The 288,358-nt window shown below is 36.6% G+C and overlaps 7 protein-coding genes across 12 annotated transcripts in view; 6 read left to right on the plus strand and 1 right to left on the minus strand.

Annotated features, from left to right (window-relative positions):
* Nucleotides 1-8,632: 8,632 nt before the first annotated feature.
* Nucleotides 8,633-44,322, plus strand: BRDT (bromodomain testis associated; the record flags this gene model as incomplete). Its single annotated transcript, XM_081144607.1, has 17 exons — nt 8,633-8,821; nt 9,500-9,637; nt 11,135-11,249; nt 14,864-15,036; nt 15,801-16,142; nt 22,184-22,312; nt 23,022-23,210; nt 23,820-23,992; nt 24,069-24,358; nt 24,454-24,564; nt 24,778-24,909; nt 33,959-34,020; nt 36,113-36,284; nt 41,153-41,250; nt 42,410-42,615; nt 43,082-43,256; nt 44,254-44,322. 17 exons carry the CDS (start codon nt 8,633-8,635, stop codon nt 44,320-44,322), a joined length of 2,763 nt encoding a protein of 920 aa, XP_081000733.1.
* Nucleotides 44,323-51,380: 7,058 nt separating this feature from the next.
* On the plus strand, nt 51,381-82,693 carry EPHX4 (epoxide hydrolase 4). Of its 2 annotated transcripts, XM_081144062.1 has the most exons (8): nt 51,454-51,738; nt 54,211-54,296; nt 62,915-63,072; nt 65,009-65,137; nt 68,496-68,599; nt 72,573-72,721; nt 79,849-79,918; nt 81,175-82,693. In XM_081144062.1, exons 1-8 carry the CDS (start codon nt 51,508-51,510, stop codon nt 81,253-81,255), a joined length of 1,008 nt encoding a protein of 335 aa, XP_081000188.1. In that variant the 5' UTR covers nt 51,454-51,507; the 3' UTR covers nt 81,256-82,693. The 2 variants fall into 2 exon arrangements, with proteins under 2 accessions (XP_081000187.1, XP_081000188.1); XM_081144061.1 differs by lacking the exon at nt 79,849-79,918 and having other exon boundaries at nt 51,381-51,738.
* A 1,586-nt stretch (nt 82,694-84,279) lies between these two features.
* Nucleotides 84,280-85,815, plus strand: LOC308560526 (lysophosphatidylcholine acyltransferase 2B-like; the record flags this gene model as incomplete). The annotated part of the gene is made up of 1 exon (XM_081144511.1): nt 84,280-85,815. The coding sequence occupies one exon, from the start codon at nt 84,280-84,282 to the stop codon at nt 85,813-85,815; it is 1,536 nt and encodes a 511-aa protein (XP_081000637.1).
* Nucleotides 85,816-89,052: 3,237 nt separating this feature from the next.
* BTBD8 (BTB domain containing 8) lies at nt 89,053-167,481 on the plus strand. The gene is made up of 18 exons (XM_081144974.1): nt 89,053-89,424; nt 97,547-97,744; nt 104,700-104,932; nt 110,579-110,696; nt 131,174-131,263; nt 137,711-137,791; nt 139,037-139,133; nt 143,805-143,893; nt 144,323-144,425; nt 150,410-150,592; nt 151,257-151,394; nt 152,295-152,424; nt 154,847-154,908; nt 159,471-160,164; nt 160,410-160,497; nt 160,894-161,033; nt 162,552-164,849; nt 166,125-167,481. The coding sequence occupies exons 1-18, from the start codon at nt 89,276-89,278 to the stop codon at nt 166,589-166,591; spliced, it is 5,358 nt and encodes a 1,785-aa protein (XP_081001100.1). The 5' UTR covers nt 89,053-89,275; the 3' UTR covers nt 166,592-167,481.
* A 14,519-nt stretch (nt 167,482-182,000) lies between these two features.
* LOC308560495 (protein SPO16 homolog) lies at nt 182,001-201,130 on the plus strand. The gene is made up of 6 exons (XM_081144442.1): nt 182,001-182,129; nt 191,776-191,883; nt 198,157-198,250; nt 199,721-199,889; nt 200,195-200,273; nt 200,966-201,130. Exons 2-6 carry the CDS (start codon nt 191,815-191,817, stop codon nt 201,095-201,097), a joined length of 543 nt encoding a protein of 180 aa, XP_081000568.1. The 5' UTR covers nt 182,001-182,129; nt 191,776-191,814; the 3' UTR covers nt 201,098-201,130.
* Nucleotides 201,131-201,630: 500 nt separating this feature from the next.
* Nucleotides 201,631-231,391, minus strand: GLMN (glomulin, FKBP associated protein). 4 transcript variants are annotated; one of them, XM_081144439.1, is made up of 19 exons: nt 231,298-231,391; nt 230,178-230,253; nt 229,640-229,765; nt 227,653-227,769; nt 226,389-226,497; nt 225,066-225,306; nt 223,698-223,800; nt 217,962-218,149; nt 216,179-216,232; nt 214,792-214,822; nt 214,296-214,385; nt 213,049-213,090; nt 212,870-212,943; nt 211,217-211,301; nt 210,605-210,711; nt 209,788-209,851; nt 203,001-203,124; nt 201,888-201,970; nt 201,631-201,782 (listed from the first exon to the last, which is right to left on the minus strand). In XM_081144439.1, exons 2-19 carry the CDS (start codon nt 230,214-230,216, stop codon nt 201,666-201,668), a joined length of 1,794 nt encoding a protein of 597 aa, XP_081000565.1. In that variant the 5' UTR covers nt 230,217-230,253; nt 231,298-231,391; the 3' UTR covers nt 201,631-201,665. The 4 variants fall into 4 exon arrangements, 3 of the variants coding, with proteins under 3 accessions (XP_081000565.1, XP_081000566.1, XP_081000567.1); XM_081144440.1 differs by having other exon boundaries at nt 230,178-230,275; nt 231,298-231,390; XM_081144441.1 differs by having other exon boundaries at nt 230,178-230,243; nt 231,298-231,359.
* A 6-nt stretch (nt 231,392-231,397) lies between these two features.
* Nucleotides 231,398-288,358, plus strand: part of RPAP2 (RNA polymerase II associated protein 2) — a 72,262-nt gene continuing 15,301 nt past the window's right edge. Inside the window, exons 1-11 of one of the 2 annotated variants that reach the window (XM_081144443.1) lie at nt 231,398-231,532; nt 232,264-232,309; nt 235,443-235,557; nt 237,119-237,217; nt 237,395-237,460; nt 239,824-239,912; nt 254,848-254,883; nt 256,965-257,898; nt 263,404-263,486; nt 266,311-266,391; nt 273,767-273,835. In XM_081144443.1, the coding sequence (XP_081000569.1) occupies nt 231,460-231,532; nt 232,264-232,309; nt 235,443-235,557; nt 237,119-237,217; nt 237,395-237,460; nt 239,824-239,912; nt 254,848-254,883; nt 256,965-257,898; nt 263,404-263,486; nt 266,311-266,391; nt 273,767-273,835 (1,691 nt within the window). In that variant the 5' untranslated portion in view covers nt 231,398-231,459. The remainder of the gene's footprint in view (nt 231,533-232,263; nt 232,310-235,442; nt 235,558-237,118; nt 237,218-237,394; nt 237,461-239,823; nt 239,913-254,847; nt 254,884-256,964; nt 257,899-263,403; nt 263,487-266,310; nt 266,392-273,766; nt 273,836-288,358) is intronic. The other variant, XR_013999335.1, reaches the window with a different exon arrangement.

A 288,358-nucleotide genomic window follows, 5' to 3' on the forward strand; every position in this document is an offset into this window, starting at 1 on the left:
ACATGCGAATCCATAGAAGACAAAGATGGGCTTCCTCTTGTTGAATCTGATGCTAGAATGAAGGATGGGAACTTTAAAATGCTATTCAGCTATTTCATGCGATATCTTGATTTAAACTAAAATGCATACTTCATGTAACTATGTTTGATGCTTAAAAAAACATAATTACAACTACTTCCATATGACATGGAATAGTCCTGTGATATCCTAGGCTTACTATGCTGGTCTTCAGGTACTTTGTTTCAAAATTTTAGAAGCTACTTTTTTCTGTTGTCTTTCTGTAATACATCCCTGGCAAACCTCAGTGTTAGATAAAAGCAGCTATATTACTTCCCCATTAACACCCACCAATTTCTCAGTCTTAACTGTCTCGAATATGTGTTATCAACATCTTTGCTCAGTCAGCTTTTTCTCCACTCTCCCTAACACTCCAAACCCTTTTCGCTTTCACCTCCTTCCTGCCCTCTTTTCCTAACTTCAACCTAGACTATTTGGAACTGTATAATATACTCTCTATTTAAAATCTCCACCCAGATATCTCACAGGCACTCTGAATTCATTATGTTCAAAACTGAACTAATGATCTTTTCCCTTCCTCTAACTTGCTTCCCTCCTACATTTCCCTTCCCAGTAAATAATGCTCCCCTCCAAGTACTCAAGCCATAAACCCCAAACCATCTTTATATCCACTCTAATACCAAATAAACCCCATTCCCCATATTCTTTGTTCTGCAACTGATTTATGTCTTTAATATGTCTTTTTTATTGATTTCAGAGAGAGGAAGGGAGAAAGAGAGAGAAACATCAATGATGAGAGAGTCATTGATCAGCTGCCTCCTGCACGCACCCTACTGGGAGTCGAACCTGCAACCGGGGCTTGTGCCCTGACCTGGAATCAAACCGTGATCTGGACCATAGGTCTATGCTCAACCCTTGGGCCATGCAGGCAGGGCATTTTACGTGTTTGTTTTTTTAAAACAAAACTCAAATCTGATTTTGTCATTCTCCCCTTCCCCACCCAGATTAATTCTAATCTGATTCGTCACAGCCTTTTAACCACTGGAGGGATGAGAGGATTATGTACTCGATGATAATACACTTTATAGGCTTTTGATATTTGTACTCCTGGTGCTTACTGTCTAGTGGGGAAAAGAGGTGTTAAATATACCTCTGGCTATATAATTACAATCTTAATAAGTGCTACCTAATTAGGTTGTAGTGAGAGTGCTTAACAAGAAGACCTAATCTAGTGGAGGCCTCCTTGAGGGAATGACTGTAGGGTGACACCTGAGTGCGGGATGGGAGGAAAGAACAGCCCATTATAGGAGCCCTGAGGGAACCCGGGGCACTGGGAAGAGCTAAATGTGGCTGGAGGGGGTGGTGGGAACTGAAAGGGTAAATCCTCCTGGACCCTGTAGCTCATCTCAAGGGTTTTGATCTCTATTTTAAAACTAATGCGGAGTAATTGAACCCTTTAAGGGTGTTATCAATGATGAGATTTGCCTTTTTCAAAGATCACTCAGGCTTCTGTGGTGCCAGCACTTCTCCCTCCCACCGGTTTTTAGGAGGAGAGCCGAAAACTACTAGGTTTGAGGAAATCTGCACTTGCATTGAGTGGTTTCTGTGACCTCCCTTAGACCTTCGGTGGTGTGAGGGCCACGCCTCGGTCTGTACTGAGGTCTCGCCCGCATCCTTTCCGTCCCCTGCATAATCAGATTTTAAACAACAAAAGCAAGAACACAATAAATCTAAGCAAAGCGGACACTATGTTACTGACTCTTCCGCGGTGTGTTTCTGTTTAAATTTTATATTTCTTGATCCTTGAGTTACTTGGAAACAAAGGCCTTCTAATCCTGTCTTTTACTAAAGTAAGCCGCCTTCCGTGTTTTGAATAAGAAGAGCCTTTCTAAACGCCAGAGTGCCCGCAGCTCGGGTTAGCTGGGACCTCCAGCCGCGCTGCCGTCCTGTGAGCGCGGGGTCCCTGGACCTCTCCTCCCAGGAAAGCGGCGGGATTCGCGCCCGGGTCTGCGGCGGCTCCGGATTCGCGCTTCGGGAAACGAGTGGCCGGTTCTCCCAGCTCCTCCGGCAGCTCCTCAGCTGTTCCTCTTCTCCCTTCCCCTCCATCCTTCCATCCAGTCGCCCATCTGGGAGTCACTATAAGAACTGATGCACCGTTTGCAATTGGATCCGAGAGGCAGCTACCGGGCTAAAGACATCCTCCTAACGGGCGTCCACAAATTATGCGGCGGGCGTCCCGAGGACTCTCAAAACCTTAAACCACCCTCCTCAGGCAGCTGCTGTGAAACGGCGCCTAAGTGCCACTTAAAACCCAGCGCGCTCAGGCCGGCTCCGCCCCCAGCGGCTACCGAATAGTGAGCTCTCGCTATGTGCAAAAGACCAGAGCTTTGGGGAGGCCTGGAGCGAAGCATGCAAATGATGGGGACGCCGCCCCCCTAAGCTCGGGAACCTCCAGAAGAGCAGCGCAGGGCTCCTGCGTGAACGGTTGAGGCCGCCAGGGCGGCGCTCCTACGCCTGCGGCGCCCAGACCTGCCCCGCCCCCGGCTCCGCGCAGCCACGTGACACCCGGGGACCAATGGGCTGGCCGCCCGCGGGACGTCTCCTATAAAGGCGCCTGTCGCTGCCCGCTAGCAGCCGCCATTAGGACCAAAGCTGGCGGCGACGGTTGGTGGAGAACCGCTGCCCGCACCGTTTCATCTTGTGCAAGCTGAAGGGGACGATCAGACAAGATCCATTTTACAAAAGGTAACAGAGCTTCTGCGAGGAGCACAGGCCTGGGATCTCGGGCGTCCGTGGGACCCTGGGTGGGGAATAACCGTTTTTTGTGTTTTTTTTCTCTGTCTCTCTCCCCTCCCCCATCAACATCGTGTAACCGGGAGGCAGTTAGGGAGGCCATGCCGGTGCCCGCCGGCAGCCCAGGTGAGCTGCCAGTTGGTCGTCTTTGGACTTAACCAAGTGCATGCTCGTTGCCCAATAGACCCTTTGAAAGTGGGTGTGGGTGTGGCTTTTCTCTTAACGGTTTTTGTTTTGTGTTTTTGTTTTGGGGGGTGCTTGCAAGGACGGTACTGGAAGAAGGATGTTGGGGAGAGGGGTTGGGGGCCCAGTTGTAACATGTCGAAGAACACGCATGGGGTGTTGGGTGGGTGGGTCCCTGCTGGTGCTGTAGTTTGGGGAACGCGCGGGAGATGCGGAGCCTTGGCGGTGGCCGGCATGTTGGTTGTGTTTATTATGGACAGCAGCGTCTGGGACGGGGAAATCCCTGCCCTTGATTCCTTTATTCCGCCCACACGAAGCCCTTGGAACACGCTTAGCTCGCCACTGGGGGTGGCCGGATCGCAGGTGGGCGTGATCTCAAGGTGCTGACTTGTGTGAGGGATTAAGGTGAGGTGTGTCCAGGATGTTTGGGGACCTGTGGGAAGGGCGTGGGTGTGTGGAAGGGAGCGAGGCAGGCTTCTGGGTAAAGGCCACAGCATCTGTGTCTTGAGAGACAGAAGTTCCACCCAAGAGTGATGAGGGGGGTTCCGGTCAGGAGACGAGTCAAGGGCACGGCCGTGCGGGAGCACAGAGTAGGGTGGGACAGCTCTGCTGGGGGCGGGAGAGCTGCAGGAGGTGAGTCTAGTGAGACCGACGAGGGGCCGTAGAAGGGTTTGTATATTTGCATGTCATGATGGGCAGTGGGATGAACAATATGACCTTAAATTGCTGAACAAAAATCAAACATTGTGTTAATTCGGGTGTGAAGTGACCAGTGACTAAACAAAACCAATGGTTTGGGGCATGGAAAATAGGAACTCAATATTCAGAATATGTAAATTTATAGTCATTTGTGTAGAGATATTTGGTACCTCGAAGCGACTGAGATCCGATTTAGGTTTAGGAAGAACAAAGGAAGATTAATGGATTAGCAGAAGATGGGATTATAAAGGAGATGACATCTGGAATTCCACTCTGACCCTCCTCTATTTGTCCCCTTAGCACCCTGTTTTCTCTGGCCCCGCAGTAATTTTATGTACCATGTTGTAATTGCCTATTTATAAGTCTCTGTAAGGAGACTGTATCTCCAAATTCTAGCTCAGTGTTTGGCATCATTGTAGGTGCTTTATAGATACTTAATAAATCAACAAATAGAATCTGGGGCAAAATGTGTCCTGGAAACTAGAAGAGTTTTAAGAGTCACAGTAGTCTAGTGACAGATGTATTTGAGATGGCAAGTGAGATAGGGATCAAAAAGAATCTGTTGTGCCTAGCCAACCTGGCTCAGCGGTTGAGCATCTACCTGTGAACCAGGAGGTCAAGGTCCGATTCCCAGTTAGGGCCCAGGCTCTATCTCCAGTAGGGGGCATGCAGGAGGCAGCTGGTCAATGATGCATCCTTATGTCTCTATCTCTCTCCCTCTCCCTTCCTCTGTCTGAAATCAATAGACATTAAAAAAAAAAAAAATCTGTTGTGTTTAACAACTAAGTATGGTAATTAACCTTAGTGTAAGGGAGTTTAAGAGAAATGGTGGGGAAAAGTATAGTGTGAGGTGGAGAGTAAAGTTCATTTTTAAGGATGTTCTTGTTTGAGGTGAGAAGAGAAGACTGAGGCTACGAGGACACAATAGGATCAAGAGAAGAATTTTAGGGACACTTGAGAAAGTTTATATGGGAGGGTAAACTGGGATAGAAATGTTGAAGATCCAGTCAAGAGACAACAGGAACCTTCAGAGAGGGGGTCATTATCTAGAGTACCTGAAAAGAGTTCTAGACAGGACTCCTTAGATTATAGGGAGGAGCAGATGAGAAGACTGAATCGTGCAGAAGGTGTATTTTCTAGATCAGCTATTTGACCTTAATTGAAGCCTGATTTTATTAAGTGGTAAACAAGGACAAACCTGTCTTGTTCCTGTTTTTAAGGGAAATGGATTTAGTTTTTGCCCCTTGAGTATGATGCTGGCTGTAGGTTTGTCATATATGGCCTATATGCAAAACCCTTGGACACAGACAATAGTGTGCTTAAGGCCTGGGGCGGGAGATGGGGCGGGGTAGAAGGGGTCCATGGCGGGGAAAAGGGGACATCTGTAATTCTTTCAACAATAAAGATAAATGTTTAAAAATTGGTTTGAGAGAGAGAAACATCAATTTGTTGTTCCATTTATTTATGCATTCATTGGTTGCTTCTTGTATGTGCCCTGACAGGTGATCGAAACCCACAACCTTGGTGTATGGGGACCACACTCTAACCAACTGAGCTACCTGGCAAGGGTCTTGATTTTATTTTGAAGAAACCTTTTTCTCCTTTGAATTGGAGACAGCTCATTTGAGGATGCAGGATTTAAAATGTTTGAGCTCATCACAGGGCAGATTACTTTTGACCTTTCTGAGCCCTAGAGCCATAATCCAAAGTCTTTAGTTATATGCCCTACCGGTTGCCTCCTCCATGTGTAGGAACTATGAGGTCGGAACAGGAGAGCACAACATAGAATAATTTATTCTCTGCCATTTATTGAAATGGATGGGAAGTATTCTCATTTTTTCTAGAATATCTTTGTTCTCTTTATTTTTTTATATTTTTAAAATTTATCTTTTGTTGAAAGTATTACAGATATCCCCCCTCCCGTTTTTCCCCCCATTGATCCCCTCCACCTTGCATGCACCTCCAACCCCCAGGCCTTCACCAAACTATTGTCTGTGTCCATGGGTTATGTACATATGCATATAAGTTCTTTGATTAATCTCTCCCACCCACTCTCTCACCCCCGCCTTCCCACTGAGATTTATCAGTCTATTCCATGCTTCTGTGTCTCTGGATCTATTTTGTTACTCAGTCTATTTTGTTTATTAGATTCCACATGTGAGTGAGATCATGTAAAACTAATCAGGAAGAATCAGAAAACCTGAACAGCTGATGAAATTGAAGCAGCAATAAAAAACAACAACAACCAGCAAACAAAGGCCCTGGTCCAGTCGGCTTCACAGCGGAGCTTTCTAATTCTTTAAGTTGTAGGGTTAGATAGTTTACTAAAAATTTTTCTTGGTTTTTTTGAGGTAGACCTGTAGTGCTATGAACTCCCCTCTTAGGACTGCTTTTGCTGTGTCCCATGGATTTTGGGTTGTGGTGTGTTCTTTTGCATTTGTTTCCAGGAATTTTTTAATTTATTTCTTGATCTTATTGGTAACCCATTCATTGTTTAATAACATGCTATTTAGCCTCCAGGTGTTTGGATCTTTTTGAGTGTTTTTACTGCAGTTTTCATGCCCTTGTGATCTGAGATGATTGATATGATTTCAATCTTCTTGAACTTGTAGAGACTTGTTTTGTGTTAACATGTGGTTTATCTTTGAGTATGACCCATGTGCACTGAGAGGAATGTATATTCTGCAGCTTCAGGGTGAAAAGTTCAGATTAAATTCATCTGATCTAGTGTGCCATTTAGAACTTCTAACTACAGCAGTTCCTTTAACATTTCCTGCATAGTAGAATACCATACAGCTGTGAAAATGAACAAACAACACAGGTAATGTGGCTAAATCTCACAAACATAACATTGATGAAAGGAAGCAAGACACAATATAATGTATAGTAAAACCATAAAGTTTAAAAACAGTCACTAAACTTAATCTATGATGATAGAAGTCATAGTGGTTATCTTTGTGATTGGGACACTCAAAAAGTAGTCTAGCTTTAAATAATTACAAAGCCAGGACAAGAGCCATTTTCATTGTGACATTCTAGAATATCTCCTTTGTTCTCAATGACTTTTAAGAGTTCTAGTTCATACATATAACTAGAAAAAGTCAAATCACAAGATGAAATAAATTATAAGATTGGTAATCACCTCCAAGTTAATTTGTTTTAATGTAGTGGTTCTCAATCCTGGTTCCATATCAGAAACATCAAGGAATTTTTTTTTAATCCCCACCTGAGGATATGTTTTTATTGATTTTTGGAGGGTGGAGGGAGAGAGAGAAACATCAATTGGTTGCCTCCTGTATACACCCGACTGGGGGTGGAACTCACAACCTGGGTATGTGCCCCACCTGGAAAGAAACCCACAACCTTTTTGTGTATGGGAGGACACTCCAACCAACTGAGCCACACAGTCCAGAGCGGAAACACTAAAGGACTTTAAAAAGCAAGTAAAACTGATTCCCAAGTCCCAGCTCCAGAGGTTGGAGCCTGGGCAGTGCTATTTTTAAAATGATCAACAAAATGTCACAACCATTAGGATGGCTACTTTTAAACAAACAATAAAACCCCAGAAAATACCAAATGATGTGCAGCTAGGGAGGAACTGGAACCCTGTAGAATGTCGAGGGGAATGTACAATGGTGCTTCCACTATAGAAAAACACTTTGCAGTTCCTCAAAAAATAAATTAGAATTACCATATGGTCTAGAAATTCCACTTAAACATTTATAGAAGCAGGGTCCTGAAGATATATTTATACCCCCATGTTCACTACACTATTCAAAATAGGCAAGAGGTGGGCCAAGGTGTCAATGAATGGATAAACAATATGTACAAATATATAGTGGAATATTATTGAACTTTAAAAATGAAGGACATTCTGACAAGCACTACAATATGAATGAACCTTGAGAGCAATATGTTAAATAAGGCAGTCACAAAAAGACAAATACTGTATGGTTCTACTTATGAGATACCTGGAATAGTAAAATTCGTAGAAACAGCAAATAGAGTGTGGTTGCAAGAGGGGAGAATGAGGAGTTGTTCAATAGGTATAGTTTGTTTCACAAGATGAAAAAGTTCTGGAAACTAGTTGCTCAAAAGTATGAATATACTCAATACTACTGAACTGTACACTTAAAAATGGTTCAGATGGTAAATTTTATGGTATGTTTATCACAATCTTTTTTTTAAGTTGAGAATGAACACTGAGTTAACAAAAAGATATTGGCTAAATTTAACACTGATCTCTAAAAGTGGGCAGTTTATTTGATAATCATGCATTTCATTTTGCTAACATACTTGGTGTAGTACCTTTGTTCTCTGATCCTTAAAGTAACAATGCTGTCTAGTTATGCTAGATACTATCTTTCTGAAATACTGTGAAGTTTTAAAGTATTTTACTTTAGGTGTAGCAATGTGCAATAAAGAGTAGCATTTTAATACTGTCATTTTTTCATAATTACCATTTTATTCAGATTAGCCAGAAATCCTTTATTTTGCCTTTTCCCCTTCATTGAACTAATGATTGTAGAATAACTATATACTAATATTATCTTTAACATTGCCTGTTATTTTATTTTTCCAGAAACTTAGACTTTTCCTGCTAAGACCTCAATTAGTGTTTTAGAAAAGCAGAAAGAAATAACTGTGAAAGATTGAAATAACCTAAATCATCCAAAACGAAGGCATACATAATGAAACAACTTTTAGTACTTGTATAGGAAAAGGTTTGTATTTGTTTAAAAATTGATTCATTTGTTATTTGGCTTTTTAAAAATCATGATGTGCTTTAAAGTATGATGTCTGTTACTCTTGAATACATTTTACTTCCTATAGAACCATTTTGAAAGTACTTTGAAATTAACTCAGTTGTGGGTTTGGTTTGTTTTTTTAGGACATGTACTTGTAGACATTAGAATATCAGGATTGGAAGCAGTTAAGAATGTCTCTTCCAAGTAGACAAACAGCTATTGTTAACCCACCACCACCAGAGTATATAAACACTAAGAAAAATGGGCGATTGACAAATCAACTGCAGTATCTACAAAAAGTTGTCTTGAAGGCTTTATGGAAGCATAGTTTTTCCTGGCCTTTTCAGCAGCCTGTGGATGCCGTGAAACTAAAGTTGCCTGTAAGTATGTCTTATAATTGCATTAGTTTAAAAAGGAAAAGAAAACCGTATAAATCTCTGAAATAAATAAACTAGTCTCTAGTTTTATAAAATATATTTAATAAACAGCTGATTTATTCAGCACCACTGGAGCATATACCAATGACTAATTTTTCCTAAATAACAATGCTCATTTTTCTGAGTATTGAATTTCTTACTTTAACAGTTTGTGTTAAATTATAGTTCATGCTTTCTTGTTATAGCATATGTCACTTGACTTTTTCATGCGGGCTGTCATGAGGGTCACACCCATGAAGTCTCTCTTGACGGTTTCTGCCTAATTAATGTGTAAGATTGCTAGTAAACCATGGAACTGGGATTATACTCTTGCTCTGTCAAATTCAATAGATACTGGTTTCTTTTTCTTTATGCCTTTTACTTTTTGTTTTCCAGAATGGTTCTACTTTTACATTCTTGTGTTATTCTTTGTTTGTTGGTTCTTTTTCCCTCTTAAAAATAATGCCATGGCAATCAGCTTTGTTTCTCATTTAGTAATGGTTTTAGTTTCCAGGTTATGGCTTTTGAAAGGTAACCTATTCTCTCTAGTTACAGGTGTACAGTTTCTTAAATTTCCTTGTGTACCAATTGTTGTATTCATTCTTAATACTAACATTTATAATGTCTTCTTGAAAATCATAGGATTATTATACCATTATAAAAACCCCAATGGATTTAAGTACAATTAAGAAGCGCTTGGAACATAAGTATTACGTGCAGGCTTCAGAATGTATAGAAGATTTCAATACGATGTTTTCAAATTGTTATTTATACAATAAGGTATGTAAGCATTGTTATACTTGCTAATTCTGTGCTTTCACATATAGGAGATATGTATAAACAAGTGCGCTGATTTCAGATTTCAGGTCTTGATTTGGAGTATTTTACATACTTTTAAAGATGATTTTTTTTTTTTTACCAGTTTTTATTGTTTTCATCTATCAATATTTTTTCACTCTATTTGCTATATTTTTGCCTGGGTAGCTGTAATGACTTACTATGCTTTAAAAAATGAAATGCCAACAACAGCTGGTTTCTGTGAGTAAAGTATTATTTCAAAATATTCTCCACCGCTCTTCTGCCATTTTAATTATAAGATGATAAACCTTGTTATATACTAATCTTGCTTAGATTTTCATTGTATGAATCCCTGGCCATAACCTAAGAAGCCAAACAGATTACATTAAACTTCATGACAAGTTTAAGATTAGACACATTCTCAGTTATATCCTAGTAGTAGTATTTGCATCTGTGTTAATGCATTAGACTGTTTGTATGTGGACACTTTGAGTATAATCTTCACATTTTATCCATAAAATCAGACTTGTCTGTTCAATTTTTCCTCCATATAGGATTCCTGTTTCCAGGAATACTGCATCCTTTCCAAGCTCTTTTATGATATCTAAACATCTTAAAAAACATGTCCTAATTATTCAGAATCACTAGTGACACTGAAATGTAATAGAGATTCTGATTTGCTTCCCAAGGGAATTATCAGTGCCACCTTATATGTTTAAAAGATTTAAGACTATTAGTCAATGTAATTTTTAAAAAAAAATCAGAACCACTGATACTCTCAAAGTACCATTTGAAACTTCATTTTAATTTAAGAATTCCAAAGGGTCTTTCACACTCTGCATTTAAAAATAAAGTCTAGTAATTCCCCTGAGCTACCTAACTTAGAAACAAGTGTTCTCTGCTTCAGACTTTTGCTTTGTAATTTAGTGTTTTTTTTCCCCTCAATAGTAAAGCTAAGGAAAGTAGTTAAGAGTTAAAAATTGAGTTCTATAGTGTCATTTTATCATTTAGTTAATTGAAAACTGCAAATAATGAGGTAATTTGCATAGGCATGAATAGGTTTTGTTTTAACCTATTTGTGAGGTAGAAATTTTAATTTCTCCTACTTTTTGTATTAATGGGATTGGTTGGATTGTAACTCTCTAGCGCTCAGAAGGCATCTTGTGTCCTTTTTAGAAGTTAAAGGGGTAGGATGTTAGAATTAAAATATGAGCTGCTATCCTTTTTTCTAAACTTAACTTAGAAGTGATAAATACTGTTTAATAAATAACCATCTAAGAGTGCTCTGTTTCTGCCTTCTATAAGATAGGCTGACTTATAGAAACTTGGTACTAATATTTATACTGTCTTCTGGAAAACCATAGGATTATTATACCATTATTTTAAAAAAATGACAACAAAAAACCAGTGGACTTAAGTACAATTAAGAAGCGCTTGGTACAGTGACCATATTGTGTAACCTTATAGTATATTTTCTAGACTGGAGATGACATTGTTCTTATGGCACAAGCTCTAGAGAAGTTGTTTAAACAGAAGTTATCACAGATGCCACAAGAAGAGCAAGTTGTGGGTGGTAAGGAAAGAATAAAGAAAGGTAAGCCAGAAAAGGTTTATGTGCCTGCACATGTGTACACACGGTATATAAATATAATGGCTAAAACTAAATAATAAATCCCTCAAGGGACATAGACATCCAGAAGTCCTTTTACATCCTGTTCTAAGGGTGTAAACTGTCTTTTAAACAGTCTGCTAAACCTTGAGCACAGGGATAGCTATCATATATGATTAGGGAGGATTACATTGATTATGACCTCGGAGCCAGGTTTCCTATATTGTGAGCACCCAATAAATCATGACCACTATTACCATTTTTAGTGGATCTTGTATCTGTGCTATACTAACAAGAGGGTCAGAAATGTTGATGTTATCTGTACCAAAAGATCCCATAGCTAAGAATAAAATGTTACTGTTGAGTCTAAAAATTCTGTTTCTTTTTATTAACTCAAAAAAACTTTATAGAGAAACAGTTTACAGCTAATAATCCTAATATTCAAATATGGGATTATAAAATCTTAAGTATTCAAATAGATTTATTCTAAAAGTTAACCAAGATTGTCATAGATCAAATGTTGGTTTATCTATGGATCACTCAAGCTGTATAACCTTGGTTAAGTTGCTTAATCATTCCATGTCAGTTTTCCATCTATACTATCAGGAAAATATTTAGCTCTCATTGTTGTAAATGTAGAGTATATAGTTTAGTGGCTTGGATGTAGAAGGCATGTAGCGGGGTGATGGTAGAAGTTGGGTTATGTTGTTTTTTCTTCTTCAATTTTTTATTCAATTTATTTAAATTAAAAAAATGTTACCTATTTCTCCCACCCCTGTCTCTTGCAACTGCCAATCTGTTCTCTCTGTGATCTTGTTTTTTGTTTTTTGTTCTTGTTTTTTTTAGATTCCACATATAAGAGAACCCATACGGTATTTGTCTTTCTTTGTCTAATTCATTTCTCTTAGCACAATGCCTTCTAGGTCCATTAATGTAGCAAATGGCAATATTTTATTCCTATATGTCAATTTCTTTATCCATTTATTGGTGGACACTTAGGTTATTTCCGTATTTTGGCTGTTGTGAATAAAGCTGCAGCAAACCGAGGTACATGTATCTTTTTGAATTAGTGTGGTTTTTTTCCTTCGGACAAGCACCCACAAGTTGAATTGCTGGATCCATCTCTAAATATGGGTCTTTTTTTTTTTTAAGCGCTTGATATTCAATATTCTTGCTAAATTCCATCTCTGTTATTAATCTCCAAATTTATGTCTCTAAGATAGTCTTATCTGAGCAACCAATTCTTATCCCCAAGCTACTTTACTATCACTAAGTTTTTCACTGGATATATTCGCTTGGATGTCTTATACACATCTCTCACTTAACATGCTCACAGTTCAGCACTGATCTTTCCCTGATCATTCCTTGTAACAGAAAATGGTACTAATACACAGTTGTTCAAGCCAAAATACTAGAAGTTGTCCTTGGTTCCTTCCTTGCTGTGATCCCCCCCCCCCATATTCTGTTCATTAGTAAATCATTTGGATTTAACCCCCAAACTGCCCTTGCAACCATCCTCGTAATGTGATCCTGCTGTCTGCTTACAGTGATCCTGATTATCCTGCCTGGTCTCTTCTCTATATGATAACAACAGTGATCTGTTAAAAAAATAAATTAGAATATGTCATTCACCTGTTTAAATGTCTTTGGCTCTGTTTGGCTTCCCATGGAAGAATGAAGTCTCAATTCTTACCATAGCCCTTTGTGATCTGGTCCTTGCCCAATTCTTCATTCTTATCCTGAGCTACTTTCCTATCACTAGTTTTTCCTACTGATTGTCTTGGAATACATTTTTACTGCCAACCATTTCCTGGCTGTCTGCTTCTTATCTTTACAGTAACATCTTAATTGCTATCTCCTCAGAGAGGTCTTCTTGGCTATCTTTTCTGTAGTAGGACTCTACCTTAATTTTGTCAGCATCCTATCTATTACCTTCCCTACACTTAGCATCACTTGTAATCAATTTGACTACTTATTTTATGTCTCTTTCTTACACTAGACAACATGTTTTACAAGGACAGACTGTCTTCAATTTTGTGCCCCAACAACTAGAATGGTGGCCTGATTCTTAATTGGCATGCAATAAATATTTATTGAGTCCTCCTGTGCTTCAAGTACGGTATTAAGCAATACAAGAAATATAGTGGAGACCAAAACAAAGTGTCTTTCCCCTCACAGAGCTTTTTGTCCTCGCTGAGGAAATAGATAAAAATAAGTAAATGTAGGCATTCCTCATTAAACGTATCTGTTTAGTTTCTGAGTTCAAAGAGCAACAGATGAGAGGCTATCAAAGAATATTCGGTTGTTTGAATCTTGTTGGTTCCTAAGTTTTAGTGAGTAGTGAGAGCTCAGAGGCTGAGGATACCAAACTTATCTTGAAATATATCCAATTTATTTGGGTCCTAAGTTTATTTAGCAATAATTTGGAAAGTAGGGAATACGAATATGTTGCATGTCAAATGTGATAAGGGTGTGGTAAAAATAAGAAGAGAACTGGAGAGTGGTGAGGGTGGGAAGAGGGTTATTTTATATTTGTGGGCTTGAGGAGGTTACATTTGAGTAAAGGCTGACAAGAATTTTGTAGTGAGCCATCACGATGTGTCCTTCCAGGCAGAGCAAATAGTCTGCTCATGCTTAACAAGTAGGAGAACAGCCACGCTAGAAGGTTGGGGTGAAATAAGGGAGGGAAGTGAGGTTGGAAAGAGGTCAGGTGTGAGGAGAAGGCAAAGAGATCATGCACATACTTACAAGCCCTTGTGAGGACTTTGGCTTTTACTTAGAGAGAAAATTAGAAGTCATAGGGCACTGAGCACAAGTATCATAATCTTATGAAATTTTAAAATGTCACTTTGGTTGCTATTTTTACAATAGACTATAGGATGTAAACACAGAAGAAAGCCTCTTAGGATGCTATTGCAATAATTCAGTTGAGAATTGATGCTTTGGACCAGGGCAATTACAATTTCTGAGAACTGTATAGTTGGATTTTGGATATGAAGATAGAGGCAAAAGGGTTTGCTGATGGATTGGATATTGGGTTTGAGAGAGTGGATTCAAAGATGACTACAAGGTTTTTGGCCTGAGCGACTAGAAGAATGGAGTTTCCTTGATGGAAGGATGGACTTGTGAAATAATAAGAACATGCATGCTCGTCCCTTTGGCAGAATCATCTAAAGGATATATTGATAAGAAAGTCATGTTTGCATCTGTCATTCTGTGTCAGGTAGTGATGGATTATCTGTAATGATTTTGAATCCTTGGATATTTATGCAGGACATTGTGAAGGCCTCACATAGTATTATACAGTTTGTCTCCGAGACATCTGAAATTTTTGCTATCTGCCTGTTAGAGTTTACATCACACATCTTTTTGAGTAAAATTAATAAGCCTACCATTAATACCAGGTTTTGAAGTCTTTGATATATCTAAATTGGTCTAACACTGTCAGCAAGTGTGTGGGAGGGTTTCAAAGGAGAATGGGAATGTACCATGTTTATACTGCTAAAAAGCACAACTAAATGGATTAAAATAGAATACTAAGAAAAATGTCTTAGTTCTATATTTTAATCAAATATTGACTGTGGTTCAAACTTTGCTAGGCACTCAACAGAATGTAGCAGTTTCTTCTGTTAAAGAAAAACAGTCTCCTAAAGTATCGGAAAAAGTACTTAAGCAGCAAGTGAGTCCCTCTGTACTTCCTGAAACATCTGTTTCTCCTTTAAATATGGCACAAGGTGCTCCACCAAGCTCTGCCTCACAAACAGTGGCCCAGGTAAGTTTACTGTAGCTTTGAAGTATAGTTCAGTGTAAGTTTGATTGTTGTGGTGTCTGTACCTTTTTTAAGTTGATATGAAAATTGGTCTTTAGTATACAGCTGTCAATCTTTTTGCTTGTGTATATTTTGTGAACAGAAAACTAGGATGTGGGCCAAAATTTGGAGACCTCTTAGGTAGAATTTGAACTGCTTTAGTATCTTTATAGTTTCTTTTTTTCTTTCTTTATAGTTTCTTGAGTGTGTGTGATGTAACTTACTGAATTCCTTTAAAAAGTCAGGTCGATAAATTTTTTAAAAAATTTATATGCCCTAGCTGATTTCGTGTATTCAAAATCTTTCCATATAACCATGACTTTTTTTCTATCCTTCATTAGTCTCAAAGGTTTGCACAAGACAGTTCATAGGGTATGAGAAGAAAATAAGTGAATTACTTCTTTTGCCTGTAAAAGAAATCAGCTTTTACTAATATTGAATATGTGGAAGACATGTTGCTAATAATCCTTTCCTTTGTTTTTTTTGATCATTTGTTTTTTAAAATATATCTATTGATTTTAGAGAGAGGGAGGGAGAGAGAGAGAAACATCAATAATGAGAGAGGCATTGACTGGCTGCCTCCTGGCCCACAACCCGGGCATATGCCCTGACCAGGAATCCAACTGCTGAGCCACAATGACTGGGCTCCTTTCCTTTGTTTATTAAGAAAATTTGTTCTGAATGTCACCTTACAGTTTTTTTGTTGTTGTCGAATTGTTTTGTTTTAGGTTACAAGGGGTGTGAAAAGGAAAGCAGATACAACTACTCCTACAACTTCAGTAGTTAAAGCAAGTGGTGACCCTTCCCCAGCACTTACAGACAAAAAAACAACAAAAATACCACCTATAAAAGAAACTGTGCGGAAGAAAGTTTTGCAGAATTCTCAGCAACAATATAAAGTTAAAGTAACTGAACAATTAAGGCACTGTAGTGAGATTCTTAAAGAAATGTTTGCAAAGAAGCACTTTTCATATGCATGGCCCTTTTATAATCCTGTTGATGTTAATGCATTGGGACTCCATAACTACTATGATATTGTAAAAAATCCAATGGATCTTGGAACTATCAAGGTAAGTCTTAATGGGAAGGACTTCTTTTCTTGATTATAAAAGTGATTTTTTGTCCTTGTAAAGAAATATCAAACTGAGACAATGATAAACATGAAAATTAAAACCACCTGGACTGAATCGTGGGAACATTTAAAAATCTATCTTATTTTCTATTCAAACACATCCATTGTTTTTGTTTTGTTTTTTAAATATATCTTTATTGATTTCAGAGAGAAGAAAGGAGAGAGAGAGAGATAGAAACATCAATGATGAGAGAGTCATTGATTGAGCCCACAACCTGGGCATGTGCCCTGACTGGGAATCGAACCCTGATCACCTGGATCCTAGGTCCATGCTCAACCTCTGAGCCACGCCCGGCTGAGCCACATCCATTTTCTTTACCACAGTATTTGAGTTACAGTATATAACTGTACCCTGAATTTTCACTTACTGTAGTGTGGATATTGTCTCATTATTTTTAAGAATTTTATTTTTATTCTTGCCTGAGGATATGTATTGATTTTAGAGAGAGAGAGAGAGACGAACATGGATGTGAGATACACACATTGATTGGTTGCCTCCCCCATGCAACCGGACCGAGCATCAAGCCTGGAACCAAGGTAGGTACCCTTGACTGGAATCACACCCAGGGCCCCTCAGTCCACAGGTCGATACACTAACCACCAAGCCAACCTGGGTAGGGCAAGAATATTTTTAATGAATGCATAATTCTAATGCAAAAATCTTTTTGCCTAAGCCATATATATTGTTTCTAAACCTCTCTGCACTGCAGGGTCTCTTTATTGATGATTTGGAAGCTTTAAATTATTGGAAAAATTTGTTTATGTAAATTATAAGGGAAATCACTAAAAATAGAACTGTAGTATTTACAAAAGTTTTTTCAATCGTCTTCTGAATGACTACTCATTGTACTCCATACTTATTGCCTAGAACAGAAATTTTCAACCCTTTTCATCTCATGGCACACATAAATTAATTACTAAAATTCTAAAGCACACCAAAAAATGTACTGTTTTTTGGAAATCTGACAAAAAATATGATTTTCATTCATTCACACCGAATGGCTATTCTTGTGTTGGGTGTTGTCATTTTTTAATTTGACAATCTAAGGGAAAAGAGGTCAGTGCTTCTTAGTAAATAGTTATTGGATATCTTAAAAATTCTTATGGAACACCAGTTGAAAAATCATTGGTCTAAAAAGTTTGGCTTTTTTTTCCTTTAAAAATTTTTTTTTAATCATCAACTGAGGATATTTTTTCCATTGCTTTTTTAAGAGTGGAAGGAGTGAGAGAGAGAGAGAGGGAGGAACATCTATGAAAGACAGATTGATTGGTTGCCCCCTGCATGTGCCCCAGCTGGGGCTGGGGATTGAGCCTGCAGCGGAAGTATGTGCCCTGGGCCAGAATCGAACATGGGACCCTTCAGTGTGGGGGGACGGAGGGGGTCTAACCACTGGGAAAACCTGCTAGGGCTGGCTTTTCTTTTAAACAAAGGATTTTTTAAATTTTTTTATCACCAACATGAAGTTTATTAACATGTTACTAATTTTTGTGTTCACCCTCATTTTTTTCCATCTTACTCTTTCCCTCTTAGTTTGTTTTCTTTTTACTAAAGTGCAAACTTTGTAACTCTTCCATAAACACTTAGGAGTCTATATTTTGTCTGTATTCTTTTTAATTTTTTAGCCTGGGCCACTGTGACTCAGTTGGTTGGAGTGGCTTCCTGTACACAAAAAGATAGCAGGTTCAATTCCCTGATTCCTGTCAGGACACATACCCAGCTTGCAGGTTCGATCCCAGTTTGGGACAAGTACAGGAGGTAACTGATGGATGTTTCTCTCTCACATAGATGTTTCTCTCTCTCCCTTCCTCTAACAATCAATTTTAAAAAATATCTTTAAAAACATTTTAATAGTTATTACAATATTATTGATTATATGCCCTATTTTGTACTTTACATCCCCATCACTCTTCTGTAACTACCAATTTGTACTTCATAATCCTTTCACCTATTTCACCTAGCCCTACCTCCAACCCCTTCCATCTGGCAAACATCAAAATGTTCTCTGTATCTATGAGTCTGTTTTATATGACTTGTCTTTCTCTGCCTGACTTACTTCACTCAGCACAACCCTCTGGGTCCATGTTGTTGTATATGGCAAGATTTCATTCTCTAATGGTTGAGTTATATTCCGTTGTTTATATGCACCACTTTTTAACCCATTCATCTGTTGATGGACACTTAAGTAGCTTCCATATCTTGGCTATTGTAAATAATGCTGCAGTGAACATCTGGATACATATGTCTTTTCCATTTAGTGTTTTGGGTTTAAAAGTCTATTTTGTCGGTACAAGTATTGCTATCCCTGCTGGGTTTGTTTCCAGTTTCATGATATATCTTTTTCCATCCCTTTAAGGTGTCTCCTTTGATCTGAAGTGAGCCTCTAACAGACAGCATATGTAAGGGTCTTGTTATCCATTCAGCCACCCTACATTTTTTTGGAGCATTTAATCCATTTGTATTTAAAGAAGTTGTTAATAAGTATTTATTGCCATCTTAAAATTTTTTCACCTTTTTTTTTTTTTTTATTCTTAAAGATCCTTTAACATTTCTTGTAATAGTGGCTTGGTGGTGATGAGCTCCTTTAGGTTCTTTATCTGTCCTTCAATTCTAAATGATAGCCTTGCTCGGTACAGTAAACTTGATTGTAGGTCCTTCATCACTGAATATTTCCTGCCTGTCTCTTCTGGCCTACAAAGTTAGTGTTGATAAATCAGTTGAAAGTTGTATGGGTGCTCCCTTTTAGGTAACTGCTTTTAGGATTCTTTGTCTTTGACCTTTGGCATTTTAATTATGGCATGTCCTGGTATAGGCCTCTTTGGGTTTATATTGTTTGGGACTCTCTGGATTTCCTCGACTTATATGTCTGTTTTCTTGAGCAGGTCAGAGAAGTTTTCTGCCATTTTTTTAAATGGATTTAATCCCCCCCCCCCCAATTTGGTGGTTTTTGCTTCCTTATCTTCCAAATTGCTGATTTGATCCTCCCATTCATCTACTCTGCTGCTGATTCCTTGTAATGTATTCTTCATTTCTGTTATTATGTTCTTCATTTCTGACTCATTCTTTCTTATGTTTTCTGTCTCCATTTTTTATGTTTCCTCTTTGTTGATGTTCTCAATAAGTTCATCTACTGTACTTCTAAATACACTGAGAATCTTAAAACCAGTGTTTTGAGAACTCTGCATCTAGTAGATTGGTTGTCTCCATTTTGTTTAGATCTTTTTCTGGAATTTTGCTCTGTTCTTTTATTTGGGTCTGTTTTTTTTGTCGCTTCATTTTGGCTGCCTCCCGGTGTTTGTTTCTATCTATTATGTAGAGTTGCTATCTCTCCTGGGCTTGGTAGTAGTTATGTAGTAGGTGTCCTGTAGTGCACAGTGGTTCAGCCTCTTCTGTCACCCAAGCTGGGCACTCCAGGTGCACCTCTTGTTGTAGTTGATGGCTGTTGGTACATCAGTGGGAGGGATTCACCCCTAGGCTGATCAGCTGCAAAGACTGGCTGAGACCACAGTGGAGGATCTGTGTAGAGGCCAACCCCATGGACTAGGACTCACCTCAGCAGGGCAATGTTTCCTGCTGAGTCTGCCCCTTTAGTATGCCACTAATGGAGGTAGCTGGGTGGTGCTTGGGCATGGTCTGAAGCTGTCCACCGTGCGTGCTGGCTCTGCGACCTCCTGGGAGGTGCAGACCAAGGTCAGATGTTGTCTGTGCCCTGCCCAGGGACCACCTGGTATGATCTACAAAATGGTCTGCTGATGGTTGCTACTAGAGCTGTATTTGGAGGTACCCTGAAGAGGCCAAGCTGCAAACCAAGCCTGGCTTCTGCTAGTACCACACCCGGGGCCACTTAGCAAGAGGTATGGGGCATGCCAAGGGCAGATGCTGCTTGTTTGAGAAATTTTAGGAACGCCCACCAAATGAGCAAGACAGACCATGTGTAAGGAATAGCCACTGGAAGAATCTTGGATCTGCCCAAAACTTGGGTCTCAGGGAATCACCAAGGTGGAATAAGCATTGTTAGCCAATCTGATACTCAGATATGACACAAGCCTGCCCACTCTGTGTGGGGAGTTCTCAGCAAAGGAACAATGGCCTCTTCCCGCACTTCCGTCTGGGAGAAAGCTGCTACTCCAGCCCTTGCCCTGATGCCTGACAATTCAGTTCCTCCTCTTATGTCCCTGGCACCTTATGAGCTGCTGCCACAGCACGGGAACTCAGGGCAAGTAAGTTCATGCACAGGCTCTTTCAGGAGAATACCTGGGACTCCAGGAGCCTTCTGTCTCATTCAGCCTCAGTACCCGTTTGTTTTTCCAGCTAGAAGTTATGGGGACTTCTCTTCCTGGTACTGAAACCCTGGGCTTGGTTGGAGGGTCTGTTGTGGGCCTGGGGCCCCTTGCTCCTTGTGGGGTGAGTCTCTTCAGCCAAGATAATCCCTCTTGATTTTCAGCCACCACATGTGGGCATAATATTGCCCTGGTCTTAATCTCCGCCCCTCCTGCCAGCCTCGCTGTGGCTTCTTTATATCCTTAGTTACAGGACTGAATGATGGTATTTCCGTAATTTAGTTGTAATTTTGATGTGGTTTTGGGAAGATGTGAATACCACCTTTACCTACACCACCGTCCTGACCAGAAGCCCTGTTTTTGTTTTAATCTTCAATGATTCTATAACTGCCTATGTATTTCTAGAAGTTATTTTCCCTCAACACTAGGAGGATACCTTCTGGTATCTGTTGCTGCTGGTAAGATCTCTGCTTTCAGCGTACTTGTTATTCCTTTGGAGGTAACCTGTCTTTCCTCTAGTTGTGTATTTAATTTTATTCATCCCGACTGGAAATTAGCACGTCCAATCTGAAGCTCATGTTTTAAGTTCTGAAAAAACATTTAACCATTATCTCTTCAAAATATCCTTCTACTTTTCCCTGTACACTAACAGACTGACAGGTCATGAAACATTTCCTGAACTAAGTAAACCTGAGCTGAATCTTAAAGGATAAATAGGACTTACTACGTTATAGGACATTCCAGGCAGAGGGAGCAACTTGCAAGGCCTTGAGGTGAGGAAAGCATTTTCAGAATACTGTAGCAGGACAACATGGAACATGGAGAACATGAAACAGTGACAGGGGGAAAGAGCTGCCATTAAACATGAGAATTATACCCTTATATTTGATTCTTAAAATGATTTCTCTAGCGGCAACCTGGAGATTGGTTAGGAGGCTATTATAGGATTACAGGGGTAAGATGGTGATATTATTTAGTTCTCTGAATTCATTCCAGCCTCCAGTGATATGATTGGCGGAAAGTTGTTTCATGTTTTAGTTTTGCATTTTGTCAATTACAAATGAGTTCTGGCATGTTGCATTTGTTATTGACCTTTTATATGTTAACGAATTGTTCATTACACATTTCCCCCAGCAGTCTAAAGGATTTTCTTGTCTGTTAGTTGGTTTTTCTTTTTATAGTTTTATAGTGTCTGCCTAACTGGCTACTCTACGCCCCCATTCTTCTACATACTTTATATGCAGCTAGCTAAAAATGAAACCCATGATTATATTTCTTTTCTGTTCCATTTTTAATGTCTTTTCATTCCTAGGACAATTTTAATACAAATCTTACATATAGATGTTCAAGGTTTGTTTAAGGAATTACCTTTCATTGCTTTTCTATGATCAAACTTGTCTAAGATTATCTGAAAACTTCCTGTTTTCGGGCTTTTCTGATTTTGTTCCTGTTCTTTTCTTTACTTGGAATGCTCTCCTTCCCTATCTCTACTTGTCAAAATTCATTGTTTGTTTTTTTCTCCAAGTCTAATAATATGAAATAGATAAAGCAGAATTTTAACATTTGTCAAATCTGGATGATGGGTATTTGTTTTGGCATTATCTGTATTATTCTGATGCTTAAATTCATAATATAAACACTACCTGTGCTCAAATAATTATTGAACTATGTTGTGAATCCTGTAACTTTTTCTTTATTTAGAGAAAAATGGACAACCAAGAGTATAAGGATGCATATGAATTTGCTGCAGATGTTAGATTAATGTTCATGAATTGTTACAGATACAATCCTCCAGATCATGAAGTAGTGACAATGGCAAGAATGCTCCAGGTGAGTTCCATGTGCTTTGAGAGTGAATTTCCTGTGAACATAGTTTAAAATTTTAGAACCATAACACAAGAGATAAAGGATAACACCCATCCCCCAAGTAATAAAGTACAATTTATAAATTATACTCTTAAAATTGACGGGATTATTTGTTTTGGGGGGTATAGCATCATTCAGTAGCAAATCTTTTAACGAAGCTGCCCTGCATATAGAGGATATTGGGGAAAATGTTAGTGAAGAGGGGACATTAGACATCTGAGATAGGGTTGACTGGAGCCCAGGTCCCACTGAAGGGAAGGCTTAAGTACTTTTGTGGCTGAGCCACTGGGAGGTAGAATGATAACAGCAACCACAGGGCAGGAGATCCTTGAAAGAAGGTAGAAGGTCCTCTATATAACTTGAAAGGTCTGTCTTACCTGGAAAAGGGTAAGAGAAAAGTTGCTGTGGTTGTCATAGCATGGGAAGCATAAGTCTTAAATTTCTTCTTGTAATTTTTATCTAGCTTTTTAGAGATATAATTGGCATATAACATTGTATGAGTTTAACTTGCACAACATAATGATTTGATAAAAGTATATATTACAAAATGACGGCCACAAGGAAAAACAGAATTGTCATCAAAATGACACTAAAGTGTACCTTTTGTTAAAAAGTGATAGCTTCATTAAATAAAAAATGCAGAAAACTTTAACAGCCTAATTCTCCATTATAGGATGTTTTTGAAGTGCATTTTGCAAAGATCCCAGATGAACCTGTTGAGAACATGCCTGTATGTAACATCAAAACAGATACCACAAAAACTCTTGGTAGAGAAAGCAGTACTGAAGCTTCCTCTGAAGATAACTCTTCTGGTGATTCTGAAGATGACCAAGTTCAGCGCCTTGCAAAGCTTCAGGAACAGGTAGCTGAGTGTATTGATACAAGTTTTTACTACTGTGAGCTGTTGCTACTGGTCCATTAGAAAATACTTTTTGTAGATTAAAAGCTGTTATATTTAAATCACTTAGCAACTGTAGCTTCATTTACCTATTGGCACATTTGTTATGTTTATATTCTTACTAAAATATATCTTAAAATTCTGTTATTTGTATTCTTAAACATAATGAGTTGATTTGCTTTGAAATGATTTATATGACATAATCTGGAGATCTTTTATGGATGAGATCTTTAACATTTGCTACCTTTTATGATGAAATGTTAACCTGCTCTAAGCTGAAGCCTGAAAAAATCAATGATTAAAAACTTAGGACTATCTGGAAATGTTAATTATTCTTGGTTTGGTTTTAGATGAATATTTAAGTATGGGTTGAGCACGATTGTGTTTGTAATTTAATATATACCCTTAAAAATACTGAATTCATGAAATGAAATCAGAACCAGAGGAAAATATAATATGAAATGATTTTAAAATGTAATATGAAGGATACTCTTGATTTTTGAGTGCTTCGTTTTTTCCTAGTTTCTTTAATTATTTAGAACCCTGATGTTTAACAAATTTTTCCTTTATCAGCTTAAAGCTGTTCATCAACAACTACAGGTTCTGTCTCAAGTACCTTTCCATAAGCTAAAGAAAAGAAACGAGAAGTCTAAGAGAGAAAAGAAAAAAGAAAAGGTTAATAACAGAGATGAAAATCCAAGAAAAAAGTTTAAGCAAATGAAATTAAAGGAAAAATCCAAGAGCAAGTAAGTATCTTTTATGATGCCTTATTAAAAGAATATTATCTAAAATAAATTTGACTAAATTTAATTTTTGTTTCAGCCAGCCAAAGAAGAGGAAACAACCAGTGTTGGCTCTGAAACCTGAGGATGAAGATAATGCTAAACCTATGAGCTATGATGAGAAAAGGCGATTAAGTTTGGATATAAACAAACTCCCTGGAGATAAACTTGGAAAAGTTGTTCATATAATACAATCAAGAGAGCCTTCACTGAGAAATTCCAACCCTGATGAGATAGAGATAGACTTTGAAACACTGAAAACAACAACGCTGAGAGAGCTGGAAAAATATGTTTCTGCATGTCTAAGAAAAAGACCAGTAAAACCTCGTGGTACATATTTCTGTGTATTAGTAGATATCAGTCTGATACTTGCTGGTTTTGATTTTGCTCACTCTTTTTATTTGTTTTGGTCCTAAATCACACAGGTAAGAAAATGAAGTCCAAAGAAGAGCTTCATTTACAGAAAAAACAGGAGTTGGAAAAGCGATTACTGGATGTCAATAATCAGTTAAATTCCAGAAAATGTCAAACAAAATGTAGGTGGCCATTTTCAAATGTTCCTGTGACTATAGGGATATCCTATACATACACTTTGTATAGATACACTTTGAATAATCATAAGGGAAATGTTTATTAATATACATTTCATTTTCAAAATTGAGCTATCCACTGTTAAAGTATGTATACATATTTGGGGGACACCTGTATTTAAATCTACTGGCATTTTAATGTGTTTCCCTATTTTGTAGCTGAGACAACACCATTATCCCAGGCTGTTGTTGGAATTGGTTCCCGACTGAGTGAAAGCAGCAGCAGCTCATCAGAGTCTGAAAGTAGTAGCAGTGATTCAAGTTCTTCAGACAGCAGTGATTGCGAATCAGGTGAGCTGTCCCCTTAAGCACACCTCTGTTTGTGGGAATACTTTTTTCTTGTAATATTGAGACATATTTTGAAGAAATGTTTGTTACCTAGAGTGTATGGCTTGGATGCCACTTATTATTTAATTTCATGTCGATGATCTTACTATTTTCCTTAAGAGATTCTGTATAAAATGAAACTTTATATTATATGTATGCGGCTTATAGTCTTGTAATGTTGAAAATAATTTTACTAAAGGTGGGATAGTCTCTTAGCATATACCAGATCAGATCTAATGCCAGAAAAAATCAATTAACAAAATGCTTATCTTTTTAAAAGATAAAAGATTGTTTAAGGACATTTCACTTTACTCTTCATGATCTATCAGATCACTGTAACGTTGCAAAGCATGTCCTGTTGTGACAATGTGACAATATATTCTGACTCAAATAATCATTTTGAATTAAGAATCCAATCAGCCTAGAAACTGTGTAAAGCAGATTTTTCACTTTTTTCTCACCATACAATATTATCTTCCATTTATAGAAAATTGTTCTTTAAATTCAGGCTCTCAGTTATGCTAAAGTACCATATTACCTTGTATAGTTTATTGTTAACTGTATCAAACTTAACTCATTCATGTTTTCTTCATGCTCTTTCATTGATGGTTATGTAGCTCACAAGTAACCTCTGCCCCAAGGACCAGACTTGGCAGTGGCATTCCATCACTGCTCACCAAAAGGCAAATTCAGAATATAGAACACTTTTGTGCCTAAAATTTTGCTTTATTTCTAAATGAGATGTTTGTGTGTCATGGAATTCAATTCTCTCTTAAAAAACAAACAAACAAAAAACCAAACAAACATCCCACACAGAATATTGTCACATCAGATATTCCTACCATTTGTAAGAATATCCTTCTTATTTTAGTCTGCTAGTAAGGGTCTGCTGCCTTGCACTACGTTCTGTTTTCACTTTTGGTTCTGTTTAGTTTGCATTTATGTGGCACTGATTGCTGCATTTGGTTTTTAGGTTTCTTAAGTACAATAGTGGTAAACTTTTGTTTTGTTTTTTTTGAGGCTTGTAAAGAGCCTTTATCTAGCACAAAGTATATACTGTCACAATCTTCTCTGTTACCTTTTACTAAAGTAATTTAATGTTTTTTACCACTCTACCAAAAAGTTACATTTCTTTTTCTCTCCCCAAATCAAAGTGGTTCAATGGAAGGTAAAAGCGGGCAGAGCTGGGAGGGGTGGCCCTTTCTCAGGAGATCACATCCTACAGAAAGTGGTAAACATTTTTGTTAGAACAAACAGAACTTTTAATTTTGTTGGAATTTGTCATACTTGAAAAAATTTTAATTTAGGGCTCTAATTATACATTATTTCTTTATATTTGACTTTTAAGCATAAAGCAATGCTGGAAAAACTCAAGTTGCATTTAGTATTTTAAATTGTAATTAGCATTTGTAATTTCATTTCTTAATAAAGCTTTTGTGGCCTAATAAGTTAGAGCACTTTGTCTTTTATTTGTAGGATAGAACTCATATTGAAACTGTTAGCTTGAATTATCTAATTCAATATTGACTTCTTTTTAAAAATTTATTGATTGATTGATTGATTTGGGGGAGGGGGGGCAGAAACACCGATCTTATGTGCCACGTACCTATGCATTCATTGGTTGATTCTTGTATGTGTCCTGACCAGGGATCAAACCTACAACCTTCTCATATTGGTACAATGCTCTAACCAACTGAGCTACCTGGCCAGGGTTATATTTCTTCTGATCAGTAAATGCCTTGAGTAATTGAGAAAAAGTCCTCTATATAGAGCACTTCAACAAAGTACCTTAATTTTAATTTGAATCATCATTTTCTGATAGAATCTTCCAAAATATTGCAATAAGGAAAGAAAATATTTATCATTCACTTATTTTAAAAATCAAATTAGCAATTGTGGCTAGTGTGGCTCAGTTGTTTGGAGCATTTTCCTGCACACTGAGAGAGGTGGCAGGTTAAATTCCCAGTCAGGGCACATACCCAGGCCATGGGTTTGATCCCCGGTCGGATACAAATGGGCAACTGATCAATGTTTCTCTCTCCTTCTCCCTTCTCTCTAAAAATATATAAAATAAATTTTTAAAAGTCAAACTAGCAAAGCTTTATGTCATCCCACATTATGATAGTATATAGGTTTGTGATACAAAGGTCAGTTTGTCTTTTAACATGATAATATGAGTTATAATTTACCTTTGAAATTTTATTGTCTTATGAACATTCAAAATATTTACTTCATTGGAAAACAATTATGTTTTTACTTAATAAATTATTAAATAAAAGCAGTAAGACCTTCTGGCCTAAATATGAACTTCAGTTGTACCCATTAAAATATTATAAGACGGTTAATTTCTAGTATGTAAGCTAAGAACATTTTTTACTTTTACTGAGAACAACAAAAATCTATAAATAGGGGATTGTAAATTATGAAAAGTAATGTTCAGGCATCAATAATATCTATTGTAAAAATAAGTAAATCACCTACCATTCTTAATTATGCTCATGACATTTTCAAGGAACAAGCAACAAATCCCAAGTCTGAGTTTACAAGTGGGGGGAAATGGGGCTTTTTACTGAGAAAATACAGTTTTTGAAAGTGAGATATGTTAGCAAAAACTTTGTTGGGTAAGTAAAAGTTAACTGAATACAAATAAGATTTTGTTGTTCCCCTTTGCCCCCAAATTATAAAAGAAAGTTTATTTAGAAAGTTACAGAGGTAGTAGAAGTGAACCAGCTGGGCTGCGCAGGCTCAGTGAACAAGTTACAGAAGCGTAAGAAGGGCCCTTGGAGCGTAAGAGAGGGAAAGGCAAAGGTAATGAACACGCTGGGGGAAAGGCTTGGGTGTGCTTCCTAGTGCCAAGATTTTGTAGCTTTAAATTTATTATAATTTGCCTGAAACTTAGTTGGAATATCTTGATTCCTAACCCTAGTTAAGAAGACCTTTGGTTATTCAAGATGGGAAATATGAATATAATTACATTCAAAATTTTATTAGAGGAAACTTTTTAAAGCTTTTGTGAAAAGTTATTTTCTGATAGAAAGATATTGATCTTTAGTACTTTTTTAATCTGTTTTTTAATACCTGTCCTGGATTTTTATAGCAACTTGATTTTATGCAGTTTTCTTAATCAAGTCACAATTTCTTAAAATTTTATTCACCAGGGACATGTCACTAAATTAAATTTTTAAAATTCCTCAATGTTATTGACTCTCCAGGTTCTAATAGTTATTCTGTATTTTGAGTTGGCCTCTTATTGCAATATCATTGTTTGGGTATGCGAAAATGTTTTAAGGGTAACATCTGTGAAAAACATTTAAGTTTTGTAAATAGTGTTAGAGATGTTTATTCCACATTACTTAAATAATTATCTTCAATGTATTCTCAGACATTAACTTATATACTTTTGAAAAATATCGACTTAATCCTGCTTTGTTAAATAGGATAAATTAATGGCAGAGCAGTGATTTCCAAGGAAAGTTTTATTTTAAAAAATTCTTTATCATTTCAAGCAAGATACTAAGTTCTAAGATAGAGTTGTAATGAAATCCCAAATCATTAAAAAATATAAATAAGAAAGCTGTGGGCTAGAAGCAGTGCTTAAATTGCAAACTTCTGATCTTAAATTATACTTTTGACTGACATCAGCATATGCAAATTTTCATGTGCAGATATCTGAGGACAATTTTTTAACATTGTTATATAAAACCTTTCTAAACTTTTTTTCCACAAGCATCAAAATCTCATTAAATGTCAGATCAAAGATGTAAATGAGGCTTGACAATAAAATGAATTCCAGATGCATATATCCTGTGTAAGCTAGGTTGTACTAGGATGCTCACATAAGCTATTGAGAGTTTTGTAATGCTTAACAACCTTGGCTATCGTGAGTGATATAAAAGGGAGGGATAAAGTTACTAGATCTAATCTGGTGACCGATAATATTACTAAGAAACAATCAAATGAAGCAGCTCATTTCCCTTTCATAAAACGGAAACGGGCAAACATTCCAGGAATAGTGCTTTTGATTGACACCTCATTGGAAATAACTTCAGGAAATGTCTAAACATAAGCTCAGTACTTGATTAGTGTGGAATAGAATAATTTTCAGGAATGTTTATAATTCCAATTGCTAAACAGTTATACACCAAAAAAACCTGAAAGTTTACAGCATCAGTTCTTTACCTGGTCAAGACAAAGTGAATATGTCACCTCACCTTCTGGACTTTTTGCTTATATAGGTAGTGTTCAGAGAATTTAAGTTCTTTAACAATTGTTTCTTTTTAAAGTGACTTTATTGCTTACATATAAGAGAGTAAAATAACAGATAAAATAAAATCTCTCTTTAGTACTACAACCCAGGTCCTCTGTAGAGGTGGCAAGGATGTGGTGCGTTTTTAAAAATATATCTTTATTGATTTCAGAGAGAGGAAGGGAGAAGAGAAACATCAATGATGAGAGAGTCATTGACCGGCTGCCGCCTGCACGCCCCCTAACTGGGGATCAAGCCAGCAACCAGGGCATGTCCCCAACCGGAAACCAAACCTTGGTCTCCTGGATCCTAGGTCCATGCTCAGCTGCTGAGCCATGCCCGGCTAGGCTTTTTTTTTTTTTTTTTCCATACAAGGGGAAAAGTGCCAACATTCAAGTGTAGATTTTGTTTTACCATTTTAGGAGGAGAATGGTTTAGTAAATGTAGAAAGTACAAAATGAGAGCTTTGGAGTAATCTTTGCCATTTAAGCTAGAAAGTTTAAGAGAAATGAGTTCATTTTAGAGTTCATCACTTAAATTTTTAAAACTTATATTATGTTCTCATCAAAGTATTTTCAAAGTACCAAAAGGATAAATTCAAGAATTCAGACTTGATAAAAAATGAAGTCCATACTTGAGCTTTGAGTTTTATAAACAGTGATGAATTTTGTCTTGTGCATTTAAAATTATTCTGTTCAAACTGGACCTGCTAGAATAAACAGGCTGAGTAGAATAGTATTTCTCATCCTTGGTAGCACATTAGAAACACCTGTCTGTAGAACTTTGAAAAGTGTCCAAATCCTAATTGAATGAAGAATGAGGCCAGGTATATACAGTGTTAAAAGTATCCCAGGTGACTAATGTGCTGCCATGTTTGTAAATATCAATCTAGGGTTGTGTTTTGTTTCTACTTTTTAATTCTAGTTTAAATGACCTTGGTAAAAGAAATGGGCAGTTTATAATCAGTTTGTTCTTCTATATCAGGGGTGGGGAACCTTTTTCCTGCCAAGGACCCTTTCGATATTTATAACATCATTTTTGGGCCATACAAAATTGTCAACTTAAAAATTAGCCTGCTATATTTAGTCAGACATTTAATTAACTCACCCCTAATGTGATGGTGAGTCCTTGGCAGGGCCAGACGAAATGATTTTGGTCCAAGGGCTGGAGCTTTCCCCACCCAAAGTAAGTACCAAACAATTCAATGAAAATTGCCAAAGCATTCTTTAAAGGAAGCATATGTTTTCAGTTCAGAAACAAATTCTTTGATTTTTATCAATAGACCATGGTTTAGGTGATAAGCTTGGGTAAATCACTTATCATCTCTGGACATGCCTTCTTTCCTATAAGATAGTAAAAGCAGGTAGTTATATCCCTGTCATATATGACATAAGTGTGATTTGTTTTCCTAACAAACCTTCAGTCATGTTTTCTGTATATGGCATTATGTTCTGGTTTTGCATTATGAAATTATATTTGTAATCAACTTATTACAAATTATATTTATAATCAACTTTTAAGTAGGTATTGGCTTGCTGATAATATTTCTTAACTCTGGAGCATTTATCTCAGTGCTTTATAGGTGATGGGGATTAAACAAACCCTTTAATCAAATATCAGATTCCAGCTCTTTTTTTCTATGATTAATTTGGGAGGGGGGGGCACTTACTTTAACATGAAAACTTTCCAATCAAACTTTTATGTTGTTTTTGGGGAGCTGTGAAAACAGAACACATTACATAATGTGTATATTAGGAATGTGTCTAGTAGTTTACATATATTATTTAATCTTCAAGGTAGGTATGCATATTATCGCAGTTGTCTTGAGAAATTAGTTGACAGTGTACCTAATGTCCATATATCATTGTTTCATTCATGTTCCCAAGACTTTTTAGCGCTTTTTTGCTAATTAAAATATGATCTTAAGCTTGAGAGTGAAAATGTGTATGTTTGTCTTTTAATTGAAAAGGCCAGGAACTCACAACTAAACAGAAATGTGCAGTTTTACTTTACTGTGTTCCTGGAAAGTCAACAATGTGAGTAGAATGAGAAGCAAAATGCTGAGTTTTAGGCTATCATTCGTCTATCTATAGTCTGTAAGGCTTATAAGACATACCATATTAGATGGCTTTGGATTTGTTTGTGTGTGTGTGTGTGTTGTAAAAGTAAGTTTTTTGAAGGTCAGGATAGTGAGGCAAAACAAAGGTCCTTGGATACAGGACCAGGGGGTAAGCCCAGGATGAGCTGCCACTGCCCACTGCACCCCTGGTTGCTTGCATAGAGATAGCAAAAATACACGCCTGAGAAAGGGGCACAGGTGTGCTCAAAGAAGAGTGCACTTGGCTTTGATTTTTTTTTTTAATTGAAATTCTTCGATGCCTCTTGCTAGTGTCTTCAGATTTTGAGGTGCTAATTTTTATTATAATTCAGAGCTTTAGTTTTATATGTCAGAAAACAAAGATAATGCCCTTGAATTTTTAGCAAAATAATGATGTGGTATACTTACAAGTTTATATCATAGAATAATGTAGTTTAGGTACATACTTGAACAATTAAGACAGACGTATAGATGTGCATATATTATGATTATCTTAATGAAGTCTGCTTTTTGTTCAAAATGAAACCATAATTTCTTCCCTAAATGTATAAGCTACCAGGACCTAAATCCTCAATCTTTGCAGTCTGTCTCCTTCCTTTCTCCTTCCACCTAACCCCCAACACTTAAATGATACTTACTGGAGTGACATTGATATGGTTCACACCATTTTAAATACTTGAATTCGTTAAATTAAAGCATGTTATTCACCAGCTCATAGGTTTCAAAGGTCTGGGACATAGACCTCATGAACAGCCTGAGGCTGGCAGCCCCAACTCAAACACACAAAGTACTTCAGAGGTATAATCAGCACCACTTACCAGGTGAGGTCCCAGAAGACAGGTACAAATTGAGGGGGGGGAACCAGGCCGGAGGCCCCTGCCTGCGTCACTCTCCTTCAGGCCTCTCCTGTGCCTGGGGACACATGGAATAAAAGAACCTTCCCAATTGGACTGCAAGGAAATCAGAAGTCTAATGTTAAGGGAATATAGAAATACCTTTCCTCGTGGGAAGGGAAAGATCTTGTGCGCGCATACACACAGACACACACACAATATCTCTTCAGCAGTAAGTCACCTATAATCATTTTGATTTGCTTGAGATCAGCATAATTGGCCTTTGATAGGACATGTAAAAAAAATAAAGGCATTTCTTTTTCCTTTGGGGATTTTGCTCACTTGCCTTAGAGTATTCTCAGAGTTCACAGTTCAAGGGCCCACCACACACTATCCATAAAAGCTTGGATTTCAATATATTAGCATCTGATGCTGGCCTCAGGTTTCAACACTGACACAGCCACTAATGTCAGTGATTCCAGGTCAGTCTGTATGATTATGCTTTTGGAGAACAAAAGAGAATGTCCTCATCACTCAAAGAGAAGGCCATGGAGCTTTTCAGACATAAAGACATTGAACTTCCCTGGGAGTACTCCTTTTGTGCACGGAATTTTTAAAAGTAGACTACCAACCATTACAGGTGTTACTCATTTACAAAACAACTTTCTAACAAGCTGTGAGTACATTCTCTTCCCCCAAGAGAGTTTTATTAGCTAATATATCTTTTTCTATAAGCAGTTGCTTATTTTTAAGTTCATATTTCTTTATACTTTTACCTTATTTTGTACTTAATTGCAGTTCACTCAATAAACTTTATTTCGGTAACAAAAAAAAAAAGAAAAGCACGTTATTGAGTGGCATTTAGCAATTTTAACAATGTCCGGCATCAAACATTTTAGGAGAGGAAAGAACAGTAACATATCCAATGGAAACTGATGGCATTTCAGGAGGCAGAAGGTAATTATTAAAATTAAAATGTTTTAAGTTTGAATAAGATTTGGTGTTGACCAGCCTTGGTGTCCTGGAGCCTGAAGCAAATAATGATGAGGTTGCTCATGAAGGCTGACCTGGAGAGGTGGGTCAAGGCCTTCACTACCAGTTTGGTGCTTTACCACACTGACCTAGGCTTGGGATGGGGGAGGATAGCACCAGAGTCAATTTTAGGATAAAGAGGAACCTATGAGCACCGTGTCAGAATTCTTTTTATACCTACTCTACTGCCAGTGTCAACGGTATTTGTAAAGGTAAATGAGTTACTATAAAACCCCTTTGTTGCCAAATAGTTGAGGCTGCCAAATAGCTTAGATGTAACTACAGCATTAATTAGATGGGATCTTTATTATAATGCTTAGCAAGCAAAGCAGACTTTACCATGAAATCAAATAGCTTCATTTTTAAATAAAGACTATCCTCTCAGATAAATAACATACCCTTCTCTTATAGTAAATTCTTATTTTAATTAAACCCTTTATGGCTACTTGGTAAATGATGATTTCAGTATAATTGGTACTCTCTGTTTAATTAAACCTTCTCTCTTTTGTGACTTCTTCCTTTTTAAACTATCACTAATTCCAGCTCTTAACTGTTAAGTAACACTGATCTTTTTTTCCTAAATATGTATTCCATTATGTGGGAAAGAAAATGTCCCTCTTAAAAGCAAGTATCCCTTTAGAAATTTTGAGCAAAACCTTGGAAAGTGTAAGAGCCTCTTGACTTAAGAGGTTCGTGTTAAAGGCATCTTCTTGAGATCATTTTATTTCTAACATGAAAATATTTGTAACTTGATGTAATTTTAAGCTGGCAAACATTGAAATATTTATTTATATACATTTGCAGAAATGTTACCTAAATTTACTGAAGTGAAACAGAATGATTCTCCTTCTATAGAGGAAGTAAAGGTAAGTTAATTCTCCATTTTTACCTTAGAATTTAAAAATTATGTATGTTATAACTCACTAGTATAGTAGTAGCTTTCTTTACAATTGTGTAAGTCAGACAGATAAGTAGGGAATTTTCAGCTTAGTCTTGAGAGCCCAAGTAGATAGGGCAGGCTTGGTGTTCCTATGTATGCACAGTAGGGTATGCACAGTAAGGTGGAATTTCCAAGAAAAAAAAAAAAAAAAAGTGGGAGGGGAATGGTACTTAGGGTTTGTAAAGATAAAGCTTGCAATTGCCAGCTGTTTTAGCACACCTGTGTTTGACTAGTGGTTGACTGACATGCCTTGAAAAGGACAGAAGTGATTTTATCTTTCACTAATTCAGGTTGTTATCATAAAACTTTTAATCCTTTGTGCCCATCCCAAATATAGAAGTATGGGTATATGCCTTTATTAAGTTATAAACTTAGTTAACAACACCTAACTAGATTAGGAGAATACAACATGAATCATACTGTCTTGAAGGAGCTCAAAGTTGTGAGAAGAGATATAATCAAATGGTTAAGAGATTATATGATTAGTGCTATAGTAATCCATATTCATAATTTATTGAGAATGAAGAAGTAATATATATACTACCTTAAACTGGATTTTAAATTATAGGGAGAGGGAAGAAATGGTTAGTATACTGACATACAGGTAAGGGGTTTATTTTTTTAAAGAGGTAGTAAGTAGCCTGAAAAGAAGCAGAAGCACAGGAGGTGTGTTCAGGGAAATAGGCAGCAGAGGGTATTTTTAAGGGATTAGTTGGCCTGGGAGAAATAATAGGGAGAATATTGAACACCTAAGTGAAGTGTTGATATTTAATTTGGTAGGCAGGAATGAGCTCTAAAGGCTTTTGAGTAGGAAGAAGATGCAGATACCAGTCTTGGCATAGGTACTAGTGGAATCAGAAAATTATATAAAGTTATGAACAAACTTGGAACCCTTCTCAATCCATAGCATGTAGAATGCTACCTTTACGATCTGTTTGTGGCCATAATTTTTTCAGTGTCACTCACTGAGGAAAAGAATGTCCACTTATGATAAAAGAGGGAAGATATATAGTGTGCCCCCCCCCAATAAAAATGTATACACACACTTTGAATAATTAGAACAAATATATAAATACTTGTGTGTTTCAGAAAATTATTTTTTCACTGACTTTAACCTCAGCATTTGACTTTAAACTTTGGGCTTGGGTCTACATTGTTGAGATAAACATTCTTATGGCATTAGTTTATTTCAAGTTATCATAGGTATTCAAACTCTTGCCTTCCCTACTCACTACTCTAAGCCCTTTATTAGACAGAGGAGAGGGGCTGTCGTATTCACCTCTGCTACCTACAACTCAAAACTTAGTAGATAAGGTACCTGGGCTCTTTGGTATCATAACTTAGCTTGCCACTGAATTAGATGTGAGATTTTAGGTAAGGTGCTTTTATTATATCTAAGTCCAATCATAAACTAAACGAGGAAAACAAGTATATAAACTCATAGGATTATTGTGAGAATTAAAGAACTATATAAAGGGCTTAGTGTGTTACCTTGCACAGTGTAAGCATTAAATAGATGTTAGCTATTCTAATACAGCTTTTACGTAATAGTTAACTGTGTATTGAGTCAGAATTTGTTGTTAGTCTTATGGGTCAACTATCGTGATTTTAAACCCCCCCTCTGTTTAGGTATGTAATTCAGTAAAGAAAGGTGTAAAAGAGGATTTGTCCCTAGATTTGGTATAAAAGCTAAGTTTTTATGTTTAGTACATCTGGGAAAGCATTTGAAAATAAGCAGTACTCTTTGATAATACACATGTAAGTCTATGTGTACTAACAACTAAGATTTTAGGCTTGACTAACTCTACTATAAGCTATCTGATGGTCAAGATATTTAATCTTTCTAAACATTAGTCTTCACAACTGTAAGATAGGATTAATTATACCATATCAGTTTGTGTGACTTAAATAATACCATATTCAAAAACAGTATTAAATTATATTCTTGTGTTTCTGTTCTTATATTTCTTGTGTGGTCAAAACTCTGAAAGGTAATTTTATTAACTTTGTCTTAACAGATACAATCTTCTATGCAAGATACAACCTCTTGTTCTACTGCCCTTGTTAATCAGACTACACATTCAAGTGAAACACCACCAAATCACTACCAGATAGCATTTAATCATCAAGAATTAGAACATACACAGAGTGTGAAAAACATTTCACCTTTACAAATCCTACCTCCCTCAGGTAATAAATTAGCAAGTAAATGACTGCAAATGATAAACTGACTTCCAAATCTGTATATGAAAATGCTAAGGTGACCTAAATTGTTTGTTTCTGGGATACTGAAAATCATGACTAGTAAATTTCAGGTTAGAAATAATCACTAAAACACATGTTTAGAAATTATCTGCTTCTCCCAGCCGGTGTGGCTCAGCAGTTGAGCATCGACCTATGATCCAAAAGATCGTGGTTCAATTCCCTGTCGGAGCTTATGCCCAGTTTGTGGGCTCAATCCCCAGTTGGGGGCGTGCAGGAGGCAGCTGATCATGACACTCTCATCACTGATGTTTCTATGTCTCTCCCTCCCTCTCTTTTCCTCTATCTGAAATCAATAAAGATTTTTTTTTTTTAAAGTATCTGCTTCATACCCAAAGGTACTCCTTACATTTGAATGGAAAATTATAAGTACATTTCACATGCAACTTACTTCCATATACACTGCCATGTGTGCTATATATAAAAACCTGTCACTGCCAGAGCCCATACGCCCAAGTACTAAGCTGACTTGGGAAATGTTGCTCTTAATTTCCATGATGCCCATGCCTACATGGGTTGGAAAGGTAGGATGGAACAAGGAAAAGATAGAGATCCCATAGAAAGAGAAATAAAATTATATACATTAGAAATAGTTTACAGTTAAGGAAAGTTAGGCTATAAATACTTGCCTAATGATGGTTCTTATTTACCAAAAACATTTTCTGAAGTTGACTAACTTTTTATATTGTTAGGTTCATTAGACTTTATAAATATCTTATTAGGTTGTCAGAAGTGGAGGCATTGCCCGTCTCAGCATGCTTCTCTTTGGGATGTATGGCACAAAGGATATTCTCTGATAGTGATTAGCCCAGCCTAGAGAGTGCCTGAACCTTTGGGCCAAGACTAGAGGCAGGCATGGATATTCCTTACGCAGGTCTCCCCGCTGGCTGGTCTCGGGTTTACCCTTGGCCTTCCAATGGCAGGGCTCTCCCTAGCAGAGGTCACGTCTAAGCTGTTTTCTACAGTGGAGACTGGGCGGAACCAGTTTTGACCTTCCTTTATCACTTCCAGCAAAGCCTCCCTACTCTTTTGTGTCTGAGGGTTCTGCTTGTACGGATTTAATTTGAGTTACAGCTCTGCACCACGGGGAAGGGAGTGGCAATCAAGGGAAAATACCTGCCCAGCCGAGCGTGGCTCAGTGGTTGAGCGTCGACCTAGGATCCAGGAGATCGGGGTTCGATTCCCGGTCAGGGCACATGTCCAGGTTGTGGGTTCCATCCCCAGTCGGGGCGCCCAGGAGGCAGCCGATCCTCTCATCATTAGTGTTTCTATCTATCTCCCTCCCTCTCCCTTCCTCTCTCTGAAATCAGTAAAGATATAGTTCTTTAAAAAAGAAAGAAAATATCTAAGGCAACACTGGAGAGCATCCCAGGAAGAGGAATAACAGAAGATTCAGAGTGTAAAATATTTATCCTTTTTTTTGGGGGGGGGGATGAAAATGCTCTGATGTAGTTGGGACCAAGCAGGAAATCTGAGTGGTATAATCTTAATTAAAGAAATTATGAGGACAAACTAAGGCAGTAAGTATAGACAAGATGTAGGTACTTAGCAAGATATTTTTATGGCAGAATTGATTGAAAATAACAGGTAGTGCTCATTTTGGACATGTGAGATGCTACAGAGTATCTAATTAGAAATATTACAGCCAGAAATAGGTGGGAACTATGACAAGAACTGTAATTTAGGAATTAGCAATATTGCAGAAGCTACTTGAAGCCATGAGAAAGTCCTGGAAGAGGGCTTTAGAAGGAAATCCTCACCGAGCGCTGAAGCAGGATACACAGGAGAGGGTAAAAACTGGCAATGTGAGGTTTTTTTCCTTTGGCAAAAGCTCTTTTAGTGGCCACTGTGACTGAAACCAGATTGCTGTCAATTGAGAAGTGATAGAATCTGGATATAAACCAGCCTTTCAACAAGTTTCTTCAGGAAGTGGATAGGAAGGGAAGATACCTGTGGCTTTAACGATAAGATTTTTTTATTTTTGTAAGACTGGGAAAGATTGTTTTGTGTTGAGTTTTTAAATCAGAGATAGTTGAACATGTTTGAAGATTGGTCAGAGAGAATCAGAGGAGAGAAAAGTTGCCATTTTCATTATAGTAAGTTCATAAAAGAACCATAGGGAAGGGACAGCCTTGAAGAAATAAGAATGAAAACAGGAAAAGTGTAGTCAATGTGGTTTTTAAAGAAAACATCCTACCTATGAAAAGATAGGCTTTACATATCTAATTCTCCAGTTAGAATTAGTTATTGTTACTGTATTACTTCAACTTCTGTTTGGTTGTAACACAATGTGTAAAGGGACCATTTGGATGATTAGTTAGAGTGGCTGGCTATTCTATTGCACTTAGCAATTTTTCAGAAGCAACATGGTTTGCATTTCCCACTGTAGTGGCCCTATGCCCAAGAGAAACTGCAAATGTATATAATCTATAAAATGTATATAGAATTTTAACTTTTCTGGAGTTTAATCTTGATGGAAAGAAATTTTGGGTTAAACCTTCAATTTAAACAAAAGTAAAGAAAATGGCCCTAGCCAGTTTGGCTCAGTGGTTAGAGCATTGGCCCACAGACTGAAGGGTCCCGGGTTTGATTCCAGCCAGGAGCACATACTTTGGTTGCAGGCTTGAAAAATGACAAAATACTGGAGCATGTAAAATATTTTTAAAATGCATTTTCAGTGTTAATCAGTTTTTTCAAAACCTCTGACATTATCTTTACATTAACTGAAAGATATCTAATTTCTTTCCTTAAGATAAGTTCAAGTTTTTAGTAAAAAAAATTACTACCTTATCCTTATAACTTTTCTCCAGCTTATAAAAATCTCAGTTTTATAAAGAATTTTGAAAAAAACAATATTTAATGCTGTCATCAGTGTGGATTAGCATGGCAAATGAAAAGGTAAATCAAAGAGTTTAACTTCCAGTAGCAGAAATAAACAACTGGGATATATAAAAAATAATGTGTCCTAAAAGAAGCAAAAATAAAATTTAAGGAGGGGGGAAGGCAGAATAACCTGATCTCTTTGGCAGATGTGTGTTTTACAGAATAAACGTTATTTGAGCTGGATACTGGAGAGAAAGTATGTATAACTAGGATTGGAAGGCATTTTGTATGGTGGAAATAACACGAATGAAGGTATTTAGGAAACCGGTAATTCGATGTGATTAAAGGTTTGGTTGGATAAACAGAAATACAAGGAAATAAATCTGGAAATGTATACCAGGTTCCGCCATAAAGAGCCTTGATATCTAGAGACTTTGGACATAATGGTAATGGTAGAATCAGTGGGTAGCCAGTGAAGGTTTTTTGAGCAAAAGGGTGTGCTTCAAGGCAATCTACCAATATTTTAGGTCAGTTGGAGGAATGGGGCATAAACGCTAGAGAAGGAGATGACCAACTGGGCTTGGAAGCCCCTGCTAATACAACAGCCCAGCTGGTCTCTAGTCTCTATACCCCATTCCTCCAAGTGACCTATAACTACTGAACATCTAGTCTTTTTTTATAATCCTCACCGGAGGATACTTTTTTCATTGATTTTTATACTGGGAGGGAGGTGGAGAGAGAGAGACATCAATCGGTTGCCTCCTGCAGGCACCCCCACCGTAATTGGGGATCGAACCTGTAACCAACTGGGAGTGGAACCTGCGACCCCTTGGTCCCAGGCCAAAGCTCTAATCACTGAGCCAAACTGGCCAGGGCTGAACATCTATTCTTAAACATAACATAAGCATATCAAACAACATTTCAAAACTAAATTTCCCCTTTTTAATCCCCACATTTAAATCTTCTAAATTAGAGTTAGCAAACAGAGTCATTTAGAATTTACTTAACTTGACATATATACTCTTTCTACTTTTTAAATATCTAGCCCCAAGTAGAGAATGTAAGTTTCTACACTATATAAGTGGCCAGGATTTTGAACTTTGGTCAGTTAACAAAGATAGCAATATAGTTTTCATTTGTTCCCTCTGTTCTTTTGACACTAGTTAGGACCTATAGACAATAACTAGAGAGAATTGAAATGGAAATGACCCAGTTAAGTTTCATGCATCGGGATTCTCTTGGTCAGAAATGACAGACAATTCAGCTCAAACTGGCTAAACAATAAGGAATTTTGTTACCACACATAATAGTCCACATGTAGGTCAGTTTTCAGGCATGGTTTAACAAAAGTGCAAGTTCTCTTTCTGTTTTTATCTTCACCCATGATAAATGACGTATTTGTATGAAAGCTTAACAATTAGCAGGATTGCATAGTTCTCTTCACCTCCAAGTCAAACCAACCTCTTGGTACTCCCATCCCTCCACTCACTATTTTAGGTGTCTGGTGTCTTATTTCTTCCCTTCTTTGTGTTTCCTTCTCGATGTGGCCTCCAGGATGCATCTTTCCCTGGAAGCCCTACATTGGCTTAGGCCTTGTCTTTCCTAAATGATTCACTGGTGTGGGGGTGGGATGACCACGATTGGTTAATGAAGACCCATCTCTGGAGCTAAGGTCACTACACACCGGAGGACTGCTGTACTTTTGGGACAGATAAAATAGATTTTGATGGGTAAGACACAATGTCAGCTATACTTTATGCTGACCCAAAAAAAGAGTAGCAGAAATAGAGGAGGTAAATTTTAAGTGAAAAGTAGTTAATTGACATTATAATGATTTCCAGCAAAGTTGAGAAGCATCAAAAAAGTAGTCATTTTGTTTTCATAGTTTCTGACCTAGAGGGGTTGAAAGTCAAATTCTGGACAAGCAAGATGAAATATCTTGATTATACTGTTCTAAAAATGTGTTCATCTAGGTGATTCTGAAAATCACTTGAATGGCCTAACTGTGATGCGTCAGTCTGGTGATGACACAATGGTCTTCGAATCAGAATGTCAAGTTCCTGTGCAGAAGGTAAGACTAATGTTTCTTCTCACAAATATTGAAGGGATTTAAAATGTAATTTAGAAGTAGCACAAAAGGTATTTGAAGCCCTAACTTGAATGAGTTTTTGGATCTCTAAACCTAATTTTTCCCTTTTTATTAAAAATAAAGTTACCTGTGAGCAGCACCCTTTCCCCACCCTTAATTCTCATGATTGTATTTAATTGTAAATTCTATAATGCTGGTATCTGCCAGGTATCCTGGATTTTCTGTTTGTTTTTTGATCCTCCCCCAAGGGCATGTTTAGAGAGAGGGAGGGAGAGATGTGAGAAAGAAACGACGATTGGTTTGCCCTCTGCACAGTGCCCTGACCTGGGTTCGAACACCAATTTGGAAGACTTAATATGAAAAAATATAGTATCCTTAGTCTTTTTTTTTTTTTTAAGAGTTTCTTACTTGTGTGTTTTTGTTTGTTTGTTTGTTTTTGAACAGTTTTAGATACACAACAATTTAGAGGAAGGTACATAAATTTCCCTTATAACCCCACCCCAACACATGTATAGCCTCCCCCATTATCAACGTGCCCCACCAGACTGGTACATTTGTTACAACTGAATGAACCTATATTGACACATCATTATCACTGAAAATTCATAGTTTGCATTAAGGTTCACTTATAGTGGTGTACATTCTGTGGGTTTGGACAAACGTATAATGACGCGGCCGTCAGCATAGTGTGCTACAGAATGTTTCACAACCCTAAAAGTCCTCTGTTCTGCCTAGTCATCCCTTCTTTTCCTCCTTCCCGGCTCCTCGGTCTTTGATATAGATTGCATGTTGATAATAATGTTTTGGGTATATTTACTTAAATAAATAAAATATATCATTAAAAGTTTACTTTTAAAAAAAACTTTTTAATGTGGTATAGAAGATTTTAAAGTACATATATTTCTAGTGGGCAGCACTAGAGCATGACATCTCATTTAAGAACAGTAGTCACAATCAGTTAATTTAGTCTTCATACCAAAGAAAAGAAAAATAGCACATTATTCATTATTCTGAACAAATAATGTGCCATTCTTATGACATCATCTTACTTATCTCTTATTGATCATTTATATATTTGCTTTATTTTCCCTATATGATCATAAGTATTGTCATTACAGTGACTGGTTTATTTTTTTTTTAGGATATAAAAATTAAGAATGCAGACTCTTGGAAAAGTTTGGGCAAACCAGTCAAAACTTCAGGTGTACGGAAATCCTCAGATGAGCTCTTCAACCAATTTAGAAAAGCAGCAATAGAAAAGGAAATAAAAGCTCGAGCACAGGAACTAATACAGAAACATCTGGAACAGAATGCAAAGGAACCAAATGTATTTCAAGAAAATCAGAGGTCTGTCATTTACTGGGTTAAAGGAGGCCCTGGGCAATCTAGACATGTATTTAAAATCAAGTGACTATGATTCAGCTATTCTTAGTTAAACACAGAAAATTAAAAATGCAAAAGAGTACATTTGTATTGATTTTTTTATTGGTAAGTAGTAATCTTTAAAAAGGATAGAAATAGTCAAGTTATTCATTGAGCTATTAAATATACTAATTTCTAAATGATAAATATATCAGTTTTCCAGAAATGTCTTAATATTGTTTCCATCCTATGTGTAAGAAGATAGTAGAGTACCTTGGTCACAGTTTTCCAAAACCTTCTCTTAGTTAGACATCAAAAATAAAGCTTAAAAGTTATAATATATGAAGGGGGTTATCTAGAACATTGCTTTATATTTGTCATTTAATAGCATATCTTTGTAATAACTTTTAAGGAATTTGAAATGTACTTTGAGCTCTACTGTTTCTTTCAGGGACCCTGGCTTCACTCTAGAATCTTTTTCAAATAAGATACAAAACAAGTGCCTTGGAGAAGAGCAAAAAGAACATCAACTGTCTTTGGAAGCTCAAGAGAAAAGTAAACTCCGGCTTCTCAAAGACCGTAACTTAGCAAGGGAGAGAGAGCAAGAACGGAGGAGAAGAGAAGCAGTAAGTGAATTTTAGTTTACTAAACCTAACTAAGGAAAGATTTAACAAAGCAGTTTCTTCACATATTCAAAGATGTATTTGAGGTAGTTTGTCAGTGACAGTGGAGTTACCTCTTTAGTAAGGATCTAGTTCTAAAATCAGGGCCTAAAATAAAGTTTTCATAGTCAAAAGACACCCTGGAGCTGCTACTACACTATGTGGGTTCAAATCCTGCTTCTGCCATTTACTAGACTTTTGGGTTTGGCCTATTTAACCTCTCTGTACCTCAACTTCCTTATCTATAAAGTGAGAATAATAATTTCTGTTGCACATAAATAAAGTGATTTATCACTTACTGTTACTGCTCTTGAAGAATTTAAAAACCACCTATGAATTGGGGTTAAAAGATATGCCATCTGTCCCAGGTTCAGTATTTCTTTAGCTGAACACCAGGTGGAGAAGGTGACTTGCAGTATGTCAATTATATTTTAATAAACCGGAAAGAAAAAAATTAGTTGACTTGTGTTTAGGATTTCTGTTAGTGATTTCTAATTGAATTCCGTTGTGGTTAGACAACATACAATGTCTGTCTTGAATTTTTTTAAATTTATAGTTCTCTTGCATAGGTTAGATTGGTTCATTCAGAAAATAATTTGATGTGTCTAGCACTATGTTGGTTACAGAAGATACATGAAATAATGTAATCTCAGTTCATGTTCTTATTAATACCCACTCTGTCAACACAGAATTTTCTCTCACTTGGAGAGAAAGAATCAAATTTGTTTTTAGTGTTCTTGTCGGTTTTAATTTTATTTACCACATAAACAATACTTTAACAAAAATTGGATAGTATATATACCAAAATAAAAATTATGTGCAAACTCATTATATACAAACTCATTAAGTTGGATTCATATTGTATGATCTGTTCCAAATGTTGCATAATCATGTTTATATAGATGTAATAAAGGCATACATTTTTTAAAGTAACATTTAATTTTTCTCTTCCTTTTTATAGATGGCTGGAACCATTGATATGACTCTTCAGCGTGACATTATGACAATGTTTGAAAACAACTTTGATTAAAACTCAATTTTTAAATTAACCATCAACTTAAAATGAATGATATAAAAGATTAAGATGCACATGGCAAAATGATTGCTTTCAGACACCAATCTTATGTTGTATTTTGACTGCTCTAAAATGATTAAACAATTTTCACTTACATTTCTTAATAGGTATATGTTCATTATTTTAATGACATAATTACAGGAAATTTTATAATATTGGATCCCTAAAACTTGAATAAATTCCCAGATGTTATTCATTTTATCAATAATTGTCTGCAGTATATTATAGGCCTTGTCTTAGCAATGAAAATCCAAAAGAGTTAGTCCCTGCTTATTTAAAAATGAAGAATACATAAAGGTGTATCAAAAACATAGTTCCTGTTGAATTTTTAACTTTTAAAACAAATATTTGTCTTCAAAAATATTTAGAACCTCCAACAAATAATACTTGGTTTCTTTATGTGTCAGATTACATAAGATTTTCTGCTGATTATATATTCAAAATTTATATTGAAATTAGTTTAAAGAAAATATTAGCTATGGTTTGAAATATGTTAAGCTTAAGGCAACATAACTAATAATACATATTAATTATGTATATAAGTCTCTATAGGAACTTATACAGCATTTCTTAACATGTATATGTGATAGCAATGGATGTTTAAATCTTAATTATATTAAGTTCTTTATTTAAATCTGTAAAATATTTTTCTTTCCTCATTCTCAAGTTGCTATTATGTATAAATCATGTATGTCAGCTCCATGTATTTTAAATTTTTGGACTCTTGAAGTGTAACATGATTCAGGCACTACTCTGATACCATCTAAATTAAAAATGTGCATGTATTATATAGAAAAAGTTTTCTTGAGTTCATTTTTTGATAATCTATATTTTTTGGAAACATCTTTAAACAATCATACATTTAGAAAACATGATTAACTAGTGGCTAAAATGACCTTCATGAAACATAGCCAGTATTAAGGTAATAGTCATACCTATTCAACTATTTCTATTTTTAACCAACAAATAAGTATGTGTATACTAACAGTATGCATTGTTATTTTCCTAAAAGATCATATAGATAAGGTATATATATATAATCTGTGTATGTATGTGTATGTAGATATATATAAGATATATCAGAAATACATGGTGGTTACCTCTTGGTGATGGAATTGCAGGTACTTTTTTTTTCCATTTTCTTTAAACTTTTCAGTATTTTATGGTTCTTTTCAGTATTGATTATGTAATACTTTTAAGATTGGGAAATTTTCCTTCCAACCTTGGTGTATCAAGGGACAATGCTCTAGCCAACTGAGCTACCTGGCCTGGGCAAAATTTTCATTTTGAAGAGAATGAGAATAGTAAAGAAGAATTTACTTCTGTAAATGCACATACTCACAGTTTGGGAGTATGTGCATTTACATACTTAGTTTGCTCAGTGATTAGAGCATCAGCTTGCGGACTGAAGGGTCTTGGGTTTGAATCTGCCCAAGGGGCACGAACCTCAGTTGCAGGCGGGATCCCCGCCCTGGTTGGGGTGGGTGCAGGAGGCAACCAATCAAAGTGTGTGTCTCCCATCAATGTGTCTACCATTCTCTGAAAAATATCCCCCCGTTGAGAATTAAAAACATTTAAAAAAAAAGTTTAGCTTTATTAACATATCCTTTATATTAAAGGATAATGGCTCTCTTATTTATTGATTTGAGGGAGAGAAAGGAAAAGAGAAATGTCAATTTGTTCTTCCACTTATGCACTCATTTATTGATTCTTGTATGTGCCCTGGGGGACTGAACCCACAACCCTGATGTGCTGGGATGAAGCTCTAACCAACTGAGCTACCTGGCCAGTGCGATGATGGGTTTCTTGAGGTTTCACGTATAAACACTTGGAGCAACCCTTAGAGAGTGATAATGGGTATCACTGTTTAGTTTAACAAACTTAAATTTTAACCTTTGCTCAATCTGTAAGGAGTCTGGCACATTGTAGATGCTAACAAACTTTTGGTACATGGTTGAAGTCTGTTTAGCAAAGAAAATAGCAGTTTATAACTTATGCATTATTTTTCAGTAAAAGATTGTTTGGCTTAACTTTTTGTTTATTTGACATCGATGTGAGAGACATACAAATGACCGGGAATTGAACCCATGACCCTTCAGTGTACTGGCTGATGCTCTAACCACTGAAAACACTGGCCAGGGCATTAACTTCTAACATGGAGTTTACTTTTGTTAACTTCATGCACAAAATACTGCATATAACTTATTAATCCTCAACTAAAACTTGGTTTCATGAGAACCCCTTTCTGTCCTTATCTCTCCAAATTCTAAGACTTTTTCAGTGTGTTTTCTGGAATTGGTGATCAGTCATCAACGTTCCCTACATATAATAAACCTTTTTGCTTGTTTCTTTTCTCTTTTTGTTCTTTAGTTGTTCTGGAAGTGTGGTCCCTGGGCTATCTGTCTCTGCATCACGTGGGAATGTTTTAGAAATGCAAATTCTCAGACTTCAGACCTACTAAATCAGAAACTCTGGGTATGAGGTCCAGCAGTCTACATAGTGGAATGAGCCCTTCAAGTTTGAGAGTCACTGCTCTAACTGAACCAGGGCGCTCTCCTGCAGACTCACTTAGTGCCTGTTTTTTTAGTAATGTTCTTACCTTTGGAGTGCCACTTGCAGACCATTCTCCCTCCCTAAACACCCCAGTTTTGTTTTTCCTGATCATAAGATTATAATACCACTCAATCATTTGCCATCCCTAGCTCATTCCTTGTTCCCCAGAGATTTTAGTCTGTTTCATTGTCACACACTATACACTTCTGAAACTCTTGACCTTTCTGCTAATGATCTTAACATCTAATCAACTGTAGCTACTCCTTAGTAATTACCAATAGCTAATGACTAAGTCAGGGGTTTGATCCCTTACTTAGTCTCAGTTTCAAGCACCACAGTCTCACTGCTATCTCCTTTTTTTTTTAGCTTACTCCCTTGACTCCAGCAGTCATTAGGCCTCAGGAGGACTACAGCCCATTAATCCTATGCCTTCTCACAGTAGCTCTCCCCTTCAGGCCCTCACTTCTCTCCTTTGCACTATTACTTTATAATCATTCCCTTGCATGTATCTCCATTGTGCTCACACCTCTAGCCAATACTACCTTTCCCATTATCAATCTATAATCTAAAAATTTTTTTCTTTATAGGAATTTGAAAATTAAGCTATACCTCACCCTCAAAATGCGATTCAGTAGTTTTTAATATAGTCAACGGTGGGGATTTTTCTTTTTATCTTCACATATTCTGGATATTAACGTTTTGTGTTATCAATATTGCCTCTAATTGTCACTTGTTAATTTGTACATAATTGTGTAGAAATCAACAGCTGAGACCTGGCCAGTTTGGCTCAGTGGTTAGAATGTCAGCCCTTGGACTGAGGGGTCGGTCGGGTGTTTGTTTCCTGGTCAAGGGCACTGTACCTTGGTTGCAGTTTCGATTCCCAGCCCTGGTCTGGGTGAGTGTGGGAGGCGACCAATCAATGTGTGTGTCTCACATTGATGTTTCTCTCCCTCTCCCCCTCTTTCCTTTCACTCTCTAAAATCAATGGAAAAAATATCCTCAGGTGAGGACTTAAAAATTGAAGTCAACAGTTGAGGTCAATTTGCCCTTTTTTTTATTCCTCACCTGAGGATATGTTTTTATTGATCTAGAGAGAGAGGAAGAAAGAGAGAAGCATGGATTGGTTGCCTCCTATATGTGCCCCAACTGGGGATTGAATCTGCAACCTTTTGGTGTATGGGGTGACACTCCAACCGACTGAGCCACGAGGCAAGTCATATGGCTAACAAATATAAGATGATGAACTCCACCACTTGTAGTCTGGGAAATGCCAATTAAGGAAACCAATTATTTTTCCATTCAGAGTATCAAAGAATATGAGGGCAACAACTAATGCTGGTGAGGATAATGGGAAAGTGATACTTTCAAACTCAGAGGAATATGACCTGGTCTATTGTTTTTTTGGAACAGTTATCTGGCACCATTTATTAAAACTACATACTCCCACCCTGGCAGGATAGCTACTCAGCAAGTTAGAAATACAGGAAAATTACTTCAATTTGACAAGGAACGTCTACAAAAATCTACACCTAATGTTTTATTTAATGGTGAAAGATTCGATGCTTTCCCCCTACATTTGGAAGCAAGGCAAGGATGTCCATTGTTGCCACTCTTATTCCACATAGTACTAGAAATTCTAGCCAATGTCATAAAGCAAGAAAAGCCATACAGACTGGAAACTGTCTATTTTTGGTTTTGGTGGGTTTTGATGTTTATTTCATTAGCTATAATTTCCCAAAATAAGATTAAGTAATGGAAGCAATATCTGTCATTCTTATTTTCAATTCCAAAGTAAATGGCTAAAGGATTTCACCACAGGCTATATGGTATTTTGTGTAATTAATGTTTAAGCAGTTTCTGAGTTAATTTAGCTTTAAGGAATAGCTGTTCAATTTCTCACCAAAATTAAGAACTTGCTTTATGAAAAGATAAGGTACAGATTAGGAGAAAATATTTATAAACTGTATATCTGACAAAAAATAGCAAGAAACTCAACAGTATTTCCAAAGGTTATGTACTATATGATTTCATTTATGTAACATCTTTGAAATGACAAAAATTGGAAACGAAGAACAGATTAGTGGTTGCCAGGAATTAGGGACAGGTGTGGGTGTGGTTATAAAGGAGCAACATGAGGCATCCTTGGGATTATAGAAATGTTCTGTATTCTTGACTTTGTTGGTAGATAGATACACAAAGCTACATATATGACAAAATTGTAAAATGTAAAGTACACTGAATAAAGTGTACACAGGTTCTCTATTATGATTGCATATCAATTTATAATTATCTCATAGTTTTCCATTTAAAAGTAATAAAACTAAAAAAAGTTCTAAGCTTATTGTGATCACTTCACAATCATCATATCATATACCTAAAACAAATACAATGTTATATGTCAATTCCAGGGGTGGTAAACAGTTGGTTTACAATTGTGAATATGAGAAAGTTTATTCTTGTATTAGTATTACTGTATTATTTTCCATATGAACAACTGTAAATGTACTTCTGCCAACCCCAGTATCTCTCAATTTTAAAAAAATTATGGAATTCAGGCTTCCACTTGGCATCTAGAAAGCTGGAAAAAGCAATTATCCCACCATTACAACAAATTAAAAAGCTAGACAATCTTTGAAGTAGTGACTTCTCTTAAAATAATCTGAAGGCTGAGATTGCAGGGTAACCAAATAACCTGAAATCTAAGAAAAGACAAACACATCAAAGTAGAGACAGGACATAAGTATAGGCTTACCTGAGGCAGATATTACCAAATGCTGTGTAATCTGGCAACAACAACAAAAAATCATCTAAAAGTTTTATCAAATTGCTAAAGGCGGGGTATGGGCTAGCTTGAGAATATAGAACCCCTGGGAGCACAAGAGAAATCTGCAACCACTTGCAGGTTCTTCTCCACAGACCTCATCAGTACTTTACAAGGCAGACTTGGGGGTGCAGGATGAAGGTTCTGAGAAAGCCATCTTTTGGATGAAGGCCTGAAAGAGAACAGCCGATATAAGAAAAGCAAAAAGTCCCCCCCTCCCCCATCTCCCCTAAAGAAGACAAACCAAGTTTCTGGGACAAGAACAGCAAACCTTATCACCTTTAGGGCACTGATGGACCCACTGCAGCTGCGGGAAGGAAACTGAAATAAACTTAATCCTGGGAGAGGGGCAGGAAATACATCATGGTGCAGATCCTCAGTGATACCTTGTCACTGGGGGCAGGGAAGGACTGAGGTCCCACACTGATACCCAAGGACATAGTGCCTGCCTGTGAGGCTGAATTAGGACAGCAGAGAACGCCCCTCTGCCCTCTGCCCTCTGCCCTCCCTACCACCAGTAACAAGTAAAAGCAGTCAAAGAATATATTTGAGTGGCACACAAGCACATAAAGGTGTTCAACAGTCATTAGGGAAATGCAAGTTAAAATTTCAGTAATACACTACACACTTCTTACAATGGCTAAAATTAAAAAGATTTTTTTTGACAGTCCTAAGTGCTTGCAAGGATATGACCTAACCATAACTCTCTCACACTGTCCATGTAAGCTAAAAATTGCACAGCCACTTTGGAAACCAGTTTGTCAGTTTCTTATAAAGTAGAATGAACACTTGCCACCTGACCCAGCAATCCCACTTCTAAGTATGTAACCAAGTGAAACGAAAACTTATGTTCACCCATACACACAAAAAAAACTTTACATGCATGTTTATGGTGGCTTTATTCATAACCACCCAAACTGGAAGAAATCCAACTGTCCCTTAACTGGGGAATGGATAAACAATATGGTACATCCATCCATTCAATGAAACACTAATGAGCAATAAAAAAGGAACAGTACATGTAACTGCACGGTTGAATCTCAGACGCATTATGCTAAGTGCAAGAAGCCAAAAACAAAAGGTTACATACTATATGATTCCATTTCTGCAATCCTGTAAAGGACAAATTTATAGGGACAGAGAACAGACTGGGGGTTTCCAGACTTGACTCTACACATAATGATTCTGAACTAGTTGGAGAATATCAGCACCTTCAGAAGAGTGTTAGAAATGAATACAGTCATAATGTCTGCTGCGTAGGATGACAACTACGCCCCACAATTCTGTGGTCCAGAAACAGGCCTAATGAGAACCCAACAGACAAGTGGGCAACGAGGCGATGTGAACACTGGGCAGCACGGGAGTGGCGCGGAACGTGGCAGGGCCGGGGCCTCACCGGCGTCCCCCGCAGGCGGGCGATCTGGACGCGGGACTTGGCCTTGCGCAGGAAGGCGGGGGCTTCACTCCTGCCTGGTCCCGGGCGGCCCCCGCAGCGCTGGGCGGCTCTCGGAGCCCGGGCACGGCGGCTGCCGAGCGCGCACCGCGAGTGCGGGAGCCCGAGGCTGCGACGCGGAACGGCGGCGGGGCGCGGCCGCCGGGCCCGCGGGGAGGTGCGCGCGGAGCCGCCGACCGCGGACGGACCGGCGGGCAGGCCAGACGCGCCGCGGCGCCCGCTGCCTCACTCGGGGCCGGTGCGAGCGCCGCCGCTCCGGAGCCTCAGGCGGGCGGTGGGCTGCCCCCGCCGCCGCCGCCGCCGCCGCCGCCCGATGGCGAGGCTGCGGGACTGCCTGCCCCGCCTTATGGGCGCCATCCGGTCCCTGCTCTTCTGGTCCCTGGTCTACGGCTACTGCGGGCTCTGCGCCTCCATCTACCTGCTCAAACTTTTGTGGAGCATCGGCAAGGGACCCGCGCAGACCTTCCGGCGGGTCGCCCGGGAGCACCCGCCCGCGTGCTTGAACGACCCCTCCCTGGGTACCCACTGCTACGTGCGGGTCAAGGTGAGGGCCGGCGCCGGCGCGCAGGGTCGCGAGGGAACGTGACGGCCGGGAGGGCGGAGGGCGCGGGCCGCTCCTTCCCTGACGCCCGGCCCAGCGTCCCCTAGTGTCCCGGGCTCGCGGGGCGCGCGGGGGAGGGGCGGGGAGGGGGGGGAGGGGGCGGCCGCGACGCCAGGGGAGGCGGGAGGGGCGGAGGGGGGTCGGGACTGTCTGCGCGCGGCCGGGGGCGCGGCGGGGAGGAGTGAGGGAGACCGCCCGGGTTCCGAGGGAAGGCGAAGCTGTCTCCCGTCACCTTTTTGCCCTTTAGCGCTCAGATGGCTCTAGGGAATTGCCCCCGGCGGCGCCCTTACTGCCTCGGGAGCCTGTCCTTGCCCAGCTTTTAAAGATTGAAAGAGCAAACAGAATAAGTCATCGGAAAGCAGGAGTTTGCTCAGATCAGCAGGATGGAGCGCTCACAGATGACCTAAGCAGCGTGGAGTCATAACTAAATGCTGTGTGTCTGTGGAGAAGGAGGCCGGCTTAGGAAGCTGGAGACCAAAGGAATGGGAGAGAGTGAACGTGAGGCGCGCGTGCAGACCCCTGAGTGGCCCTGCTGGCCCCGCGCCTCCGCGCGGCCGCGCGATCCGCGTCCCGAGGCTCCAGGTGGCGCCCTGGGAGGCGCCCCGCAGTTTGGCGCACAGGCCTTTCCAAAGTAGCCTCGCGGGAGCGGACGTTGATGTCACCCAGTGGGGGTTCCTGTTAGGAGCTAGGTTGTCCCGCAGCTGGAGTTCAGGAGACGAAGGGGTATGGCTCTCCTACCGTTATTCAGCCTGGGATTGGGGTGAGAGTTAAATGAGTTAATATTTGCAAACCACCGCCACCCACAGAAAGTCCAGTGTCTAGCGCATAGCAAGTGCAATAAAATAATTTGTTTACTAAACCCAATCATGTGCCCACAGCATTTTATCTTCCAAGGCAGAGTCAGAGTTTTTTTCTTTATCCAACATGAGCAGGAAAATCAGTGTAAACATCACCTGGAATTCCTCATAATGCCTTTCTTCTCACTGGCCACCTAGTTTCCCCAGCCCCGCCGGGCGTGGCTCAGCGGTTGAGCATCTACCTAGGATCCAGGAGATCGCGGTTTGAATCCCCGTCAAGGCACATGCCCCGGTTGTGGGTCATGCAGGAGGCAGCCGATCGATGACTCTCATCATTGATGTTTCTCTCTCTCTCTCTCCCTTCCTCTCTCTGAAATCAATAAAGAAAAAGAGTTTCCCCAGAGACACAGAACCAAGGGGTGGAAAGGACATTGATGTGGGAAGTAGCACATGATGGGGATTCTAACCACAGCCCTACTCCCAACCCACTTCATGATCTGTGTTATTAACATCTTTAGGCCTTGGTTTCTAAATCTGCAGAAACGATGGGGTTGGATTAAATCAACTTTAAGATTTTTTTCATATCTGAAAATTCAGTTGTTTGGCCAACCTGGTGTAAAACCCAGTGTCCGTGCTCAGCTTTTAGTTCTTGGTTTCTTTCTTCACTTCCTTCTGAGGTTTTGTTTCTCTTTCTTGCCTTTTTCTCCATTTTCCTCTCTTCGGTTTGCTGTGTATTTGCTGCATCCTGTCTCATTCCTGTGCTTTCTATTTCCCTTGGGCAGTCTTGTCTCCCACAGGCAGAGTGATCTTGAGCACTCAGAGCATTCTGCTGTTACAAGTACACTGATGTGACATGAGGAGCAGGCAGCAAAGGGAACTGTGCAGGCAACTCTCAACTTAAAATAAAAATGTGGGAAGGAGAGAACTAAAAATAAGGAAGGAGGTGTGAATTATATAACTGATGGCACAGCTCTTGACGGGCAAGCTGAGAAAAATACATGAGTAGGGGGTAAACATGGCAGGAATATAAATTCAGATCAGAATCATTTACATGTCTTGTAGAATTTGAATGAGATGAAATGTGACACAGCAGTAAGATGAAAGTCACAAATTGTGACATTGTTTCAGAAGCTCATAATATTCAAATTGATCTTGTTTGTAAATAGAGGAAGGGAAGGTACTGTAAAGGGAATGTTGATAAAAGTAAATCTGTTGCCCTAGCAAGTTTGGCTCAGTGATTAGAGCATCAGCTGGGGGACTGACGGGTACTGGGTTCAATTCTGGCCAAGGGCACATATCTTGGTTGCAGGTGTGGGAGGCAGCCAATTGATGGGTCTCTCTCACATCGATGTTTCTATCTCTCTCCCTCAAAAGCAATGGAAAAAATACCCTCAGGTGAAGATTAAAAAAAAAAAAAAAAAGTAAATCTGTCAGTTTACCCTATTGATAAATCATGAAGTTTTTTCTTTTTGAAAATTAATAATATTTATTTTATTTCTTGATATTAAAAAATAATGCAAGTGAGTTTCTTTTAAATGAATTGAAATATTAAATGTATTGCTTTGACAATCAACACAAATCATGACTAAACTTTCATGTCCTCTATTTTCTACTGCAGGATTCGGGGTTACGATTTCATTATGTTGCTGCTGGAGAAAGAGGCAAACCACTTATGCTGCTTCTCCATGGATTCCCAGAGTTCTGGTAAACTTACCAACTAAATTCTTTTGCGTTAAAGGCTTAGAGTATCATACATACAGGGACTTTATTAATAAATGCATTGAGGACGCTAATGTACTAGGCATTGAAGAAAAGAAGGGGGGATGGCAAAACCCCACCTACCTCATCATTTTTCCAGAGTAAAAAGTCTTTGGATGCTTCTTCCTGAGCTTTTCCCACGTATAGATTTTTCTCCACTCTGGATTTACCTGCATAAATAAACCCAAGTCATTTTCACGTTACACTTCTATTTTCTTCCATCTGGAGACAAGTTAATTAGGTGGTAAACAGCCCATGCAAATCAACATGTGTATGTAGACTCGGTTAGTGGAACGCTTGACATGATTGGCTCAGAGTAAAATGTAAGTCTGAAGCATTAGTCAAACCCGCATAAAGGAACATGGGCAGTGAATTCTGGCTCAGTCACTTACTTGCTGCAGGACCCTGCACACTCATCTACCGTACTCTTGCAGAGCTGTGAGGATAAAGAGCCTTTCACATGCCCCAGTGAACACTCAATAAATGTTCATTTTCTTCCTTCATTCCCATTCACTCAGCGTGGAGATTCATGGGCCAGTAACTAACATCCTTGATGCATTTATTCATAAAGCCCCTTTTATTCATAAAATATTAACTAAAATGTATTAAGGTAATACCTCTTTCAGAGCTAGGTGCATTTTAAATCAGGACTTTGGATGACACAAAATCTTTAAAACTCTGAAGGAGGTAAATATGTCATTGTGGACTTCTGGGTGTTAAGAAAATAGTAAGGGAGAAATTTGGGGACAGGGCATTGCCTCAGACCTTTAAAAAAAAATCATTTTCTTATTCTGCCCGAAGAAGATGATGATGGTGGTGATGGTGATAGTTAACATTTGCTGAGCATTTACTATGGGCCAGGTGCTCTTCTAAATGTTTTACACAGATCATCTCACTTAAGCCTCATAGCTACCCTTCTGAAATTGCCAGTGCCAGAAAGTAAGGCACACCTTGTTCTTGAACTTGAGAGCTGACCTCTGCTGCGTGTCCTCGGGATATAGGAATGATAATGACCTGGGAACATACATGGATTTTTACCCTTAAAATTTCATACCTTATGGAAACATTCAAAAGGGTTGATATTTAACTTTTTAGCAAGAAAGATTTAAAGGTTGTTCCCTGTTTCTATCTCATACCAACCCCAATACTTGTCCGTGATTTTTTTCCTCCTGGGACTTGACTTCTTTACACGTGAAACTATCTACATGAAGATAAAAATAAACAACCATTTGGTAATTGTTTCGAGGAGTTCTAGATAATAGCAGTGATACCATTTAATACAGGAAGAGTGGTTGCTGTCACATTTTAAGAAATTATACTTCTGCACATTTTTCACTGTATTGTCCCATTGTTTACCCTTTATAAGAGCACTTTTGCAAAATAGAAATGCCTGGTGATTCTTGTACTTGTCATAAAGTCTTCAGTGAGTGGAACAGCCTAGGAGGTGCCCAGGACTGGTTCTTGGATATCAGTCCCATTTGCTCCAGCAAAGTCAAGTCTTGGATGTGTCCTAAAGGGATCTGGTCATTGTGATACATGGTTTAGTTTTGAAAAACAACTCCTAGAGATATTTTCACTCTGAAGAGCATAGATTAGGAAATATAAGCAGATCATAGGAACAAGTCTCTTCTATTCACCAAATCCACCATTTGTTACTCCAGCAAGAGCCTTGCTATAATTTATTATTATTATTATTATTATTATCATTATTATTTTAACAATAAATTGATAAACAAAATAGAACCACAGACATGGAAGCATGAAACAGATCTCAGAGGGAAGGTGGGAAGGAGGGCAGGAAGAAATTGACCAAAGAACTTATAAGCATATATGCATAGCCCATGGACACAGACAACAGACAGGGGAAGGCCTTACTGTAATTTAAAACAACAATAACAAATCGCTGACAACTCACTCAAATAGACTATATTGAATTCACTGAACTTTGCTAGCCATTAATCTGAAAGCTACCTAACTGTTCAGGGAGATTCCAGAAGCAACTACATAGATATTGCTGGTAATCAAAACCCTCTTACTATGTCATACCCAAACAAAGACCTCTATGTTAAGGCTTACTCTGTCTTTCTTTTCAATCAAATTGCTACTATTATCCATTATGGAGTTTAGTCAATTCCATTCAGGTGCTCCAATCAGGAAAAAGTCAATTCAAAGCAGAGTTTAGAACAAAGTTATTTTGGTTTTGTTTGTTTAAATTTTTATTGAATTAACTGGAGTGACATTGGTTAATAAAATCATATAGGTTAAAGGTGTGCAATTCTATAATACATCATCTATATTTTGTATTGTGTGTTCACCACCCAAAGTCAGGTCTCCTTGCATCACCGTTTATCCCCCCTTTACTATCTTCTACCTTCCCCCACCCCCTTTCCCTCTGATAACTGTTGTCTGTGTCTATGATTTGTTGTTTTTGTTTTAGTTTTTTTTTTGCTTAGTCCCTTCACTTTTTTCACCCAGCCCCACAATGTCCCTTCCCCTCTAACAGCTGTTAGTCTGTTCTCTGTATCTATGAATCTGTTTCTACTTTGTTTGTTAGCTTATTTTGTTCGTTAGAGTCTACATGCAAGTGAAATCACCTGGTATTTGTCTTTCTCTGACGGGCTTATTTCACTTAGCATAATACTCTCCAGGTCCATCCATGCTGTCACAAAAGGTAAGATTTCCTTTTTTATGCTGAGTAGTATTCCATGGTGTACATGTACCACTCATTTTTTATCCACTCATCTACTGATGGGCACTTGGGCTGCTTCCAAATCTTGGCTATTGTAAATACTGCAATGAACATAGGTACATACATTCTTTTGAATCAGTGTTTCAGGTTTCCTCAGATATATCCCTAGAAGTGGATAGGAAGAATTAACACCATTAAAATGTCCATACTACCAAAAGCAATGTACAGATTCAACACAATTTCTATCAAGATACCAATGGCATATTTCACATAACTAGAACAAATATTTCACAAATGTATATGGAACCATGAAAAACCCCGAATAGCAACAGCAATCTTGAGAAAGAAGAACAAAGTTGGAGGAATCATGCTACCTGATATCAAACTATACTACAAGGCCATAGTAATCAAAACAGCATGGTACTGGCATAAAAACAGACATATAGATCAATGGAACCAACTAGAGAGCCCAGAAATAAACCCATACCTATATAACCAATTAATATTTGACAAAGGAGTCAAGAACATACAATGAGGTAAAGACAGTCTATTCAATAAATGGTGCTGGGAAAATTGGACAGATACGTGCAAAAAAGATGAAACTAGACCACCTTCTTACACCATACACAAGAATAAACTCAAAATGGGTTAAAGACTTAAATGTAAGATTCAAAATCATAAAAATACAAGAAGAAAACATAGGCAGTAAGATCTCAGGCATTTCTCATAGCAGTATTTTTTCTGATATATCTCCTAGGCAAGGGAAACAGAAGAAAAAATAAACAAATGAGACTACATCAAACTAGAGTTATTGCACAGCAAAGGAAACCACTGACAAAATGAAAAGACAACCCACTGAATGGGAGAACATATTCACCAATGATACATCCAATAAGGGGTTAATATCCAAAATTTATAAAGGACTTATACAACTCACCACCAAAAAACATACAATCCAATTAAAAATGGGGAAAGAACCTGAATAGACACTTCTCCAAAGAAGACATACAGTTGGCCAATAGACATATGAAAAGAAACTCAGCTTCACTAATCATCAGAGAAATGCAAATTAAAACCACAATGACATATTACCTCACACCTGTGAGAATGGCTACCATTAGTAAATCAACAAACAACAAGGATTTTGAGAAAAGGGAACCATCCTGCACTGTTGGTGGGAATGCAGGTTGGTGCAGCTACTGTGGAAAGCAGTATGGAGTTATCTCAAAAAATTAAAAATGGAACTGCCATAACCCAGCAATTCCACTTCTGAAAGCAAAGCTATTTAAGCCACTTCAGGTCTGTCTCTTGGGCTTTGTCTTCTCTTTTTCCAAAAGCCCCTTTTCTCTTGCATTTCTCTCTTCTTTGAAAGCCAAGAAACTTTTCCTGGCATTTTAAACCAATTTCAATTTACATTATAAATATAAATATTATTCCTCTATTAATCAAGTTTGGCCTCAATACACAAGAAATTATAATCTTATTTGTAGATCAAGTAGGTCAGACTATTTGACACAATGAAAGCAAAGTAATGGTAAATTGGCAATGTGTGTAAAAGTGCTTTTTAAATAGAAAAGCATTATCTGCATTTATTATCATTACCTAAGAATAGCCATTTGAGAATTGGTGACATTTAATACAGGCTGCCCCCCCCCCAAAATGTACACAGACTTTAACCGCTGAAACCTCAATTTTGAAAATGAAATGTGCCTTTATAGTTATTCAAAGTGTGTGTATACATTTTGGGGGGAACCCTTCTATATACTATTAGATGTTACACAGAAACAACAAAATCCTGGGTCTTCTTTTTTAAAATCTTTTTTTTTTTTTTTAAATATATCTTTATTGATTTCAGAGAGAGGAAAGGAGAGGAAGAGAGAGATAGAAACATCAATAACGACAGAGTCATTGATCAAGCCCACAACCTGGGCATGTGCCCTGACCGGGAATCGAACCCTGATCGCCTGGATCCTAGGTCGATGCTCAACCGCTGAGCCACGCCCAGCCAGGCTTCTTTTTTAAAATCTTAAAGAAACATCAAACAAGACACACATCTGTGAGACCTTTATCTAAATTAACACCAAATAAAGCTGTTTGCCAAGAGATGATTTTTCTCCCGCTCTCTCCCTGCCACAATTTGCATCGCTTTTAAAAATATTCCGAGCTGATGCAGGCGATTTCTTTGAGTCGTTTTCATCACCAGCTGCATGGAATGCACTTGTCATTATTCAAGTGCTGAGGCAAATGAGGGCCCTTCATACACACAGCTGAGCAGAGGCTGATGACAGCTGCCTCTTCTCTGCTGTGAAGGGGAAAGGATATTCTACATCTGAAAATGGCTAGCCTGGGAAACGTAATGTAGCCTCCTTATGTTAAGTGTAATAACGAGGAAAAGGGTTGCTTTTAAAAGAGTTCTCTGCTATTACCAAAAGCTCCCAGAAAAAAAAAAAGTGAATGAAAATAGCTCATCTTGTTTATTTGTATTATTTTCAGGAGTTACTGATTTTGCAATATGTCTCATTCTTGCATCAAAGGGTTGTTTTTTTTAATCATATGAATGACATACCCATCAGTCTATCACTGGTGTTATTTCTTTTCCAGTTAAAAGTGTAAATCAAATATGCTTTATTTATGAACTTCAGGAATATTACATTTAAAAAGTATTCTTTTGCAGTTTATTAAGATAACAGTTGCCCTATTTCTTAGAAATGTTTAAGATATTGTTTAACTCCACTCATTGATAATGGCAATAAATTTATTTGTAAGGCAATTTTAATTACTAATATAATAGTGAAATATGCAGGTATTATGTTTACATAATATCTAATATAATTTTAAATGTAAAATATTGTGGAATTGTACACATTATTTTGAATCAAATTTCTACCTTGAAATCACTAATTAAGTGAATTCTGAATGAAGACACAGATACTTAAGATATTAAAACAATGAACATTTTAGCTGGGGCTGGATGAAAAAGGTGAAGAGATTAAGAAGTACAGGTTGGGCCCTGGCAGGTGTGGCTCAGTTGGTTGGAGGGTCGTCCTGTACATAAAAAGTGGTGGATTCAATTCCCGGTCAGGGCACATACTCAGGTTTCAGGTTCAATTGCTCCCTGGTCAGGGTGCATGAGGGAGGCAGCTGAGCAATGTTTCTCTCTCTCTAAAAAATAAAAATAAAAATCAATAAATCTTTTTTAAAAAAGAACAGATTGGTAGTTACAATATAGTCACAGGGATAGAAAGTACAGCATAAGGAATTAGTCAGTAATGTTACAATTACTATGTACAGTGCCAGGTGGGTATTGGAAACATCGGGAGGGGGGGGGGTCCACTTTGTAAAGTGTATGATTGTCTAAGCACTATACTGTCTACCTGAAACCAATGCAAAATAATATTGAAAGTAAATGGTAATTGAAAAATAAAACAATGCACATTTTAATAGAAATTGAATATAAATTTCCCTACAGGAACTTGGGAACTTTAGTTGACATTGTCTCAAGCACTATGATGATTCAGTGCTTTTATTTGTTTGTGGTTTCACTTTTTATACAAATCTCTATTGAGCACTTACATGGTCTAGATATTCTTCCAGACAACTCAGGGAGCTCACAATCGAGCAGAAGCACCAGAGGCCAACAAATCTTTATAAAACACATACCCAGTATACTGAAGTGTGTGTGTACAGTTGGGAGAGGATAGAAGGGACCCACCCAGCCCGCCTGGGAAGTCTCCCGAGGAGAAGATTCCCAGGGTGAGGAGGAGTTCTGTGAGTGAAGGTCGGGATTTGGGGGAGTAGGGAAATGATGGGGAGGGGTAATGTTTCAGACAAAGGAAATCACGTGAACTAAGTTATAAAAGCAAAAATCGATACTTTGTTTATTCACTGCAAGTGGCTTGGTGCCCCAGAGGCAGCAGGATTTAAATCCTGCTCTGGCTCTTTGCTAATTCTGTGACCTTTGGCACAGCGACTAACCTCCCCGCGCCTCGGCTTCTTCAGCTCAAGTGGGATGATAATAACCCCACTTCACAGGGTCGTTTTGCAGATCGGCGTTCCGGTACATGGAGCACTTAGTATCGCGCCGGGCACGCGGTGAGAATGATGCAGATGCTAGCTAGTGCCTTTTGTTATGTATCGAGTGAGAGAGAGTAAAATAATCAGGCTGGGAGATTGGGTTTAGTCAAATCTTGGAGGTTTTGTCTGCCAGAAGGAGCTTGGGTTTCACGTTATGAGTAATAGAGTGTCAAGAAAATATTTTAAGTGGGGAAATTACATGAGTTTGTGGTTTTGCTACATCACTTTGGTTTCGTAGAAGGAAGAACCTAAGAGGATGAAGTGGACACAGATGAGTCAATAGGTTGTTGCATTAATGGAGGCCTGAATTAAGGTAACGAGAGCAGGGATGGGCAGGAAAAGTGATTAAATAAATATTGAAGAGGTTAATCTGCAGAACTATACTGATTGGGTGTGATGGATTATATAAAGAGAAGAGTTGGGCTTCAGTTACAAAGACATAAAAAGATCAATTCAAAATTTTAAGTAAGGCTAATAAGAAAATAATAATATCATATGTATTGACAGATGAATATCTTTAAGGAAACAAACTGCTTTATTTGTTTGTTACAATCCAGAGGCAAGATTAACAATATCACTATGGCCTAGCTAAGAAAGACACTTTTTATTAACATTTTCAAATCCAGCTTAATTGGTAATGATTTTACAGATTTTCATAAATCATAGATAGCCTAGTAATAGATCAAAGATTCTGTATCCATTCATAATTCCAAATATATGTCTGACACTCTTCCTGATAATGTCTGTTGATATAAAGTGGTTGATTTATTTTATTGGTCTTACTGGATTTTTTTCATTTTGCATTGGTTTATAATTTCAGATCACTGTGTTCACTTGCCTGTAGCACTCCAAAAGTCTTTTCAGACAATAATCTGCCATTTGACTAGTGTCAGATAATTTTTACACTGTGTTTCCATGAACAGATGTGCATGCAAATTTTTTAATGCATATTTTGAGTTCCATAACATAGTGAATCACTTTGAAAAATCCATGTCTTTTTCCCCCCGTTTGTTATCTAAAGTGATTTTGCTTATTTGAAGAAAAAGCTTGCGGGTCTCTGTATTTAAATTAATTCTGCTATTAGGGAATATCTGGCCAGCGAGGCCTCTGGACTTAGCTATAGCAATATGGCCATTTTAATTGGTCAGTGCCAGTGCCATTTTGATTGTTAAGTGTTTTTAATATCACGCTTGCTTGTACTCATGGTGTAGGATCTTCTCCACAGATGAATTTTGTTTTAGCAAGAAGAGGTTTATCTTAACCAGTTGTTTTATTGGATTCTTCAAGTCATAATCTTTCTGTAATCTTTGGACTTTTTCATTCATAAGTGGACTATTACTACTAAAAAACACTGAGCCCTATTTGCCAGTGGAGTTAAGTAAGTAAAATCTACCTTTTAGGGAAATAAATTTTCATCTCATAAATTTTTTCAGAGAATCAAGTGGTTCTACAATATAGAAGCATTTGTAGCTATAGATTCCCTGATAGCTGCACACATTTAAGAAAAGCTTAGAAAATTAATTTATTAAGTACATATATAAGTATATTACTTTTAGTATCTGATATTTTATAGTTTCTGTAAATACTGGTGCTTTGTTACACCCCACTGGAGCTGGTAAAAAAATTTTAATAAAGAATATCAGTGCTTCCTTCTCAAACAGGTCTCTTCTTTCCTGCTCATACTCAGCTCTATAACCTTTCTCAAGATAAAGACTTTCTCATAGTTTTCTACTTAGGAAATTATAGTGTTACTATTTGTATTGGTTACTTTGGTATTTTTAATGTTTCTTATGTCCCGCAGGTATTCTTGGCGTCACCAGCTAAGGGAGTTTAAAAGTGAATACCGAGTTGTAGCGCTGGATTTGAGAGGCTATGGAGAAACAGATGCTCCCATTCATCGAGAGAATTATAAACTGGACTGCCTAATTACAGATATAAAGGATATCTTAGACTCTTTAGGTAGGTTACTTAAAAAATAGTATTCTTTTTAAGGGACTAACATTCAAGAAATTGTAAATTGATAACCGCATTTCCTGGGAGGATGCATTTTTCACCTACCTGGGTTGTTATCTGGATCCTGTCACCATGGTTTTGGGTTACAGACCAAAATGTTTACACCAGGAATTTAAAATAATACATCCAGAATAAGTATTCAATCCACCAGCCAAGAATGACTTTCAAAATTATTTTTAAAAATAGACCTAATGTTACTATTTCCCCCCCCAGAACTAATTATTGGAAATTTGAGTGTTATACTCAGAAAATCTGTCTTCAGAACCCACACCTAAATACTCATTTTAAAATGTTACAAGCTGCAGAAGCACTTGCATTATCTTACTTGTATTGATCAGTTAGCACCACAGTAATATTATGTAACAAGCCACCCCAGACTCAATGGCATACAGCCACACCCATTGATTCCTATGCTCATGAATCTACAGAGCAACTGTAGGCTGGACACCTCTGGGTTTTTTTCCTCAGGCTGACCTGTAGGTCCAGCTGGGACTGGCTTCTCACTGTGAGTTGGACTGTAGCCCAAGCGAAAGGGGAGTAGCTACCTGGGGAAGCTCTTTTCCTGGCAGGGCAGAAATGGTAAGAGGGTGAGCTGAGCTGCACATGCATATTTCAGGTCTCTACTGTCAGCCCTTTGGCCAAAGCAAGTCATATGGCTGAGCCCACAGTCCAGTCATACACCCATCGCAAGAGCAAAGCAAACCACACAGTCCAGTCTGACATCAAAGGGGCAGCAAAGTACACTCCTGTGGCAGTGGGGAGAGGGGAAGAGTAAATTTTTTTTAAACAACAATCTAATCCACTGCATCCCTTTTGACTAAAACCCAGCAGTTACCACAGTATGTTAATGGATACTGTTCTTACAATTTAGTAAGAAATCCATGCAATCAAATTAAAGGCCCTTTCTACAATAATCGAATGAGAACATAGATCAGGCCAATGTTCTTAGAGCAGAAAAAAATGGATGAGTCTGGGGGTGGGGGGTGTCAATGCAATGTTGTCATTTAGTCTGATTACAACAACATAGACTCAGAGACACTTATTTCCAACAGCCACATTTCATTCATATTTTGTGGTAATTCAGCCAGACCTGGCCTGAATTTGTCATCATGCAATTTTCTAGGCAAATCAATAATAGAAACAAGATGTTTCTGTGTGTGTGTTAGGATAGTGGTGGGGTAATGGTAAAAATACTTACTTGAAAAAAATTAATTTTATGTACTGTAGGAATGAATTACAAGTTAATCTTACCCATCCATACAAAGGAAATCCTGTTGGAATCACTGCTAATCAATACTTTAACTTAATTCAGATTACCATAATGATTACATGAAATGAAACTTGTATGTAATTGGTACTATAATTAAGACTTTCCACTAATTCAGTTTGATTTCACAGTTCCAAATTTACTGTGTTGAGTTGTAACATTGAATTTGTGAAGTTAGGGAGAAAATAGATGCTTCTTTGAGATACAGATTTACCAGGTGGACACAGATGGGACATTGATGATTTTACTGTAACTAGAAATTTTCCAGCATTCAAAAATAGCTCGAATAATGTTGCTTATGACAACCTAATTATGTGTAGCCTTAATCATGGTTTCCAAACTATTACAGATTAAAATATATTTATATTCCTGGGAGAGATTCTGAATTTGTAGGTCTAGAGTGGAGCCTGGGCATCTGAGTTTTCCAAAAAGCTACCTAGGTGATTCTGACATACATACAGGTTTTGGAAATACCAAACTCAGTATCTGCACAAAGTGAATCACTAGGGTTGAATAGTGGAAAGATTAGCTTCAGAAGTGAACCTCTTTTATGTGAGTTAATGACACACCCACCTGTTTCTTTTCAATGATGTCAACATTATTTCTTGATTATAGGGTATAGCAAATGTGTTCTTATTGGCCACGACTGGGGGGGCATGATCGCTTGGCTGATTGCCATCTGTTATCCTGAAATGGTGATGAAGCTTATTGTTATTAACTTCCCTCATCCAAATATATTTACAGGTGAGTTTAAGTTTCCATTAAAGCATCTTTGCCAGCATGACAATTCACTATTGTCATTGACACTTTGGATTAAAAACAGCAAAATTTGGTTAACATAGTATTTTTAAAAATTAAATTACTAAAATATGATATTAGCCTATGACAATGTGCTTTAAATATTTACTATTTAGAGTCTCTAAGAAACAGCTTCATATTTTCTCGCATAATTTTCTTTTTAGAAAACATTTTACTGTTAACTTGGGGAGGGATAAAGGGAAAATGCAGTAACATTACTTTGATGGTAATGGATCTTGACAGCCTAGAAATAAGCTCTCCTCTTGCCTGACAGCTTTGGCTATCAGGAATGGCAGGATTTTTTAAAGCAACAGTTCTCAAATTTTTGGTCTCAGGACTCCTTTATATCTTAAAAAGTATTGAAGACCCATTGAGCTTTTGTTTAGATGGATTATACCTATAAATGTTCACTGTATTGGAAATTTAAAATAAGACTTTAAAAAAAATTTATGTATGAATTTATGAAAAATAACTTCAGTACATGTTAACATAAAATTTTAATGAAAACTAGCTACATCTTTCAAAACAAAAATTTTAGTGAGAATAGTGTCATTGTTTTACATATTTGCAAACCTCTTTAATTCTTGGCTTAATAGAAGGCAGCTGGATTCTCAGATCTGCTTCTGCATTCAGTCTGTTGCAATATGTTGTTTGAATTGAAGTATATGAAGAAATCTGGCCTCACACAGATTTGTAATTGGAAGAGGGAGGAATATTTTAATAGCCTTTTCAGATAACTGGATTTTCTTTAACACTACATAAAAGTCAAAAATTGGTGGTCTTTTAAAGGTTAGTAACAATGTGAAATCTGATGTCATATTAATGAACTTTTTGTACTCTGTTATGTTAAAATCCATTGGTATTTCTAGCCCTTTGAATGGATTTTTCTACCCATGTATGATTTTGCATCATCATGTGTTGGAAGATATTGGTTGAGTTATGCCGATCTTCCATAATTTGACACATTTCATTATATGATATCAAAGAATCACATTCATTAATATCACCCCAATTTCATTTTTTCAAAAAGCCACTAAGTGTTCCAAAGCCGTCAAGCTCACAGCAGCAGATACAAGTTTCCAAAATTCTAATTTTCAGTTGACAGTTTGAATATTATCATTGGCAACAAATACTGTTGTTTTCCCTCAAGTGAAAGGCTCGCTTTGTTCATTTTTAAGAGTCAATCTGCCAAATACCCAAGTCTGACTGATAATAGTTTGTTAGTTATCCTTTCAAGTAAAAATGGTGTTCCATAAAAATGCAACTTATCAACTCAAACAATTGCACAAGTGCTTTTCCTCAAGACAGCCTTTGTATCTGGGTGTGCACAGAACTGCTTGTATGTACTTGCTGTTTCACCACAATATTAAAAAGACAGGTACTCAAAGGTTGAAATATAAAATTAATAACTTTTGCTGTTTCAACGAGGACATTCTTAAGTAAAACTGGCATTTACTTGTATGTGTTTATTTGTTTATTGCAAGTATGTGGTAGTGCAGAATATTGTCACTACCAGTATTGTTTAGTGTCACTGCCTTGATTGTGCTCAGGCAGCGATGCTGGACTCTACCGTGGCTTTCTTACCATCAGTGCAAATGTCAGCAAAATGAGAAACGCTGATAGTGTCTTAGTTTTGTTATGAAATTGTTTTGACCACCTGGATTCCTTTAAAGGGTCTTGGGGATTCCCAGGGATGTACAGGGACTGTACTTTGAGCACCTCTGCTATAAAGGGAATTCATAAAATCTTAAAAGTGATTAAAGACTAGAGACCTGTGAATCATGCTTTTTTTTATTTGGTTTGGGCAGAAATTACAATTTTTTCCTCTTTAGCCTTCTCACGTTTTCTGGGGTTCAGGTACTGCTACAACCTACGGCAGCCTCTGGGGAACAAAAAATTCAAAACATATTTCTGTTTCCTCCTCAAAATTGAGCAGGTGATCGAGAAAGGGACCATAACTACCTAAATGTTTTATATTATGAGTGTAAGAGCTGAATTTTTAGATACATATCCAGTTGACCAATCTCTGTTACAGCGATAGGATGGATGCTTAGGATTCAAATGTCAAACTGAGATACATCGTGTTTTTCTCAGTTGCATTAGTCAGCAGAAGTCTAGCTACATGCTTGTTCGATTGACCAGGACCCTAGACTAAATGTTATTTTGGATAAACTGTAATTGGTTGTTTCAGCAAAAACATACTTGGGATATTTCTGAAACAATTTCATCAGTGGGTTTAATTCCAATCAGATCAATATGCTTATAATTGTTTTGATATCTCTTAATGCAGGGCTGGAAAAATCTTGTTCAGTGATGACAATGCTCCGCTTACCTGAGAATATGCACATTTAATATGTAGGATTTCATAACTTTCCAGTTTAAAACGTCAGTGTCTTCCCAAAGCATTTTAAATCCTTATCAATTTTGGCCCGACCTAGCCAGGCTTCTCTTTTCTTTCTGACTCATTTCATACCATCTCCCCTTAGTCATTCACGACACACCAGCCACGTTAGCCTTCTCTCTGCTTCTTGAACGTGCCAGGCCCAGGACCTACTGACTGTTCTGGATGCTCCTCCTAGATCTTTGCATGGCTGATTCCTTCTTACCATTAAGGACTCAGCCCAGAGAAGCCTATTCTGACAACCTCTGTTACATTATGGTCCCTTCGTACCACCCAACTGGCACTCTTCATCAGATGACCTTGTTTTGTTTTCTTTATGGTATTATTGCTATCAAAATGATCTTTTAAGTATTTGTTACTTATTGTATAAGTTAATGAGAACATCTTTTGTCTTGTTCACTGCTAAATTCCCTCAAACACAGTAGATATTCAAACATTCATTGAATGAATGAATTTTCTGGGTACATGAGTGAATTTATAGGAAACACTTTTTTTCTGTTGAGGCCAAATGGACAAGTTATTGAGATCAACCAATAAGGAGAACTTTTAAACAATGGAAAATTATCTCCCTGTGTATCCCTAGGAAAAGTGTTAGGTCACTGATCATGACCTTGAAAGAACGGCAGTGTTGTTTGGGTTTCCTGTTCCTTTCTGAGTCAAGACTTTATAAAGTGGAACTTTCTTTTTATTTAAATTGCTATAAATTTTCTAAATAACAGAAAGATCCATAATAAAGTAGAAGAACATAGGAATTGTTTCAAAGAGAAATACACAGAAATCCCTATTTGTGGATTCTTTTATGGGATCATCTCAAAGGTGAAGTTGCCTTAAAAAAGAAGTTCTATCAATAGTAACTAATTTATATTCCTTGGATAAGATCTAAACATGGCATTTTAATTTCAGAATATATTTTACGGCACCCTGCTCAGCTGTTCAAATCCAGCTATTATTACTTCTTCCAAATACCATGGTTCCCAGAATTTATGTTCTCAATAAATGATTTCAAGGTAAGTCATACATAGTGAAAGACGTTAACCAGTGCTATTGCAGTGATCATTTGCAATGTATACAACATCAAATCATTATACTGTACACCCAAAACTAATACTAATGTTATAAGTCAATTGTACCTCAGTTTAAAAAAACACTGATGCCCCTAGAAGATGACAGAATTAAGAAGTTAAAAATATAGACTGAAGGACTAAAAAAAAAAAGAACTGGTCCTGCTCATGTTGTTTTGCTTTGTATTTATTGTACGTCTGTCATATGCTGTGCACCGAGTTAGGCATTTCCTCCTGTGCAAAAGAAAAAAGGATATTTTAAATTAAAATTCATCCTTAAGAAAGAAAAATAGACAAATACCAAAACTTAATAAATGCTTCTAAGGCCTCATCAATAGGCTTACTTATTTTTAAAGTCTATGTTTGTATATTTGAATGCCTGGCTGTTGTTCAGTTTTTTTGAGCGCCTGTGACCCTAGAGGAATACTTCTTTTTAGAAAGCATCCCACGGGGAGATGAGGGAATATGAATGCCTGGGGAGAGAGTTTGATAGCAGCAGAAGTTGAAGCCCTTGGAGTAAACAAAGCCCTGAAACAAAGTAAGCGTGCAGGTATTGGTGTACCATGTACACTGACACCAGGAGTCCTATGTAGAATCTATTTCTTGAGGTTTATTGAATGCTCCTTGTATGTCCAACATGGTGTTCGATATTTAGGGAGATTAAAAAAGGGACAGTATTATTTTACCTGAAAATACTTCAGCATGTATCTTTGATAGGTAAGGACTTTTTTTTTCCTTCACATAACTCCAATGCCGTTATCAAACCTACCAAAATGAACAACTCTGTAATATCAATTACTGTCTCCCTTGTCTTTACACACTTCATTTGTTTGAATCAGGACCTAAACAAGGTCCACACATTGTATTTGGTTGTTATGACTTTGTAAATTATAACAGTTCCTTCTTTTTTTTAAATTTTGAAAACAAAACAAACAAAACTCCCCAGAAGACTAGACTATTTAAGATCTTACTTAAATTTCTAGTATGCTAGATGTTTCCTGAATGGGTCGTCTCCACAGTCATTATATACAGGGCTCTAAGAAGCCATAGGAATATACAGGCGCAGACTGAAGGGACAGGCTTATCTCCAACGCCTTGGAAAGGATTGTGTGTTATGGGCAGAGCCTTGGGCTCCCCTGTGCCACCTGGAGAGGGCCCACAAGAGTAACCTCCGGGAGTAGCCACATTGGGTTTCTGTTGTTTAACACAATTTTTTTATTGAAGAAATTTAGTCAGAATGTCCTGTAGTCATTTGATCTACATTTTGAATTTGGCTGACTTCTTCGTATTTAACTTGTTCTGCCAACCCTTGTTTTTCCTACTTCATAGATGTTACTGATCTAGAGGCTTGATTAGACTGTTTTAATTTCACAAGAATACTTTGTAAGTGGTACTGTGTATCACTTAATGTATCACCTCAGGGAAGTACATAATGTCTATTTGTCTAAGTTTTAGTAATGCTAACACTGACCAGTGGGCTCACAAGTTGTCAACCTGTCCAAAATTTCCTAGCAACCTTTCACCAAATAATTTTAGCATAACTTGACCATTACTGCCTAGGTCCATTATTTCATTAGGCTGTGCAAAATGGTGATTTTCTAATTCTCTCATATTTTCTGCTTTTATTAACTGGAATTCTTCTTTTTTCCTTTTATTAAATATCTTCCCAGAGTAATGAGTTGGTACCTTAGAAATCTACAGTGGTGACTAATAAGGGATTTTTTCATATTGTTATGAGCTCATGAAGTTGCTTTTTTATTTGTTTTTAAATGTTTTATATGTTTTTATTGATTTCAGAGAGAGGAAGGGAGAGGGAGAGAGAGAGATAGGAACATCAATGATGAGAGAGAATCATTGATCGGCCGCCTCCTGCACGCCCCCTACTGGGGATCAAGCTCGAAACCCAGGCACGTGCCCTGACTGGAATCAAACTGTGACCTCCTGGTTCATAGGTCGATGCTCAACCACTGAGCCATGCTGGCTAGCAGGGAAGTTTTTTTTTAATATTTGATATGTGTCCATCAATTACAGTCATTATTCTTTTTGGTACCCAAATTATCCCATATTAGGAAAGTGGAAATCCTTTCAGGTTGGCTCCTGTGTCCTTTTGGCAGAAGCACTTTAGTCAGTGATAGCTTGCTTCCTTAATGACCTAGGTTTATCTTTTATTTTCTACCCCAGATCTGGGATCAGTCACTTATCAAAGGGACTCTAGCCCCTATTAGTAGGGAATGGCATTTTGAGACCACAATCTGGGTGTCCAGGTAATTATTGTTTTACTGGGTTTTCATTTCTTCTAGATCTTTCCACTGGACCAGATTTAGACACATATACAGGGTGTCCCAAAAATATATATACACACTTTGAATAATTATTAATTCCAATGGGTTAAATCTGAAAAGAAACATTGGAATTAATAATTATTCAAAGTGTGTATACAGTTACGATTTCTTACTCATATTTCCAAAGCAAATTTAAGACTACAGTGTTTTTACTTAACCTCTCTGGTTGTATATAAAACATTTGTATAGTTTCAAGTCAAAACTCTAAAACAAGGTGCATTCAGAGAGGTCTCGCTTGTTTACATTCTCTGTTTCCTCCCTCTCCCATAGAAGACCCTCCTAATTAGTTTTTGTTTCATCTTTTTATTCATTCTTTTTAAAAATATAAGAAAATATGTATATATTTGTCTCTCCCTTCTTACACAAAAGGTAATATACTATAAACAGAAGCCCTTTGCAGCTTTCCCACCCTTGCTTTTTTTCTCTTAACATATCCTGGGGGTCACATCATTTCAGCATATAGAATATCTTTAACTTTTCTTGAAGTACTAAGAACACACAATACACCATTGTGTGGCTAAACCATAGTTTCTTCAACTAATCTCCTACTGATGGACATTTGATGTGTTTCCAGTCTTTTTTATTACAAATAATGCTGCAGTTAATTGCCTTATGTGTGTGTCATTTCATATTTTTGCAAGTGTATTTTGGGTTGAGGGATCTGCATTTTAAACAAGAATCCCAATATTCTGATGCAGGTGTCTTAGTTCCATACTTTGAAAAATGAGGTATAGAGCAGTGTTTTTCAAGTTGTGGGTGGGGATCCATTAGTGAGTCGTGAAATCAATTTAGTGGTTTGCTGTGTAAATTATTAAAAATAAAGTAGAACAGCCCAGCTAGTGTTGCTCAGTGGCTGAGCATCAACCCAGGCACCAAGAGGTCCCCAGTTTGATTCCTGGTCAGGGCATATGCCCGGGTTGCAGGCTTGATCCCCAGTAAGGGGATGCAGGAGGCAACCAATCAGTGATGTTTCTCTCTCATTGATGTTTTATCTCTCTATCCCTCTCCCTTCCTCTCTAAAATATCAATAAAAATATATTTTTTAAAAAAAAGTAGAACAGAATTGAATTGAAAATATCAGTGCATGCTACAATAAGTTCTTTAAGCTTTTGTTTCAGAAATATATATGTAAAAGTATGAACTGGATCATGATGTAAAATTTGTCTGACTCTAGGTTGTGGTACCAAAACACAAGCTCAAACAACTTTAGGGAGAGAATTGGTTGTCAGTAAATGGATGAACTACTACTGTTAGCTGGAATATTGGGGAAGACTTTAAGGTTGAGATAGTAGTTGAGGTTGGCCTTGTAGAATGTGAATCGGCACCAAAAGACAGGATGCTTTTCATAAAGGTGAAGTGTGCATGAGGGTTGGAAGGGAATATTAGAAGTAAAGCCAACAAAGCAGAAATGTTTAAAATGTGCTTGTAAACAATGAGGTCTCCAACCTTTATGGAGCAGAAATGAGGAGTTGTCAACGCACACTGACCATCTTTATCGTTTTCTTTCAAAAGCCAAAGATCTAGTTTATTATTAGGTAACAGAAAAGTTTTAATTATTCTTCTTTCACTTAAATTAGGCTTTGAAACATCTGTTTACCAGTGATAGAACTGGCATTGGAAGAAAAGGATGTCGCTTAACAATGGAAGATCTTGAAGCTTATATTTATGTATTTTCCCAGCCTGGAGCATTAAGTGGTCCAATTAACCATTACCGAAATATCTTCAGGTCAGTATAATTTTTCTTCAGTTAAGTAACATACTCATTCCCTAAAGAGCCAATACTGTATTTTTAATAAGTTTACCACTTATCAAACTCAAATAAAGTATTTTGATTTAGTAAGTTGAATAACCTTTTTTATGGAAAATTTCAAACATATGGAAAAGTAGAGAGTAGTACAATGGATCCCAGTAGAGCCGTCACTGGTTTTATCCGTAACTCTATTCACTTCATCTCTCCCTTTAGATTATTTGAATAGATGTCTACTTTTAGTTATATTTTTAATGATCATTTATTCATTCAAGAAATATTTATTAAGCGTTCTTTGTGTTATGACTGTGCCAGAACCCAGGGTATAACAACAAACAGGACAAGGTCCCTGATCTCTCAAAATTTATAGCGGAGTGGGGAAAACAGACATCAAGCAAATATTCACAGTAATGAGTACATGGTTATAAATTAATGTAAAGACTTGAAAGAAAGGGATGAGAACTGGAGAAATGATGTTTGAACAAAGAAATAAAGGGTGAGTTAAGTATTGACTGGACCAACTTTGGGGGAGAGGAATTCCAGAAAAAGGAAACAGCTTGTGCCAAAGCTGTGTGGGAAGATGGAGGGTTGTGGGGGTTTTGGTTTTTTTTGTTTTTTAAAATATATCTTTATTGATTTCAGAGAGAGGAAGGGAGAGGGAGAGAAACATCAATGATGAGAGAGTCATTGATCGGCTGCCTCCTGCACGCCCCCTACTGGGAACTGAGCCCGCAGCCAGGGCATGTGCCCTGACAGGGAATCGAACCCCTATCTGGATCCTAGGTCGATGCTCAACCACTGAGCCACGCCAGTCAGGCAGGGGTTGTGGTTTTAAGTAATACAATGAGGGCCAATGTGGCTGGAGCCTAGAAATGGAGAGTGGGAAGAAGAGAATGGAATGAGACTGCATCCAAGAGGCAGGCAGCATTGGTCACACAAAGCCAAGTAGACCGTAGTCAGGACTGAAGAGCCATGAAGGTGAAGCCAGTGAATGAGAGTTTCAAGCAGAAAAGAGAAACAATCCAATCTGTATTTGACTAAATTCACTCACTGTGGAGAATGTATTGGAGGAATGAATGTGGGGAACCAGCAGGCTAAAGATGACAGTAGCTCGAACTACGGCGAAAGCAGTGGAAATAGGGAGAGTGGGTAGGTAGATTGAGGAGATATTTAAGAGGTAAAATTGACAGGGGCATGTGATAGGTGGGGTGGCAGATGAGAAGAGAGATGTCAGGGATGGCTCCTGGGTTTGTGGAATGAACAACTGTATGAGTCGTCACGCCATGCACTGAGGTAGAAAACACTAGAAGGAAACTGCTTTTGAGGAGAGGGTCATGAATTTTATTGATCTTAAACTAGTTGAATTTGAGGTAGTTCCTTAGATATTTAAATAGGTAATTGGATAGTAGGGCCTGGGACTCAGGAGACAACCTGGAATGAAGATACATAAAATCTTGGAGTCGCTGACAGAGACAACTGGAGCTTTCACTTCAGAGGATATTATCAAGGGAGGAAGTCTAGAGTGAAGGGTAAGACACAGAGGCTTGTCTGTTTGGGTTTGGACTCTAGGTAGGAGAAAAAGAATTTCCCTTGAGGATTGGGAACTACAGCCTGCCTTGAAGAGGTTCCAGGGCTTGATTTTATGCTAGCTCCATAATATTGGAATTCTTGGGGGGGAAATATATTTTTAAAATATAGCTTATGGTTTTAAGCTAGTTATATTCCCTAGGACTCCTGGCAGAAACAAATAAGAAGCCTCTTTGCAGGATACATCTCAACTCAGACTCACACTATTCCCACAGAGAAAGCCTCCTGAAGTTGGGTTCATAATCCAAATCACCCAAAATACCAGTCCACCATTGATGAGCCAGAATCTAATTGCAGCAGAACTCTGCCCTGGCCAGCATGGTCCGTGGTCAGAGCACTGGCCTGCGCACCGCAGGGTCGCGGATTTGATTCCTGGTCAAGGGCACGTACCTGGGTTGCAGGTTCGATCCTGGCTCCACTGGGGCGGGTTCAGGAGGCAGCCGATCAATGTGTCTCACGTGGATGTTTCTCCCTCTCCCTCCCTTTCACGGTCTCTAAAAATCAATGGAAAAAAAGATCCTCGGTTGAGGATTAGTTGCAGCAGAACTACAAATTTCAAATGATAGAAACAACAGAGACTATAAAGCATGTTTAAATCATTTAATACATGAAAATAAAAAATATGAGAAAAAAATAAGATAATAGCAAGACAGACCAGAAATTTCTGAAAAGGAACCAAAGGGACTTCCAGAAATGAAAAATATGGTTACTGAAATCTAAAATTCCATAAGTGAGTTAAATAGTAGAGAGAATTATGAGTTAGAAGATAGATCTTCCAAAAAATTATCTAAAATGTAGTTTAGAGAGATAAAGAAGTGAAAATATAAAAGACAGGTTATATTTGACATGGAAGATGATAGAATTATAGATAGATAGGTAGATAGATATCATTCATATATAATACATATGCTAAGAATCTTTTTCTAGTAAAATAAAATATTAGAAATAGAATATATTATTTTCAGACCAGTAGAGGGGGACAAGAAAACTATCAATTTTAACAAAGGCAAGAAAGGAGAAAAAGGAAGCAAAGCAGAGTAAATAGAAAGCACAGATTAGATGACAACAATTTCAATATTTCAGGATGTTCAATAAATACTAACATATTAAACTTGCCAGTTAAAAACCAGAAAATATTGATTGGATTTAGCCACAGTTAAAACATAAGGACACACAAAGGCTGAAAGTAAGTGTATGGAAAAAAAGTTATAGCGGGTGTTATTTTAAATAAAACAAAATCTCTCAAACTCTTTGAATATGGAATCCAAGGGGAGTCATGAGATTATATCAATGAGGGGAGAAGAGGTAAATTCAAGCCTTCGTTTTTTATTAACAAGAAGACTTGTGTGTAGATATGTCTTTGGCAAAATAGAGATGTTCATTTAAACAGTATTTGCAGGTAATAATTTATCAACCAAGGCAATGATTAGAAAGGCAGACAGGCATTGCAGAGGCTACATGTTACATTTTACAGGATATAGCAACATTGTCTGAAGTCCATGTTGTTTTTTGTTTTTTACAAATAATATTTGTAAAGTCAATTATAAGAGAAAATAGAATGACACATTTTCATACAGTCTAAATTTTGGACAGGAGACAGGAATGATAGTTTTTAAAAGTTCTCAGTTTACCTCTTTACCAGAGCTAGCTTTGTGATGCATAACAGTATGTTTTAAGTAACTATCAGGAGGAAAGGAAATTATTTTCTTCTTGCTGAGGTTCTTTTACTAACAACTTGTTCATTAGGACTTGCATTCCCAAGAGTAAGCCCTAGAATCCTGTTAATTAGCAAGGGGGGTGAGTGCGGAGCAGGCCTGTGAAGGTCAAAACTCACAATTGTATTTCAAAACGAAGACAGTTTTTGCCTAGATGTTGTAAGTTAAATCTAGCTAGGTGAAGGTCATGTCAGACTTTCTCAAAGTTCAACTGACTCCCTCTCACCGTTCTTCATGTAGGGTAATCAAGATCAAGTACATCATTAAAAACAGGGTTCTGTGATATATGACTATAAATAAAATATAGTACATTACACTCAGGCATGAAAATCATCCTCATTTATCACACTAAGGCTCTCCAGAGCTATAGCCTCATCAAAGGACTTTTCAAAATTTGAAGCCAAGGAACCAAAATGAACTAGGAATCGGACTAGCAAGAGGACCTAGCCTGCAAAAAAGACGAATACATGTAAACATATAACAAAACATCAAATAATAAAGCAAAAACTGACACAGGGAAAAATGAAAATCCACAATTACTATTTGGCAGATTTTAATCTGCCTCTCTCAGAAGGTGATCAGTAAAACAGAAAAAAGGTAATAAGGATATAGAAAATTTGAACAACCCAATCAGATCTTTGATCTGATGAATAATTCTGGAGTCCTGCACTCAACAATTAGGAAATACACAATATATTTAAGCACATACTAACATTTACAGAGATTGAATAAATACTGGACTATAAAGCAAGTCTTAACCAATACCAAAGGATCACTATCATATAGATTATTTTCTCTCTGAACACAATGCAGTTAGAAAATAACAACAACGAACTTTTAGAAAACACCATATATTCAGAAATTTGAAAAACATTTCAAAATTACTTACATTAAAAAAATCATTAAAAACTTAGAAAAATGATAACATCGAAACATGCAGAATACAGTTAAAAAATACTTAGGAAGAAATATATTTGTAGCTTTGTTTGCTTACATTAGAAAAGAAGACTGAAAATTAGTTAAGAGTTCGATTCAAGAAGTTAGAAAAGCATCATCTAAACAAAAATAAATGAGAAGAAAAATAATTTAAATTTGATAAAAAGTGGAAGTTAATACAATTAAAAATAGAGATACAGTAGAGAAAATTAAAAAATAAAGACAAAAGCAGATTTTCTGAAGACTATTAACAGATAAATTTTTGGCAAGATTGGTAAAAAAAAAAAAGGATGGTACAAATAAATAACATTAGGAGGTAGAAGGTGGACATAACTACAAATGTACCTGACATTAAAATATAGAATTAACAAATTTGAGAACTTAGACAAAATGTTAAAAAAGTAATAACATAAAAACTCAAAACTGACTCAAGAAGAATTAGAAAACCTGAATAGACATAGCCATTAAAGAAATCAGTTTATTAATTTAAAGCAACTTATCTACAAGAAACACTTACACAGCCCAGCCAGTGTGGTTCAGTGGTTGAGCATCGACCCAGGAACCATGAGGTCGCTGATTCGATTCTGGTCTGGGCACGTGCCGGGGTTGCGGCTCAATCCCAGCAGAGGTGTCAGGTGAATGAAGAGTATTTCACACTCATTTGACTGGGGAAGAAACTTAAACCTTTGAGAACAAGTGTTGGCAATGATGTGGAGCAAAGTGAATTCTCATATGCTGCTGTGGAGCATACAGTCAGTTTGCAAAACCACTTGACAATATCGAGTAAGGTTGAAGACGTGCATACTCTCTGAGGAAGCAATTCTGTTTCTGGGATGTACTGTAAAGAAACTTCCACATGTGCAACAGTGGACATACACATGAGTTCAATATTATTTGAATTATCAAAATAATTGGAAAATTTTAAATGTCCATTAACAGGAGAATGGATCAATTGTGGTATAGTCATACGATGGAATTTTACACAAGGGTGAAAATGAATCATCATTGGATGAATCTTAAAAATATAATGTTAAGGCATGAAAGCAAGTTGTGGGAGGATATGTACAAGTTTTCAAAATGCAAAACACCTCCATATATTATTTACAGAAACATATATACTGTATTTGGGGGGATCTGACAAATAGTACCCCCTTTTCCTGCCTAATATCTGACCTAGTTGAGAAATCAAACAAGAGTCAATAGATGAAAACCAAAATATCACCTTCCTTACTGACAAAGGACAGACTGAAGGCTATGGCTTAAAATGAGAACTGAAATGCTCTTGATCACTCCCTGCTGCCCGTGAGAGACTTTAGAGCAGTTTGTCTGCAGAGCAAACTTGTACCTCCCCTGCCCCTCAGGTAGAGAGGAGAAGAGAAAGAAATTAAATCTCTTACTTTCAAGACATATTATTTGATAGACCCACCTAGCCCAGAGCCCTGAACCAACAACTGTCACTCTCCAGTCAAGGATGGGCTAAAGATCTAGGAGGGTTTAAGGAAAATCTCTCCTTAAGGAACCAGAGGAATGGGGTAGAGGTATCCTAACACATGTAAGTTTAAAAATATTCATGGGTATCGTAAGAACCAAATTCAACCTAGTCATTACTCCTAAGGCAGTGGTTCCTCACTCTGGATTATATCAAAATCACCGGGAGGGCTTGTTAAAACACGGATGACTCAACCCCACCCTTAGAATTTCTGATTCAGTCAATCTGGGATGGGGCCCAAGAATTGGCGTTTCTGACAAGTTCACAGTTGATACTGATGGTGTTAGTCTGGTGACCACACTTTAAAAAATCACTGCCTTAGGGTAAGGTGAAGAAAAGAAATGGTATCAAGGAAAGGTAAGCAGAAAGATCTAAATATATTTTAAATGTTTTATTTCTTGAACTGAGTGGTAGGTGTTATTATTTTCTACATTATCCTTTTAAATCAAAGTAATGAAATATTTCCACATACAAAAGTAATGATGGCTTATACAACACTCTGGAAAATGCTGCCTTAATACTTACAAATCATCTGATTACTCAGACTTTTGAGGGGTAACATGTTAAATTCAGGCTAATTTGAAATAAGTATGTTAAAATACATTTTTATAGGTTAAATGATTAACAATATAGAGCAATAATTGTTACTACTTGCTACGGTTTTGTAGGTCTTTCAAATTGTTTCTATACTTACTAAGATTAATCAATTTTAATCAGAGATATTTTCGTGTTTCCCAGTTAAGTTCTTTAGCTTAACATACTAAAACCTACTCTGTTAAAATATTTAATGTTTTACTTTGTTTTATTATTTTTGTTGAGGTATAACTGACATATAACTATATTAATTTCTGGTATACAACAAAATGATTTTATATTTCTATATATTGCAAAATGATTACCACAATAAGTAGTTAATAGTTGCCACCATACATAGTTATAAAATTTAATTTTCTTGTGATGAGAACTTTTAAGATGAACTCTCCTAGCAACTTTCAAATCTGCAATACATTAACTGTAGTCACCAAGCTATACATACTTTACATGTAACTTATATTTCATGTGAAATTCAGCAATTTGAATTCTCAGGACCAGAGAATATGCCTTTCTTTTTAGTTTTCTGGAAACTCCTCCCTTTTGATTCTAATTTGATCTGGTGAGGAATTGATGTTTCTCTTTGTTTTTTGACTAATAGCCTTTAAAAATTCCCCTTATCTTGCTGATTGAATTATAACATGCTCAGATATTGTTAAGTATGCAGATAACTGTTAAAAAATGTTTTACCTTTGAACATTTTATGAGCTCTAGAATTTAAGTGGCTTGCAAGTTTGTATAGCAATTCATGTATTAATAATTAAGTATAGAATATATTTTTCTATCAGTTTAGCCATTCACAAAGAATTTTTAGGACCATTACAACCAAATGATGGCCACTTGCATGGGAGTCAAAAGGTAAGTCCTTGGTGGACATATGTGATATCCTGCACATTCCAGCAGCATCTGTCAACCCCAAGTAGCCACAAGTCAAGCTTTTGGATAAGTAGTGAAAATGTAGGTCAGTGCTGGAGTGTCTAGTTAGATGCTCATTCTCATCCTTATCAGCAAGAGTGTAATTAATACCATCCCACCTTTCTGAAAAATAGTGTAGCAGAAGGTGTCAAAACTTTAAAAATGTTTATACTCTATCTCAGGAATTCCCCTTTCAGGGCTACCCAAAGAAATGATCTAAAATGCAAACAAAGATTTATGCACAAAATGCTCATTATATTATCACTTAAAACAATGCTATGATCTAAATATTCAATTATAAGAGAATAGTCAAGTCATTTGTGGGTTATTATGCCATAAAATAGTACCTTTTACAGTTATGTTTGAAAAACTTTATGAAATGAGAATGTTCTTTAACTATAACTTAATATGAAATTTGCATATTTATACTGTACTTATTGCATTGTATTTATAGTATGGTTTTAAATATATGCATAGGAAACAATCAAAAGATTATCTTTTAATGATGGAATCATGCATGATTTTATTTATACTTTTCTGTACTTAAGAAAATATACAATAAAACTTTGTTTTAAAAAGATTCTTCTTGCAAAATAAATATAGTGTCATGTAGTATTACAGCTCAGTCCCTAGATATTTTCTGACTTTCCAGTTCCAATTTTCACATAAAATGCTTTAGATTATCTAACAAGCAATTTAAAATATATTTAAGCAGTAACATTGTTTAAAGCTCTCATCACACCACTCAGAAATTTTGGTATCCTTTTAAAGCAAATTATTCCTCATAGTGATAACTTTTGTATTTAATTTATAGGCCTCGTTATAAATTTTGCTAGCCCATCCAATTAAAAAATTTATTGGGCTCTTAAATAGCCTTTTAAATACTTTATTGGATAGGTGGATTGCCTAAAGCAGTGTTTCTCAACCATTTTTTCATTGTCACCTCCCCAAGGAACCTGGGGAGACATTTTTCCCTAGTTGCCCCATCACACGAAAGTTTAACACCTGCTGTGTACTACATGGATATCCATAGTTTGTATATAGGGTAAGATGTTTTTCATTCTTCCAAGAACCAATTTTTCACCCCTTTGGTGGCAATATTGCCCCCTTTGAGAATGTGTGGCCTGAAGAAACATTATGAAAAAGTGTTATTTTAACTTTTAAAATGAGTCTCAAGCCCATGTGTTTTGTTTTTATAGCTGCCTGCCTCTCAAACATCACATGGTGACCACTCCAACACTACTACTGTGGGGAGAGAAAGACGCATTTATGGAGGTTGAGATGGCTGAAGTCACAAAGATTTATGTTAAAAACTATTTCAGGCTAACTATTTTGTCAGAAGCCAGTCATTGGCTTCAGCAAGAACAACCTGACATAGTGAACAAATTGATATGGACATTTCTAAAAGAAGAAACAAGAAAAAAAGACTGACTTTTCTATATCTTCTATGAGAGGTCTGTAATAAAATCTCTAATTTTTTAAAATTGTTCACCAACTTCTTTGAGATTCACTAGGCAAGAAAATGTTTTAACATGCTTTACCATAAATAAATATCCTGACAAATGTTACTGAAAAAAAATCTGAGAATGTGTGTCAACTTGTAACATAATGTTGATTTTCTTCTGTTGTATTTTACACAGAAAATCACCTGCCTTAACATGCATACACTTGTACAAAAAGGAAGTTGGGGAAAGTGGCTCAGTTTTTATTTCTTTTGTTCTTTACCCTGTTAACATGTGGTGCCTTTTACATATGTATAGTAAAGAATAGCCATATTAAAAAGCAAACCTGCAATGGTATAAACTTTCGTTTTATTGCTCAAAAGTTCTCTTAGCTATTTTTTAACCATTAAAAAAATTCTATTATCAAATCTCTTATAGTATTTTTATTAGTTTAAAGGCAAATATGACTAGATGAATACATATTCTTAAAATAGGCCATAAATACTACTTATACTGGGAAGATTAACAAGAGATGATGTGAAGATTCTCATATATACATATATATTTATTAAACATTGCAAAGTAGGAAGCATATCCATTAAATTACTTGCCTTAATTCTCTAGCTAAGTTGGTGAGAGATTTAGAAAAAGGACCTCCTGGCCGGGCAAGGCTCAGCGATTGAGCGTTCACCTAGGATCCAGGAGACTGAGGTTCAATTCTGGGTCAGGGCACATGCCCAGATTTTGGGCTCGATCCCCAGTGGGGGGCATGCAGGGGGCGGCCGATCAATGACTCTCTCATCGTTGATGTTTCTCTCTCTCTCTCTCCCTTCTTCCTCTCTCTGAAATCAATAAAAAGACATTTTTAAAAAAATGGAAAAAGGATCAGTGTCCTTTTGCCCCACTCAATACAACAAGAATTAAATACTGTACTTCCTGTGTGCACTAGAATCTAAGCTCCACAGGGCAGAGACTTTTTATTGTTTTATTAACTGACATCCAGCATCTAGAAGAAGGGACTGGCTCATTGTAGAAACTCAAACATTTGCTTAATAAATAAAGAATAGTCCATGGCCAGGTAGCTCAGTTGGTTAGAGCATTGTCCTGATACTCTAAGGTTGCAGGTTCGATCCCCGGTCAAGGCACACATAAGAGTCAATGAATAAATGCATAAATAAGCGGAACAACAAATTGATGTTTCTCTCTCTGTTCCCTCCTCTCTCTCTCTCTCAAATCATTCAATAAATAATTTTTTAAAAAAAGAATATATCTGACACACTGCCAGGCACTGTGGGAGAAATATAAAGATGACATGGTAATATAGAACTTCCCCTTAAGAAGCACACGCAGAATGCAGTTAAGTTAAACAAGGGTTCAAGAATAGTAATGCAGGTACAAATAAAAGTGTTACCGAATAGAGAACAATACCAGTTTAAGGAACTACTCATTCTCTTGGGCTGCCCTCCTTGGCAAGGGAGACAAACAGTGACGTTGCTAAGTCATGGCTCCTTAGGGACTACAACTGTGTTCCCTTGGTGAAAGGAATGTTTCCCTCCCTGAGCATAGTTCTGATAGTGACAGAAGAAAGAGGAATGTCCCTAAGAATTCTCGTCATTGTATCCTAACAACTTGTATTTACTAATAAAAGCCCAATTTTCTGTATACATTTTACTTGTGCCTCATAACCACCTTGCAAGTTAGGGAGTATCACCAATTTACAGATGTGAAAATGAGGTTGGCAGTGCCCACAGTGTAAGTGTTGGAACCAGCACCTGACCTAGATCCGTCTGGTTGTGAAGCCCATAGTCTTTCCACTTGGATCACATTCTGTCTAGCAGGCTCCGGTGTCCACACTGCTCTTCCTGTTTATTGCTAACCTGGTGTGCTCCAAGAAATAGATACATCTCTCGGAAACCTTCGATTTGACTTTTAATTCTGCGAAAAGGAATTTAAACTAGCAATTAGCAAGCACAGGAATATTTTGTATAGCACTGTCAGAGTTGCAAATGCTACAAAGTGTAGAGGAGAGTGTAGGTTCACACCAACTTTGATTATGCTTTCCTCTTGATTATTTCCAAAAGACAGCAATAAAGGGAAGGGACAGGGGTTTGTTGGCTGTGTCTGTTTACGCAATGAAGTGACCCTGACTTACTTTAATAAAAATATGTTACCGACAAAGGTGATCTCAAGGTTTCTTGTTGTTACTTATGTCGGTCTGGAATGCTGACTGGCTCACGTGAGTAATGTTAAGAGTGTGAATCAGACGTGCCATGGCTAATTCTGGCCTATAATAATGGTATATTCTAATTCTCAATGGACGTGGAAGAGTGTAACAGATATAAAGGCTCAAGGGTGCCATCAGTTAAACCTCTTAGCGTAAAGAGATATTTACTGTCTGCAGAAATCAGTCTGTAAGGAGAGAAAATGAATTCGCCTTACCAGCTGCCAAAGCACCTCACAGTAAGTACACTGTACTAATAACGGCATTTACATTTTAAAATCGTCCTTAATCTCCATATATTTAAATTCACACATCCCTAGTAGCCATCTATTATATGCTTCATATAAACGTCCTGAAACTGTTACCTGAAAATCACTTAGGAAGCCTGTCTGTATCAGAAAGAAGACGGTTCCAAAAAGCAAAAGATAGGGTTCTAATTCTCCTGCTACATCATTTACCCCTTGGAAATCATGTTTCGGATTTTAGAGGTAATACATCATTTCCTATTAACACACAATCGCCTCTAAGAGTTCTCTAATTATGTGCGAACAGAAAAGAGCGCTGTGGGAAAGGACTGTGCTCCGGGGGCCAGCCGGGCCCCCCCGCTCCTGGCCCCCCGCGCCTGCTCAAGGGCGGGCCTCATGTCTCAGCAGTCCCTGGACTGCCAGGCGGAGGGGACCGAGTCTGGCGACAGCCTGGGCAGGATCAAGTCCCTGTACCCGCCGGCCGTGGCCAACCCGTTCACGCAGCAGACGCGCCTGAGCGCGTGGCGCTGGGCCTCCACCCTCCTGCTGGGCACGGTGCTCGTGCCCGTGCGCGTGTCCTGCATCGCCGCGCTCGCCGCCTTCTTCTGGCCCGTGGCCGTGCTGTCCACCCTCGGCCGCCCGGCCGCCCCCGAAGAACCCGCCACGGCTTGGAGACGGACCCTGGTGCGCCTGCCCCTCAGGCTCTTGTTTCAGATCTCCTTCTTGGTAGCGGGGTTCCTGGTTAAAGTGAAAGGGAAGAAGGCGACGCGGGCCGAGGCGCCCATCTTCGTGGCCGCCCCGCACTCCACTTTCTTCGACGCCGTCGCCGGCGTGGTGGCCGGGCTGCCCTCGGTGGTCTCTGCCAGTCAGAACGCGCGCATCCCCGTGGCCGGCAAGTTCCTGCTGTCCACGCAGCCGGTGCTGGTGACCCGGGAGGACCCCGATTCCAGGAAGACCACGCGGAATGAAATCCTGAAACGAGTGACCTCCCAAATGAAGTGGCCCCAGATCCTGATTTTCCCAGAAGGGGTGTGTACCAATCGCACGTGCCTGGTCACTTTTAAACTGGGGGCCTTCTCTCCAGGTGTTCCCGTGCAGCCCGTGCTGCTCAGGTACCCAAACAGCCTGGACACGGTGACCTGGACCTGGCAGGGCTTCACAGGCTTCCAGGCCTGCATGCTGACCCTGAGCCAGCCCTTCACCAGGGTGGAAGTCGAGTTTCTGCCTGTGTACATCCCAAACGACCAAGAGAAAAAAGACCCCGTCCTTTTTGCCAATGCGGTGAGGGTCAGCATGGCAAATGCCCTGGGGCTGCCGGTGACAGACCACACTTACGAGGACTGCAGGCTGATGATCACCGCGGGCAACCTTCACCTGCCCATGGAGGCGGGTCTGGTGGAGTTTACAAAGATCAGCCAGAAGCTGAAGTTAGACTGGGATAGCGTCCACCATCACTTGGACGAATACGCTGCCATCGCCGTGGCCGCCAAAGGCGGGAAGATAGGCATCGAAGAATTTTCAGATTACTTAAAACTCCCAGTTTCAGAACCCTTGAGGCAACTCTTTGCCCTCTTTGACAGGAACAACGACGGCAGCATAGACTTCAGAGAGTACGTGGTGGGTCTGACTGTCCTGTGCAGTCCTGCCAACACCGAAAAGATTCTGCAGATGTCCTTTAAGCTTTTCGATCTCGATGAGGATGGCTTCATCACAGAGCAGGAGTTGGCGGCTATACTTCAGGCGGCGTTCGGGGTGCCAGATCTCGATGTCTCCAGACTCTTTCAGGAAATAGCTAGACAGAACTCGGAGTACATTTCATACAAGAACTTTAAGAAATTTGCCTTGAAGCATCCAGAATACGCCAAATTGTTTAACTCATACTTAGACCTCCAGACAGCCTATGTATACGCATTGCCACAAGTACAAGTTTAGTCGCTGTATTCAAATGTTAAAGTCAGCTCTGAAAATGGTGCAAGTACCTTCCAGGTAGAAACTATGAAATAAAAATATTTCTTTGAGGAAAAAGACAATAGTTTTTACTCTTAGTGGTCTGGGCACTTAATTATGTATTTAAAATGTACTTAGGAATATATATTTCAAGTAGACTTTATAGTACCTGTTTTTTTCTTTTTTTGAGGAATAAAACTTAAATTAGATATAATTGCCCCCCTCCCCCAGCAGCAGTATTAGTAAGTATTAGATTTCCTTGATTTAACATACTAAGAAGTATAATTTTAGGGGGAAAAGAAAAAGATTCTTAAAAATGTATGTGTATTATAAAACAACTGTTGATACCTGTTTTTAAAGATACATTATAATTGTTTTATTTTTTATTTAAAAAATATTTTTTTCTTGCTTTTTAGAGCAAAAGGAAGGGAGAGGGAGAAGGGAGAAAGATAGAAACCTTGATGATCGGCTGCCTCCTGCACGCCCCCTACTGGGAATCGAGCCTGAAACCTGGGCATGTGCCCTAACCAGGAATTGATCGTGATCTCCTGGGTCCTGGGTCGATGCTCAACCACTGAGCCACGCCAGACCAGGCTGGAGTGTTTTTTATAAGGGCACTAATCCCATTCATGAGGGGCTTCACCCTTGTGACCTGATCACCTCCTGAAGGCCCCACCTCCAAATACTATCACATGGGGGATTAGGTTTCCATATATGAATTTGGAGAGGACACAGATATTCAGTCTACAGCACCTACCCAGCTTGATATTCCCATGACAATAATACATACACATGTAATTCAAAAACAATGATTTTTAAGATGTACTGGAAAATAGTAATGTAATTAAGAGATTTTCATGTAAAGGAGTTGCCAAGGTATATCTTTATTCAAACAATTGTGTTTAACAGTGAAATTGTTTCTAATTAGAAAATGAGCTATACCTAAAATCAGGGTCATGTATTTTTCACTTTTCCGACAAGTATTTAGTATTAAGCCATGATTCAGGATCCCAGGGTGGGATGTACCTAGGTCCCCTTTCCTCTATCTCTTGGGAGAAGCATGGAGGACAGAGGAGAGGTGGGGTGCAGTTCACATCTGCCCAGGCAACTGCCTTCTGCCTAGTGGATGTCCCGGGCTGACACCCAGGATATGAGGCAGAGGGACTTGTACACACAGTTATCATCTGCACATCAAGACATCACCCCTTTTAGCACTCATTGTCTTCTCACAGTGGTGGAGATCCAGGTAGTTCGGCCAACAGTTCTTTGTCTGGGTCTGGCTGGAGAAGCAAAAGGGGCAGTCTGGTAGTTCTTGATTTGGGTCTTTTTTTGTTTTTATTGATTTCAGAGAGAGGAAGGGAGAGTGAGAGTGAGATAGAAACACCAGTGATGACAGTCATTGATCGGCTGCCTCCAGCACACCCCCTGCTGGGTATCAAGCCTGCAACCCAGGAATGTGCCCTGACTGGGAATCGAACCACTATCTCCTGGTTCATGGATAGACACTCGACTACTGAGCCACGCCGGCTGGGCTTGATTTTGGTCTTGATGTCTTCTGCCATGTTATTGACTCCTAAAGGCACCACAGAAGCCCCTGGCAGCTCAATGTGACCCTCAGCAAAGCCACCTCCATCTGACAGGAAGGGGAATTCTGGGTCATTATTATACTCTATCTTTTAACTCGAAATGTTTAACATAACTTTATTTAACCCTTTTAATATGTAACACTTAAAAATCTTTTCATAGTAAAACAAATAGATAAAACTACATCAAACAAATATGTAGCTAATAATTATTACATAAGTATGTAATATATATTAAATAAATGTAATTTTTTTTAATCCTTACCCGAGGATATTTTTTCCATTACTTTTCAGAGAGTGGAAGGGACAGAGAGAGAAACATCGATTGGTTGCCTCCTGCACTCCCCCGCACGGGACTGGGCCAGGGATCAAGCCCAGAACTCTTCAGTACTCCAGTGGATGCTCTAACCACTGGGAAAAACTGGCTAGGGCTAAATATAATCTTTTTAAAAATGAACACTCTTGCAACTAACACTCGGACCAAAACGTAAAACTTTGCCAGACCCCCCAGGCCCCCAAGCATAATTATAAGAGTCTCCTTCCTCCCAAAATTAAGCTACTTTCCTAACTTTTCTATTGCACTTCCTATGTTTCTTTACATTTTTAGCATCTAAATGTGCATGCTTCCTTATCTGTAAATTGGGCTCATAGCAGCACTTATCTAAATGGTGGTCGTGAATCAACACATATAAAGCAAGTAGAGCACTTTTCTCACCTAATAAGCACTCAATAAATATTAACCATTATATTATCTCTGACACCCTCTTCTCTACAGGAATTAGAATCAATTACCTAGTTACGTTTTAATTAAGGTGTCTGAATAATTGAGGACATTATTTGGAGAAACGGCCACTTCTTGGCCAATTTTATGGGACAAGGTCCATATATTTTCCAAGCAATTAGTATCTCATTCGTTACCTTGTACTAGCGCTGCTGAATGAAAGTGAATGAACTTTCTTCCTTTGGAGAAAGTATAGTGTTCAAAAAGGAAAAAAGAAAAAAAAGGCTTTTTCAATGATTCCACTACAGCTATTTTCTTCGGGCAAAAATATTCAAAACCCTGTAACTCATCAGTCCTCCCACTTCCCCGCTCAAAGGCTCTGCCCCTACAACTTTACCTCCTCTCTTCATCGCCATAAGTTTTGTAGCTCTAAAAGCAAAGCGCTGGCATATAACCTGAGGTTTCTCAGCTGAGGTCCAGGAGCAGTTATACGCGCCACGCTGGATGTTGTACACACCCTTTGCAGGGGGCTCAGGAGTGTTCTGACTCCCGCTGATTTTATGTTTTCCCCCAACCCCCGCACCCTAGCACCCCCAATTTCTCTTGCCCAAAGCCATTAAGCTAGGGAGTGCCACTCGCCTCTGGAAAGGTTTTGCGAACCTGTCTTTTCTAAAGCCGGGGGGTAAAAAAATCTCTGACATCCCACACAATGTAGAAAGGCTGCACGGGTTGTTAGAACTCGGCTCTCAATTTTAAAACCCTATTAAAATGCACAGTTAACACCAACCCGAGAGCAAAGAGGGACGCGGGAAAGGACCACGAGGACCGGGTAGTCCCGGGGCCCATCAGCCCCCTGCGCGCGAGGGGCGGGGTCCTGGCCGGCGGAGGTAAACAGAGCGACTACGCCTGCGCGCAGCCGCCCGCGTCACGTGCCGGCGCGGCCCGGGCCTCGGTGGTTTCCGGGACCGCTGCTCGGCTGCCGTACGGAACAGCCGAAGAACTGACAAGAGGCGTCACCTTTCCCTTAGGGGGCGGATTCGGGTGGCGGCCGAGCGCGCGGGCGGAGACGCCCCTTTCGCCGGGAGGCGGGGAGTGAGGCAGTGTCCTGGGCACGCCTGGCACCGCCGTACCTCGGTGGGACATGGCCCGCTGTGGGGAGGGGAGCGTGGCCCCGACGGCACCTGTGGGGTCCCCTGGCGTGTGCAGTAAGGGGTTGCCAAGGAAGGGGCCGTGTGAGCGGCGCCGGCTGAAGGCGTTGGTGTCGGAGCAGCTCGGCCAGGATCTGCTCAGGTAGGAGGCGGCGGGAACTCTGGCCGCTTCAGTTCTAACGCGCCCACCTCCGCCGCTGGCGCTGCGGCTCCTTCTCGGTCTCGGTTCCTCCCGCCTTGTTCTCTTCGCCTCGGGCGATTGGGGATGTTCTGCAGTCTCCTCCCTATGAAGCGGTTCGCTCCCGAGCACCTCGGAGACCACGTACCAGGTTCAAAAAGAGAACCCCGGGTGTAAAATAAAACCAAAATCAATATCATAGTTACGTGCAGCACCAGTAACAACACGGCTTAGGTCTTGAAAGACAGATATCGCTAAGGTCCGGGTGCCCCCAGGTTTCTTGGTCCTGAAACGTGCACAAGTTTTTCTAAGCTTAAGCAATTTTAAGAAAAACGATAAAATTAGGCAGAAAAAAAAAATTAGAATGAGGAAGAACAGAACAAATTACTCGAGCTTTGGAGGTTTCTTTTTTTCTGAGCTCTCTTTAAACAATTTATCAAATGCTTACATAGAAACAGCGATTGCAACCTGCCTTCCCCTCTCCACCTAGAACACTCTACAGCTCCCAGCAACTCCCAGCTCCCATGAAGACTAAAGCAGATAGACGGAGGGTTGTTGTGAAGCTTCACCCAGGCTATGGTGACCCTAGCTAAAGTCATCTCAGTTTATAAAGAAAATAAAGCTTAGAAGTATTCCCTAGCTAATTTCCATTTCCACCAAAACATTGATTCTTGATCTTTAGTGTGCATCAAAATCACCTGGAGGGTTTGTTAAAATTTAGATTTACTGGGTCCCAGACCATAGGCCTAATTCAGTTGGTCTGGGATGGGCCCTGAAGTTTTTGCATTTCTAACAAGGTCCCTAGTAATGCTGGTACTGCTGTCCTCAGGCTACATTTTGAGAACTACTAAATTAGAGTAAACAGTTACAACTAATAACTAACAGTTGTGCAGCTGTCTACATTTAGGCTCCAGCAGTTAACAACTGAACTTTATAAGGTAAAAATGTTTCCTTTTAATTTGGGCCTATCAGAGATGCCCCTTTGTCTCCACCAATTGTGGATTGATGTAAAAGATGGAAGAAATAAGACTGAAGTTGTGTTTCTCGGGTAAGTTGCTGAGGATGAGGTACTCCTCTTCAGTGGCTTTATTCTTCTGACTGTATTGTGAGCATAAAATGTCATGAATTTCAGGAAGTTAATATATCTAATGTATATAAAGAAAATGAGGTTAAAAGTACAGCACTTGAACAACTTATCCTCATTCTAGCAGCAGGTAACGATGGGACCCTGAGCTCCCGAGTTATTACAAGTAAAGAAATACAGGTGTAGCATCTTTTTAACTACAAAACAACTTCACATGCTCACGCAGCCACCTTAAATGCTAATATTCTTTAAGCACAGCAATAGCTTTGATTTTTTCCTACAAATATTAATGAAGTAGCTAGCACCTACTGTGTACCTAGCTCTGTACGAGGTCCTGAAGAATGAAAGATTAATAAGACATGGCTTTGGTGTTTATGCTTAAACTCTAGTGAGAGAGATAACAGCCAAACAAAAGTGATGTTGGGTCCTGGCAGTTTTGCTCAGTGGTTAGAGCATTGACCCTCAGCCTGAAGGGTCTCAGGTTTGATTCCAGTCACGGGCAGGTAACTTGGTTGCAGGCTCCATCCCTGGCCCTGGTCCAAGGTGTGTACGGGAGGCAAGCAATCAATGTGTGTCTTTCTCATTGATGTTTCTATCTCTCGCTCTCTCTCTTTCTCTCTCCCACTCTCTGAAAAGCAATGGAATTTTAAAAATATCCTTTGGTGAGGATTTTAAAAAAAAAGTGATGGGACCCAGGTGAGTTGTGGAAGGCTTTTTTAGGGTGACATTTGAATTATCTCTTGGGGGTTGATTAAAATTGAATAGGTAGAGATTAGGAAAGGAGAAATCAGAGTGTATTTAAACAAGGGGAATGGCTTTTACACAGGCATAGAGATTTGAAAGAGCTTGATATAGTTTGGGAAAGCAAGTTGTATTGGATTCTTCTAAACAGCAAGGAATAGACATCTCTGGGCTACCGGAGGTAATAGGATATATAGAGAATTAAGGAAAAACAGGAAATAGTTTCAAAATAAAAAAGCCAGATCTGATGTAGAATTGGAAAGTTGCTGGGGATATAAAAGCAACTGTACAGTAAAACTAATTGAGAAATGGACCATTATTCACAACAATTGTAGTAAAAATACTTACTGCCTTCCTACTATTAGCTAGACCCTGGTCTGAGACATAATGGTTTATTTACTCCCCTGTGAGGTAAGTCTTGTTATTATTCCCATTTAACACACAGGGAAACTGAGCATTAGAGAATAAGCGGTGGAATGTTGCCAGTCAAGCTCACATTAGAATCACTTGCCCAAGGTCACACGACCAGAATTTGAACCCAGTCTGACTTCTCTGCAGTAGTTACATGAACTGATTTGTCCAGTAACTGTTTCTTTGTCTTTGCTTCTCTCCTTACACATTTCTTTTTCTTACTCTACTCTGGGTTAGCTTTGCAACTCTCTCAAGAGTGTGATTAGTTGGTCCCTGTTTACTATAGAACATTTCTGCCAGAGTTTACTTGTTTAACTACTGCATTGGCTGATGGCTAACCGTGGATCAGTCTGTTGTCCATCCACATGGGGTTAAGAGCCTCAGGGTCATATGGTACTAAGCAGGGCCATATGTAAATAATAAATGAATTTGGAAGCTTTATGTGGGAAGGGACTGTGTGATGGCAGGCAGTCAAAGTGACAGTAGATAAGCGTAAATGGGTAAACTAACACTAAATCATGGAGGCCTTTTTTCAGTAAAGAGTTTGGAATGTATTTGGAGGCAGTGGAAAGCCATTGGTACTTTTTTTTTTTAACATTCTATATTATTTTATATTAGTTTCAGGTGTACCCATTGGTGTTTTATTTAAGTAAAGGATCAACATATTTAGGTCTTGAATTGAGGAAAGAGAAATTGTAAACAAGGAAACCAGCCAGGAGATTTTGTGATAGTCTAGAGATACATAATGGTGGTGGAAATGGAAAAGGTGAAAGGGATTCATATGTGCTATTGGCGAGCTTTGCGACCAATTACATGTGGAGGAACAGGGAAAGGGAAGTATAGAAGATGGTGCCAAACCTTAGGACATTTGAAAGGGAGGAGCATGGTGAATGTTCAGGAAGCCACATCAAAGAGATCATTGGAAATATGTCTGGAGTTTAGGAGGGAAATTGGAAGAGCAGATATAGATTAAAGGTTGGTGGCATCACCAGCACCCAGTTGTCCAAACCAAATATTGGAGAGATCCTAGGTTATTCCCCTCAGCTTCTATATCCAGTCACCAACTACTGCCAGTTTTATTACCTAAATATATTTTAATCCCATCCCTATTCTCTTTTTAAAAAATTTATCTTTATTGTTGAAAGTATTGCAGGTATCCCCCTTTCCCCCCCCATTGATCCCTCCACCCTGCAACTGCACCCCATCCCCCCAGGCCTTCACCACACTATTGTCTGTGTCCATGGGTTATGTACATATGCGTATAAGTTCTTTGATTAATCTCTCTCCACCACCCTCTCACCCCCCGCCTTCCCACTGAGAGTCATCAGTCTGTTCCATGCTTCTATGTCTCTGGATCTATTTTGTTCCTCAGTCTGTTTTGTTTATTAGATTCCACATATGAGTGAGATCATGTAACCTGAATCAGGAAGAATCAGCAAAACTGAATAGGCTAATAACAACTGATGAAATCGAAGCAGTAATAAAAAAACCCAGCAAACAAAAGCCCTGGTTCGGACAGCTTCACAGGAGCTTTTTAATTCTTTAAGTTGTAGGGTCAGATAGTGTTGACTTTTTGTCTGGAAGATCTATCCAGCAAAGTCAGTGGGGTGTTAAAATCCACAGCTATGACTTTATTGCTGTTGATCTCTCCCTTAAAGTTTTTAAGGTTATTATTGATAGGTCCTTATTTATTGCCATTTTAATTCCTTATGCCTATGTTTCTCTCTCGCTTTATTCTTATGATTACAGCAGTCCCTTTAACATTTCCTGCAATGCTGGTTTGGTGGTGATAAAATCCTTCAGCCTTTTTTTGTCTGGGAAGCTCTTTTCACCATCTATTTTGAATGTCAGCCTTGCTGGATAGAGTAGTCTTGGTTTCAGATCCTTGCTTTTCATTACCTGAATACTTCATGCCATTCCCTTCTGGCCTGTAGAGTTTCTGATGAGAAGTTAGCTGACAGGCTTATGGGAGCTCCTTTGTAGGTAACAGATCGCTTTTCTCTTGCTGCCTTTAATAGTCTCTTTGTCTTTAATTTTTGGCATTTTAATTATGATGTGTCTGGGTGTGGGCCTCTTTGGATTCTTCTTGCTTGAGACTGTGCTTCCTGAACTTGTGTGACTTTATCCTTGACCAGGTTAGGGAAATTTTCTGCCATTATTTCTTCAAACAGATTCCTTGCTTACTTTTGACCTCCTCTGGCACTCCAGTGACACTAATATTGTTATGTTTCATGTTGTCCCACAGGTCCCTTAGACTATCCTGTTTTTTCATTGTTTTTTCTTCTTGGATATTTTTTCACGCTGTTGAGCGTCCTTACAATCAGTATTCTGAACTCTGTATCTGATAGATTGCTTATCTCCATTTCATGTAGCTCTTTCTGGAGACTTCTCTTGTTGTTTCATTTGGGGCTTGTTTTTTGGTCTTCCCATTTTGGCTGCCTGTTTGGGTTTGATTCTGTGTATTAGGTAGATCTGCTAGGCTTCTCAGTCTTTTTGGAAGGTCTCTGGTGCAGGCCAATGTCAGACGCAGTTTGTGACTGGCCCTGAGTACCCTGTTTGGAGCTATCAACAACCCAGGGCTTGGGATCTCCTCTGTTGGGGTTGGGTGTGTTTGAACAGGACCAAAATGCACACCAAAGTCTGCTTTTCCAGAGCCCGGGTCCAGAAGCAGATCAGGCAAAGACTCAAAGCACTCTGAGGTCTGCCTCTGCCTGCAGACTGATTAATCTGATTTTCTTAATGAGCCTCAGGCTGTAGAAACTCCTCTGGGTAAGGTGAGACTTTTCCAGCAAGGTGGGGCAATTGCTTCCCCCTTCAGGCAAAAGCTGCAAATTGTCTGCCTGAAAAAGATGTCCTCTGCAGTATGGGGGAATGACTCTGCACAGGCACAGGAATCCAGATGGGTGCCTTCTGATCTCAATCCCCAGAGCCCACAACCCTAGATTCTTCTCACACAGTTCTAGTCCACTCTGCCCTCCCTCTTCTGGAGCCCAAGGTGAATAGCTACACACAAACTTTGTGTGTTGGCTCTTTAAGAGGATGCCTGCATTTCTAGCCATCTCTCTGTGGCAGACAGAAACCCTGCTGCTTTTCACAGCCAGTTGTTATGTGGGCACCTCTCTCAGGTCTGGTGCTCTTGGCTGGGAAGCCCAGCCTGGCGTTTAGGCCCCAGAGTTCTCAGTGGGAACCCCCACAGCTGAGATCTCCCTCCGGAGCTTCAGCTGCTGCCTCTGGGAGCCCAGCCAGCCCTCTCGCACCTCCGCACTTTCTACCAGTCTCTATGTGGTCTCCATGTTTCCTCCTTGGCTATTAGGGTGCTCTCCAGCTTGCCTTCAGTTGCAGTTGATTGTTCAGGATGGTTTTTCTATATTTTAGTTGTAATTCCAGTTTGGTCCCAGGAGAGGGTTAGTGTAGCTTCCACTCAGCCCACCACCGTCTTTTCTAGACAGGCTTACCCTGACCCATCTTCAAACTTAGCTCCTGCCTCCTCTATCCCTGTTCTCTGTCACCAGTCATCTCCTGGCTCAAGTCCTTTACATCATTCATCTGTGCTGTGTAGTAGCTTTCTCATCTTCATTCTCATGTTCCCCTAATTCCTCTTCTACACAATTATCAGGTCACTTTTTGAAAAATGAATTTGTTCGTGTTTCAAACCATTTAGTAATTCTCCTTCAACTGTAAGAGTTTAGCTCTTTGCCTCTCACTCATCTTTATCCCTACAGCTGCCTCTTCCTCTTCTCATCTCAGTACTCTGCTGACCAATTTGTAGCTCCACACTCCACATACCAGGAACTCCTTTCTACCTTGCTTTGCTTCCCTGACCAGCTCTTATTCAATCTTCAAAATCCCATTTGGTTTTCATGCCCTCTATAAGGCCTTATGTCTGTCTCTGAAAAAAATTTACTTATTTGTGCTATTGAAAATATCATGCTCTTCAGTTTTCAGGCCTGGCCTTCCTAGTATTATTCTGTACACTCCTCAAGGGCAGATATTATGTTTTAGTCATCTTTATATCTGCAATGCTTAGTACATAGTATACTTGCTCAATAAATTTTTAGTGATAACCAGGTTTACTCAGCAGTCTAAAATGCTTTAGATAGGTTAATATGGTAGTTGTTGACAGAGAAATAATATGGAAAGAAGTTGGGCCTTGACATCATTAAGCCTTTACTCCAACCTGTTCTTCTAAACCTTACTGTTAGATGAGACAATAAATCTCCCTTAATGTTTAAGAGGTCCAAATTAGATATTGTTACTTGTAACTGATACAAGGGGTTTTATAAAATAAAAAGCACTATATTTTCACGTTAACAATTTTTAAGACACATTAACTTTTTTAAATTGAGCAAATACTCATGAGCATCTATTATGAGCAGCAAGACAGATTCTCGAGTGAAGGTTGTATGGCTAACAACTGCAATGCTTCCTTATTCACTTGACAAGTGGGGAATGGGAAGAAGGTGAGTGGGCGAGAGGAACAAATTATTTGTACAATTTGAGTTTTTATTAATTTTTGAGAGACCAATACATTTTTGCATAACTTTAAAAATCAACTGAAAATAATTCATTGATGAAAATGTTGACTAAAATGCATTTGTTTGCTCATTGTTTCCAAGGTTCTGAAAGCTTTGTTCTGAAGCATTTTGTTTAGGGTAAAACACAACAAAATTTAACAAGCAGATATCGAGCTCTTGCTATATACTGGGGAGTTCATTGTCTAATACGGAGAAAAAACACATAAAAATGATGATGTAATGACGGAAGTACTGTAATAGAGGTGTGTACTGAGTGTGATGGGATCAGAGGAAGGAGCCATTAACTTGGTCTTCGGGGAGTGAGTGTCAATGGCAACATTCTAAGCTTTCACTGTAATGGATCTCTTCATCCATTACTTGTACCTCCTATAGTGAATTGGTTCTGATTGCCAGTTATACCATGTAATATACAAGTCCTCTGAGAATACGTACCTTGCTGATGATAGTGTTATAGTAATATGAAGTGCTTAATATAGAGAGAGTAAAAATATAGTTACCACGGAGACAAAAGATTATATTATCACAATTTCTATTATGATGCTAATTTCTGTTCTTCTGTCTCTTTACTATACATGTAATCAGTGGGCATATATACTATGTCTGTACATTAGTAAAGGTATTTGAATGGGTTTTAGATTATTTTAATAATAGATTAGAACATCTGTAATATTTTCAACAATAAAGATTTTTTTTTTTAAATGGGAAAAAAAATAGATTAGAGCATGATTAGTTGTGTTTGTTGGGGGAAGGGGATGGAAAAGGGCTTAAATATCACATTCTTGACAGCCAAATCTGCATTTCAGACTTGGTATTTGACAATAGTCAGAAGAAAGTGTACCAGTTTCTAATCTGTATTGTCTGTTGTTATATCTGGTTTGTTGGTGTTGTTAACTGGTTACTTTTTTGGCGGCAATTTTAGTAAGATTTTAAAAAATTGATTCTGCACAATAGTCAACTATATTACTACTTTGTATTTTTTTCAAAATAAATCTGAAATAGAAAATCAACATAAGTAGCAGAAGATAAACTTTACTATTATTAAAAGGAATAAAAAGAAATATTTTTTGAAAAAGTATCTTACTCTTTAAGTGAAATTACTTTTGTTTTCACGTATAACTTTTGGAAAATTAGATTCTAAACCAGTATTAGTGTTCTTTGGAATGAACTGAGAACAAACTTTTTTGTATTAACATTTATTTTATGTTACCTCTGTATTTAGTTTGTGTTATTTTTAAAACCTATTTTATAACAATGGGTATATTACATATTTATGAGTATCACTAATTAAACTATGGTTCCTTTTTATTCCTGACAGGCTTCTAAAGGAAGAAATCCATACAGATGTTACTTTCTCTATAGGTTGTACTTTATTCAAAGCACACAGAGCGATCCTTTTAGCAAGGGTTCCTGACTTCTATTTTCATAGTATTGGACAGACATCAAATAATTTAACAAATCATGAGCCTGTTGCTGTGGAGAACTTTGAAGCTTCAGAATTTAGGACATTTTTGCAGTAAGTGCATTCTTTATCTTTTTTTCTTATATTTAAGCCTAATATGTAATTCTTTTTAAAACATATGTATATGTTTTTATTTCATATATTTTTATAAACTTCTAAGAAAAAGCCATTCATTTAAATTCCAAATTACCTTAAATTAGTATTAGCAGAGGCTATGTATTAGTGTTAAGAGTATTAGGAGACTTAGTGTTGGGAGAAGCTAAGTACTAACTTAAGATTGATCTTGAGAGAGATCTGCCTTCTGGCTGTGCATTATCTTGTTTTATGATTTCTCTTAGCCTGTTTTCTCATGTTTAGGACAGGAGTTTGATAAATGCTTTGTCCTTCATAGCACTTCACAGTCCTCTCTTTTAAGCACTTAGTCACATTATATCTTGTATTAGGTTAGTCATATATGTCTGTGGTTATATAAGCCCCCTGAGATTAGATCCTCTCATTGATGTGAGCATCCCCAGTGGTATCTCATGTACTCTCTTGCACATACAAAGTGTTTGTGATGTACCCTCCCCCTCTTTTTTTTAGTGCTTTGCATTGAAACGTCTACATTACTATAAAGCATAAGTAGAGGGTTAAAATGGAAAATATGAGATTAAAAATATTTTTAGTAAAAATTCTGATAAAATAGATTTTTGAGGTTTTACTTTGTAAAATTCACTCCTTATAAGTGTCTTCAATGCATTCTTTCTTTTTAAATAACCAATAAAGATTTTGAAATATTCCGTTATGTTGTTACTTTTTATAGAGTTCCTTTGGTGTATACTTGAGTTAGAGTTGGAAATGCAGTCTTTGAAAAGTTGTTTTTTATACAGTGACTTCAGATATGGATCAAATGATTGACAGTGGAAAGTAGTGCTTGCTTTATGACCTCATGATTAAAATTTAACTCAAGATCATTAAAATCTTTGATTTTCCAATAAGACATCCCCTGTTATAGTTGTGAGAGAGAGTGTGTGTATATTTGTATGTGTGCATGTGTGTGTGAAGGAAAGAAAAGAGGGAAGACCTTTGAATTTTCAGTTTAACATCAATAACTGGGAGATGCTGGGGTAAAGTGTCAGTCATGTAAACACATAGAACAACACAGAACAAAGGATTCCATATCCCCTGCAGCTTTCTTGGGTGGTGGCTATTTTCTCTCCCATATCCTCTGTGCTAATAGGGCTAGAAGTGGGTGGGATAGGTATATTCTTGTATTAATTATATTTAACTATATTTTCTGTGTTCTTGATGCTTTGGCATTTGAGGCCCTACTGACCCAGTTGGTGGAAGGACTGCTTCTCCCAGGATTAGCTAATTTCCTGTAAGCATGCCTTTTATAAGCAAACCAGTTCAGAGTTCATTCAGACACCCATGGCTTTTATCTGGTTCTTACACTCCAGAAAGCAATATTCCTCTGCTCTAATCATTCCAGGGCCAGGTACCAAGCAACTAAAAGACCACCTTTATAGCTCAAAGGACCCCCCCTCCACATACACACACACACACACACACATTCAAATTATCCAGTCCTAAATTTGCTCAGCTGCTTGCCTTGCCTCATTCGCCCCTTCCCACAAAACCACAATAAAGGCTTTTGCCCACGCTTTGCCCTTGCTCCTCCTGCCTCCAGACCCACCCTGTTGCTTCCCCATTCAGCCCTTCCTGATGTGGTATTCCCCACTCCTCTTGGGAACTGCAAGTAGCTATTTTTCCAATGACATTCGTCTCCTGATCTGTTGACCTCAGCATACCTCCATAAAAACAAATTCCCAGGTACATTTTTAAATGCTTGTGAACTGTATTAGTTCTTCCAGACCTTTCTTTCTTCTTTCTTCCTAAACCCTGTCTTTGAATCTCATTTTACAAGTCTGTACCACTAGCCAGTCATGTGTAGATCCCCTGGTCAGTCAGCCTCATTCCTCAGTGAAACTGACTATTGCCAGTTTCTCTTGTAACAGACATTTTGCTAGTTGCAGTTGCCACATAAATGGTGTTTTCAGTACCATGGCTGCTTAGTTCCTTAATCCCCATCTTCTAATAATCTTGTTTCCATTATATCTCAACCACTCAGTACCAAGTGAAAGCATAATTTATGTCATTATCAGTAACTGCAACTCTCCACAATCTGAGTCCAAGCATCTCAGTCTCTTAACTTCTACTTCCTATCTTTCTAGCTTACTCCCTTAAAACTCCACTTCTACTAATTCATCAACTCCACCAGGAGCTGCAATTAATCTTACCACATTTTTATTGTTTCTTATCTTCATATATTTTCATTTCCATCCTTACTCTGCTTAAATTCCTTTCTATCGTATCACTTCCTTTACATAAGCCTCTGTTCCCTCATCACCTCTAAATTTGTCTTATTTGCATGTCAGAACTCCAAACCTTAATTGTAATCCTTTGACTTCTCCATTCCTGCATCCATACAGTTGAATAAAACAAGAGAAAAACACATGCTAATCAGTCTTGCTTTAAATCATGACCATGAACCTCAGGTAGACATTTAGTGCTGTTGGTCATATTACATGAATCGTAATATTTCCCTAGTTTCATTTGCTCTCCCGCTCTCCTGGAGGATATTGCACATCTCCTCCTCCTCGGACTTGCAAGTGCTCTTCCCTTATTTTCATTCTCACTTTATGACCTTGCTTTCTATTTCATTGAGAAAATCAAGGCAATTGGAAGAGAACTTGCACAGATTTCTCCCACAGCTACTTACTTGCATCTGTATCCTATGCTTTGTCTCTCCTCTTGTTACTATTGATGAACTGTCCATGCTTTAAGATCAATTCCTCCACTTGTCCACTAGATCTCATTCTATTCCTTTTCACCTACTCAGAGACATTGCTCCAGCAATTTTCACTTTCAGAAAACAAGTTTCCCTTCTCTTGGATCTTATCATTAGCATGTAAACATGGTATCCCGGCTCCTCCACCTAAAAAATCAATGAAACCCTCTCCTTATCCCACTTCCCCTCCAGCTAGTACTCTACCAGCTAATGCTCTATCTAATGCTCTGCTCCCTTTCACATTAAATCTCAACAGTTATCTATCACACTCACCAATTCCATTCTCCTTTTTAAAAATTGAGATATTCGCTTATTATAAAATTCACTCTTTCATAGTGTTTAATTCAGTGATTTTAGAGTACAGTTGACCCTTGGACAGCACAGATTTGAACTGCACAGGTCCATTTAAGTGCTGATTTAAACCTGGGCTATTCAAGGGTCTGTATTCACAATGTTGTGCAACCATCACCACTGTCTAATTCCAGAATATTTTCTTCATCGTAAAAAGAAACCCCATACCCATTAGCAGTCACCTCCCACTCTTTCCTCCCCTCTAGTTCCTGGCAACTGATAATCTACTTTCTGTCTTTATGGCTTTGCCTATTGTAGGCTCATATAAGTGGCATCATTTAGTAGTACATGGCCTTTTATGTCTGGCTTTTTAAGCTCGGTATGATATTTTCAAGGTTCATCCATGTTGTGGTGTTCATCAGTATTTCATTTTTATGGCTGAATATTTCAAGGATCAAGGGTCACCAAGACCTTCCTTAGGTTTGATGATTTTGTGAGGAAGACTCACAGGACTCAGGATATAGTCATAATCCAGGCTATAATTTATTACAAGGAAATAGAGAAAAGGCACATGGGGTGAAGTCCACAGGAAACCAGGTGCACACTTCCAAGGGTCCTTTCCCAGTGGAGTCATACAGGGTATCCTTAATTCCCCTAGCAATGAGTTGTGACAACATTTCTGAAATGTTGCCAACCAGGGAAGCTCATTAAAGACCCAACACCAAGGGTTTTTATTGGGGGTTGGTTACATATGCATTCTTTGCCTAATGTATACCCATATTCCAGATTCCTAGAAGGAAAAGAGGTGTTTAGCATAAAACAATTGTTTAGGCAAAATGAGCCACCCTTGTCATTTACAAAATGCTAGGAACACTCCTGAAATCATGTTTTCAGATACCAGCCAAGAGCTGACCTTGTTAGCCTTACAGAAGATAAGTCAGGCCTGTATGTTAACTCTTTTCTGTACATGTGGATATACCATATTTATTTATGTATTCATCAGCTGATAGACATTTGGGTTGTTTTGACTTTTTAATGTTATGAATAATTCTGTGAACACTATGTACAGGTTTTTGTGTCAGCATAATGTTTTCAATTCATGTTATACCCCTAGGAGTAGAATTGCTGTGTCATATGGTAAACTTTTGAGGAAATGCCAGACTGTTTTCCAAAAAGGCTATACCATTTCACATTCCTACTACCATGTTTCAATTGTTCCACATTCTCAACAAAACTTTCTGTTATCTTTGTTATTATAGCCACCCTAATGGTTATGAAGTGGTATCTTGTGGTTATGATTTGAGTTCTCTGATGGCTAATGATTTTGAACATCGTTTTGTGTGCATATTGGCTGATTGTATATCTTGTTTAGAGAATTGTCTGTTCTTTGCCTATTTTAAAATTGGGTTGTCTTTATATTTATTGAGTTGTAGAAATTCTTCATATATTTAGATACAATATCTTATCAGATAAATGATTTACAAAAGTTTTCTCCCATTCTGTGAGTTGTCTTTTAACTTTTTTGATAGTATCCTTGAAGGCACAAAAAATTTAAATTTCTATGATTTCTATTTTATCTACCTTTTCTTTTGTTAATTGTGCTTTTGATGTCATATCTAAGAAACCATTGCCTAATCTTAAATCATGAAGATTTATACCTGTGTATACATACAAAAGTTTTATACTTCTAGTTCTTATATTTAGATCTTTGACTAAGTTAACTTTTGTATATAGTGTGAACATAGGGTCCAACTTCATTCTTTTGTGTTTGGATATCCAGTTGTCCCAGCACCATTCTTTTGGATATCCAGTTGTCCCAGCACCATTTTTTTAAAGAGACTATTCTTTTCCCATTGGATTTTCTGGACACCTGTAAAGGAAAAACACTCTCCTTTGTGTCTCTTCCACTCTTAATACTCTACTCATAGAATACTTTAGTTCTGACACTTCTGGTCATCAAATGTGTGGCGATTTTTCCTCACACCAAGCAATTCTGAGATTCTCCAGACACCAGCTGGGTGTCCTATAGATTTAACTAAATTCTGACAATATATACCTGGAGAAAGCATCAAATCCCACAGGTTAAGGCCTCATTCACACAAGACTGCTTCCCATTCCCTACTTCAGATGCCAATCCCAAGTCCAGGTTGTTACCTATGCTTCTGACCAACTGACTATAACTTGGAGGTTTTCAAGACTCCTACCTTAAGTTCAATTAATTCGCTAAAGCAGCTCACACAACTCAGGAAAACACTTTATTTACTTAGATTACCATTTTATTATAAACAGATATAACTCAGGAACTGTCAGATGGAAGAGATGAATAGAGCCAGGTATGTGGGAAAGGACACAGAGCTTTCTTCTCTGGACACACCACTCTCCCAGTACCTTCACATGTCCACCAACCTAAACGCTCTTTGAACCCCATCCTTTAGAGTTTTTAAGGAGGCATCATTACATAAGCATGAATGACTAAATCATTGACTATTGGTGATTAATTCAACCTCTATATAAAGGTTTGTCATCTGTAAATAGAGATAGCTTTATGTATTCTTTTCCAACCTTTTATTTCTTTTTTTTTACCTAATTACCTCAGCTAGAACCTCCAGTTAAATATTGAATAGAAATGGTGAGAGCAGACATCCTTGCTGATTTTAGAAAGAAAGCTTTCAGTCTTTCACTATTAAGTATGATATTAGCTATAGGGTTTTTTAATACATCCTTCATCAGGTTGAGTATGTTCCCTTCTATTCCTGGTTTGTTTAGTGTTTCATCATGACAAGGTGTTGGATTTTGTCAAATGCATTTTTGTGTGTGTTTATTAAGATGATCATGTAGGTGTTGTATTGACATGGTGCCTCAGTCCATTTAGGCTGCTATAAGAAAATACCACAGACTAGGTGGTTTATCAGCAGCAGAAATTTGTCTGTCACAGTTTTGGAGGCTGGAAGTCTAAGATCAGAGTGCCAGCATGGTAGAGTTCTGGTGAAGGCCCTATTCTGGCTTGTGGACTACTGACTTCTCACTGTGCCCTCACGTGGTAGAAAGAGGCAAGGGGTCTCTTTGGAGCTTCTTTTATAATGGTACTAATCCCATTCATGAGGCCATGACCTCATCACTTCACAGAGGTGTTACCTCCTAAAACTATAACACTGAGCATTAGGTTTTAACATTTGAATTTTGGCAGGGGCTCGGGGAGGGGGGCGTGTAGGGAACAGAGACATTCAGACCATAGAATATGGTGTATAGAATTGATTTTCACATGTTTAACTACCCTTGATTTCCTAAGATAAATCCCAGTTAGTCATGGTGTATACTTCTTTGTATATGTTGCTGGGTTCAGTTTGCTATTATTTTGTTGAGGACATTTTCATCTTTATTAATATATTAATCTTGTGATGTCTGCAGCTGCTTTTGTATAGGATAATACTGACCTCACAGAATAAGTTAGGAACTGCTTTCTACTCTTTGGAAAAGCTTGTGAAGGATTGGTGTTAATTCTTCTTTAAACATTTGGTAGAATTCACCAGTGAAGGCCCCTTGACCTTGGTTTTTCTTTGTGGGACATCATTTTTGATTACTAATTATAGGTCTACTCAGATATTCTGTTTCTTCTTAGGTCCGATTTGGTGGTGTGTGTCTTTGTGGGAATTGTCCACTTCATGTAGTTTATCTAATTTGTTGGCATTATATATTCCTGTCTAACATTAAAAAATTTATAGACTACTTTTCAAACTTTCTGCTATTTTAGATTGACTTTTCTATAGTTAGTCCAGATTTTAAAGGTTTTAAAATTATGTAGTTGTTGTATATGAAAGCTGCACATTGGGAAGCTATCTTTTAAGAATCACCATTATTTTTATTAATATTTTATATTTTGTCTTTTAGGATTGTATACTCATCAAACCGAAACTTAAAAAACTATGTAAAGGAAATTCTTAGCAAAAAGATAGTAGAGAGTGGGGTACCACAAAAAAAACATGACTTCAATTTTGGAAAGTGTACTGACAGTGATGGAAGACCATCTCTAGAGTTCTTAGATAAAAAATCACCTGATTGTTCTCTTCTGAAGCATGAAATTCCAGATGTCAACGATGGAGAGATCAATTTTATTTCCAGTGGTGAGGCATTTTTATGTGTTGGTTTTTATAAAATTTTATAGGCATAAAAGTAATTATATTCTGATATAATTAGAGAAAAGCATACTTCAAAAATCGGTTCACTGCTCTTTTTATAGTAAGTAAATGAAAGTAAATGTAATGAAAGTAAATTTTTTATGAGTAAATGAAAATAATAGTATGGTCAACTTCCAGTGTTCCGAAGTAATTGGAGATGGAATTATTATGAATAAATATACACATAACTCAAAATTCTCCTTTTAAACCTCCACATGTTATAATCCTTATTCTAATCTATGCAATAAAAGCTTTACCAGAATATAAAGTTAGTTCTGTTATAATACAATAATATAGGCACTTCTTACAAAACACCATGCAACACAAAAATCACCATTGTCATGACACACAAAAATTACTGGAAATTTTGTTGTGACACATTTTAGAAAGCTAGGAACGTAATAAAAATGGTAGCTTAGTTTTAAGCATGTTAAAAGGTGAAGAAATATACAAATACTACAATAAATATAGCATTTGACTTTGCAAAGGACCTTTGTTTGTAGAAGTGGATGTCAGAGGGGTTACAGCTTGTGAATTATTGTGAATTGGCGGAAGGAGGATGTTAAGGATATGCATATAGACATACAGATATATAGATATAGTAAGTATTCTAACAGGAAACTTGAGATCTCTGGATCAAAGAACAAACTGTTTATTATTCACAGAGCATCTTAGTGCTAGTTCCAGCTCCTAGTCCCCATACGGCTCATTGGTGAAGGCTGGATGCTACCCTTCACATGCAGTGGGATTGCACCACGGAGAGGAACACAAAGTAGCTGGTAGATCTGCCCATCCTCCTAACCAGAGAGACAGAGACAGAGAGACAGACAGACAGAGCTTTATTTTGGAAGGTAAAGAAATCTTCTCTGGTGAAGGGAGAGGAAGGCAGCTTCACTACCTGGGAGTATAAGAAAATAAATGGTTTGGGGGTGAGGAAAGTCTTTTTGGGGCATCACATTATCTCTAGCTTCCAAGGCATGTTTACTGTTTATTCCTTTATCCAAATTTGCCAGTGCTCTTCTCTGAAAGGCCAGAGCATGTAGAAACACAAATATATTATTAGAAAATGGTCTCCCAAATATTGGTTGAAATCCAGCTAAAGTAAGAGCAGAATTTGCTCTTGAAACTTCCTCTGTGTTCTATGACATGGTGCTCTCTTGATTTTCCTTGTTGCCACTCCTCATTCTCCTTCACCAACACATCATTTTTCTGCCTGTTAAATAATTGGTATTCCCAATTTTTTTGAGCTTCTTGTATCTGTCTAAATAAAGGGAGGGGTAAAAGTTTGTATGGAAAGTAATACAGTAATTAATAAATAATAATACAAGAATAAACTGTGTTTCACATACAACTGTAAACCCACTTTCCCTCCACCCTGAATACCTTAAATATCTCAAAATTTAACCTGTCCCAAACTAACCTACTCACCCACCTCTCCCAACCTGCTCTTTATTTAAATACCCTATTAATGTGAATTAAATCACTGTCTTTCTACTCATTTACTCTCCTGTCCTTTATTCACAACCTATCTATTGATTTATTTATTAAATATTCTTTTTACTTTATTATTTTTTAAAAAATATATCTTTATTGATTTCAGAGAGAGGAAAGGAGAGGGTTAGAGAGACAGAAACATCAATGATGAGAGAGTCATTGATCGGCTGCCTCTTGCACGCCTCCAACTGGGCATGTGCCCTGACCAGGAATTGAACCCCAATCGCCTGGATCCTAGGTTGACACTCAACTGCTGAGCCACGCCCAGCCGGGCCCTAAATATTCTTAAATACTTCTCTTTTATATCCTCTTGCCATTTCTTTATTTTAGGACTTTGCTACTTTTTCTTGAGAATTTGCACCCCAGCTGCTAGCCAGGCCTCTCATTGTGCCACCCTCCATTTGTATCAGATAGAGCAATGTCTGTTAATTGCAAGTCTAGTCATGGCACTCCTCTTATTAAAATTCTTTAGTGGTCTCCCATAGCATGAATATAAATCTCAAAATTCTTTTCTGTTGTATGAAGGGATTTTGTGAACTGGCTCCTGCCTAGAACTCCACACCATCCTGTTTTCAAAACCCCTTTGTACCCTGTGAGCTCTTGTCTTACTGAATTACTTGACTTTTCCCTCCAAAGAACTATATTTAGTCACCGTGTGCTTTTGTATTTGCTATTTGTTCCTGGAATGCCATTCTCATTATTCATCACATGATCTAATTGAGTATTGACTTTGTGCTAGGTCTTAAAGATTTATGAGTGAGCAAAACAGGTAGTGTTCCTTTCCTGCAGTTTAGTAGTGTTATCGGTGGGGTGCTCTTCATGTTCCCACATGGTGCTGGTCGAAGTGGGCTTCTTGGGTGTCACAGGAACAAAAATTTCCTGAGGCCCCCAGGGAAGGATGAGGTATTATGGAAAGCTTTATTTCTCTGGAATTAAGCCCCTGAGTTTCCAGTGACCCATTTCTCTCTGTCCCGCCCTGGAGGAAGTCCCATTTTGTCTTCAGCAGGGCTAAGATCAAAGCCATTGCCCAGAATTTCCACTCCATATTTGCACAATCCCATCCAGCATCAGGGTAGCTTAGGTTGTGTTCCCAGCTGCAGACCATTGCATGTGGAATCTGCATGGCCCTTGGCCTAGTGGCTTCTAAGGCCACGTGACTATGGAGGGAACACAGAGGAGTGCAAGGAAGCTGGAGCAAAGCAAGAGAAAGCAGAGAGCCAAGAGAATTTACAAAGCATGAGATTCAAGGAGGTGGCCAGATGATTGAGGTTTATATACCCCTTTAAGGCTAAACAAAAGAAAAAAGTTTGAGCTACTGGGTGTTGGAAGCAAAGTGAGGGAAGGCCAGGGGACAAAATGTATAGTAAATAAGGGTGGTTTTGTTATGTAGGTGAGTCAAGTGCTGAGAGTAGTTTCTTCCTAGTAAGGAGATACCTTTACAAATGGAAATTCCCTTTATAATTTTCTTTATAAGAGGGAAAATTTATACTTTATTTTTAGGCAGTTAGGGGAGAAGTAAAGAGTTTTTCCTGCATTTGCTGCTTCTCAATTACCTTTAGCTAAAAATTCTCCTTATGCCAAAGTGGCATATTTTGGAGTGACATATTTACTACCCACAGCTGAGCCCAGCAACTACAAATTCAGGGTTTCCTACGACCACCTCCCTTCAAGGTTTAATAATTTGCTGGACTGTCTCATAGAACTTATAAAAACATTAAGATACAACTTAGGAACAGTCAGATGGAAAAGATGCATAGGATGAGGTAGGGGGTGAAGGGGCTACATACAGAACAAATGTCCATACTCTGTCAGGGTGTGCCACTCTCCCAGCATGTCAGTGTGTTGACCAACTTAGTAGCTCTCTGAATCTCATTGTGCAAGAAGTTTTTATAGCTTAATCTCCAGCCCCCTTTCACTCTCCAGGGGTCTGAGGGATATTTCAGTAACTAAAATGGACTTCCAGCCGTTTTGGAACTTACATTCTAGTTAGACAAGGTAAGGTGAGGTGGAGATAGACAATAAACATAGTAAAGAAGTTAGAAGGTGACATGCTATAATAAAAATAGGACAGAGAAAGGAGGGTTGGAAGTTGAAGGGGTTCAGAACAGGCCTCCCCCAAATGTGCTCCTTTGGCCTATGGTTTATTTTGAGCTGAAGGCAGTTAAGACCCTGTGGGCTCAAGAGAAACTTTTACCTCTCCCTTGAACAGTTTAAATGTGGGCCTTCCCCATAATAAGAGTTATTATAAAAATTAACTTTTTATGACATCTGTATCGCAGGACAAACATCTAATTACTAAATGTCTGCTCTTATCATCATCCCACAAATTATCATTCTCCCCTCTGAAGCTCCAAGCACTTTATCTCATTCCTTAGCTCAGGATGTCATTTTAAACTTATTTTACCTTTCTGTCTCTGAACCTCTCGTGTTTGTGGGGTCTCTGATTCTCTCATGTATGTGGTACTCCTATACATACATATGTAATTAAATTTGGTTATTTTCTTTTGTTAATCTGTCTCGTGTTGATGTAATTATTAGACCAGCTGAAAGAACCTGCAAGGGTAGAGGAAAATTTTTCGTCCTCAACAGAGTGCTAGTGATGGGAATTGCAATTATAAATGGGATGGTCAGGGTCAGCCTCATTGAAAAGGTGACATTTAGACAAAAGTTTTAAAAGCAGTAAGAAGGTTAGACAAGCGAATATCTTGGAGAAGAGTGTTCAAGGCAGAAGAAATGGCAGTGAAAATGTGGAAACATAACCTGCCATTTGGAGGAATGAGAAGGTGTTGAGTGCAGAAATAAGCCAAAGAGTAGGCAATAAGGTCAGAGGGGAAATGGGGAGCCAGATGTTGTGGGGCCTGGTAAGCCATTGTAAGACTTTGACTTTGACTGTAAAAGAAATGGAGAGAGCCAGATGGTTTTGAACTAAGATGGGCCATCATGTTAGTTCACAATCTTAGTTTAAATTACATTTAGAAACATACCTCTGAAAAATTTGTTAAAAATAGACTGTGAGGGTCAAGAGTAGGGGTCCTATGAGGAAGTTAATGCAGAAATCCAGGTGAGAGGCGGTGGTGGCTTGGACTAGGGTGGCAGCAGTGGAGATATTGAGCAGTGGTTAGATTCTGAATCTCTTTTGATAGTAGGGCCAATATTGGCATCCTGGTTTATAAATACTTAGTTTGTAATTTTGGTTAGGAGGAATCTGTCTCTGTGACTGATCCTCACCAGATTAATGGTCAAAGTTTCTGGACTGGCAAAGCTATCATATACAGTGTAGTGTTTGTTTTTTTTATATATATACATGTTTTATATTTTACTTCCCACTACCTAAATTGTGAATCTTTTGAAGTAAAGATAGTTTATAAACTATTTATTTTCTGTACCTCTTCATATTGTGTATGTACTAAACTCATAGTAATCCCATTGATTTCAGTTGAATTTCTTTGGTTCACAAATCATTCTAGACATAAATTCAGGAATAGGATGGAATTAAGTAGTGAAAAATACCAAAATTGGAAACTTTTCTAACTTTCTAAGTCAGATGTTTATGCAGTGGCTTCTATTTTGGTGTATAATTTTATGATAATATTACCTATATTTAAATGTGTATTTATGTTTAAAGGTATATTTATATTTAAATATAAGTAGAAATATTTATTTCAAAGCAGAAAGTATAGATGATTTATTTTTTTTTTTTAAATATATATTTTTATTGATTTCAGAGAGAGGAAGGGAGAGGGAGAGAGAGATAGAAACATCAGTGATAATGGAGTCGTTGATCGGCTGCCTCCTGCATGCCCCCTACTGGGGATCGAGCCTGCAGTCTGGGCATGTGCCCTGACTGGGAATCGAACCTGGATCTCCTGGATCCTAGGTCGATGCTCAACCACTGAGCCATGCCCAGCTGGGCTAGATGATTTCTAAATGTTGTTTTATTTTTAATTTACCACTTAAATAGTCCAGTCATTGTTGCTCTATTTCAGTAGCTAATCAAGGTAACTGTGGAAAAACCTTTTGTTAATATTAGAATACAAATATTTGGATATTTATAATATTAAGGGAACTAATTTTTAGTCTTATTTTTCCCTTTTAAAGATATTTCTGACTTGGAACCTGCATCTGAATTAGGAGAAGACTTATTGAAACTTTATGCGAAACATTGTTGCCCAGATACTGATATTTACGTTGATGGAAAAAGTTTTAAAACTCACAGGTAACTTGGCATGTCATTGATTTTTGTGTCCTGGTTGTGACAATATAAAGTATAAAAGCATGACTGTCTTTTTCTAGCACAGTGGCTTTCTGGCTCTGATTCACACAGGCCTCAGCGGGTTTCTAACAGGGAAGGGGTTGGCCATTAGGCAGAAATTTCTGCCTGCAGGTGCCCCTACCCAGACATGTGCACATGTTTCAGCCAGAGTAGATCTGTGTTGGGCATGACCCTAAGATTTTATTAGAAGAAAATATTCTGTTGCCTAAAATAGGTTTGAAAGCCACTGTCACAGAAAATGTAATTAAATGCAGTTTTTAATTTCACAGGCATTCTAGTATTGAGAATAATTATTTCTACATGAATGACATGTATTTTCTCTGAATGCATTTTGGCTGAGTCTTTCCTTCAGAATGGATGGTTCTCATGAATAGCATTGATTAGGAGGTTTAATATCTCAGTGTACTTTTTTTAAAAAAACAACAACATTATTCTGCTTTACAGTTGGGTTGCTTAGACATTCCAGGCTTTTAGATTTTAAACTAAAGCCTGCTGCCTGTATTAGTCGGATTCTTTTTTGCAAGTAACTAAAATCTGCTTAAAAGAAAAAAAATTTTAGTAAGAAATACAGATTTTCTGTTGAAACACAAAGGAAAGAAGTACAGCTGGGACTCACAGTGGACGAGAATTGGAACCAGAAAACTGAGGAACCCAGACAGTTCTTCTTTTTCACTCTCTGTGTTTCAGACAGAACGTTGTTAAGTTACTCTGTTGCTCCTAAAGAGGAAGAACCGGACTATCTGCAATAGCAAGAACCAGTCTTTGAGGTTCAAGGGTGCACAGCCTTAATAATATTAGCATTGAGTTTAGATTTCAGGACCACCAAGCCAAGCAGTAGTGATGTTTGTGCTTTGAAAAATCATACTGGTCCCCTGGCCATTGTGGCTCAATTGGTTGGAGCATCATTCAGTGCACTGAAAGGTCACAAATTTGATTCCTGGTCAGGGCACACACCCAGGTTGCGGGTTTGATCCCCGGTGTGTGGGAGGCAGTGGATCGATGTTTCTCTCTCTTATTGATGTTTCTTTCTCTTTCCCTCTCTCTTTTTTCCTTTCTCTCTCTCTCTATTCTCCATCTCTCTCTCCTTCTCCCTTCCTCTCTCTCTTAAATCAGTGGGAGTGTGCCCTTGGGTGAGAATTAAAAAAAAAAAAAAATCATACTGATTGTGCCTGTTAATTGACAACGGTACATTGCTAAACTCTAGGATTGCCAGTTTCATCCAGACTATGTACCGTTCAGAGTATGAACTTTTCTCTCTAGGAACATATATTTTTAATTATACGTATACACATATACACATTTTCCTAATTTTTATAAAATCTGCATTATGTATAACAAAATACAGAGTATAATACAGATTTATCAATATATTTTCCATACTATGGAAATGTATTTCCTAGTTCATGGTGTGTGTGTGTGTTGGTGTTAGTAGAGAGAGAGGCCAATACAATTTTGCTTAAAAAATTAATTTAATTAAATTTTGGTCCAGATTTTTCTTGACACAACATGAGTATCCTACCATAGTTCTACTTAGAGTCCTAAGGCTACTGTCACAAGGGGAAGCAGTGCCCATGACCATTTGCAGTGCTCTCTAACAGTGTCTGTATTTGGCTTCCCTGTGTGTGCAGCTCAACAATGAACTGTGTTTTAGAAGCTGGATCTAGAATATTAGGTTTGTATTCCGGGACAACTCTTGCTCACATTTCTGGTTTATTTTGTTCACCTACCAATAGAAATAAACTTGTATTAATTAGAAAAGCAGTTTCCTGAGGACATATTTCAAGATCTGACTTAAGTTTTCCTACTTTGTTGTTAGTGCTCTATGTGAGTTACAGTGGCAAGTGCTAAATTCCAAGATTACCTTCGTTGTCCAAACTCAAACATCTCTCTGTTTAGTACATAATAATTTTGTTACTCAGTTCAAGGAATATTATGTCAGGAGTTTCTAAAACACATGTAATATAGTTTAAAGCCCAACATAGAACGTTCTGCTAGATCAGTGTCAGCATTTATCCTGGTAGAATGGCTAAAAATTCATTTGTAATGTGGCTGCTTTAATTTTTAATTTCTGTGTACTTATATATTGGAAGATCATTGCAAGTACTCACAAAGACCAGGATGTATGATCAGCATTACATTCAGTTTAGGTCTCAAATTTCAGAACAGCTTAGGTTGCTAGTTTAATATGTTCGAATTGGTATGGCAATGAAATAGTTTCTTGGAGTCACTGTATTCCTCTCATGTTCAAGTTCCTAACTCAAAATCATCCTTGCTACCGAAGTTTTACCAAGAGTCTCTCTCCAGTTGCTAGTTGCTTTGTTCAGTCTTTATCTTAATCCCCAGCCCATTGCCTATAGCCCTTTATATGCTACAAGACAGTATGATGCCAACTAGTTGCTTGTGGTGGCACAATTAAGCCAAAGAAGTTATTTATAACAGAGTGGTTAAGAGTATGTGGACTGTATGGAGCCTGTCTAATGGGTTTGAATTCTAGCGCTACTGTCTTTGAGCTATGTGAATATGAGCAAGTCTTTTAACAGTTCTGTGCTTCAGAGATCTTATCAAACATTGGGATTGTAAAAAGTACCCATCTCACGAGGTAGTTGTGACGACTAAATCACTTATTACATTTAAAGGGTTTTAAACAGTACCTGGCACATAGTAAGTACTATGTAAGCGTGTGCTATCATCCAGGTGATAGGCCTTTGAAGCAAGCTTTTGTATAGATGGTAGCTACATCCTATATGCCCTTTACTTATGTGGGGCAAGCAGAGAAATGTGGTTTGAATCATTTGCCTTTTCCCACAATCCAGGGAAGAAAGAGGTAGCATTACACCTCCAGGTAAGTGACATTTATTACACTCCTCTCCGTCTACACAGACCTTTCCCTCTCTGACCATACTTCTCCACTCCTTCCCACACCTTTGTCCTTGTTTATATCTAATACTTCTGCCCTAAGGAGATAGGAAGAGAGCTATTTTTGGGGGGAGGGAGGTTCTAATAAAAGGAAGACCTATTAGAATTCATTGATCCCATTTGTTAGTTATGTTACTACGTTTTTGTATTACTTCCTGGGATGCTACCACACATCACTGCTTGTTGCGGATCTCTGTAACCTCACTTTCCTGCTTGAATTGCTCTCAGTCATCAGATGAATACCATCTGGGTATCATGCATTTCTCTCTGCTTCTATTTCCTCCTGTCACCTTCAGCCTACCCCTAAGTACCTATCTGACCCACTCTATTGCTGATCTCCCATTTTATATTGTTATTTATTATTTTAGTGTTTTCTGAGAGGAATTAAATGTCACATTTTTAAGGTAATTTATTTGTTGCATTTCTGTGTTCCATAGTTAAGATTCCCTTATGCTGCTTTATTGAAAAAGCAGGGCAGTGATTCCTTATTTTAGCTTTGTGACACTTCAGATCTGATATCCCTTCCAAAATACCTTTTTTTTCAGTGCCTGATATTATACCATTAGATATTCATTCATTGGGTTAAAACATTGTCACATCCCCCTTTAAAATGTAGATTTTTTTTGAATATTTAGTACATCGTCACTCAGTCTGGAGGTCAGTGTCTGGACTATACCACCAATTAGCTATATGTTCTCAGCTACATCAGCGGAAAGCTTTTTCAGAAGCATATAGTTTAATAATTCAGAAGTCAGTCTTTCTGTGTTTAGATTGTGATTCTACCATTTGTGGAATGGTTGGGAAGTTAATCTCTCCAAGTCTTAATTTTTTTATCTATAAAAGAAATAGCAATAGTAATTAATACCATAGGAGGCTGTGAGGATTGATCAGATAATGCACACAAAACACTTAGCACAATACTTGGCACATTGTAAACTTTCAGTAAGTGTTAGTTGCTATAAATATGTGTTAGATAACTGGAAGAGAGACATATTGTTGCCTATCCTACCTTTATAGCCAGAGTTGGCAAACCACGGCTTAAATCCTATCAGTGGCATGCATGCATACACACACACACACACACACACACACACGCAAACACAAACAACAAAACAACAAAAACAAAGAGAATGTGCAACAGGAACCTGTATTTGTCTGATATTTACCACTTGGCCCTTTACAGAAAAATTTTGCTGGTCCCTGTCTTACTAGGTTTGCCAGGAAGCTTTAGTGAATTAATTATAATACAATTCCAAATTACCATGCAATAAAGTGAGTTACTAATGTCTTAATACTAACTAGTAGTGATAAATGGCCAACCCTGTTCACTTGAAAGGCTTAAAATAATGATAAATTATATGTGAGAACAATAGAGGGAAAAGAGGTGAAATTCTTTGGTACCACAGATGTTTGGGGACAGTTGCAATGGGGAACCAAAGCAGAAAGCACTCTGGGTGCCTGAAAGGAAACAAACCACCCATAGAAGAAGCTCCTTAACTAAACTTGACTGGACCTGCTCTTCCGATATTCTCTATGGAACCTGCTAACAACATGTTAGGCAGAACTCGCAAGGCTTAGGAGGCCATTCTCTAGTATACCTACACATTTCCATTCCTATTATTGAGTTTGTGTCTTCCAAGAGTCACTTGGGTTTGTTACCAAGCCTGTTTAATGCCATTCAAATTTATTATTTTGATGGCATAACTTAATGAAATATCACATAAACCAATAATATATAAAATATGAAGAGAAAGGTAAAGTGAATGCTTTGGAAAGATTTAATAAAGGAGGGGCACTTTAAAAATTGCTGTTGAATTCAGTGTAGATGAAACTATAAAAGTTTGAGGAGAAGCTATAAAATCTAAAATGATTCTGAAGTACAGATTGCTTCATAAAAGTTTTAAATTTCATTCTTTAGAACAGTTTAACTAGGAATCATAGAGAGCATATATGGGTATAGTTTGCAAGAAATATGAGGCTCCAGTCAATAAACCCCCATTTTTAAAAAAAGATTGGCCTTAGGACGAAAAACTTGTGAATGAATGCATATTTATATTTTAAATTAGAATAAAGTGATTATGATATACACAAATCATTTTTAAAAATTCTCTCCTAATTTTTTGATTAACCAAGCAACTATCAGTCCTAATTGTGTTCGATAATAGGGCATCCACTACACTTTACAAATAATTTTTTAATTTAGGAAAGGCTAATCCTATGAAAGCTGTAGTCAATGGGTATCAAAGTGGATGTCTCAAGAGAAAGCTTTCCTTTTTTAAAGTTTATGTTCTCTGAAAATATTTGCCAAGAATTGGAGTGCGTAATAGTGACAGCTCCAAAAAGGTTGGATTCACTACTCTGGATCTAACCCTTATTAAGTTATGTGGAAATAAAAAGGGAAATAATATTCTTGGAAGCAAGAGTACTTTAGAAATTAGTCCTGGTAAAAAATTCCTTCTTTAAATCTTCTCTCAGTTATTCAGGCCATTATTCTGCCTGGAGTAGTGAATCTAGTTCAGCTAACATCAGGAAGTATTGAATAGCAATGTACTTAAAAACCAAGAGCAAGGGGGAAATTAGGACATCTCTGCAGTGCCAGAAGCAGACTTGTCAGTTGAAATTAAATTGAATCAAACGAATGGAAAATGAAAAATCTGGCAGAGGTTTTTTTTAATATGCCATATACAACATTATTTTTTAAACTGAGGCTTATTTCCTGATTAAATGGAAATGTTTTCTAAGTTTCTGTCTCAAGGTGAGGGTAATTGTTGCAGCCCTAGATGCTTTTATTCTTAGAAGGAAAAGCTAGCATGCTATATTAGTTCAGGTCATCTGAAAAGTAGACACAAAGATGGGATTAGACTTGCAAGAAATTTATTAGGGTAAATGCATGTGAGAGAACATGGGAAGGAATCCAGAGATGACTAGGAGAGCTGTTAAACTGAAATGTTAATCTGACCCTGAGTGAAGGAGACAGGAAGGAAAGGAAGCGTTAGTAAAAGCATCTTAGACTGCAGTGCAATTGTGAAGAAAGTTTGACAAGCTGGTGGAAAATTCCCAAGCCAAAGTCACCTATCAGAAAAGGCCCTGTCTCCCAGGGATAAGCCTACTTTAGCATCCCTGATGTGCTCAGTCACTGGCAGGGAACAGCCAGTGAGAAGGCAGCCTTGGGATCAATGTGCTGTAGATTTCAGAGTGCTATAGCTGGGCCATAGGTCAGTTTATACAGTCAAATATCAAAGAGATGCATTCTTGTGATTAGTTACACATGTAATTTATGACATACTATATAGTTACATATCATTACTGTTAGGCATAGTCAGGTAAAGTAAATAGAGGGAGGGAGAGAATTCTAATAGTGTTCTTCATTAAGATTTATTTAATGGCACTTATTATATGCCAGGTACTGTGTTTTGTGCTAAGATTGAGATACATACAAGTAAAGAATGAAGTGCAGAGGATCAAATAGATTATTAAAATTCATCATAATTACTGTATTAGAAAAGACTGCCATAGGCAAAGATCTAGCAGGATTTCCAATAGATTGTTAACAGTGGTTATTTCTATAGACTTAAAATGTTCACTTTTTAAGAGTCTGTATTAGTTTATTACAGGCAAAAATTACAATTTAAAAATGTTTTTAAAATTTTAACTTTCCATGCTTGAGGAGAGAATTGTAGACTGCTTAATATTTTTTATCTGTTTACATAGGTTCAATCATACTCTTAAGGTTAACATCTTTGTCCTCTTATAGAAAAATAAAAATTCCATTGCAAACTTATTGAAGTGATTGTTTCACTTAATTGTCAGTTTCTGTTTCTTTTTCTCTTCTTCTGCTTACTTTAGGTGTGATTTATGCTTCTTTTTATAGTCTCTTAAGGTGGAATCTTAGGTCATAGATTTGAAACCTTTTCCTTTACTAAGATAAGCACTTAAAAGCTAAAAATTTACCTCTAGGTACTGCTTTAACTGCATTTCATATATTTTGGTATACTGTATTTTTATTTTCATTCAAATAAATGTATTTTCTAATTTTCCTCTTTGATCCATGAATTATTTAGGTGTGTACTTAACTTCCAAGTATTTGAGAATTTTCCAGATATTTCTCCATAATTAATTTCTAGTTTAATTCCACTGTGGTCATAGAACATATTTCATATTAGCTCACGTAAATTTGAAACTTGTTTTATGACCCAGAATATCTGTCTTAGTGAATGTTCCACATGTACTTGAAAAGAATGTGTATTCTGCTCTCCTGGGACAGAGTGTACTCTAAATGTCAAATTGGTTGATAGTATTGTTCAAATCTTCCATGCCCTTAACTGATATTTTTGTTTACTTGTTCTGTTAATTGCTGAGAATTTTGAAGTCTCCAAATATAATTGTGAATTTTTCTGTTTCTCCTTTCAGTTCCATCAGTTTTTGCTTCATGTATTTTGAAGGTTGGTTATATGGTACATACACATTTAGGATTGTTATTTCCTCTTGCTGAATTGACTCTGTTTTTATTATGAAATATCACTCTACCACTAATAATATTCTTTGTTGTAAAGTGTTTTGTATGATGTTAGAAGAGCCACTCCAGCTTTCTTTTTTCATTTTTTAAAATAATGTATAAAATTGACATTAGTTTCAAGTGTACAACATAATGATTTAATATCTGTATGTATTGTGAAATGATCACCACAGTAAGTCTAGTTAGCATTCCACTCCAGCTTTCTTATGGTTAGTGTTTATATGATATATCTTTTTCCATCCTTTTACTTTTAACCTCTCTGTGTCTTTATATTTAAAATGAATTTAAAATTAGTTTCTTGTGGACAGCATATAGTTGTGCCTTGCTTTTATTATCCAGTCTCATAATCTCTCCTTTTAATTGAAGAATTTAGAGCTTTTTTGATAATGTAATTACTAATATGTTGGGGTGTAAGTCTATCACTTACTATTTTTTTAACTATTTGTTTTTAATTTTTTATCTTTTTTTCTCTTTCCCTTTCTTTCTTTGTATTAACTGAATTAATTTTTTAAAATTTCAATTTATTTTTGTTTTTGTCATACTCGCTATATTTTGTATGTGTGTTTGTGTGTGTGTATATGCATATGCACATTATTTTTTTAATGGTTGCTTTAGGATTTATAATATGCATCATTAACTTATCACCATTTACTTTCAATACTATTATACATCTTCAGGTATAATGTTAGGACTTCCCCCTCTCCTGCCTTTTGTGCTGTTGATGTCATACATTTTATTTCTATATACAGAGGTAGGCAAAAGTAAGTTTTCAATTGTGAGTACAAGAAACAGTTTATTCGCTATTTTAAGAATCAGAACCTGCATATGTCTTTTCATACGAACAGCTGTAAACCTACCTTTTGCCCACTCCTGTATATTCTGAACCCTACTCTAAATTGTAATTATTCTTTAAATAATTATCTTTAAGTTCTTTTTTAAATGAGGAAGAAAGTATTTTATATTTCCTCACATTTCTAGCACTTGCAGTCTTTTGTGTAGTTTCAGGTTTCTGTTATAATTTTCCTTCAGCCTGAGAACTTTCTTTAAATTTCCTGTAATACAGGTCAGCTGGCAATGACTTTTCTCAGCTTTGGTCTAAAAAAGTCTTTATTTATAAAAGATATTTTTGCTGGATACAAAGTTACAAGTTGGCAATTTTTTATATCTTTCTGTGCTTTAAAGATGTAATTTTATTGTTGCCTGGCTTGCATTGCCTCTGATGAGAAGTCTGTGATCATTGTGTAGCTTTGTTTGTCCGTATGTGATGTGCCTTTTCTCTCTGGCTGTTTTTTAATTTCATTTCTCTATACTGTAATAAGTTCTCAGCAATTTAATCATTTGTCCTTTTCTTCCTGTTTATCTTTCTTTTGAATTATTGGGCTTCTTGGATTTGTGGGTTTATAGTTTTTATGAAATTTGAAAAGTTTGCAACCATCATTTTTTTTCCAAATTTCTTGCAGTCCCCCTTGTTTGTCTCCTTCCCACATAGGACTCTAATTATATGTACGTTAGTCCCACAGCTCACTGAAGCTCCTTTGTTTTTTGCAGTTCCCTTTTTCTCCTATGTTTTATTTGGATAATTTGTATTGCTATGTGCACAGGTACACTGATCTTTTCTTCTTTAATATCTACTCTTCTCTTAAGTCCATGCATAAATTTTTAAGTTTCAGATATTATGTATTTCATCTCTTAAAGTTCTGTGTGGCTTTAAAAAAAACTCTTTTATTTCTCTCTTCATTATGTTTGTTATTTAAAAATCCTTAAGCATATCTATAATAGCTTTTCAAAATTCTTTGTCCGCTAATTTCATCATATCTGTCATTTCTGGGTCTGTTTCTATTGAGTGATTTTTCTCCTGGTTATAGTTCATATTTTGCTACTTCACATACCTAATAATTTTTTATTAGATGCAGGATGTTATGAATATTATGTTAAGCGTTTGAATTTTGTTGCCTTCCTTTAAAAAGAGTGTTGAACTGTGTTTTAGCAGACAATTAAGTTATTGTGGTTCAGCTTTGTCTTTATGAGACTTGTTTTTAAAATATTGTTAGCATGAATCAATAGTAGCCTTTGCCCTAAATGTCGTATAGCTTTTCTACTAAGATGATCTTTCTGGGATCTTTTCTTAGTGCCCCAAGTATTCAATTCTGGCCAAAAGGAACTTGAATGTCTACCAGCCCTGTGTGACCAGGCTTATAGCTCCCTGGCCTTTGTTCTTTGGCTGTTTCATGGAGTTTTACTTTATGCTCAGATTATGTTCAGACAAAGACTCAAAGGGATCCCTTCACAAATTTATGGATCTTTTTTTCTTTAAAACTCCCACTTCTATAGTAATGTCCCCCATAAGTTCCGACTGACTCGTCCTCCCAGAGCTCCTATATTTATCTTTACAATTCAGCAAAACATCCTGGTTCTGCTTCTGTTTGTCCTCTCTGTGCCATGATGTAAAAATTGTTTTCAGGAAGAAAATCATCATGATTATAGGACTTACCTAATTTGTTTTCCTTTTCTTAAAAATCAGAGTCCTGTACTGCCTTTTTTTCAGTGTCACATTCTATTTATTTTTCTACTTGTTAATGGAGGTTAGGCAAGTCCCATATTTGTTGTCTTTCATGAGTAGAAACAGAATCCCTAATTTTTAAAAAATATATTTAACTTTTTAGAATAGTTGTAAATTTACAGAAAAATTCAGAAGAGAATACAAGAGAATTCCCATATGCCACCACACTCAGTTTCCCTATTATCTATATCTGTCTATCATCTATCTATCTATCTATCTATCTATCTATCTATCTATCTATCTATCTATCTATCTATCTATCTTAGTATACTGCATTTGTTACAGTAAACCAATATTGAGTCATTGTTATTAACTAAAGTCCATAGTTTTTTCAGAATTCCTTAGTTTTTGCCTAATGTCTTTTTTCTATTATAAGATCCTATAATATTTATTAGTTATGTCTCCTTAAGCTTTTCTTGGCTGTGACTGTTTCCCAGACTTTCTTTGTTTTTTGGTTTTTTGGGTTTTTTTGTGTGCTTTTTTTTTTGTGTCCTTTTTTTTTTAATATATCTTTATTGGTTTCAGAGAGAGAAAGAAGCATCAATGATGAGAGTCATTGATCAGCTGCCTCCTGCACACCCCCTGCTGGGGATGGATCCTGAAACCCAGACATGTTGCCCTGACTGGAAATAGAACTTCAGTCTCCTGGGTCATACATAGGTCGATGCGCAACCGCTAAGCCACGCTGGCTGGGCAACTTTCTTTGTTTTTGATGACCTTGATGGTTTGAGGAGTACTGGGCAAGTATTTTGTAGAACGTCCCCCAGTTTTTTTAAATGTTTTTATTGACTTCAGAGAGAGGAAGGGAGAGGGAGAAAGAGAAACATCAATGATGAGACAGGATCATTGATGGGCTGCCTCCCGAACACCCCCCACTGGGGATCGAGCCCACAGCCCGGGCATGTGCCCTGACCAGGAATCAAACCGTAACCTCCTGGTTCATAGGCGAACACTCAACTACTGAGCCACACTGGCCAGGCAAATGTCCCCCAATTTGAGTTATCTGATGTTTTTCTCATTTCATTTGGTTCTTGTGTGCCTTTGACATACCACCCTCCATCACTGTGTGTGTGTGTGCGCGTGCAGCATTTTTTTACTTTCTGATTCTAAATGATAGCCTAGGCTCATCTGTTCTAGAATCAACCATTTCCTTGGCTGCTTTTATTCTAATGGTATTAGAAAATAATATCTGGGCACTGAGTGTGCTTGTTGCTATTTCTTTTAGGTGCTTTCGGCTGACAGAGCAAGGAAATATATATATATATTAGCTTGCATGTATGTACTGTCTACAAATATTTCTATATGAATCTATCTTTATATTAAGCTAAACATGAATTCATACTGATGTCTCCAACATTAATCTATTACCACATGGATTATCCTAGTCTTCCCACTTTCATTGTTTACAATTTTCCACTATAGTAGTGAGAAACCTGGCTTTCATTATCTAACATCTTAGTACCTAATTGTTCAATTCTAGTATTCATGTATAGCAGTTTCAGAATTGTTCATATGTACTTCCATGGGAAATAACTTTATCCACTAGGGTACAGTGGCTTGTATATAGTTCCTTTGCTTTCATTCTTATAGCCTTTACTCATTTGCAAAGTTATTTAGGCCAGCACCTTTCTTTCCCATTCCTTTCAGTGAGGTTATTTCATTCATTTGCAATACAGCTAGATTCTTTTGTCACAGTCCGAATTTCATCATGAGATCCCCCTACCTCCTCCTAAGTGTTTTTGTTTTAATTTGTATACACTAAGTTTCACTTGTGCTATGAAGTTTTATGGGTTTTTATAAATGCATATTGTCCTACATCTACCATTACAATATTTTACAGAATAGTTTCAACTAAAAGTTTCTCAGCATGAACCTATTCAACTTTTCCCCCTCCCAGACCTCAGGCAGTTTTTTTACTGTCTCCATAGTTTTGCCTTTTCCAGAATGTCATATAAACAGAATCACGCAGTATGTAGCCTTTTCAGACTAGAGTCTTTCACTTAGCACTTTGCATTTATAGTTCATCCATTTTGTGTCGCTTGACAGCTTCCCCTTTTTATCACTGAGTAGTATTTCATTATAATGAATATACCATGTTTTGTTTATCTGATAACTTGTTGAAGAACATTATGGTTGCTTTAGTTTTGGTAATTATGGATAAAGCTTTTATAAACATTTGTGTGCAAGTTTTTGTGTGGACATGAGTTTTCAGATCCGTTGGGTAAATATCTAGGAGTTTGATCGTCAGATCATATGGTAAAACTGCATCTAGCTTTGTAAGAAACTGCCAAACTGTCTTTCAACGTGGCTGTATCACTTGTATTTCTATTAGCAATGAAAGGTTCCTTTTGGTCCTTATCAGCAATTGATATTGTCAGTTTTTGGGTTTTAGTCATTCTAATAGGTGTGTACTGGTATTTCCTTGTTGTTTTACATTTTATTTCCCTCATGACAAATGGTGTTGAGGGTCATTTCATGTGCTTATATGCCATTTGTAGATCATTGGGAGTTTTTGTTCAAATCTTTTGCTCATTTAAAAGTTGGGTGTTTGTTGTCTTGTTGAGTTTTAAGAATTCTTTGTATATTTGGGATAGTCCTTTTTCTGATATATGATTTGCAAATACTTTCTCCCAGTTGGTACCTTGTCTTGTCATTCTCTTAACAATGTCTTTTATAGAGCAAAAGTTTTTAATTATAGTAAAGTCCATATTATCAATGTTTTCTTTTATGGATTGTACTTTTAATGTATCTAAACTCAACACCAAACCCCAAATCCTATGTTTTCTTCTAGAATTCTATATTTTTGTATTTTACATTTAGGTCTATGGCCCATCTTGGGTTAATTTTTGTGTGAGGTCTGTAGATAGGTTTATTTTTTTACATATTGCTGTCTGGTCATTCCAGCACCATTTGTTGAAAAGACTATCCTTTCCCATTGAATTGCCACTGTGCTTTTGTCAAAACTCAGTTGACTATATTTATATAGGTCTATTTCTAGCCTCTCTATTCTATTCCTTGATCTCTGTCTTTTGCCAATACATGCTGTCTTATTTTTTTTTTAATTAATTAATTAATTTGTTTTAATAGGAACATTTTCTTTTTAATATATCTTTATTCATTTGAGAGAGAGGAAAGGAGAGGGAGAGAGAGAGAGAGAAACATCAATGATGAGAGAGTCATTGATCGGCTGCCTCCTGCATGCCCCTGACTGGGGATTGAGCCCGCCACCTGGGCATGTGCTCTGACCGGGAATCGAACCCCAATCTCCTGGATCCTAGGTCGACGCTCAACCGCTGAGCCAGGCCCGGCTGGGCCATGCTGTCTTAAGTACTGTAATTGTATAGTAACTCTTGGAATCAGGTATTAGGAATCCTCCAACTTTGTTCTTTTTCAGTAGTCTGTTGGCTATTTTCGGTTCTTTGCCTTCCCATATAAATTTTAGAATCACTTTGTCAGTATCTACAAAATAGCTTTCTGGAACTTTCATTGGAATTGCCTAAATTTTTAAAATTATAAATGTGTGTTGAATTTTGTCAAGTGCTTTACTGTATTTTGATGATCACATGATTTTTCTCCTTTATTTTTTTACATATAAATTGCTTGATTTTGAAACGTAAAAGCAATCTTGCAGTCCTGGAATTATTTCAGCTTGGTTTTAATGTTTTATTAATTATATTTATTGCTAGATTCAGTTTGCTAATATTTTATTTAAGAGGTTTTTATCTGTATTCATGAGAAAATCTGGCCTATTTTTCTTTTTTTATAATGTCCTTGTAATGGTCAGGTTTAGGTTTCAAGGTTATACAGGTGGGGCAAATGTAGGTTTACAGTTGTTTGTATGGAAAATAATACAATAATTAATAAATAATAATACAAGAATAAATTCTGTGTTTCGTGTACTCACCCTGAATTGACTTCATAAAATTAGTTGGGAAGTATTTCTTTTTTTCTATTTTATTTATTTTTTATTTATTTAACTGAAGTCGATTTTATTTATTTATTTATTTATTTATTTATTTATTTATTTATTTATAATACATTTTTATTGATTTTTAGAGAGAGAAGAAGGGAGAGCAATAGAGAGATAGAAACATTGATGAGAGAGAAACATCATCAGTGGGCTGCCTCCTGCACGCCCCCTACTGGGGATCGAGCCTCCAACCCAGACATGTGCCCTGACAGGGAATCAGACCTTGATCTCTTGGTTCCTGCATCAATGCTCAACCACTGAGCAACACTGGCCAAGCTGAGTGAGGTTGATTTTATATTTTCCTTAAGTGTTTATTCGAATTCACTGAGGAAGTCTTCTTGGCCTGTTCTTTATTAAGAAGGTTTTATTTTCATCCTTTCTTTAATAGTTTAATTTATTGATCTAGAATTCATATGCAATTAAATGCACACAATTAAAAGTTCAGTTTGATGAGTTTTGACTAATGTATAAACCTGTGTAATCTAACCACAATCAAGATATAGAAAACTTTCACCACCTAAAAAGTTCCCTTGTGCCCATTTGCCATCAGTTCCTCCCATTTTTACAGCCCCAGGCAAAAACTGAATTTAATATGTTTATATGCCATCTGTATATATTTGGTGAGTTTTCTGTTCATATCTTTTGCCTATTTTTTTAATTGAGTTGTTTTGTTTTATTGTTATATTTTCTAAATTATAGGTTATTTTACCTGTCCTAGGATTTCATATAAATGGACGCTGACATATTATTGTGTTTGGCTTCTTTTGCTTAGCATAATGTTTTTGAGCCTTATCCTTGGATATTATGTATCTCAGAATTTCATTCCATTTTTATTGCTGAGTGGAACTGCATCATATGGATATACCACAACTTGTTTGTCCATTCTCTTGTTGATAGACATAATGGTTGTTTCCAATATTTAGGTATTATTAATGAAGCTGGTATGAACATTAGTGTGCAGGTCTTTGTATAAATATATATGTTCATTTCTCTTGGGTAAATACCTAGGAGTAGAATTACTGGGTCATATGGTAAGTGGATGTTAACTTTTTGTGAAATCGACAAACATTTCTCCAAACAGGTTGTGCCATTTTACACTCCCACCTGCATGCTATGAAGAGCTCCAGTTTTCCACATCTTCAACGTCACTTGACATTGTCAGTCTTTTTAATTTTTGCCCACTCTAGTAGGTGTGTAGTGATACCACATTGTGGTTTTAATTTGCATTCTCCTGATCGCTAGTAATGTTAAATATCATCTCATGTGCTTATTGGCCATTTGTAAATCTTGTGATGTTTCTTTTCAAATCTTTTGCCAAATTTTTTAAAAAACTCCTAAAAAGAGAGTGATTTGGTACAAACTTTAATGTAAATAAACTATTGAGAAAAAAACATATACCATTTTTCCCTTTAACACGAATCATGAACATTCTGTTCTGACCATAACTTTTTCCATTCCTTATCTAATGCTCAAAACTTGATGTGATGTTCTTCTTTATAATTAACCACAAATTGTAGTTTTTGTTTTTTTGTTTTATCTTTATTCTTGAAAGTATTATAAATGTCCCCTTTTCCCCCCATTAATCCCCTCCCCCCTGCTCCCTCTTCCCCAAGCGTTCACCACACTATTGCCTGTATCTATGGGTTATGCATATATGCATATAAGTTCTTAGGTTATTCTCCCTGCCCCCCCTTCCCTCTGAGATTTGTCAGTCTGTTCCATGCTTCTGTGTCCCTGGATCTATTTTGTTCATCAGTTTATTTTGTTCATTAGATTCCACCTGTGAGTAAGATCATGTGATACTTGTCTTTCTCTGACTGGCTTATTTCACTTAGCATAATACTCTCCAGGTCCTACCATATTGTCTCAAAGGGTAAGGGATCCTTCTTTTTTACAACTGCATAGTATTTCATGGTGTAAATGTCCAAGAAGATGCTTGATATGATTTCAATCTTCTTGAACTTATAGAGACTTGTTTTGTGTCCTAACGTGTTCTATCTTTGAGAATTTCCCATGTGCACTTGAGGAAAATATATATTCTGTAGCTTTGGGGTGAAATTGTTGTTTAGATAAATCCATCTGATCTCGTGTGTCATTTAGAATCACTGTTTCCTTGTTGATTTTTTTGTCTGGAAGATCTATCCAGCGAAGTCAGTGGGTTGTTCAAGTCCCCTGCAATGAAGGTATTGCTGTTGATCTCTCCTTTAAAGTCCTCCAGAAGTGTTTTTTTGTCTTGTATTGTTTCATTTTTTCAGCCTATGTGAGTCTTTTGTTCTGAGGTGAGACTCTCATAGACAGCATATATTGGAATCATGTTTTTTTATCCATTCAGCTACCCTATGTTTTGATTGGAGCATTTAACCCACTTATATTTAAGGTTATTATTGATAGGTACTTATCTATTGCCATTTTATTTCTTTATGCCTATGTTTCTCTTTCTATTTCAGCTTCTTATTACAGCAGTCCCTTTAACATTTCTTGCAATGCTGGTTTTGTGGTGATAAACTCCTTTAGCCTCTTTTCTCTGGGAAGCTCTTTATTTCACCATCTATTTTGAATGGTAGCCTTTCTGGATAGAGTATTCTTGGTTTCAGATCCTTGCTTTTCATTACCTTGAATACTTCATGCCATTCCCTTTTGGCTTGTAGAGTTTCTGATGAGAAATCATCTGACAGCCTTATGGGAGCTCCTTTGTAGGTAACAGATTGCTTTTCTCTTGCTGCCTTTAATATTCTCTCTTTGTCTTGAATTTTTGGCATTTTAATTATGATGTGTCTGGGTGTGGGCCTCTTTGGGTTCTTCTTGCTTGGGACTCTCTGTGCCTCTAGAACTTGTGTAACTTTTTCCTTGACCAGGTTAGGAAAGTTTTCTGCCATTATTTCTTCAAACAGGTTCTCTAACCCTTGCTTGCTTTTGACCTCTTCTTGCACTCCTATGATGCAAATATTGTTATGTTTCATATTGTTCCACAGACCTCTTAAACTGTCCTCCTATTTGGTTCTTTTTTGGTTCTCTGATTGAGTGATTTTTTTTATACCATGTCTTCTAATTCACTGATCTGATCCTCAGCTTCTCCTAATTTGCTGTTTATTCCAGTGTCTTTTTTATTTCTACTATGTCATTCTTAATTTCTTCCATAGTTTCCATTAATTTTCTCATGCTGTTGAGCATCCTATGATCAGTATTCTGAACTCTGTGTCATAGATTGCTTATCTCTGTTTCATTTAGCTCTTCTTCTGGAAATTTCTTTTGTTCTTTCATTTGGGGGTTGTTTTTTTGTCTCCCCATTTTGGATTTGTTTGGATTTGTTTCTATATGTTAGGTAGATCTAGTAAGATTGCCAGTCTTTTGGATGTTCTCTGGTGCAGGCCAATGTCAGATGCTGTTTGTGACTGGCCTTGAGTACCCTATTTGAAGATTTCTGCACTTTACAGCTTGTAGTTCCCTCTGCTGGGGCTGGGTGCATTTGGACAAGACCAAGATGTGCACCAGGGGCTGCTTTTCCAAGCCCTGGGTCCAGAAGCAAATCAGGCAAAGACAAAGCACCCAGAGGCTGATTTTTATTCAGTCACTTAATGAGCCTGAGGCTGTAGAAACTACACAGGGTGGCGGGAGAGGTTTTCAATGTGTGGGGCAATTGCTTCCCCCACCAGGCAAAAGCTGCTTGGAGGGTAAATGTCTGCCTGAGAAGGACTGCCTCTGCCATATGGAGGAATGACTCAGCACAGGAATCCAGATGGCTGCCCTCTGAGCTCTATCCCCCAAGCCAGCATCCCTAAATTCTCCTCCCACAGCTCTGGTCTACTCTGCCCTTTCTCCACCAGAGCCCAAGGTGAGTGGCTGCACATGAAACTTTGCGTGTTGGCCCTTTAAGAGGATGCCTGCCTTCCTAGCCGCCTCCCTGGCAGACAGAAACCCTGCTGCTTTTCACGTCCAGATGTTATGTGGGCACCTTTCTCAGTTCTGGTGCTCTGGGCTGGGAAGCCCATTTAGGTGCCAGAGATCTCAGTGGGAACCCCCCACAGCTGAAATAGATATTCCTCCCGACCTTCAGCTGCTGTCTGTGGGAGCCCGGCCAGCCCTCTAATGCCTCCACACTTACTACCAGTCTTTATGTGGTCTCCGCTTTATGTCCTTGGTTATGAGGGTGCTCTCTAGCTAGTCTTCAGTTGCAGTTGATTATTCAGGGTGATTTTTCTGTATTTTAGTTAAAATTCCAGCTTGGTCCCAGGAGAGTGTCAGTGTAGCTTCCACTCAGTCTGCCACCATCTTGGAATCTCCCCATAAACTTTAGTTTTGAAGTAAAACTGTTACTATCAACTTGGCTCATTTTTTTAAATTGGGTTGTTTATATTCTTATATTGAGTTTCAGTGGTTCTTTATATATTCTGGATGTGAGTTAATTGGCAGTTAAGTATTTTGCCAATATTTTCTCCCAACAAATTGCTTGTCCTTGCATTTCTTAAAAATGACTTCAAAAGGACCAAAGTTTAAATTTTTATGTTTCTTTAAAAACTAGTTTGTGCTTTTTGTGTCCTGAGGAACCATTGCCTACCCTGAAATGCAAATATTTTCAACTGTTTTTTGTGGTTTTTTCCCTTTAGAGTTTATAGTATTAGCTTTTACATTTAGGTTTTGGTCCATTTTGAGTTGATTGTTGTGTATTGTGAGGTTTGTTTCTTTCCCTTCAAACCTCCAGTTCCCTGTTGAATGACCTTAACACCTTTGTTGAAGAGCAATTGGCCATGTATGTGTGGGTCTATTTTTGGACTCTCAGTTCTGTTTCAGGAATCTTTATATCTATCCTTACATCAATACTTTATTATCTTGATTACTGTTGCTTTATAATAAGTTTTGAAATCATGTCTTTCAACTTTCTTCTTCCGTTTTACAGTTGTGGGTCCCTTGGGTATCCATATACATTTTTAAATGAAGTTATCAATTTCCACTAAAAAAAACTTAATCGAGATTGGGCAGAATCTAGAAATTAATTTAGGCAGAATGGATGTATTAACAATTTTGGATCTCCAAATCCATGAGTGAAGTTTAACTCTTTCTTAGGTCTTTTAAAATTTATCTCAACAATGTTTTATAGCTTTTAATGTAGAGATGTTGCACTTCTTTGTTGATTTGTTATAAGTATTTGACCTTTTAGATACTAGTGTAAATGAAATTTCTTCATTTTCTAGTTGTTGATTATTATTGTCTGATTGTCTTTAGATGATTGCTGGACATCTTATTGAAAATTTATAAAAGTAATTTGACACTCTGGGTAAACTTATTTTAATGAAGACAGGATTTCCTTTTGCTCCTGGCCAGCAGTTAGGCTAGATGCAGATCATTCTAGTCAGGGGTTGAGCTGATTCAAATCTGGACTTCAGTTATAATAAGGGCTTGCCTATTTCCCATTCATTCTTCTCCCTATGTAGCCCTTCAGAGTCCAGTCATAACCCTGGGTTATCCACCAAAGCCTCCCTTCTTTTGATGGATACCAAATTCCAACTTGTGTGCCTGTAAGCCTATGAAGAGTGCTAGAAGCTATGGTCAGCTTTTAGCCTCTCAGCCATTGCTTTTGTTTTCAGATTTGGCAATTGCCTGAATGGAAAGGTATCTTGAATACTTGGATCACCTTTTCTGTCTTCTCTCTCATAACTTGTCTCAAAAGCTACCATCAGAGTAGCTTTCTGACGCCTTCAAATTATGCTTGCTTTCTTCCTTTTTTTTTTACAGATATATATTTTGCCCATTTTCCTAGCTGTTTCCAGCAGGAGGGTTGGTCAGAGGCAACCTAGTCGGCCATTGCCAAAAGTGTCTTTCTCTTCTCCCTCTCCCGCTCCACTCTTCCAGCCCATCCTCCACTGGAATATAACATTGTTCTTTATAGTATCTCATTTACTGCTGTATTTCCAGCATCTAAAAGAGTGCCTAGCACAGAATAGAAGGCAATAGATATTTGTTGAATTAAAGAATGATTTAATTAATATTTTATCTGAAAAGGTAGAATAGAAACTCACAAGAAAATGTCTTTACTGCCATTTTCTCAAACCTAAGATACAGCCATTCTCAAGTATAATTAGAGTGCGTTCTGAACTCGAACTTGGGCCCTTTAGAGTTCTAGTCTCTCTCTCATTGATACTTCCTCAAGAAATTAACATCTTTTCGTCTTCTCCATTTGTAGATGATTTGTTACTCTCTTAATGGAAATAGTTTCAATTTTTTTTTAAATTAAAGAGCTTTCAAGAGAAAAAATTTGTAAGATAAGGACATTGGAATAAATGTTATAATCAAGCAATCAAAATACTTTGGTATAAATATTTATTGTAATGATTCTACCAGTGAATACAAACAAGGTAGATTATCATATTTTAAAAAGTAAAGATGAAGAGTTTCATAAAAAATTACATTTTGTACAGTATATAAATGTTTACCTGTGTTATTTTTCCCCCTCTTTCCTTTAGAGCCATTTTAAGTGCCAGATCTAGTTATTTTGCTGCAATGCTGAGTGGATGTTGGGCTGAAAGCTCTCAAGAGTACATTACTCTTCAAGGGTAAGCATAATGTTTACAAGGCAGTTTGACTGCAAATGATTGCAAATAATGCTTTTTATGAATTTGATTTCTCTGTAAGTTAAGTGGAATATTTCTCATGTGGTAGAATTCAACTGAAGTACATTTTCTGAAAACATGAGGAAGTAGGGAACATTTAGTAACAATAGAGATAGTGTATTAGTCTTCTCACACTGCTATAACAAAGCAACACAGACAGTGGCTTATGCAACAGAAATTTATTTTCTCTCAGTTCTGCAAGATCAGAGTGCCAGCAAGGTTGGTGTCCAGTGAAAGGTCTTACTTTGGGTCCTTGGGTTGCATGGAGTCACTTCTCACTGTGTGTTCAAATGGCCTTTCCTGCCTGGCCGGCGTGGCTCAGTGGTTGAGCATCGACCTAGGATCCAGGAGATCGGGGTTCGATTCCTGGTCAGGGAACATGCCGGGCTTGCGGGCCAGTGACTCTCTCATCATTGATGTTTCTATCTCTCTCTCTTTCCCCCTCCTTTTCTCTCTCTGAAATCAATAAAGATATGTTTTTTTAAAAAAAGAAATGCTTTAAAAAAAAAGGCCTTTCCTCAGTGCATGGGCATCAGATGGGGGAGGTGAAAGGAAGAAGAGAGAGAGAGAGAGAGAGAGAGAGAGAGCTTTGGTGTTTCTTAGAAGGGCACTAGTCTTATCACATCAGGGCAGGCCCCACCCTTATTACCTCAGTTAACCTTAATTACTTTCTTAGAAGCCCTGTCTCCAAATACAGCCACACTGGGGAGTTAGGGTTCAATATATGAATTTGGGTGGATAGAGGAACACAAATATTCAGTCTGTAACAGGTAGGTTCTTTTTTCTCTTTTTTTTCTTATTTATTTATTTTTAAATGTGTCTTTACTGATTTCAGAGAGAGGAAAAGAGAGGGAGAGAGGGAAAAACATCAACGATGAGAGAGTCATTGATTGGCCCCCTCCTGCATGCCCCCTGTTGAGGGTCAAGCCCAAAACCTGGGCATGTGCCCTGCCCAGGAATCGAACCTCGATCTCCTGGATCCTAGGTTGATGCTTAACTGCTGAGCCACACCGGCCAGGCTTATTTTTATTTTTTAAGAATAACATGGATAGGTGTGGATTTCAGTGATCTATGATAGTACAATGGTGAATCTACACAATTGGTGGTACTTTATTTAAACTGCTGAGACAGTTATTAAGAGATGAACTACTTCCTTAAATGGTGAAATGGAACATTTCTTGGTCACAGATGATAACTGTGAGATTCTGTAGTGTACAGTGTGGGGGAGAACTTTCTCAGTAGGAAAACTGCCTGGGAGTCCTGAGGGAGCTTCTCAGTTCTACATCATTTTCACCATAGATGTTTCCTTGATGGGGTCAGTTTTGGCCAGAGGCTTGGGTATGGAATGGTGATAGTGGCAATTCGTAACAGTGGATGCATGGAAAGTATTAATAAATTTTTACTGACCATTTATTTGTCACACAGCCATATAATCTTGAGCCTTCTAGGTTGTAACACTGGTTCCCTTTACCAACTATGAGTACCTTTTGACTACCATCACCCTCTACCTCCTGCTTCTGGCAACCAGGTAGTTTCTGAATATGGAAGATTTTATATGCCCCAGATGCCTCTCATTTTATAATGTCTCACTCCATAAAACATAGAATTTTGAAACATTTGTAAGAATATGTAATGTATTTTCATTTTATTTTATTCACATAATAGAAATGAAACACATATGAAAAAGGACCCAAGCCATTTTCTTTCATGCCAGGTACATTTTAATTATACTACCACAATTTCAATACACATATCACAATGTATTTTGCAGCCTAACTTTTGGGTATAGTTTCAGCAACAGCCGTTGTTAGTGATTTTAATTATGCATCCATGGAATCATGTGCATGCCTTTATTATACTGTTTTTATTTTTTAAGAAAAAGGAAGACTAGACACTAATGAAACATTAATAAAGAAAAATAATGTAGGATGCAGCCCAGCCAGACATGGCTCAGTGGTTGAGCATCGATCTAGGATCCAGGCAATTGGGGTTCGATTCCTAGTCAGGGCACATGCCCGGGTTGCGGGCTCGATCCCCAGCCGGGGGCGTGCAGGAGGCAGCTGATCTATGCCGCTCTCATCATTGACGTTTCTATCTCTCTCTCTCCCTCTCCTTTCCTATCTCTGAAATCAATAAAGATAAAATAATAATAATAATAATGTAGGATGTAAATCTATATTTATATAAAATCACCAAGTTTTTACTTGATATTACTGCTAAAATAAACTTCCTCCCTACCTAATTTGTCCTGCACATGCATAAAATACTTATACATGGAAAGTTTTGGGTTTTTTCCTTTTTTTTTTTTCCTTCAGTCTCCCACTTATATAGCATCAAAACATAACATGAATTGCTTTGGTGATGTTAAAAAAAAGTAATGTTTGCTTCTAAGTAATCCTGTTATCTTTCCATCTGAGTTTCTCTTTTATTCATTTATTTTAAAATATTTTTATTGAGATATTATATAGCATATTCTTAGGTATACAACTAATAATTTGATATATGTAATATTGTGAAATGATAGTTAACAACCATCACCACCCATGCTTACAATTTTTTTTCTTATAATGAGAACTTTTAAGATCTATTCTCTTAGCAACTTTCAAATATACAATACAGTATTGTTAACTATAGTCACCCTGCCATATATTACATTCCCAGGATTTATCTTATAACTATAACTTTATATCTTTTGACCACCTTTACCCACTTTGTCCACCCCTTTACCCATCTGACAGATACTGGGTTTTATCTACATCCTTTATTGTTACATAATATGTTTTTCTTTTTTCTCTTGTATCACATATCAAATTCACTGTCTCAAATTACTACCTAAAATGTTATTAGTATCATGGTATATAAAGCCATAGAAAGACTAAAGGGGATTTAGGAATTTTACTTTTTAAAAAAATCACATCTTTTAAGAATTTTTATATTGTAAAATGTAATCTACAAAACAAATTTGCTTTTCACATTAACTTATATTGTAACCCTGGGTAGATGTTTCCATGGGTAGTGTGGCATAGTAGAAAGATAATGGACTTTGGTGTTTTATAGGCACTTCTACCTCCAGTCCTAACTTTTTATATGATTTTTGGAACATTTTTACCTTCCCTGAACTTCCTGAGGTTGTTGAAAAGATTAAATGAGACATAGCAAGGAAAGAACCTAGCAGGGTGCTTGGTACATAGTATGTAGTACTCAATATTTGTTTTGTATTTCTTTTGCTAAATTAGATTGTTCTCATTTTCTAGAGAGAGATGGGTTCAAGTGAGGGTTGTTACCAATACCAGGATAGCAGTGCCTGCTTTGCTTGGTCAGCAGCCTCTTTTGGAACTGTGCCAGTGTTACATGTCTGCAGGATGTTTTCTGCAACAGATTAGAATGAAAGCCTGTCTGTCCTCACAGAAAAGACAGGATTTTAATGAGTTTTTAATGAGTTGGTAACTCAGTGACATAATGCATATAATATTTTGCAAGAGGGACAGCCTTCAATAAATTGAGGTAGGAATAGTAGAGTCCTACAGTCCTAACTCTACCCATGCCCCAGAGTTGGGAGGTAGAAGGGTATGGTTAGGAGAAGTTCTGTTCTGGTGGGAGAATTTTTCCACTTCCTATATGGGATATTGAACCACAGCCAGTATTTCTGTGAAGAAACCCCACATATTTCAGTTTTATAAAACAGGTGTCTTCTAGTGGTGGCTTGGGGCTTTGAAGCATGAAATTAGGTTTTCCCATCTCCCTTGGGAGAGTCCTTGGGCTTGCTCTCAACCTTCAGTGTGATGTTTTGAAATATAAATCAGATCATATTTCTCTTCTGACTAAAATCTTCAGTGCCTTTTCATCACAGAATTAAATCCAAACCTTTACCATAACCTACAAGACTCTATATGAGCTGGCCTCTGGGCTTTCCCCAGACTGTTCCACCTAAAGTAGCCAAACTTTCCAGTTACTCTATTTTATGTTATCTTGTTGTATTGTCTTCATGGCACTTTTAAAATTATCTTCTTTATATGTTATTTACATGTCTATTGTCCATGTCCTTCCTCTAGAATGCATGCATCTTGTATCCTCAAGGTCTAGAATGAGCCTATCATTCAATAAATATTGAATATGAACAGATGAACAACCAAACAAATAAATGAATGAATAAATGAGTTCCTATGTTGCTTTAACACACACACATGGGAACCTGGAACCTTAGGAAGCACAGAGATTTTACTAGACTAGATGCATGTTTGCTCTCTGATCTTAGAGTTCTGTCCTCTCATACATTTTTCTTTTTTCTAACTCTGAGTATATGGAATGTTTTCATACAAGCTTTTATTCTGATTATGTTGAAATGGAAATAGTGCTTTAACTCTTTCTGTTTAAACTGTAGGCTGTTGGAGTGATATGTTCTAGGTCAGTTGATTATGTCTTTAATAAACACTTCTAGTAAAAATACAAATGACTTACAACACAATACTGAGAATGCAGTTTAGTAAAACATCTGTCAAGACAGCAGGAAAATGGTTTCTTGCTGTTTTTATAGCTATCATATATACTGATATATAGGCTGAAATGTCTAGATTTTGCTATTTATGTTAATAAAATTACTTTTGTTTTTATTTAGTCATTATTATTTTTTGCTTAAATATGTCAAGCCTTAAAAGAAACAATTCTTTCAACATAAATAGCCAATTCTCATTAACATTGACAAGAATGGCTCTTGATATTTGAGGAAAAGTGTTTGGAATAGTATATGATCTGGTAATTATGCTAGTGTTTAATATTTACAGACTACAGATATTATATCATAATTAATCTTGTCATATCTATAGTATATAAATGAGAACATTTAGAGATTGACTTTTTTCTAAGTATTAAAGTAAAGATTGGAGTTTTGAATCAGTAGAAACCAGTACTTAGCTATGGGAAGGGCCAGTTTATATTTATAAAATGAGTTGAAAAGTATTTATATATATTTTAACTCAGTGTGTTCCTCTGAAGGTTTGGGAAGATGCTATAAGTGCCCTACCTAATATGCCATTCATGTAAACATTCATCAAACATTTATTAAGCATGCATTATTTAAGTCCATAGAATCAAAGCAAACACCTTTCTGAGTGCTGCCCTATGGCACTCCATTTCTTGTCTTCTTGCCTTCCTCATTTTGTTCCTTTAGCAGATATTTAGGTCCTATGCTTAATAAACTGTGAGGGTCTTATCAGCACTGTCCCCACTCTTATTCTACTGCATAGCTCCAGTATTATGTGGGAAATAGAAAAATCTTCTCATTCTGGGATATTGAATTGATTCTGACATTCTGCTTCTACTAGAGATGCAAGGGTAATGAGGATTCAAACCCTCCCCTCACAGAACTCAGTCTAGAAGGAGAAATAAGTATGTAAACAAAGATATTACAAGTCAGTTTGATAAATGTGATAATGGAAGTATATACATAATACTTAAGAGCCCAAGCTTTGGAGTCAGACTGACTGGATTTAAATTAGTCCATCACTAGCCATTTGACCTGGGGCAAGTTATTTAATTTCAGTTTTTTCATCTATAAAATGAGACTAATAATGATATCTACAACAGTTGGTATGATGGCTAGATACACTAATAGCATTCAAAATGCTTATTAGCTCAATGACTGGCTCATAGTAAGTACTCAATATAGATGTTAGTTATTACGGTGTTTAACAGTCAGTGATTTTTTTTTTTGCCTTAGGGGCATTAAGGAAACAATCAGAGATAAAGAATCATGTATCTTGTGTCTGAGAGATGAAGTAAGTAGAGAGGGAGAACATTTTAAGCCAAGTAAACAGTACATGCTAAGGCATAGATGTATAAGGAATTATAAATAGTTTAGGTATAGGAAATGAGTAGTTCACTTTTCTTGGAACAGCTACTAGAGAGGGAGAACCAGAGGTCAGATGATAAAGAACACTGTACACCAAGCTAAAGAATCTGGACTTTTTTTTTCCTATGGACTATGGAGAATGTTGAAGGGTTTTCATAGTGGAAGGACTAGATCAGCTTTACATTTTAGCGAAGTCAATCTAATGGCAATGTGGGAAATGGAATGCAAGGAGATATATAAAATATTGTTGTCATACTGATGAGAGAAAATGGGAGGCTAAACTATAGTAAGCAATCAATAAGCAATCAGTGATGTGATAATATACTAATAACATAACATAAAAAGCCATAGCTGCAATAATACTTCATATTAAATTAATGACGTACCTGCAAGGGTGTTATTTGAGGAATTTATTATTCAGATAAAAGTGAGGTTAAAACTTTACCTTGGCTTAAAGTTTATGGGAAAATAGAATGTATCATTAATATCATTTAAACCTTAATTATTTCTGGATTGAGTTTAGTTTTCTTTTATTTTTTCAGTATAAACCATGTAGAAATGAATGTTATGATGTATTTTATATATGGAGGAACTTTGGACTTTCCTGACAAAGCTAATGTTGGGTATGTATTACTTTTTAATGATTTTAAATATAAAAGTATTAAAATTTTTTGGCTTCTGCTTTGTGGAGCTGTTTCACAGTGTCAGTGAAGTAGAAGCTTCACTTTCATTACCCCTTTTGCCATATTGTGTGTGTACTTGGGAATATTTAAAAATAATAAGTCACTGTTTCTAGGAGAAAAAATGTTCTAACAACTCACAGTAATAAGATTAAGGAAAGTCTTTATTAGACTTAAATTATGTTAGAAAAACCTTATATTTGTTTTAGAAAATAAAGAAGAGGATTTTCCAAAATAAAATTGAAACTTTATCAAATTTTGAACAATTATTTTACTACTTTATTTTTTAACTTTAGGGTGTCTCTTAAAACAGCAAAAGAAAAATCTTAAAATTTATTTAAGAATATAGGCATCCTAAAGACCAACAACGATGTGCTTCTTCAGTGCTCTATAGTGAAATGCCACTTAAACTTCTGAAATCCTGCTGGAGAGTGAAATGTACCTGCTCACCTGATTTTCTGGATGTCTTCTCCTTTTATTGCTATTCTAACATCAGACAAAGTGAAAGCTGCTCTTTTATTTTTAAATATTCATTGGTTCTTTTAATTACAAACTGAATAAATATGATTTGGGGGCAAAGTTTCATGAGTCACAAGGATTAAGTACTGAAGTATTCCCCAGGGAAACCTATATAAATTTTATCATGCTCTCAAGGCTTGTTGGTTTCCTAAGTACCTAAGTATGTATGGTTGCTCAGAAATATTTGTCAAATGAAAGAAGCAACATAAATGTTTTTGAATAACTGAATGCTGTCTCTAATCTTAGGGTCATTGTAAGCATTTCAATCTGATAAGCATCAATTAATTGCCCTACCTCCAAACATTTATTTTTACAGACTTGTTGCAAAGAGTTGTAACTTTAACAGCCTTCAAAGTAGTTTCCTGGACTTTGAGATCCTATATATACATGTGTATGTGTATATATGAGAATCTGAGGGGTGTTTGGTTGAAACAGCTTCAGGTTTACCTCTTGTTATTCTCCACTATTCAAATCCTGTGACAGTGCTTTCAAGTTTTGGCCTTTTTATGATCCTTAAAGATAATTTATTATGTAGGGCAGAAAGTTAGAATTAAAATAATTCAGAATTTTCTTTTTTTCTAAACAGACTATATATTATTAAGAAATTACTATGTAGTATGTCTTAGTTTTTAAATTGGAAAATTAACACCATATCTATTTTTATTTTAGTAAGATACTCAATATGGCTGATATATATGGACTAGAAGGATTAAAAGAAGTAGCAATCTATATTTTAAGAAGAGATTATTGTAATTTCTTTCAGAAGGTAATTATTGAGTCTTAAAGTCATATACTATTACCTACTACATTTTTAACTCTGATAGTAAAAAGTGCTTTAAGTCTTTAAAATATTAAGTTAATTTAACTAATGGGAACTTCAGTTGAGAAATAACTCATGCTGTACTTACAAAAAACATAACAGAAATTAAGATTATTTAATTTTTTTTTTTAATCCTCACCCGAGGATATTTTTTCCATTGCTTTTCAGAGAGAGTGGAAGGGAAGGCGGGGGGGGGGGGGGGACACATCGGTGTGATCGGCACATCGATTGGTTTCCTCCCTCACTCGCCACTACCAGGGCTGAGGATCGAGCCTGCAACCAAGGTACATGCCCTTGGCCGGAATTGAACCTGGGACCCTTCGGTCCGTGGGCTGACGCTCTAACCACTGAGCCAAACCGGCTCGGGCAAGATTATTTTAAATTAAATCAAATTGAGGTGGGGGGTTATTGAAAGGATATAGGAGTATCCTCTGTAATTCAAAGATAGAGTATATAGCTGGGACTTAGGGTTTGGAACTAAAAGAAAGGAAATCGGGAACCAAAGTTACTTTCCCTTTTATCAAGGTGCATTTATCACAGTGCTTCATTGGTTCTTTTTCCTAAAATTATACCACTTTCTACCACTTCTCTTTATAGCATGTACTTGGGGTAGAATATATCTCTCTTCTCCCTGTCTTCCCAGGTGGAGTATAAATACTGACTTTTAAATTTTAGTTTATGTAAACATAAATTGATTGTCTAAAGAAAGATCCCATATTATATGTTTGTACAGAGGCTATTTTGTACATTGGTTTTAGTTTCTGCATTGTTTTAATTTACTCGTGTAGTTTATTTTTTATTTTCTTATTTATGCTTTCTACGTTTTGTAAATTTTCTACAATGGTATGTATTACTTTTCTTTTTTAATCTTACCCGAGGATATGTTTCCATTGACTTTTAGAGAGCGAAGAAGGGAGAGGGTGAGAGAAACATTGATGTGAGAGAGAAACATTGGCCACCTCCCATACATACCCTGACTGGTAATTGAACCTGCAACTTTTTGGTGTACAGGATGATGCTCCAACTGGCTGAGCCTCCTGGCCAGGGCGATATGTATTACTTTTATAGTCAATAAAAAATGAATCTTAGCAAAATTGTTTACATCAATGTTCCCCTCTTATTGGATACTCAAAGCAACAATGTACATTGTATAAATCTTACAATTTATTTGGTAATTTTAATAATTTCAGTAATACTTAAATTTAGATTTTTGTGCTTGGGTAGGACTTTTTCTAGCTTTCTATAAGTTGTAGCTAAGGTAGCACTCCATGTACCAAAACAGAACCATGAACAGCTGGGTTCTGTACCACCACCACTACCACTCTCTCAGGGTTTACTGAGAAACAGTTTAACTCCTCAGCCACCTTTACTCAACTATTTATTCCAGCCTCTCTACGTAAGAGGGCAGTCTGTGGTATCCTCAGCTTTGTTAGAGAGTGAAGAATTCTGGTGAAAGATCTTCCTTCTCTTTCATCTGCTTTCCCCATCTTCATGGCCAAATAAAAGTGAGGAGGAAGAACCAAGCATATCCCAAATAAAGATTAAAGACAGAGGGTATCTGCAATGAGGAGATATTATCTTCTCATCCCCCAGAGGGACATCTACCGTATCTATAAAACCAGCCTACTCTGGAGCTTCCATTAAAGAAAAAAAGAAAGTGGTAAGAGATTTCTTGGGAGTGCCTGAAATATGCCTCAGAAACCAGTGAGAGTGTACTTGAATGTGAAGATTTCTAAAGGGGGCTTGCTGGGGAAGCCTGTACTAGCCTGGTGATTAGGGACAGTAATTACTGTCATAAATAGAAAAAGTATGGGGAGTTCACTCTACACCTGTTAGTAAGGGAGGAAAATTAGAGGAGACTGATACAGGGCCAAGTGACACTGTGTCCCACCTGAGGAGTCATTGTGCATCATGAACCACTAGAAGAATCTTTATCTACTGACAGACTAGGGTGAAGTTCAGTCTACCCCAAAAAGAGCCACCACATCAGCCTAGGCCACCACCATCTTAATTAGAGCAAAATCAAGGACATCTCCCTACTACCATTTTGGTCTCTGGTTAGTTATTTAAGATGACCATAGCCATCCACAGCTCTCTTCCACAGGAGTTAGACCTAGAAGAGGGAGGGGCAGGAGACCAGAACATGCTCTCTCTAGTCCCTATTCCATATATCCCACTATAAATGTAGTCAGTAATTTAAGTCAGATATGAGGTTGGTGTTTAATGGTACTCTACTGGATTTCGATACCAAAAGTAACCACAAACTGCTGAAATTTGCCTTTAATGGCATTAAGAGACGGAAAAAGGGGGAATTGAACACAGGATGGTTGGCAGTGCTAGCTGGGAAAAAGTTTTATGTTAGTGTCTCCTCTGAACTGAGAATCCTTAATAGACTAATTACATCTAACATTTTAAAAATAATCTCTTTTATGGATAGTTTTATAGGCTATATGCAGCTTCTTATATTTTACTTTCAGTAATCCACTCAGTTTTAAAACACAAAAGTCATATTTGTTGTCATTAAAACAGCAGAAAAGGAAATTTTAAAAAAATTATTAATATGGTATTTTGTTGAAAACTTTTTTCACTTTATTTTACTTATTTTAATATAGTTTGTATTACTGTGATAACAGATATTCGTGAGTACACTTTCTGTTTTTATTGACCTGATCTTTAAATTATTTGCTTTACATATTTTGATAATGTTTATTTGTCTGAACATATCTTTAAATATGTAATTTTAACTTGTAGATCTCAGCTATGCAGTTTCTTGGCAGTGACCTAAATATAGTAAACCTTTAATAACACACTCCCTAATACATAATACAAATTTGGGTATAATGTGATGGATCCATCATAACTGGCCCTGGAACTCCTGGCAAACTGACTTCAGTTATTTCATTGACTTTACAGTCTTGCCTTTTACATGATTTTTGGACTTTATTTATAGGATTATAGTGGGATTTACATGGTTTTTTGCCACTGATTTAATTTTTTAGGTAATGTTTTAAGTATGTATCTTTCCACATTCTACAAGTAGGCTTTAAAAATAACTAAATGTGAGTCATCCTATTTTTACAAAAACACTTGGGAATCATTATTTCCATATAAGTAATATTCTCAGAAAGCTAAAGTTAACCCTTTAAGCCAGGGGTCAGCAAACTTTTTCTATAAAAGTCCAGATAGTAAATATTCTAGACTTTGTGGGCTGTGTGGTCTCTATCACAACTATTCAACTCTGCTGTTGTAGAGCAAAAGCAGCTATAGACAGTATGTAAATGAAAGGGCATAGCAGTGTTCCAATAAAACTTCATTCACAAAAACAGTGATGGGCTAGATTTGTCCCACAAGCTATAGTTTGCCAGTCTCTGCTTTAAGCAATAAATTATTTTATATTTTAATAATTTTATGGAAATTATTCTTAAGTTATATGTCAATAAGTGGACTTTGTTGAAGAGGGCTGGTTATTCCTAAATAAAATTAGACTGTTGTACTTTTTAATTCTTGTGTTTACTTTTAAGTTTTTCAGACTTCTGGGGGCTTTTAGGTTGTCAAGTATGCCTGTACCAGTAGTCTGTTCCCTCATTCTAGTTTAATACTCTCACCTAAACTGGATCAGAAAGCCAACTTTTTTGATAGAGTTATCACTGTAAAATCTGTATCAAGATAGTCATTTCTGTTTTTAGGACAACTTAAGAGTACCTCCAGTTATCCAAAGGGAACAGCTCAATTGTTAATATGCAAAGCAAAATATTTATATTAAATTTCTTAAACACTAATATAACACTTTAAGGAGAATGGTATTACACAGCCAAATTAATAACAATGCATAATTTAAAAAGCTGGAAATCACTGAACTTATTAGGACTATGCTGGAGGCATTTCTGAAGAAACTTTTGCTCTTCTCTGAGAGTAGTAATCTCCAGAAGGACACATTTAGAGACTATATACACAAATTGGCTGATTGCTGGTCTTTATTAAGTGTATAAACCCTAAACCACAATCAATATGTACAAAGAGAAGTTGAACTCTGTTCACCCTAATGAGAAATAGATATGTTTAGGAACACAGTCCAAAAACTGAAAATATGTGACACGGGCAACATGTAGCACAGAGGCGTAATGAAGAGCAGTAAGTTGTTTTCACTACATTTATCTACATTTTATTTATTTGTTATTTTAGTTCATTACTTCTGTATATGTGCTTTTAAAATATATGTTATATAATTACGATGTAATTAAATTCTATCATTTTATCTGAGGTCAGTGTAGGACCTTCCATTGCACATGTACTTAAAGTTATATTTGTACTTTAGGAAGCAGATTAGATCAAATGATCATATTGCAATGTGATGTGCTAGAAATTATTATACCACTTTTACTTTAAAAAATTAAAGCTAAGTGAAATTAGAATAGAAATTATGTATATTCTGGCAGCTAAAAGATCTCAAATGCTATTCTATAAAACTAGAAGTTATTAGTGATACTTGATTTTAAAAGAATAACAGACTTTTTCATTACACATATTTATTCTGCAATGTAGGTAGTATATGAACCAAATAATTATAGCTTCTGTAAGTTGAAAAAGAAAAAATATAGTGTTTTCTATCAATTTCAGCCTGTCCCCAGAAGCTTGGCATCTATACTAGAATGCCTGATAATTGCTCATTCAGTTGGAGTGGAAAGTCTCTTTGCTGACTGCATGAAGTAAGTGATTTGAAGTAGTGCTGATACTGTTAATTTAGGGATTTTGTTCTTTCATTCTCCTAATTTTCTGGGAAATTTTAGACTTGGCCAGTTTTCTTGGGCACAATATATGTAGCTTAATGCTTAACTAGTTGTAACAATTGAAAAGACGTATTGATTTAGATATTACTCATGGTGCTTGGAATCAATTTTATTTTAGCTCAACCATTGTTATTTATGTTAAAATCCATGTACATTATTCCAAAGTGGATTTAAAATATCCGTTTATTGAAAAGATTGCATACTCAAGTCCACTAAAGAGCTCACAAAGTTAACTGTAAGAGTTAGTCAAAACATATATATGTACACATTGAAAATGCAAATATTGTTGAATATTTTAATGAAAAATATTTTCTTCTCTCTAACTTGGAATTCTTTGGTTTATAACAGGTGGATTGTAAAGCATTTTGCAAGGTTTTGGTCTGAGAGAAGCTTTGCTAATGTACCTCCTGAGATTCAAAAACATTGTCTTAACATGTTGATTCAGTCCTTAGTAAGTATAACCTGAATACCCTTGTTTGTGTTTGTCTTCAAGAAGTTAGAAGTTTATTCAGTTTTGTATAGGTACTTTCAATATTTTAAGTATAAATGTGGGACTATTTATAAAAGCAAGATGAGAGAACCAATTCTAGATAACGCAGAACCAATTCTGATAACCTATCCTTAAGATTCTGTTCCTGTGTACCAAATTCATTAGTCAAGGCTCAGTCAGGGAAGCAGAGAGGTATATATTGGTTCATGAACAAAAGGCACATGGTACCAGGGATGAAGGTTATATATTGGCTCAGCAACATGGACTTCCACTCACTAAGGTGGATTTGGATATAACACTGAAACTCTTCTGTGGCAACATTCCCCAAGAGGACCATCTGTCTACCTGGTGGCAGGTTAATTACATTGGACTTCATCATGGAAAAGGTAGTGCTGTGTTCTCAGTGGAATAGACATTTGCTCTGGATATGAATTTGCCTTCATTGCTCCTCGTGTTTCTGCCAAAGCTGCTACCCACAGACACACAGAATGCCTTTTCCACCATTATGGTATTTCACACAGCATCACTTCTTACTAAGAAACTCCACAGCAAATAAAGTATAGCAGTGGGCCCATGCTCACAGTTTCACTGGGCTTATCATGTTTCTTCTCATCCTGAAGCAACTGGGACATGGCAGAGCTTGGTAGGAATTGAGTGCCTGTGCTTCCTTTAGCAATACCCAGCCTCTAGGATGCTCTAGGTTTCCTTTTTGGCCCTGCTCCCTGGCAAAAAAGAGAGCAATGACATGTCTTTGGGGGAGGTGTCATCAGATTGGGATGGCCATGTGGGAGCCACCTGGGTCATCGACTCAGTGCCTTGTTCCAAGGACTGTAGTTTTATTGCTTGCTATTTTGCATTAGTTTCTTTGATTAGTGAATAGTTATTTCTTGTTCATGAAGGCAAACAAATGGCCCAGCTGTAATGCAGTTTAACAAGTGGAAACATCATTTACCACTACCACTGCTACTATCACTGCTACTGCTACCACCACCGCCACCACCACCTCCGCCGCCGCCACCACGAGGAGGAGCAAACGGAGGAGGAGAAGGAGTGGTAGTAGTAATAGTAGTAGTATTTAGACCTTTACAGTTCAAAAAATACTTTTTATTTTTTTGAAATTTTGTATAAGACAGGTACTGTTATCTCCATTTCACATATGAGAAAGGAGATTCAGGGAAGTAAGTGCTTTATTCAAATTCACAGTGTCAGTAGATGACAAAGCCAGGTCTTAAAACCAATTGCTGCCATTCTCTCAATGTGAGCAAAGGTTTTTTATTTTTGGAGAAGTGTGGGCCTACATATAGATCAGTGGAACAGAATAGAGAGCCTAGAAATAAATCCACGCCTTTATGCTCACTTATTTGACAAAGGAGGCAAGAACATACAAAGGGTTAAAGACAGTCAGTCTGTTCAATAAATGGTGTTGGGAAAATTGGACAGATATGAACAAAAAATTAAGCTAGACCACCTTCTTACAGCATACATAAGAATAAACTCAAAATGGATTAAAGACTTAAAATGTAAGACTCAAAATTATAAAAATACAAGAAGAAAAAGGCAGTAAAATTTTGGACATTTCTCAAGCAATATTTTTTCTGATATATCTCCGTGAGCAAGGAAAACAAAATAAAAAAAAATAAGAAATGGGACTACATCAAACAAAGTATTTGCATGGCAAAGGAAACTGTTGCCAAATGAAAAGACAACCCACTGAATGGGAGAACATATTCAACAGCGATACATCTGATAAGGTGTTACTACCCAAAATTTATAAAGAACTTATACAACTGACCACGAAAAAACATAGAATCCAATTAAAAATGGGAAAAGAACCTGAATAGACACTTCTCCAAAGAAGACATACAGATGGCCAAAAGATATATGAAAAGATACTCAGCTTCACTAATCATCAGAGAAATGCAAATTGAAACCACAATGAGGTATCACCTCATCAACAAACAAGTGTTGGTGAGGGTGTGGAGAAAAGGGAACTCTCATGCACTGTTGATGGGAATGCAGGTTTGTGCAACCACTGTGGAAAAACATTATGAAGTTTCCTCCAAAATTTCAAAATAAAACTGCCTTATGACCCAGCGATTCCACTTCTGGGAATATATTTGAAGAAACCCAAATTACTTTTATTTATTCCTGGGAAAGGTATAAATTATCACATCTTTTGCTGTGTTTTTCAAACTTTTTTCACTGTGACCCAAAGTGCATAGTTTGTTGTTGTTTACATTGTAACCCAGTACACTCACACGTATAGAATGGAAATCATTTTCCTAAAAGAATGGTTACCATTATTACATATAATATACTGGTATTTTCTATTTTTCTCTTCTTTCTTTCTCTCTTTCTGCTATTTTACTTTGCTTTGTAATGCTGATAGTGAATCACTAAAAATACATATTTCTCTTCATTGCTGGGAGAGGAGTCTACAGTTTGCAAAACAGTGCTCTATTGCAGATACGTTGCTAATGTTTTGGGGTACTCTGGTTCTCCTCCTCATATCCTCTTGACCCATGTGTATGCTCCAGCCATTGCTGCAGCATCCAGCTGCACATGGGTATAATCTGACATCACTTCCTTTCAGCCACATCACACTTATTTCTCACTCTCTATCCTGGGGCTTCGCTACTACTACCCACACAGTAATCTACAATTCTGGAGTTCTGACACCTTGCAAACCTGGAAGTAAAAGGGAGTTAACTCCAACCAACAAGCTTTGACCAATGGGATATGGAAGCTCATGGGTAAATGTTTCACTGTTCTGTCCTTTGGGTGAATAATCAAGTGCAGTCTCTGTGACTTTTCAGAGGGTCCCCAGAAAGATTGAGCCCTAGTTGCTTATGATAGTGCATGCTATATCAGTACTTCTCAAACTTTATCTATAAAACACTTCAGGATCTTGGTTACGTGTAGATTCTAATTCAGTAAGCCAGGGGTAGAGCCTAAGATTCAACATTTCTAACAAGCTTCAGGCAGTGGTAATGCTGTGGATAATACTTTGAGTAGCAAGAATCTAGAAAACATACCCTTCCATTGCCTTTCCTTCCTTTCATGTTTCTCCCAGTGCCTCAAGTCCTCTTGGAATCACTTCTCAAAATAAACTATGTGCATACAAGCGTGTTTCTCAGACTCAGTTATTAGGCAGACCCAGTCTAAGACAAGCAATATTGACCCAGGAATGCTATTTTTAGGAATTTATCCTATAGATATATTTACATGTGTGTGAAATAATGTTATCTATGACTATCACATTACAACAGTAGTAAAAAATTGGAAACAACATAAATGTCCATAAGAGGACTGGTTGAATAACTTGATATATCCATATTATGAATTGTTACATAGTTTGTTAAACAATAAAAAAAAGTTCTTTATACACTGATAAGAAAAATATTCCAGATGTATGCTGAGTGTAAAAGACAAGGTACAGAGTACTGTGCATGTTAATGCCTCCATTTGGGGAAAATAAGGGGAAAATTATATATATTTGTGTTTGTATATACATAACTCTGGAAAGATACAGAAAATAATGATTGGAACAAGGGAAAATGGATGGCTTGGGACAGGAAGAAGAGGGAGACTTCCCTTGGTAATGCCCTTTATATTTTTTGAAGTTTGAATCGTGTGTTCTGTTAACTATTGAATTAAAATTTTATGTGCTTGGTCTAGAAGTGTGTTACATTTCTTTCTTCTTTGAACCTCAGGATACTCTGACATTTAATGTTATCATGGATTCAGATCAGTATGAAATAAGATCACATACCACTTATGTTATCTTTTATGTCCACAAGTTAAATTATGACAACTGTACTCTATATCTGTATTTTGAAAAAGATATTACTGTCATAGAACATAACATTTGTATGTAGTAAACATTTTGTAGATACCTGCCAGTTTATTTGAATACCCTACATTTGGCACTACTGCCAGAAAAATCCCTATAGTATAGCAAATTGAGCTTATTGCCTAAAACTCTTAGTGTTGCAGTTATTCAGGAAATCACCAGAGAGAAGGATAATGGTACTAAAATAATTTTAAAAGAATTATAGCAAAGTATGGTTTCTTTTTACTGTAATAAATAAAGCAGGGGAAGTATGTTTTTAAAAAATACTTGATAAATGGGTGAAAAATTTAAAGTCTTGATGTTCAAGAATTAAACTTAATTTAGCTTAGGAACTGACTTATAGACTGAGTCTCTGATAATGCTAAGAGATCAACAAATATTTGAGTGTCTACTATGCCCCAGTTCTATACTAGGCCCTGGGGATACAATGATGAGCCAAAAACAGACATGGTTTCATACCCAATAAACATGCAGCTTATTGGAGAGCTGGATATTAATCGTCATTATGTTCATTATTGAATAATTGCATATGAACGAAGCAATCTAAAGAAAAGGGAAAGATTCTCTGATGACATGTATAAAGGAAATCTGATCTAGGTACAGGAGTCAGGGAAGAAATAGTGCTTGAGTTGAGATCTAAAAGCCACAGGGGATGTGCAAAGTTTACATCACACAGCCTATGTTAAGGATTTCAGGCTGTCAGATTTATCAGTTATCTATTGCTATGTAACAAACCACCCCAAAACTAAGTGGCTTAAAACTACAATTCATTATTTCTCACAATTCTGTGAGTTGACTGGATGATTCTTTAGCTAATCTTGCCTGAGCTCAGTCCTGCAGCTGTTTTCAACTGATTGCTATGTTGGAGGCTGTTCCATGTGGTCTTTCTTACCAGGACTCTGTATGACCTCATAGCCCCAGAATTCCAAGAGGGTAAAGACAGAGCTGTGCCCAGCTGGCGCGGCTCAGTGGTTGAGCGGCAGCCTATGAACCAGGAGGTCATAGTTTAATTCCCGGTCAGGGCAGTTGCCTGAGTTGTAGGCTTGATCCCCAGTAGGGGGCAGGCAGGAGGCATTGGATTGATGACTCTGTCGTCATTGATATTTCTACCTCTCTCTCTGAAATCAATAAAAACATATTAAATGAAAAATTAAAAAAAGAGCTGCAAGGCTTTTTGGGGCCTAGGCTCGGGAACTTGCACACCACCACTGTTGGTTTGAGCAGGTGAAAAGGCCAGTCTTAGACACAGAGGATGAGGAAATAGATTCCACCTCTTTGATGGATGGGGGTACAAAAAATTTGTGGCTGTTTTTCAGTCTACTACAGTCTTTCAGGTAACTGTTCAATAATAATTACTAGCAAGCATTGTTTGAAGAACTAGAAATTAAACATGAATAAGATATAGTGATTTATAAATTGTTACTTTTTTTCTTTTCCTTGGAGCCTGTGGTAGTTGTGTATTGTCATTCCATTTTCCATAGAGATTAGTATTTGTGAACATTTTTTCCTATGGTATAAAAATGAATCATCATTAAATGAATAAAACATAAAAAGAGGGGTCTTAACTAATTAGAGAGGAGGGGGAAAACCACTGGGGATTAGAACTAATTTTTAGCTTTTATAAATTTGTAATAAAGAACATGTATTTTATAGGCATAAAAGAATTAAGGCTATGCTAGTGTAGCCATGCAATTATGAATGATATCTATAAGGACAAAAAATTCATTCAGTAGTGAAAATCTCAGGAAAGTTTTTCTTGTGGTTATAACTTTGCTTTCAGGTTTTTGTTTGTTTTTTAAATTTATCTTTATTCCCCTTTTTCCCCACATTGTCCCTTTCCCCCTCCCAGGTTTCAGGTTTATTTTAGCTGTTTTTTAAAGATTTTTTTCTAAGCTCAAAGTTTGCCTTTTGGATAATTCTGAATAAATGAATAAATATTACATGTAATACTAATGATAAAAATATTTGCTACCTGAAATTTTGGGTTTTTTTGCAGAAAGCATCACAAGAAAACAAAAGTAATTGATTTGCTTAGAAAATTATTTTATGAGCAATAGTCTAACTTTTTTCCAATATTTTTTTAAATTATAAGAATGATAAGAATGCTGCTTTTCTTCTGATGGAAAGTGACAGGCTAATCATCAGTTTACCCAGAGTGAAATGGACAGAAGCAGCACTGACTATGGCATCTCAGCTACAGGAAGAATGCATTGCATTTATTATAGAAAACTTCTCAAAGATCATTCAAAGTGAAAATTTTGCTCTTCTCTTACAGGTACTATGTCTAAAATTATAATCCTATATTTAGTTTCATCTTTGTGTTCAGATTATAATTACGCAAGAGTTTTTAAATGCAGGTTGTCATTGATTAAATTAGTATGGCTTAAATAAATTTCATAGCAGATGGTGGGTTTGCATAGGATTTAGAGCAGTGATGGACAGAATTTTTGGCTCACAAGATAATGAAGGCAGGAGGGGAGAGGTTTGAGTACCCTGGCAAGGCCTGATATAACTCTAGCCATTTCTAAGCCTCTATCAGCATAAGCCATATTTTAAAAACCAAAGTCATAAAATAATGTTTTGGTCACTAATACAGTTATGGTCCATGCAAATTTCTTTGTTTTCTTGGCGACCCACTTTCTCTAAATTTATTCGTTGAATAAAGAACTTCTGCTTATTTCTAGCCTCTATTTTAGGACAATTTTGTGTGTGTGTGTGTGTGTGTGTGTGTGTGTGTGTGTGAAGGTATTTTTAACAATGGAAAGGGATTATTATAATAATAGTTATAATAATTATGTTATTATTAACAGAGGAAATAAGATTTCTGGTTGATTTCATATAGTCAGTTATGATGAATGGTCTTCTGTTATGCCAGACTTTTATATTTCTTACACATTTTACATGTATTCCTATTAAATATCAATTTCTATGTTTCATAGTCACAAGCAATGAGCAGCACAGCTGATCTGTTGGACAAAATTTTAAAGGCAATTGAAGAAAACATTACCACTGAGAATAGTTGCACTCTTCTTATGGCTCTGGACATGTTACTGAACTCTGACAGTACAAAAGAAATGGTATTGAATGTAATAAAGTTCATTACAGTGGTATAACATTTGAACTGTTTTAAGATTTTTTTAAAAAATACACATATTTTAAATGGTGCTTGGTTCATTGAAATTAGGCAATTGCTACGTGGGGATTGGTTAAAGTCTCTACTTTTGTGTATATTTGAAGTTATTTTATAGTACAAAAGTACTTAAATTTTTATTTACCTCCAAATGAACATATTATAAAAGTTTAGAACTTGGCAGTTTTACTCGCTAATCCTAGACATAGTTTGGTACTTAACAATATTAATTGGTATAGCATAACTCCAGTATTTCTCTCTGGTCACCGCTTTAAAATTCCTAAATATAAAATGTAGAATTTAAAATAATTTTTAAGAAATTTTAATCATCAGTATCTTTTATTTTTATAGTATATTCTTTATTCATTTTTTGTCTTAAAGTAATCATATTTAAAATAGGATTGACTGGGGAAAATCAAAGTTAAAATATTACTTATTTTTAATGCAGTTAATGGTAATTACTAAGCTGATTGCAAATTATTGACATTTTATATTTGTTTAACAAGAATGATAAAAAAATGTCATCATACTTATTACTATTGCATAGAGTATTTGACCTTGTAATGTCATAGTGAATTTAAAAAGGCTGAGGAAGGTATTCATGTAAAGGCCATTGGTGGTTTAAAATAATGTTTGGTTGAAAGGATAAGGTTTAGCTTCATGTTCACTGTAAAATTCTGTTGTGAAGAGTAAGTCTTCATAAATAACATGTACCCGACGATCTTGAAAATCTTAAGTGATGACATCATTGATCTAGCTTAGGAATAAGTAGATTCGGAAAGGAATAATGACTGGTTGCTATGACAATGTGGCTCTCACCAGCTGCTGATTTGTTGCCTGAACGCAGGGTTTTACGTGCAAGATCCAGGCTCTGCGTGATAAGCTGTGGATCTTCCTGGTTCAGTCTTTCTATGCTGTTCGTCACACAGAAAGCTGGAAGCTGATGAGCACAGATGATCAACAGAAAATCCAAGCAGGTATGTTAGCCTTGAGATGTTTTTATTCTTATAATCATTGTGACAGGATATTTTGAGGGGATTCTAATAAGTGATAGGATTAATGTTTGTTTGCTTCTGTTCAGTAATAGCTTGCTGATTAAAATTAGTGATAGTATGTTTGGACAGTTTTAATAAATCATGCTTTTTTTGCTGTTCTTAGAAAATGAAACTCATTTCATTATATGTGTGTGTATGTATAAATTATTTATCTTACTTTGTATTAGCAACAATGTTCCAGCCAAATTTGCTTAAAAGCATTCTTGTTTTACTTAAAGAGATTGATTAGAAGAGTAGGAAAATGTCATCCATACAGAACAGATTACCAAGCATCATACTTTCTCTTCCTTTTTAAATATATTTTTTTCATAAAGCTTTTCCATCTTTTGCACATGATACCCTTTCTTGTGGTTTTTGCCTAGATTAGATGGGTTAATTTCACAATTGATTGGTTCAGTGATATGGTCTGTGCTATTGCGGAGTGTCCCTCAGGAGCTACACAGTGGTCTCTGACATTTAATAGGTACCATTTGAAACATTAGCCTTAAACAAAAGATGTATATAGCTCAGAATGTGTGTGTGTTTCAAAAATATTAAAATGAAATGTTGAAGGTATGGAACTAAAAATGGCTTCGTGACTATTTTTGGGTTAAAGCAGGTGCCTTAGAAAAAATACTGGCAGATTCAGCAAGTGTACTTTGAAACATTTTAAGTTAAGAGACTAGAGACTGTATTTTATGAAGCAAACATTTTTGTATTATAAACCATGGAAGCCATATGTGATATAACATATTCTTGATAGTACATAGATATGTTAAATTCTTTTGTGGTTCAGTCAGAATATGATTTGCTGTGTCTGGTGTTATGAGCATAACATAATAGTGTAGCTAGATGTGATCTCAAGAACACTTTCAAAGAAATTCCAACCAAAAAAGATAAAACGACAAAATCATGGAAAAAACAAAAATCATGAGGTCTTTAGAAATTGGAAATTTTTTCCTTGTGACTTTTGATACTTAATTTTAGATAACAGTTAATCTTTACTATAAAATCTGTACAATGTAAAGAAATAAGATAGGCATTTCCTGAGTAGGTGGTGTCACTCAACTCTCTTCTGATTGGCAGTTAACTTTATTTTTCGCCGTTTTACAGGATTTCATACTTAAGTTAAGCCTCAAACTGTGTTCTTTATCTTAATTCTTCAAAGTGCTAATTAAAATGACATGTAAATACATATATATACATACACATATCTAAAACAGAATATTATTGGTAATCCAACTAATTGTCAAAAAGAATTTTTCAATCTATTGCATTTCATCAGTGTAAAAATGTTTCTTAAATCTTAAATGTGTTGAATTATAATTACTCCTGACTTATAATTATTGTATTGGGAAACCCCAGAGAAAGGGGTGATTCTAGGTTATCTTCCTATTCTAGTGAGTTACTGACCTGTGGGAGAAATCATATATTCATGTCTCCCTGTGTATTATTGTGCAAAGTCATTTGCTCACTATAAATCAGTTTTGATAATGCCATTTCTGTGATCTTGCTTTGTCTTTTTAGCACAGATCCTAGAGAACAGAGATGGTAGAAGATGCATCGTAGAGTAACAAATAATTTAATGAATTTTTCATCAGTTTTAATAAAAATAAAATAATTTTTGGAAATTATATGTATTTCTTCAAAATATATTTTAGAGCTCCATAACCTTCAAAAGGCAAAAATTCATTAGGTAAACTGTATTTATAGCTCCTTCACCATTATTCCTATATATTTTCCTGATGTCATTCAAATTCTTATTTGAAGAACATAAACATGACTCCCCCAGTAATTTCCGTATAAACCTAATCTATAAAATGAATATTTATGTAATTCTAAAGAGAATATGAGTTTGAGGATTGTTTCTTGTTTTATTTCAGCGGAACCTTATTTTTTTCTCTCTTCTCCTTCCTTATACACCTGCAAAACCAGAAAATATCTATACTGTTAATTTAAACAGTAGTTTTACAATTTTTAGAATAACATTTTCTCATATTTAATAGTTTATAGAATATTACATTTGCCACAATATAACTTTTTTTTGAAATTTGGGATACAAAATGAAACCAGTTATCTCTAAAATTTTATAGCTTGAGAAATTTTTGGTTGCTATCAATGCATGAATCTTCTCTGTGGGATTTTATAGTTCTCATTTATTAATTTTAATAATAAAATTCATAGGCATCAAAAAATAAGATTCAAAATGTGGTTTTTAAAAAAAAATTTTTAAATATAGGAAATTGTCTATGTACTAGATTTTCCATCTAGACATAATCTTTTTGTACTAGTATACTATTTTCCCTCTAATTCTGTGTTAATAATAGTACCTACTATAAAAATAAATTGCTGTTTCTTTTTACAGCTGCATTTGACAAAGGTGATGATCGAAGACTTGGTAAAAAGCCTATATTCAGTAGCTCTCAGGTAAACTTTTAAAATTTTATAGGTCCAAATGAAAAAGGATACCAAATAATTTAAATTTTATTATTTTGTATTTCAAAATAATTTGTAAAAATCAATTCTTTCATTAATTAAAGCTATTTCTTAATGGAAATAATTTTTGAGTCTTTTTTTAAATCAAGTGAACATTTCATAAATTTTTTAATAATGTGAATTTTTGACATCCAGCTGGCATAGAAAGTGTAATGTTGTCTGCCTTTTTTATTTCCTTGAAAACCTTTTTTGGCAGCTAACATATTGGAGCTATTCCAGTAGATCAGAAAATGTCTAGAATTCTAGACCTAATTCATGTCTATTTTTCTAATTAACCTATTTCTTACAAAAGAAATTTTGGGTTGTCCCAGTTTTCTCTATACTAAGATTTTAATTCATGTAATAAATATTTAGTGTGAAAAAGGCAGTAAAAAAAGTACAGTTGTATTTTACTTTAAAAGTTACTTGATATACTTACATGAGGTATCCAACGTAGTCAAACCCTTAGAAACAGAAAGTAGAATGGTAGTTGCCAGGGGATGGGAGGAAGTAGAGTTTCAGTTTTGTAAGATGAAAAAGCTTTAGAGATTGTTGCACAATGGGGAGCATATATAGTTAACCTTACTGTACTACCCACTTAAAAATGGTTAAGATGGGAAATGTTATGTTGTTTGTTTTTTACCACACACATAAATTATGTAGCATATTCATTATAATGTGAAATAGTTTTTGCTTCTCCAAAAATATTATTAATGATGGTTAGAGGTCCAAGCTAGCTAACTTACAGATGGTCACTCAATGATATATTTGAAGTATGAAATTATACTAACCTAGTATGTGCATTACAGTGATACGAGACATACATTGAGAGTTCCAGTTTTGAATGCAAAGAACATTCTGCCTTTGCAAAGTGGATTAGGGAATCTTTTCTTCCTCATTAGCCGGTAGATAAGAACCCACACAACTCTAAACCTCAACTGAGAGCTCTCATGGCTCGAGGCAGAGGTCAAGCTCCAGATGTCTTCTGTGAAAAACTGGGATGCTGGAGTTTGGGGCTAGGAAACTTCCTAGGGCTGTTTCCCAAAGTGTGTTCCACAGAATACCAGCTCCCTCATATGTTCCACCTAAGAACATGTAGCATCAACTAAGTTTGACAATTGCTGTACCCAGCAGCCCCTCTTAGAGACTGCTGATGCACACTGGCACCTTAAAGGTCTGAGAAACAACAGTAAGGAACACTGTTGATTTCCGTTTTATCCAAAATTTTCCCAAATTTTATAATCACAGAACACCACTAGACTCCTCCTTGGCCCCTTTTAGGCATATTATATAGTTATACTGAACATACTCTAGGACATGCACCTTATGACATTTTTTTCTGTGTACCAGCTCCCTGTTATCCCCTGTGGGTTTTTGTTTTTTTTTTAAGCCCCCAAGAATTAGCCTACCTGCCTTCCCTTCCCCTGTTCTACTAACTGTTATCCACCAGGCTTTTCCTCCTCCCTTGCCCTACAGCAAAATCGAACAGAGTCTCATTGTCCTTTCTTATCCCACTGACTTTCAGGTTGTCCAAGGGTTTATACTCTTAACTACAAGGAAGAAAACAGATTCAGATGTTTCCCTCAGAAAGGCAGTGGTCTTCCAAAATGGGTGCTGGACATAGGATCAGAAGAGTACAAATCTTGACTTCACATTTGTTAGCTGTATCATCTGTGAGCCCTAGTATGCTTATCTGTAGAATGCAGTGCTAAACCTAGCAGGATTGTTGCAAAAATTAAGTCAAATAATTTATGTGCCGTTAGCTGGTATGTAGTAAGTTCTCAATGTGTGTAAAATGAATAAATGTGTTTTCCAAAAGGAGATGAGATCTTTTGGAGGTAGGAGAAAGTTAGTAAGATAAGACAGAGAGAAGTTTAAGAAGACTGTTAGTATCGAAATACTTAACGGTAAAATTATATGGTGTCTGGGATTTGCTTCAAAATAAAACAGGGATAGTTATATATTAAACAAAAATGGCCCAGAGTTGATGATTGTTAAAGCTGGGTAATAGGTACATGGAGATTCATGATATTGTTCTGTCTTCTTCTGATTGTTCAAATTTTTCTATATAAAAAAGTTAAAAAACAAAACAAGAAGGAATAGTGCTAAAACCAAAAGGGTGTCTAAGAGGATTGCGTTAGAGGGTTACCCTCTTTTTATTTTTATCAATAGCATATGGTGACCATTCTCAGTTGGCCATTTGTATATAGATAATATATGTAAACTTTGCAGATGTAAGTCAGAGATTGCCTAGAAATGTGTATACATTGAATCCTCATTATGATATACTATGTTAATGTGATATTTCTAAAGGACTGTAGTTAGCCCATATACTACATAGACCTCACCTGTATCATGATGCTTTAATGATATAATAAATTAAGTAGGATCAGTCTTAAGGGTGGGAAGAGGTCTACTTGGTTTTAGGTATTAAAAATAAAAAATAAAATAAAGAAATATTTTTAAAATATTTTAAAAAATAAAGGGCCCTGGCCCGGTAGCTCCATTGTTTTAGAGTGTCATCCTGATAGCCAAGTTTGTGGGTTTGATCCCCAGGTCAGGACACATACAAGAATCAACCAATGAATGTATAAATAAGTGGAACAACAAATCTCTCTTTCTCCCTCCCTTCCTCCTTTCTCTCTCTCACTCTCTCCCCTTTCCTCTTTCTCAATGAGTTTTTACAAAAATAACGAGCCCTGGCCAGTGTGGCTCATTTGGTTGAGCGTCATCGCCATTTCAGTTCCAGGTCAGGGCACATCCCCAGGTTGTGTGTTCAGTCCCTGGTTGGGATGAGTACTGGAGGCAACCAATCAATGTTTCTCTCTCTCTCTCTCTCTTCCCTAGCCTCCCTCTCTCTAAAATCAATAAAAATATATTTAAAAAATAATGAAATAAAGAAATGTTTTTTGAGCTAAGATCTGATCAATAAAACAAAAAGTGAGGGCTAAGCGTATTTGACCTTTATAAATATTACACAGAATCCTAGAACACTGCATTGAATAGGACCAGTCTCCACCCTCTAGACATGCATAATCTGAGGCCCAGAGATATTAATGATTTCTTAGATATCCTAAGTCAGAGGCAAAGTTAGGACAAGAACTAATGTACTTAAAGAACAAAGTACTTTTGTTATCATACCTTGTTTTTTCCTAAACTTAGCCAGGTTATTATTTATTATGTGTGCGCGCGTGCGTGTGTGTATGGGTATGTGTGTATATTCACACTCACCCACATACATATGTATGTTATTTTTATCTTAGACAATATTTTAATGTAACTAGAAGCTTTTTATATTTAGAAATAATTTGACCTTGAACTGTATATCAGTATATGCTCGAGTTTAACATTCATCGTATTTTTTGTGTGTACCCAACGTGTGATGGGCACAGTGCTAAGGGATACAGAGATGAAGATAACATGGGCTTTGCCTCATACCACTACCATCTCATACAGCTTTCCAGAGCGGAGAAAAAGTATTCACATAAAAAACTGGAAATGTAATCTTAAATTTGTATTTTAAAGTTTCTACCAATTTTTTTTTTTAATTTTAATCTCACCTGAGGATTTTTTTCCATTGCTTTTCAGAGAGAGTGGAAGGGAGAGAGCAAGAGAGAGAGAAACATCAATGTGAGAGAAACACATCGATTGGTTGCCTCTGCGTGCACTCCAACCAGGGCCAGGGGTCAAGCCTGCAACCGAGGTACATGCCCTTGGCCTGAATCAAACCCAGGACACTTCGGTCCATAGGCCAACACTTTAACCACTGAGCCAAACTGGCCAGAGCTCTACTCATTTTTAAATTTTTTTGTTCCCTTCCATATCAAGGTTAGTTCTAAACAAAATGATTAAATAGGTGCCTTTGTCTTCAGTTCCTTTCTATTTTCCCTTATTACCTATTTTACCTATTTTTAGGATCCCTTTTCCTCTACTTCCTCCAGACAACCAATACTGTATTACTTACTGTCTTGTTTCTTCTCAAAACCAAACTTTTCGGATGTGATGTGTTATGTTTTTCAGGAACACAGTTTTTTTCTTTTTTAAAATGAGGACTCCAAGAAGTAAACCGTTCTTACCACAGAGCACAGAGGGTAAAATTCCTGGCGTTTGGGTTGAAGAGAGAATTTTTGGTGAAAAGCTTGATAATGTCTCTCAAATTATACCATATAGATGCCTACCTACTTAAAGCAGTAAATCATGAGGTCATGTCCTATTTCCATCCCTTATCAGCCTGTGATCATGGGTAAATCACATACTTGCTTTTATCCCCAGTTTTCTTGCCTAAGAAGTAGAGATAGCACGAGGAGTTAGCCATTTCATAGATCTGTTGTTAGGATTCAGTGAGATGATAGGAAAAAAGGGTTTTAGCACAGAACCTGGGATTGGACCCTCAGAAGCATTAGATGTTATCATTCACTCCAGGCATCCTGACACTGTTAGGTAGAGAATTACTATCATAACTTCATAAAGTTAAGTAATATGCCTTTTAAAATAGTGTTTTTTCTTCTTTGTAGCAAAGGAGACAAGTTTCTGACTCTGGTGTTATAAAAAACAAATCTTTGAGAGAAAAGAACAAGAAAGAGTGCTGGAGGTGCCCCTCTACGAATCAAAGGATGAAATCTGATGGATTAGGAGCATCTGGACATTCATCAAGTATTAATAGAAATACTGTAAACACAACTGTGAAGCATGACGACTTAAAGGAAAAGGGTAGTATAAAAATAGCACCTAAGATTACAAAAGAATTGAAATCTGGGGGGAAAAGTGTTTCTGGAAAGCCCAAAGCTATCATAAAACCCAAAACAGAAAATGATAATGCAAAGTCAGCAAACATGTCACCTAGTCAAGTTGTGGAGAGATCAGCAACAGCAACAACAAATGGACACAAACATGCATTAAATGGAAAAGGAGTGAGGAACCAAGAAGGACAAGTTACAGGTGCCAGACCCAAGGTACTCGCTGGAAACTTAAATGTGCAAGCCAGAGCAAAGCCTTTGAAGAAAGTGACAGGAAAAGATTCTCCATGCCTTGGCATCGCGGGACCCTCCAGCAGTATGGAATTACTGGTTTCCACTGAATGTCCAGATGAACCTAAGGAAAATGGATCAATAGGAGAAGAGAAGCCTTCTGGTCATGAACTGTCCTTTTGTGAATCTCCAGGACAGGCAGAAAAAAACAGTGTAGAAAGTATCAAAACTTCCACTGTAGGTGGGTTTTGGCACTCTAATTTTTAAAAGCCCTGGCAGTTAAAGTTCCTAGAAAAAAATGACCCATTTGAACTTTTATTTAGTTTCAAATGCAAAAAAAAAGTATGTACTTACATGTATTCATGCAGAGAACACAGTTTTTCCTTCAGTTGACATTTAATTTTGTTTATAGTGTCTGATCAGTGACTTTGTACATAATTGTTACATATTTGATATTCTTGTGACTCACTTTTTCTTAATTTACAGCAGTAAAATCTCGACCTGTTTCAAAAGTTACCAATGGAACTTCCAATAAAAGAAGCATTCATGAACAAGAAACTAATATAAATAATAGGTAAGTCTTCATTCATTGTTTTACCTGTACATTAGCTTTCTCTGAAAGGTAATTATATACTAACTTCTAGCTAGCTAAATATCTTAAAATATTTCTTCTTTTTTGTTAGAAAACTTAATGTATTTACACAATGATATTTTAAAACTTACTAAAGGAAGTATATTTATGCAAAATGATTGATGCAAATAATTTAAACTTGTTGCACTTGATTATGCATTGCTTTATCATACTTGATCTACAGTTTTATAAACTCAAAGACATATGAACATATTTTTTTTGTTTTCAGAAAAGATATTTTTTTATTTCCTTGAGGAAAAATATATTTCATGTATGGGTCTTTTAAAAGCTCATGGTTTGAATTTCAGTGTAATACTGAATGCAAATCATTTTTCTTAGTGTGCTAAAGAAGGTCACTAGCAAAGGATATAGTGAACCAATACCACAGGCACTTTTAAAGAAAAGAGGAAATGGCAATGGATGTGCTGCAGCTCAGCAGAGGACGAAGAATGTGCCTTCGAATCCTGCCAAAACTCAAGGTAAAGCTGCCATCGTCCTGGACTTGCTTCCGTGTTTAAAGTGAATAAGCAGAACTCTGATTTGGAACTTGAGCAGCAAAAAAGCAAGATGTAAACTGGTTGCACTTATTTTACATTCGTTTCTAGCTGTAGAAATGAGATTTTTTTTACTTTTCAGACAGGTATTTTGGTGTTCTGGGCTATTGGGTTGGTTTTTATTGTCTTTTGTGAGAGAAATAATTAAGGGAGTCACTACATTATCTGCATTTCTGATCCTTTTATATATTATGTCTATGTTTCCTCAAAGTTTCATTGATAACTAGGAATCCCATCTGCAAAACCGGCACTAAAGAGTTCTTGAAAAAGCAATAGCACAGTCTAGAGAGCTGCAGTACGTAAGAGGAAGAATTTTCCTCTGGAATCTGCTGTGCCTGTTGTTTTTCCTTGCTCTAAGAGAGAAAAGAGTGATGATCAAATTGCATAATTTGCTGACATAATAACTGATTTAAAAAATTAATTTGCTTTAGGTATTAGGAGCAGTTTATAAAATCCTAAAAACAATTTTGAGTTAAATAATGAATTAATATTGCCTGTCCGGTGTTGCTCAGTGGTTAAGTGTCGACCCATGAACCAAGAGTTCACCTCTTCAATTCCCAGTCAAGGCACATGCCTGAGTTACAGGCTCGATCCCTGGTAAGGGGTGTGTAGTAGGCAGCCGACCTATGTCTGTCATTGATGTTTCTCTCTCTCTCCCGTCCTCTCTCTCTAAAATCATTAAAAACATTGAGGAAAAAAAAAAATGAATTAATACTGAAAGTAAATAAAAAGGCAGAGAAAAATTATTCATGATCCAATTATAGTTAAAATTAAATATTTAAAACTATTTTGTAATTCTGTTTGACAGTGCTCAAAATATGATCTCTAGGACTTTAACCAGTATCAACAAATAAATTCCCAAAATTAATGCTCTTTCCCTTCAGTTACTAGGTTTAGTTTCAACTGCATATTTAAGTTATTAACCCTAATGAGCTACAATAATAATGATCTGGTTATGAAAAATAAATTAGTTTTATTCATGTTTGAGGAAAAAATTTGCAGCAGTTTTAACTTTCCTATTTTATAGTTAGCTTTATTTTCCTTTTCAGCTGTGTGGAATGTAATCTTTTTCCCCAAAAAATTTCAAAGGAAAGTCCCTTACTTCTATTGTGGTATAAGAAAATCAGAATTTTCCACCCCCATATATTTATGCAAATCCAGTTCTGGCATTAAGGATCAAGGCTCTTTACTTGAGGAAGAGAGATCCTATTTTAATAATTTTACTGAGACTATGGACTAGTTCCTTTATATTTATAACAGAAAAATATTTTCTTTTTTATTTTATTATACCACTAATTCCTAATCTATAATTGTCCATTTGATTGTTGATGTGTTACCATTCCATTGTTTTATTTTATTTCTTCTAAAGTAACTTAAAAACAAGTATTGAATTTCATTCACAAATTAGAAGGTATATTATATTTTTGAATTTCCTTTTCTTAGGATCCCAAGGAGAGTCACCAAATTCAGTAAAATCTTCAGTCTCTTCAAGGCAATCTGATGGAAATGTGACAAAGTTGGACCACAGTACAACAGATAAACATACACCTAAGAGAAAAATTGTCAAGCAAGGGCACACAACTTTGCCTAAGGTTAATGCAAAAGTAGTAGCAATACCTAAAAACCTAAATCAATCTAAGAAAGGTGAAACTTTGAATAATAAAGATTCAAAACAGAAAATGTTTCCTGGACAGGTCATATTGAAGACTCAGTCTTCTTCTCAAAGACCTTTAAAAAGTGAAACATCTATTGTCCAAAAAAGTAATAATAAGGGCAGTGTTACTGAACAGAAGCCTCATGGACCTCTAATTAACCTCACATCTGAAATCGGTGGTACAGAGGCATTCCAGACATCATGCACACCCGACCCACAAAAGCCGTTAAACAATCAGGAAAAAGAGAAATTTGTACTGGAATGCCAAAACATTTCAAATCTGGATAAATCAATAAAACATGGATTGGAATCAAGACAGAGTTGTTCAGATAAAACTGAAACAAAATTTTCCAGTCACAGAGAAACAGATAATTGCAACACAGCTAAACAACATTGTCATTCTGATGGAAGTGATAATGTAGATCCAAAATTTTATAGCACCATTGCCACAGAATCCATGATTTCAAATCCAAATGAAAACCTCTTGAACTCTAATCCAGTTTGTGATTTAGACTCAACAAATGCAGAGCAAATCTATTCAGTATTAGATAAGGAGAACCATGTAGGGAGAAAGGACATGGACAAAAAATCAAACGTTAAATGTGTGAAAGGTGTTTTACCTTGTGTTCCTGAAAGAACGAATGGTACCTCGCATACCATTCAAGACGACAGAAAATCTCAATTTCACGTAGAAGAGACAATTCCTAGTCAGTTATCTGATGGCTCTGCTATCAATGAAAACAAATATGCTACAGCAGACTCAGATAATTCCTCCAAGTGTTTTTTGGAACAAATATCAGGAAAAAATTCTCCTAAAGATATGGAAACAACAGAAACTCCAGAGAGCCATGAAAATCCAGAGGGTCCATTCATGAGTCACTGGAATTTGAGTACCGGTGTTCTGCATCAGGGAGAGAGTCCTGAATCTGACACTGGCAGTGCTACCACGTCCTCTGATGACATAAAGCCCAGGTCTGAAGACTATGATGCTGGAGGATCTCAGGATGATGATGGGTCAAATGACAGAGGTATTTCTAAATGTGGCACGATGCTGTGCCATGATTTTCTTGGAAGAAGTAGCAGTGATACCAGTACTCCTGAAGAATTGAAAATATATGATAGTAACTTAAGAATTGAAGTGAAAATGAAAAAGCAAAGTAGTAATGATCTTTTCCAAGTTAATTCAACAAGTGATGATGAGATTCCTAGGAAAAGGCCAGAAATTTGGTCTCGATCTACAATAGTCCACCCTAAGGAAAAAGAAAATATTCTAAGAGGCAGTGTCCATTTTGCTCAGGAAGTAGATCAGGTTTCTTCCTCAGCAGATGAAACAGAAGATGAAAGATCTGAAGCTGAAAATGTTGCAGAAAATTTCTCTTTATCTAACTCAGCTCCTCAGCATTTTCAGGGGATAATTAATTTAGCCTTTGAAGATGCAACTGAAAATGAAAGTCACGAGTTTTCTGCAACTAAAATTTTTAAGAGGTCCGTTTTACTTTCAGTAGATGAATGTGAAGAACTGGGATCTGATGAAGGGGAAGTGCATACACCCTTTCAGCCTTCTATAGATTCTCTTTCACCTTCTGATGTTTTTGATGGCATTTCTCATGAACATCCTGGAAGGACTTGCTATTCCAGAGGCTCACAAGAAAGTGAAGGCAGTATTTTAGAATGTAAACAAGATAAAGGCAATAGTGTATGTAAGAACGAAAGCTTTCTCTTGGGCATTAGTAGCATTGACCCTTCAAGAAAAGCTAAACAGAGTGCTTCGGCCACAGGAAAAAAGTATACAATTGATGTCCTGTCCAAAGGAGGCAGACAACTTCTCCCAGAAAATACAAAAGTAAACAATGGAAGCAATGTAGATGACTTTCAGCAACACAGCAGACTCTCAGATAGTGATACAAAATCTCAAGAAAGACCATGCCATTTGGAGCTTCATCAGAGAGAACCCAATTCTGACATACCAAAGAACAACTCTACAAAATCTCTGGACTCCTGTCGGAGTCAGCTTCTGCCTCAGGAAGGTCAAGTGAAAGAGAGCCATTCTACAGCTACCGAAAAAGCTAATATTGCTTTATCTGCAGGTAATGTACAGAAGTAGAAGTGTTAAATCCATAAGAAAATTAGTTTATAGAATTTTAAAATTGTATGTAGCTCTGAATGTTATATTTTAGTTAGCTAGAATAATTATTTAAGCAACAGATTTAAATTTTAAATGAAAACTTAAATTTCTTAATATTAAAATTAGCTAGTTACTCTTTATTGTTCACTTAAAATCCTAGTGCAGAATCAATATCTAGTAAAAATTTTGGTTATTTATTAGAGCTAACTTACTCTTAAGAGATTTTACATGAAAGAATAAAGAGAAAAACTTAGTTTGCTGTAATTTACTTATTTCTAATTTAACATAGGAATTGACTATCAGAAATTTTATTATACATTGGATATGATTTATGGACTATGCTAGTATATATCTAAGAGGTCTGTGCAATAACTATAGTAATATGTAACTAAAAGCACTGAACTATTTTAACTAGATTAATTATTGCAATTTATATACATTTTACAGAGATCAAGACTTTAAGGATCACTATAATTCTATTCTAAAGTTTTCAAGTAAAAAGATAAATTTCCTAAGAGATTATATTTAGAAGCAATGATAATATATGAAAAAGCCCAGGCTTATTTCATATGTACAGATGATTTCCTGTCTAATTGTTTTGTGTTTGTCGTCCTTATTATAGTAAATTAATAACCCACATTTAAAATATGCAATAGTCGCTGACTGAGTAGCTATTGTATATCAGAACTAAGAAATATACTGATCAATAGTCCCTGTTCAGCAAAATGACAAGAACAGAGGGCTCCTTAAAGTTGTACTTTTTTGTTTGTCCTTGCTGGCATCCTCCTTTGCATGTGCAATATACAAATAAGGCTTTAGATAAGATGTATTTATTCTCCTGCTGGAACTGACTTACCTTAAAAGTCACCATCAAACAGCCATGTCTTTTTTTTTTCTCTTTAAGTTTTTGTAGTGAATTAGATACATGTGCATATTCTGTGTTTATGTTTAAATAATTTCTATTGTTTTCTGTATCATAAGTTTTCAAATTAAAGTATGGAAAAATATTGTTAGTTACCAATTTTGATTTTGCTGCTAAACATTATCTTTGAGTTGTTTTGTTTTTAAAAATAGAAAAAGAAATGCCTCAAAAATCTTGTCAGTTTTGTATAAATGTTATTTTTCCCATTCTATGTTGTTGGGTTTTTTGGACTATAACTGTTATATTGTTCTACAGAACTCTGAGGGTACCAACATGTGCAATTTTTACATTGTGTAGTATTATGAATTATTTCAGGAGACATAGATGATTGTGATACACTGGCACAAACCTACATGTATGACCATCGGCCTTCAAAAACCCTCTCTCCAATATATGAGATGGATGTAATAGAAGCATTTGAGCAGAAAATGGAATCAGAAACACACATTACAGACATGGATTTTGAAGATGATCAGCACTTTGCAAAACAAGATTGGACACTATTAAAGCAACTGCTCTCTGAACAGGATTCAAACTTAAATATTACAAATTCTGTTCCTGAAGACGTAAATTTAGCACAGTATCTAATCAATCAGACACTACTTTTAGCACGAGACAGCTCAAAACCTCAGGGTAAAGCACATGCTGACACTTTGAACAGATGGAGTGAACTAACGTCTCCACTTGATTCCTCCGCAAGCATCACCATGGCTAGTTTTTCCTCTGAAGAATGTTCACCCCAAGGGGAATGGACAATTCTGGAACTGGAAACCCAGCATTAAGAGTACTAAGACTTTGGAAAATTTTGAACTATGCCACCCCTTTATTTTTTGATGTTTATATTTCCAAATGATAATTACATTAGCCAGAGATACCCAGTCCTTAATATTGAGGGAGTCTTTCCAATTTATTGAAGTAAACATAGTTTATTTATTAACATATCACATATAGAAAACAAGTTTTTCTTAAATTTTTGAGCATGTTTTATTATTAGAAAAATTAGAAGACTATAAGGAAGCTCTTCAGTTTTCCTTTCCTTACTGGTCATTTGTTCACTTACCATTCAAGACTTTAAAATGTGAATGCACAAGTAGACCTGTTCCTTTACTTTTTGCTCTGCATATGGTAACATAGTAATTTAACAATAAAAAAACATATTGTGCTTGTGTCAATTAATGTAGAGCTAATCTGTGAGTAACATTCAAACTTTGGTTGGTGGTTGGTGTGGTTGAGGCCGACAGCTGAATATTAGAAGAAACCTTGCAGGTATTATGGTAAGTGAAATAAGTCAGACACAGAAAGACAAATACCGTATGATTTCACTTATGTGTGGAATCTAAAGAACAAAATAAATGAACAAACAAAACAGAAGCAGACTCACAGAGAGAACAGACTGATAGTTGCCAGAAGGGACAGGGGTTTGGGGCTGGGTGAAAAAGGTAAAGGGATTAAGAAATACAAATTGATAGTTACAGAATAGTCACAGGGATATAAAGTACAGTATAGAGTCAATAATATTGTAATAATTATGTAGGGTGCCAAGTAGGTACTTGAAATATTAGGGGGATCACTTTGTAAAGTATATGATTGTCTTAACCACTACGCTGTACACCTGAAACTAATATAAAATGAATGTCAACTAATTGAAAAATAAAAATTTAAAAGTAATTTTAAAGAAAAAAAAAACTCTTCACTTCCCAACAATTCAGGTCTAGGAAACTGAAGTTAAATGCATCTCAAATTTCAGTCACATTGTTATTAGAAAAGTGAAATGGAATCCCTTTTAACTCTAAATGTTTTGGATGTGTCCAGAGAGAGACATCTGCCCTTGTTCAAAAGAAGTGGGAAAACTCTTCATCTGTGTTACCAATATAGACTCCCTTTATAGTTAGTTAACCACTCCCATTTTCCATTCCATATTGGAGAGATTTTGGAACTGCACCTGTAAAAAATGCCTGCACTAAATATTAACTTGAAAATGGGTACACGAGGCAGTTGAGTTACTGAGTTAAACTGTGTGTGCACATATGTATGTTTGCTTTCTCCATGTGTCTATATACTCTACTTCTAGAAGACATTGATCAAATTGTCTTTCAGTCTGTAATTTTGGTATCAAGACAAAGATAATCTTTTCTACAAAATGCTACTGGGGAGTGAACACTTGGATACCTACTTGATATTGGTGGACATTGCCCTTCTGATGATGAGATTTAGTATAATTAGCCTCTCTGAAAAGCTTTGTAACTGACAATTTCTCTAAAATATCTCAGAAGTAAAGAAACTTTGGTTTAGAATTCCTTTTCTAAGTGAACAAAGTTTTCAAATGACCGATAGAATCTGTATATTGAATATCAAAAATCATATTAATACACGCCAGTTATTATGTAATACAATTATGTAATATTAGCTACTAACCTATTATACCAAACATTTGCTATGCCTTTTTTTAACTAGAAGCTCTGCAGGGGGCACTCATTCATTCAAAGAGTCAAGAAACAGACGTTGGTTCGAGGCACTGAGTTGCAAAGATGAATAAGGATTTCTGTCCCCTCCCCATCAAAAAGAGAATGTAGTTTCTACTGAAGGGAAAAATTGTATAAGAAAAAGGTTAAGCCCTGGCCAATCTCGCTTAGTTTGCTGAGTGTTGTCAAATGCACCAAAAGGTCGCCTGTTCGATTCCCAGTCAGGACACATGCCCAGGTTACAGGTTTGGTCCCTGGTTGGGGTGTATATATAGAAGACAACCAACCAATTTTCTCTCCCTCTCCCTCTCCCTCCCCTCCCTCCTTCCCTCCCTCCCCCCCTCTCAAAAAAATGAAAAAACATTTTAAAAAAAAAAGTTGAAATACAGTATCATAAGAACTTTTTATTTTAGAGCTGGATGGAAATTTAAACAGTCCAATCCCTTCAAATTCCAAAGAAGGACTCTCAAGCCCAGAAGAATTAAAAGATTGCCCAAGGTCCCACAGCTAATTTATGGGCTAGAATCCAATATTCTTATTTCAGTTTGATGGTATTTCTGCCACACAACACACTTGATATTTATAAAACTTGAGAACAAATACATTTATAGTTTGTGGTATAAAGGAGTAATATATGATTGTGTCAGAAACAGCACAGATACCCAAGACAGTGTATTTTCTTTTTCTCCAAATGTGAAATTGTTTTAAGTGTTATTTTTCATAAACTACCTCAGAAGTTCAGAAATTTATCATTGAAACTTCATCTCTTTCCCAGTGTCAAGGTTTTGACAACTTTTTTCTTAAACTACTAGACATTAAAAAGCTATTCAATTTCATCTCCCACCTGTAAGTAGGTAGTAGGAAAGGCATTTTGCTTAAGTAGGGATCCCTTAGGTAGTTCAGGACATGTGTGTTTTCTCTTACCATGCTCTTTTGTAAGTGACTCATCGACCAGTCTGTTTACTGTGGGACTCTGGACTAGTTCATCATTCAACAAACGTATTGAAAAATAATTGCTAACATTTATTTAGTACATATTAGACACTGTGCTAAGTGCTTTAAATATGCATAACATTTAATGCTCACAACAGTTCTATGAGACTTTGTCTTTATTTTACACATGAGAAAACTGATGTAGTGTCCTTACCCTGGATAAGCTCCCCTACTGAAGGAACCTAAAAGAGAAGTAACACAATATATGCTATTGTTTGGTAAGATAACAACTATATATGGATGGTTGTGGTAGCCCAGAAAGAGGAGCTATGAACAGCTTGTCAGGAAGAGATTACAGAAAGCTGCTTAGAGCAATTAATATTCAGTAACTGCTTCAGAATTTCTATAAAGAAGGGGCTTAGTAGCTGCATTCTATTTGGAAGTGTAGGCCAAGGGACTTGTCTTGAAGATCCAGTTGTATAGAAAGTACTTTGCCTTTACTTAGATTGTATGTTACAGGTCAATAAAAATAGATTTTTGTGTGTGTGTGTTTTTTTTAAGATATATCTTTATTGATTTCAGAGAGGAAGGGAGAGAGAGAGAGAGAAACATCAATGATGAGAGAGTCATCATTGATCGGCTGCCTCCTGCACACGCCCAACTGGGGATTGAGCCCGCCACCCAGGCATGTGCCCTGACCGGGAATCGAGCCTTGATCTCCTGGATCTTAGGTCAATGCTCAACCGCTGAGTCACGCCAGACCAGGCTAGAAGTGTTTTTTAAAGATGGTTTTATGCTAGTTTACATGAGATTGTTAAAAACTAATCCATAACAAAAAATAATCTTATTAAATGTATTTTGATTTGGGCTGCTTGGGGAGGATTGATGATTATGTAGAGTCTTAAGTTCTTACTATCTCAGAGCAACCAGGTAATATCCGATGCTAGCTTTCAAGAATGAGTAGGAATTGGCTTGGTGACAGGGCAGTCTAGCCACAACTGCACATTAAAGGATGGTGACCAGGATGTGTGTTGGCTGTAGGGCTAAAGATCTGGGCTGGATTTGGATTCTGAAAGTTTATTAAATACTATGTTTAAGTAGCCAAAGCCCTGGATTTGGTAGGCATTGTGTCTTTTCCCATTACACATTCATTTATTTTTAATTCTCAGTGGACAATGTTTCCTTTTTCGTGTGAAATAACCACCTACAAATCACAATGGGTAGCCATCAAAGTTGTTTGTTTTTTAAGTAGTTAGGTAACATAATCAGATGTGTTTTAGAAAGATAACTGTTAGCAGCAATGAAGATGGCCTGTTTTGTGGAGGCACTCAAATCTCAAAATGCAGTTACAATGGTTTTGTCAACTTTACAAATGGGAAATGGAGGTGGATTTGGTAACATATTAGGTAGACTGAGATCATAGAACTTGGTGAATGATTAGATGATGGAAGAAGACGGAAGGGAATTTACGTTGCTATCAAAAATAAGATTTATCCCACACATATTTTGAGGGCCTAATATATTACCAGACAATGCTAGTGCTGGGGATTAAAAGATGAGGGACATAGTATCAGTCCTTGAACATGTCAGTTGAGGGAGAGAGATTGTTAAAAATTAAAAGTTGTGATGTTAAGTGTCATAATAAAGCTCTGTATGAAGTGTAATCAGTGGGTAAAGGAGAAGGAAATGATGCAGTGACACTTGGATGGGCTACCTTACTATTTTAAAATTATTAGGAATTCACAAGACAAAGGAAGAGGCATACCGTTGGCAGAAAGTTTAGAGGTAGTGGGGCATTCTCCTACCGGAGGGGAAGGGAGTGGCTGGGAAGGGCAAGACTTGAAGTTGGATAGGGGTGTTTAGTCTAAAGAGGAACACAATCAGGTTCGCATTTCAGAAAGATCACTCTGGAAGCAGCATGTAGGATGGAATGGAGCAGGGTGACGAGGCAGGAGACTGGGGATGAGTGCTCACAATAATCAAGTCTTGAGTTAGGGCAGTGGCTGTAGAGAGGAGTGGACAAATTTGAGAGATTTAAGATGTGGACTGGAAACATTTAGCGACTGATGAGAGGAGGGAGTCATCTCAAAAGATTCAGGTTTCTGACGGGCTCCTAGGTGGTTGATGTCATTAACCAAAAACTGAAGCAAGTTAAGAGTGAGGATGAGATGCCTGTGAGGCATTCAGGGACTGGGGACAAAATACCATGAAACAGAAAAAGAAAAACCTGAGAAGGAGACAGAAAAGGAATATTCAGAAGAGAAGTAGGAGGCCAAGGTGAGGAGGAATAAATGTATAATCTCACTACCAGTCAAAGAAGGTCATGGCCTTAACCTCGTTCTTTCCCTTCTTGGGATCTACCATTAAAAAATAAGAATCTTGCCCGGCTGGGCGTGGCTCAGCGGTTGAGTGTCGACCTAGGATCCAGGCGATCGGGGTTCGATTCCCGGTCAGGGCACATGCCCGGGTTGCAGGCTAGCCAATCAGTGACTCTCGTCATTGATGTTTCTATCTCTGTCTCTCCCTCTCCTTTCCTCTCTCTGAAATCAATAAAGATATATTAAAAAAAAAAAAATCTGAGACAAAGATTTTTCTATAAATACATTTATCAGAGAACTAGATATATTAGTGAAAATGGAAAACTAGCTAAATATCAACAGGAGAAAGGCTAAATAAATTATGGTACATCTATAAAACACATTATGCAATGATTAAGATAATTTCCAAAGTATCTGTTTAATGCCAAGGGAAGATACTTATAAGAAAAAACTAGAATATGTATTTATAAATATAATATCCAATTTTTTATACTTATAGGTAAATAGAAAAAGACTTGAAAGAAAACATTAGTGGTGGTTATAGTTAAGTGGTGCTTATTATTTTTATCTTTTAACACATTTTTCTTGTTTTCTACAAAGCACAGAAAAATAAGTCGGTTGGTGTGCTTGTTTATAGGTAAGTAGTAGCAGTTAACTGTCAAATGATATTTGAGGTGTCAATTAAGGCGCACAACTAGTCCATTGGATTTGGACATTAGGATTTTTTTTTAAATTAATTTATTTTTATTTTTTAATATATCTTTATTGATTTCAGAGAGAGGAAAGAAGAGAGAGAGAGATAGAAACATCAATGATGAGAGAGTCAATGATCGAGCCCACAACCCAGGCATGTGCCCTGACCGGGAATCGAACCGGGATCACCTGGATCCTAGGTCAGCGCTCAACTGCTGAGCCACGCCCGGCCAGGCTGGACATTAGGATTTAATTGTTAGTTTTTGTCAGTGGGTTTGTTTGTTTTTAGAGTAGTAGTAAGGGCAGAAGCTAGACTACAGTGGGTTGAAGGGTGAGCAGGCAGTAAAGAAGTAAAACGTATTCAAGGAGCCTGACTGAAAAGGAAACAGTGGTAGCGTGAAGATACTGTTGGTTTTAAGATAAAAGTAACTTAAGCAGTTTGAAAATAAGTTGGGAATAATCAGTGAATCAGGGACCATCAAGGAAAAGGCAGGAGGCAGGATCAAGCACAGAGAGTACTAACTGATGCAGGGCATTTTTAGGAACCTGTAGTGGTTAATATAACTTAAGCACCGAATGCACGTGACACAGCAGTAGAAGAGAGCTGAAAAAGTGCAGGGAGGCCAATGACTGTGAGCATGCCGTTTAGCCAAACATATTTAAATTTTTTAATCGAATGTAAACACAGGATAGGACTCTAGCTGTATAGCGTGAAAAATATTTTGGAAAAACGAGACTGGAGGAAGGAAGATCTGTGGGGGATGGGGAGGTCATTGGAATAAAAAATGAAATAAAAGAGGCCTCAACTAAGGAAGTAATAGCATAGAAATAAGAGGATGGACTTGATAGAGAATTCAGAGCAGAACGAACAAGATGTGGATGTCAACTGAGTGTGAAGACTTGGACGAAGGGATAAAGATTATTCCCTCCCCATATCCCAGAATTCTAACAGGTAAAAAATGGAAGGCTGATGGTTCCTGGTAAGAAAAAAAGGTAATTTTAAATTTGGACATGTCTCATTTAGCCAACTGAGACAGCCAGGGTACACAATATAATGTTTTTCAAAATTCAGAAACCCAACAGACTATGGTTTTTCCGCTCCCACTCCATCTTCTGTTGTTTTCATTGGTTGGTTGGTTGGTTTTTTGGTGGGTTTTTTTTTTTTTTGGAGGGAATGTTATGGGAAAGAGGTGGGGAGTAGGTTCAGCTCAGTTTAATAATCTATTGCAAGAGAGATTTCAGAGTTGATGTTGTCTACCTAGTTTCTCCAGTTATATATTATTTTCATATTATGAATTTTTAAAATATGTTTTTATTGACTTTAGAGAGACGGAGAGAGGGAAAGAGAGAGAAACATCGATGTGAGAGAGAAACATCGATTGATTGGCTGCCTCGCTTACACACCCCGACTGGGATCGAACCCACAATCTGGGTATGTACCCTGATCAGGAATCGAACCGTCGACCTTCTGGTGCATGAGATGACTCTCAACCAACTGAACCTTGCCGACCCTGGGCTCATAAATTTTTATACCAAGACTACTATGTATTTAGCTTAGCTACATATATGAAGTGTACATTTTTATCATGTTAATATTGCATGAGTTACTTTTAGAAGAACTATAAAGAAAAGGTTTTTTGAAAATATGAATAGATTCAACAAGTAATAAAAAATTTGGTGAGAATATTATAAGTAAATAATTGAATATCCTCCAACCCATTTTAATTATTCAGGGATAACAAATGAAAACATGTTTTGCTAACATTATAAAAATTATTGGAGTTAATTAGACTTCAATTGGTTAATCAACTAATCACTTGAAATATATTAAAGTAAAAAAAAACACCCAAGTACTATTATACTATACAAATTTAAGTTATTGGTCAAATTAGATAACTTGCTTGGAATGCAATTTCACTTCCAATTTTGAAAATCAAACTAAAATTCTGGGACGATTTTATTAAATCTCAATTCAAAAGCAGGGTGGGGGGTGATTGTGCTTTTCATAGTCACTGAGATAAGAAAACTAAAAATTACTAAGAAGGAAATGAAAATATGTGGCACAAATGCCTGAGCCAATTTGTATTACTACACAGATTTATTAGCAACATGTCATTGTCATGTGGCTATTACTGCCATCACAGATTTAACACCCTTATTTGCTGCTTTTTAATTTTTTAATTTCTTTAGAAACAGGATAGAAATCATCTTATAAGATCATTGTTTAGTTCTTTGTCCCATAATTTTTTCTTAAAAATTACTGATAATCTTAAAATTTATTTGAAAATAACATTGACATCTTCAAAACAACAGTTCAGCCAGTAGATTCTAAAGTTAGTAATACTGCTAAATGAAGAAAAAGATTACATGTGTAAGAATTCATGGGGGGGAAATTGAATTTTCTCAAGTACTGCTTTTGGAAAGATGTGACTAATTACCTGAGTCATCTGTGGGAGTGATGCTTCATTTGTGTAGGAAAATAACCTCATTTTCATATTTTAGTTTCCTTTTTCTCAGTCACCAATAATATGATTATATATTTATTAATTTTCTAAAATATTTTTATCTTTATTAATTTTGATTGTTTACCCTAAGTGAAAAGTTGAAGTATATATAGTTTCTTACATTAAGTAATTTGTATCCTAAAAACTTTATAATAAGAAAAAAGTAGGAAAGCAAATTAGGGATCACATTTGCATGCTCACCATAAAAAGGAGTTAGACATTAATGCATATATGTAGTATGATCCATTTATAACACACTGCTGCGATAGTCTTACATGTCTATTTGTCTGGGCCATAGTACCTAGTGATTTAGTCAAATCCTAATCTAGGAGTTGCTGTGAAGGTACTTTGTAGAGGTGTTTGGCCTCTACAGTCACTTGGCTTTAAGTAAAGGAGATTATCCTTGATAAACTGAGTGGGCCTCATCCAATCAGTTGAAGGCCTTAAAACTACTAATAGAGGCTGCGCACAGAAGAAAATATTCTGCCTCCAGACTGAAGCATCACTTCCTGCCTGAGTTACTAGGCTGCCCTACGAAGTTTGGACTTTCTAGCCCCCACAATCCAATAAGCCAATTCCTTAAAATAGACCATATATGTATATTCTATCGGTACTGTTTCTTCTGGAAACCCCTGACTGGTACAACTGCTAATATCCTAACCTAATATTTACCCTCCTTTTCCTTCCTAATAGAACCCTGAATTTTATAGCTGGGCCCTTGGCTACTCAGAATGAAGACCACATTTCCCCACCCTTCTCGCAGAGAGTTGTAAGCACGTGACTAGGTGCTGACCAATGAAACAAACAAAAGTGCTGAGTGATACAGTAGCCCACACGAATCAAATGTGTAATTTCACCGTTTGCACTTGTCTTATTTAAAATGAGGAATTAGCCTACCTCACTCTCCAACACGCTCCTCTGGCCTTATGTCTTTTCTTGCTCCTTTCTCTGTTTTCTTCCCTGTCTCTCTCCTACCTACCTTTGACCTTTATCTCTTTATCCTGAAGTGTCTCAAGTAATCCTCATTATTTATTCAATATTTCTCCAGAATCAAGTCCTTCTTCATTGCCAGTGCAGGTTATAATCCTGTGGTTGCATCATTTTGTATCATTCCCATCTTCTTTTATTTCATTCATTCTCTTGGCTTTCCCTTCAGCCTGTCCTCGTATCTTTCTTCTCACACTTTATGGACGCATGCTTGGGGAACCTACATGGCCCTTTGGACTTTATTCAAAATACAAGTCGTATCTTACAGTTTTCTTTTGGATCTTGCAGCAGGTCATTCTTATGCTTTCCCCTTGAGTCTTTATGAAGCTATTCCCTTTGCCTTGTTCTGACATATTTTTTTCATCTGATCCACATTGACTTCTTTCCTTCAGTTCCTCACCTTTCCATACGTAAGAGTCCTAAGTCCTAATGTTTATCAACAGGCAGAAGGTGCGTGTCTCTCTTGGCCCTGTTGCCTCTCGGTTTGCATGTAGCCAGTTCCTATTTCAGCTTCCTTGTCTACTAGGCCGAGGGGCTGTAGCTTCTCTCTGCTGGCTTTTTCCGTCCCACGGTCGGTCGGATCATTTGTTACTTTGAAACGATGGAGCTCGTGAAGCAGACAGAAGAAGACAGAACTCCTAGTCTGCACTGCGCTTAGCGCATCCTCTCCCGTCCCTACCTGCGGGGTTACCACGGAGACACTGCATTTCTCAGCCTGCAGCCCGCTCCTCCTTCCTGCCCCCCTGTTTTCTTGGAGCTCCTCTCTCTCAACGTGGAACAGCGGGATATAGGGAGGTAGAGGCAGGAAGGGAGCAAGAGGTAATGGTACGATTCTGGCTGCCGCAGACAGCAATGTGCGCCCGGTAAAGTGATAATCACAACATTGCAGTTGGTGCAGACCCTTGATCTGAGGCAGGGGGCAAAGAGATAGATAGTCTGTATCTGTTATCGTTTTTCAGACAGTGTCTGATTCCTATAAAATCTGACTAGGCTTTGAAGGGAAGCCTGGGTAGGAATTTCTTTATCTGGTTCAATATGCCTTAAGTTTAGGAATTTTTCTGTTCTCAGATTTAGTGTTTGCTGATGTGTTGAGTTTTCATCGTAGTTGTTTTACATTATGACTGAGGACTACAGATAGTTTCCCTTGTCCAAATACAAATCTTGTCAAAATGTCAACTTTGAGAATTCACCATTGAGTTATATGCATGTTCAATAGTTCAACAGGACTTGAGAGCCAGCTGAAAGTCAAGTGAGAGCCAGGAGAGACTTAATTCAAAGAGGATGAGCTGGACCAGTGATGTGGGAAAGTGCAGAAACTTTTTCTTAGTGCCTGAGCAGAGAACTGAATATGTTTTGCTTTGATTATATAAACCATTTACATACACACTCAAACCTATTTGGAAATAGAAAAGCTTTTTTGAAGCCAAAAACCAACTATTTTAGAAACATCCTGTGATTTAATTAAATTGAGCCTGTGTTTTCAAAACAATAAGTCATTTAAATCCAATCATTGAAAAATAAGAATTTATATACCTGGTCAGGGTTTGAGAACATAGTATACTGTGCTGTGTCAGTTTCCATATCAAAGAAAACTGGTGAAAGGCCAGTTTGTATTTCCTTTTGACAGGTTACAACATCAAAGTCGAACATCAGGCAGAAAACAAAAAGAACATGCAGTTGGAGCCTCAAAAGAAAATGCTTGTTCAATATTTGCTGCTGACTAAAAGGGGAAAATATTGAAGTACACTTATTATTATAGCTCTATCAAAGCATTCAGGCCACTAAATAGAGGGTTTGTTGTTGCTTATAAAACTGAGGCACCTCACAAAAAGCATTAAGCTATTCTTTATACAGTCTCATAACAGCTTGTCATTCTGCAACTAATGTGGAAATATGGCTTTGCAAGGTTTATAAAATATATACTTTTTATTGATTCTATGCTTTCAAGTTGAAGTTTACATTTTCAGTCCAGGAGTCAACAGTTTATGGAATTAATTTTTCATCATAACTTTCTCACAGCTGCTGGATTAGGAATGTTCTGATACTAAATAGGCATGTAAATTGAACATGTTTCTCTGTGAGAATTCTAGGGAGTAGAGAATCAGGGAGTTGGGCTGTTATAGAATTGTCAAATATATGGGTATTCAATTTCAATATATTTGAGCCTGAATCATGTAGACACCTTTAAAAGCACAACTCAAACAGCCTTATTTGTTCTGCTAATGAATAAATCATGGTAATACGTAAGTCCTCTGAATGAAAACTCTTTGGCAGAGTCAGCTATTAAACATTTATTTCCAGCAAATACCTCTCAGACAAACTAGTTAGCTTGGACCCAGAAGACCAAAGCTTGAAATAAATTAGTTTATGCCTAAAAGTAATAAGGCTAAGAATTTTAATAAAAATAGAAGCTCCTATTCCTACTATTTTCTTATGGCTGCTAATATTCAATGAAGCGTGATATGTTGTCATTGAGGCACAAAACAGAAGGGGCCTTATGTGTGAGGGTGAAGGATACTTCGACCTTTGACTCTATTCCTTAGTGCTTAACAGGTACCAGACATTGTTTTAGGTGCTAGGGATTCATCAGACAAAAGTCCCTGCTCTTGTGGAGTTTACATTCTAGTGAGAGGAGAAAGGCTATAAACAATAAACATAAGAAGCACAGACATTATATAACATGTTAGAAGGTGACAAGTGCTTTGAAAAAAACAAAGCAGACTAAGAGGGATCAGGAGTGGTTCCAATATTTTAAATTAGGGAGTCAAGCTGGGCTTTATTGGAAAGATGATAGTTGGCTAAGATTTGAGAGAGAGTGAACTATGAGTATATCTGGGAGGAGGGCACTTCAGACAGAAAAGCTGGTGCAAAAACCCTGAGACAGGAGCATGCCTGACAGGTATGAGACAGCAAGGGGGCCAATGTGGCTGGAGCAGAGGGAGTAAGTGAGAGAGAAGAGGTTAGATAGGTAATAGGGGGATTGGATAGCTGGGCCCTTGTAAGACATTATAAGGACTGTAGCTTTAATTCTGACTTCTATTTTAACAAGATTACCCTGGTTGCTCTATTGGAAAAGGGCTTTAAGGAGCAAGACATAAACAGAGAGACCTGTTAGAAGGCTATTATAATAATCCAGGTGAGAGTTTATGGTGGTTCAGACCAGGCAGGTGGTCAGGCTCTGGATATATTTTGAAGGTACAGGCAACAAGAGTTTCTGATGGATGAGATGGGGCAGATAAGAGACAGGCGAGGTATTTAAATTTAACAACAGGAAACATGGGAGATATTAACTGAGATGAGGAAGACTGTGGGTGGTACAAGTTTGCAAGGGGAAATTACAAGTTCAGTTTTGGACATGAGAAATTTGAGATGTCTGTTAGTGGAAATTAAATAAGCAGTTGCTTATACCAATGTGGAGTTCAGGGCAAAGACTAAGGCTGGAGATAGAAATTAGGATTTGTCAGCATATGGATTATATTTAAAGCCATGAGTTGATGAGGTCAGCAAGGGAGTGAAATAGCCAGAGAAGAAAAGAGGCCCAAGAACTGCACTTGGGATGCTCCCAAGAGCCTGGGTATTGGGGAAGAAACAATAAAGGATGTTGAAAAGTGGCCACTGATGTTAGAGGAAAACCATGAGAGTGTACTGTGGGAAAGCCAAGGGAAGGAAGTGTTTCCAAGAGGAGGAAGTGACCAATTGCAACAAATGCCGCTCACTGGCCAAGTAAAATTAGTATTGAAAATTGTCTGCTGCATTTAGCAATGACCTTGACAAGAGCAATTTCTGTGACCTGGTGAAAACGAGAAGGCCTGACTGAAGTAAGTTTAAGAGAGAATGGGAGAAGAGGCATTAGACATAGAAACGGTAGACAATCCTTTTGAGTTTTACTGTAAACAAGAGCAGAGAAATAGGATGGTTCGCTGGAGTGGGAAGCAGGGTCAAGAGATTTTAAGATGGGAGAAATAACAGCATATTTATTTGCTATTGAGAATGGCCAGTGGGGAGGAGAAAAATGATGTTGTAAGAGAGACAGGAGAGAATTGCTAGAACTGTATTCTTGAGTAAACAAGAACAGGTGGGATCAGGTGTCCACTGGAAGGCTGGCATTATATAAGAGCGTGCACAGTTCATCTACTATAACTGGAGGAAAAGCAAACTCTGTGGGTACAAATGATAGCATATGGGCAAATGTGCTTGTGGGCTTCAGTGGAGGTCCAGGTTTGGATGCTTTTATCTCATTTAAAAAGTGAGCAAGATTTTCAGTTGGAAGCGAGGATGAGGAAGAGGTGCTGGAGATCTGAAGAGAGGAGACAGCATGAAACAGTTATCTGGGAGAGTGGAAGAATGAATGGACTGGACAGATAATCGTACGACTAACAATATTAAGGAAACATTTGAATAATAATACAATAGCAGGTAAACATATTGAGTGCTTATGTTTTAGGCACTGTTTTAAAAGACTTACATATATCGAACTATGAACTGGCACAATTATTATCCTTATTTTAGGATAAGTAAAGTGAGTTGTTGCTTACCTGTGGTCACAAACCTAAGTAAAGTGGAGGCATGATTTGAGGCCAGGCTTTTTGACTCCAGACACTAGTCTCTTTCTTCTACACAGTTAAATATTTGTTGATTGACTGAAAGAATGAAGGATAAATTAAAGAAAGGAAGGAAGAATAAACAATCAGTGCCATCTCCACGGTCTGTGGATGTCTTTTAAGTCATGTTTGCTACTCCTGTGACCTAAATGGTGTGTTCCAGATCTTATAAAGGGGTCCATGTGTGGAGAAGGAGCTGTACAGGTAGGGATGTGGCCCAGGCATCTGATAGCCTTAGGTTTGAATCCCAGTTCTTTTCTCACTAGCTGTTATCTTGGCCAAATAATTTAATCTCTGAGCCCCAGTTTCCTCATCTTTAGAATGAGAATTACATGTACTTACAGCATTTATGGAGAAGATGAATAGAGTGTATGTAAAGTATTGGGGATAGTACCTAGTACAGAGTAGGTTTTCAATAAGGTCAGTTTTCTTCTCCCTCCCTATTCCAGTGAGTTGCCCAGAACTTCAGTACCCTCCCCAGAATGAATCCTTCTTTACACTTCACAGTTTAATTACCAGAACTGCAGTCTCTGCTCTCAGCCCAGCTGAGTCTCGTAATATCACAGGTGGAGAGGGAATGCTGTCTGGCACTTTACTTGTTGAGACCCTCTGCTGTCTAATCTTGGGTGCCTCCCCTACCCCTCTATTTGCCTGCTCTGAAACAGTGAGGGCCTTCTAAGGAGGATCCTCTGGCAACACCAAACTCTTCTGCCCACACTGGTCATTGGGTAAATTTCTTTCTTTTTAAAAAATATATCTTTATTGATTTTAGAGAGAGGAAGGGAGAGGGATAGAGAGATAGGAACATCAATGATGAGACAGTCATTGATTGGCTGCCTCCTGCACACCCCCCACTGGGGATTGAGCCCCAATCCGGGGCATGTGCCCTGTACTGGGAATCGAACCCTGATCTCCTGGATCCTAGGTCAATGCTCAACTGCTGAGGCATGCCAGCCAGGCCAGTCAATTTCTTGAGTTCCCAAACCCAGAAGGTATTGCTGGAGCCAGGTCTCCTCTAACCAGTTCTTAACAAACTGTCCAACAGGGGTAACAAAAAAGTGAACTTAATTTCCATAGTATCAGTTATACCAAACTCCAAATTTACAAAATGATTATCCTAGGGAATAATTAATCCATATTACTAGTGTATCTCAAAGGCTTTTTCCTGGAGCACTTCCCCCCCAAGAATACATGTTTTATAAAGTAAGACACATACATAAACAGTTTTGTAACCTAACCATTAGGCTCCAGGCAAGTGGTGGTTTTTCTTTTTCTTTCTTGTTAAATGTTTACAACTGTGAGCACTAGCACCCAATAACTTTCTGAGCTTCAGTTAGACCTGAAAACAATGAAGTCCCAAATTGCAAACACACACAGGCCTCTATATGCTAAAAGCATTAATGAATGTTACTTTATTTTTTTATAATTTGGATAAACCAAAAGGCACTTTGGTTTTATGTGTTTATATTAGGACAAGAATTTAGAAAATTGTGAAAAATCAATTCCAGGCAATTAAGTCTAACACAAAAAAAACCCGTTTTTTCTTAACCACTTAACAGTTCGTGCAGATTTGCGATCTGAAGCGCAAGAGCCACGGGGCGGGGCCAATGTAGCAGGGGCGGGGCAATGTAGCAGGGGCGGGGCCATGGCAGCAAGGTCTGCGCCTGCGCAGAAGCCGGGAGCATGGAGAAGGTGCTCGGTGGGCTAGAGTGGCCGGAGAATAAGCTTGAGCCTCTCTGCTCCGCCGGCAGCGCTTCTCGCTCTAACAGAAGGTTCTAGAAGCTTGAGGACCGCGAGCTGGCCCCAAGGACCGGCTGATCAGGTATGTTTGCAGCCTTGGGAATGAGGCTTCTGAGGACCAGGCACTTTACGTTCTTCATTCTTTGTTCTTCAGGCAATGTGTTTTCTTCCTTAGCCTTGCCAAGAGCAAATCTTTACCTCAGAGCCCAGGTCGGTGAGAGAGGATCCTTCTTACCGTTTTCTACCTTCTGGAGATGTGTGGAAAGAGGTTTCCTCAGGTTTTTCATGTAGGATTTGTAGACCTTTTCAGAAGCCTGGTCATCCACCTGGCGAGTTTATATTTTATTTATTTACTTTATTTTTGGGTGGTGTTCGTAATCTTTTGCCTCTCCCACCCCCAGGAAAAAAAATCTTCAAAAGTTAAGAAGGGCCCCCCCTGCGTAGCTCAGCGGTGGAGCATCGACCTAGGACCCGGGAGATGGAGGGTCGATTCCTGTCAGGGCCCATGCCCGGGTTGCGGGCTCGTCCCCGGTGGGGGGTGTGCAGGAGGCAGCCGGTCAAAGACTCTCTCATCATTGATGTTTCCATCTCTCTCTGAAATCAATGAAGATATATATATTAAAAAAAGTAAAGAATGGAAGGGGCCATGAAGATCACTGTAGGCCAGCCTCTCTCATTTGAGAACTGAGCCGACAGAGCGGAGAAAAGGATTTATGGGAGACTATTGTGCTGTATTAAATTTATTTAAATTTGAAAACTTGGGGCTAGCAAACAAAACCATAACAACAAAGGCTTAAGAGGCCATTGAGTCCAAGCTTTTTATTTTTAGTTGAGAGAGCTGGCCTACTAGAGGTGATGTGCCTCAAGTCACACCTCTGGAGCCAGTGAGTCCCCTGCATGGCTGTTACTCCAGGAGCGTTTCCCCAGAGATATCGAGGGAGCCCTATTTTTCTGAATCATTCTTAGTCGTTAACAGGACACTCTTAGGGATCTGCTGATCCCAGTTCCTTTCTCAATTATTAATGCACAGAATTACTTAATTTCTCTTAGCTTTAGTTAAATTAGTTAAAATTGTTTATAAAACCTACATATAAGAGTGTAAATATTTAAATGAATATATGTTATATGGATGGATATGTTTCAGGTGGATTGCCATCAGCTAGATAGTATATTAAATTTTATGGGAGGAGGGGGAGAATAAAAGTTAAAGCCCTTCCCCAAGCCAGCTAGCAAGACATTAAAAAACAAACATATTTTGCCCAGCCCGTGTGGCTCAGCGATTGAGCATCCACCCATGAACCAAGAGGTTGCTGGTTGGAGTCCCGGTCAGGGCACTGCTGGGATTGCAGGCTGTTCCCACCCAGTAGGGGGCGTTTAGGAGGCAGCAAATTGATGTTTCTCTCTCATCAATGTTTCTCTCTCTCTATCCCTCTCCTTTCCTCTTGCCAAAGTCAATAAAAACATTTAAAAGAAAAAAAACAACACATTTTTGAATGTCTACTGTATGCCAGGTGTTGGAGAGATGTATTAGATAAAACAGAAGATGTCCTTCCTCTCATAGAGCTAGTTAACTTGTCATTCATTCATTCATGCAATAAATGAGGAAATTATAGAGCAGCTGGTTTCAACCCAGCAGGAAGAACTTTCTAATTACTAGAGTTATTCAAAAGGAGCATGAAACTGCCTTAGGAGATATTAACTCACCGTTATTGAAAGTAACTTTCATTTGGATTAGTTGGTTTCTCAATACTGCTTTGACCTAATTTTGTATTGAGTAACATGGAGAATATAAATTTGGTTTACATTAAGAAGCTTATGAATTACTGGAAATGAAATGTGTTTTTAAATAAATTTTTAAGGCTATGGTAAATGCTCAATAGAGGTTGTAAGGTGGATTCTGAGGAAGGATGGGTCTCATTTAGTTCAAGGGAATCAGGGATAGCTTCTTGCAGGAGGCAGGATTTCTAATGGGCTTTGATTAGAATTTTTAAAATAGACTATTTTTTAGAACAGTTTAGATTTATAGAAAGAAATGAGACAAACAATGGTACAGTGTATTCCCACATACTCTCTAACTGGTTTTCTCTATTAATAACACCTTATATTGGTATGGTACATTTATTACAATTATTGAGTCCATATTACTTCAATATTACTAACCAAAGTCTATTCAGGTTTTCTTAGTGTTTTCTGTGTTTTTGTTTGTTTTGTTTTTTGCCTAATGTCTTTTTTTTCTGTTCCAGGATTCCAGCTAGTATACCACTAGTTGCAGTGTTCCCTTAGATTCTTGGCTCTGAGTTTCTCAGACCTTCTTTGTTTTTGATGATATTGACAGTTTTGAGTAGTGCTGGTTGGGTATTTTGTAGGTTGCCCTACTACTGGAATTTGTTTGATATTTTTCTCAAGATAAGACTGGAGTTATGGGTTATGGGTTATTGAAAGGAAAAATACATCATATCAAGGGTACATACACTATCAACATGGTTTATGAATGCTGATGTCGATTTTGACCACCTGGTTGAGGTAGTGTTTGTCAGGTTTCTCCAGTGTTTCATGGAGAGTGTTAGATTTATCTCTTGTCTCCCATTTATTAGTTTACGTAATCACTTATATCAATATGGATTCATGGGTATTGTACTTTGAGTTATAAGGTAATAGTATTTTATTTTGCTGCTCAGATTGTTCCAGCTTTGGCCATTGGAATCTCTTTCAGTTGGTTCCTCCACTCTTTTGACATTCCCCTCTCAATGTGTTTTTTTTCTTTGTTTTTGTTTCAAATCACTTCCTTACTTTCTGGCACTACGAAATGCTCTAGGCTCATCATGAATATTTCTTGTCCCTGTCCTAGAATCAACCATTTCTCCAAGGAGCTGGACAAATTTTATTGGGCTTATGCTTGGGCACAAGGGAGGCAGTACAGAGGAAAGAAAGGTCCTCCAAACTGACCGTTGCTGGCTTTGCTTCACTGCTTTTCAGAAAAGGTGGGCTTTTTTGAAAAGACAGGCTTACGAGCTGTCTATGTCAGGGTGTAGCTCCTTCCTCCTCCTGTTGGGTTGATTAGCAAAACTTAGCTTCCCACCTGGGCTATGAGGGCCAAGATGGTAGACTATTCACTACCACCACCAACACAGGAAGGTCGTATTGCTGTCAAACTTTGACCAACTGTGCTTGTGGAACTGTGGTTTCAACATCTGCAAAGAAGTAATGGATTAGAAGGGAAATAAGGAAGGTACTTCTGCATTCTTAGGCAAGTAGGAGTTAAGGTGGTAACATTTTTGCATCAGATTATCTGGTGTACCTTTTAGCCATCTGGCATTCCTTTAGCCCCGGGGTCCCAGGTCCTTGTGCTGTCTCAATCTTATATAGAGAGAATCCTAGACTCCATAAAAAAAACAACTGTTAGAACTAACAAATTCAGTCAAGTTGAAGGAAATAAAATCCACATGCAAAAATTAGTTGCATTCTATATATTAGCAATAAACTATATGAAAAGGAAATTAGGAAAATATCCCATTTATGACATTTATATCCCAAAAAATACAATAGGAAGAAACTTAACTAAGTAGGTGAAAGACTTGTATACTGAAAACTGTAAAACACTGATGAAAGAAATAGAAGACACAAACAAATGGAAAGACCTTTGTGTCCATGGATTGGAAGACTTGTCCATACTACCCAAAGTGAACCCATTCATTTCCACTCTGTAGGTGTATATGACCTTTGGCTCCATTCTCTCTTGGCCTGAATTTCCTGAAGTGTGAAGTTCTATAAATATTTTCTTTTCCCCCCCACATTTGTTCAAAATCCAGCCAGAACTGAAGTTCAGTGTTCCATTTCTTTGAGCATTCCTCACATTATAACATAAAATAAATTTAAATATATGTATACATATTCTCATTTCATTTCTAACTGATCTTTTGTTTTGTGATAGTTATGTCTCCATTCTGAACAGCCTTTAATTTTATTAAGTTTTGTTGCCGGTGGAAATAAGGTTCTTCCACGGAGTCACAAGAAAAGCATTTCAGGGACTCTCACATAAGAGGATGAGATGTAGTGGTAAGATTTATTGGAGCAGAAATAAAGTGCTGTCACCAGGTGCCCAGTGTCTCATCCATGCCCAGGTGGTTTAGCTCTCTCTTACTGTGGAAGAAGTCCTGGGCCTGGTGAGCTTAAGTGCCTACCACGAGGGTCAGGATCCAGAGCTGTAGTGCCATCACCCTGGGCTCTGGTAGTCCACCATAGTCTCTGCTTCTGGCTGTGCTCCTGCCCATGCTGTGCTGCCACATCCAGGACTGCACTACGACAGGTGATTGGAGCAGTGCTTGGACCTACACCGCGGCTACAGAGAGAATGCACGAACAACGGCGCGCTACCCAGACAGGCCTTCCTTAAACTTTCATTAGATCCCCTCTAGTTTGGGAGAGAGCAGGCTTTCTAGCTAACCAATCTCTTTCCTAATCCTTCATGAGCTTGTGCTGGGTCCTTCCCCTATCCAACCTGTTCCTTTTTCCAGATTTTCTCAGGCTACACTCCACCCCTTATGTCACCATTTTGGCTCCTACTGCATGCCCCCAAATTTTGCTGCATCTGGTTTCTACTGCGTTTAGGCTTATCTCCCCCTGCACCATCTTGGCTTCTACTGTGCATGCACCTAGCAAAGGAATTTCCCCAGCTGTTTCTGTTCTTCCTTTGGTAATTCCAGCTAATGACCTGTAGCCTATTCTTTCTGCCTGTTTAGGGGATTAAATCCCTTAAACAAAGGATGCGGCTGTCCCCTGGGGAGCCCGTGAATACTATGGCTTCAGTGAATCAGGTTTAATGTCCGATTTAGCTCCCTAGTTTATTAAGTTTAATGTCTGATTCCATTTGCTCCCTTATTAATAACTAACAGTTTCAATCATTTTGGCTTCCTCTCTCCCCTTTTGTCTCCCCCAAAACTGTCTATAAAGAAACTGTAAGAAAACACCTAGGATGTGGATGCCTCAGTTACCCAATTAAATCAAATAACAAAATAGTTATTAGAAACTGCAAAGTAACCATAGGATTTGAACAACAGACATGAAATTCTGTTGCTTATAAAACAAAGGGCAGCTCTCCTTTTACTACTTTGAGCACCTAAGCATTCTCTTTAAAAAAATATATAAATTTACATTTACAATTAACAATCTTGTGTGTATTGTACCTTTTTAAATAGTGGTATTAACATTTATTGAAGCTTATTATTTGCAAAGCACATTTCAATAGACTACTACTTCACTTATGTGCTCCACTATTTTAAGTGCTTTATGGATAATATATTAATCTTAATAGACCTGTGGGGCAGAAAATATTATTCCCCTTTTAGAGGTGAGGAACCTGAGACATGGAGAAGTTAAGTGATTTGCCCAAGGTCAGATTATTTACAACTGGTAGGTGGCAGAGCCAATCAGGAAGCTTGACCCAGGCCACACTTTTAGCCGTTATGCTATCTTGCTACTTTACAATCTGATTTAGTCTTCACAAAAGTTGTGAAAGAGGGACTGAGACAGTTGAGGTTTAGAGAGGTTAAGTGACTTGCCCAAGTGAACAGAACTAGTAAATGACAGAACCAGGATTTCTATCTAGGTACTCCAGCCCCAGAATTTGTGCTCTTAACCATGTTATATTGCTCTGAAGATGACTAGACAAGTCATTTAAAAAATAAACTTAGCCCGGCCGGGCATGGCTCAGCAGTTGAGCGTCGACCTAGGATCCAGGCGATCGGGGTTCGATTCCTGGTCAGCACATGCCCGGGTTGTGGGCTCGATCAGTGACCCTCTCATCATTGATGTTTCTATCCCTCTCTCTCCCTCTCCTTTCCTCTCTCTGAAATCAATAAAGATATATTTAAAAAAAAATAAACTTAAATACTGTATATTTTAGCCTTTTAAAAATCTAAATACTTTTGATCCCATTTACTTTAGGTTTCGATTTAATGTTTGAGAATTCCCAATATCTGTAGCTACCAAAGCCATACCGGATAAACTACCAAGCCAGATAAACTGTGCTTTCCTGAGTTTGTTTCAATTCCCAATCTAGAAAGGAATGTTTATTTGGGGCTTCCTTAGTGCCGCCTCTCCTTTCCTTTATGGAATAGAAACTTATTGTCAGTATATCCTCATCTTGGTGATTTCCATGCTTTAAGAAAAGGGAAATAGCTGCTGCTTACAAAAATGTAGGAGATCCCTGTTTTGATAGAACCCTCCCATTTAATACTATTGTAAAAGATCTTACCTCTGAAAGAAGATGCTATAAAAGAAAGATTTCTTTTTTAGCCGTATAAGCAGGCCAGGTTACTTTATCTAAAAATGTGTTTTTCTTTTCAGAAATAATTGGGATGTGGTAGCTCCTGGGACCCTTTTTAGTGATTATCAAGGTGTTTCAAAAAGGTTATTTTTCACTTTTTTTAAATCCTTGCCCGAGGATATGTTTGATTTCAGAGAGAGAGGAAGGGAGAGAGAGAAACTTTCATGTGAGAGAGAAACATCGATTGGTTGCCTCCTGTACACATCCCAACCAGGGACAGAACCTGCAGCCTAGCTATGTGCCCTTACCGAGAATCGAACCAGCACCCTTTTGGTGTATGGTATGACACTCCAACGAACTGAGCCACTGGGCCAGGGCTATTTTTCACTTTTATAACAAAGAATTCGTTTTGCTTTTTTTTGCCTGATTTCAGCTGCATGGCATTAATTTTGGTTTCTGTAGCAGCAAGAGTAAACAACTGGTAATGGGGTAGCTAGAATTGCTGCAGATTTCAGAACTCCACCACAAGAAATTTTAAAAATAGCTCCTATGTGTGTGTGTGTGTGTGTGTGTGTGTGTATATATATATATATGTACAAATTTATATCATTATTACACATACATGTATGCAGTTATATTGAGGTATAATAGATGTGTAGTAAATTGCAGTGCATGATCTAATGTTTTGATACATTGATACACCTGTGAAACCATCACCACCAATCAGTATAAGGGATATACTATCATTCTCAAAACTTTCCTTCTGCCCTTTTGTAACCCTCCCTTCTGACCCCAACCCCTCCATTAGAAACATTCTGTTTTCTGTTACTTTCTTTGGCTTCTTTCACTTAGCATAATTTTTGACATTGAAACAGGTTTTTGTGTGTATTAGTAGTTCATTTTTTTATTTATTTTATTGCTAAGTAGTATATCATTGTATGGATATATCCCAATATCTATTCACCTGTTGAGGGACATTGTTTCTAGTTTTTGGCTATTTATACAAGTAAAGCATTTATATTTAAATCTTTGTATAGATATGCTTTCTTTTTGCTTTGGTAGAATATCTAGGAATGAAATAGCTGGATTATATGGTAGGTGTGTAATTAACTTTTAAAGAAATTGTTAAACTGTTTTCCAAAATGACTGTACCACATACTTTCCAAGTGGCAGTGTATAAGAGTTCCAGTTCCTCCACATCGTCACCAACACTTCATTTGGTTAGTCTTTTAAATTTTAGCCACTGTAATAGGTATGTAGTGGTATCTCATTTGGTTTTAATTTATATTTCCCTAATGACAAATGATGTTGAGTATCTTTTCATATGCTTAATTGCTGTTTATTTATCTTCATTGAAGTATCTGTTCAACTCATTTGCCCATTTCTAAATTGGGCTGTTTTCTTGGTTTTGAGTTTTTAAGGTCTTTAAATATATATTCTGGATACAAGTCACTTACCAGATAATACCTTACAAATATTTTCTTTCAGTCTGTTTTTTGGCTTGTATTTTTATTCTCCAAGCAGTCTCTTAAAGGGAAAAGTTTTTAACTTTGATAAAGCCTAAGTTATCGATTTTATTTATGGATTGTGTTTTTGGTTTCATATCTTAACATTCTTTGTCTATCCCAGAGTTGCAAAGATGTCCTGTTTTCTTCTAAAATATTTATAGTTTTATGTTTTACATGTAAATCTATTATCCATTCTGAGTTAACAGTTATATGGTGTGAGGTACGGCTGTAAGTTGTTTTTTGTCTTTTTACATATAAATATTTAATTGTTTCAACACCCTTTGTTAAAAAGATTATTATTCTTCATTCAGTTGCCTTGATACCTTTGTAAAAAATCATTTAACCATAGTGTATGTAAGGGTTTATTTTTTTTATTCAGTTCCAGTGATCTGTATGTCTTTTGTTTGTTTGTTGATCCTCACCCAAGGATATTTTTCCATTGGTTTTTAGAGATAGTGGGAAGGGAGGAGGGGGGAGAAAGAGAAAAACATTGATGTGAGAGAGACACATCCATCGGTTGCCTCCCGCATGCATCCTGATTGGGGCCAGGGATCAAACCTGACCTTTTGGTGTGCGGGCCAACGCTCTGACAACTGAGCAGTGCCGGCCAGGGCTTTATGTCTTTTTTTTTCTTCTCCAGTACCACAGTCTCTTGTTTGCTGTGGCTTTATAGTAAGTTTTGAAATTGGGTAGAGTAAGTCCTCCAACTTCATTCTTCTTTTCCAAAATTGTTTTGACTATTCTAGGCCATTTGAATTTCCATATTAATTTTAGGATCAGATTAACAAGTTCTACAAAAGAGAAAAAGAAAACCTACTAGAATTTTTTTTTCCTGCAAAAAGCTTATTTCCATCTGGTCCAAGGCATGGGATAGGTTTCCAAGGTGGTTAAAAGGATGCCAGGTGGTGGCAGAGAGAGGCACAGGCAGAAGCCAGACACCAGGGGGGATGCAGAGGAGCCCCTCGCAGGCCTCTAGTGGTGTTTGGGGGTGAGCCTTTTGAAGAGAGACTCACTAACCCAGCCTGGGGGCTGGCCAGTCTGAGGAGGTTAGTCCAGTGGTTGCCCATCTTCTTGATGAGTTTCACTTCCTCATCCAGGAAGTCACAGAGATGGATGTCTGTGTGGGTGGAACCCAGAGGCTGCAGATCCAGAAGGGCCTGGATCAGGTTCTTCTCCATGACCCTGGTGGCTTCCATGGTGTCCTGAGTTTTACCCCACTTACCTTGGGAAGGCTTCTGCATGTACAGGAAGAGGGTGCGGCTGCTGCGCTGGTTTTGCAGCTTCAAGAGACTCTGGGCCCCCTTCTGCTTCGCCTCAGTCAACTTATGGAAGAAGTAGCCCACACCCTCCAGAGCCACATCGCTGTGGTCAGAATAGAAGCTGAGAGAGGAATGGGTAGGAGGCCCGCAGATGCAGGTTTTCCAAGTGGTTGACAGAGGCTTTACTTGCAGCTTATTATAGAAGTTTGGGGTTTCCTGTGCTCAGAGTTCCTTTATTCCAATACAGCCCACTGTCTGTGCTGTTAACTGGCCTTGTCCCATCACCCAATGGGAATTGGACTTGGGGAACTGCCACAAGAAAATTGTGATACTCCTATTGCTGTGAGTAAAGACTGGCCTTTTTCTGTAACCCAAGAGCCTTATATCTTTTGCTATATCCATGAAACTTGCAAGTAGGAGACTTAGCTAGCTTGTAAGCACGTTTCATAGTTCTTGACACAGGTCTTTCTTTAAGTTAGTGCTCTGAAGTGGGAACCATTGCTTTTAATAATTATTAATAGGAATCATAGTACTGAATAAGTTTAATGTATAACAAGACAAGTACATTTTCAGTGTCAAATTTTGACCTTCAGATATTTTTAAGAATGTCTCCATTAGCCTAGTTTTCTTTCTATCTTTAAGGTACTCATTTTAAACAAACATTTTTGTGTGTTCTTTTTGCTCTTATTTTTCTCAGACTGTGGCACCATTAGAAGGTAGTTTGATCCAAGGACAGATGGCAGAAAGTGCTGAAAAAGAAAAAATAAAATGGACAACCACCATTATTATGAGCTCATCTCTTAAGGTAAAGAGGCATTTGGGCCATTGATCTTTAATTTAAATATTAAAAGTGGTAGGATGATATTTTAAAAGATCCTTAGCTTGATTATCCAAAGTTCTGTGGATCTGCAATTACATAAGTTAAATGCATTTTAAAGATTAAATTATAAACTTTACTGCATCCATTTCCAACATCCTACTTCTCTAAATATTTGAAGGTTGGAAATTTTCTAAAATTATTTTTTTCTCTCTAAGCCTGTTCTAATTGAGATGTTAAGGAAATCCAGAAACAGTAACATATATGCACATAAATATTACTTAAAATGTTTTGAGAGATAAACAGAAACTGGTCTGCCTAGTCTCAGTCTTGTCTAGGCATCAGGAGGAACAGTCAGTTTGTCGTTTCCTGAGTGATTACCTATCTTTACTCTCTGACTGCTTTTCAGATTTTGGCACTCTACAGTTTAAAGTATGAATTTCTTTTTATCTTTGAGGCTTCATGAATCTGTGAATTGGTGTTACTTTCTTATTCATTATCTGCTTTAATATTGCCTCTGTCCTATTCCCCTACTCATTCCTATTACATGTGTGTTAGATCATCTCACAATATTCTCTGCATTTTGACTTCTCTTTTATTTTACTGTGTCTTTGGGCTGCAATCTATAGGTAATTTCATCAGTTGTGTCTTCCAAGTTAGTATTTATCTCTTTAATCCTGTTAAACTTATCCATTGAGAATTTTTTTCAGTTTTGTTTCACTTTTTTCAAATTATAAACTATACATAGAGAAAAGTACATAAAAATATATATGAATATATAGACACAGAATATAGTGTGATGAAGGCCTGGGGGAGGGTCGGATGTGGAGTGGAAGGGATCAATGGGGGGAAAAAGGGGGATATCTGTAATACTTTCAACAATAAAGATAATTTTTTTTTTAAAAAGTCATTAGGAAAAAAAAAAACCCGATGAGGGAAAATGGATTATCCAAAAAATATATATATGTGTATATATATATACACACATACATATATGACCATTTGACATACTTATAGAGAGAATAGTATGTAGTTAATCACATCAACAAAAAGGATACTACTAATTCCCTTTCCCCTCAGGACTTTTATTAATTAGATCAATGATAAAATACTAATTATATTAGATATTTATAACTTTTATTCATTATGTAAAATGTGTATAACATTTACAATTTTTATAACCATAATTTCCACATTTATTTTAATATTAGTTACACAGTTAAATGGATTCAATGTTCACTTCTAGTTTTTATGCAAAAGATCTCTTTCCAACACCTAACATTTTAAATGATCCATCAGATAAGCATCAGGCATAGATGAAATGTTCTTTCCCTGGAGGAGCCCAAATTCTCAGACACTGTTTTTAGATATGTCCCCCATGGTAGAGGGTCTATTCTTTTTCATGTGTTTTATTTGGAGTTACACATACCTCTTAGTTTCATAAAATATAAAATTTGCTTTTGTTTCTCATTCTCCTCTGGCTTTTGTGTACTTTCTAAAGAAAGGAGGAGGAACCACCACTTTTATTCCAATAGGTCCTATTTTAAATTTTTTTTCTATTTATTGATTTGAGAGAGAGAGACATCAGTTTGTTGTTCCACCCATTTATACATTCATTGGTTGATTCTTGTATGTGCCCTGACTGGGCATTGAACCCAAAATCTTGGTATATGGGGACAACTCTCTAACCAACTCAGCAACCCGGCCAGGGCCTATTTTTTAATATTTTAAATGGTGCTTTATATCCCATCTGTACACATAAATCTTTTTGTTTTTTGCTAATTATTGTTTTAGAAAAATTCTTAGAAATAGAATAGTTGGGTTAAAAAAAGAGGCATGCACATTTTAGGACTTGGATATGTATTGTCAAATGATCTTCCAGAATGTGTTTATTTACACTCCCATCAGGAATACATTGGAGGGTCACCTTACCCTCAAGTTTGATAATTCCAACTGTTATCATATTAAAATCTTTGCTACTCTGATAGCTTATATTTTGTGTTTATTTGATGAATAGAGAGATTAAACATTTTTTCATATACATATTTATTAATTTCATTTTTTCTATAGTTGTCTTTTTTCTATTGGCATAAAAATTAAATTTTTAGTCTTTCAAAATATTAAAAATAATACACATTTGTATTATAATATTGATTACAAATTTTCTCAAGTTTTTTGCCTTTCAGTATTATTTTTTTCTCAGATATGATTTAAATTTTTTTCATATTATTCCTATTTCTTTCTATGTACCGAGATAGTTGATGTTTTGTTGCTATTATGAAATATTTCATAAATTATATTTTTTTCAAAAATTTACCTATTTCATGGAGGTGATTAAATTTATTAAGTTGAACTTTATGAAACTGCCATTTCTGTGATAAAAATGTCTTATTGGCATTCTTTTAATTTTCTAATAAACTCTGTATCAGTTATTAGGTTCATTTCTGTTTATATTTTCTTTTCTTTAAATAGATTTGCTAGGCAGAACACTAGTTTTACATAATATTAATAGATGTTACGTTGTAGAAAGAGGTATGCAATAAATTTTATTTGGAATGCTGGTATAAAAAAAGTTTTACAAGTTTTTTTTACTGCATTACTCTTCAGAGCTTTTAATTGCTCAAATGCATTGTAATTTCCCCCAAAGGAGACAAAATAGTATTCAGTGTTTCCCAAGCTTATAAATAAGGAATACCTTTTAATATCTTATGGGGCTAATATTCCATGAAACATACAGGGGTAGACAAAAGTAGGTTTGCTGTGCCATTGTGACATTGTTTTGAGTTAATAAAGCTATGTTAATAATCATAACCTGCATGTCTTTTCCATATGAACAATTATAAACCTACTTTTGCCCATTGCTGTACTTTGGTAAATCTAGTCTTAGCTTCTGGTTATTTTGAAAAATTAACTCTTCAACTTACCTATTTTGTCTTAACTAAGTTCTTTCTAATTTTGTCTTCATTATTTTCTTCTATCATTTTTATTATAATTCTTTTAGTAGGCTCCCCCAATAGGGTAGAATTGAAATTCATTAGCATGGCATACATGGGTCCTCATGATATGCCAACATTTATTCTAACACTGTCCCCAAATTAACTGACGTATATACACATTACCACATATACACGTTACACACTTACACATAAGTCTCATGCTTTTGGCTCTGAATGACTTTATCTATGTTATTCTTTCTGTCCAGGCTGTTCTCACATTTGTCGTCTTCCTTCACTTGTCTGCTTAATAAACTGCTTGCCACTTTAAAGATTTGACTCAAATTTTATGAAGCTTTCCTGACTCATATCTGTCACAACACACCCTTTTTTGTATAGTTTCTGGTTCTTTGTCAAAATTTTCAACCTTGTCTTTTATTTTCTTCAACATAGCAGCTATTTTAAGGTATATATCCGATAACTTCACTGTATGTATTCCCTGTGTGTCTGTTTATATTTCCTGATGTTTCTGATGGTTCTCTTTCATGTAATCTTGACTCTTTGTATGTCTCATTACTTTTTATCGTGTGTTAGAATTTATATTTGAACATTATTTCTAGAAATAATTTGAGGCCTAAAGTGGTGTTCTATTTCTCTAGTGAAGTCTTAATTTTGCAAGAGAATTAAACCCCTAATGCCCTAAGAGGTTTGCCAGATAAAATACAGGACACTCAATTAAATTTGAGTTTCAGATAAACAATGAATTTAGTATAAGTACATTCCAAATATTGCATGGGACATAATTATGCTAAAAATTATATTGTTTATCTGAAATTAAAATTTAACTGGGTATTCTATATTTTTGTTAATCTAGCAACCCAAGCTCTAAGGTGTCTGTTGTATGTAAAAATGAACTTATTTCCTATGCATCTAGAATGGTACTGGTATAGGAGAAGTGAGAAAATAGTCACTGAAATAATTTTGTTTGTTCTGTAGTTCAAATGAGGAGACCTGATTGAGAAAGGCTGCTCTAGGGAGTGATTCTGAAAGGTGCTTGGGAGCACTACTAATACAGTATCAACTTAATACAGTTTCAGGGATTGAAATGATTTGAAGCGAGGCTACAATCCCTGTGAGAACTGTTCTACTTTTGTCAAAGGCTCTGTTTAGCCTCTCATGTGTCTTCCTTAATTGGCTGATAGATGCCCTCAGGGAAAATATGGCCTAAATGCTTGTCTCATATCTTTAAATTTCTGTATAAATCTTGGTCTTGCAATTTTTCACTATCCTGCTAGCTCTCTAATGCATTCAGACAGATTTTAAAAATTGTCCAGTTTTGGTGCACGCTCAGGAGCACTCCTGCGCCTTTTCCTTCTCCCACTTCTTCCCCCACAGGCACACATCTCCTAAACTCTAAGGAACCCCATTAGGCTTGCAACCAGGGCAGTGGTGAGCAGAAGTTTGTCCTGGGCAAACTCCCTGAACCTCTTGCCAAGGCCCCCTTTTCTGACTTAGTGAGCCAAAGCAGCCCAGCCGAGGCTCATTTTGACGTCTAGTCCCTCTCCTGTTATCCTAGACCCTTCTTTATTTCACTATCCCCAGCTTTAATAAACATCCTCTAAAAAAAGTGAAAAAAGAAAAAAATGTCCAGCTTCCCAGTTGTCTTCAGCAGGAGGGTTGGCCTAAATTAGTTAGTCTGCCATCGCTGGAAGCAATGTATAATTTTAAAACAGCAGAAGCTCATGGGAAGTGTCATACGTGAACTGTAGGTCAGGATCTGTTTGAATGGCACAAAATACTCCCTTTAGGAAGGAAAGGAAGCATGTATTTTATGCCCAATTCTAGCCTGTGTGCTTAAAATATACATGATCTGAGGAAAAAATATAAAATAAAATTAATATACCTAAGGGATTTTTATGTATTTGGAGAATAACAAGCTTGAGTTTTGACCAATCAGGAAATAATATTAACCACTTATGTTTTAGTGTCTTGGGTATTATGATCTAATTACTTGGTGGAATCGGAAATGAGATGAATTTTGAAATGGTTAGTATTTAAACCAAAAGTTTAGTTGCTGTTTTCAGACATATTTTCTGACTCAACTAAGGCATATTTTAAAAGTATACTAAAAGTAACTGGAAAGTAAACAGGTGAATTTGAGAATTGGTTGTCTGTGGTATTCTGTGCCTGGCACCTCATGGTTCTGTCAGCCATCTAAGAAACATACCACCACCCACATTCCTGTTACACAGTGGTACCTCGGTTTTCGAACGTCTCCGTTGAGGAACATTTCGGGTTACAAACGCCGTAAACCCGGAAGGAAATGCTTCGGTTTTCCAACCCGCCTCGGAAGTCGAACACGCCACACGGCTTCCGCTGAGGGCAACATCCTGAGGCCCGGCTGTCGGCTGTGGATCCCTTGGTTTTCGAACGTTTCAGAACTCGAATGGTCTTCCGGAACGGGTTACATTCGAAAACCAAGGTACCACTGTAAATTAATGCATGTCAGAATCCATCTCTGTTATTATTTTTTAATATGTTTTTATTGATTTTACAGAGGGGAAGGGAGAGGGCAAGAGAGAGAAACATCAGTCAGTCCCACACACACCCCAACTGGGGATGGAACCCACACCTGGGCATGTGCCCTGGCCTGGAATCAAACTGGCATTCTTTTGGTGCATAGGACAACACTCAACCAACTAACTGAGCCACACCAGCCAGGGAACTAAGTTTTTTGTTTTAAAGTTTGCATTTACTCTGGTTTTTATAGTTTAGTTCTTTAATTATGTCCTTAATTTCTGTCCCTAAGTAACATAATTGTAGTATACAACTCATTTTCAAACCTGCAATGATTGTGTTTGAGCTGAATTAAATTTTTTTTTAGTTTTTCTCCATAGAGAGAACATTTAGTCTGTCTTTTGATGATCAAATCTTTAAGTGGTATAATTATAAAAGATGCTATTTTAATGTATCAACTATTTTTTAATCCTCGCCTTTGGTTATTTTTTCCATTGCTTCTCAAAAAGAGGGGAAAGGAGGGTGGGGAGAAAGAGACAGAGAGAGAGAGACAGACAGACAGACAGACAGAGACAGAGACATCAATATGAGGCACATGGATTGGTTGCCTCCTGCACACACCCCTCCTGGGGCCGGGGATCGAGCATGCAACTGAGGTATGTGTCCTTGGCTGAAATTGAACCTGGGACCCTTCAGTCCACAGGCTGATGCTCTAACCACTGAGCCAAACCAGCCAGGGCAATATATTAGCTTTAATAAAAAACTATTCTAAGCATGTCTTAAGTTTGTATTTCTGAAAATTTTTTTAAAGCATTGTGAAGTTGCAACTGCCCTAGAAAATCAAAGCCACAAGGTGCGGTATTCAGCTTCAGTGGAAAATGGATCAATTATATTTTCTCGTACTGGTACAGTATATTTGCTAACTGCCTTGTAAGATTTAAGTTTCTTATAAAATATGTATGTATACGTTCTAATAATTTGGTAGTTCATTAACCAAGTAATAAGCTTAAGGTGTTATCTTTTGAAAGGTAAATGTATAAAACTTGGTTGCTGCTGCAAAAGCAGTACTTATAGCCAATTACAAAATATATCCCCTTTTAAGATTACAGTTGTTGAACTAAAGCTGAACCAGTGGAATCTGGTAGAGGATGGTAAAAACTACTTGCTTTGGAACTAAGATGAAAATAGAACAAAGCCACCTTCCCTGTAATCAATACTTCTATTAAAGTATTACCCATATTAACAAAGAAGCCAACATCACAGTATTGGTCAAAACCCACACATAAAAACAATATGGGAGAATATTTTTCATGATTTTGTACAAGATGCTGAATATAATATAAACAAATACTAACTAAAAGAACCAAATGGGGACACACAAGTGTTCCTTAAGTCAGAATACTGTGTGACTGTGAGTCATGGGCAAAGTACAGAAGGAATTAGATTAGGATATGAGGCTGGGGAAGGGGGCAGTTATATTTGTGCTTGGAAAAGGATAGAAGTGACAAAAAGAGGTGCAGGTGATTTTATTAGAAGGGTTGCAAATGGACTTACACTCCAGCAGATGTTTTGGAAGACAGGTGGTTTCAAAAGCTTCCAGGCTAAACATAGTCCTACCTTAAACTCATCATTCCCTGTTGAACAGAGTCCTCTAGGGAGAAGTAAAATGTTTGGTGATCCCACTATGTGCCTTCACCACTTTATATACAGTATCTAATCTTTAATCCTTTCAACAAACCTATTGAAGAATTATTCCAATTGTACAGATGAGGCAATTTAGGTTGAGATTAATTGCCCAAGTTCCTCAATTAGCATAATCAGTTTCCTTAGATTATGTCTTTTAGAGAACTGATTTTATCGTGTTTCAAATAGCTAATTAGGTCCAGTTTTTCTTCTGGACCATTCTTATAGGCCTGATACTGTTCCAGAGATCCTAGGTATCTGCTTATTGAATGTATTAATTTATATAATAGTTTATGTTCTGGTACAGAGGTTTCTCCAAGAAATAATTGGAAGCTTAAGACTACCTTTCTTCAGTTGATTTTCAGCTTTTAAAAATCATTGTAACATGGAAAGTTAACCTTTAAGTAAAATTAGGCATTACCCTCATTGTGCCTTAGTCTGAAAAATGGTTACTGACCAAAAAAGTTTTTTCTCCCTATATAGAGTAAGTCATCCTTTTATACAGAGCACTCCAAAGAACCACCTAAATTATTTTGTTGTGTAAGAATTTTGTTGTAGTAATTTCTACTCCTTATGGTTTAGGGCCTGGACACTTAATAGCTATGTTATACTTAAGAGCTATTTTTATTGATCTTACTGAGTTTATAAAAAAATTTGATTTTAATGTTTTATATTACGTTCACCTTCCCTAGGAGTTGCATTTTTATTGATGGATGCTAAAGAATGCTTTATTTCAGCTGAAGAAATATTCCTAGCCAAAATTGAGAAGTTTATTAACATTCACCGAAACAGTTTTTTGGTTCTGTCTGCTGCCCTCCATGGGCTTGAGGAATGGAAACTGATGTTCAGGATTCAGCAGAGGTATGCAAGAGCACTAGACTTACTTTTCATAAAATGCAGGCCAAACGGCTACTCTGTGAATCAGGGTGACAAGTTTCAAAGTTCATGCTGATTTCTGGGATTCTCCTGCAAGACTAAACCAAAGTAAACAGTTTTTATTCATTTAAGCTCTGACTACAAAGCCATATCAGTTCCTCTGTGAAATAAGGCAGGGCATGAATGAAGAAACAAAAGACAAGCAGTAAGAAGTTTGTCTCTTTTTCCCGCTGAAGATAACACATTAGTAAAAGTCATATGATCTGTTTAACTTATGAATTGTTTTTCAGATTCCTGGGTAGTAACTTACGGATACTTCCAGTACACAACACAGTAAATGCTATTGATCTTATGTGCACTCTAGCTAAGGTGAGTTACCTAAGGAAAATAACACATACATACATACACATGCTCAATACACTTTTTTCTTGACTTGAAAATGCACACCCTCTTGGGCATGATTGACAAATACTCTGCTTCAGTTCCCCTCAGAGAAGTTGCTATTTCAGCACGCAACCCTTTCCCAAGCCTGAACTCAGCCTCTCCAGTCTTCTCAATTTATTTCCAGTAGCCACTACCAAAATGACTCATTTTAGGCCAAAAGAGCATTTGGCCAACCAGTGTTGGCCATATTGGTTACTTAAATTTTCCTTGAAATTCTAAAGTATAAATATTAGTCAGGTTGTAGTCATCAACTGTCAGAGTGTAAACATACTATTTCATAGAATGATCTCCACCAGTTGTCTCCTTTCTTTTCATGCTTATCCTCCTGTGTGAAGTGTGCCCCCAACTCCCCTAGGCAGGCAGGTGTTCCTTACTCTTCACTTGGAATAGATCTCCATTAAAGCAATTCTTAGCATATTCTACTTTTTGGCTTGTATGTTTGAAATTCTTTAAAGACAGAGATCAGGTGTCTATTACTCTAATGACTCATATGTAGTATTTAGCACACAGAAAGTGATCAATACTTGAATAATTGAAAGTTAGGTATTTTTTTTATGTGCCCCTGTAAAAAGACCTTATTTCTGTAAATAATGTTGCACATCTTTATCTTTTCCCAGATTACCTCCAAACCATACATAGATAGCATCTGTTACAGAATGATAACAACTAAAGCTTATATCATTGAGCAAAGCCCTGTCTGGAAAACACTTCAAAAGATAAATCTCAGTGACTCATTTAACCCAAATTAGAGTATCAATTATAAATGTTCTTTTGGAAGAATATTAAAATACTTAAGACTGGTTGAATTATAATGTTTGAATATATATTTACATTAAATATTTAAAAAATTTTAAATAAAATATATACAATTAGAAGTGATTTTATTTTCAGGAGTTTTGCTGAATAATTCTTTTAATAATGTTTAGAAAGAATTGGAGTGATATCCAATTTAAAACTAGTTCTAAAATGCAGCATAGCATCTAAAGAACATAAAGTGCATCAGTATTTTTATAAACTCATTACAACTATATGAATGAAGGTAATTCAACTACATTTTATGAAATTGTAATACAAAATTATTAATTTGTATTAACTTTAACAGTAGCATTTATTATATATGGGCATTATTTATCGTGGAGATTACCTTTTTAAAACCAAAGAATACCACTCATCCATAATATAATGTGTCATTACAGAAACATGAGAAAAGCTACCATTAATTTTTCTATTGGTGTTTTACAGAAAAATTTTGTAAAAGTATTAAATCATAATGGAAAATATAGTATTTTACTAATTTTTATTTAAGAGATGGAGCTTTCACTTTATCCCAGTATTTTCTTCAGAGGTAGACTTTGTTTTTATTTCAATGAGTTCTTCTACTCGAGCCAGAACACTTTCAATCAAATCAAATGTGAAAAGTGCTGAATGTAGGACCTGCAATGCCAAGAAAATTTGGAGTTAAGTCTGCATTTAAAACAAAACAAAGTAAAAAAAGAAAAGACTTCAGGTGGAAGTGGCTCAGAAAAATTTTAGATCTACCTTAAGCTGCATTTCAGGAGGCATATTAGGGATCTCTTCTCCACCTACAGTTACAGAACAAAAATCTTTACACTTCTGGGCTTCTATAAGAAAAGAAAAAAAATCCTGTCATGTTTAAATATTAAAACAACTCTCAAGTTTCAATAATAAATTTATAAGTTACTTTCATCATTCCCTTATTTAAAAAATATGTCGGTTATTTGTATAAGTTAAGTTTAATAGCTCAGGGTATGCTTAAATCAAGCTATTAGCAAATATAACTATCAAAGTTCTGTAACATGTGAATTAATGTTTCTCTAAGTGACTAGCATTATTTTGGCATGTATAGCATGAATGAAAATTTATAAACATTTTCTTCAGTATATAATCAGAATTATACACATTACACCAAAAAAAAAAATTTTTAATAATGCCTATAGAAATATTACCATAGTTATATGGAAATAATCACAAGATTATTGTAGTAGAATTGCTGACCTTAAAAAGTAATTCTGGCCCTAGCCCATTTTGCTCAGTGGTTAGAGCATCAACCCACAAACTGAAGGGTCCCGGGTTCCATCCTGGTCAGGGGCACGCTCCTTGGTTGCAGGTTTGATCCCCAGCCCTGGTTGGGGTGCATGTGGGAGGCAACTCATCGATGTCTCTCTGACATTGATGTTTCTCTCTCCACTCTCTGAAAAGCAATGGAAAAAATGTCCTTGGGTGAGGATTAAAAAAAAAAAAAAGTAATTCTGGACCCAAGATTCTTTTTTGTAATTTGTAAAGATTTACTTGAGGATGGGTGGACCAAACAATACCTAAGGAAATACAATGATATCCAAACAGAAACACTTGTATTACAATTAGATTCCCAACTAGGACTTGAGATTTTTTAAACCAGAATATGTTTCAATTTGGTTTAAATCTTTAACCCAATTTCAGTGTTAACTGGCTTACAGATCTGCTACGAATCATTTTAATTATAAATAAAATGACTTAGCTGTCATGGTTCCTTGTTTGCTATAAATTAGACAAGTGCAAGATTAAAAAGTTCTGTATTTTAAATATAAATTGCAGTTTTAAAATCTGACTAATTTTTAGACCTAAGCAAAAATGAAATTGCACATTACCAACCTTGGCTATTTTCTTGGCTATTTTTAATTTCTGCTTCATAATGTGCTTTTGACATATTAAGTCCTGTATGGAGGGGCTTTAAGAAATTATTCTCAATCTTTCCAAGTTCTGTCCATAATCCAGTCTGTTCAGAAGAATGAATGAAAGAATTAGTTATTTGGTTCAACAATTAGATTGTCTTTCCAGGTAGAGTTTACTGTTTACTAATACATCCATTACTACATCTAGTTATTTTACACGAATACTAATCAAAACAAAACTTCACTTTGGTCAGTGCACTCACTGCTGTGCCATTTGGGCAGCTCCAGGTTTTGAGATCTCTAAGAAGTTTTATCCATAAGAAAATTATCTGAGGATAATACACATGTTCTAAGACATTTCTCTTTCCCTATAAACATTCCCACAATGACTCTACTTTATATATTCCTTCAACTCTTGATTTTTCCATTGATACCCTTGTCACAGACCTAGTTCTAGAGGGTTCTTTCTTTCCTTGTTGATGGAAACTTTTCTAACACAAAGCTGATACGGATGTTCTTGGTGATAAATGTACATGGAGATTTTACCTACTTAGGACAGCTTAGGTTTATTTGGTCATACCTATGAGAGGTTTTTATTCCAAGAGCATTTCTTCCCACAGTACTAAGGAAGGAGAGTCATAAAGTCCTAAATACAGTTTATTGGTATTAAGTTTCCAGGTACTCTTTACCAAGGAAAATATCTTATGTTAAAAAAAAAAGGAAACAGGAAATTCTGGTCAAGATGGTGGCATAGGTAAGCACGGTACCTAAATCCTCCCACGACCACATTAAAATTACAACCGAACTATAGAACAACTGTTCAGAACTGCCTGAAATCCACTGAACAGAAGTCCTACAACTAAGGTTATAAAGCAGCTGCCACACTGAGACTGGTAGGAGGGGTGGAGAATCGGAGTATTAATTTATATAATAGTTTATGTTCTGGTACCAGTCAGAAAGGAAGAATACATTACAGCCCTTGCTGATGTGGCTCAGCTGGTTGGGCATCATCCTATGCACCAAAAAGTTACTAATATATTCATTTTCATTGGACATTTAGTTTTGAGGAAACTATTTTACATAATCTTTAAAGTCTTATATTTTCTTTTTAAAATGTGCCTCAAATGAAGTCAAAGTTTACTAATTACAGAGTCAATATATTTCTGAATATTGTCACTATTTACGGTTTCAGATCAGCAGCTCAACTTGAACATGGTTATGTATTTTTTACTTCTTTTTATCTCCTAATAAAAAAGATTGAGTGTAATTTTATACATGCCGGATGAAAGTTTTGCAACTGTCATGAATTTGAGAAAACAAGTATCTTCCTCAGTAAAATTCATTCTGAAAATAGGTTATTAAAATAATTTGATTGTAAAACTTAATTTTACAGACAGTGGGTACATTTAGCTTCACAACTAACTACATATTATATTACTATAAAAATAAAAATGTACAGTGTTAGCTCTTCTCCTCTGGTAATGGTCAAACTGACCATTAAATACATCAAAAGAGATGTTGGTAAGCAATACACAACATCTTAGTCCTAGACAATTTGTCGTATTCCCTCTCCACTTGCTCACATTGTTCTTTGTAATTGGCCACAAAACTTGTTGCAATATCCGTAACTTTTATTAAAAATCTGTACAAGCAAACTAGTATTTTCAATTATATAGTATTCCATTTTGTAAAAATTGCTGGTCTGACCCACTGAACTGACTTAGTGACTCAATATGTTTGGTTATGATCAGAAGTTTGAAGAACACGGCTCTAAATAATATACCTATTGGAGGAGTTGGTGAGTCAGGGTAGTCATTCTTCAGCTTTATTGGATAATGCCAAATTGCTCTCCAAAAGGGAGTATACCAATTTGCTTCATTGCTGTTCCATATCCTCACCTATGCTATCCACCTTTTTCATATTTGTCATTCTGATGGGTATGAAATGGTATCTCACTGAAGTTTTAAGTTGTATTTCCATAAACACTAGTGATACTGGGTCTTGTGGTTATTAGCCATTTGGATTTCCTCATCTGTTGGTTGCCTGTTCAATATCTGTATCCTTTGCCTATTTTTCTGATTTGTGGTCTTGTTTCTCTTGCTTTATAGTTATTTAGGTATTTTTTATACTAATTATTAGATGGAGGGATGAAGATTTTTTCTCCCTCACTGTGACTTTTTTAGTTTGTACACATTTTCTTTTCTTGAATAGGTCTTAGTTTAAATGTCATTATTTCAGTCTTCTTGTTAGTACATACTATTCTTGTCTGTTTTGGTATTAAGGTCATATCTTATTAAATAGACTCACAACATTAGTTACAACTATTCTTTTTCTAGCCTTTGCAACATTTTATATAAAATTTGATTATCTGTTTCTTGAAATTATGATGAAATTATTTGACTGATTTCTCTTAAGATTGTGATAGTTTTAAGTTATATTTTCTAAGATATTCCATTTCACTTAAGTTTTCAAACTTACTGGTATGTTTTCATGTAAGTTTCATACTATTTTTCAACCTGTGCTGTATTAATTATACTTGTTTTTAACATATGTGTCTTCATAAATTTGTGAAATCTTGCCGGAAATTCATTAATAATTTTATATTATTTTCTAATACAAGCATTTAAAGCTGGAAACTTTTCCTTAAGTATCACTCTTAGCCATATCCCACAAGTTTTAACATATAGCATTTCGTTATCATTCAGTTCTAAATAGTTGATATACTTTTATCATATCTCATAAAATAGATTTTATTCATAACTCATAATATGTAGAGGTTCTCAAACTAAGTTAAAAATGCAGATTTCTGTGCTTTACGCATAGGCTTTCATTAACAAGATTTGGGGCTGAACCTAGAACTTTGCATTTGTATATACATAAAAAAAAAAATACCCAGGTGATTTTGATTAGGAATATCTGTTGAGAAACAATGATCTAGAATGGCCCTGTCCAATGCCAATGAGGAACTGAATTTTTAACTAAAATTTAAAAATTAACTTAAAATCTAAATAGTACTATGTGGCTACTATCTACTATATTGGACAGTACAAATCTAGGTCTTTATTACGACCTTAGTTGTTTTTAATGGTAGTAATTTAATACACAGCCCGTAATCATAAAACTTAAAACACGGTAATAAAACCACATGCCAAAATTAGGCTAATTTTTTGCCCATTTTGTTCAGCATAATTCCACAATCTTTCATATGATGAACAACAGAAGTATTTTTAGAAGCATGTAGGAGTGAAGAAGCTATGGAAATAAGAATATTTTCTCTCTTCCCCAGCTGGTGTTGCTCAGTGGCTGAGCATCTTCCCATGCACCAAGAGGTCACCAGTTCAATTCCCAGTCAGTGCACATGCCAGGATTTCAGGCTCAATCCCCAGTACTGGGCATGCAGGCAGCAGCCAATTGATGTTTCTTTCTCTCTCTCTCTCTAAAATAAAAATTAAAAAAAAAAATTTCTCTCTCTAACATTAAGATTACGAAATCTTCTAAAAAAACTACAAAGAAAATAATTTTAAGATTGAATGTCTAGAAAAAGTAACTCAATATCTTAAACAATTAAAAGGATAAAAATTTGAAATGCTCACACATGCTTGCTTTTTCACCCAAGTAGTCTCACTGATGAAGTAGTTCTTAAATCTTTTCAGTTCTAAAGCTTAACTATATATTCCAAAATTCACTGCAGCCTATCTCACAAAAGGAAGACTAGGCAGTTCTACACCACAATGAAATTTACTGCCAGAACAAATATGGACCTTGCAAAGGACACTGTCAACCATGGTAATGAACAAATAAAAAGAAGGAAATTCATGAGACCCAGTTTCCCCCTTCCTCCCAATTTGTATATGATTTGTTATTTATGAAGTAAATTGGCTCTGCAAATGACACAAAAGGGGCATGCTTTAATCTTGGAGAAAGAAAAAATTTAAATGAGAACCCAAAATATGGATGATATAGAATTATATGTATATGTGCCAGATACTTAGTTTTTCTCCTAAATAAAAAACATGCATACATTACACAACTCAAATTTTAAAAATTTCTGATACTTATGGCCTTGACTACCTCACAGTGCCTCCCTTGACTTTGCTTTCATTCTACATATTACGATCACAACTTATTTAAGAAAAAGAATAGGTGTAAGAAGGCGGATGGGAAGGATATGAGTAGAAAGGACAAAGGTTAATACAATTATTATAGGCTATGAATTAGAGTATTATTGCAATTCAAAACAACTAACCCATATTTAAAGATACCTCCCAAATAATAGAGAACATTAGGTATAAAAACTAAGCTGGTTTTACCAGTAGAGGTGGAGGTTCAAAGTGCAGGAGAAGGTGCCTATAACTTATGCAGAGTTAAAGAGACATGAAATAGTAGGATGAGGAGGGGAATGACTCATGAAGAGTGTAAGTCAGCTGACAGTGACCCAAAATAGCAGCAAAAGAAATGGATTATTATTCAATTATGAATCACTTTGTTTTGTATTGAACAATTCTTATTTAATTTTCCTATACACCTTTCTGAATTGCTTTTCATATGACTAGTTACCTTCTCAGCATGCTTAACTGCTCAAAAACAAGTACTGGTAGGAGTCCTTTTGAATAGAACTACCCACAATTCAGAATCACTAGAGTATTTTGTTTCTCCTTTAATCAGAATTTCTAAAAACTCAGAAGCTGTCATTTTTTAATTAACCATAGCAAACAGTTTTGCCTCTCACTGATACACACGACCTGTTGCACTCAGGAGAAACACTTCCATGATGAACAGGCTCTTACGCTGCCTGAAAGCTGTCAGTTTGACATCGTGGACTGGGTTTTTTGTTAATTTCCTTGATATGATAATTCTTATGGTAATTTGCATGGCAATAATATTTTGGAATAGTTGATCTCTAAGGAAAAATTTTTTAAATCATTAAATAAGAAAACAATCTTACAAGCTGGTTATACCCTTTTCTTCACCATATAATGTTCAAGCCAAATAACAGTGAAGCATTAGCTGTGAATATCACAGCTGACATTGCACAATGCTAAACTGCTCTGTCTTCCATCTCTAGGCAGAGGTCCATCTGCTCCCCCTAGGCTCCATACCTGATAAATCAGCTTTTTTTTTTTTTTTTTTTAATATATCTTTATTGATTTCAGAGAGAGGAAGGGAGAGGGAGAGAGAGAGATACAAACATCAATGATGAGAGTCATTGACTGGCTGCCTCTGCAAGCCCACAAACCTGGGCATGTGCCCTGACTGGGAATCGAACCTAGATCTCCTGGATCCTAGGTGGATACTCAACCACTTAGCCATGCCTGGCTGGGCTAAATCTATCAACTCTTAATCAGGAAGATTCTTTGTCTTCCAATCAGGCAAATCAGATCATCTGTAGGTATGGCCTTTCTGGATTACTGAAAAAGTAAACTCATACCTCACCCTAAGGACACCTTCCTGAAGAAGGGCCTCCACTGATGTTGCATTTTACTTTTATCAGAAGCTCCTTTACCAGTTAGGATTTAGTTTTTGATTCAAAGGTTGTGGCCACTAGATGTGTCCTTGTGCAACTTAACGATCCTTCCTGTGCCTATGTTACCTATGAAAAGTAGAAAATAAAAGTACTTAGAGCATTATGAAGAATAAATGATATATAGCACCTGGCCAGAACAGTGGTTCCACTGGCAGGGCGTGTGGAGAGGTGTGGAGTGATGAGGTCAGAATTAACTGGGAAGGAAAATGGAACTTCAAGTGATGACAGTAATGTTTTATATTTGATAAGGATTTGGGTAATACACCTCTATCCATTTGTTAAAAATCAGTGATCGCTTTAACATCCTTTCAACTTGGCTGTACATTTGAAAATTTTCACAATACAATGTTAGAAAAGAAAGCACCCTGGTGCAGAGAGCACATAACTATGCTAGGCTGGTGAGGGATGATGAATAGGAGGTCAAACCACTGAATGGACCAGATTTCATCAAAAGGGAAGCAAACTGCTACCTCTCTCATGTACTTTTCATAACAAATCACAATTTACTTAAATTTTTAAAAACAAATTCTTCGTCATTTTATAAAAAGTCAGTTACTTTCATTTATTTCTAAAAAAGAAACAGATAAACAAGTGATTCGTGTAGTTAACAGACATGACACACAGGGAAAGCAACTATTAGAACAGAGTGGGTGAAAAAGAAGGTATAAAGCAAATATAATTCTAGTGTATGACACATCTCTTTTCTATTTCTTGAACACCTCTAATGATGCACTACTGAAATAGTTTTCTATTTCTTGAACACCTCTAATGATGCACTACTGAAAACAAATCCCACATCCTACACTTTATTCAAAGGTGCTGTTAACAGGTTTTAGTGCTGAAAATGCTTCAGTTTGTCGTGTCTGATGAGGGGACTTCAAATTATCAGATGGTTTTATACATCTCAGACTGAAATCATGACTTGGAGGTGGAGGCAGCTGAACAAGATACCCAAGTATATGTTGAGCTCCAAAAGATTAGTTGACTTAGGGCTTCAAACTTACCTACCTACCAGGTCTATGCACTGCTTAGAGCAAGAGAGCAGAAGTACAACAGGAAAAGGAAAGGGAAGCTGGATGTGGGAATTAACTTCGGAGTTCAGAATAACTGTTGGCACTTTCTCCAGCCTCTGTGGCTGAGCAAGATATGAAACACTAGCATAAGTAGATATTGATATGAAAATCTGAAACACTCCTTATGTATTTTGAATATACTCAGTTTCTTTTTCAAAAAATTTACTTACTTGATTGTCACTTTCATTATCTTTGATAACCAAATACCTCAATAAATTTAATGAAGCCATTATCCTGTTAATTAAAAATATAGAATTTGTTACTCATAGTACAGTTTTGAAAAATCAACAGCTATTTCAATGAATAAAGTAAGCTAATACCTAGGGTATATTTGTATAATTATGTTTGCCTTTAAAAGTACAATTGACCCTTGAACAATGCAGGGGTTAGGGTTGCCAAACTCTGCACAGTTGAAATCTGTGTAATTACGTATCCTCTTTACCATAGCTTTTGGAGAAGTAGTAACTCATCACTCCTGTTCTCCAAGTTCACAAAATACAGCTGTGAAAAATACTATTCTTTTTTTCCCCCAAGGAAGCCTTGTTATCCTTAATATTTATCATCTGCTGCTTCCTGAACTTTAAGTTTCCTTTTATAAATGCTTATAATCATTCCTCAAAATCCACTCAAGTATAATGAAAGTGCGATTACATGCTCTATATGAAAAAACGTGCTAGAAAACAAAATAAAACCTAAACGCATACGCTTTGTATAAGTTGTACTCGTGAAATGCCTAATTTTTAGTCAGCAATGCTGTAGTTGTAAATCTCTGTTAACTGTACTGAAATGCTAGGTATGTTACAGGTACAAAATAATACAGTTGGTAATACTTCTAGAAAGGATTTTTTATTATGTTTTTACATAGTACCTAATTAAATATTAAAATCTTTATGTAATTTTAGGAATTAACAATAGATCACATAAAATCATAGGAAAATACAGTTTACTCTCAGTTTACTATGTGAACCTTAGTAATGATCACCTCACCTATCTGAGTTTTGCAGTAGATCTGATTCAGCACCCTCTGGGAGAAAGAGTACCAAATCTAGAAGGGAAATTAGCTGTGGTCCCGTAAACCATTTGTTATGTGTTCTCTGTAAAGCAAAAGAAAAACTGAGAGAGGTCTTAATAAATGTGTTTTCTAACATCTTGATACTACAAAAAGAAACTATTACACATTTAAAATACATATTTTTTAACTTTAATTTCCATTCTGTCCTTTACTATTTCCAGACACCTAGAACAAACTGCCAGTTTGTGAACACTGGTGCATTCTTTCTCTCTTTCTTTTCTATATGGAATCACTGAGTATTCACAAACAGATTAGACTTCAGTTTCCATTACTATTTCAGAAGTGTACAGCAAAACAAAAAGAAGTCATGTTATCAGCATAAAGAACACAATTTAAATCTATAATTAAAGAAGTTTCAAAATTAAGGTTTTAAAAATACAAACAGTGGAAATGAAGAAAAAAATACCCTAATACTAGAAATAGAAAAAATCCATAGGGCAAAATCCACATTAATGTATTCCACAAATAAATAAATATATCCTACAAAATAAATAAATTGATAATTAATACCTTAGCTATGCTCTTACCTTTAATGATATGTCAATTTGATTTTTGATATTTTGAATAATGAAGGCCTCCACACCTGAGTGATTACTTGTACTCAATAAGCACCTTGAAAGCAAAATTACAATGCATTTGAAATTCTCCTGGACTATATTACAATGATGACACAAATTTTACAAATTCAAATGGGCCATGTGTTATTTCTAGGAATACACAAACCAGTGAAGACAATTAGCAAGGTGGTTAACCAATTACAAAGTCACCTATTACGGTTATTGCTCTGACTAGTAAATTCTATTTTAACTGGATTTTTCCAACAAGAAGCTTCTATCAAATTGAATTTGAAACTTTTTATGCATATATTTGCAATGATTTAATATGGCAAGAATGAGCACTAGTATAATTACCTAGAAACTCCCCAAATTATTCCCTGTGAAAGTAACTAGTCTGGTTAGACTAATTTAATTGCAAAGAAAGGAAACTCAATCTGACTAGCTTAAGGAAAAAGGGGGATTTCTTGGTAGGAATACAAAAATTGAGATTTCATAAACCTGCTTTGAATCTATCAATAGAAATGAAGAAAAGACGACTTCCTAGCACTTTAACAATGCCCAAATCTGTTTTTAACTTAACTGATTTTTATTACCTAGGTGTCAATAAAATAAGTTCTGCAGGCCAAATTCAGCATGCTGACTATTTTACTGGAACCTTCACTACAAAGACAAAATTGAGCAGTTGAAATAGAGACTGGCACATAAAGCCTATATTTACTATTTGGCCTTTTACAGAAAATTTGCTTTTTTTTTAAAATTTTTTTTTGGGGGGGGGGGAGAGAAACATCAATATGAGAGAGAAACATTAATTGGCTGCTTCCTCCACGATCACCAGCTGGAGATCAGGCCCACAACTCTGGCATGTGTCCTGACCAGGAATCGAACCTGCCACCTTTTGGTGCACAGGATGATGCTCTAACTAACCGAGCCACACTGGTCAGCGCAAAATTGGCTCTTCTTTAACTCAGAAAGTTAGCTTTCCCCTCAAACAGCACTATTAATAAGTTCTACTGTTAACGTACAGTGAATAGTCTATCAATGACTCCAGAGCCATTAATTTCAACTGTGAATAATGGAAATTATTGACATATGTAAAGATCTAGCAGGAGCCTTATCAATCTGTTTACTCTTTTAAGTCTTCTTTGGTTTTAGAGTAATTTAATTAACTGAATAAAAAATATATTATTCATGTAATTACATGTAAATATATATGTATCCGTAATATTTAATTAACCCTTCTCTCTCCATCAGATACGAGTATTATAATATGTCATACAAGTGGAGATGAATTACACATAAAACATACTGAAATACTGCCCAGCCAGGCATGGCTCAGAAGTTGAGCATTGACCTAGGATCCAGGAGATTGGGGTTCGATTCCCGGTCAGGGCACATGCCCGGGTTGCGGGCTCGATCAATGACTCTCTCATCATTGATGTTTCTATCTCTCTCTCTCCCTCTCCCTTCCTCTCGCTGAAATCAATAAAAGATGTATTAAAAACAGAACAAAACAAGACCAAAAAAAAATACTGAAATACTGTAACCTGGAATAATTAAATGGCATTAATTTGGTTTTCAATCAACCACACACTTCACAATTAACCAGTCTTGTATGATACATACCTAAATAAGGTATATTTGCCTTGAAAATCCAACTTGTTAATATACAGCTGAAGCATAGCCAAACCCTTTTTCCTCTAAAATAGAAGAAATCATATTGTTAAATAAACTGAATAAAGATTAAATTGTTTATTAAAATATCTCACTGTAACTCATTATTTAGTCCAAAAACATTTACATACCAATGTCTCATCAGGGCAAAGCGTCATTACTTTGACTAAGCCCTGGAAATAAAAAAAAATTGTTAATTCAGATGTGACTAGATTACATTGACCACAAAGAAACAACTATATCATCAATGGTAGATACTAAAAATTCAGAGAAGTGAGAGTAGGAAATTTAAAAATGAATTTTCCCCCAAGCCTTTCATTCCACTGTTATGTCTATAGGAAGCTAAGTATAACCTATTTTGAAAGTGATATTCAGTGGAGTGTTGCAGAGTTGAAAATTTAGAAGTGAATGCTAATTTTCAATTATGTCTTCAGTGGTCAAAACACGATACCAAACATGCAGAAATATAATCCATCATTAAAAATATTTAGGCTTAGCCCTTGTCGGTGTTCTCAGCGGTCAGATCGTCGGCCTGATGACTGAAGGGTCGCAGGTTCAATTTCCAGTCAAGGGCACAGGGCTGTAGGTTTGATTCCAGGCCCTGGTTGGGGCAAGTGTGGGAGGCCACCAATCGATGTGTCTCTCTCACACTGATGTCTCTTTCTCTCTCTCTCTCTCCCCCTCCCCACTTCCTTCCCTTCCACCCTCTAAAAATCAATGGAAAATACCCTTGGGTGAGGATTAACAAAAACAGTATTAAAAAATAAAATAAAATTTAGGCTTAACGTACTAACAAAAGCCATGTTTTTCTATTTAAATGGTGGAAGAACAAGTCTCTACATTGACATCTAAAGACCTACTTGGCTGTGACAACAAACAGAACTAGGCAAAATATATCCTAGGAGGAAAAAATAAAATTTTTTTTAGTAAGGAGTCAACGCATGCCTTGATGAAGCCCTGAGGACTTGAATTGTAATAAAAGTAAAGGAGCTTCATTTTCCAAGGTCCCTAAAGAAACAAAGTGTTAAAGAAGAAAGTTATGTTCTTCCACTAGATGCTAATGCTGTCAACTACGGTAGGCACTAGCCACACATAACAAATTTAAGTTTAAATAATTTAAATTACATTAAATTTAAAATTTAGTTCCTAGTCATACTAGCCACATTTCAAGTGTTCAGTGTGGCTAGTGGCTTTCATACTGTCCCGTATAGATAACAGAGCACTTTCACCATCGCAGAAAGTTCTGTTGGACAGCATGGCACTGAAGTTTTCAGAAGATCTGTATGGAGAAGGTAGGAGAGGAGTTTGAAAAGACCTTTACTTAAACTCAGAACAGGGAAGGGGTTATTTTTAAGATTAGAATCCACATTTCACTTACCTGCGGTACAGTAAGAAAACTCTTGATTTCTAAGTACTGGTGAAGTAGACTGTTGTCTTCCATTCTCAACAAACTAGTCTCCAAAAGATCCTACAAATTAAAATATAGTCATAAGTACAGACAGGGGTGGGCAAAAGGAGATTTACAGTTGTGTACACAAAACAGAGTTTACTCTTGTATTATTATTTATTTAAATTAAGAGGAAGGGAGGCGGGGGGAGAGAGAGAAATATCAATGATGAGCCTCCTGCATGCCCGCAACTGGGGATTGAGCCTGCAATCGAACCATGATCTTCTGGATCCTAGGTTGATGCTAAACCGCTGAGCCACACCCAGCCGGGCTTCTTGTATTATTATTATTCATTCATTATTGTATTATTTATTTGTATTATAACTGTAAACCCACTTTTGCCCACCCCTGTATATGGTAAAGCCAACAGCTGTATTTGTTGACATGACTATGTAATTAAATTATGATGGGTACAAACAAATCTTACCAGTCCTTTGGAGAAAACAGACTCTTCTGTTCTGGAAGAGAATATTAAAATTTACTGACATGATTTTCTACATTTCTTTAGAATGATTCTTCATTTTAGGAAAAATAAACCAAAAACTGAAATTTAAACACCTTAAAAATATGTATCATTACGGAGAAATTCTGATAAAAAAAGCAGTCAACGTTCTTAACCCATCTTTGTTTTGATTTGGTTACTGATAGCTAAACATGACCCAAACCAGCCCACTCAGGGCTCATTTCCTGGTATCAAACCAATAGATCTTCAAATAGTAAGTAGTAAGATATCAGTTATACCTGATACAATATATTGTATTTAATTTGGTTAATCCATAAAATCTTTCCGTTCTTTTTATACAAAAAAGTAAATGCTTTTCATTTTTGATAATATTTTTAAAAAGGTTTACAATCATTGTTAACTAAATATTTAACAATTGTGGCAAAAAAAGTATCTCATGCAAGTAGTCAGGAGTGTTATGTTTTCAGCTCAGCGACTAAACAGTTTGGAAATCTTAAGAATATAGACTTAAGATTTACATATTCTCATTGTATGAATATAACAAAAACTAAATAAAAAGAATGTAAAATCATTAAGACATACATAATACAGTAAATTTAGAGTTAACAACCACTTGGGCCAGGAGACCCTTGGAAACTCCTGCCTTGTAGGCTGAAGCTTGGATATTTGCCATGTTACAAATTTTCCTTCACCCGGGAAGAGATGGGGTTAACTGTCATTAGTGTTCCTAGAGGATAGTACTGAAAGGCCCTGACCTCAAGAGATACTTTAAACATGATATAGGAGAGGAAACAAAGCATATAGAGTTCTGCAAAATTCTTAAATATCCATTACTTTGTAATTTTTTAAAAGAGAAAGTCTTGCTTCTTAGTGTCTCAAATGAAAAAAGTTGAACATTACCACTGTCAATAATCTTAAATTTTAACAGATGGACTCCAGACACCCCCTTCCTTTTGAAGCAGTTCAGATTGTATCCATGAAGCAAAAACAAGGATTAACTGATTTTACTGACCACTCTTCCTTAGATGGAGGAGGCTATAGTGGAATAGAGGTATTTTAAATTACCAACTTTTGAAATAAGGCAAGAAACCTCAGAAGCAGAAGACTGGAAATCTCCTTATAAGACATTATTTTTATATTATCTTGGGTTTAAAATATAAGATTTTGATGTATAACCTTTGTGAGTCATTTCTGTTTCTGTTGTGCATATTTGCTTCACTGTTTTATAAAATAACCAATTAATTAATTAATTAATTAAGGCCTGGCAAAGAGAAGGTACTCTCCCCTGATCTTGACAAGGACTATTCTGGTACTACTACTTAATTCTGAGATGCCATGCAAATGATCTTACCTTTGCAGAAAGACTTCAACATGCCCCATATTAAACTGCAAAAGGTATGATGGGCTAAAAGAGAAAGAAAAAAACCCCACACATACACACATGTGTGTGCACATATTTTTAGAAATTTTACATACATACTGTTATGGTTCAATTGTGTCTCCCTCAAAAGATACGTTGGAATCCTAAACTCCACTACCTCTACCTCAGCATACAACCTTATTTAGAGATAAGGTCTTTTTTTAAAATTGGGGTAGGAATAGGCAGGGGCAGAGCAGGAACCCCCCACTCTGGAGGTAATCAAGTTAAAATTAGATCATTAATGTGAATCCTAATTGGATATGACTGGTGCCCTTTTAAAAAAGGGAAATGTGGACAGAGACATGCAGACAGGGACAGTGACATATGAACACGAAGAGAGAGAAGGGAGTATTACATCTGCAAGCCAAGGAACATCAAGGATTGCCAGCAAAACAACAGAACCTAGGAGATGCATGGGACAGATTCTCCCTCACAGCCCTCAGAAGGAACCAATCCTGTTTTTGGCCTTCAACTTCTAGCCTCCAGAACTGTGAAACAATAAACTTCTGTTTTTTTAAGCTATCCAGTTTGTGCTACTTTATTATGGTAGCCCTAGCAAACTAATATACATACTTAAGTCATTTTGGTGGTAGAGTGTAATTAAGAGTATAGGCTCTGGGGTCAGATAGAACTGTTTGAATTCTACCTATCCTGCTAATTAGCTGTATGGTTTTGGGTAGTATTTTAACTTGTTTAAGCCTGGTATTTTCATCTATAAAATGAGATAATGCTCTATTTCCTAGGATTAGTATACAGATTAGGTAATGCACACAAAACTGTCAGCATAGTGTTTAATACACGGTGAACATGCAAGTGGTGGCCATTATCGTAATCTTCACATACAAATAAATCCGGGGTACATTCGTACATAAATATACAAATGTACACAAAGGAATACACCCAAGGCCTGCAAGGCATATACATAATCCTAATTATGGACCTTAATGCCCAAGAGATATTACATTATAAAATTATATATTTATTTTAAAAATAATTTTGATAAACTTTATGGGAAAAGGACAAGGTCAAGCTAATTATAATAGGAAGATTCAACCTAAATTGGGTGGTGAAAGGAGGCTTTCCTTAGAAAGTGACATTTAAGGATAAAGATGGTTCTAAGCATCACAAAGGCCCTGCAGCAGGAAGGTTCATGACACATGGGAACAAGAAACCAAAGGGTCTGTTACTGGAGCACAGTAAACAAGAAAAAGGTGGTAGGGGGTGAACCAAGAGAAGTAGGAGATCATGCAGAAGCTTGTTTCACGTGAAGGGATTTAGACTTTATTCTCAGAGCAATAAACAGCCACTGAAGGGTTTTCATTAGGGGACTGATAAATACCCACTCAGGATTATATCAATAATTCAGTGAAAAGACGATGGTGATTTAGACTCGCCCAGGGGTAACTGGCCAGTTCCCTCCGTTATAGTTCAGGGTGGTCCTGACAGCTTCAAAATCAAGCCCAATTTAACACTTTCTCGCTCTTGTCGCTATCATTCCCATACGTCTATTTCAACAACAGCCCCACCCCATTTTCACCACTTAACTACTGACTTTAACAGATTACAGGCAGTATTACTTAAAATACAGAGGGCTTTTGTTTATACTTCATTTAAAATGTATCAGCAAACTAATAAACATAGATTAGACATTGGATAAGTGAGTGTGATGATACTCCCTTTAGAATACATGAATAAGCCAAACACTACCTCCTACCTTAAGACCATGGGCAGCTGATCGATGCTGATGCCCTGTACAAACACCAGGTATGCCAGAGAAGCCAGAGAGTCTGCTACTTGCTTGTCTTCTTCTTCCTCAAATTCAAGATAGTCCCAAGTCCTCTTTTTCTTTCCATGATTAAAAATCATTTTGGGGAAAGGGTATCCAATTGCTGATAAAAAACCCTGTGTGAGATGGATAAAAAAGGAAAGCTATAGCAGATAGACTCTAGTGTGCCCCTGCTCCATTCACATCCCACACATATCAACACCCCTTGAGTGTGGGTGGGACCTGTGAGAACTGCTTTTAACTAAAAGAATACAGCAAGATGCCTCCCCGTTATTGGCTTATGTTATATGGCAGAAGTGAAGGAATTTTTGCAGATGTGATTGAGGTCCCTGTGGTCAGTTGATTTGGAGTTATTGAAAAGGGAGACTATTATTGGTGGGCCTGACTTAGGTAGATGGTTTTAAAAACAGGGTCCAGGCCCTCCTTGAATCAGAAACTCACCGCTGCTGGCTTTAAAGAACTAAGTGCTATGTTAAGAGAGGGCCTATGGAGAAGGCTGTGTGGCAAGGAACTACAGGCAGGAGCTGAAAGTGGTCCCTGGCCAACAGCCAGCAAGAAAATGGGGACCTCAATTCTATAGCTTCAAGAAAGTAAATTTTGCCAACCTCAAAAAACTGAGTAGGAAGATGAAAAAGTTCTAGAGATTGATGGTGATGATGGTTGCACACCAATGTGAATGTACGTAATGCCACTGAACTGTATACTCAAAAATAGTGAAAACAGAAATTTTATGTTATGTACATTTTATCACTATTTTTTTTAAGTGCTTCAGAGATTTTTGAGAGCAATCTAGAAATGTGAGACACATATCATGAAATGACAATGACTCAGATGAAGAATACTCTAGGAATAATGCTCCACTGACCACTGTCTACCTATACACAGAGTGAGCACAGGAACACTGCTCAGTGGCAGCAAAGGTTGAGGAAATGAGGAAACATTGCTGATATCTCAGGTTATATGGGCTCTTGTATCATAATAGAGAAGCATTTCTGCATTAGTGGCTAGGACTACAGTTTTATCTTTTTTATTAAGGAGAGAAAAAGAGACTCAGAAAGTATACAGTCACTCCTATGCCTCTTACACTATTTCTACTTCTGGTATACTAGAAAGCACCGGACCTTCAGAATCTAAGGCAATTGATTAGAGTTTTGGATCTACCACTTACTAGCTGTGAGACACTGAATGTGTTACCTAACCTCTCAGTTTTCTTATCTGGAAAATGACATAATACATATTTACTAAGAAGCTCCACAAAAAAAGTACAAGAAAGTTAAGGTCACAACAAACTACTAATAGAAGTTAAAAGGGGATGACAAAAATAGCTAAATCGGAATGAGCACCTTCCACATATTCACTTATTTATTCAATAAATGCTTGAGTACTAGGCATTGGACTAGACATAGTTGGGGATTATAAAGACACATAAATCTTCTCCATCCTTCAGGGAGTTAAAATCTGCTGATCCCAGATGGCTCTTAAGTCATTTCAGAACACAAAAAGGAAGCATGGAAAATCATCCCGTCACAAGAGACTGCTATTCAGCTACCAGATGCTAAATATATATACTGCTGTACTGATTTTCAAAGCCATGCATTCTTGTTACAGCTGTAACACAAAAAGGTTCCTGTGTTCAGATTCCAAATGTCCTCTTAATCATGAAGCTCCATTTCTTGATTCAGCTGATGATGCTACATGTGTTTTCTCCCCAGAGTAAGGTTAGCCTATTTGAAAGTCATCCTATGCAACCAGATTCTACAGTGCTGCTCTGGATATCTGGGGTCTCCCTGTGTCCAAATCAGGGCCTTCACCATCTATCCACACACCATCCGGTAGGCTTGCTCAGACCCAGGACATACTTGCCACTCTGCAATTTTTCATGGTAGCCTCTGCCCTTTCAGAAACGTTCCTATGCTGCAGCCTTTGGGATATTCAAGCAGTTCTATACCAAAATAAGCTGTGCCAAAGGAGGGATGGCTGAGGCCATCAATCTCAAGTATGCCATACTTAGCACAGAACAGAAGGCACCTCCTCACCTCATCTCTTACTCTGATTTCACCTCTACTTCTTGACTACTTTGTGCTTCCTCACTGCTGGCTCTTTCTACTCATAATGCTCCTTCCTTCCACTGTGACCTTAGTATCTCTCTCCTACCCCTCAACCTCTGCACAGGATGTTTGCTCTAGCTCACTGATTTAATTAAACTTGATAGTTCTGGTGGGAGCTGCTCACGCCTCTTACATCGCAGAGCCAGGAAAGCAGCAGTGGAGAAGAGTGGTATGGGTAGAGGCTTAGTATGGGTTCTGCCAGCACTCAAGGAAAAGCACATTCTTCCTTTGAGGCAGATACCATACTGCCCTTTATTTGTCCTTTCCTCATGCTGACATCCTGGTCATTTCTCAACATGCACTGAAAATTTTGGTACCTGCTCACAATCTCTTTCTCTATCCAATTCCTGCTATGACTCTGGGAAAGCTGAATGTTCATGTAGATAACTCTCCTAACAGGCCAGCCTCATGGTTCTTGATTTCTAAATTCTAGAACTTCTGATCCATTTTGGCACCTAAATCCATCCTGGATCTCTGTCAACATTTGGAGCTATTATTCCATATTAGATACCTGAATTCCAGCATCTCATTTTCTTTTTCTTTTTTTTTTTTGTTTAAATTTTATTTTTGTTTAAAATATTAGATGTCCCTTTTTCTCCCCAATGACCCATTCCACCCTGTCCCATCCCCCTCCCCAGTCCCTCTCCCCACCATTGTCCATGTCCTTGGGTTGTGCATATATGCATATAAATTCTTTAGTTACTCTCTCCCCCTCCGCCCACCCACCCTCCTCCATCCCTCTGACATTTGTCAGTCTCATCTATGCTTCCATGTCATTGAATTTATTCTGTTCATCAGTTTATTAAGTTCTTTAGATTCCACGTATAAGCGAGATCACGTGATGTTTGTCTTTCGCTGACTGGCTTATTTCACAGCATCTCATTTTCTGACCACACCCTCTTATCTCCTTTCCTATCAACCTGCTTTTCTCCCTCCAGTCCTGCGATCCCTTCATTTTAATCTATCCATCTGCAGCCTCCTAATTCCCTTTCTTTCCCTATCCAACCAATGTACTATTGGTCATTTGAACTATCTGCAACCTCTATTTCCTTTAGCTGCATCTATCCGATAAAATGCTAGCCTTGGAAAAATAGCTATACTCTACCTTCTCTACTTCCACGCCCAGGCAGCTGCATGTAGAAAATCACACACAAAAACACAGCTGAGTGCTCAGTTCTAACTAATGCCTTCCTGGTCTTCCACCGCCTCTCTCCTCAGTGTTCCAAACCTTTAACACTTTCCTGAAGCTCCTTATTCAACCCCCACTTCTACTTCGTTATTCTTAAGAAATCTTCACCTTGCCCGGCCAGGCGTGGCTCAGTGGTTGAGCGTTGACCTAGGATCCAGGCAATCAGGGTTCGATTCCTGGTCAAGGCACATGCCCGGGTTGCGGGCTCAACCAATGACTCTCTCATCATTGATGTTTCTATCTCTTTCCCTCTTCTTTCCTCTCTCTGAAATCAATAAAGATATATTTTAAAAAATTTAAAAAAAAGAAATCTTCACCTAGGAATCTGAGGCCAGTGGGTCTGATTCCCCTCAACTACAATATTACATCCCTGCTACAAATTTCTCTCCATGCATACCCATCCTTACCTCCTGTCCTTGATCCCATGCCCAGCTACCTGCTCTCCTCAAGCCACATTTCTCAGTTATACCATAACCGTTCTCTTTCCCCCACTGGCTCCCACCCCTTCAGTCTATAAACGTGCTCAGTCCTCCTATGTCTTCTAGCGGTTGCTTCTCTTCCTTACTCTACCAGTGCTTTTAAAGGATAGTTTATACTAGTATCTCCTTTTTCTCATTTTTCACGCACTCTTTTATCCGCTCTGCTGATTTCTGTTTCTAATACTCCACTCAAACTGTTCTCGCTAAGATTACCAATGCGATCTTACTTCCTAATCCGACGGATGCTTTCCAACTCTTACGTCACCGGCTCTTTCTGTGGCACTTAACAGTATCAATCACTTTTTTCTTCCAGAAACTCTGCTACCCAGTTTCTGGAATATTTCTACCACCTCTTCCATCCTTCCTCCTTGGTCTCTTTGTTGGGCTCATCTTAAGTGCTGGTCCTCTGCAGGGTTCAGTCCTGAGCCCTTTTCTCACACTGATGTGCCCCTTTAGGTGATCTCATCTACTCTTAATCAAAATTTACTCCTTATATATGTATGTATATATATGTATATATATATATATAAAATAATTATTTTTTTAAATATATCTTTATTGATTTCAGAGAGAGGAAAGGAGAGGGAGAAAGAGAGCTAGAAACATCAATGATGAGAGAGTCATTGATCGGCTGCCTAGCCTGCAACCCGGGCTTGTGCCCTGACCGGGAATCGAACCCCGATCGCCTGGATCCTAGGCCAACACTCAACCGCTAAGCCACGCCCAGCCAGGCATGTTAGGTATATATTAAGAAATTATTGCTAATCTTGTTAGGTGTCATAACAACACTGTGGTTATGTTTTTTTAAAAGTCCTTACCAATTAGAGAAGCATACTTAAAGACTGTGGATGAAATGATGTATCTAGGACTTGCGATAAAACACTACAGCAAAAAAAGAGTGAGGGTGAAACAAGAACGGCAAAATGTTTGGCAGTAATTTAAAGCTGGGTGACGGGTACGTGAGGGTACATGACACTGTTCTCTCAACTTTTCTGAATGTTTTAAACGTTCTATAATTTAAAAAAAAAAAAGTTTTTTAAAGCACAAAATCCCCCTGCTCCTTGCTCTGTATTCTCTATTTCAATTACTGACACTGTCATCTGCCTGGTTTCCTAAGCATGAACCTTATGCATGACTTAACCTTTTTACTATTCTTCTAAATCAAATCAATGACCAAATTTTGTTAATTTTACCTACTATTAATTCTCCAGTCTGCCCACTCTTGTTCATCTCCACCACCATTTCCATACTCAGGCTCTCATCATCCTTACTTAACTCCAAAAAGATACCTAACTGGCTTCCCTACTTCCAATCTTATCTCAAGTAAGTTAATCCTCCGTTAAAGTGATGAATACAAAACACAATTTGATTACATCACTCCCAGGCTTAAAATCCTTTAACTGTTTCCAACTTTCATAGCCATCTCTCAAAGTTGGGTACATTTTTCTGATGGTGTTTATACTGTATCCAGGAGAGTATACTGTACTCTATCTAGCATGGGCAACAGTGAGGCAGCTCACACCTATATGTGCTCCTGGGAAAATCCTTCCATGCCATGGAATACTATTAAACTGATGGAAAAATATTCAAAATATGCTAAGAAAAACAAAGTAGATTACAAAAGAGTACATATAATATGATAGAATTTTTGAAAAAATTATATAATATATAAATGCTTATTTATTTATGATTATAAAAACCAAAAAAAGTCTGGGAGGTATTGCTATTATTTACATTTGGGTAATGTAACTATTGTTACTTATTTTCTTTTTGTTTACTGTGTTGTACAAAAAAATACATATTGCTTTACTAATAAATGTATCAACTTACATGCTCAGTACAGTACATAAGAATATAGCAGGATGACATTTCAGTTAGCTGTACTTACTATTATTTCAGATGCAAAACACCTTAAAGGATCATTTTCAGCATCTTCAGACTGCTCAGGGAATTGTGCTGTCAGCAAAGGGCATTTCAAGCTTTTGAAACAACTAAGGTATAAGAAATGGGTAACTATGAATACAGAAATTCCCAAGTATAAAATGCCTAGTTCCATAAACATATCTAAGTTAATTTTACATGAAAAACAACATAAGCACCAGTGGCTTGTCAAACTGGTGATGTAGGATCCTTCTTGCTAATAATGGAAAGCATGAGAAGAACTTGCTAGACTTAATGTAGTAAGATTCAGTTCCGAGTCTGGACTATATCAGTGGATACTGAATGTTTGTCTGGGGACCAGTGCTAGTCCACTATATAGTTTTTGATTACTTGAGGAAAAATCAGGATGATGTAGTAATTTTTTCATAAAGGTGTATTTATTTTATTTAGAAAATCAAACTATTCTGTGATTAAGCTGTTCCTATTTCTTTAGTTAAAATATATTTTCTTTTATGAAAAAAATGGGTTTTATAAGTAGTAAAAAATAATATTTTCATGTTCTAACCTGACAGAGTAGAGAGCTAACAGTAGTTTTAGTCTCTAAAATTTTTAAAATAAAATTATTGGTCCATGTAATTCAATAATCTAGTTCAGCACTGTACAATAGAAATATAATGCAAGCCCCATATAAAATTTAAAATTTTTTAGCAGTCACATTTAAAAAGAAAGAAAGAAGAGAAATTAATTTTGATAATTTAATCTTATTAACCCAATATATCTGAAATATCATTTCAACATGTTATCAGTTTTAAAAATTGAGGTATTTTAGTATTTTTTTTTTTTGTAACAAGTCTTCAAAATCCAAGTGTATTTTACACTTACAGCACATCTTAATTTGGACTAGCCATATGTCAAGTGTTTGAAGGCCATATTGAACAGTGCATCATTAGCCTATAATATCCCTGGAGTGAATGCTATTGGGTACTCCACTGCTGTTTTTGCAGTCAAGTTAGATATTCAACTGTCTGGTGCTTCTTCTGCTTTCAAAGGGAGAGTTAAAACACAATTTCCGTACAGCAAGACCAGATACTTTGAGCTACATCTATTTTCCCAGCTTCTATTATTCATTTACTATGATGAGTTAGGCAATTCATAAAAGAATACAAAGTAAAGTAAATTAAACAAATGGATTTTTGTTTTTAATTTTAAAAAATAGCAATGCCTCATTAAATGCCCATGTTATATCAACTGAACCTTATATTCTTTGAAAATTCAAAATTTGAAACTAGAGTTATATTTCCATTGCAAACAAACAAAATAACTGAACTATCAACTACTTAAGTCTACTGTGAAATGTTCTTAAAAATATACTTACAATTTCAGTAATTCATCCTTTAGCTTTTCATTTTCCAGGGAGTTTTTTGTGTCATCAATGACTTCTTCCACAAAAGGCTTCGTGAACTCTATTAAGGCCTTGCAACACTGACAAAGGCCATAGTCATCTGTTTGTATTTGTTCTTTTGAGTACGGAACAGGAAGAAGAGATAGTTGACTCCAAATGGTAGACAATGCTAATCCAACTGAATATGCCTTGTTGCTATGAAGTTTCTGTATCACTAAAACAGGGACCAAGTTGTTACTTGAGGTAGTCTCATCAAGCACACTGAACACGGGACAAGAAGTCCAGTTAATGTAGAATTATAACACACTTATTTTTTTTCATATTGCAACAACTCTGGAATCAGGACGTGACACAATAGTTTAATTGGCAGTATTTTTTTCCCTTTCTTAGCGGTGCATAAATAATGGAGCATCTTACAATTATGGCACTTTACAATGGATGCCATGAAGTCTTGTTTAGGGGTGTTTACAACAGGTTACATACTTAACACGGAAAAACTTTTTCCCATATATTTTGGTTGTTTTAAGTATAAAATAAGAGAAAGTATAAGGCAAACTATACTGTAAGAGTAAACTGTAAGGCACTGTAAAAATGGGAGCCTGAGTATTTCAAGTGGTATCATGCTGCTGGGCATTCACATTTAAAACAAATTTACTCTACTTTCCAATTGTGAGCCCTTCTATCAGACTCTGAAGTCATATGTAGGTCATAAAATTAAAAAGTAGTCTCTTCCCATGGATAAATACTGCCTGCTTTGGTTGCTAAGGCCCATTACTTGCCAATATGGTCATGGCCCTCAGCCATGAAGCCTTTCCTTCCCACACCTGTTGTTTCCTTCTTCACAGTCCTTCTGCTGTTTTCGACCCTAACCTCCCAATGCTGAGGGTGAACAATGCCCTGCCTGATACTGTTCCTAACCAAGATACAGGACTACCGCAATGCTATCAGACTGAGTATTGCAGACACCACAGAGGCAATCTTTTAAATACGTTTACAGAGAAAATTCTAGAATGTAAGTTGCAGATAGGAAGGTTAGGCAAAAAGCTTTAAGTTACAACAAAGTACATGAAATCTGGCATGACTGTCAACAAAATGTTTACTGGGTACCCACTGAGTCAGACATTGTTATCTTTCTATGAGCAGAAGGATTCCAACTGGCACTGCTATTACTAGTTTAAGCCGAGTACTCTATAATTAGTCATAAACTTTACTTCGGTATACTGTTGACATTTTGGAGTAATATCAAGGCACTTACACAGAAAATAAAAAACACGTAGATATCAAAATACTCATTACCTGTTTGTAATGGCTGAAGTAAAAGAAGAATAATTTGGGATATCTGTTTTCCAGAGGGCTCTTCAATCAGTTCAAGCAAACCCAACAATAATTCCTTTGGATTACATAACTATAAAAATATTCACAATTGAACCTGTTTAATACAAGTTGTATTTAAAGCCACATGATTACTATTTTTAAAAGAAGGCATATACTGAGAAAATATAATTATTTTTTGCTTAACAATAAAACCCCTCATGCAATTGTTAAAGAAATACAACAGCAAAACAGAATCTGTGATTGTCAAATCACTGTAAAACTAAAAAGCAGCAAGAAGTCAAAAATTAAAGGGTCTATAACAAACAACTACATTTTGGAGACTTCTATTCCTGGCCAAAGGAAAAGGTAAAGAAATGGGAAGGGAGAGTCTGATCACTAGAACTGAGGTTTCCTTTGAACTTTGCCAGTCTACTCTGAAGGCTGCCTCGGGTTCCCAGAGGTCCCAGCAGGTGGATCTTTTTATCTCACTTTGTCATGGTATCTAGATAAATGCAATCTCTTTCGTCCTTCCTGAGCAGATAAAACTTTCGTTGCCTTCAGTATCTTACTGCCTCACTTGCTTTGTGTTTTAAAAAGCCTTCATAGTTAATAAATAATATAAAGATGGAGTTCCCTCTTTCCAACTATATATTTGTTTATTTGCACCAATCTTTAAGTAGATTTTTCTAATGTCATTCTTCTCAGAATTTCTCTCTCTTGATCACCATTTTTGACTTAACACTATTAAGCTTTTACCAAGGGTTGCTTTCTAAAGTTGTCGGCCACAACTAATCCGCTCCCTATTCCTATTTTCACCGTGATCACTTGCATTCTAGGTTTTGCACATCCTTTTAGGGAACATACCACAGAACAAAGGGCACTGAGATTTGGTTCTAGTTCCAGTGTTGCCAAAAGATCAGTGTAGCCTTGAACTACTCTGAACTTTTAAGTTCCAGGTCTATACACTAAGCTACTTATTAAAAACAGAGCTTCTTAGGGCTCTCCTTGGAGATTCTAAATTAGTGGGTCTGAGATGAGGTTAGACAATTCTTATATCCAGAAAATTTGGGGAAACTGAAATGGACTTGCCCAGCCAATCTATAAGGTTACACCTTTCTTCAAAGAGTTCCCTCCTGTATTTTCACGAACAAAAAGCTTTCTCACCAGAAAACAAGCATTAAACATTAAAAAAAATTATAAAATACTGATGTGTAATGTGACAGAAAACCTAGTTTTGTTAACTTACCTTTACCAATAAATCAAGCACCAGAAAATATTTTCCTTTATCATCTTCCTTATTATTCCATAAAAGGCATCGAACAACAGGACCAACAAGATTCCAGCCCATATTCTTGATGATGACCTGTATTAATATTTTCAGAGTAAAACAAATGCTGCTATCTATAGGACACTCACAGTGAGCTTTCTTAACTTGGAGGAGCTTAGAATTTCCTCTAAATAGAAAAGATGAAGCAAGCAAGTGTACATCTCACCACTGACTTCCCAGAGTTGGCTGCTAACAGATAATATTTTACGATAGTTTTTAATACTTTCACTGAGAAGAGGCAAATGGACTTTACTTTTAATCAGGTAAGTTGGTTTTTCCCAAGATTTAAATAACTCCTCTAATTCCAACAAGAGCATTAATTTGCTTACTATGAGCAAGTACTTAACTTTCGTGGAGATTTTTACTCCCCTGATTCATAATGAAACCCAGCCAATGATCATAAATCTTTTAAAGTTCTTTGGATAATCTATAAATATATTATAATCAAGTAACTTATGTAAAGGAGAGGTGCCATTTCATTAATTTTCTCTCCTATTTTCAAAGATATTTCAGAATGCTTACCACACAAGTAAAAGTTTATAATTAGAGATTCACATTCATTATCAAAACCACTGATTTTCAAAACTATCAACAATATATTCCATTTGTCTGGCCTGCATTCTACTTCAACTCATCAATATTTATCAAGCATGTACTATGTCGGGTCCCTAGAATATTCTAGGTGCTATTATTAGTTTTATTATTAGCTAAAAGTAAGGTACTTTCAAAAATTATCCTCAAGGAGTTAAAGAAAACATTAAGTTTATTTTGGGCTGCAAAGGAACTGTAAACACATCAAAAACAAATGTTTTAAATAAAATGTCCTAATTTTTCTAAAAAAAGTTTTTTGAAATGAAAAAGGGATAAGACCCTTAAACTACTAAGAGGCTCTATAACAATGATGGAAAAGTTTTAGGAATCTCCCAAACACAATCAAGGTGCCCTGGATATAATCACAGGTCAACAGGACTAGACAGTGATAGCGATAAAGAAAACTTCTGTATAAATAAACAGCACTATAAATGAAAAAAAGAGTGTGTTCCTGGAAAGAAGATGGTCTTCCCTTGTGCAAGACGAGAAGTCCAAAGACAAAATCTGGCAGTGTTGCCAACAATGTGGCTGAGAGCCCGGCCGGGTGTGGCTCAGCGGTTGAGCATTGACCTAGGATCCAGGCGATCAGGGTTCGATTCCCGGTCAGGGCACATGCCCGGGTTGCGGGCTTGATCAATGACTCTCTCATCATTGATGTTTCTCTCTCTCTCCCTCTCCTTTCCTCTCTCTGAAATCAATAAAGATATATTAAAAACAACAACAACAACAAAAAAAAAACAACAACAAAAAACAATGTGGCTGAGAAAAAAGTGTTTCTGATCCCAGAAAGGTCCTTTCCCATTGTGGTGAATGGATTTCTCAGTTAATTGTAGCTGGATGATACTGATCAGTAAGGTTATCCAGCTCTACTCATGTCAAAATATTATCTTACTTCATACCTGGTTTTCTATACACATCTGGCTAGAGGAACAGGATGTGCTGATCACCAAAAATGAATATCTAGCCTGCCTGATATTTCCCAATGTAAATTAATGATCCAAATGCCACTTTTGGTGCTTAACCTGAAGTAATCCCTTCTCTTTTAAAGTACTTTAATTATACTTTAACTAGAACACTTATTTCAGTTAGTCTGCCTTTTTATTGCTAGTTGTTTACATGTTTATCTCTTCCAGCAGACTGTAAGTACCTTAAAGTATATGAATAGTTCTAATTCCTTTTTTGTTTTCCAGTTTCCTACTATGGAAATTTAAGTTGATTTTTAAATGTCTGATGAATTAATGAACAGGTGAATAGCATCATGTGACTATTCTCTTCCTAGTAAAGACTGAAAAGTACGGACAAACATCATACATACCTTATTCTTTTCATTTTGAATAACTTCTAATAGCTGGTCTATGTGCCCTTCATCTATGCATCTTTGGCCTGCTAACTGAAATAGGCCAAAATCTTCTTCTTTAAAGTCCTGCTCTTCTAGGATTTGCTGGCAAAAACAAAATAAACAAAAACCAAACATGTTTAGGCAAATAAAAATTCAAGTAACTACTTGACTTATTTTATTTCTGAAAATTCTAAGTTGCACATAGTGTATGTATGAAAATTAGGATTAGCCTAATAAATACTTTAATGATCTTGAAATACTCTGTGTCAAAGAAATCTATAAGGGTCAGTATTCAAAATTTTAAAGGTTATTTAGATGAGTATGTCACCTGGAAAAATAATCCAATCTGCCTTTCTGTCCTCATGCTATTTTTTCACAGGTCGAAAAAAGCAAGGATAAAAGAAGACAAACAATTTGAGTGACCGAAAGTGTAATTAAAAATAATGTGCCTTTCCCAAGGTATTGTGAAAGGTATTTAACGTTATAAAAAGAAAAAAAAAAAGAAAAAACTTACACATCTCTTTATTATGGACTGAAGTTCTTCCACAGCCATTCCTCGTTATTTTTCCTAGTTTTGATGCTGAAATGTACTAATATAAAGCACGCTGTTAACTATCAGAGATATTACATTAAAATATTAATGTTATATTTCATTCTGATAAATTATTAGTAAATATAATAAAGAAAAAAGTTTTAAAGCTGAAATTTTTATTGATTGATTGATTGACTTTTTTTAGAGAGAGTGGGGTAGAGAGAGAGAAAAACATGGATTGGCTGCCGCCTGCACAATCCCTACTGGGGATGGAGCCGGCAACCCGGGCATGTGCCCCGACCAGAATCGAACCAGCGACTTTTTGGTGCATGGGCCGAGCTCATCCAACTGAGCCACACCAGCCAGAGCTAAAGCTGAAATGTTTTTACTGAAAGTTTGCAGTATGTTAGCCTAAGACAATAAAAATCTATTGTTTTAAAAAGAGCTCCTGTCGCATCCTTTAGGTTTCCTTAAGCATAGTTTTGCTTGGTGTGTTTCTGAAAGATACGCCTGAAAAAATAATCCTCTACAACACTCCCAAGAGGATCACAAATATGGACTACACAAGGTGCACTGAAAAAGTAAGGTATTTCATTTCTGAAAACATTTCCAAAAAGTGGGCTTGAAATCAGTTCTAATCAATAGGGAGTGTTTTATCCTTTAATGCCCCACCTGACAAAAATTTAAGTCAACACAACTCACGCAGAGGTGGGGCAAGTTCAGATGCCCTCCACCCCACGTGTGACCATGGCATTTTCCTTAAGAGACGCAGTCCCAAAAATAATGAATCCAGTCAGTGAACTCAGGGGAACCCCGTCCGGTTGCCGCAACCCACCCTTTCCCTGGGCGCGGAAGCGCGGACCCAGCCCCGCAGCAGGGGCGCGGATCCGCCGGGTTCTCCAGGCAGCGCGCTCGGGGGCGGATAAAACCCCAGCGCGCGTGCGGGCGGCATCCAAGGGAAGCCATTTCTCCCGATTCCCGATCGCCTGGGCGTTCAGGCCCCACCACCTCCCGGGCCTGATCCGCTCGCCGCGCCGCATCCCCACAGCTCAAGGTCGGCCGCGCGCCCGGGCCGCGCCGACGCCGCTCTGCGCCCACTTACCCGCCGGGCCTCTGGCCTCTTCAGCTTCCCGCTGCACCACCGACGGCCGCGCAGCCGCTCTCGGGCCCCGCCCCTCCGCGCCCCGCCCCGCGCTACGCCAGGGGAGGCGGAGCCTCGGAGGAGGACGCCCGGGTCGGCGCCGACCGTCAGACGACGCGGCCCATGGCTGAGCTCGCCGGGCTGCCCTCGGCGCTCCGCCAGGCCCGGGGCCCCCGCGCCTCCCGAAAGGCCGCAGGTAGGTAGAAGGGCCTCTTCCCACGCTTGTACCCTGAGAACGGGCCCCTGCAGAGTTCCACACCCAGCGCGCGGGGCGCCCCCGAAAGGCGGCCGCAGGGCAGGAGGTCTTCGGGGCAGGGAAGGCCGAGAGCGTCCCACCGCTGTCCTCGGCCCTCTGGGAAAGGCCAGCGGCCGGACCCCCAACTCTTTGCCCTAGCGTTCCAGGACTGTCCCCAGAATGGGCTGTGCTCCCGTTTCTGAGGGAAAGGGCGGTGGAGCCCTGGGAGCCTAGGGCTGGGGTCGCCGCAGTGGGCAAGTGAGCGGGGCAGGCGGGCAGCTCCCCTTGGACCTAGCTCTGGTCCTCCTTCCAGGGGTACTGCGGCTGTGGTGCCCCGCTTCCCTGAGGTATTGGGGAACCTCCTCCCTTCTTACCCGGGAGTATTTGGGGAACAGAGAGAGGTTACCCCTAAAAGTACCCAGATCTCAGATTTTCAGGAGTGCTTAACTCAGCAAATGTGTTACAAGAGAAAATTCAACCCCGAAAGCGATACATGTTAACCAGGAACAATTTGGGAGTAATTAACTTAGAAAAACAAATTGGATTCCCATTCAATTTCACTTGCTTTACACACAGGGTTATGTGGAAAAGAAAAGATGGTATAGTTTATTTGGATAGGAATCTGTCCTGTCTAGTGTATTTGGGTAGAACTTGACCTACTGTGTTTTTGTTTTGTTTGCTTTTAATTTTAGGTACTAAACAGACAAGTACCTTGAAACAAAAAGATGCTTCTAAAAGGTATGAGAACTATTTTAAAAAACAGCGATGGGTGCTACCTTAAAGAAAATTATTATGAGAAGGGCGCTATAAATTCTCACACACTCTTACACCCTCCTACTCCATGCTTTAAGAAAACCAAAATCAGACGCTTTTAGATTTCTAATGAGTATCTACAGAAAGGTGACTATGGAAATAAACATTCCTGAATTAATCACGTTTTCCTTTTCCACCTTTTTGTGTACTCTCCTTCTTTTTTGTTCTTTTCTTCTTTATATGCCAGAGACTCCAGGAAACCTTTTCTGTTTTTTGTTACATTATGTCTAGATTTTCAGCAAAAAGTTGTACTGTTTCTAGGATTTATCTCTTGTCACAAAAGGTTTCTAGAATAGGAGTAGTCTATGAGTATGAATAAAAAATTACATATCTATGGTATTTTATGAAGTATTGGCTTTGGCATTAATTTACCCATTTTTTTCAAAAAATTATTGGTGTAGGGTATGCCAGACCTCTTAGGCCCTGAGGATATAGTTTTGAACAGAATAGACACAGTTCCTATCTAGTGGAACAGAGAAATACCAATTAAATTATCACAAATAAATACATAGTCACGAATTGTGATAAGCGCTGTGAAGGAGTACGAACTCATAACCAGGGTCTAATTTAGCTGGAGGTTGGCAGGTTTTCAGGGAACGGCTTCTCAGAAAGTAATAATTAAGCTGAGACCTGAAGGCTAAGTAGACATTAATCAGAGTAGTGAGGAGAGAGAGACCTCCAGCCAGAGGTGGCAGTATGTGTGACAAGAAAAGGTTTGGTCATTTAAAGAAAGAGATGCCCAGGGTGGTGTGCAGCATTCTGAGCAAGGAAAGAAAGGAGCATAGGGAAAGGTTAGAAAGGTAGGATTCTATTCATACAGTACCTGGTAGGTTGTGGTGAGAAATTTAGATTTTCTACGTGCAAATGAGAAAACTTTAATAAAGTGATGAAACTTAAGTTTAAAAAGTTTAACATGTTAGGGGATGGTGATCATCTGGGATGGAGAAATTGGATGGATTTGAGATCTGCTTTGGAGAGTACACACACATCTCAGAGATATTGCAGGTTCAGTTCCAGACCATTGCAGTAAAGCAAGTCATAATCTTTTTGCTGGTGGAGGGTCTTGCCTCAATTTGTAAAACACACAACATCGGTCAAGTGCAATAAAGTGAGGGACGCCTGTATTTCCCTGACTTTACTTTGAGAAATATTACAGCTCTCTTCAACACTGATCTAACCACAAACCTAAGGAGATTATATTTTATTTTGAGCACTACAATTTGCAGGATATAGATAAGCTGAAATGTATTTTGAGAAGATCACCCAAGATGATGAAATAATTAAAAATCCATGGGAGTAGCCAAATAGTTGTTGAGGGGAGTGATCATTTACAAATTTATTCCAACTGCAAAATACTTCTCCATTCAATCCAGATGAATACTTTTAAGCCAGAAAGTAAAGAACTTTGCAAAAATATAAAACAATTCCACTCTTCACACTAAATTTTTTATTTAAAAAATATGTTAAGGTGTAATGGGTATATTATTAATAAATTAATGCTTTAAAATTTTTTCACTTTTAATCTTAATATGGTATCAGCAGATATAATTTACATAAGCAAAAGCTCTAATTTTAAGAATGTAAACTGCTAAGACCAAAAAGTTTGAGAACCACTGCTCTATACCACACTACCCGTCATCATTTCTAACAGAGGGCAGCTGTGGAACTTGCTTATCCACGGGAAGCAGCTGTAGGTATCTATCAGCTAAGAGAAGTGTGGCTGTTTATTGCAGGTTGAGATAGTTAATACTTAAATCAGCAATTTTGAATTCAGGTTGTATACTGATCTTAGTACATGACATAGCTTTTATTGGTTGGCAGCAAAATGAGGAAAATGATGTTTTTCATAAAGTGAGCTATAGTCAGTATGAAGAACTACCTTTTAATCTGTGTTCATGTCTTTATACTTTGATGTAAGCATGGCCTTTATGAAATGATAGGAGAACCAGGTGTTAGCTGTAAATTCTTGTTTTAATGTCCTTATTTGTTCCTAGTTGACAATCCTCTCTAATTGTTTTATAAAACATATTGTTCCAGGCAAGGAATTAGAGTCTAAAGTTTTGAAGGTAGGGAGAAAAGGTGAGTACATTCTAGGTCCAGATATGAGAGCCAAGTCAAGGTTCAGGAAGCCAGCAAAGGTTGTTTTAGGAGGCAAGTAGAAACCAGTTCAGGAAAGGAGCAAATACATCACCAAAATAGTTGGTGTCTTTAGTCCTGTGACAGTGATTCTCAACCCTGTTGCATGCTAAGATTATCTAGAGCACTTTTAAGAAAACAGCAATAACCGGGCCCCATCCTCAGATATTTTGATTTAATGTGCCTGCACTGGGACTTGAGCATAGTATCTTCTTGAAAAATCTCGTCAGATGATTCTAACTTGCAGCTAGGATTAACAACCACTGTCTTAGGGCCATTGTTTGACCTGATAGCCTGTGCTTTAATGTTCCATAATGTATGGGGCAACAAAGGCTGACAGAGTTCCATTGGTGCCAGGACAAGGACTGGCCTTCCTAGGAAGATTGCTGTTTCTCTAAACCATAGTCATATCAATATAGTTATTTAATAAGACAACAAAAGTAGGTAAACACTTCTCTGCAAATATGACTCTCTCCTGTCAAACTGGGCCATCTGTTAACCTTTGAGACTTGACACAGATAAATTCTTTCTTGTAAGAAGAGCCAAAATTATATTTTTTCCTCTCTCTTCTTATAAGGATTTCGGAGGAAAAGCCTCCCTTTTTAGGTACACACAAAAGTAATAGAGTATAAACTAACTGGCAAAAAGATTTCAGCTCGTTTTCTATAGGAATCTCTTAAGTAATTCCTGTGCTCTGGAAATCAAATGATCTAGTTATTGTGGCTGACTTTCTATGTGTACAGTACAAGTAGCTTGTTTCCTTTTTGAAAGGTATTGGATCAAAAGTAAGAGCTATTAAAGATATAAATTTAAGTAGCAAAATAGTAAGTTGTTAGTGTTGTATTTTAAAACAGAAAATTGGCTATGATAAAGCCTATAAGTACAATAACTTAAATTTTAAACAATTCTTTTTTAATTTTAGGAAAGCAGAACTAGAAGAGACTGTGAGAAAGAAGATTGAGTTTGAGAGGAAAGCTCTACACATTGTTGAACAGCTTTTAGAAGAGAATATTACAGAAGAATTCTTAAAGGAGTGTGTAGGTGTTGACAAATTATTACTTTTGTAGTAGAAAATCTTTAAATCTGTGCAACATGAAACTTCCATTATTGAAATCTTTAAATCTGTTCTCAGTCACCACATGCACGTAATATGCTATATAATTCATGTATTTTAAAATAATCACGTATTTCTTGTATAATGACTTTAAATGCACTAATGAAAACTAACATGTATATTTCACCCTAGTAGTAGTTGTTTTAACCAGTCTGCTAATCTCACTTGATTTTCATCATTTACGCTAAATGAGCCCAATGTCATTTTCCATGTTCTGTATGTTGTCCTATTTTAGTAACAGAAGAGTATTTTGTTAATGTAACTCCATTAATTTGGATATTTTAAAAACCCCTAATGTAGATTCTTTTTGATTTAACACATAACAAGAAAATTATAATCTGCATATTTTTGTTTCCTTTGATGGCTCTATTACATTCAATTTTGGAATTGAAATTTCTTTTATATCCTCATAATCCTTAAGAGAGAAAAAATGGAAAATTAAAACTCAGAGCTTCTATTGCAAAAATAATTCTTGCTGTGGCTCAGATTTTTCTAAACAAGAGGAATATAAATATGATAATATATATATATTTAAATATATCTTTATTGATTTCAGAGGGAGGAAAGGAGAGGGGGAGAGAGAGATAGAAACATCAGTGAGGAGAGACTCATTGATCCAGCCCGCAACCCAGGCATGTGCTCTGACCAGGAATTGAACCCTGATTGCCTGGATCCCAGGTCGACGCTCAACCGCTGAGCCATGCCCGGCCAGGCAATATGATAATATTTAAATTGCTATAGGTAACTGCATTAAAATCTGCAAACTGTGATGACTCTAGAGACAGACACAAACCAGAAATGCTTCATTTGAAACAAGTACCTTATAGCACTCTCAAAAAAAAGTTTTTCAGTCTCTGTAAAAACAGAAAAACTTCTTCAAAACTAATCTCAAGAAGTGAAAGTATTTGAACAGGAAAATGTCAATGGAAAAAATTTAGTGTTAGCTTTAACTATCACTTCACCACTCTCCTGTATGGTTTTTTCAGAAGTTGGAAGATTTTGCACAAAATTTGCTCAGGAGTCACAGTAACTTTGTTATACTTTGTTTTTTAAGATTGTGTTTTAAAAATAGGTAAAATTATATTTTATGTGATTTATTTTTTGAATAATACTTTTTAAAAATAAAATATTCTATCAACATTTTACCTTGATATAGCAATCACTATAGTACCATTTCTTCCTCCTGCCTCAGAATTATTCATGAACTGTATAATCTACAAAGATGCATAGTCTACTGTGGCAGAAGTTTTTTGTGTTTGTTCTTTTTTAATAATTGCTAACATTTTTTGAGTACTTAACTATGTGTTGAACACTTTCCTAAGTTCTTTTTCTGTATTTTCTCCTTTAATTCTAACATCAAACCTGTGAGAATAGGTACTGTTATTATCTCTGTGTTTTCAGATGAGACCTATGGGACCTAGAGAGCTGATATGAACTTTTTCCAATAATCTGGGGGTGGGGGTGTCCCTTTTATTTCATTACAGGGGAAGTTTATCACACCTGCTCACTACAGCGATGTCGTGGATGAACGCTCTATTATCAAGCTCTGTGGTTATCCCTTATGTCACAAGAGACTAGGAATTGTAAGTAATTTCTTAAAATATAGACTTTTAAAATTTATATTTAACGGAATACTTTGTAGAAAGAATAAGAAGTGAAACTGAGGTCATGAACTAATGACATGATATATAGATAACCTATAACATAAGTTCACATTTATTACTTGAATTCTTTTGTAAGCGTACTTTCTTTTCTTTTAGGTACCAAAACAGAAATATAAAATTTCTACCAGAACCAATAAAGTCTATGATATTACTGAAAGAAAGGTAAGTTTAAAGTTTATTTTCAATTTAGCAGTCAATTCAAAAGTTATCATTTATAGATGTTTCATTCAAGGTGCTTTTAAAAACTCTTTGCTCATGCTTTAATTAATACTTGAACATTTAAAAATTAAAAGTGTTTATTGGAATAAAATCAGGCAAATAAATCATGGAACAGAATAGACTCACTACATTTGTGGACACTTGATATATGACATCAGGAATATTATAGGTCAGTGGAGAAAGGATGGATTACTCAATAAATAGTACTGGCACAATTAGTTATCCATATGAAGAAATGAAAATTTACCTCTATCTCAGTGTACATACAAAGATCAGTTTTAGGTTAATGAAGGACTTAAGTGCAAAAGATAAACATTTGAAAGACAGTATGGGAGAATATCTTTATAAACTTGAACTAGAGAAAATTTTTTAAATAAGATAAAATATTATATATTGTATGCCCTGGCTGATGTGGCTCAGTTGGTTGGAGCCTCCCCGTACATTGAAAGGTCATGGGTTTGATTCTAGATCACAGCATATACCCAGGCTGTGGGTTTGTTCCCCCGGTCGGGGAATATGCAGGAGGCAACCAATCAGTGTTTCACTCTCACATGGACGTTTCTCTCTCCCTCTCTAAAATCAATAAAGGTATGTCCTCAGATGAGGATTAAAAAAAATAAATTATAGACTGTAGAGGAAAAATTGGTGAATTTCTCTACATTAAAATTAAAAATGTTTGCTTCTTAGAAGTGTCCAATAAAGGGTGAAAAGATAAGCTCCAAATTAGGAGTTATATTTCTGCCATATCTGACCACAGATTCATAACCAAAAAATATAATCTATAAGAAAAAGACAAACAATAGAAAAATTTTATAAAAGAAACTTGAATGGCTAATGAATATATGAAAAGGTGTTCAGTCTTAACAGTAACAAGGAAAATAGCAAATAAAGACACATTGAATTATGTTTTCACAGCCCCCAAATTAACAAAATTATAAAAATTTGACAATATTATTAACTGTATACTGCTAGTCTAATAAAAATTGGTACAACCTCTTTGAGAAACTTTTTGGCATTATCTAGTCAAGTCAAATTTACATGTTATTTATGACCAAGCCTTTCTATTCCTTGGTATATATCCGAAGGAAATTCTTGCTTGTGTGCACAAATATATACGTATATTAATGTTCGTAAATGGATAAACAAAATATTGTATATGCATGAAGGTGAATATTATTCACCCTTAAAAACTTAAAGAAAGGAAGGAAATTCTGACACATACTACAACATGAATGAAATTTAAAGACTGGCTAAGTGAAACAAGCCATCACAAAAGGACAAATACCTGATTCCACTTACAAGAGGTAACTAGAGTAGTCAAATTCATAAACAAAATAGAATGGTGGTTGTCAGAGGAGGCAGAAATGGGGAGTTATGTTTAATGGGTGTAGAGTTTCAGTTTTGCAAGGTGAAAAGAGTTCTGGTGATGGAGGTGGTGATGGTTGCACAACAATGAGAAGGTACTTAATGTCACTGAACTATACAATTAAAAATGACTAAGATGGTAAATTTTGCGCATTTTGCCACATTTTTTTAAATTTTAAAAATTGTAAAAAAAAAGTTTTGTAATAACACTGTAGTGATAGCAGAAAGAAATAGAAACAATTCAATTGTCCATAATAAAGGGTAGAGAACTTGCACAGTGTAAGTGAAAGAATCTTAAAAAACATAATGTGGAATAAGAAACAAGAATATATAACATGGAAGCATAGATGAGACTGATGAATGTCAGAGGGATGGAGGAGGGCGGGTGGGTGGAGGGGGAGTGAGTAACCAAAGAATTTATGTGCATATATACATAACCCAAGGACATGGACAATGGTGGGGAGAGAGACTGGGGAGGGGGAAGGAACGGGTCATTGGGGAGAAAAAGGGACATCTGTAATATTTTAAACAATAATAAAATTTTTTAAAAAAAAGAGGAAAAAAGAAAGAATATATAACAATATGATTCCATTTAGGCAAAATTTAAAAGTAGGCAAAACTGAATGATAGATTTTATAAGAATATATAGTGTGTGTATATGTGTATATATATACATATATGTAGCAAAACTAAAGGAAAGCAAAGAAATGAGCAACAAAATTTATAATACTGGTTACCTCTGGGAATGTGGAGTGTGGTGCTATCTGGGAGAGGCACACAGAGGCCTTAAAGGTACTCTATATCTTACCTTGGGTGGTAGATACATGTATTTTCATTTTTTTCTTAGAACTGCATATTTATGTTTTATACTCTTCTTTGTACATATGCTGTGTTTCAGAATTTAAAAAAAAAAATAACTAGTTAAAAAAATTTTTTTTCAGTGTTTCTGCAGCAATTTTTGTTATAAAGCATCTAAGTTTTTTGAAGCACAAATTCCTAAAACTCCAGTATGGGTCCGAGAAGAAGAAAGGTAATTTAAATCATTTTATATATATATATATATATATATATATATATATATATATATATATATATGTTTGTTTATATATTCTAAAAATTTCCTTCTGCTTTTTGAGGTATGCAGAGAATAGGTCTAGTCACTTTGGAATGTTACCACTGTAAAAATTTTAATTGTGGGGAAATGGTTATATTTTAGGCATAGCTGTTAAGGATTTTACACTGAAAATCAGAAAATTAACACGTACAGATGTTATTTGTTTGTTGTTTTAGCTTTAATCACAAAACCCAAACTTTGCTTCCTGCAATGGTAGTTATGGCTTGCTTCCTCCCTCCCTCCCCCCCTCCCCCTCCCTTTCTTTCTTTTGCTTTCTTTTCTTTTGCCTTCTTTTCTTTTCCTCCTCCCTCCCTCCCTCCCTTCCTCCCTTCCTCCCTTTTCCCTTTCCCTCCCTCCCTTCTTTCCTTTCTGATTTAATTGGCTTATTCAGTGATTCATGAATCAGGCGACATCCCATGTAGTGAATAGAAAGGTACTCTCAGCCAGTTATTTCTTAATTTTTCTACTAATATAGTAGTCCTGGAGTAAGAATGTTAACCTTTTTCAGAAGACATTGGATTTTAGGATTAGGAAACTGTTCTAAGATTTTAAAGTTCAGGTTACTAATTTGTCCAATCTTTATTAAAAATTAGTACAATATTTTATAAACTTAAAGAATCCCAATTCAATCGTTTTTAGCAAAAAAGTTTATGGACATTTCTGGAATTTTGCCTCTTGGGAAATGTTTAAACATTTACAACATTTTAGTAGTTGCTGAATTTGAGAGAAAATTTATTATTGTCGGGCAAAGGGCATAATAATATAAAAACAGTAACAAAATTATTGTTATATAATTAACCTATATTGTCTGGAAATTCCAAACAAAGTTTTAACCCTTTGCGGTCGTATGTCTACTCTCAGCCACCAAAGCTTTTTTACCGTTCCGGTCGTATGTCTGCTCTCAGCCACCACAGCAAGGAACCATACGAATCTTAACTCTATTCATTCATGTATCAGTTCATAATTTCTCTGAAAGCTCTTAAGTGTCTAAGCGACCTTGTCACGAACCAAAACATTGCCCCGACAAATTGGAGATATTGAAACTCAATGTAAACAAACTCGGTCGTTCCACACTCGCCATGCAAAACACTGTGGCGAGTCCGTCGCCTTTTGAGAGTGAAGAAATCAACAAGCTTCGGGGATACTTCGCAGAATTTCAAATAAAGCTTTACAAATTACGTTTAACTGTAATTAGGCATTCTCGCTTGTTAAGATATTTCAAAATAATACTCCAAAATGGCAAAAAGAAAGTTACCGAAAGAAGTGTACTGCGAATCTGAAAGTAACAATGAAGAGTTTTATTTTGGCACCTTGAATACTGACTCTGACATAGAAAGTGATAATGTTTGTAGTGATTCTACTAGTAGTGACGTAGTTCCAGTGAAGCGACGACTAAGGCAATTAGTAATATCCAGCGACAGTGAAGCAGAAGAAAATGATAAAAATGAGAACAGTAATATAAACGAATTTACTACTTGGAGAGATGTTACACACCGAGATCAGCCTCAATCAAAAATTAATTTTTCGACAGGATCTAAGATTGTTGGACCTAATGTACCGGTTCATTGCACGGAACCTATCTACTTTTTCAGACTTTTTTTCATGGACACACTTCTTGAGACAATTGTCCTAGAAACAAATATGCCAAAAATAAAATAGAACAGCAGAGCTTATCTGATCGATCAATGTGGCATAACTGGATTGATGTCACGAAAGAAGAGCTAGTAGCTTTTTTGGGTGTAATCCTTAACATGGGTACTATACCAGTTCCTGATACGAAATATTATTGGACTAAGGAACATGTTGGAAATATACCATTTTTTAGAAATATATTTCGAAGGGAAAGATTTCTTCAAATATTTTGGATGTTACATTTGAATGAAAATGTTTCCAGAAATGCAAATGTAAGGACGAGAATCCAAAAAGTGAGCAATTTTATCGATTATATCGATGGTAAATTCCAAGAGCATTTTACACCGGATAGGGAAATATCAATCAATGAGTCTGTCGTCAAATTTAAGGGCAAAATTAGTTTTATAACGTACAATCCGAAAAAGCCCACCAAATGGGGAATCCGTATTTATGTCTTAATAGACATACGTACAGGATACATATATGCTATGCTTCCCTACTACGGAAGCGTTAGTACAGAATGTCTCATCTGTCCGGGCCTCCCTGTCAGTTCAAGGATTGTTTTACAATTATAAGCTCTTGACCCCAAATCCTGAGGCAAAGGGATATCGTATCTTTACAGATAGATATTTTACAGGGATCCCATTAGCGCAGGAGCTTCTAAAACTAAGCTGCTATTTAACTGGTACACTTAGTACAAACAGAAAATACATACCAGCTGTGATAAAAAAAACCAGCTGTAACAAAAAGTAATACTGTTGCTGCCTATCGATCAGATGATATTTTATTCTTAGCGTGGAAAGATAAGAGAATAGTCACCATACTAAGCAATTATGATACCTCGGGCATGACAACTATAGAAAGAAGGGTGAAACAAGGTGACACCATCAACATTAGCAAACCGAATGTTATTATAAATTACAATATGAATATGGGAGGCGTCGACAAAGCTGACCAATTAACAAGTTCATATTGTTGTATGAGAAAATCTTGCAAATGGTGGAGAAAGATTTTTTTTCTGGGGATTAGAGATCTGTGCAATAAATAGCTACATCTTATATAAGATGTCAGCTAGAAACGAAAACAGGACGCCTATGTCACATTTTATGTTTGTTTGAAAATTGGTCAAACAACTTGTAGGTGATTTTCGTGAAGGAGCGTCTTCAAAACCAGGAAGACCATCGGCCTCAGATAAAGATGAAAGGCTTAATGGGAAACTGCATGTATTGTGGCACTGTGAAGGTGTGAAAAGTAAAGAATGCTCTGTATGTTCGAACAGAAAGATTAGGACGCCAAACTAATTATTTTTGCGATACATGTAGTCGAAAACCAGGACTGCATATTGGAGACTGCTTTCAAAGATACCACACAAGGGAGAAATATAAAATATAATTTTTATATAAAAACATGTTATTGAAACACATTATTGTCTAAACATACATCTAATGTTCAAAAAAGAATAATAAATCTTGTTTATCCTTCATAATCTTGCATGTTATGTATCACTGCTCTTTCAATGGAAATTAATTCCGACCAGTACGACACCCATGTCCAAATTTAATACGACCGCAAAGGGTTAAATTAATGAGATAATGTGCCAAGTAATTCATGTTTGATAGAGAATATTATAACAACACAAGGCACTGTTATTTGTGGTAAAATAGGATCTATGCTAAATAAAGTCAGTTACATAAATGTACTGAGGTGCAAGTTGATGAAAGATATCTACCTAAAAAAAACAAAACAAAATCTTAGTCTTAGCTGCTACACAGTCTAATATGACGCTACTGTAGGTTCAGCTAGCCCCAGTTGTACTGATGGCAGTGTCTTTGTGAGACACCTCTGCTGGATGATCCATTCCTGTGTGGTTTAGAATATGTAAAACATACCACCCTACAGCCTTCGTTAATTGAATTAATCTTTAGGAAGACTAAATTGTTCATCCTTTCTCCACCAGTCTATCTGACTTCCTTGTTTGTAGCATTGTCTCAGTTGATTAGGAAGCTGAGAACACCTTTTAAACTATTACTCTTTTTCTCCATAATATTCCTATCACCAGAGCTGCCCATCACCTTCCTTAGCCCTACATCAGCAACATACTCCATTTCCCACTGTTAAAACTAGTGTTTCCTTACATTATCTTTAACCTTGCTTCCAAAGATATCGTCTCTACTTAAATTTAGCCAATCATCATCTGCTTCAACTGCTTCAAAACCATTTGCTTCAAAACTGCCTTTCCTATCATCTCTGTTTTCTTCAAATATAGTTATTGTTGCCCAGCCAGGCATGGCTCAGCAGTTGAGCGTCGAGCTAGGATCCAGGCAATCGGTTCAATTCCCGGTCAGGGCACGTGCCCAGGTTGCGGGCTCGATCAATGACTCATCATTGATGTTTCTACCTCTCTCTCCCCCTCACCTTTCCTCTCTCTGAAATCAATAAAGATATATTTAAAAAAAAAAAAAAAGATTCATCAAATATAGTTATTGTTACTTCCTTTAGCTAATTTAAAACAATTCTTCCCTCTAACCCTTTTCTTAAAAATCTTACCATCCTGTGTTCATAATGCCCACTTTTTCCTGAAATATGAAGCCCTGTTATTTATATCTGTGGTTCTTGAAATTCTGCCTTCTCTATATGCCCTTCCCTACCTCACTAAAAAAGAAAGATGAAAGTGGCCTTGGTTTCCCTAATCTAAGCTAGTCAATTGCGTTTACATTGAAAATGTATGGTATGTGCTTAGTATCTGGCAGGTTACACACGTGTATAAAGCCCAACCTGTGAGTTTAAATTTAAATCTCATTGGGATGGCAAAACAAATACACATGAGTGAAACAAATTTGTACTTATAATGGGGACCTGTTATGTAAGTAGTGAGGATAAAACATTGCACAATGGGAAACTGTAAGCAGATATGAGAAAATAAACTTGTTGGAGTGGGTTAGGGTGTTGGAAGTAGATAGTGAGGACATCAGCTCACTTGAAATGAAGGGTATGTTTTGGGAAAAAATAGAAGATAATGATAGATGACAAGGAGCCAAGCTAAGTTTGGTATGTCCTGGGGAGCCATCAAATATTTTTGAACAGAATATAATCTGGCATTGGTGTACAAAATGAATCGAAGAAAGGATCATAAGAGCCTGAGAGATAGTGTAATCCAACCTCTATCAAACAAGCTCAGAAAGAGTATTTATTTATTAAGCTATTGATAGATTCTGAACAAGGCCATAATTCTTTCATCATATTCCACTTGATTGGAAGTAATCAGTCTATAATATACAACTGTCACATTGTACATAGTGTAACTATAGCCCTTATTTATGTATAATACTTTTCAGTGTATAACCATATCAGTATCTTTTATAACTGGGTGCATCAGTGTTACCTTAATTTTTAAATTCTTATGGGCAAGGATTATGTCAGTTTATTTAATAATTCCACTAGAGGTCACTGTTTTCACAGAGAATGTTTGATATTTTTATGTGTGCTAATGATCAGAATTCTAGAATTCAGTTTTTTAAAAAGTTTGTCTAGCTATTGCATATATAATAAAGAAAGTCTGTTCAAATATTATACACGGTGTATAACATTCAGAACCTATTTTCTTTTAAAGTGGGGAAAAAAGGCTTTTTAAAAATGGTGTCATTTACTCTTTAATGCAGAGATATTTTTATTAGCTTAAAGGTGAGTCATTATAAAGAATAAATTACATCATCACAATAATTTTAGTGATAGTTATTACTAATTTTATTATTAATTATTAAATACTTATCTAACAGTAATCATTAGTTTAAAATAAAGAATAAATTTTAAAATCCCTCAAAGAATTAATATTTTATTGCAATGACTTCTAAAATTTTTGACTACTATAATAAATGCATTTTACATTATGATTCATCACATACATATAACTGAAACAAAAGTTTTATGAAACAATACTTATCTCCACTACATGAAAAGCCTCTGATATCTTGTACTCTATTGCTTTTTAAAAATGCTGGTAGCAACCCACTGAACTGGTTGATCCTTATTTGCAGTTTTAAGAGCACTGCTTTGTTGGATCTAGCTTAGATTTTTTTTGTTTTACAAAAAACAAAACTTTTTGATAGGAAAGTCTGTTATCAACAGTAAGCCTCAGTTTCCTCATTTGTAAAGTAGAAAGTCGCATTTGAGGTCTTAGTTCCCTTTAGTTCTGATGTTTTATAGTTCTAAGCCAGTCTGCTGCTATAGTGAAAGTCTTCTAGATAAGAAAATGTCATAGTCATAAAAATGATAAAAATTAAAAGAATCCTCATAAGACTAGGAAAACTTCAGTTTCTACCTGAAATAATTTGAACTCATCAGTCTGTGAAGATGAAGACTAATAAAGGATTGGATCAGAGTTTATAAATTATGAAGAAAAACCAGGAATGCTTTATATTCTGTCCAGAACAACTTGAAGTTGACATCTGCAGGAACACCATGACCTTACACACCATTTGGAAATAGAATATTGAATGTGATACAGTTTAGTCTTTCTTACATTACTGTGAAAGCAAATATAAATTTACTCACCAGATTCTAAAATACTAAAACCCGTAGTGTCTCTTAAAATTTCTAGATTATTTTATATTTATAATCTCACTATCTCATTAATTTAAAAAATATATAAGTAGAAACAATTAGACAAACTTATGAATTCTAGCTCCATATTCTAGCTTGTGGCTTTGAAATCATTAAAGAGACTTAGAGGTTTTCTAGGCCCTTGTTTTTAATATTAAGGTATGAAAAAATATCTGGAGTGTATCCTTAATGTCATGGAGAGCAGTAGTGCTTCTCACAAAATGTCTCCTGATGCCCTGTCAGACATTGACCTAGATGGCCTGGGTCATGATGCAGTATGATGTTTCTCGTGTTGTGAGTCAGAAATTTTTTACCCACTTAGTGGCCAGAAACAGACCACATACGGTTTTGTTCCTCTGAGACAGTGTGTTTATTTAGATAGTTGCATAGTTGCATTTATAAATTCTGTTTGGTTGACTGTAGGCTCTTACACATCTTTGAAGGAGGGAAGTTTCTTGAATTGTAACCTAAAAAATCAGGAGTTAAAACTAAGAAGGACAAATGCTGAGAATCAAATTGTGATTTAAAAGATCAAATTGGCGTGAAAAGAATGATTAATGCTGACAGAGCTAAAAGCGCCATCATGTGGCTCAGAGTAGGGGATTTTCACACACACTTCTTGGCAATAAACATAGTGTAATCTCAGAGGTACGGAAGCCAAAAACCTCTGCAGAACAACTTCTATAACCTCTTCCTGAACAGCCAGCTCTGTTGCTTGATACACAGAATAAAAACTTTCTGAAACAGGTTTTAACATGTCTCAAATTATATTTGAAAAATTCCCACTATAATGGGCAATTGTAGCCTGCTGCTTCTGTTGGTTTTATACATGTTCTAAGTGATAAACAGATGTACATACATACAGACATATATACCAAAGGTTTTTTGGTATGTTATTTCTAGTTTTAGATTTATTTTGTTAAAATTACAATTAATCATCTAATTCTTGAGGGAAACTAGCATGAAAACATTTATGAAGAACAAATTTGAAGATATTCTTTCACTAACATGATTACTTATTTTTGTTTTCTGAATTGAGCTTATCTCAGTTAAGTTGAGAATAATCTCCAGGACAACAAAAACCTTTGAAAGGGATAAAAGATACTTAGAAGAGAAATGACACTTTTAACAAACAAAAAGCCTTTGAATTTCATCTAAGAAAGGATAGAAAAAAAGAACAACTTGGTGCCTCATTTTTAAAACAGCTCTTAGCAAAAACAAATTGAAGCTTTGTATTGAACTTTTTATCCAATGCCTCGTTAAATTTTTTATTAATTTTCTTTTTTTAAAAAAACTATATCTCTATTGATTTCAGAGAGAGAGAGGGAGAGAGAGAGAGAGAGAGAGAGAGAGAGAGAGAGAGAGAGAGAACATCAATGATGAGTCACTGATCAGCTGCCTCCTGAGCATGTGCCCTGGCCAGGAATTGAACTGCAGTCTCCTGGATCCTGGGTCGATGCTCAACTGCTGAGCCACTCCCGGCCAGTTTACCTCATTAAATTTAAACTTAGTTTATTTTCATGTCAGGTACCATTTCCATTTTATAGATTGGGAATCAGGCAGAGTATTAAGGTCACTCATAAAATATCTAGAAACGTTTAGTGCAGTTTGGGAGTGGGAGGGTTGTTTTTGTGTTGGGGGGGGTTCCTATAGTTGGAAAAATGAAACAAAGGAGAGGAAAATAGTAGCTTGTAAACTATACTGAGTTCTTATGACAAAGGCAGTATCCTCACAACTTTTTGGGGTCTTTTCTGACTGATTAGAGGCAGCATGTTTTAGAAAGAGCTTAGACTTTGAAAGACCTAAGTTCAAATCTTAGATTTACTGCTTGTTAGCTGTATTGACCTTAGGAAGTCAGTTAACTTCTGAAAGTTTCAAGTTCCTCCTCTATAAAAAGTTATGTAAGTTATGTGAAGATTAAATGAAATGATATATAAAACCACCTAGCAGAAACAGGGAAGATGAAAAAGTTCTGGAGGTAGATGGTGGTGATAGGTGCAGAACAGTGTGAGTGTACTTAATGCCACTGAACTGTACACTTAAAAATGGCTAAAATAGTAAATTTTGTTACGTGTTTTATCACAATTTAAAAAATTCCACCTACCGTAAAAAAGGCACTTACTATATTCTAATTTTCCCTTTGCCTTCTTTAGAGATTGAATTTTCTTTTAACTCAATGTTTTTCTCAAAAAATATCAAGTTGTATAGCTGGATATTTCTCATAAAACTATCTTAAATTGTATGCATGATTTAGAATAATGTTTACATTTTGATTACCTCTTGATTCAGCCATACTTGAACCTCATTATTTGGAACTTATTCTGCCTCCAAGATCTTGAAATAAGAGCTTTCCGTCTCTGACCACAACTTCTATTTCATCTGTAGCTACCGCTCCTGAGTGTGCTTTGTGACCTTATTTTGACCTCCTGTCTCTACCTTAGCTCTGTTCTAGGTTGGCAGACCCTCGTTAAATTTGAGTTCTTGAGCTCTACAGATAACAGTTACAGTATTGTCCTCTCAAGTAATCCCAGATTCTTTCTCCCTTAACCTGCTATCATGTCCACCTTCACACATCATCCTCTTTTCCTGAGCGTAGGTTGCTGAGCATTATTAGGTAAAGTTCTCAAATAAGACCTTTATCACTTTAGATAAGCTGTCTTATTTAATTCAGTCCTCACAACACCCCTGGGGAAGTATTGCTACCCGCTGTATTGATGGTGCAACTGAGGTTCAGAAAGGTTTAGTCACTCACACTTAGCTCATATATTGATTTTGGATTTAAACCTAGATTTGTCTGGCCCAAAGCCTGCTCTCTCTGCATTCCTTTGGCCCAATTTCCAGTTCATTCTGTCTCCTCTCAACTGTGTGCTCATGTTTCCCCCCCCCCCGTTGTTTTTTTTCCCCCCAACACCATTTATCCCCTTTGCCCTCTTCCACCTCCACCACCCCCACCCCTGCCATCACCACACTGTTGTCCATGTCCATGAGTTCTCTATTTTCTTTTTTGCTCAATCCCGCTACCCCCCCATCTTTGTTTCTTACTGACACTTATATACTCAGACTTTTTACCTTTCCTCAAACTTTGAACCTAAACCCCAATTCGTAGTACATAATTTAACCTACTGCTTAACTGAAACAATTGAGAGCATCCAGCAGACTCTCCTTCAACATTATTTTCTTCATTGTTCTCTCATATCTCTGCCTCCTCATTGCTAATATACTGCCCTCTATGTTACTAATTCCGTCCTTTCACCAAGGCTTTCCTTTATGATTTATTCCTATTTTCTTCCTCTTTCATGCTCTTTTCATATTGCTGCTTTTCCCTCTGCTTTGAAAAGAAAAAGAATCCTGAAAAATATCCATTAAATTTAACAGTCCTATAGTAATTGGCTATGTTATCAAGAGTTAATTCAGTAGAGTACCACCTACAGATTCCAGGAGGCAGAGGGTCGATGACTGAATAGGAGATAAGGAATTGAAAATGGTGAGTGCAGACTTCTTTAAAGAAGGCTTACAGCGGAAGGAGGCAGCACTGTATGATTGAAGGACAGGGTTTAAGAGATAGGATACATTTGTTAAAAGGAAAGAGGAAAAGGGAGAGATTTGTGGAGTAAAACATTCCAAGTAAAATCCATAGGTTTAGCCTCAGATGCGTTTATATAGAAACTAGATCCATCTTTATAGACCCAGCTGAATCTGAAGATTTTCTTCATTGGCTCAGCAGGAAGTGTTTCAGAATTCTCTAATTTCCTATGGCAGCTCATATGTCTCTCCTGGTACTTATCAAATACTCTCTTGAATTATGTGATGCAACAGTGTTGTTCTCATGAGCCATGCTGTCAGGGTTTGATTCCTGGCTTTACCACTCATGAGCTGTGTGACTTCAGCAAGTGACTTATTCTTTCAGTACTCAGCCTGTCTCTGTAACAGGGGATGATAGTAGTAGGTTTATGATTCTTATGAGGATTAATATTTGTAAAGCTCTTAGAACGTGCATTTTCCTTCTACTAAATTATAAGGTCCTAAGAACAGGTACCTATTCTTTGTATTACCATACCCAGCATAGTCCATACATGTAATAGTTTCTAATTTTATTTTTGGAGGAGTTTGTTGAATGATGGAATATACTCTGTATTTGCAGATTAGCCATTTCATGTAAGAAGCCAATTGAGAATCCCTGTGTCTGCACATACTTTCTTCCCTACAGTGATACTCAGACCCCAGTATGGGACCACATGCCAGAGAGCTGCATGGTACTGAACCTCCATAATTTTAGGCAGGAAGACTTGGGCCAGGAAGTGGGATAGGACGAGTAAGAGAACTACAAGTGGAAGTGGGAGGGTGTAGTCAGCCAGCAGTAAAACACTATCGTAAACTTTTGCATATTATTTAGGCCAGAAAACTCAATGGGAGCTATAAATATCCCTGCAGTAGTCAAGGTTAATCACCACCCAAGCAGTGTCATTTATTTTATTTGAGCAACATCAAACCATGGTAGCTTCTGTGACTATAGTTTCAGTGGGTGGGAAGTAGGGTAAACAGAATAATTTGGATGATTGGGAAAGGATATACCTCAATTGGCTGAGGGACTAAGGAAGAAGAAAAAATAGATTAAATTTTTACTCTCAGGCAACTCACTGCCATTGCCTTATTTTGCCTTTTTCTTCTGAATTTTTTTTATCTCTCTTGGGGAATTCCTGAACTGCAGGGGAATCTCTGGAGCAGGGATGGCAAATACTGGTTTCATCTCATATGCCTCCTGGTGTATGGTACTGAAAAGGAGTGTAATGAAAAAGAATGCCTTGGTCAGTTAGCAGTGCCTCTCATAACTAAGAAAAGGATCACCAAGAGAGTCTGTTCCCTTGCAGTGCCTCCTGTGCTTGAAACTGAACAAAAGATGAATGGATTATCTAGGTAATAGTTATATAGTTGAGAATATCCCACGTGGACTTGAGGAGAATGTCTGTTCTGCAGTTTTGGGGTGAAATGTTCTGTGAATGTCAGTTAAATCCATCCGATCTTGTGTGTCATTTAGAGTCACTGTTTTCTTGTTGATTTTTTGTGTGGAAGACCTATCCAGTAAAGTCAGTGGGGTGTTAAAGTTCCCTACTATGACTGTATTCCTGTCGATCTCTCCCTTAAAGTCCTCCAGAAATTTGTTTTGTTTTCTTTTTTCAGCCTGTGTGAGTCTTTTGTTCTGAGGTGGGTCTCTTATAGACAGCATATATTTGGGTCATGTTTTCTTATCCCTGGCAGTCTTTAAATGTTATAACTCAAATGACTTCTGATTCTATCCATTTAGCCTGACTTTATTTACTGAAGGTTTTTGTAATATGGCCTTTTTTGCGGCCCTAATTTGCCCTTTAAATGGGATTTAAGCTCAGTGCCTTAGCTTCTCTTTAATGCACACTACTTCCTTATATTTACTTTTTTTTCCAATTAATTGACCTTTTAGAGCAATTTTAGGTTCACAGCAAATTGGAGAAGGTACAGAGGTTTTCCATATGTCCCCTGCCCCCTCATAAATCCTAACCTCCCCCATTAGCAACATCCTCCTCCAAAATAGTACATTTATTACATTTGATGAGCCTACATCATCAACATGTTGTTATCACCAAAAGTCCATGGTTTACGTTAGGGTTCATTCTTGGTGTTATACATTCTGTGGGTTTGGACAAATGAATAATGACTTGTATCCACCATTTACAATATCATGTCCTAAAAATCCTCTTTGCTACACCTGTTCCTCTCCCCCACCCCCACTCAGCAACTCTTGATCTTTTTACTGTCTTCGTAGTTTTACCGTTTCCAGAATGTTATATAGTTGGAATTATTACAGTATATAACCTTTCATGCTGACTTCTTTCACTTAGTAATATGCATTTAAGTTTCCTCCATGTATTTTCATAGCTTGATGGCTCATTTCTTTTTAGTGCTGAATAATATTCCATTGTCTGGATGTATCACAGTTTATTTATCCATTCACCTACTGAAGGACATCTTAGTTGCTTCCAAGTTTTGCCAGTTGTGAATAGAGGTGCTATAAATATCCACGTGCAGGTTTTGTGTGGACATAACTTTTCCACTCCTTTGGATAAATACCAAGGTTGCATAATTTGTGGATCATATGGTAAGAGTTTGTTTAGTTTTGAAAGGAACCACCAGACTGTCTTGTAAAGTGGCTGTATCATTTTGCATTTCCATCAGCAGTTCTGCATTTGATGTCATTGTTCTGGATTTTGGCAGTGCTAATAGGTGTGGAGTGGTATCTCATTTTTGTTTTAATTTGCATTTCTCTGATGGCGTATGAGGTGGAGCATCTTTTCATATGCTTATTTGCCATATGTATATCATCTTCGGTGAGGTATCTATTAAGGTCTTTGGTGCATGTCTTAGTCTCTTCAGGCTGCTATAACAAAATAGTGAAGACTGGGTGGCTTAAAAAAGATAGGACATTTTTCTCATAGTTACAGAGGCTGGAAGCCTGATATCAGGATGTCAGTATAGTTGGTTAAGGACCCTCTTCTGGGTTGCAGACTTCTAGTTATATCCTCACATAGTGTAATGGGAAGGGATCTTTGTGGTGTTGTTCATAAAGGCACTAATCCCGTTTATGAGGGCTTTGTCAACATGACCTAATTACCTCCCAAAGTCTCCACCTCTTAATACCATCAGGTTGGGCATTAGGATTTAACATATCAATTTGGGGTGGGGGACAAACATTTGGACCCTTGATCTTTTCAGTGTCCTGAATTCTAATAGGTGTATAGTGGTGTCTCGTTTTAATTTGCATTTTCCTAATGACATAGGATGTAGTGCATCTTTACATACGATTATTTGCCATCTGTATATCTTCTTTCTTTCTTCCTTTTTTTTTTTTTAAGAGAGAGGGAGAGAAAAATATTGATGTGAGAGAGAAACATTGATTAGTTGCCTCCTGTACTCTCCCCCCCCCCAGCACACACATTGAACCAGCCACCTTTCTGTGTATGGGACCAACTGAGCCACACTGGCCAGGACTCTTTTTTTTTAATGTATCTTCTATGGTGAGGTGTCTATGAAAGTCTTTTATCTATATTTTAATTGTGTTGTTTTCTTATTGTGTTTTAAGAGTTCTTTCATATTTTGGATAACAGTTCTTTATCAGATATGTCTTTTGCAATTATTTTCTCCAAGTCTATCATTTATCTTTTTATTCTCAATAGTATCTTTTGCAGAGCAGACATTTTTAATTTTAATGAAGCCCAGCTTATCAATTCTTTCTTTCATGGGTTGTGTCTTTGGTGTCGTAGCTAAAAAGTCATCTAGGTTTTCTGCTGTGTTATCGTCTAGTAGTTTTATACTTTTGCATTTTATATTTAGGTCAGTGATCCATTTGGGGTTATTTTTGTGAAGGATGTAAGATCTGTGTTCAGATTCATTTTTTTTGCATGTAGATGTCCAGTTGTTCCAGCACCATTTGTTGAAAAGACTCTTTTTTCATTTGTATTTATTGCCTTTGCTCCTTTGTCAGAGATCAGTTGACTATATTCACATGGATTTATTTCTGGGGCTTTCTGTTCTATTTGTCTGTTCTTTCCCCAATAACCATGTCTTGAGTACTATAGCTTTATAGTAAGTCTTGAAGTCAGTTCATGTCAGTCTTCCAATTTTGTTCTCCTTCAGTATTGTGTTAACTAATCTGGGTATTTACCTCTCTATAAAAACTTTAGAATCAATTTGTTGACATCCACAAAATAATTTGCTGGGATTTTGATTGGATTGCATTGAATCTATAGGTCAAGTTGAGATAAACTGACGTCTTGACAATATTGTCTTCTTATCAATGAACATGGAATATCGTTCCATTTATTTAGTTTTTTGTAAACTAATTTTTTATTTAATCCATTTTGTAGTCTTTAGATGGCACATTTTCTGAGTTACTTCAAAAGTATTTTAAAGAATTTTCTTGTCCTCTTGGATTCATTTGCTATTATATTTGCTCCTTTTTATAGCTAGCTTTCTAAGAGTGCTTTCCTCCCCCTTTTTAATATCATGATGCCCAGCCAAAAGTGATTTCTGGTATTGCATAGCAAAATTATTCCTAGAGTTAAATTAAACCACCTATCTACAGTTTACATCCATACTACAACACAACTAGGACAAAAAGTTTTACTAACTGTATAAAGGAAATATAAGAGCTTGTATAATCTTTGCCCTCAAAGAGTTTGTGGTCTATTTAAGAAATCAGAATTAAACATGAAAAATAAGACATTTAGATAATAATTCTAGTATTGGATCATAGAGGACATGATTGATATATATTAATTGTTCATACTTTGGAATTTAGAGAAGGGAGTGATTTACATTAGCAGGTTAGACAGGGAAAACTATTGGGCTCATGGAGTTTGAACTTAGTCCTGAAATATGAGTAAATTTTGCATAGTGACAGCTATTAATCCAGATTACTTATGGATGAGTTTTATAATACTTTGTCCCTTAATTTTTTCTTTTAAAAAGTCTTTATGTGAACTATGTCCTTTTAATTATATTTTTGTATCCAATGTAGTTATAATAAACACTTGAAAGTGTTTGACATATCAGTTACCTTCAATTTTCTATTTCTGTGTGTTTGTCACAGGCATCCTGATTTTCAGCTGCTACAGGAGGGACAAAGGTATGGTTGAACCGGTATCACTTACCTTCTATATATTCATGTTAATAAAGACATTAAGAGTAAACCAGGTGATATGAGCTCCTGGACTTCCTGTGCTGATGCATTGTGTAAGTGCCCATTCTAGCCCACACAAAGAAATATTTGCCATGTACAGCTTTTTCTTTTGTGATGGTAAGATGAAGTATTTGCTCTGTATGATTTATTGTACAGCTGTTTCTACCAAGAAAGTCTAATTGAACCTGTTGAAATATGACACAAATACAGCTTCCATCTGAGATGCTATGCTGCTTTGACAACAGATTGTGCCAATTAACATTTGTTGAAAGGTTTTTATAGTCGTATTTATTGGATTTCAAAACATTCATGTATCTGTTATTTAATTATTTGAAAGAGTATCTAAAGCATTAATAGAGGTTCCAAATTTTGATTTTTTTTCCTAAACTCCCCTCATAGTGCTGCTTGCCCAACCATAATCATCTCTCAAAACGTGTCCTTTTATCTCCCAGAATAAATTTTCCTGGTTATTAGTCACTACCTTAGTTACATGGACCAGAGCTCAAGTGAGAGATATTGATTTATTGATGTATATCTTTTTTTTTTTTAATCCTCACCCGAGGATATTTTTTTCATTGCTTTTCAGAGAGAGCGGAAGGTCGGGGGCGGGGGAGAGAAACATCAATGTGAGAGAGAGACATCGATTGGTTTGGTTGTCTCTGGCTCACACAATAACCAGGGCCAAGGATGGAGCCCGCAACCAAGGTATGTGCTCTTGGCCGAAATTTAACCTGGGACCCTGCAGTCTGCAGGCTGACACCCTAACCACTGAGCAAAACCGTCTCGGGCTGACGTATATCTTTAATTTATAATTGAGTGTAGTATAGAAAAACATATTGCCTTCAAATTCTGAGGGAAAGTATGAAAGTTTAATTGTTCTATTTTTTTTTCAAATTATACTTACAAGAGACAAGTCCCATGACAATACAGGCTAGATTCTAACTAAAAAATGATATCTAACACTAAATAAACTTGTCATCTTTTCTCCATTTTTACCCACAACCTTACTTTACACTCCCCACCCCACATACTATTTTTAAAAACTGCTGCGTTATTTTACTTCATTTTATTTTTAAAAATCATTTCTAAAAATTTAATAGACTTTTTGGGGGGACCAGTTTTAGGTTTACAGAAAAATTGCATGAAAACTAGAGAGTTCTCATACACACTCTCACTACCCTCTACGTGCTTCTTGACCCAGAGTCCTCCTCTGGATCTTTTCAAGTTCTGATAGGTGCATTTGCTTAGGAGCTGCTCACTTACCCTTTTTTACCTTAAGCTTGTATAGACAAAGCTACTCTGTCTTCGCTCTTTCATAATTCTTAATCCCTTTTAAACCTGAAAATTGAAGGAATATAGTCAAAGGGAAAACTGTTGTCTTTTACTGTTAATCATGTAATTCTAGAATTTCAAATGTAAATATCTTTCATTGATAAATGTTGACTTGCCAACTTTATTTTCTGCTGTGACTGACTTTCTTGTGTTTTTCATTCTTTGGAATTTTTTGTATGACTATCAACTGGAGTTGGAAAATGTTTAAATATCTCTTTATCTTTCAAAGCCTAAATAAAGTTCCTATAATATGTGTGTGTGTGTATATATACATACATACATACGTATGTTTTGAGAAACCAGTAATGAAGTTTTCAAAAGGAAACCTTTTTGTAAAAAGGATATATGAAACAGTCACAGAAATGGAGCAGGCTAAAATAAAAATAAATCAGAAGAGTGAAATTATCAAGGTTTTTTTTTTTCTCGTTGTTACTCTCTTTTAACACTTTTAAAATAATTGGGGAAAAAGGACAAAGAAATAAGAGAATTATCAAATAAATAAGATGTAAAGAAATTATAGAATTAGAGCTTTCTTGTGAAGTGTGTGTGTGTGTATACAGGCTTATACAGATATAAGCCTATAAATAAGGCTTTGCATAGGGAATAAAAATTTCTGCCTTGAAAGGTACAAAGTATAAATACTGTGGGACATTCTTCTTTTCTGTTACAATTACTTTGTTTCTTTCCTTCTACAGTGGCCATTCTGGAGAAGAAGTACAATTTTGCAGTAAGGCCATTGAAACATCAGATGTTGACAGCCCTGGCCATTTTGAGAAGGAGTATGACTCTGATTCTTCCAGCACTCATGGTGATAGTAGCAGTGATGATGAGCAAGACTTTGTTTCCTCCATTCTACCAGGAAACAGACCAAATGCAACGGGTGTAAGGACACAGCCGCACAAAAAAAGCATCATGAAAAAGAAAGCTGGTCAAAAAGCTAACTTCAGGCAAGAAGACAAAGAACAGACAGTAATAGATGTTACTGAGCAGTTAAGCAATTGCAAGTTAGATAGTCAGGAGAAAGCTGCTGCTTGTGAACTTGCTTTACAGAAAATAAATACTCAGATTTCTTCAAATAGTCCTTTGAGAGAGAAATTGGAAGCTTCAGAAATTCCTGAAAGTAAATACAATAGTTCAGAAATAACTCTAGTAGGCATAAGTAAGAAAAGTGCTGAGCATTTTAAGAGGAAATTTGCCAAATCAAACCAAGTTTCTAGGTCAGCTTCTAGTTCAGGGCAAGTGCGTCCTGAAGTTGCCAAGGCAAACTTACTTCAAGTTCTGAAGGAGACTCTGATTGAGTGGAAGACAGAAGAAACTTTGAGGTTTTTGTATGGCCAGAATTATGCTTCCATGTGTCTGAAACCCTCTTCAGCCCCTCTGGTTAGAGAAGAACTTGATGAAGATGACATAAACTCTGACCCAGATAGTCATTCCCCTTCCGTGTGGGAATCTCAGGACAGCTTGGATGAGTCTTTGCCTTTTAGGGCCTCAGATACAGCAATTAAACCACTGCCAAGTTATGAGAGCTTGAAAAAAGAAACTGAAACATTAAATCTAAGGATCAGAGAGTTTTATAGAGGACGGTATGTTTTAAATGAAGAATCCACCAAATCACAAGACTCAGAAGAGGTATGTCTTGATGATGAGTTTTCCATGTTGCTAACAGATGGAACACTCATCGTAGCAAATCTTGAAGCAGGAGGGAAAATACTGAAGAGATAATTGTTAACTTTTCAGAAAGCTGCTTTAGTTGGTCAGTCTTTTGATTTAAAATGCCATCTCCAGTATTGGCATTACTATTTTCCAAATAAGTTGAAATTTGCCCCTGAAAATTTTCATAAATGTGGAACTTTTTTGGTAATGTAGAAATAGCCTCCAATTGTAGGACAGAATTTTCTTTAAACCTAGATCTTCATATAATATGTAGAACCTCTGAAGAAGCTTGTTTTTTCTTCATCAGTATGTATGCTTTCAGATTTCTATATGGGGAGCGTATCTTTGTGCTTTATTTCCAGCGGGACTGTATGCAGTGGAGTAGACTTACTAGTTGAATAGTAAAATATTTGTATGATATTTGGCAAACATCCTATTTAAAATATTGTTAATGAAAATAATACATTAAAGGAGAATTATTGGGACATAATAGACACAGAGAAAATGAAAAGAGCACATTCAGGTAAGACCTAGATTTGAATATCTGCTGTCATTTACTAGCTGTATGAAAAATTAATTTCTTGAGTCTGATTGCTTATCTGTAAATAGGACCATAAATATCTTCCCTTGCTCAATTTTATGAGTTTTAAAGATAATGTATATAAAACATTTATCACAGTGCCTGACATATAATTGGTATTCAGTAAATAGTAATTATATGTAGAGACTAAATGTATGCCACTGAAGTTTAGGGAGATTTTTCAGTATTTCTAATACCCAGTTTTGGTTGATGTGTAGTTTGGGAAATGAAGTCATTTGACATGAAGAAGAGTAGGCAATAACCTGGTTTTTACCACAAAGTTTGTTACTAAAGATTTCTGAGTAAACGTGGCTGTAAATTGAAGAACACATTTGGAGATTTAGAAAGAAGGTGAAAGTGGAAATACAGTAAAAATTTAGAAATTTCTTGTATTTCTAGAGTATTACCTAACTTGGTACTATATTTGAAATCACTTCAACTATATTAGACAGCATCCATAGCTTTTATATTTAGTTTGGAGAAACATTAATTTCTGTCAGCTGCATAAACCTACCTTAGTACATTACTTGTTTTTATCATTTTTATGTTTATAAGCCTTAAGAAGGAAAATCCCTGAAATTTGACTGTTCCTCTATTGCATAATGTTTTAGAACTTTTTTTTTAAGCTTTACCTAAGGATATTTTTTCCATTAGTTTTCAGAGAGAGTAGAAGGGAGAGAAAGAGAGAGAAACCTTGATGTGATAGAGACACATCGATTGGTTGCCTCCTGCATGTACCCTGATGGGCCGGGGATCGCGCCTGCAACCAAAGTATGTGCCCTTGACCGGAATCAAACCTGGGACCCTTCAGTCCATGGACTGATGCTCTAACCACTGGGGAAAACCAGCTAGGGCACATTTTAGAACTTTTTCATTGAAGTATAAACCAATGATGTAGCTCATTGAGCACTACCCAGGCCAAAAAATATGGATAAACCAGAGCCCCACTGCATCTCTTTCTAGTCATTACCTCTTTCCAAAATGAATGACTATTATAATAGCACAGATGAGGTTTACCAATTTTGAACTGTATATAAGTGGATTCACACAGTATATATTCTTTGGTGTCCAGTTGAGTTCATGCAGCATCATGTTTGTGAATCATTTGTGGTGGTAGTGAATCATTTGTGTCGTTATAGGCATAACTCTAGTTTTATTCTTTTATTGCTGCATAGTATTTTATTATAGAAATGTACCACACTTTCTCGATCATTAATGAGCATTTAAGCTGTTTCAGTTTGGGGCTATTATGAACTGTTGTTATGAACTTTCTTATATATGTCCCTCCAAATGTGCATGCATTTCTGTTGGGTATATATCTAGGACTGGAATTTTTGGGTCATAATGTTTGGGGTATATGCAGCTATACTAGATAATGACAAATGGTTTTCCAGAATGGTTGTGGCAGTTTATGTTCCACTACCACACTGTGAGAGTTTCCATGAGTCCACACACTCACAATACTTGATATTGTTAGTTTTCACCATTCTGGTGGTATTGCTTTTTGGTTACATTTCTCTGATGATTAACGAGTTGAGTATTGTTTCACTTGCATTGGCCATTTGGATAGTCTCTGTTCTGAAGTGCCTGTTTTAAGGCTTTTTTCCATTTACCTATTGAATATATCTAGGTGTTTTTTCTTTTATTGATCTGTAGGAATTCTGTAGGTATTCAGGATTCAAGCCCATTTTTAGTTAGATGTATTGTGAATACCATCTTCCACTCTGAAACTTGCCCTTTCATTCTCGTTACTGTCTTCAGTCTAGTTTATTGTTTCCTTTAGTGACTTCTTTAAGAAATCTTTACTTAGCCCAGGTTATTTAATCTTCTAGAAGTTTAATACTGTTTTTCCTTTCACACTGAGATCTGCAATTCATCTGGGATTGATTTTTGTGTATGGTGAAGAGTATAGGTCACATTTCATTGTTTTCCTTTCGGGAAGTATGTGCACATCAAAGTTTAAGAAGCAATATTGATATCTGTTTGCTCATTCCATCAGTTACTGAGAGATGTGGGGGAGGTAGGTCAAAATCTCTCACCATAACTATGGATTTATTATTTCTCCTTTTAGTTTTATGAATTTTACTTTGCATATCTTGAGACCATGTTATTGGGTGCAAATGTAAGATTGTATGTCTTCCTAGAAAATTGAACCCTTTGCATTATGGACTAACCTTTCTCTACATTGATCCCCCCCCCCCTTAGAGTCTACTTTGCTGACAATAGCTTTCTTTTATTAGTACTTTCAAGAACTATCTTTTCTTAAATCTAGGCTGATAATCTTTATCCTTTATGTGGAGAATTTAGTCCATTTACATTTAATGTCATAATGCTATATTTGAATTTAAATCTACCATCTCACTCATTGCTCATTGCTATCTGCATTCCACCTGTTGTGTGTTCCTCTTTCTTTCCTTTTTTGCTTTCTTTGTATTAAATATCATTATTCCATTTTCCTACCCTCTATTAGCTTCTTATACATTCTTTTGCTAATTGATAATTGGTTATCCTAAAGATTAAAACCTGAGTCTTTGTCTTATTAAAGTCTAATGTAACTTGCCTGAGCTGGTTTGGCTCAGTGGCTAGAGCATCAACCTGCAGACTGAAAGGTCTGGGTTTGATTCTGGTCAAGGGCATGTACCTTGGTTGCAGACTTGATCCCTGGCCCTGGTCAGGGTGCATACCGTAGCAACCAGTTGATGTGTCTCTCTCTTTCTCCCTTCCACTCTCTCTGAAAAATAAAAGCAATGGAAAAAATATCCTCGAGTGAGGATTAAAAAAATAATTATAAATAAAGCCTAATGTAGCTTAATACTTTTATTGCTTCCTCGACAATTAGAACTTTATTTCCATTTACTCCCCTTCTTTACTTATGTGCTCTTGTTGTGTACTTTTGTCCTCTCTACATTTTAAATCCTACAAGATTATTCGTAGTCAATATTCAGTTCATTTTGTCCAGTTGCTTACTCTTTCATTGTTTTTTGTTTCTTACTGAATTTCCATTCTTCCATCTCAGATCATTTGCCTTGGACCTAAAGAATATCCTTTGTTTCTGTTAGTGCCAGTTCGCTAGTGATGAATTTTCTGTTTTTGTTTCTAACAAATTTTTTATTTCACTTTTACTTTTGAAAGATATTTTCCTGGATATTGAATTCTAGATTAGCAGTTATTTTCTTTCAGCCCATTGAAAATATTTCCTTGTCTTTTGGCTTCCATTTGTTTCTCTTATTGCTGCTTTTTTGCAAATACTATGTTTTCTCCTTTAGCTCCTTTTAAGACTTTTTTCCTTTGGTTACCCTCAATTTTAAAATGCTTTGTGTAGGTGTGATTATATTTGTTCTTTTAGCTGTTGTGATACTTGATTCTGTGACTTGATTTCTTTCATCAGTTTTGGAATATTCTTAAATAATATCTGATATTCCAATTACAGATATGCTAGTCTTTTTCACTGTACCTTCTTCATCTTGTATTCTTTTGTGCTTTTGCATTATGTGGAAGGGGGAGAGAGGTGTTGGGTATGACTGTGCTTCATTCTCGATTTTTTTTTTTTTTTAATATATCTTTATTGATTTCAGAGAGAGGAAGGGAGAGGGGGAGAGAGAGACAGAAACATCAATGATGAGAGAGTCATTGATCGGCTGCAGCCCTCAACCCGGGCATGTGCCCTGACCGGGAATTGAACCCTGATCGCCTGGATCCTAGGTCGACGCTTAACCACTGAGCCACTCCTGGCAGGGCTCATTCTGGATATTTTCCAAGTCAGCACTCTCTTCAGTTATTTCTACTATATTATTAAATCTATCCATTAAGTTCTTTCAAATACTATATTTTTCAGTTCTAGGATTTTCATTTGGTTCTTTTATACAGTTTTCAGTTCTCTGCTGAAAATTTCAATCTTGTCATTTCTTTGAATATCTTTAACACATCATTATTAAATAAAGCTGATAACTTCATTATCTGGATTCCCTGAGTGTTGATTTCTATGGGCTAATATTTCAGATTTTGATCATATTGTCTTATTGTTTCATTATACGGCAAACGTATATTAGTTACAGAGATAACTTGAGACCCAGGCTGATGTTATCTTCCTCTAGAATGGAATTATGTTTGCTTCTGGCAGATGATTTTGTAGCAGTTCCAAAACACCTTAATCCAGTCAGGAATTATGATGATTTAAAGCTGGACTTCAGCCTCTATAAGAGCCAACCTGTTTCCTATTCATTCTTCCTCCTAGAGTGTGAGCCTTCTAAGTCTGGTCTCTAACATGGGGAGGGATGCTAGTGCCTCTCTCTTCTTGGCATGCCCCAAACTCTGGTGTCTACTAGAAAAGCAGTGCTTGGGTTCTCAGTATCTAAATTGCCTCTTCTGAAATTAGTCAGTGGCCTTTCTAGAATTACCTTCTTCAGAATCTCAAGGCCATAATTCTTTACTGCCTTATTAGCAATCTGATGCTTTCAAACAAATGTGGGTTTTTTCCCACCTTTTTCAATTCTCAGCAGGAGTGTGGTTTGAATGATCTTGTCTGCCATTTCTAGAAGTGGAATTCCCCATAATATATTTATATTATTTGCTAATTTTTATCTTTTAATCTCCTAAATTTATATAGCATTTAGTAGTTTACAAAGTCTTTTTGTAAACATTTTCTCATTCAGTGAAGAAGGTATTAGTATTCCTTTTATACAGATGAGAAAACACTCTCAAAAGGGCAAATGACTCAAGCAAGTTCACATAAGCCTAATGACTGAACTGATACTCAGATTTAAATTTTACAATTTTTAAGTCTAGTTTTCATTCTCCCATACGACAGGTGTTAACTTTTGTATTTTAATGTTAATTCTTCTTACCAAAGAAAGAATGTAAATTCATGATTTTGTTTTGCTTTGTTTAAAAATGTGATTCAGCATGATCCCACCTTTCCACTGATAGATTCAAGTTCTCAGAACCAGATTAGAAAACGCATCGTACTTGAAAAATTGAGTAAAGTGTAAGTATGTAATTGTCATTCCACTTTTACAATATTTTTAAGTTAACTTTATATTTGTTCATAATTTATAGGTGTTGTCATTGAATTTTGAACAGTGAAGAATTATGTGAAAAGTTTACATGGATTCCTTTACCTGAGAAATTTAGATTTTTAAGATATCCTATCAAGGAAATACTAAATTAAGTTTTGTATACCAAGGCACATGGTAAAGAGGAAGGTTGAGATTATGGGAGTAGAAAACCAAACCACCTCACTTCAACTTAATAATCCAGTGAAGTCAGGGAAAAAATATCAAAGCTAGACCCATTTAAATACTGATTTGTGGTAAATGTGTCACATCAGTTTCACATGTGAATAAGACTTTATAAAGTTTTAACGGTCTGTTAATTCACTCTGCATATATATTCATAGGACAATTTCACACTCAGCAACTTGAGTTTTTGTCCAACTCAACTTTGCACTTTAGTTTTAAGCTTCCCATGGTGGAAATTACTGTTCTTGTAATTAGAACAGTCATAAATGACATTTAAAAATTGTAATCTTGGTTTCTCTTCTAAAAGGAGCTTAAAAATCTTTTTTTCAGAGCTATGAGAGCGGTTTTAAACTTTTCAACCTGCATTTTCTTTCTTTAGCAGAAAAGATGAAAGGTGTTTTCAGTCATTGCTTAAGGTGTTGTGCATGTGGAGAAGTTTTAATTATGTAGTTGTTCGAACTAACAAAAACATATTTTTTTGGAAGCCATAATTTGAGCAGCTTACTCCTCTAAGTTTTACATTTTAAATAAATCTTTAAAATAATATTTATTGAGTGTCTTTTATATGTTAGGGTCTTCATATGTGATAAATCTGTTATTAATTTTGCCTTTTATATGTTCTCATACTGGTACATTTCTGTTAAATATTAGAAGAACAGTATAAGTCACCATCTTTCTGATTTGTAGAACAAAAATATCAGTCCTTGACTTTAGTTACATAGTTTCTGAAAGTTGGGATGGGTTATCTATACTGGTATATAATCAGTAGATAGGGACTTATCTGAAAATAGTTTTCTAGAATTTTTAGCTAATAAAAGTACCCAATTTTAAATTTAAGATCACATAGACATGTCATTGAAGGAATTCTGTTCCTTCTCAATTTGGGCTGTGACAGAAGATAACAAAAGGACCCCCGATAGAAGATCAAATTATTGGTATTAGCAGAGGAACTGAATTTGAGAAGAGGTGAAATAACAAGAAAAAGAAGAGCAAACAACACTGAAAACAAAATAATTATAATGACATAGGTTTTTTGGTTGGTTGGTTGGTTGGTTGGTTGGTTGGTTGGTTGTTTCTAAAAGCAGTTGAGCTTTTTTACATGGTAAAAGTAAGACTTTCCTTCCCCTTCGACTATCACATTTCCTCCTAATAATATATTTTAGTGGCTGTGCTTGCGGGATAGGTGAAAATTGCCATGATCTGAAGAGGGAGGGTTTATTTGTGTCTTCTTCCTCTATGAAATGGCTGAGCAGAAAAAGGGAAAGAATTGTGTACTGGGTATTAGATGATATTGAGGAATTATTATTAATTTGGAATAATAAGAAATTATCATGATAATTTTATTGTGGCTATATAAGAAAATGCCTTTGTATTTAGAGGTACCTAAGGAAATACTTAGGGGCCAAGTGACATGATGTCAGGGATCCACTTTAAAATATTACAGGGGGAAAAAAGGAAGGAAGAAAAAATAAAGCATATATAACAAAATATTGGGAGGTTGAATCTGAGAACAGATATATGAGGTTATCGCTATTCTCTGTATTTTGGAGCATGTTTGAAACTTTCATAAGTTTCAAAAAGCAATACATGCTTATTGCAGAAGATTTAAGCATTAAAAAATGCTATAAAGAAGGAAGTGACAATCACCTGTAATCCCACAACTCAACAATAACTACAGTATATATTTTAATATTTATCCTTCACATATATATGATATATGTGTATATGTGAATCTATACCCCTTGATTCCCTTTGTTATAGTGTAAACCTGGAAGAAGTGAAATATTTCATATATACTATGTATTATATACAATAGCATTATATAATATTTATGTTTTTGTAAAAATGGGACAATACTCTGCATGCATTTTTTTTACTTAACATTTATCATGAATATCTTTTCACATTAAAAAAAAGATTTGCATTATTTTAAAGGTTCTGTTATATTTCATTATATGGGTATGTCATAATTTATTTGACCAATCACATATTGATGAACACTTGTTTCCATTTTTTCACTACTAAGAATATTCCTGCAACAAGCACTTTTTTTATGTTTATCTGATGACTTCTGTAGGATAAATTTTTTGGAAAAAAAGCTAGTGAGTCAAAGAGTATCTACATTTAAAATGTTAATATATCTATTGTCAACTTGCTCTCTAGAAATGTACCAATTTTTACTCCCACCATAAGGATTTAGTAATGAGAAATATGCCACACTCCCAAATTTGACCATTTGGAGGGCAATTCCTCTGGCTTTGTCTTCTTTTTATTTGGTCTAATATTTGAAAGTAAAGAGGTAAGAAAACTAGAGGTAGGAATATAGATAGCAGACAAAATAATATTTTTATATTTCAGTGCCTCACACTGTAGCATAGACTACAAAGTGGAGTGTGGGGTTATTATGAAATATTTCCTTATGACTTCTCACCAGTTATAACCTAGCTTAACTGCCTCCACCTAAGTGCCATATTACCTATGGAAAATCCAGACTTAGTCGTGACCCAAAAAATCTATCTATAATTAAATCATATTTTGAAAGAAATGTTTTTGTTTTTTTTTAATTTTCAGATTGCCTGGACTTTTGGGACCTCTTCAGATTACTTTAGGAGACATTTACACACAACTTAAAAATCTTGTTCGGACTTTCAGGTTGGTATTAATATTGTGATTTTTCTTCTCAGTTATTTTAACTTTAATATGATTGCTTTGCAGAACCCATAGGTAGACTAAGGCATGAAGAAAGTGGCTTGACCTGTAGTGTTGTATTTAATCTAAATACAGTGTCTATTTTCTCCACCACAAGACAGTATTACTTCTGTCTTTTATTAAACGCAATCCCTTATTTGCTCAAACCTTGATATATTTAGCTTTGAGTAGTTTATTTATAGAATAGCCTAAAACTACAAAGGAAAATGATATTAAGACACAAAAAGTGGTTAGCCAGCAACATCTTGGATCTTATTGAATTAGTAAATACATATCAGATGACCAGATCTGTGCTGGGCACCACGGGCATCAAGAGTCATGCAATAATAAATTACCCACCCTCAAGGAAGACTCTCCTGTGAGAAGATAAGGCAAGCACAGTGAACAGTACAAAACAGTGGATAATTTAATATTAAATTGTATGGAACAGATTTGAAGTGATAAGAAGTACAAAGAAAGGAAGAATAGAGAATATTAATTGTGAAGTAGAGCAATTGTGATTTTTCTAAAACTATCAAGGTTAAAATATTGAACCAACCTAAGACTAGATTCTCTACCAAGAAGCATAGGGACAGGCCTCTAAATACCTATTAGTAGAGATGTGCCAAATATACATTTTGGCCAAATATCAATTATCAAATATTAAAATCAATATTTGCCTGTGGCTAAAGCCACATTGCACTAACATAGAATGAACTTCTAAGGTAGAATCATTTCATCCAAAGAATTAATAATCATTATGGTTTATTGTTGTCAACAGTAATAAGATTTGAAAAGTTTAATATTATAGTACAGGAACAATTTCTTAGCACTGTGAGCTATTAGATTTCTCTTGCAGTCAGTCCTGTATATCAAAATACCAAATAGACAGCTTTCAACATGCACATTTAATTAACATCACTAACCTTTTTTTGTGCCACAAAGTATTTCAGGAAAACATTTTTCAGTAAGGTATTTACTAGAAGGAACTAGGATTCATAGTTTAGGCAAATCTCAGAAATTCATCTTCAGATACAGAAAAGGATCATGTATAACGTTTTATGTTTTAAATGTTTAGCCTTTATAGACTCCCTCCTCTCTCTCTCTCCCTCTTCCCCTCTCTCCCATCCCTCCTGCCCTTCTACTCTCTCTGAAAATCAATGGAAAAAATATCCTCGGGTGAGGATTAACAACAAAAAAGATATTTTAAAAAAAAATAGTCATTTATCATCTCCCTAGACCCCCAAATAAGAATTCTACTTAAGAGGGTTCTGTTACCTATGAAAGTAAGCCTTCTGTGACACCTAAGCTAGCCAAGACCAGAGGCACAGTGTTCATCAATCTTGTAAGAGGTAGCTAACAGACTACAGATATGAGGAGCCTTCAAATGTCATATTTCTTTCATATTTATAAACTATTATCACTTTTTTCTGTCATTCCTATTGTGTAAGTTCTTCTCAGTTACTTTCTGCATTGTTTGCATTAAATTAAAGCCTAGCTGAAACAATATGATGTCTGAGATTTGCTTCCAAATTATCCAGATTAGGGGATGTTGAATATGGGGTTGTATAGATAAAACATGATTAGCCAGGAGTTGATCATTCTCAAAGTAGTGATGAGTATATAGGAGTATATTTTATATTCTCTACTTTTATATATGTTTTAAATTTAATGAAAAGTTTGAGGGAAATAAGCCCCCAAAACATTATTTTGGTGTAGGGGATGTTATAAAAACTTTGATGTTAATTTACTTTTCAAATCTTTACTCTTTAGTACCTGCAGGTCAAAATCTATAGCTTTAATAAAAATTGCTTAAATTGACTTTGCTGCTTTTTAGAAAAATGTTGATTACTTAGAGTACAGAATGACCTCTGGTAACAGAATTCATTTGGGGCCTTCAGATTCTGTCATTATGACTTCAGCAAGTATGTGACTATTTGTAGGCTAGGGCTTATAAGTGAAGTCTGAAAAAATGCCATATTGATGACAGTGACTAGTGTTGGAAGATCTTTTCAGTCATTGCTGGCAGTGGAAAAGAGTTGACATAAATAACCATGTACTTCTCTTAGAAATGCTAATCAATAATAGGAACTTGTAGAACAGTGGTTCTCTAGCCAGCTGTGCATCAGAATTACCTGGGGATCTTTTAACAACCCCAGATGCCTGGCTCCACCCCTCAGATTGAATTTCATTTGGTTAGGGTTGGGCTAGGACATTAGTATTTTTAAAAAGCCCCCCAGGTGATTCTTATGTGCAGCCTGAGTTGAAAGCCTGTTAGAACTTAAATATCAAGCAGCTTTTTCAGCTATTTGAAGAATCTTTCCCCAGTGACTAGAGCTGTCCTTTCCACTGAATTGCATCACAGTCATTTATCCGGAATGTTACATTGATTTACCTGTCATAGTGGTTCCATCAGAACTTGTTTGGTAATAATTCACTGTCCTCAGTGTTGACTTAAGATGTTTTTCTAAGTCTGATTTGAATTAAAATTTTGACACAAAAGTGCTTTTTAAATTTCATCAGTGATAAATGAGACCTTTTTCCTATATCTGTATTGAATTTCAAATTATATTTTAAAACCTTCAAATTATATTTAGAAAGCTTTTTAAATGCTTTCTATCAAATATTCCTATTTTCATTTCTGAATTATCACTCAGATAATAATAAATATATTTATTTAGCATCTGTGCTTGAAATTATTTTGACTCAGCAAAAGAAAAATATGAGAGCAAGTAAAATGTTGCAAGTCTGCCACGAGTTGTATTTGAAGTGAGAGCAAAGGCCTTGTCATGTTTTCCTCAGTGCCTGAAACAGTGGTATAGATAGAGCAGGCATGCAGTGCATTTTTGCTGAATGAGTAAAGAAATTCATGAAATCTTAAATCTGTTTTAACTTCAGAGACTTCAAATACAATAGAAAAGGAAATTTCTACTTAACTGTATTTGCCCTTTTTTCTCAGATGCTTATTCTTTGACCTTTTTTGGTTATGTGCTAAATTCTGTTTTGCTACAGACAAAGCAGTGAACAAAACACAAGTCCTTCTCTCGTGGAACTAGTTTAATAAAGAGGATATGTAAATTTTTAAAATCAATATATGTACTCTTATTATGTGGTGATATGCCCTTTCCCAGTTCATTCTCCTCCTCTTCCCCCCAGAAGCAGGGAAAGGGGATGGTACTGAGGAGGGAAGAAGTTGTCATTTTAAATAGACTGGTTAGGGAATACCTCATTGAGAAGATGCCATTTGTATAAAGATCTGAAAGTTGGTGAGAGAAGCCATGTTGCTATCTGTGAAACTATATCAGACCAGAAACAGCAGGTGCACAGGCTCTGGAGCACGAGCAGGCCTGGTGGATTCACAATACATTAAGGATGCTGATGTGGCTGGAGAAATGAGCAGAGGCAAAGACACAGAGAGATACGGTCAGACAAGTATAGGGTGGGAGTGAGTGTGGTATAGTATACAGGGCTTGTAGCCGTGGTCATTCTTCGACTTTTATTCCGAGATGGAGAGCAGTTGGATTCTGAACAGAGGAATCACAGGACCTGACATACATTTTTAACAGTATCATTCTGGCTGATGATTTGAGAATTACAATAGATGGGCAGCGGCAGGAAGACCTTTTAGGATGCTATTTTGGTCATCTAGGCAAGAAATGATGTGGACCAAAGTGAAAGCAGTAGAGGTAGTAATTAGATTCTTTTTTGAAGATAGAACCATCAGGACTTGATGACTTGTTGGGCATGGGACATGAAGAGAGCCAAGTTTAACCACAAGAATTTTGGCTTGAGCAACTGGATTCTGGAAGGATTGGGTAGCCATTTACTGAGATGGAGCTATCTGCAGGAGGGCTGGTTTGTGGGGGGAAGATGAGTTCAGTTTTGGCTGTACTATGTTTTAAGAAGCCTATTTTACATTCAAGTGGAAATGTCAAATAGACCATTAGATATAGAAGTCTGGAATTCAAGGAAAATGCCCAGGCTAGAGATAATAAATTTGAGAATTGTCAGCATATAGTTATTTAATATTTAAAGCTATGAGATTGGATGATATCACTAAGGGAATGAGCATATATAGAGGAGATGAGAGACCCAAGGGCAGAGGCTCTGGGGCAAGCCAAAATTAAAAGGTCTGGGAAGGAATGCCAGTGAGGGATGGAAATCAGACGAGTGGAAAACAGGTGAGGAAAGTGTTCCAAGGAGAAAGAGCAATCAACTGTGTCAAATGCTGCTGATAGATTAAGGACTGAGAGAGGTCCCTTGAATTTGGCAACATGGACGTCTTTTGTACACTTAATCCTCACAAAAACCCTGGGGTACGTAGTACTAGTGTTCCTGATTTACTAAATTAAAAAAGTTTTACAGCTGTTGAATATGCCCTAGGTAAAACACTACTAAGTGAGAGATGTGCGTACTGAATTATGTCTGTCAGACTTTTTAACTACTATACTGTACTTCCTTTCTATATCATCTAGAGTTTTAAAATTTTTGTAAAACATCTTAACTATGAAAAAATGAGATTAACAAAGATACACATATTTTCTACTCAGAATGAAGATATTTTTATACTTTAAAATATTCAGATGTATATTTTTAAATAAAAGAAATAGGTTAATTCATTTGTTTAGAAAAAATTAATTCAGTGCCTGTTGAATGTGAGGCACTTGTTCTTTGCACTGAGAATAAATAGGTAAAGAACACAAAGATTCCTGCCCTCAGGGAAAACAGATAATAAACAATAATTGTATGTTAGAAGGTGATAAGTGGTACAGAGAAAAAAGAAAAACATATAGCAGAGTAAGGAAGTCAGAAATTTGGAGCTGAGAGGTGGAGAGGTTTACTTTTAATAGGGTAGTCCAGATGGGCTTAATGCAAAGGAAACTTATCTGGGGAGCAGTCGTCTCTGGCAGATGTGATAGCCAATGCAAAAGTCCCGTTTGTTCCCTTTCCCAATCCATTCTCTTTTCCTCCCCAGAAATAACCAAGACTGTGAATTTGATGTGTATCTTTCCAGTCTTTGTTTTTATACTTTTACTACACATATGTGTACATAAATAATGTTGAGTATTGACTCTTCTTGGTTTATATAAAATACTTGCTGCTGCCTTTCATTCAAATTATGATGAACAAAAAAATGTAAGTCTTGTTCATTTATTTTGACAGCTATTTAGCATTCCTTAAAAGTGCCACTATTTATTACTATTTTTTCTTGTTACAAGCAGTGTCGCACTATCCTCATACACATTTCCTTATGCATGAGTGGGAGAATTTGTTTAGGGTTTGTATCTATAAATAACTGAGCTATTTATATGCATTTTTAGCTTTGTTAGATATTACCAAATTGATTGCTCACATCAGCAGTATGTTAAAAGTACTCTTTCCTCTTGTCCTCACCAACCTTTAGTATTGTCAGTATTTTATTTTTGTCATTGAGATGGAATGAATTATTGCTTTTATATTGATTTCCCAGATTACTAGTGAGATTGAGCTCCTTTTCATATGTTTCCTGGTGACTCAGTTTTCCTTCTCTTTAAATTGCCTGCTCATATCCTTTGCCCATTTATTTATTATCAGTTTTTATTAAGGACTTTATTTTTTAGAGCAGTTTTAGGTTCATAGCAAAATTGAGATGAAGGTACAGAGATTTCCTATATTCCTCCTGACCCCCCCTCCCACATAGCTTCCCTCATTATCAGCATTCCCCACTAGAGTTAATACATTCACTACAGTTGGTGAACCTGCATTGACAACATCATTATCATCTAGAGTCTATAGTTTACATTAAAATTCACTCTTGGTTTTGTATATTCTAATGGTTTGGACAAATGTATAATGGCATGTATCCATCATTATAGTATCATAGAGTATTTTCATTCACTGCTCTTAAAATTCTGTGTTGCACCTATTCATCTACCCCTCTCCCCCTCTCCCACCCACAAACCTACCCCCCCCACACACAACCCCAGACAACCACTGATCTTTTTACTCTCTTCATAGTTTTACCTTTTCAAGAATGTCATATAGTTGGAATCATACAGTACATAGCCTTTTCAGAGTGGCTTCTTTCACTTTAGTAATATGCATATAAAGTACCTCCATGTCTTTTCCTGGCTTGGATAGCTCATTTCTTTTTACAGCTGAATAATATTCCCTTATCTGGATATACCACAGTATATTTATTCACTCACCTACTAAAGGACTCCTGGTTGTCTCCAAGTTTTAGCAATTATGAATAGAGCTTCTGTAAGCATCCTTGTGCAGGTTTTTGTGTGGACGTAAGTTTTTTACTCCTTTGAATAAATACCAAGGAGTATGATTGCTGGATTGTATGATAGGAGTATGTTTACGTTTGTGAGAAACTGCCAATCTGTCTTCCAAAGTGGCTGTACCATTTTCCATTCCCCCCAGCAATGCATGAGAGTTCCTTTTGCTTCATGTTTATCAGCATTTGGTTTTGTCGATGTTCAGGATTTTGGCCATTCTAATAGGTGTGTAGTGATATGACATACGATTATGGAGTATCTTTTCATATGCTTATTTGTCATTTGCTTATCTTTGGTAAGGTGTTGATTAAGATGTTTGGCCCATTTTTTAATTGGGCTGTTTGTTTTCCTGTTGTTAAATTTTAAGACTTCTTTGTATATTTTGATAACATCCCTTTATCAGATATTATTGGTTTATTTTTTTCTTATTGATTGCTACTATTTTTTATTTAGAGCAGTCTTTCTAAATGCTTTCTGAGAAACTAAGATGATTACAACGTATTTTGTTGTCGTCAACTGCTAAGTGGTAGAATTTACTACTGATTTTTTAAAAACTTAAGTCTTTTTAATAAAGACCTAGTCTTAAAATTTATTAAGTGAATGCTCATTTCTGTAACTTACGGGTTATGACATCCTTTAATTGCTTACTGCCAAACCTAGCACAAAGGTAGGAAGGTGTGAAAGATTAATTAAATTTAAAATCAGAAATTCCTTACCTTGTTAGCTTTAACAAAATGTTTGATTAGGGAAAACATAGAACATATGGTTATAGGGAGGTGTGTACAAGTGTGTATTTTAATAAACCATGCAATTTAGTTTCTCATGTTCCTTTATTTCCATTTTGTGTAATAGTATTTTTATAAATATATAATAGTAAGGCTGGAGCACTTACTTTTGAGATGGTCATTATCAGATACTGAATATCGACCCACATTATTTTGCTATTGACTCTTTTCTATCTAATATAACAAGAATAAAAAAATATAGTGCTCTTTGACACATGTCATAAATCTGACTTTTCTATAAATAAAAAAATATAACAATCCTTAGGTAAATTTTATCTTAATGTCTTTCAGATTAACAAATAGAAATATTATACACAAACCTGCAGAATGGACCTTAATTGCTATGGTGTTGCTGTCATTGTAAGTATTCTTTCAGACTTTAAATACTAAATATGAAGAATTTTGATTACGGAAAAACAGTTATTCATTGATTTTGTAAACATCCTTAGAAAATGGTGTGCCTCTATTTTGTGCCTAATTTTTCTTTCCCTTTTAGTAAAATAACTTTTATGTAAAGTGATATGCTGTATTTTGATAAGCTGTAATCATTCTCTGTGTTTTTTAATGTCTTTTTTCTTGAGGGTCTTTTTCTTCACAAATATTACTTATCTTTTGAAAGAGAAGAACCTCCCCGTGTGGGATATATACAGAAGAGTCCTTTAGTTTCATTTTTAACAGTGCATTTTATTAATATTAAATGAACCTCATTATTTGAAATCTGTATTTTTACCAACATATCTAATGCTATTTCATTTTTCTTCAACATATTTTATCATTAATAGCATCAGAAAAGTTTCATTTTCCAAATTAATGTATATCTTTAAAATCAAATAGATTTAAAGGAATTAAATACTACACAAGCATATATAAAACATGTAATACTCATTCACCTTTTAAGAAATCACTAGTGGTTTCTAAGGATGTCTTCAAAGAGGGTTAAAACCATCTAGTAAGTGTAGTGTTTTTCAGCTTGAATTGAAAAAGTCTTTTTTTGAGGACCATTTATTACTGCATTACTGTTGCTACTTGGTGCTTGTTAGGTCATTGAGGCCCATAGGACATTTAATACACACTGGACACTTACAGGTCAAGAAGTGTTATGAGCCAACCTCACAGCATCTCCAGCCCTGCTTTCTCTTTCTTTGATATTACTTTAGTCTGACATGTTATTCTGGCTTTACTGTCCCAAGGAAGGCTGTGCTGGGAAACATTAGAGTAGGCTTCATTGAGCCAGCATTTGTGTCACCTAGCCAGATACAACTCACATGATTCATTAAATCAGAACACAGAAAATAACTTTACTTAAATGCCCTGATATAAATTTTTTATCAACTATAAGAACAAACTTTTATCATTTCTACTATTCAGTGTTCCAGTTGAATTGGTTATTTTTGAAACAGATCTTATTCATTTTTTAGAAAGTTCTTTCCATTTTATGAAATTCGTAAATATTTTGGTCACTGGCAAAAAAAAAAAAAAAAAAATCAGTATCTGCTCACCCACCATATCCTATGCCTGCTAATAAACCCTCATAGATAACTGTGTAACTGTACTTCTGCAATTCATTATACTAAAGAGGAAGTAACTTTTTTGGTTGACAAGTCAGAGGCCTAGGACCAGCAGTAATCTCAGAATCTTGCTTTCTAAGCCAGTAACTGGAAGTATTATCTTAATGAGCAGCTGCTTACTAAGGACACATGTTAGGTCCTGCTTTTTTTTGTATAAACTCTTGCCATATCTCTAAAATGTATAGTAAGGAACAAATAAAGTGTGGGAAGTGAAATAATAAAGGCTACCATAAAATTTCATATGATTTTTCCATACAAAAATAAACCTTAGTGTTTGATTTTAATAGAGGCATCTATGTGGCAAAAAATACTGAAAGCTTTCCTAGTCCTTTTATGCACTATTTGACTTTCCTAACTTTGGATGTCGTGTAGGGAACCTCTTATTTCAAGGGTCAGTGACCCATAAAAATAGTAACTTAATTCAATTCAAGAAACAAGCTGCACACATCTTAGATATATTGCATGTTTCACACTGTGCAATCAATCTTGAGGTTCTAGCAGTAAATACTATTTTCTTTTGTCATTCGCCTCGAATCCTTTTATTACTCCCTAATCCCTACAGCTAGATCTGCCCATCTTCTGGTCCTTGGTCCTTTTGATATCTAGACAACTAAAATCCTTTCACTTAGGGCCCTTTTGGCATTTTAAAAAATCCTCAGGCACTATAGATACCAAGTGAGGTGGCACTTCATTAGTTTTGTTTTTCAAATCTTGTTTTCTCGTAATTCTAACTTTTGCCATAGGCCCTCCTCATACCTTATCACTGATCCTTTCCATTCTGCATTTGCATTCTGTGTCTTCACTAGCTGAATCTCCTCATTCTTAGGTCATCAGCTTCTAAGACTTCTGTCTTCTGCCCCCATATTATTTTATTTCTTATTTCCTCTTTTCTCAGAAAGTCCCCTTTGGCTTTTCATATTTCTGTCCCCCGTGCCCCCCAGGAAATCTATGGCTCAACCAAAACCCCTCACATTCTCAGCCTTGTCCTTTTATCACCCTTTTAGAATGAATATTACTGTATGAATTGGGGATAAAATTAAAATACATATCCACGTTAAAACTAATCCCACCGACTTCTATAAAGTATAATTATACTTTACATTGGCACCCTCTTTCTTCCCACTTACAGTTCACAGCTAAGAAGGTACTTCATTCAGGAAAGAAAAAGCAGGTATGAGGGCAGGCATTGCATAAAGAACCTTAAACACTGTGAAAAATGTGGAGGTTTTAGATACCCAAAGAGACATTCACAAATAGAGAAAGGAGGTAACACACTCATACATATTTGTGGAGTAGTAATCCAACCATTCAGCCTTTTAACTTATTGCTGCTAAAACTGAACATACATGGGATTATCTTTTTTAAAAATAATTATGATTCAGAAAACCATTACATCTACTCTTAAATTTTCAATGGAATTTTTTTAGTCATTATTTGTAGACATTTCTGGAATTTGTGTTAAAAAATGAACTTCTTAAAAGTCTTTATAGCTAGGAAAAAGATTCTGAATGGCAGTTGTAGTCACTTAATGTGAGCATAATAAGATAGTTTGTTCAGTATTATAACAATGGTACTATTCTTTGCATGTGAATATTGTAGAGCTTTATTTATTACTAGCATTTGTTTAATGCATGAAAGCTATTTTCAAAATTTCTCATGAGAACTTAAAAAAGTACATACAGGGTGGGGCAAAAGTAGGTTTATAGTTGTTCATATGGAACATAGTACAATAATTAATAAATAGTAATACAAGAATAAGCTGTTTCATTTACTCACAACTGTAAACCTACTTTTGCCCCACCCTATATACACTAATATAATTTTATTAATATGTTGCTATACTGGCTCAAGTCTAACTCTTGTTAGAGGGGGCGGAAATCAGCATTTTGAGCAAAACATGATTGTCCAAAAGAAAGAAAGCTGGGTCTTGAATTTTCATAGCTGTATTCTTAAAAGTAAATAAGGTGTTTCTGTAGCAAATCCCTTGTACTTTAACATATTAACATTTTAAAAATTTGAACTACAGTGTGTAATTTATCAGTGTATACTGATGAGAATGTTATATCCATAAAATCTAAGAAAGAAATAGATCAAATCAAATTGGTACACTTGAACTCTGCACACTCAGAGAAATGCATCTACATATAAAAAGACATCATGACCCATTCCCACTTCATTTACTTTCATAGGACTTGAATGGCCAGTGGAACCGCAACATTTTTTTATATTTATACTACATATTCAGACCCTAAATAGTTACCAAGAGCCCAGGAAGGACCTTTTAAAAGCAGGGCTTAAGCTGTGTACATTTATTTAACAGTGAAGGAATTAATGTCCTTTTAGTTCTCTAATTCTTATTTAACATTATAATTAACAAAGATTCTTAAGAACTCCTTACACATAGAAGAACATCTGTAATAGTGATAAATGACCCAGGTTTCTTTTTGTTTGTTTGTTTGTTTAAAATAATTGATTACAAGTGGAATAAACTAACCTGGTATTGGTATTATTTCATAAGCACTTATAGTAATTTTATATCTTAATTGAACTTTATCAGGTTTTATTCTTACTATATGTTGAAATAATACAAAGCTGAATTTGATTTTCCCACATATATAATGTTCTAATAAGATATTAGGCTCTTTTCAGTCTTGATGCATAATTTTTCATAAAAATGTCTATAAATATATATACATAGTCTGCTATAAATTATTTAGTACCTATATACTCTATTGTGTAAAGTTAGTTAATGTATTTATATATTTTGACATGTTTATATACCAAATTAGAAAGCATAATAATTAGTTACAGTAAAGTGCATTTTATGATGCCTCCTCATAGTATATCATATATTTGTTTTTATATTTTATAATTTTCATCTTACCCCTAATATAGGAAAACAAAAACTGAAGAATCACTTGTCATCATGGTCACTGTATTCAGAATACTTTCTTTCAAAAGGGTTTGACCTGTATTTTGAGAAGATTTTATTGATAGCCATAGAACACCTCCCTCAGTTCAGTTCCTTTTCTTCTCTCTTCCCTTTCCTCTTAGTCTTCCCAGTCTTCTTTGACCTTTGTCATTATATTTGAGCCTGTAACACAAGAGGGGACTGCAGATGTTGACCTAAAGCTGAGAAATCTAGGGAAAGGTCCAGGCCAAGGCTGGCAGCCCAAGAGAAGCCAATAGAGAAGTATATGGAGAAGCAAGTAGACTGAGCCTTACTTTCTTTATGTGCAGCCCACATACCAGAAATGGGAATCAGTTTCCTCAAAGACTTCTTGTATTTAAAATGTAACTTTTCCACTCAAGTTTAATATAGAGCCTTTGTAAGTAGGCCACTGCTTTGTATTTTGATGACGTATGGTTAATTGTGGATAGGAATCAAATGTCTCTTAGTGGGTGGCCAGGGAGAGAGGTGTGTGTTGTGTTCCATGAAAATGATTTCGTTATCTAAAGGAGATGAATACTTTGTATTAGTTAGAAAGAACAGAGGGTAGAAAGTGATTTGTGATAGTTTAACATGGATACATGCTACTCCTAGTTTTATGACCTTGATGTTCTCTAATGGAAAGCTTTCAAGATCATCTCCAAAAATGTCTGCTTTCATTTTATTTATCTGAACTGTTTCCAGTGAACTGTGGCCCACTTTCTAGGCAGAGACCATGCAATAGTTTATTCCCCCTAAAAGCTTTGAGTATTCCCGTCGTTCAGAGAGTAGCATGTAAGTCCTGGGAAATGGTATTTAAACAAGCTCAACTTAACCATGATTACTAAACAAAAGCCTTCACTGGACATGGGCAGCCACTTTAGGTAACCATCATACAGATAGACACTCAGGAGATTCACTTCCCTAGGGTACTAGGCATGAACGGAAAGATGTGATTAAGGCTTTTTGCCTCAGCATATTGTTTTTTATAGCACACCCATCACTAATATCCTTAGAGAAATGTGTGAGCACAATGAAAAATGAAGAGATGGTTCATTAGAAATTTATTGGTTCTCAGTATTCCAAAGCCTTTCTCTTAACATTCCCAATTTAATTCTGAGTATTTGAAACCGTAATAGATCATCATTGGAAAAAATGTTTGTTTCCTTATAATTAAGGAATTTTTTATACTTAAGTGAATTTTTATTTAGCTATAATTCATATAACATAAAACTCACCATTTTAAAGTGAGATGTACAATTCACTGGTTTCTAGTATATTTACTATATTATACAACTATGACCATAATTTAATACCAAAACATTTCTATCATTCCAAAAAGAAACCTCAGATCTCTTAGTTTACTCCCAATTTCCCCTTCCTGGATCCCTTGGTAACCACTAATCTACTGTTTCTGTGGATTTACCTATTCTGAACAGTTTATATAGATAGAATCATATAATTTGCAGTGTTTTGTGTTGGCTTCTTTCACCTGACATCATGTTTCAAGGTTCATTCATATTGTAGCATACAACAGTACTTCATTCTTTTTATGGTTGACTAATATTCCATTTTATGAGTAATTAAAACATTTGATTTATTGATTAATCAGTTGATGGTCATTTGGGTTGTTTCTACTTTTTGGCTATTATGAATATTTGTTTATAAGTTTCTATATGAACATGTTTTCAGTTCTCTGGGGTAAAATAGGAGTGAAATTACTGGATCATATGGTAACTATGTTTAACCTTTTGAGGAAGTGATAGGCTGTTTTCCACAGTGGCTGCACTGTTTTTCATTTCCACTGGCAATGTATAGGGCTCCATAGATTGAACTTTAAAGGTCATCTCTTCTTGCCTCATACCCAGTAGTCATAAAGGCTTATATTTGCAATTTTTTCAAATTTAAATATGCCTATTCTAACTTATTTTAGACTTTCATGGACGTGTAATGTCAAATTCTTATGTTCTAGGAATTTCTACTACATATGCAAAATGTCCACCTATGAGCACCCACACACACTCTGAAAAAAAGATAATGATGATGAGACCATATAAATTAAATGTCTGAAGCATAACTAATGGTATTTATTTTGGGTTCCTCCATATCCATAACATTCTTTTTTGTTTGTTTGTTTTTCTTGCTTGTGTAAATCTTGGATTTATCTTACGGTGTTTACGGTCACAGTACCTTTGTCACTGTGAAGTTTATATATTTACCTATTTACTGAGGATTAAGCAATACTTGGATTATTTTCAACCTCCCTATATTCATTGCTGAGAGTTTATATTAAAAATATATAACATTTTTAATTGAAGTAACTTACACTCAGCTGGTAGGGCTACGTGGGAATCCAGATCTTTTTCTAAAGAAAAAATAATGGTTGTTTAAATTTTATCCCTCAGAGTTCTCCATATTTTTGGCAATTTTATAATGTTAGCGGTTTTTTATTCATAAATGGCTGAGAGTTCCCAGCCTCTGGCCACAATACATATTAAAATGACCAAGGATTCTCAGCAAAAAGGTGTGCCATCCCAGCAGCAGCAGCGGTGGCAATGGTGACAGTAAGTAGCAAGAAGCACTTGCCCTTGCAAGTTACAGCCGTCACTTAGGGAGTCAGTTTCCATGTCTACCAGTGACATCTTCACACCCTGACTGAGCTCACTGAGAGGACAGGGCAGGGGAGGCTGGGGAGCATGAGGCTTATCGGCCCCTTTCTCTCCAGCCTCAGGGTTCTATACTGCAAGAATGTGAGCATGTTTTCAATCTTAGAGCACTGCAAAAAGAGTTGGAGCCACTATTCTGAGAAAATTGTTACATAGCCACAGTTATGACAAAAAGCTTTCCAACACTCATCTACAAAGCTCCTCTATAGATCTGACACAAACAGGATTTAGATATAAAGTTTTAAAGTCACTACAGCCCAGCCCTTTAAACAAACCTGTGTGTAATATATCACTACAAAGTGAGTTACAAAGAACTTGTTTCTTTTGAAATAGAAATATCAATGGAAAGCATCCCTGCTTCCTTATTAATAGGTAATCCTAAAGCATTAAATGCAAACATTATCAGGGTATAAACCATCTGTTATAAGAAGAACATTTTCTTTTATTTGGCTTTCATAGTCCTTTATAATCAAAGTTTTTATCTTAATTTTCTAGATAGTAATTCTGAAATAGAAAGCCCATAATGATATATTTCTTCATGGTAAGTTCTTCTTGTCTACTTTCTTTATAAGTTTTTAATAGTAATAGCCTCACATGCCTCTTGGTTTTCAAATTTGGGGACTTTAGGTTAATGCCTAGGATAAAATTAAGTGTAATTTAAGCTTATGTAAATAATTTTTATCAAGCATTATATTTTTTATTAAATGTAATTCCCTTACCCCAGAGAGCGCCTTTAGCTATGCAAAGGTCTCTTAAAACCCTAAATTCAGTCTCATTCTGGATGATATCCTATTTTTTCCCCTTGAAGTAGCAGTGTAGCCTTGCACAAATTTCTTAACCTCATTGTGCATTATTTTTCTTGTTGGCAATATGAGGGGTTGGACTAAATCCATGTTAAGTCAACTTGGCGGTGCTAACTCAACTTTGAGATGTTATAAATAAGAAGCTTTAACATGTCTAAGGTTACTGAAAGAGACAATGAAGATGAGTATATTTAGCACAGGAAACAATTGAATTTTGCTGATTGAAAACCATGGTGACACTGCCCAAGTACTACTACTACTTTGTTAGGTATCTTAGTCATTAAGCTTGACAAAGACATGCATGGAGTGATATGGTTAGTCACTCTCTCTGTGGAAGGATTACAGAATACTCACTAAGTAAATGGGAGGGACACCCCCAAGATTCCTTTACTCTATTTCTACTACAGACTTAGCTGACATTATATTGCTCTACATATCAAAGATGAGGAACCTTCCCCGGGTGCAGAAGGAAATAGTGGAGTGGTTTAGTACCTCAGCGTTATACTAAAGGTGGTGAAGAGCAAAATGAAATGTGTAAGTTGATTTTTTTAATGTAAAAATAAACTTTAAAATATTTTGCTTACAGAATTCTCACCACAATCATGAACTTTTTCCTCCCTTCCACATTAGTCTTTATATTTTATTCTGGAAATAAATCTTATCAGTGAATAGGGATGTCTAGAAAGCTGTTACTTTATGTGAGAGTGTCTGATTCTGGGTTCAGATCACATTTAAGGAAAATTTTAAAAGTAGTTCTAGAGCAACATTTTCCTTTTTTGCTTCCTATTTTTTTTCTCATTGATGAAAACATCCCAAAAATTCATTAATACATCTTCCTTGAACTAGGTTTGGTAGAGTAACTTGAGTTTCTTCTCTGGGATAGTACCATCTGATTGTCAACTATTGGATTGATAAGTACCTTACTTACAGGCCTGATTTTTCTTCTAAATAGTTTTAGATTTTTTTATTTTTTTTTTGGTCTTTAATATCATGCCATGAAAACCATAACTAGTGCCCATGTATACCAGAAAAGGAGATGAGACTCACACTTTGCTGTAGCATCATAACTATAAATCAGTGTAGCAGCTGGCATCTACATGATAATGGCAAAGTTTTCAAATACTTAGAAACCTCACTCAGAAAATAGCCAACAAATGTTTATTGAGCAGCTGCTGTGGGTAACACTATGTCTTAGTGTGGGGGATACAAAGGTTGAACAAAGCTCCTGCCCTCAACACTTTACAACTTGCTGAAGGTTGAGAAAAGGGGGAGACAAATTTGTGCACAGGTAACTACAATACAAAGCTGAGTGTATTAAATGGCAAAAAGAAGCACAAACTATTGTGGGGGTTCAAAGAAGCAAAGATCTCCAGGACCATCAAAAAAGGGTTTCACAGAAGTGGCATATGTGATGGGCCAAAAGATAGAAAGGGTTTTAAAAAACAGAAATGAAAGATGGGGGCATTCTAGGAGGTACCTAAAGCATGAAAAAAGAAAAATGAAGAGCTGGAGTTAAAAGTACAAGGTAACTGGAAAGAGTGGTTTGAAAGTTGGATCTGTTATAGAGACAGTGGACAGTGAAAGCTATTTAAGTTTTGAACAGAGAGTACCATCAGGAAGCCTGTGCTTTAGAAAGATCAGTGTTGCAGAGATCTGGAGTCAGATCCAATCCTGTCTTCTGCCTTGTACCAGTTCCTTCAAAGGCTTCCATTGTGGCCTGCATGGCCCTGCGTGGTCCAGCCCCTTCTCCGGCCTCATCTCCCATCACCCATCCCCCTGTCTTGCTCTCCCATTCCCGCCACTCTTACCTTCTTTCGGGCCTTCTCATCATACTCTTTCTCACCATAACACACAGGTGGTTCCTTCTGTTCAGAATGTTCTTCCCTCCCCATTTTCTTTGGTTAATTTCCCTTCATCTTTCAGAACTTGAGGAAGTATTTCTTCCTCAAGAAATTTTTCCTGACTTCCCTGACTAGATTAAACATCTTTATAAATAGGCCTTCATAACACTTACTTTTTCTAGCACTTGTCCTGTTTTCAGTTTCACATTTAATTGTATGATTACTTGATTAATGTCTGTCTCCCTCACTCAACCTGAAGATTTTAGGGGCTGGTTCTGTATCTGATTTTACTCACCATTATAAACTCAGCACTTAGCATTGCACCTAGAATATCATAGGTTTACAGTAAATTTCTGGCAGAGAATGGATGAATGAATGAGATTAATTAGGAAGCAGTCATTTCTTGCTCTCTGTCAACTCCTTTCCTACTGCCTGCAAGTGCTTATTCATCTTTAAAGTTTAAAAAAACAAACAAAAAACAAACACACCTATCCTTTATTCTTAACCTCACTGACCCCTCAGACTGTCAACCATTCACCTAACCAAACTTGGAGAGCTAGTCTGTTGTTAGTGATTGTAGTGCTTTTCATTAATCCCTTGCATTCAAACCTTTTATGAAATTGATTTTCTTAAAGCTTCTGCTATAACAGCCTAGTTAGCCAAAGAGCACTGAGGCAGGGAACTAAAATGATTGCAATGACTGATTGCAGTGGAATGTTAGAGACAGATGTTGAGAGAATTACAGCTCCACATCTACACATTTTAGCAGTGGGGTGTTGGGAGAGTCAAACATGATTTCACAACATTAAGACAGATGGCTGGGAAAATACTGGTGCCTGTAGGGAAGTAGGTAGGAGGGACTAATTGAAAGAGATGATGCCTTTGGTTTCATACCTGTTACAAGCATCGAGACTGTTTCTGTTCAGTTTAAGGTTCAGGCAGGTTATCCAGTTGGGTGGTTCCCTCCAATGTGGAATTGGAGCTGAAGAATTGTAAGGAAAACTGGAGACCTGATTTTGGAGTCAGCATTGTGATGGGTGAAATGGCAGAGGTAGAGGGTATTAAATGCAGAGTCAACGTGAGGCAGAACCTGTGGAACATCCACATCCATGCCAGGGATGCCTGAAGATAGAGAAAGCAGAAAGCGGGGAAAGACAGACATTTTCTGAACATCATCGATGTGCAAATACTGTGCTAGACTCTTTATATATGCTATTTCATATTCCCACATTAGTGAGGTCAGTGGTTGTGTCCCACTCACAGAGGAAGGAAACAGACCGGGAAGATAAGCCTTTGTCTGAGGCCAGAGTGTGTGCATTTTCCACTGCACAGTGTACCTCAGGAAGGTATGTATGCAACCAGAACACTATCGAGGAATCCAAAGCGGGTTTGAGGGTCAAAAAAGAGGTGGTAACTGCCTTCCTGAGAAGCAGTAGCTGTTCTCTGCCAAACAAGGAGAAGGACTGAAAACAGGCTGTGGTTTTGGCAATTAGGTGGTTGTAGGTGACCTTTAAGAAAGCAGTTTCTATAGAGTGATAGTAGTAGATTGCAAGGGCTGCTGCAGTAGACAGTTGTAAAGATACTACACGCAACAAATGTTGACCACTCTTTTCGTATGGTAGGAGAAAAAGGAAAAGAGAGGGGATTATAACCTGATCTGACATGGCAGATCTTCAGAACGCTTCCCAGGATAGTGGAGCCTGAGCATCTTTTGGAAGCAGAGGGGTAGGAGATGGTGGTAGGTAGGGTTGGGATTACTCACAAGACATAGGGTTACTGATGGGATGTGGCCCATGAAGAAACTGGAAACGTCATCAAAGGCATATTTGGGTTTTCCTTTTTCTTCCCTAATCCCTGTCACCTATCTTCTTTCCCACCGTTTCCTCCACACGTTTCTTTTTGCCTTGAATGTCAGTGTTATTTCGTAACATTTTGTCTCCTGTACTTAATTTCAAATGTGAATGGACCAAACCTTTTATATCTCCTTCTGAAAACCCATATTAGTATTAGTGTTTCATTACTTGCTCTGATTGATTCTTACCCTCCTCCACCACAGGTCAGTGACCTGCCCTCGGAGAATTACCTTAGGGCAGCATTTGACCTATGCAGCCACTATGTCTAATTCTGGTCACTCACTTTTTTTTCATATGTATGATTTTCACCTTCCCTGCCTTCTCATCTTTCATGACCCACAAATCAGTGTTAGGGACATATACATGTACTTCACACACACATGCGCACACGCACACATGCAGGCATATGCATTTCTACATGAGAATGAGAGACTTTCCATTCATCAAAAAATTGTGTTTGGACAATGTGTGAACAGTACTAAACCAGGAAAGATGTCTACAGTAAGGGAGGTGAATTTAAAACTGTTTTCTTACCAAAACATAACCTCCATGCAGTCAAGGACATTGTCTAGATTACTTTTTATCTCCCTAGTGCCAAGCACTCAATCTGGCACTTCATAAGTACTCAGTTAATATTTGTAGAATAAATCAACTGAATGAACAGATAGGACAGACTTGGATAACTTACTGTTGGTGTTATGGATGTAAACACAGAATTGGTAGCACTGGTAAAATATCATTACATGGGGAAAAACAAAAATAGTTGCTTACTATTATGAATGAAAGGAAGGACAGTGACCCTGTGTCTCTGTAATGATTCATATTTTCCAGGGTGGGTATAGTCTAAGGAATGTGACTATTTAGGTTTAAAAGAATTGCCACTTTTACTCTGGCCTGGTAGCTCAGTTGGTTATTAAAGTGTCCTGCTGATAAGTCAAGGTTGTGGGTTTGATCTCCAGTCGGCGCATACAAGCAGCAACCAATGAATGCATAAATAAGTGGAACCACAAATCGATGTTTCTTTCTTCCTCCCCCCTCCCTTCCCTCCCTCTCTCTCCCCCCTTCTTTCTCTCCTCCCCCTCTCCCTCTCTATCTAAAAATCAAATTAAAAAATTTAAAAAAAGAACTACCACTTCTAACCAAATCCAGCATTTCTTTTTTGCAAGTATATTTTTGTAAAGCCTTTAATAAAATTAATGAAAAACAGTCAAAGCTACATGTAAATGTGGTGTTATCTTTTAACTCATAATTATAAAATTAGTGAACATTTTAATTTTTTTAAATGTTTCTTTGATTTAAAAACTTTTTTACAAATACGACTTTTCTCTTGGCTACCATGGACTGGCTCTTTTATCTTCTGTGGACTGATAAAATAGAAAACTTGGTTAAAAGGCAATTAATTACCAAGTATGCAGATATGGCACTAAATCTTTTATTTATCTGATGCATCACAAACATAGTTATGTAGAATTCTTTAAATGTTTTACTTGTTGGTATTTGTTGAATTGGAAGCATTTATCAAATATTAATGGATCCTAATGGAATATTTCACTTTAGAGGCAAACTGTTCCTTTAACTAGTTTTACTAAATATATTATCTTAACTAGTGCTGCAAACTTGAAAGTCATAAAGAGAAAAAAGTGATTATTCTCAGTTGTATTGATACTTATTAAATTCAAGCTCTTAATTGCATAGTATCTTTTCTCTCTTGTCTTTAAATACTTCTGTTTAAATTGTGTATGATAGAGACTTAACACCTTTTTAATATTTTTCCTGTCTCTGACTCTTCTCATTCTGATAGTTCTAGTTAACATTAAAGTCTTATGGTTCTTGTAGGCAGAATTCAAATGCTTTCATTTTATTCAGTGCTTAAATATTTTTACAGAGGTTTAGAGCAAATGATAAAGGCCAAAAGGTAAAATGAGGCTTGGTATTCTCTAGTTCTCACTATTGCTGGTTTTTACCTCCCTGCCTTCTCATCTTTCATGACTCACAAACCAGTGTTAGGGACCTATACGTGTATTTCGCACACACGCACACACAGTATATATAATGGATATTTCTCCCACTGTCCATTTTGAATAAGGAGTTTCAGAGTTGGATCTTTGTCCTTTTAGTACAGCTCAGGTGTACTGTGCCTTAAAAGACGGGACATATCAAAATACACAAGACTTAATGCCAGTATTCCAGTGGAGCAGAAGTACTCAGGAACCTACTACAGACTGCTTGGTGAACACCTGCAATTTCTGTGGAGGTGAAATCACAATATAGTAACCAAATTGCCTGCACTATTTCAGTTTCGTTGTTTACTGATTTTCTTTCTGTTGAGTTTTTCAGGTCCCACATTATGATGCTCCTCACATTTTTAATTGCAGTGAGTGACAAATCAGCTGCACTGCAAAAATGTTTTGTAAGAATAAAGCAACCCCCAGGTTGTAACTAGTGTTCCTGTGGTTTCAGTACATAGAGAAATGCTGCTTATCTGAAACACTAAGACTTAAACATGCTCCAGAATTCCTCAAACTATAAAATTAAATGCCACTAACAAATTCTCTGCAGCTAAGGTTACACATTGAGATATATAATTGTACATTGAAAGTAGGAATAAAGATATGTATTCTTTCCTCAAGGGATAAAAAATGTACATTTGTGGGGAAAATTTTATATAATTTGAAGGGATATATGAACCCTAATATCCCAGATTAAGATGAGGAAGTAGAGTCAGCAAATGTAAATTTCTCTTTTGAGAAACTTGGTAAGGGTAGGAGAGAGATTGAACAGTAACAATTTGTTTTGGATAAAAAAAGACTTAAGCATGTTGATAGAGTATGGAGGTGGAGCCAGTAAAGAAAAATAATGTGAAGCTGGGATGGGGAGTGGGGGAAGATATATGTGGTGGAACAGAGTCCCAGAAGGAGGCACAAGAAATGAGATCCTGGTCACCGGCAGATGCAATAGCTTGAACAGGAGAGAAATACATCATCTGAGACAGGAAGAAAAAAAGTGAATATCTGGTCATAGGTAAGTTTGTATGTTAAAGGAAGAGATTTTAAAATGTCTGACTTCATTTTTCAAGGAAGTAGGATATGAGATTATGTTCTAAGAGAAGAGATGGTGGTTGGGTAGAGAGTATAAGTAGTGATAACAAAGTAGTCATTGAGAGGATCTGGAAAAGGAACTAACGAAGGGCCAGAGAAAATTAGTAAGTGACACTGCATGCCCC

Source organism: Miniopterus schreibersii (genome assembly GCF_964146895.1).
Source record: "Miniopterus schreibersii genome assembly, chromosome: 8".
NCBI lineage: Eukaryota > Metazoa > Chordata > Mammalia > Chiroptera > Miniopteridae > Miniopterus > Miniopterus schreibersii.

What these genes read in the sequence shown, in the direction of transcription:
- EPHX4 (XM_081144061.1), top strand. Translation starts at nt 51,508, where the DNA reads ATGGCGAGGCTGCGGGACTGCCTGCCCCGCCTTATGGGCGCCATCCGG. An exon ending in CATGGATTCCCAGAGTTCTG is followed by an intron (nt 54,297 to 62,914) that starts GTAAACTTACCA and finishes TATGTCCCGCAG; the next exon opens with GTATTCTTGGCGTCACCAGC. An exon ending in TCTCAATAAATGATTTCAAG is followed by an intron (nt 68,600 to 72,572) that starts GTAAGTCATACA and finishes CACTTAAATTAG; the next exon opens with GCTTTGAAACATCTGTTTAC.
- GLMN (XM_081144439.1), bottom strand. Translation starts at nt 230,216, where the DNA reads ATGGCTGTGGAAGAACTTCAGTCCATAATAAAGAGATGT. An exon ending in CAGCTGCCCATGGTCTTAAG is followed by an intron (nt 216,233 to 217,961) that starts GTAGGAGGTAGT and finishes TTTCTCTTTTAG; the next exon opens with CCCATCATACCTTTTGCAGT. An exon ending in CTCCTGAAATGCAGCTTAAG is followed by an intron (nt 201,783 to 201,887) that starts GTAGATCTAAAA and finishes TTGGCATTGCAG; the next exon opens with GTCCTACATTCAGCACTTTT.
- LOC308560495 (XM_081144442.1), top strand. Translation starts at nt 191,815, where the DNA reads ATGGCAGAAAGTGCTGAAAAAGAAAAAATAAAATGGACAACCACCATT. An exon ending in AATTATATTTTCTCGTACTG is followed by an intron (nt 198,251 to 199,720) that starts GTACAGTATATT and finishes CACCTTCCCTAG; the next exon opens with GAGTTGCATTTTTATTGATG. An exon ending in TTATGTGCACTCTAGCTAAG is followed by an intron (nt 200,274 to 200,965) that starts GTGAGTTACCTA and finishes ATCTTTTCCCAG; the next exon opens with ATTACCTCCAAACCATACAT.
- BTBD8 (XM_081144974.1), top strand. Translation starts at nt 89,276, where the DNA reads ATGGCCCGCTGTGGGGAGGGGAGCGTGGCCCCGACGGCACCTGTGGGG. An exon ending in GAGTACATTACTCTTCAAGG is followed by an intron (nt 131,264 to 137,710) that starts GTAAGCATAATG and finishes TTATTTTTTCAG; the next exon opens with TATAAACCATGTAGAAATGA. An exon ending in CTATATTCAGTAGCTCTCAG is followed by an intron (nt 154,909 to 159,470) that starts GTAAACTTTTAA and finishes TCTTCTTTGTAG; the next exon opens with CAAAGGAGACAAGTTTCTGA.